Source organism: Sceloporus occidentalis, unplaced genomic scaffold, assembly GCF_023333645.1.
Source record: "Sceloporus occidentalis isolate IW3139 unplaced genomic scaffold, rSceOcc1.0.p SCAF_7, whole genome shotgun sequence".
In the NCBI taxonomy this organism is placed as follows: domain Eukaryota; kingdom Metazoa; phylum Chordata; class Lepidosauria; order Squamata; family Phrynosomatidae; genus Sceloporus; species Sceloporus occidentalis.
In genome coordinates this window covers 95,723,740-95,956,178 of record NW_028316987.1, presented here as the reverse complement: position 1 = coordinate 95,956,178, position 232,439 = coordinate 95,723,740, and the positions used below count along the sequence as shown (strand labels likewise).

At 44.2% G+C, this 232,439-nt stretch overlaps 3 protein-coding genes across 3 annotated transcripts; all 3 read right to left on the bottom strand.

Annotated features, from left to right (window-relative positions):
• Positions 1-6,113: 6,113 nt before the first annotated feature.
• On the bottom strand, positions 6,114-32,548 carry CSPG5 (chondroitin sulfate proteoglycan 5). The gene is made up of 5 exons (XM_089534030.1): positions 32,176-32,548; positions 27,728-29,300; positions 18,579-18,767; positions 12,450-12,603; positions 6,114-6,813 (listed from the first exon to the last, which is right to left on the bottom strand). The coding sequence occupies exons 1-5, from the start codon at positions 32,546-32,548 to the stop codon at positions 6,652-6,654; spliced, it is 2,451 nt and encodes an 816-aa protein (XP_089390156.1). The 3' UTR covers positions 6,114-6,651.
• A 9,002-nt stretch (positions 32,549-41,550) lies between these two features.
• On the bottom strand, positions 41,551-161,686 carry SMARCC1 (SWI/SNF related BAF chromatin remodeling complex subunit C1). The gene is made up of 28 exons (XM_089533830.1): positions 161,146-161,686; positions 156,894-157,013; positions 155,908-155,993; positions 154,745-154,826; positions 154,072-154,164; positions 150,611-150,680; positions 144,437-144,506; positions 142,082-142,157; positions 138,626-138,751; positions 137,835-137,959; positions 136,329-136,453; positions 133,664-133,723; positions 131,774-131,811; positions 126,696-126,817; positions 120,233-120,304; positions 109,295-109,408; positions 107,461-107,614; positions 105,240-105,353; positions 103,438-103,497; positions 92,555-92,813; positions 91,317-91,478; positions 80,875-80,936; positions 78,212-78,326; positions 76,535-76,689; positions 70,565-70,699; positions 66,322-66,580; positions 48,260-48,457; positions 41,551-43,669 (listed from the first exon to the last, which is right to left on the bottom strand). Exons 1-28 carry the CDS (start codon positions 161,509-161,511, stop codon positions 43,587-43,589), a joined length of 3,501 nt encoding a protein of 1,166 aa, XP_089389956.1. The 5' UTR covers positions 161,512-161,686; the 3' UTR covers positions 41,551-43,586.
• A 7,436-nt stretch (positions 161,687-169,122) lies between these two features.
• LOC149310163 (KAT8 regulatory NSL complex subunit 1-like) lies at positions 169,123-220,943 on the bottom strand. The gene is made up of 13 exons (XM_089533829.1): positions 220,232-220,943; positions 207,040-207,181; positions 193,183-193,368; positions 189,961-190,088; positions 180,745-180,943; positions 178,946-179,111; positions 177,569-177,709; positions 176,321-176,487; positions 175,102-175,223; positions 174,379-174,433; positions 173,490-173,602; positions 171,814-172,039; positions 169,123-170,186 (listed from the first exon to the last, which is right to left on the bottom strand). The coding sequence occupies exons 1-13, from the start codon at positions 220,753-220,755 to the stop codon at positions 169,908-169,910; spliced, it is 2,448 nt and encodes an 815-aa protein (XP_089389955.1). The 5' UTR covers positions 220,756-220,943; the 3' UTR covers positions 169,123-169,907.
• Between the last annotated feature and the right edge of the window lie 11,496 nt (positions 220,944-232,439).

The window sequence follows — 232,439 nt, the reverse complement described above, 5'->3', positions numbered from 1 at the left end:
GGAATCTCTTTTCCTGTAGCTTGCATCCATTGTTCTGGGTCCTGTTCTCTGGAGCAGCAGAAAACAAGCTTGCTCCCTCCTCAATATAACATCCCTTCAAATATTTAAACAGGGCTATCATATCACCTCTTAACCTTCTTTTCTCCAGGCTAAACATACCCAGCTCCCTAAGTCGTTCCTCATAGGGCAAGGTTTCCAGACCTTTCACCATTTTAGTCGCCCTCCTTTGGACACATGGCTCCAGTTTCTCAATGTCCTTTTTGAATTGTGGTGCCCAGAACTGGACACAATATTCCAGGTCGGGCCTGACCAGAGCAGAATACAGTGGCACTATTACTTCCCTTGATCTAGACACTATACTTTTATTGATGCAGCCTAAAATCACATTGGCCTTGTTAGCTGCGGCATCGCACTGTTCACTCATGTTCAACTTGTGGTCTACTTGGACTCCCAGATCCCTTTCACATGTACTTTCATTCAGACAGGTGTCCCCCATCCTATATCTGTGCATTTCATTTTTCTGCCCTAAGTGCAGTACCTTACATTTCTCTGTGTTGAATTTCATTTTGTTAGCTTTGGCCCAGCTTTCTAGTCTATTCAGATCATTTTGAATCTTGATCCTGTCCTCTGGAGTATTAGCTATTCTTCCTAATTTGGTGTCATCTGCAAATTTGATAAGTATGCTCCCAATTCTGTCATCCAGGTCATTGATAAAGATGTTGAATAACACTGGGCCCAGGACAGATCCCTGTGGGACTCCACTTGTCTCCAGGATAAAAAGGTGCCATTGTTGAGCACCCTTTGGGTTCGGCCCGTCAACCAGTTACAGATCCACATTGCCTTGCCTAGCCCACATTTTACAAGCTTGTTTGCAAGAATGTCATGGGGAACTTTGTCAAAGGCCTTACTGAAATCAAGATAGATTATATCCACAGCATTCCCTTCATCTAACAAGCTGGTAACTTTATCAAAGAATGAAGGGAGTTGGACTGGATCAGGGCCCTTGGAGCATATTCTATGAATCTATGCTAGTTTGCATTGTTTAGGAAAGGACAGCATTCTCCTGCTTTGGACTCAAGGGAAGAAAGCATTGGTTGGTTTGCCGTTTGGTGCTGCTTCAGTGGCTTGTGCTGCTGCCCCATGGATGCTCTGTGTGCGGCCTTGGCTGTGGAGCCACAAGGAGAAAAGGTCCCCCAAGGTCTTGGCTCTGGGACATTCATTGCAATGGCTGAGCTCAGATGGAAAAGATTGCAAACCATGCAGAGAAGGGTTTGGATTCGAGTGCTGCAAGAGGGTCAGCTTCATAAAATCCAGGCCAACCACCTTTGAGCCCCTCCTTGTTAGTAAAATAATTTGCAGCACCACCTTCTACAAACAGAAGTGAAGGATGTGGTCACTATGTTTTTGTGTGTGTGTGTGTGCGCATGCGCGTGTATGGGAGTGTTCAGCAAAACTTTAAAATGCAGCCCCTCCGTATAAATGGGCAAAATCAAGGTTTGCTATTTGGAATTTATTTATTTTTTAAAATATTTTCAAGCTGTAGTTGTTTGAATCCGTGGATAAAAAAAATCCATGGAGACAGAGGGCTGACTGCCTGTTTTGGGGATAGGGCTCAGCAACTTGGGTCATGCTTTTAAAGTTCAGACCGAAATTCGGAGCAAATCCAGTGACCTGAATTGTCACTGATGGAGGTTTCCCAGTGCTTTTAATACATGCTTCAAATGTGTCCCAGTTTCACCAGTCGCTCCAGAAACTCAAGAGCCTCAAACTGGGTCAGCTGCCTCCTACTTATATAGTATGTCAGGGACTTGTTGTTGTTGTTGTTATTTTGGAAGAAGGGGTAACTGGCGGGCAGCCTCATCTTTAGCCTCCAACCCATTTCCATTTTCGGCCTTTGGCCCAGTAACCAAGGCTGGATTTTCAGAAGCCAAAAGCTGCCGCCGCCAGACGCTCCAGAGGAGCAACCGAGAAAAAATATATGGGTCAAGCCATCTGTAGACGCCACAAAAGAGCAAAATGCCCCTTCTCTCCCCTGGAAGGCCCCCAGAAGGCATGGGGAGCAACCGTTGAAGCCAGGAGGAGGTAACAATGATGGATGGATGGATGGATGGATGGATGGATGGATGGATGGATGGATGGAGGCAAAGGGGGGAAAGGGCCTTTTGGGGCATCCCCACCCCAGGCCTGCTTCTTAGAAAAACACAACCAGAAGCCGGGAGAAAGAGAGAAGGAGGCCTTTTGTCAGGAGCCTGTTCTGGAGTCACTCAGCCGGGAAGATTCCCTAAAACCTGGCCAAAAAAGAGCCAGAAAGAAGGGTTTTTCCTCCTCTCCCACAAACAGAGTTTAGCTGCTGTGGCTATTTAACGTATGGCTGCCTACTGCAGTGTCCCTATGAGATGGGCAATAGGAGGACTTTGTCCCCTTCCAAATAGAAATCCATCTCCCCCCCCAGGGAAATTTATCCAAATTTCTAGCTTAGCGTTAACTTTAAAAGTTCAGTTAACCACTCAGAAATCACAGTCTAGGCATCCAGGAGGGTTTCACTAACGCCAGTCCAAAACAATGGGGAGAAAACAGCAAAGGGTCCCAACACTATGTCTCCCAAAGTGCATGTACTAAAAACTAATGAAGATACCGGAAAACCTTTATGTATCAAAATATATTGTTATGTGTTAACACCAACATCTAATGACAGACAGTGAAATATTAAATCGCCATACATACATATAGCTACCGATGACACTGCAAATGCAAAGTCCAAATCTTCCAAAGTTCTGCAGCAGACTAAATAAAGCAGCAGCTAAAGGTAGGGAAAAAACCCTCTTCTCAAAGAGTGAATGCAGTTCTGTGGAATCTTTGTCATCAGAAATGACTATAAAGCAATTTACTAATCCATGGCAGTCAATGAGAAGCAATACCTCAAATAAACAGCAATAATTCAAAATAAAGAGTAAGGGCTGAAACTGTGCGAAGGAACTGTCCAAAGTCCTGATCCCAGCATTACTTTTAACCATCATTTTGCTATACACAGAAAACTATAGACAACTATACGGAAGAAGGGTCCTCGCTGAGCGCCTTCCCTGGAAATGTAGGTTTCTCAAAGACATAGGTCCAAAACACACTGCAGAAATAATCCAGTTTGAGTCTGCTTTAACTTCCCAGGCTCAGTGCTAGGGAATCCTGGGAATTGTAGTTTCTTGTGGCACCAGAGCTCTCTTGACAGAGAAGGCAAAATTTCTCACAAAACTAGTTTCCGGAATTCCCTGGCATTGGACCAGGGCAGTTAAAGCGGTCTCAAACTGGATTATTTCTGCAGTGTGCTTTGGACCATAGCTGTCTGTGTTAGTCTGGAAAATCAGTATGCAAAGGGATATCTTGGTTCACAAAGGAGATCTGTTCCTGGCCATGAGTTCCTTAACAGAAAATTTAGCACAGAGGCAGAAAAAGCCATAGAAAGAACAGAGAGAGGTTCCTACATCACAACAAAAGAAGAGCAGCTCAGAAGGTATAGGCAGTTTTTGTTTCAGAACTAACAATATTCTTGTGTGAAGGAACAACCAAGTTGAGTAAACCTTCTACAAAGAAACAAAAATGTTTTGATCTTTCTACAGACCACTCAAAGGCTTCTTCCAAAATGCGTCTAAGGGAGTTCTTTTGCCTTCTTCTTTTATCAGCCTTGACTTTCCTTAAGATTTCAATTCTGGTGCCCAAACTTCATAGAATCATAGAGTCGGAAGAGTGCAATACCTTACTTTTCTCCCCTTTCTCCCTGTTGTATCAAAGATCCTAGGCCTTTTATGCACAGAAGAAATACCAGCCAGTGGAGTTAGGTAGTAGTAGTTGTTGGGTGTCTTCAAGGTGTTTCTGACTTATGGCAACCCTAAGGCCACCCTTTTATGGAGTTTTTTTGGCAAGATTTGTTCATAGGAAGTTTGCCGTTGACATCCCCGGAAGCTGAGAGAGTGTGACTTGCCCCAGGCTACCCAATGAGTTGCATAGGAGTTGAGTTACACGAAGTCAATGCCAAATACCAACGTAGCAACACCAAGGTGGACCAATGGTCATTGGGTGGCGGCCCATTGTGCAATTACAAAGCACAGTGTGCAAAAGGCAATGCACAGTGGAAATGCACATTTACATGCTTCTCGGTCTACTATAAATCTGAAAAGAGACAAACTTTGCTTATAACACTGTTGTACAGTTGGCCCTCCACATTTGTGTCTTTCACTTTCACGGATTTGATTATTTGCAGTTTTGATTCATACGTTCTCTCTAGGAAATTCTAGTTCCTCCAGGGCAACGCTGCCAGATGTTGACCATAGAGTTGCGCTGAGAACCTTGACATTCGTAGAGAAAAGACTTCTCTAGGCATTTGTAGGTCCTCCAGCATTTGTAGGTCCTCAACCTCTGGCAGATGTTGACCAGAATTTCAATGGAGGACCTGGAAATTCCTGGAGAGGTCTCAGGAGACCTTTACTCCTAACCCAGCAAATGTGGAGGGACCACTGTACATGGTTTACAAAAGGCCCACTCCTCATGAGTAATGCAACTTTCATCCATCTATATTACAAACAAGATGCTTGCCCTCTGACCAAGATATTATGTGGTGTTTGATGAAGAAAACAACAACAGAATCCTGGCTTATGTGTTGCAGAGGTTATCTAGAGGCATTTCGTCTGTGCAAATATTATTTTGATTTTTCACTCTTCCCTGGGTTGCCTGCCTTCACATCCTTCAATTTTTGCACAATCTTCACATGGACCAAATGCCTCCACTGCACCTTCCAGGTGGCTCTGTCTTTGCTTGTTGCTGTTATTTGCCCTCGACTTTGATTTATGGAGACTCTACGAATGCAAGATCCCCAAGAGCCCCAGTTATCAGCTCAGGTCTTGCAAGCTCAGGGCAGCCATGGCTTCCTTGGTTGAACCAATCCACCTGCAGTGCGGCCACTCTCTCCTCCTACTGCCTTCCCTCTTTTTCACATTTCACATGTTCCTGGGGCTAAGGCTGCATCAACAATGCCATCTGTCACTGCTTTAAATGCCATGGCGTCAGTGGTGTCACTTGGAGAGAGCAAAGGGTGTGAGGGGTGACACCCCAGAGAGCATGGTATATTCAAAGGGACTGGCATGGCTACTGGGCAAGTGAGAAAGGGGGCTTTCCTACTTGTCCAGAAGCTGTAGCAGACCCTAAATGGGTCCTCTGCAGACCTCAGCACTGTCTCCCTCAGTAGCAGTGGCTGATGGGAGAGCAGTGCCTTCGAAGTTCAGCCACATGGGACTCTGAAGGCTTTTTTTTTGGGGGGGGGGGACAGTAGCCTTCGGAGTCCTCCTGGCAATATCCATGTAGGACTCTGAAGGCTTTTTGAGGGGAGAGTATCTTTTGGAGTCCCCCTGGCAGTAGCTACATAGGACTCTGGAGGCTTTTTTTGGGGGGGGGGGACCATCCTCCAGAGTCCCCCTCTGAAGGCTTTTTAAGGGGGAGAGCAGCCTTTGGTGTTCTCCCAGCAATAGCCACGTGGGACTCTGAAGGCTTGGGGAGGGTTTGCAGTGGTCTGCTTGGGGGGAAGAGAGAGCAAGGTAGTTTGCCCCCCAACTGCACCAAGTGACCCCGCACCTTAGGGACACCACTCCATGGCTCCATGCTATGTAGGTCTATGCATATGACTGGACACAGATGAGGCCTAACCAAAGCAGAATAGGATGGCACTATTACTTCCCTTGATCTAGACACTATATTCCTATTGTTGCAGTCTGGAATCGCTTTGACTTTTCCAGCTGCTGCCTCACACCACTGACTCATGCGATGCAGCTGCTAGAAAAGCCAAGGCAATCTGATCCCAGGGACAACGCAGGACCAGATGCTACTCCTATCCCCCCTTGGTCTCCATAAACAACAAAATGGCCAAGAAAGGGGGGATGCAGCAGATAAACAGTGAATCAGGGGGGCTTTGGCCATTGTGGAGGGTAGAAGAGAACCTCTGTCCCCCCCTTACTAAAGTTCGAAGACCCCTTCTTTCCCAGTCCTGTCCCGCTGGCAGAGATACAAAGCCGCGGCTTTAATTTTAAAAAATTGTTTTATTATCATTATTATTACTTCAAGATCTTTTATCCCCACCCCCCACCCCCACCCTGCAATGTTTTTAAAACTTGTTTCTCAAAAAAAGGCTGGGTCAAGTACCAAAAGAATAATAAAAAATAAAAAACAAAAAGGTCAGTCGAGTCACAGCAAAGGTTTAGAAATCACAGACGCAGAAAGGGAGGGAAGGAGGGCGGCCGGAGCAAGCGAAACCCAGGCAAAGGGTACAGACAGAGACATTCCAAACAACCCCACGCACACGATTCATCGAGGAAACACTTGAGGAGCTCATCTTCTCGTGTATCATCATCATCATCATCATTATTAATATTATTGTTATTATTATTATTATCATCATCATTATTATTTTGCTGTACAAAAAGACACCAAAGCATGCTATGAAGTTGGGGGTGGAGGGGAAGAAGGGAAAAAAGAAAGAAGAACCGGAACAATTACAAGAAATGAGATTTTGTACACTAGGGAATGGCTCTTGTGCTGGCGTTAAACTTTTTCTCTCGTTTTCTTTTCCCCTTTTCATTTTGCACTTCTCTCCGTCTCGTTCCTTGCCTCCGCTCAGGTCAGGTTGTTCTGCAAGCAATTGACGTCTGCGTCATCCAGGTCCCCTTTCCCGTTGTCCAGCTTAGGAGACATGGAGTTCTGAATGTTAAAGGATTCCTCTTCTTTCAGGCAAGATTTCAAGGGGTCTTGAAGCTTGTGAGGGGCATTGGGGTCATCCTAAATGGAGGAGGGAGCAGCGGGGAGCACGAAAGAGAAAAGAGTTAGCACTGAAGCAAGGACAGCAAGGGAGGCTTCCTAATGCGCATTCCAGTGGAAGCCAGAGCTTGACAAAATCCCTGGTTTGGATCGACTGGAAGTGCATCCGCACTGTGGAAATAATGCACTTTGGCTCCACTTTAAGTGCTGTACCTCCATCCTACAATTAGCTTACACATTGTAAGCCACTTAGGGAGTGCTTAACTGCACCAATAAGCGGTAGAGAAATGTACTTGCTTGCTATTGCTATCCTATGGAATCCTAGGATTTGCAGTGTTACAAGGTCTTTAAGCTTCTTTGCCATAGAGCGCTGGTACTTCAGAAAACTACTAATCCCAGGATCCTGTAGAATGGAGCCTTGGCAGCAAAAGCAGTGTCAAGCTGCATTATTCCTACAGTGTTTTTTTCTTAACCCATCCCCCCCCCAAAAAGGTCTTGTAGAGATCTCTTTTTTAATCTGGGGCTTTAGCTGTTTTGACTATTATTATACAAGCCCCCTTTGCACCACAATCCTATAGACGCTTGTCTGTTTAAAAGCAAACTGGGTTTGAGCGCAAGGAGCCTTATGGGAGACGATAACAGGCGTGCGTCTTTAATTCATACTATTTTTTTATCTGTTCTGGAGGCTGATCAGATCATCGTTTTCACACTGAAAAGTAGGAAATCAAATGCCTTCTGTCAATGAATATAAAATAATCTTTAAATCAGGAGTGGGCAAAATCAGAGCCATTTTTGGAAGCCAGCATGGTTTTGTCGTTTGTGCATTGGACTAGGGGTGTGTCTACACTGTAGAAATAAATCACTTTGACACCACTTTAACTGCCATGGCTCCATCCTTGACAGTTTTGTGAGCAACCAGTAGCCTTTGGCAGAGAAGGCTTACAAACCTTGCAAAACTACAAGTCCCAGGATTCCATAAGATGGAGCTGCAGCACTAAAAGAGCTGTCAAACTGCATTATTTGTTGAAGGTAGCTGCACCCTAGAACTCTGCAAGACCAGGGTTCGAATTCCTGCTCTGCCATGGAAACCCCTGAATTATTTTAGGCAAGGCACACGCTCTCAGCCTCAGAAGAAGGCAAACAATGAACAAATCTTCCCAAGAAAACCCCCACAATAAGGTCGCTTTAGGGTTGCTGTAAGCCAGAAATGACTTTAAGGCATGCAGCAACAAATCCTAATCTGCCAATAGCCTTTCAAAGCTGCACAGTTTTTGGGAATTTTCTTGCAAAAGGGAGAAGAACAGTTAAATGAATTAATGGCACCCAGCAAAAGATGCAAACAGTGTCTCAGAAGGCATGGGGGGGACATCTTTGCCACATTTTTGCCAATTTAAGCCCAGGAGAGGGCTTTGAAATCATATCAGTGATACTCGGTACATGCTCTTGCATCCTCCAGCCCTCCCACCATCCCCTGTAAAAAAGTGGCAGCTGTGGGTAAGGGAGGCAGCGAAGGCATAGCAGCATCTCTCCACCACCACCCCAATCCCCCCTCAGCACAACTTTGGGCCGCACGCGGGTGCAATGGGTCAGACGTGGACAGACGTACAGCATGGCAGACAAAGCTAGGGGCCTCCATGGGCCCTTAGGAGGAATGGACACAGCGGGGCAGGTGGGGGGGAAGGAGCACATGGGGCAGACGGGGAAGGAGACCATCAAGGAGGCTAGCCAAACAGAAACAGCAGTGCAGAGGTGGCTGTGCAAGATTCGCCCTCGTGGCAAAGTGAGGTTGCATAATTCAACTCAGGACCTTGATGTTAGCAGGGTAGTTTTTGTTTGGGATGGAGGAGCAGGGACTTAGCTGGGCTGGACTGGGTAAGGCAAGGCCCTACTGGATTCCTGATGCTTAAAATTGGGTCCAACCAGTGGCCCCACTTGGGTTGGCATCACCCACAGAGGTAACTCATGGTGCCGCTCTCCCCATTGACCTCCCATACCGCACCCTACAAAACCCTTACTAGTCGGCCCTCCACATCTGTGGCTTTGACTTTTGCAGATTTTATTATGGCGGGCCCTTCCCTTACGTGGGGGATCTGTTCCAGAGCCCCCTGCATAATGGGAAATCCGTGTATGCTCACGTACCATTGCAAAGAATGCGGTGTGTGACTGCGACACTGGGCAGTGTGTGCGCCATTTCTGTAACTGCTGCACGGCTTCAGTGTAAGCTCAAAGCTCTGTATAGTGCACCCGTGTATGGCACGGGTGCACTGTATTTGTGATTTTCATTCATATGTTCTTTCTAGGAATCTTAAAGTCCTCTGGTGCAACTCTGTTGGAAGTTGACCACTCTTCTCTAGGCATTTGTAGGTCTTCCAGGATGACTCTATGATCAACTTCTGGCAGATGTTGACCACAGAGTTGCACTGGAGGACCTGGAGATTCCTAGAGAGGTGCTCTCTTAGGTAAAAGGAATAGTGTTTATTATTTGCGGTTTTTCCACATTCGTGGGGGTGCTTCACCCCTAACCGCAGCAAATGTGGAAGGACCACTGTCCTTCATTTTTATTTGTTGTGTGCTCCCTTGGGAGACAGGATGGATATAAACCAAACAGATAAAACAGATAATCAGTAATTAAGAACCACACAAGTTCCTAAAGTGCAAAGGTGTAAACTCTAAGTAAAATCGGGGAGCTGGCATAATATATGTGTAATATTATATCCGCTGCTCCGAAGTTCCCTTCAACTAAGCGTGGCACTGCTTTCTTTTCACACTAGTGTCTGTGAATCAAGAATTGTGTTTGAAGTTGTCTGAGGCACTATGTTTTGGAGCCAAGGTGGCATTGTGGTTTGAGTGCTGGACTATGGCTCTAGAGACCTGGGTTTGAATCCTGGATCGGCCATACAACCCATTGGATGACCTTGGGCCAGTCACACTCTCTCAGCCTCAGAAAATGGCAATGGCAAACCCCCCCTGAAGAAACTTGCCAAGAAAACACTTATGACCGCCGCAAGTCAGAAACTACCTGAAGGCTTAAAACAACAAACAAAGAAATGAATTACACTTATCCCTCCGTTTTTGCAGCTTTGATATTTGCAGATTTGATTATTCATGGATTTGATTAATATGTTCTCTCTAGGAATCTCTAGGTCCTCCAGTGCAACTCTATGGTCAACTTTAACTGAAAGTAGATCTGAAAGACCTAGAGATTCTTAGAGAGGACACTCTCCTAGGCCTTTGTAGCTCCTCTGGTGCAATTCTATGGTCAGTGTCTGTCGGACATTGACCACAGAGTTTATTTATTTATTTTATTTTTGTCCCGGCTTTCTCCCAAAATGGGACCCAAAGCGGCGAACATATATAAACATAAGTTAAAATTGTACAATTAAAATCATAAAAATATAAAAATTACAAATATAAATTTTTTAAAACATACAGAGTTAAAATGAAAAAGTCCAAGTCCAACCCTCTCATCTCCCAATAAAACCAAGCCTGCCAGATCTCAAAAGGCCTGTTTAAATAAAAATGCCTTTGCCTGCCTACGAAAGGCCAGCAGTGAGGGGGCCAGCCTAGTCTCCCGTGGAAGGAAGGGAGTTCCACAGGGAAGGAGCAGCCACGGAGAAGGCTCTCTCTTGGGTCCTCACCAGGAGAGCCTGGGATGGTGGTGGGACCGAGAGAAAGCCTTCTCCTGAAGATCTTAGGGCTCTAGGTGGTTCATATGGGGAGATAACGGTCTTTCAAATAGTCTGGACCTAAGCCGTGTAGGGCTTTATAGGTCATAACCAGCACTTTGAACTGTGCTCAGAAATGAACCGGTAGCCAGTGAAGCTGTTTCAATACAGGAGATATATGCTCCCTGTAACTGGCTCCGGTCAGCATTCTGGCCGCAGCATTTTGGACTCGCTGAAGTTTCCAAACAGTTTCCAAAGGCAGCCCCACGTAGAGCACGTTACAGTAGTCCAAACGGGATGTAACCAAAGCATGTGTCACTGTAGCCAGATCTGATGTCTCAAGGAATGGGCGCAGCTGGTGCACAAGTTTTAATTGTGCAAATGCACTTCTGGCCATCGCTCAGACCTGGGCATCCAGATTCAGACTGGAGTCCAGGAGCACACCCAAGCTGCGAGCCTGAGATTTCAAGGGGAGTGTAACCCCATCCAGCTCAGGCATAGCCCCAATTCCCTGATCTGCCTTACGACTGACCAGGAGCACCTCTGTCTTGTCTGGATTAAGCTTCAATTTGTTTGCCCTCATCCAGTCCATTACTGACATCAGACACTGGTTCAGCACAGGGACAGCTTCCTTGGAATCAGATGGAAAAGAGAGACAGAGTTGGGTGTCATCTGCATACTGATGACACTGCACCTCAACACTCCGGATGACCTCTCCCAGCGGTTTCATGTAGATGTTAAACAACATGGGGGACAAAATGGAATCCTGAGGGAATCCACAGGCCAGCGGTCAAGGGGTCGAACAGGAGTCCCCCAACACCACCTTCTGGGCCCGCCCCTCCAAGAAAGACCGAAGCCACTGCATAGTGCACAGTGCCCCCAAACCCCATCCCAGAGAGGCGGCTCAGAAGGATACCATGGTCGATGGTATCGAAAGCCACTGAGAGATGTAACAGGGACACACTCCCCCTGTCCAGTTCCTTGCGAAGGTCATCCACCAAGGCGACCAAAGCCATCTCTGTGCCATAGCCAGGCCTGAAGCCAGATTGAAATGGATCTAGATAATCCATTTCATATAGAGCCCTGGTGGCGCAGTGGTTAAATGCCTGTACTGCAGCCACTCACTCAAAACCACAAGGTTGCGAGTTCAAGACCAGCAAAAGGGCTCAAGCTCGACTCAGGCTTGCATCCTTCTGAGGTTGCTAAAATGAGTACCCAGACTGTTGGGGCAAATTAGCTTAATTGCTAATTAACTTACTTGGTGTTCACCGCTATGATCTTTGGAATAGCGGTATATAAATAAAATAAATTATTAATTATTATTATTAGAAATCCCTGGAGCTGGGAGGCCACCACTCGTTCCAGAACCTTGCCCAGGAATGGAATATTAGACACTGGCCGATAGTTGTCATGAATGGCGGGAACCAGGGAGGTCTTTTTCAGTAATGGCTTCACCACAGCTTCCTTTAGGCAGGATGGAAATTTGCCTTGCTGCAGTGAAGCATTCACCACTTCCTTTACCTACTCGGTCAGTCCCCCTCTAGCTGATTTCAAGAGCCAAGAAAGGCAAGGGTCCAGTACCCACGGGGTGGCTCTCACTTCTCCAAGGATCCTATCCACATCCTCAAGCTGCACAAATTGAAACTCATCCAATAATATGGGACAAGCAGTTGCACTGGAGGGCCTAGCAGTTTTTCCATATTCATGGGGGTCTTGTGCCCCTGACCCTAGCGGATATGGAGGGACAAGTGTATTTTAAAAAAATAAAACTAGACATCCCAGGATTCCCTTGAATGGAGACACAGCAGTTAAAGTGGGATCGGAGTGCAATAACTGTGCAGTGCGGATGCACTCCAGGCCCCTGGCCGGTGTTGGTCTGAACATGCATTGGGTCAAGGGGTGTAAGGTCCAGGGTGGAAGGGCATGGTGGGTCCAAAGGGGAGGGAAGACTGAGGCATGCAGAAGGGGAAGACGTGAAGAAGACGAAGTTACCTGACAGATAATGTTATCATAGTAAGCCAATGCACGGGCATGAGGGGAGAGGTTACACGGGGTGTCACAAAATTTCCTTACATTTGGGTGGGAGCCCTCGGCAATTGTCGACAGGGAGAAGTTGTCATTGTGGAGCTCGGACGGAGTTCGGTATCTGCCGGGTTGGGGAAAGAAGGAGAGGAAGAAGAGAAGGGAAAGGAAAGAGAAAAGAAGAAGGAGAGAAAGGAAAATTAGAAGCCCTCCTGAAGCCCACCTTGCCGTTCCTTCCAGCATTTTGCATGCACAAACACACACACACACACACACACACACACACACACACACACAGAGTTGTGCGTGTGAACCTCTTGCTGCACAGCCAAAATACTCTGGGCTGGAGTGTCTTGTGCTGCATATCCACACTGCGGAAATCATCCATCTTGACCCCACTTTAACTGCCATGGAATTCTGGGAATGGTAGTTAATTGTGGCACCAGAGCTGATTGCCAGTGCATACAAATCCCAAGACTCCTATGTTGCTGGCCTCTTTAGGAACGATCGGTATTAAATGATGGTGCAGTAAGAAATATTACGACAGTGATGGTCATTCAGTCCTCCCAGGACAGGAGTAATAAAGGCCGCTTGCAATTCTCCTATGCACACTTATTCAGGTATAAGCTACATTGAATGCATACTGGATGGCATTCTGCTGGTTTGCCCCTGTCTTCATACTTAAGGATATAGTTGGCCCTCCACATATGCAACTTTGACTTTTGCGGATTTAATTATTTGCGGTTTTGATCAATATGTTCTCTAAATCCTCCAGCGCAACTCTGCCTGATGCTGACCATAGAGTTGTACTAGAGAGCTTAGAGTTTCCTAGGGAAAACACTTCTCTAGGCATTTGTAGGTCCTCCAGCATGATTCTATGATCACCCTTTGGCAGATGTCGACCACAGAGTTGCACTGGAGGACCTGGAGGTTTCTAGAGAGGTCTTTTCTTAGGTAAAAAGAATAGTCTTTTTTAATTTGCAGTTTTCCACATTCATGGGGGTCCTTCGCCACTAACACCAGTGAATGTGAAGGGACCACTGTATTTCCATAATAATAGGCTGAAAAATTAACTTCCCTTCCCTCTTCAAGTACAGGTTGAGTCTTCTTTAACTGAAATGCTTGGGGCCAGAAGTATTTCAGATTTTGGGGGGATTATGGAATATTTGCATCCACTTAATGAAATACCTTGGAGATGTTTCCTATGATTCCTATACAGTCAGCCCTCCATATCCACCAATTCTTTATCTATGGATTCAACCATCCACGGCTTGAAAATATTCCAAAAAATACAAATTCCAAAAAAAAATCCTTGGTTTTGCCATTTTATAGGAGGGACACCATTTTGCTAGGCCACTGTATCTAATGGGACTTGAGCATCCACAGATTTGGGTATCCACGGAAGGAGTCCTGGAGCCAAACCCCAGCGGATACCAGGGGCCCACAGTACACTCACACAGAGCCTGAAGGTATTTTCAGACACAATGTTTTTCATAATTTTGTGCATGAAATGAATCATCAGAAAAAGCAAAGGTGTTACTATGGATTTTTGAATATTGTGGAATTTTGGATAAAGGAGTCTCAACCTGTACCTCCAAGGAGGCAAAAATTAATGACAAAAATTATAGTACCTGCCTACCAATCTTAAGGCCCCTCCCCGGTTTAAAACCAATTCTGGGGTCCCTGCTCAGGACCCCCAAAAGGCCAGGTCCTTGGATCTTTTGCTTCTTCCAGTCCCCCTTCTTATCCCAGTCCTCCCTGCCCTGTCTGAAGACAATGCACCATCTGCTCCCTCCGCAGGCAAAGCTCTTAGAAGGGGCTCAAAGAATTGTGACTGTGTGCTCTGGAAGATTGTGGGGAGGGATGCACAAACGGCTCATTTGCATGCATTAGCCACTCACTCCCAGGAAGAAAAGAGAGACCGTTGGAGGCGCTGACATGCAGGGTCTGGCTCCCATGACCCTCGGAAGAATAGGGGGGTCTCGAGAAGACGGGCGGAGGCAATTCCCAGGCTTCCGGACCCTTCCCACTCTGCAATGGGAGCCCCACACCTGGAAAGGGCAAGCAGACCACCAGCGGCACGTGGGGCATGGTTGGATTCCCAAGGAAAATACGGATGCGATGGCTGGGCTCCTATTGTTAATGCCAACTATCGAGGACCCATGGAATCAATGGGATTTACTTACCCCTTGACTCCTCAAGCAGGCATTGATTCAATGTGTCTGCTTTCCATGGACTAAACAGTGCAATTCTATGCTCAACATTGTTGAGAATAGAATCATGCTGGAGGACCTACAAATGCCTAGAGCAGTGTTGTTTTCTAGGAACTTCTAGATTCTCCAGTGCACTCTATGGTCAATTTCCGGTAGAGTTGTATTGGAAGACCTAGCGATTCCTAGAGAGAACATACTAATCAAAACCACAAATAATCAAATCTGCAAAAGTCAAATGTGGAGGACCAACTCCAAATAAAATACTGTAAAATAAATAAAAATAAAATACTGCAAAATAAGTTAAAATAAAATAAATGATGGAGGGAACTGAGTACTTGGAGAAGTGGAGACTGAGAGGTGGCATGACAGCCATCTTTAAACATTTAAAGGGTTGTCATGTAGAAGATGGCACAAATTTGCTTTCTGCTGCTCCAGAGCTGGATATAATCCAATGGATTCAAACTGCACGAAAAGCAATTCAATGTAAACAAAAGGAAGATTTTTTTTTTTTTTTACTGTGATTGGTGTTTGACTGTGGAAGGAACAGCCTTGGCGGGTGGTGGACCCTCCATCTTGGGAAGTCTTTAAAAAGAGCCTGGATGGGCTTCTTTCAGGAGTGCTGTAGCTGCATATTCCTGCATGGCAAGGGGTTGGACTAGCTGGCCTTTGGGGTACCTTTCCAACTCTATGATTCTATGGTGCACTGGCCACAGAATGGCCATGTTTGGGGGACAGGCGCTTATCCCACCCCTGGCTTAGGTAAATGCAAGCCCACATTTTGATACACAAGTCCTAGGGAGACACCCAGGGGAACAATGGGCCCCTACAAGTTGCAGCGGAGGAGTCCCATAGAAGTGGTGGGTGATGAATCAACTCTGGGGTTGAACATAAAAGAGCATGAATGAACTATCCAAGGTGCCAGACATATTTCCCAGGGTAGAGTTCAACACCTCCGAAAGCTTCGATGTTCAGAGGAACAGCAATCCTCTTCCCTTCTGCTCAGCCAGAAGGTTCAGATGAGATTAAGTGACATGCTAAAGATGATCAAACATTTGAAGGGATGCCCCACTGGGGTGGGAGCAAGCTTGTTTTCTACTGCTCCAGAGACTAGGTCCTAGGACACAAAGCAATGAATTCAAACTACAGGAAAAGAGATTCCACCTGAATATTAAGAAGGACCTCCTGAAGGGAAGAACGGGTTGACAGTGGAAGATGCCGCTGCCTGGAAGTATGGTAGGGGGTCTCCTTCTTTGATGGTTTTTAGACAGAGGCTGGATGAACCATGTTGGGGGTGCTACTGATAGAACAGAATATGGAGAAACAGAATGGTTCCCAAATGGTAAAGGGATCAAGCAAGGCTGCATCCTTTCACCTTACCTGTTCAACTGGTATGCAGAAAATACTGTATGAAGAGCAGGTTTAGACTCAGGAGGAGGAGGAGTAGTGAAGACAGGACGAAGGAACATCAACCACCTAAGACAGTTGTTCCCAAAACTGGGTCTTCTAGTTGCTTTGGACCTCAGCTGCCCAAATTCCTAACTGCTGGCCAAGCCGGCTAGGGCTTCTGGGAGTTGAAGTCCAAAACACCTGGGGGACCAAAGTGTGGGAATTGGTGACCTAAGATATATGCGGACGACACCATACTACTAGCAGAAAACCTCACAAACTTGGATCAATTATAGTTTTTTGTGGGTTTTTCGGGCTATGTGACCATGTACTAGAAGAGTTTATATCTGATGCTTCACCTGCATCTGTGTCTGGCATCTTCAGGAATAAACCCTTCTAGAACATGGTCACATAGCCCAAAAAACCCCATGAAAATCTATGGATGCCGTCCATGAAAGCCTTCGACTTCACATTGGAGCAATTACTCAGGAAGGTCAAAAAGGAAAGTGCCAAGGCAGGATTACTGCTGAACATAAAGAAAACAAAAATAATGACCATGGAAGAGCTACATAAATTCAACCTAGAAAGTGAGGAAGTCGAAATAGTTAAAGAGTTTCTGTACCTAGGATCAAACATTGATCGGAACAGAGACTTCAGTCAAGAATTCAGAAGACTGGGCAGCTATGAAAGAACTAGACAAGATCCTAAAAAGCAAAGATGGCTAGACACAAGCACAGGGGTCACAGGCATGGATTTGTAGGACCTAACCAGAGCAGTGGAGGACAGGGAGAATTAGAGAGGTCTCATCCATGGGATGGCTATGAGTCAAAGTTGACTCCAGGAGAGTTAACAGCAACATGAAAAAGCACTGAGGATTCACCACCCCACTGAAATGGGTTCCTCCAGTTACTCCCAAGTGCTGGTGCCCCACTGCGGTTATCGGCTGTGTTAGCAGCCCCAAAGAGCACCCATGGGACCCCAAACCTGCCAGACCTGAGATGCAACAGGGAGCATCTTTACTTGACTGCCTAAGAAAAATGGAGTCCTGTTCATTGCCGCTGCTGCCCTTCGTTTGGTCTCCCGGGGAGGAGGCCTTGCTGGGGAATGTTGGAAAGCAGAGGGGAGCAAAGCACTCTTGGATAATTACCAATGACATTTGTTATTTTTTTGCAAAACATTAATTAAGAGCTCATTAGGGAGATGGCCAGCCCAAGTGCAGCAGCAGGAGGAGGAGGAGGAGGAGGCAGCGGTGGCACGGCCCTGGCATCCAAAAAGGGCTTTTCCTTGCCTGGGGCAACAATCACAATGTGTGTGTGTGTTGTGTGTGTGTGTGCAATTGTGTGAGAGATTGTGCTCTCTCCTCTCTTCCGCTCAGCCGCATCCACATGCTCACAGGGTCATTTGGGGTTAGCAGGCTGTTTGGAGCAAAAGGGGGGGCTCTGGACTTTGGCGGAAGGATTTAGCATAACATTGGCTGCATCCAGACTAGAGAAATAACCTGGTTTGGTACCTTTTTTTTTAGCATCCTGGCTTAAGGCTATGGAATTCTGGGAGTTGGAGTTTGTTGTGGGGCCCAGAGCAGAGCCCCTTTCCCTTTTGGGGGGATTAACTGCTGTGGCTCCAGCCCACAGAATCCTGGTATTTGCAGTTTGATGAGGCATCAGCTCTCTTTGCCAGAGATGGCAAAAGGCCTTGCAAAACTACAAATCCAAGGAATCCATAGGATGGAGCTACAGCACATAAAGTGATGTCAAACTGATTTTTTCTACAGTGCAGATCCCCCTTTAACCTAGGAGTCTGGGTGAAGTGACACTACTACAACCACAGAGTTGTCGTTCTCTCTCGGACACACAAACACACACCTTTTTTGAGTCCTTGGATGTGCCACAGGGATGTCTAGGTTTTTCTCAGTGATATTCCTGCCTCTTCCCTCCACCCATCTCTGCCACTCTATTTCACCTTTTTCCCTCCTGTCTCTCTGACGGCACCCAGAAAATTTACAGCCCTCAGAGAGCAGCAAATTGTCGTCTGGGTGAGTTGTTCCATCTTGTACGCACACATACACACAAGCACACACACACTTGGCGTTTTTCCCAGCTCAAAGACTGTGCCGTAAATCACAAAGTTTGAGCCAGGAGAGGCATTTCCCCATCAAGAGCTGGGATCTCTACTTGGAACAGTCGGGGAGCTGGCAAAAGACCTTGCAAAACTACAAATCCCATGGTTTTCATAGAATGGAAGCACATCACTTAAAGTGGGGTCAAGCGGCACCATTTCAACAGTGGAGATGCACCCAGAGAAGGTGAAAGACCTTGTAAAATTGCAAGTCCCAGGGCTCCCATAGGATGGAACTACAGTACTTAAAGTTGGGTCAAACTGCATCATTTCGACAGTGGAGATGCACCCTAAGCATAGATGGCCAGTCTCCATCCATCCCAAAGAGAATAAATTGCCCACCTGCCCAATCCATGCCACCCCAAAATCCATGCCACCCACTCACTTGGTCTTGCGTAGCTTGCTGTTCTCCGTTTTGAGCAGGTAGAGTTTCTTGGCAAAGAAGACGGTCATCATGAAGAGGAGAAGCACCACCAGGGCGGCCGAGCCGACGGCCACGCACATCACTTGGAAGTCCGTGATGATGGACTCACAGCGCATCCCTTTATGCCAGATGTAGTCTTGGGTGTTGCACCTGTGGCCAAAGAGACGGAGGGAAAGAACAGGGGTCAGCAAAATGGGGGCAGGGGCTGGGGAAACTGGGAGCATCAGTCTGCCCATAGCCAGAAGGCCAAAGTGCTCCTCTGCACATAAACACATACCAAGGTTAGCATCCTGTTGTCACCAATAACCCAGCATTACAGTAGCCAACATGGCTGTGCAAGTGTGTGTTGTGTGCCTTCCAGTCATTCCTGACTTATGGAGACCCAGCTCAGCCACGAAACCCACTAGGTCATCCTGGGCAAGTCACACTCTCTCAGTTTCAAAAGATAGCAATGGCAAAGCTGAAGAAACCTGCCAAGTAAACCCCATAACAGGTTACACCTTAGGGTTGCCATAAGTCAGAAATGACTTGGAGGCACACAACACAGACACACAAGGCAAACCCTTCAGCCACCATCTTGAGGGAGAGAAAGGCAGGCTGGCCCAACTGCCTGCCTGAAGAAGACAAGCCCTCCCTTGTATTGTTTTTAAATGGTATGGGTGGGTTTTTGTATTATTGGGCTATGTATTGGTTTTGATGGTGTTTTTGTAAACCGCTGGGATCTGCAAGGAATAGCGGTCTAGAAATAAAATTTAATTTCATTCATTCAAACCGATCATGGAGTTTTATGGGCAAGATTTGTCCAGAGGAGGTTTGGCATTGCCTTCGCCTGAGGCTGAGAGAGTGTGACTTGCCCAAGGCTACCTACTGGGTTTCATGGCTGAACGGGGAACTGAGCCCTGGTCTCTAGAGTCGTAGTCCAATGCTCTAACCACTACACCATACTGACTGTGGCCAACATGGCTACCCCTTGATATGTTTTCTGGATGTTCGTAGGATACCATATTGTAGCCACATCAGGGAAACTTAAAGAGAGGGCCAACAGTCTGGGACTTGACCGTTTGAGGTTTCTACCTCCAACAAAGATTAAACATTTTCCTATAAAATTTGGGCAACATTTGGCACATTTGACCAAAACTGCACCTAAAAATGTTTCCTGATACAAAAACATGGCTTCCCTAGAAATCCACTGCTCTTTGCCTAACAAAGGGCCAGTGTGGTGTAACAGATGAACATTGGACTAGGACACTAGGAGACCAGGGTTTGAATCCCGGCTCAGCCATAGAAACCCACTGAGTGAGCTTAGGCAAGTCACACTGTCTCAGCCTCAGAGGATGGCAATGGTAAACCCCTTCAGAAGAAACTTGCCAAGAAAGCCCATGATAGGTTCACCTCAAGGTTGAAATAAGTTGGAAAGAACTTGAAGGCACACAACAACAACTACCTAACCAAGGACGGAGGCAACTTGGATTTCAAAAGAAGAATCTCTTTTTGCTTTGCTAATGGAACTTAATGTTTTTTATTTCCTAGACTATCCATATGGCTAAAAGGAGGAAGGCCTGCCTGCCTGAATATCCCTTCATGCCACCTGAACTGAGAACAGCAACCTCTTCCACTTCTGGTAGTTTGTAATTTAATTTTAATCATACTGTGTTTTTAGACTGTAAGCTGTCTTGGGTTCCAGCTTTGGGAGAAAAGCAAGGTACAAATAAATATAATTATAAATGAGGATGATCATAGAATTATAGAATCGTAGAGTTGGAAGGGACCACAAGGGACATCCAGTCCAACCCCTTCTGCCATGCAGGAACTCTCAATCAAAGCATGATGATGATGATGATGATGATGATGATGATGATGATGATGATGCAGGCTTGGAACCAACCATGTCATATTTTTCTTTTCCTGTATGGTTTTTTTTTGTTTGTTTGACATCTTTGCCTGATGAAGAAGAAAGCTTGCAATGTGTATTTTTGTGCATTTTGGTTGGTCCCATAAAGGTATTGCTAGCTTGTGGATTTTGGATGTTATTGTAATAGGATTATGTATATGTTCTTTTTTGGAGATTGCATAAGGAGGTATTCTATATGCAATGTCCACCCACACATGCCAAGTGTCCAGAGGGCATTGCCATGGCCCAGAGTGCTGACCGGCAAATGGTCATAGACCTGAAAGGTATGCCACAGATTCAGCCACATCACTACTTTTATCCATGTGTAAGTGGCTGGCTCAGAAAATATTACTCCTGAGCTGATGTTAAACTACAGTGGTCCCTCCACATTTGCTGGGGTTAATTAGGGGTGAAGGACCCCATGAATGTAGAAAAACCACAAATAATATATATATATATATATATAGAGAGAGAGAGAGAGAGAGAGAGAGAGAGGGAGGGAGGACACCCCTCTAGGAATCTTCAGGTCCTCCAGTGCAACTCTATGGTCAATATCTTCCAGAAGTTGATCCAGACACATATTGGGGGACCTACAAATGCCTAGAGACGTGTTTTTCTAGGAACACCTAGTTTCTCCAGCACAACTCTATGGTCAGCTTGTGTTCCTTGATTCGTGTTTGAACACTGTGTTTGGTGGTCCTTATGTAGCCTATGCAGACCACCAAACACAGCATCCAAACACGAATCAAGGAACACAAGAGACACTGCAGACTGAATCAGCTAGAAAAACCAGAAGTAGCAGAGCACATTACAAACCATCCTGGGCATAAAATGCTGTTTGAAAACACCAAAATTCTGGATCGTGCCAAAAACTACCAGGTCAGAATGCACAGGGAAGCCATTGAAATCCACAAACACCTGGACAACTTCAAAAGGAAAGAAGAAACCCTGAAAGTAAACAAGGTTTGGCTACCAGTCCTGAAAAAAACACTAAAATCCATAGCCTGCAAATGCAAATGCAAACCAACGTCAGGGTCGGGGGATTTCCCAGCCGACAATGGATCATGAATTAAATAGACCCTGGAGGTCTTACCATTCAGCAGCAGAACAATACACAGATGAACAAGTAAATTGCTTCCTCTCAACCAACGGTATATATGTACCCCATTCTCTTCCATGCCAGCATTCTCTGAAGAGGCCAGCCACAGATGCTGGTGAAACATCAGGAACAAACTCTTTTAGAACATGGCCACATAGCCCAAAAAACCCACAAAAATCTATGGATGCTGGCCGTGAAAGCCTTCGACTTTCCCGGTGGGTTCCCATTGCTGAGCAAGGATTTGAACCCTGGCCTCCAGAACCACATCCCAACACTCAAACCACTCCACAACACTGACTCGCTTCATTAATGTTATAAAGGAGAGCAAAGCCCCAGCCCTAGTAGACCAGGGTCCCTGAGCAAAGATCTCAACTTAGGAGAAATTTAAATGGAGGCTTCCACATATGCAGAAGTGTGGGTAGCCCATGGCAATTTTGAGGGGTCCGTGGGTCAGGAGGGGGTCCCCCTGGCAACATGAATCCAAGGCCCATCCTGCCCCTCTCTCCATCTCTCTCACTAAGAAAAATAGGTATTTTCTGATGTTAAAAAAGTACTCAGCGGCCTTACAACCTATTTAAAAGGCAAAGTGTTGCACCTGGAAATTTATTGAAGTGGCAATTTTTACTTTCTCTCTTTTTTTGGCCCAATAAAGGTCTGTATCTTTGGGTCTTAGTAAACCACACACTAAAGCATCTACAGTGTGATGCAGCAGCTAAAAAAGCCAATGTGATCCTAGGCTTCCTCAGCAGGAGCATAGTGTTCAGATCGATGAAAGGAGTAGTGCTACTTGACTCTGCTTTGGCCTAGATCTCAGCTGGAATCCTGTGTCCAGTTCTGGGCACCACTGGGATGTGGACAAGGTGGAGCATGTCCAGAGGGGGGCGGCCAAAATGCTGAAGGGTCTGGAAACCACCAAGCCCCCTGAGGAGCAACTTAAGGAGCCGGGTATGTTTAGCTTGAAGGAATACAACAGCCATATTTAAATATCTGGATGGATCATAGAATTATAAAATCATAGAGTTGGAAGAGATCCCAAGGGCCATCTAATCCAGCCCCATTCTGCCGTGCGGGAACTCCCAGTCAAAGCATCCCCAACATCCAGTCTCTCTTTCAAAATCTCCAAAGAAGGAGACTCCACCATTCTGTGAGGGAATGTCTTCCACTGTCGAACAGCTCTTACAATCTCAGTGCTTAAATGAAATCTCTTTTCCTCCAGCTTGAATCCATTGCTCTGTTGTCCTGTTCTCTGGAGCAGCAGAAAACAAGCTTGCTCCTTCCTCAATCTGACTTTCCTTCAAATACTTAAACAGGGCTATCATACCACCTCTTAACCGTCTCTTCTCAAGACTAAACATACTCAGTTCCCTAAGTCTCTGTTCATAGGGCTTCATTGTTTCCAGACCCTTCACCATTTTGGTTGCCCTCCTTTGGACATGCTCCAACTTGTCAGCATCTTTTTTGAATTGTGGTTCACAGAACTGGACACAAGACTATTCCAGGTGAGGCCTGGCCAAAGCAGAACAGAGTGGCACTATTCCTTCCCTTGATCTAGACACTATACTTCTATTGATGCAGCCTAGAATCACATTGGCCTTTTTAGCTGCTGCATCACACTGTTGACTCATGTTTAACTTCTGATCTACTAGGACTCCTAGATCCCTTTCACACATATAAGTCTCCTTCAGTCGGATGTCCCCCATCCTATATCTGTGCATTTCATTTTTCTACCCTAAAAGCAGTACCTTACATTTTTCCCTGTTGAATTTCATTTTGTTAGTTTTGTCCCAGCTTTCTAGTCTATTTGGGTCATTTTGACCTTTTAAGGACCATGGCCAAGGATCCATTGCAAATGGCAAAACGGTCATCCTGTGAGTGCTGAGCCTGCATCACGGGCCTCTAGCAAATCATGAGACCACAGATAACCAGGATTTGAATTCGTTTCCCCAACCTTCTAGGCCTCTGCCTCCTGGATGAAAGGGCAAGTTATTTCTGCCACAGAAATCTCCAGTGTGGCTTCCATATTAATAGGGCAGAAATCCACTCCAGGGTTCACTCCAAACTTTACAGGCATTGGTCTGAAAAACACAGAAATAATCCAGTGTGAGACCGCTTTAACTGCCCTGGCTCAGTGCTAGGGAATCCTGGGAATTGTAGCTTGTTGTGACACTAGAGCTCTCTGGCAGAGAAGGCTAAATGTCTCACAAAAATACAATTCCCAGAATTCCCTAGCATTGAGCCTGGGCAGTTAAAGCAATCTGAAACTGGATTATTTCTGCAGTGTGCTTTGGATTGTGATCCAATGGTTTACCCCTTATCCCTCACATTGGACATTCAGTCTAAAACCCAGAACGGGTTCGACATGGCAGACTGACATTAGACCTGTTTTAGCTGCCACTGGGATGTATCCTACACAGCAAAGGACTAACTGGGTATCCATTGCAGGCCCCTATGCATTTGGGATCCACCTCATGTCTTGAACTCAAGCCCCCAAGGCGCATTGCTGACTGGTGCCACATTCCCAGGCGGCACGGTGTCAGAACTGATTAGGGATTACCAAGGGATGGCGTCTTGTCCGCACGGCTTTGACCTAATTTCCTCTCCCACGGAAGAGGCAGGAGGGCACCAAACGGGCACGCGGAAAAGCTCTCCTGCCACCTGCTTGGCATAAACAGGGGTTTAAATGGGGCACGGCTCTTTTACGAGTAATACTCTGCATGTACCCACAAATCCTTGAGCTGGATGTAGTGTTGCCAAGCATCTCATATTACAGTTGTCCATCGACATTTGTGGTTTTGACTTTTGCAGATTTGATTATTTTTAGCTTTGGTTAATATGTTCTCTCTAGGAATCTCTACGGTCCTCCAGTGCAACTCTGCCAGAGGTTGACCATAGAATTGTGCTGGAGAACCTAGAAGTTAGAATCATAGAATCATAGAGCTGGAAGGGACCCCAAAGACCATCCAGTCCAACCCTATTTGCCATGCAGGAACTCTCAATCAAAGCACCCCCAACAGATGACCATCCAGTCTTTGTTTAAAGACCTCCAAAGGAGGCGACTCCAGCACACTCCAAGGCAACTTATTCCACTGTCGAACAGTCCTTACTCTCAGGAAGTTCCTCCTAATGTTGAGGTGAAATCTCTTTTCCTGGAGCTTGCATCCATTACTCCATTGGGTCCTGTTCTCTGGAGCAGCAGAAAACAAGCTTGCTCCCTCCTCAATATGACATCCCTTCAAATATTTAAACAGGGCTTAACCTTCTCTTCTCCAGGCTAAACATCTCCAGCTCCCTCAGCCGTTGTTCATAGGGCCTCATGGTTTCCAGACTGTCACAATTTTAGTCGCCCTCCTTTGGACACGCTCCAGTTTTACCACATCCTTTTCAATTGTTTTGCCCAGAACTGGACACAGTATTATTCCAGGTGAGGCCTGACCAGAGCAGAACAGAGTGGCACTGTTACTTCCCTTGATTTAAACACTATACTTCTATTGGTGGAACCTAGAATCACATTGGCCTTTTTAGCTGCCGCATTGCACTGTTGACTCATGTTCAACTTGTGGTCTACTTGGACTCCTAGATCCCTTTCACACGTATAACTCTCCTTAAGCCAGGTGTCCTCCATAATCCTATATCTGTGCTTTTCATTTTTCTGCCCTAAGTGTAGTACCTTACATTTCTCCCTGTTGAATTTCATTTTGTTAGCTTTGGCCCAGCTTTCAAGTCTATTCAGGTCATTTTGAATCTTGATCCTGTCCTCTGGAGTATTAGCTATTCCTCCTAATTTGGTGTCATCTGCAAATTTGATAAACATGCCCTCCATTCTTTCGCCCAAGTAATTGATAAAGATGTTGAATAGCACTGGGCCCAGACAGAACCACTTCTCTAGACATTTGTAGGTCCTCCAGCATGATTCTATGATGAATGTTTGGCAGATGTTGACCACAGAGTTGTGCTGGAGAACATACACCTTCCATGGTTCTATGGTCAATTTATGGCAGATGTTGACCACAGGTGTTCCCTTTGGTAAAAAGGATAGTATTCTTTTATTTGCAGATTTTCCACATTCACAGGCGTCCTTCACTCCACACTCCAGAAAATGTGTGTGTGTGTGTGGGGGGGGGGGTCATTGTAATTAAGTGAGTTGAGTCTCCTTTATTGAAATTTCAAATTTCAAAATCCAAAATACCCCAAGACCCAAAACTTTTTTCATGGCTGGCTGAGATACTTTTGCTTTCTGATGGTCCCAGGGGCACAAACTTTGCTTCATGCACAAAATAACTAAAAATATTATATAAATTTACACATAGCCAGGCTATCTGTATAAGGAGTGTATGAAACATACATGAATGTTGTGTTTAGACTTGGGTCCCATCCCCATTATGTCTATATGGGAAAACACAGGCATTCCAAAATCCCTCGGCCTCAAAAGATCCAAAATCCAAAACATTTCTGGTCCCAAGCATTTCAGATATGGGAGACTCAGTTTGTATACGCAAACAAACAACAACAGAATAAATAACAAAACAGCATTTTAAAAAAGATGGCTTTCTACTATCTCTTCTGCAGGTAAATTCTTTATAGGTTCCAGCCCTCTTTATTCTCCCTAATAACTACTCTTCATCTCTATATTTAACTCATATTAATTAATTTAACTCATATTAATGATTATATCACCATTATTTTTCAAAAGGTCAGTTAACAATCTCATCTCTTCTTTTTTAAAAAAAAAAACCCTCATCTTTCCAAAATCTTGTTCATAAATTTTCTTGAACTGGAACCGACCATTTATCCATCTCTGCGAAATCCTTCTGTTTAGATAGCCGCTCTTCTTTTGCAGGAACTAAATCCTCCTTCCTTCCATTTCTGAGCATATACCATTTTCGCAGCTAAGGTCACATATTGCATTATTCTTCCTCTCCAGTCGCTCACCAAACATTCCCAGCAGAAAAAGTTCAGGTTTCAATGGACAATTAACCAATAGGATTTTCTGTATTCAGCCATGTCTTTGAATCCAGTATCTTTTGGCTATTTCACACCTCCACCATGTATAATAAAAAGACCCTTCCTGTTTATCACCCTGGTGCATTTTTGCATGTGGCTTGGCTCACTCATATGGGATGCTACCCTATACTGTGGGGAGCATTTTTCATCCCCCATGATCTTCCCCATAGAACTACACCAATGGGACCAACACAACCAGAAGCTCTGTCTGGCTGATTTCAACCAATCTGTTTTTGTTTCTCAGGAGTTGCAATAAATAAATAAATAAATAAATAAATAAATAAATAAATGTACAATAAATAAATAAATATGCAGTTTGGAAATTAATTCACATTCTCTGAAGCCAAACTGAAACCAGATCTTCACTCATTTGCACTGGCCAAATTCAACACAACATCTATTTCCAACATGGAGAGCACCACCGCCACCATCATCATCATAGAGTTAGAAGAGATATATACATAAATGATGATGTATATATCTTGGCACTATATACATAAATGATGATGATCATAGAATCAAAGAGTTGGAAGAGGGGGTTGGACTAGATGGCCCTTGTGGTCCCTTCCAACTCTATGATTCTATGGCCATCATCATTTATGTATATAGCGCCATCCATACACATGGCGCTTTGTCTGCCTTTCATACAGTTGTTAAAGGCAAGGAGGAGCCTTTCAACAACAAAAAAATGGCAACCCTGATCAGCTTCGACAAAATTGGATATTCTGGAATTGAAAGCCAGATTTATCAGGGTTACAGAGGTCCAAAACACACTGCAGAAATAATCCAGTTTGAGACCGCTTTAACTGCCATGGCTCAATGCTAGGGAATTCTGGGAACTGTCGTTTTGTGAGACATTTATCCTTCTCTGTCAGAGAGCTCTGGTACCACAATAAACAACAATCCCCAGGATTCCCTAGCAGTGAGGGAGGGCAGTTAAAGCAGTGTTAAACTGGATTATTTCTGCAGTGTGTTTTGGAACTGAATTCTAGGTCCGTCCCCAAACTACAAATCCCATTATTCCACAGGGTAGAACCACAGCTGTCAAAGCAGCATCAAACTGACATAACTGCAGTGCAGACATCAGTCTCACCTGCCAGACAAGCCCCGCCCACTCACCTGCAGAAGGCGCCCAGGTTCTCCACCAGGTAGCACTGTCCTCCGTTATGGCAGTAGCTGGGGAAAGTGTCGCACACGGAGCGGCAGGAAGTGTTGTGCCGGATGTAGCCGCTACGGCACTCAGTGCCGTTCTCACTTGTGCCACTGCCGACCGCCAGGTGAAGGTCCCTTCCTGTTTCGGCCGGAGGGGGCCTGGGACTGGCCACGCCACTCCCCCCGGAGATGATAAAAGTCTGTAGTGGAGGGACAAGGTAACGCCGGCTAGTGGGTTCTGCTTCTTGCCCTACGGTCTGGGTCTTGGACGGGGCCACGGTGGGGGACCGGAAGTCGTTCTCATCCTCCAGGTCCCGAGCCAACCCGCCCCCCACATCCTCTTCTTCCTCCTCCTCTTCCTCCTCCTCTTCCTCCTCAGGCTCCTCCAGGTCTTCCTCGTCCCCATCCGTGTAGAAGGAGGTGGTGGGGTAGAAATCGGCCTCGTCAAAAGGCGTGAAGTCATCGTAAAGGTCGTGGAGGGACCACGACATCCCTTTGTCCTCCGACGGTTTCCTCTTGGTGGAATCTGGACCGGGACCCCCTAAGCCCTCCCCATCAAACAGGTCATAGTAATCGATGTCAATGATTTCTGAGGCCAAGGGGTCCGGGGATGTCTTCGGGGTCAGAGGTGTGACCGGTGCCGGTGACGGGGTCCCTGCCTCAGGCCAGCTCAGGTCCATACGGCCTTGCGCTCCTTCCTCCGGCAAGATGGTGGACACCGTTTCCACCCACAATTCCAAAGGTTCCTCCTTTTGGGCCGAGTCTTGGCCTGGCACCCCACCGGCCACCTTTGAAGTGGGCCCACCGCTCAGCGCCGGAGTGGTGGACCCCTTACCCCCGAGCGTGTCAAGGAGAAGGCTTCCCTCAGCATTGTTGTGACCAGACGGTGAAGTTGTCTCGGTATGAAACTGGAGGTCAGTCAGGACTGTGGTCCATTCGGCCAAATCCTCTGGATCTGGGGCAGCCCGAGCATGCTGGTCTCCACTACCGGTTTCCTCTTGGCTATCGGGCGATGGCATCCCTGGTGTCTCTTTCTTGTCCGATAACTTCCAAGCCACGTCCAGTCCCTCGGGGGGCTTAGCAAAGCTGGTTCCCCCAGACAATGCCTCCATGGGCCTCTCATCCTCTCGCTGGCCCAACAAAGGCTCCCACGCTTGAGCGGCCTCCAAATTTTCCCCTCCCGCCGCCAAACAGCCCAGACAAAGGCCCGACTCGTTCTTCTCTTCATCCATCTCTCCAGACAAGTACCTCACTGAAACGTCTGTCCCCGGGGGGCCGCCAACAGATGGGGCTTCCCCCATGCCTTTGCCATCCCTGGCGGAGAGGACCGCAGGTGGCTTGAGCTGGGATTCCTTCACTCCGGATGCTTGCGAGGCCTCCATCAAGGAAACGTTGCCGCCGCGCCATGTGTCGCCATTCTTTGCTGACGCCTGGCCTTCCATGCCCAACAATGCCCCTTTGGCGGGGGTCTGTGGTGGGCTTTCCCTCCAAAGAGAACCCCGTTCAGTGGTGTTCGTGGATCGCGGCGGCTGTGCAGACACTAGAGGAAAAAACACAAGGGCAAAGGAGAAAAAGGAGATGTGCATGAGACGATAGGCATGTCGTGACAGAAGATGGGTACATTCCTCTTTTCCAAACCTCCACAGACTGTTACAACTTTGAGTCCATCCGCACTGGAGAAATAATCTGGTTTGATGCCACCTTAACCACTGTGGGGCAATGCGAAGGCATTCTGGAAATGGCTGTTTGTTGTGCCACACATTGTGGGAATGGGAATTTATTGTGACTCTGATCTGGTGCCACAACAAACTAAAATTCACACAACGACATTGCACTGAGCCACAGCAGTAAAAGCAGTGCCAAACCGGATTATTTCTCCAGTGTGGATGTAGCCTGTGATAGTACGAATTGCATGGTATTTCCCCAATGGTGTGAAATAATATATAAATACACACACACATATATAGAAAGACATGTGCTTTTCTTTCTTGCCACAGAGACTGTGGCAAAAATAGTCCCCAACTCCTTGGTTTCTTGGTTCCCACACATCCTCTTGCTTTCCAAGTCATCTTTCTCACTCCTTCCCCCTCATTTCAAGTGTAGTAGAGCAGAATTAATCACTGGGAGGTGCGGACGCCTTGCAAAGATGGAGAAGGAAGAGGCGAGGAAGGTGGCAACCGGGGTGTAAATACGGGAAACATCGAGGTGTTCCATGGGTTCCTCTTTGGAGTGCTTTTATCTCCTGGGGGACAAAAGGGTCTCCCAGTTCCCCATAAGGAGGGCACTATTGTCAAGATGGGGGAGAAACCCACAAGTAATAGGGTGGGAGGGGGCATTCTTTTACTTACACACAATGTTTTAATGTTGGGTTTTCTGAGAAAAATTGTCCCCAAGGGTTTTCGCAAAGGGAGACACAACCGTTAATGAGGATCCTATGTTCCAAGTGGAATAAAATGGCAGAAAGGATTAGATGGATGGATGGGTTTAGGGGTGAGGCTGGGTGGGGTGGGACCCCCGGATCCCCCCCCCCATAACATTCCAAAAAACACACCTGGAAAAAAAAGTAAAGGGGGGGGACTGAAAGCATTGAAGGATCCAGTTTTGGACTGAGGGGCGTGCCATTTTATTTTTTACCTTGCAAAAAGAAAAAGGATCACAGTTGAATGGGAGAAATTAAGGGATTCTGAAATGAATTGGAAAATTGGGGACTGGCAAATTGGATCTGGGTCTGGATGGAGGGATGGATGGGGACCCCATTCTTCTATTGATCCCCCCAGTGCTTGGAAGGAAGGTCATGGAAGATGCTTCCAGCGCCTCCTCCCTTTCTTAAATGCCTTGCCCTACACTTCTGGGGGGAGATGAGTCCATCCTCCTGGATCCCCATCCTCAGCCCCCCCCCCGCAGGTTTATTTACCCCACGGTTGCCATAGAGACAGGGAAGACATTTTTGCAACATCTCCATCCAATGTGGCCACATCCCTTTCAAAACCATTCATGGAAAAAGGGGGGGGGGCTCTGGTACACTCCCCCCACAAAAAAGAAGAAACACCCCTCTGCTTTGCCACCAACCCCCCTCCCCAGACCATAATCCGGTTTCATCCCGATTTTGCCTGCTTCCCCTATTCTCCCCTCCTCTAGCCATCTCCTTTTGGGGGGAGGGGGGAGAAGAGGCGTGTGCTTGTGTGGATTTGGTGACACGTGTCTAGCATGATAAGGACACCGCCTCAAAAACCATTCACACACACACACACACACATATGGAGGCAGACATACAACTCTACAGACATCCAGCCCTCCCCTCCTGCCCTCCCCTCCCAGATGGGGACAGTCATCATTTTGCAAAAGGATTAATATTTCATGAATTATACTTAATAATTTGGGGGGAGGGGGTTGGTCTCCCCCATTTTGCAACACCAAGCCCCTCCCCCCCGCAGTCTGGAGAAGAAGAGACCACTCCTCCCCAATTCTGTCAAAAAAGGATGGAGCAGAAGAGAGCCCATCCCTAAATCTTCTTTGGCATCCAGGTCTACCAAGCCCATCATCCCCAGACCAGGCTTTGGGTTGGGTTTCTGTTTTCCTTTTGGGAAGTGCGGGTTCCCCCATTGCAACCCCCCTCCAAGATCCCCAACCCAAGAGCACCCCCCCCAATGTTGCCAAAAAGGATGAAGAAGGGAATCCACCCCAAATCCCTTTTTGCCTCCATCTCTGCCAAGCCCATCATCCCCTCCTCCCTCAGCTCTTGGGGGGCGGCCAGAGGATTTGGGGAGGGGGCCTTTTTTGGAGGGGTCAACCTCCATCCTCAAAGCATCCCCCCAATTCCCAATTTTGCAAAGCAGAATGAAGAGACCCCACTCCAATGCCTGCCAAACCCATCATCCCCAGATCCCAGGGGCCAGGGAGGAGGGGGGGCCTTGGGTTGGGGGTGTCTTTCCCCATTGCCCCCCCATCCCAGTTCCCACCCCCAGTTTTGCAAAGGAACAAGGAAGAAGAGAAGCCCCCTCCCTGGCTGCCAAGCCCCTCATCCCTCCAGCTGCTGAGAAGGGTTGGGCTGGGTTTCCCTTTTCCTTTGGGGAGGGATGGCTTCCCCCTTACAGCCCCCCAAAGGCACCTCCACCCCATTTGCCCCCAAAACCAAGGAGGAAGAAAAGGAGCCTGCCAAGCCCCTCATCCCCAGATCCCAGGGAGAAGGGGGGCACTGGGGGGCTCTCCCCCTTGCAGCCCCCGCCCCAGGAGCATCCCCCAGCCCCAGTTTTGCAAAAGAGCAGCAAGAAGAGAAGCCCCCCACCCCCCACCCTCCTTGGGCATCCATGCCTGCCAAGCCCCCCATCAGGGGCCGGGGGGTCCTCCCCATTGCAGCCCCCCAAGACCCCCTCCCCAGAGGAGCCCCCCCATCTCTCCCTCAGGGTCTGCCTTACCTGCCAGGAAGAGGAGGAGGAGGAGGGGGGCGAGGGAGGGGAGGAAGGCCCCCCGGGGGGGGGAGGCCCAGGGGGGGCGCCCCATCACTGCAGCCCCGGCAGCAGCAGCAGCAGCAGCCCTGCCTCCGCCTCTGCCGCCTCCGCTGCCTCCGCCGCCCGACGCCGAGGAGCCCGGAGCAGCATCGCTGCCTCTGCCGCTCTCTGCCCTTCTCTCTCTGGCAGGAAAGAAGGAGAAGAGGGAAGAGCCAGCAGCAGCAGCAGGAGGAGGAGGAGGAGGAGGAGGAGGCCCTTCCCCTTTGGAAGGAGGGCTGCCCGGCCCCAGGGATGGGGGCTGAGAGGGGGCTCTGGGAATAGGGCTGGGCTGGGGGTCCATCCCCCTTTAAGTTGGGGGAACTGCTTTGGCCCTGGGGGGGGGGTCAGGGCTGACTGGCCCCATGGATGGGGGGGCTTGGGGGTCTGGGCATCAGAGGTGATTCTGATCCTCAAAAAAGGCACAGAGGAAAGGGGGGGTGGGGGGCTCAGGGGAAGAAGGGGGACTGGCCCTAGAAGGGGGGCAGGGCTGGGGTCTACAGGAAGATTGGCCCCAAGGCTGGGAAAGAGACCCTCCCCTCCCAAAAGGAAAGACCTCAAAGGGAGGGAGGGGTTGGGTCTCTGGACCCCTGATTTGGGGGTCTGTGGGGCAGAGAGTGGCTGGCTCCATAAGAGGGGAGGGCAGGGGGGAGGGGCTAGGCCTCTGGCCCATAACTGGGGGAGGACATTTGGGGGGGAATGGGGGGTCTGGAGGAATAGAGGGGGACTGGTCACTCTTCTGATCAGGAAGACGTCCAAAATCTCCTCCATTTGGAGCATCACTGAGAAGCGTCGACTTAGAGCGATAGGAGTGTTTTGAGCTTTTCTGTGACCCTGTCCTCCATTTTCCCCAGGCAGAAGTGTGTCCTACCTTGTCTGTTGTTGTTGTGTGCTTTCCACCTTGTGGCAATCCAAAGGCAACCTTCTCATGAGTTTTCTTGGCACAATTTGTTCAGGGGAGGTTGGCCATTGCCTTCACCTGAGGAGGCTGAGAGTGTGTGACTCGCCCAAGGTTTCTCGTGCTCCAGAAGGGAATGGGACCCTGGTCCCCAGAGCCAGATCCCAAGGCTCAAACCACTAGGCCACGCTGGCTGTCATGCCTTTCAGTCGCAGAGATAACAAGGACGAACAATGAAACAAACTAATAGGTAGAACCCAAGTACTGACTATTCAAAAGCATTCAGAAGCATGATAAGAAAGGGACTGGAAAGTACAGTGGTCCCTCCACATTCGCTGGGGTTCGGGGTGAAGGACCCCCGTGACAGTGGAAAAACCACAAATGGAAACACACTATTCTTTTTACACAAGAGAACATCTCTCTAAGATTCTCCAGCTCCTCCAGTGAAACTCTATGGTCAACATCTGCCAGAGGTTGATAACAGAACCTGGAGGACCTGCAGAGAAGTGTTTGCTCTAGGAACTTCTAGGTCCTCCATCACACCTCTATGGTCAACTTCTGGCAGGGTTGCGCTGGAGGACCTAGAGATTCCTAGGGAGGTCATATTAATCAGAACCAAAAATACTCAAATCTGCAAAACATCAAAGCCACAAACATGGAAGGCCAACTGTCCCGTCCTTCACAAAACCTTGACCCAAGGTGGAGTTCTGATGCCACAACAAAGTACCATTCCCAGAATTCCACAGCATCAAGCCATGGGAGTTAAAGTAGTGTCAAACTGGATTATTTCTGCAGTGCTGATGCCGCCTATAGCAAAGCCTTTGGCTGCCTGGACCACACAAAGGATAGAGACATGCTGGATTGCAAAGAAGCATCTTTTTTGTGTTGCAAATAGATGTTACATTTCCTGGACTTTGGGAATCTCCCAGGAGCCAATGGCCAGAAGGAGGAGGCTCCAGTCTGCAAGAAATAGCCCTCCATACCTTCTGAACTGAGAACAAAGAGAGCAAAATGCAGGCCTAGGAATAACATCATTTTGTAGCTTTGTGTGTGTGTGGGGGGGGGGGCGGTTGGGGCTCTGTGGCCATATTCTGGAAGAGTTTATTCCCGACATTTTGCCAGCATCTGTGGATGGCATCTTCAGAAAATGCTATCTTCAGCATTCTCTGAAGATGCCAGCCACAGATGTTGGCGAAATGTCAGGAATAAACTCTTCTAGAACATGGCCACAGAGCCTGAAATACCCACAAAAAGCTAAAGATATCACTCTTGATTTGCTCTACGCCCAACACGGCACCCCTGAATGTTTTTTTAAGGGAGTGGGTTGTTTTGGATGGCCCACAAAGGGGCTAAGGAACAGCTCTCTGCACCTTGCCCCAAAAGAGACAGCCATGTGCATAAGCCATGCTTCCATGCATCACTAAGAGGACACTGCCCATAGTCTGCCTTGCCATTACCCATGATGGTGTCTGCACACTGTGCCTTGTGGCCATCCCTCTGTGTGTGCATGTGCCACAGCCAACTACCCATGCTGCTCTGGCTCGCCTTGGGCCACCCAACCTCTGCCGTCTCCACACCGTGAGTGGATCCCCTGCTGCGCTTCTGTTCTGTCCAAAGGCATAAAGCAGGTCAGAATGATTATTTGCTGGGAATCTGGGGCAGCCGCCGCCACCCTCCCGCAGCCCCTCTGCCAAGCTGGCTGCCCAGCCAAGAGCGTTGACGTTGGGCCGTGATGATGTTCCCTCCCGCTGTGAGAGCTTGGGCTGCCCTCCACACCCCAAATGGAGCCATAGAGCAGAGGAAGAGGTTGCCATGCTGGGTGTGGGTGTATGTTTACACACGTGTGAGTAGTTGGTGTTTTTTGGTGGGGGCCCTTTTCATTACACAGCCCACAGCGGGAGAAACAGTGGCAAAATAGAAACACTAGGAAGAATGTCCAGATGGCAAGAGCAATTCAACAATGGAAGACGCTGCCTTGGAGTGTGGCAGAACCTCCATCTTTGGAGGTTTTTAAGCAAAGGCTGGGGGGCCATCTGTCGCATTTCCTGCCTGGCAGAATGGGGCTGGACTGGATGGCCCTTGGGGGTCTCTTCCAACTCTATCATTCTCTGATTCTACAGCAGCCTTCCTGTGAAGCCTTTCCAAGCAAAAAGTGCTTTGCTTGGTGGCAGAAGGAAAAGAGCGAGAGGGAATTAGCTCAGCCTCCCATGGGAAGGAGAGCAGAGTCCTGGGAGACCCTCGGAGAAGGCCCTTTCCTTCCTCCTCTCCAAACACAGCTATGAGGATGACCGGACTGAGAAAGCACTGCCTCCTCTAGGCTGAAGAGCCCAAAAGATGGGCACTCATAGAGGAAGATGTTGTTGTTTTCTTTGTGTGCTTTCAAATCATTTCCAGCTTATGGTGACCCTTGGTCTGCTTCCTCAGATCATCTTGCATCTGTTGATAAGGGAAATTGTCAAGGGTTTTCTTGGGAAGATTTGTTCAGAGGAGGTTTGCCATTGCCTGCCCCTGAGGCTGAGAGAGTGTGACTTGCCCAAGGGTCACCCAGTGGGTTTCCATGGCCAAGCCAGGATTTGAACCATGATCTCCAGAGTCATTCATAGTCCAACACTGAAACCACTGCACCAGGCTGGCTCAGAGGAGCAAATACTGTCCCTTGGTCAGCCTGGACCTGAGCCACACAGGGCTTTATAGGGCATAAGCAGCAGCTCTGGATTGTGCTGAGAGAAAGCCGAGCAAAGAAAAGTGAGATGAGGCTAGGTAGCCTTTGGGAGGAAGAGGATGGGCCCTGGAGTACTGCCCCACCCAAGCAAGGCAAAGAAGAGCCACCAGCCGCAGCCATTTCCATATCAAGTCTGATTCTTGGAGGGATGAGGGCAGAGTTTGGATTTTCTGGCCATGCTGAACATGCATGTTGCTAACACTTTCCTCAGGCTCCACAGACTCCCTTCCTCCCTTGTGGGCCAGATCCGTTGGCTGGACACCAGCCAGAGAGAGCACCCAGCCTCCTCCATAATTAACAAGCCCATTGAAATCCTTGCAGGACTCTTGATTTCCAGCCTTTGCTGCCTCTTCCCACAAGGCTCTGAGGTGTATATTGCATGGCCACAGCTTCTTCAGAGCAAGCAAAGGTGCCACAGCCAAGGAGATGGTGGCAACCATTTGCCTTCAGGCCAGGACCTTTACCTTGACCCCCACTGCATGGTTTGACCACAAGAAGCCATCCATCTCCAGCCCACTGCCCCCACTCTTTGGAGGTTTCTGAACAGAGGTTGAATTGTTGTTTTCTCTATGGATTGCCTGCATTGCCAGAGGTGCCCTTTGGGTTCCCTTCCTGCTCTGGAGACATTCTGTTTGTGCAACATGTCCATGTTTGCATATACTCTCCAATTGTCCCAACTTGGCAAAGGCACTCCCAAGTTAATCTTCTGTCATCACACTCCTTCAGCTGTTTTTAAAATGTCCCAGTTTCTCTCTTTTTCCTCCCACTTTCCCCTTTCTCAGTTTACTTCAGTTGTTGCAAACTGAGATAAAGTCCAAAAGTAGTTTGTAATAATTTCAGCAAAGAGGGCAGAATCTTGCTCTTCCCAGGAGGCTCAGGCAAAAGCAAACTGCTGCAGCTTATGTGTTCCTTGTCATTAATAAATTTTGTAATCTTGGCCACATGTGTCCCAGACAATGTTGCTTGGCCACATGATGTAGCATATATCTTTGCAGAACCCCACAGCTCTGAAGTGACTCTGGTGTAATTGCTGGTGTGAAGTAACGGAAATGGAATGGAAATTAATGCGGGGAGAAGAAACCCACCTCAACCTAGAATGAAAGTTTATTGATTATCCTACCATGGAAATTGCCTTTAGATAGTGAAACACACCAGGAAGGTATTTCTGGGCATGTCACTTCTGGTTGCTGTAATGTGCCTGCAAGACAACACCAGCTTATGGCGACCCTACCCTGGCGTTTCCCTGGCAAGGTTTCTTCAGAGGTTTGCTAACATTGCATTCCTAGAGGCTGAGAGTGTGTCTTGCCTAAAGTCAGCCAGGGAGTTTCCATGGCTGAATGAGGATTCAGACACTCGGAGAAATACCTCATGTGGGCTCCCCTACAGATTTCACAGAGGTTTTCCATAGCTTTCTTCTAAGACTGAGTGTGAGACTTGCCCAAAGGCATCTAATAGGTTTTCCTGGCTAAGCGCAGATTCAAATCCCGGTCTCCCAGTTGTTGTTGTTGTTGTTGTGTGCCCTCAAGTAGTTTCCCACTTATGGCAACCCAAAGGCAAGAGACCTAGTCAAATACTCAGATCACTACACCCATACCAACTCCTGTTGAGTTGACTTAAGGCAACCCTATCCTGGAGCTTTCTTGCTTGCCAACACTGCCTCCGAGACTCAGAGAATATGGCTTGCCTAAAGTCACCCAGTGGGTTTCCAGGGCTGAGTGGGGATTCAAACCCTGGGCTCCTGGATTCCTTATCCAAAATCCTGAACAATTACACCATACTGGCCCTCTTGACACATAGCTTCTTGCATGCAAAATCTAGGCATTTGCCCCCTGGATCTGCTACTCCAGGGGAGTAAATATACAACCTTCCCCAGACACCATTATGACAAAGACTCTTTAATTTATTTTTAAACTAACTTGTGAAATAAATCTCCTTTCCTTGTCTCTTGCAATGGGAGAAAGGCAGACTATCAGATACATCAGTCATTAATTGAGCCAGTCAGCCGATCAATCTCTGGCAGGATCTCCTGGGTGAAATGAAGACCGGGTAATGGGAAATAGCTTTCTTTGGATCGAGTCAAAGGAAGGAATACTGCTCTGGCTGGGCCAACAGTCCAGCCTGGTAGAAGGTTCCCAGTGATGCCCCCAGAACACTTATATAGTTTAAAGCTGGGCAACCAGAAGATTCAGGGGGTAAACGTCTCCCTCTGTGCCCCCCTCCCCAAGCCTGAATCCTATTTGTTATACCCATGTGCTCCTCAACCTTCCTAATGCTATAACCCTTTAATACAGTTCCTCATGTCGTGGTGACCCCCAACAGATAGAGGAGCGGTGTCTTGGTTCCTAAGACCATTGGAAATATGTTAGGTGACCCCTGTGAAAGAGTCATTTGACCCCCAAAGGGGTCACGACTCACAGGTTAAGAACTGCTGCATTAGATCAACAGACATTACCTCTGTAGACTCACCATCCAAGCATTAATTCCATGGATTAACTCTCAATTCAAATATTAATTCAATGGGTCTAGTCCCTGCCTGGCAACAGAAACCCACTGGGTGACGTTGGACAAGTCACACTCTCTCTGCCTGAGAGGATGGCAATGACAACCCCCTTTTGAAGAAACTTGCCCAAAAGACCCCATGATAGACTTGCCTTAGGGTTGTCATAAGTCAGGAATGACCTGAAGGCCCACAGCAACAAACTCTTAAGTATTGATTCAATGGGTCTACTCTCTGGTCAAGGGGCCTGCAATTCTTTGTTGTTGTTGTTGTTGTTGTTGTTGTGTGCCTTCAAGCCATTTCCAACTTATGACAACCCTAAGACAAACCTATCATGGGGTTTTCTTGGCAAGATTTGTTCAAAGGTTTGCCATTGTCTTCCTCTGAGGCCGAGACCATGTGACTTGCCCAACATCACACAGTGGGTTTCATGGCCAAGCTGGGGAATCAAACCCTGGTCTCGAGTCCCAGGCCAACACTCAAATCATTATGCCATACTGGCTTTCTAGGCTGCATCAATATGAGCATCCAGATCAAGCAAAGTCATGGTTCTATTCCGCTTTGGTTATACCTCAGCAGGACTCCTGTGTCCAGTTCTGGGCAACACTGTTTGAGAAGGATGCTGATGGAACTGGAAGATGGAATGTGTCCAGAGAAGGGTGAGTGGGATGATCAGAGTTTTGTTGGGACTAAGCCACAGGATTCTGGCAACAGGCCTGCTAAAAACTGAAATAAACCTAAACAGAAATGTCTGGAAAATTCTGGAAGGAACTGAGAAATTAGCCAAATCCAAAGAAACAATTAAATGTAAAGAAGGGCTATGACTGACTGCTGCATTCTCAGTGTGCCAACAGGCTCCCCGACTCAGCTCTTAAGAGTTATCATCCTGATTTCCCCCAAAAGCAGAAGATCCAGATTATTCTTTTAAAAATCTTGTAAAAGTTGCTTCCAAATGGGGAGAAAATAAGGTCATTGCTAACCCCCTCTGGAAAAAGTCCTACCAGGGGCCCAAACAGCATGTTCATCCTAATTCCCCCTAAAAACAGAAGATCCAGATTATTATTTTTAAAATCTCATTTCTGAGGGATGCTGAGGCTTGTCAAATCTCCAGAAGAAGAGGTGCTTCCTAACTGGGCATCTATTATGTTTCTGGCATCTTAAACTGGGCCCATGGAATTAAATCTGCAGGTGGGTTTCAGATCACAGTGGGATTTCTGAATTCCTAAACCAAACACCATTGGAGGACTGTCTGCATTTTATGGACACCAAACAATATTATTCACCTCATTTTCTTTGGGGAGGTTGCTACTGGTCAGATCATGCGCCCTTAAACCTGCAATGGGCAAGTGTCCGGAAAGCGGAATGATCTTACATCGAATCTCGCATGCAGCTGCTGCATTGCTGGGCTGCAAAGAACTGTGTGAACGCAAAGCAGCAGCCCATGAAAGCAGCAGGGCCCCAATTTGGAAGGAGGCTGTGCGCTCCCCCCAAATGGTAGGAGGCACAATGGACAGTGCTGTTCCTAGAGAGCTGGGCAAGGGCTGGGCTAGCCAAGAGGCTGACTGGCTGCTGTGAATACCAAACTGGAGGAGACCCCCACTTGCCGCTCTCTCTCACTTCCTCCTGCCAGCCACCCTCTGGCTCAACCGCTCTTTGTCCACAGCACCGGGGTCTCGCTCTTTCACAGTGAAGGATTAGTTTCCGTCCCAAAGCTGGGATGCTCAGCATCTTAATGACCCAGGCCAAATTCAGACCCAGGCTGGGAAGCGGGAGAGCCCAAGCCAGATGCAAGCCCCCCCACCCTTCTTTCTCTCTCTCATAGCCCCACAGACAATCTCTCATAGACTAAGAATGGGGCAGGCAGCTAGGTAAGAACTAGAAAATATCCTAAAGTGCAAAGATGTACAACTGAGCACACAAAAGCTAGGGTCATACAAGCCATTGTGTTCCCTATTACCATATACGGATGTGAGACCATGTACGACAGTTAAGAAAGTGGATAAGAGGAAAATCAAATCATTTGAGATGTGGGGCTGGAGAAGAGTGCTGAGGCTTCCCTGGACAGCCAAAAGCACAAACACAAGGATGCTAGAGCAGATCAAGACTAAGGGTGTCATACTTTGGCCACATCACGAGAAGGCATGAATCATTGGAAAAGGAAATGATGGTAGGCAAGGTGGAGCAAAGTAGAAAGAGAGGAAGGCTGCATGCAAAATGGATGGACTCTATTAAAAAGACCATGGGTATGAATTTGTGGGAGCAGTGGAGGGCAGGGAGTCTTGGAGATGTCTCATCAGCAGGGTTGCCATTGGGTCAGATCAACTCAAGGGCAGTTAACGACAACAACAACAACAACAACACCAACACAGCCCCCTCTCCAAACCCCCCTGGCTTTATCTTAAACAACAATGCCATTTGTAGGATGGAACCTGAAGGTACCCAGCCTAGGCCCTTGTCCAAGGAAATGCTCCAAAGTCAGGGCTAACACTGAGAAGCCTGATAGGAAAAGGGGTTTGAACAGGGAGAGGGAAATACATTTAAGAAAATGGACCAGGCTGGATTGAGCATTTTTTTAAAAAAAAGAAGGTGAAGAAATCCAGCTGGGTTCACTAGACTTTTCTTTCCAAAGCCTGTGCTCTTAGCAGCTGGTCATGCCAACATCAGTTATGGACACAATGGGGGAGCGACCCTCCTGTGACCTGAGATGCACTATGTGGGGCCACAAAGTGCGTCTGGTGGGGAGGCAGGTGGAAAGAGGGCACAACTTGGCAGGGACTGAGGGACAGTGCTTTTGCACAATAGGGAAGAGGAATGGCTCAAGATCTGCGAGTGGACTGGGCTCAATGTTTTATTCACTTTCTGAGTCTTGGCCTGCACCCACACTGGAGAAATAACCCAGTTTAGCACCGCTTGAACTGCCCTAGGCTCAAAGCTATGAAATTCTGGGGAGTTTGTTGTGGGGCCTTCCTTCTTTAAGCTCCGCTCCAGGCCCACAACAAACTCCAACTCCCAGAATTCCACAGCCTTGAGCCAGGGCAGTTAAAGTGGTGCCAAACCGGGTTATTTCTCCAGTGTGGATGCAGCCTGAGATTGTGCTGAGCCCAGCCATTAGCACCATTCCCACCCAAATCAAACCTATCCTGCTTGAGAGCTTCTCCATCTCCTGACAAAGACACCAGCCACACACTTAAGTTGTTCTTTTAAAAAAAAACACACCCGCATTTTTATTTCACAAAACTGAGTAGCTGTGTTGCAGGAACAAAGGAGCGTTAAAAAATTCTTCCCCATAAAACAGGACCAACCTCCCCTCCCCCTCCCAAAAAAACAAACAAACAAAAAAGGTCACCTCTTTGTGGGTTTTTTTTCATACCAAAACACAATCCCATTAACAATTCATAGTACAGAATCAACATAGACAGAATCAACAGTAAAAAGAGAAAGGAGGAAAAAAGACAAGTTCATCATCTGAGAACCTTTTGCACTTGAAATGGATCCTACTAAAAACAACCTGAGGTTATTCGTTTGGTGAGGATGTTGTGGAGAACCTTGAACCCATGCTGCTGCACAGTGTGTGTGTGGTGGGGGGGGGGGCAGAGGGGGAAGAATGAGCGTTTTAAGAGGGGGGCCCTGAAGGACACCTAAATACACAACCAGGGTTGGGGAGGCAGAGTTTCTTTATATATATGTCCCTGAGAGCAATTGGAAGTCACTTGGGGGGCACCCGAAATGGCAGGGTTTAGAAGCCCCGATGGCCAGAAGAAAACTGCTTGCGCTCCCCATCCCCAGGCAGCCTGAGCTGAGTTTTGGAAGCCTCACATTGCGCACTGAAAGGCAACATAGGGAAGCATTTGGCGAGGGGCAGGCCATGGGCATGGAAAAGACCCTCCTTTGCATATGGGCCCCTTCCACACATCCCCTTTTCCCCTCGAGAGGGAGCAAACAAGGCAAGACTCTCTCCCCTCATCCCTTGGTGAAAAGGTCCCATCTGGAAAGGCAACCACATGCCAAAGGACAGCAGCTAAAGGGGATGTTATATGTTTACACATGAACCATCTATGTCACTTGAAGCAAGCAAGAGGAGGGGAAAAGTGTGGCCAGTGAGTAACAGAGGGAGCTCTCAAATAAATGGGGCAGGGAGCAGTGGGAGAAGGTGCCCTAAAGGCCAGCACCCAGGTATAACTGTTATCCCTATCAGTCAAAAGCTGGAATGTGTTGAAGAGAGGGAAACCTGGGGGGAAGATGTGCATGAGTGTGTGAGCGAGGGTTAACATATCAGGAAAACAAGAGTCTTGTTTCTCTGTTCCCAAGAGGGCCCTTCCAGAAAGGAAACAAGCACTAGGTTTGCAGAATCAGCTCCTCACATGGTGCCCGTTGTTTGCAAGAGGTAGTTCTGACAGCCACACACACAGCCCGGCTGTTCCCAAATTATCCCTTAACATGGCATGTACCCCAGCCTACCTAAAGCAACAGCACAAGGTGAGGACAGAAAAGCAAGTGATTTCTAAAAAATCTGCCTTGGGTGTTGTAGTTCCCTACCAGGAAAGAAAACAGAGATGGGGGAAGAAAGAGAATGAGGCACACCATCTCCTTTCTCCTCCTTGAAAAACTAGAGTGGGAAACGCTCACACAGCTCCAGAAGGCTTATGCTGAATGCCTGGCTCTTGACAGGCATGATCAATATTTCCTTTTAATAAGCTTGCAAGGCAGCTGTGGAGGCTTGAATAAATGGCCTATCAGCTGCCCCTGGGTCAGCAGCATTCATCCGGACTTTCAGCCCTAGGGTATGTGTGGTGCTGGGGAAGCTCCCTTTCTCTCCCCTTCCCATCTCGACCGTTGTGACTGGCTTGCCACATCCCAGATGCTTTGCCTCAGATGCTCCTCTTCACAGGGACGGAAGCAACCAGAAGGGCTTTTCAGTTGTGCCAAATTTCCCCACTTGAAAATCTTAAAGCACTGAGGTGAAGAAGAGAGACTGAAAGTTGCAAAGCACCAAGGTGAGGAAGCAGTGCCTGGTCTGGTGTGTGTGTCCATGAATGTGTGTGTGTGTGTGTGTGTTCCTAGCAAGAGAGTGAGGGGGGTCTCCAAACCAACCAGGGCTGCAAGCCTTGGATGGGTACAGAGGAGAACGGGAGCCTTGGAAGGGAAAGAGCAGGAAAGTAAGAAATGGTGGGTTTTTTGGTTGCTACTGGCACGGTGTTTTGAGAGGTTCCTTGTGGCTGGAGTGGTCAGGGGGCAGCCAAGGCTGGCGGGGCTGCTGCAGGTGGCGGAGTGGCCCCATCAGCTGGAGGCGGCTGGGCTGCTGGAGGATCTGAAGAGGAAGACAGAAAAGGGAGAATTAGAACAGGCAGCTCACGAGGGGCATTTTAAACTTTTGGACCATTCTTTATATATAATAATATTTATTTATTTATTTATTTATTTATTTATTTATTTATTTATTGCCCGCCCAATCACGAAGAATCTGGGCGGGTTACAACAATAAAATACATCAATTACAATAGAGTTAAAAATCAAACCCTAGACCTACCGCCCCCCCATACCCAGTACTAAAACAGAATTAAACAATAATAGTTTTTCCCTGTAAGGCAGGGATGAGCAACTGTAGGTGGGATGGGGCTGCAGCCTCCTGCCTTGGACCTTGGAGGGCTGCATGCCCCCCACCGCACCCTGACATTTTGTTGAAATTTCTTTTGTCCCCAAATGCACCCCACCTAGAACCCTGAAGGGGGATTGCGTTGGGGAAAGTACTCCATGTTTTTCACCCTCTGCGTGCCATTCTAAGCTGAGGAGAGCCTTTCTTTCCAACAGGAAGTGACCTGGAAGTTGACTTCTGGTCATTTCCTTTTAGGAAAAAGGCCACTCCTGGGTCTAAAATGGCCCAGGGGCACAAAAATGTGGCAAAATCTCCACCTGTGCACCTGGGGGTTCCAGGTGGGCTGCATGCAGTCCATGGCCCACACTTTCCTCACATAAAGCCACCTGGAATTCCTACCTAGGAAAAAGGTGGAAGAAAAACAAATGTAATGAATGTATTAAAAAGGAGGAGAAGAGAAAGGAAGAAGAGTTGAGGGGCCATCTTTTCACAGAGAATAGGATGCCATTTCTTTGGAAGAAAGAGTGTAGGCTTTGACTGAAGAAATACTACCAACATTTTTATTTTCCATTTTTCTCACTTTCCTTGACGCACTTTTGTCTTTTCTCCTAATTGTCATTTAAAAATAACTCCAAGTTAAAATATACAGTACATATATTGTTGCTGTATGCCTTCAAGTCGTTTCTGAGAAAACAAGTACTACTGAAATGGTTTTTGTGGGTTTTTCGGGCTGTGTGGCCATGTTCTAGAAGATTTTCTTCCTCATGTTCCGGCAGCATCTGTGGCTGGCATCTTTCTCTGAAGATGCCAGCTACAGATGCTGGTGGAACGTCAGGAAGAAAATCTTCTAGAACATGGCCACACAGTCTGAAAAACCCACAAAAAACCATGATGCCAGCCATGAAAGCCTTCGATGACTACTACAGAAATGTTATTTTTCATGTCAAGATGAAAGCTTTTATATGAGCTTCTTTTAACACAGACTATAAACTAAAGAAACATATCTGTTTTGAAATGCAATAAAAATCATGCCGAGATATAATACAAGTATCTCTAAACAATGACAAACGATGGTATGCTCACGTTCTTGTTTTAAAACAACATTTGAAACTAAAGTGAAAGTGTTTCTTATAAAATGGTTAAATAAAAACACCTAACTATCATTCCTACAGTTTTTGCTTTTTATTTTGCTAGTTCTCTTATTTTCTAATCAACTGTTTCTTTTTCCACGTTGGTTTTTCCCCCCCTGAAAAAACTAATTTTCTAGGTGGTGAATTTTCCCTGCTTGACTGCGGTGCTGGCAGAAGGAGGTCAAACTTCCATCTCCTCTCTGTCTTTCTCTTCACAAGCATGGCCCCAACACATGAAGCTCTGTGTGTGTCTCTATTTATTTATGGATGTGTGTGGGGGAAGTTTTCAGTTCTTTATACTTAAACCATGCAAGTGAGTTAAGTGTACTAGCAGAAATTGGGAAAACATAGACTTGTAAGACTTGCAAGGGACCACAAGGGCCATCTAATCCAACTGCCCCCCCCCCCCCCCCAATTCAGGAATACAACTATAGCACTCCTGAAAGAGGCCAATCCCGTCTCTGTTTAAAGACCTCCACAGAACGGAGGCCTATCACTGACCAAGGCAGTTGAACAGCCTTAGGAATTTCTTCCTAATGTTTAGGTGGAATGCCCTTTCTTGTAATTTGACTCTATCGGTTAGGGTCCTAGTTTTTGGAGCAGCAGAGAACAACCTCACTCTATTTATACACGCCATCCTTTAAGATATATAAAGATGGCTATCATGTCACCTCCAAGTCTTCTCTTTTCCAAGCTAAAGATACTTGGTTCCCTGAGAACGTTCTGTTCCAGTTGATTATGTACAAGTTACTCCAAACTGGCTACATGTCTTCTGCTGCAGACAGTGGGTGCTCTTTATCAATCCCAGATTCAGGTGGACTGACTTGGGCAGGACACCATGATTTTTCTGGGTATCAAGCAGTTTTCGTGTTATTCTCACCTTTGCCCATTGCTTTCATTCAGCACAGTTGTAAAAATACACATTTTAACACTGAATTTGTGCCAGATTCTAAAGGGGAGGCACTTGGACGACTGATATTTCAGTACAAAGTCTGATAGTCATTTATATAGTGACATAAAAGGCCTCCATCAGCTTCAAGCTAAGAGGTGTCCTGCAAGAAAAATGCTTAAATAGGATACTGAATTAACAGAAAACCACTCTTTCCTTGAACTGGTTTGATAAGTCTTTTTCTCTGTTGATTGGTTTGTTTTCTCCTTTTTAAAAAACATTGAAATGCCAATCTAATATTTTGCCCAGCACATGCACTGTGTAATTCTCTTCTGATGAAGCAGAGGACAGAGGTCTCTACACTAACCTGCAGAACTTCAGTTTTACAAAACCTAAAAATTAACATTTGACAACAGGCTTCCTTTTATTAACATACTCTGAATATGTGGTGTGGCTGCCAAATCAATTTCACTTGTTTTTATGGTTGAAAGGACATTTGTATTGTGGCAGGATGGGGCTTTATGGATGGCTAGAAGAAATAATGGTTGGCTAATAGTTCCAGCCAGCCACCAATTGCTGATCCTGGCCAAACTATGCCTACCTTCAACTCAACGGAAACTGCTTCTAGTCTGGAATACACCAACTGCTCAGCTGCATTTTTACATAATAATGTTATCACAGACAGGTTCATTTTATTCTTTTAAGTGCCAACAGCCAGTAAGTATTTTTAAAACCACAGAGCTGTATTATGGATCATTATTATCTATTATATTACACTTTGACTCTGCTGTTTTTCTGTTCTGAGTGCCAGAAAGGATGACTCCTCTTGCTGTCGCATCTCAATAAAATAAAATAAAATAAAACCCATTACACTGGATTCTCTTAATCACAATTTCCCTGAGTTCTGGCCAATCTCCCTGGCTAATTTCCTGACAGAAAGTGGCAACCCTGGACCGGATGACACAGCAGCGCCTCTTGCTCTGAAATAGGGCATTGTTGGACTCCGATTGACATGAATACTCAACTATGGGACACATTTGTCCAGCTACTGAGAAACTGTAAACTGTGAAGATAGTCAAGAAACCGTAACATGTGTGACCTCCGCTCATCTCTGCTACACAGGCAAATAAATGCACGGCCGCCCAAAGATTCACTTTGTGAGAAGGGAGAGACAAAAGCCATCCTTTTTTCTGAGAACTACAGCTGCATCCGCACTGCAGAAATAATGGCGTTTCACACCACTTTAATGCTATAGAATTATGGGATTTGTAGTTCTATGAGATATTTAGCCTTCTTTGTCAGAGACCACAACAAACTATAAATTTCCTTCCTTGTTGGTCTCTCATCCAAGTACTTGTCAGCCTACCATCCAAGTACCAACCATGGCTGACCTTGCTTAGCTCCCAAAACTAAATGTGTATGTGTGTGTGCATGTGTGTGTGCCTTCAAGTCTCCCAGGACCTTGCCTCTCCCTGTGCACCCAATTTAGACTGTGTGTGTGTGTGTGTGTGTGTGTGTCTTTAAATTGGACTTATGGTGGCCCCATGAATTTTATAGGGTTTTCAGTTCCTTCCTTTAAAACTTAGGCTACAGTACCTGGTAACCTGGCACTCCTTGTTGGTCTCCCATTCAAGTACTAATCAGGGCTAACCCTGCTTAACTTCCAAGGCCAGACAGGAGCTGGTGTCTTTAGGATAGTCAGACAGGGTAAAGACTTTACAGATGGAAAATTTCATTTGTTCAGCTACCTTGTCCTCAGATGGAAGAACAGGTAGAAAGATCACAGGAATACAGATTTTAAAGTTTTCTTCCTCAAACTGCCCTGTGCAACCCAATGAAACCTACATACTCTTTGTGTCCCTCCTCCCCCCCCCCTTGCGCATGCTTTACTAGAGGGAAGCAAAAGCTTGAAAGCTCTATCAAAACCAGAACACAATATAGTTCCCACAGATCTGCCCTCCACTATAGTGACACTGTTCAAGAGATTACTGTCTGAGTATCTGGGAGGGAAAGAGGCTTTTAAAGTAAAAGCATGGGCCTACCACCCACAAAAGGTGAAAATGCAAAGCGCAGGGAGGCAGTGCTTCCCTTCTTGGCATACCAGGGGATTTAGGGGAAATGCCCCCTACTGGCCAGGTAAGGGACTGCAGTATGCTTTAGGACTGGGAAAGGAAGCTGGCAAATTTCTAAGACCAAACAGCTGCGATGGTTCTTTGAAACACAAAGAGAGAAACAAAAAGTGAGAGACCACACACAAAAAAACACACATGCGTCATCCTCACTTACACAAGCCGTTTGGAGAAGCCAGGGATCCCCGGGGCCCCCCAGTGTTTCCCGCTGCTGTACCAGATGGGGGGCCGGTGGTGGTTGTGCTGGTGCTGCCGGAGCTGCTGCTGGCTGGGTGAGTACTGGCCGCTCCAGCAGTCATGATCCTGCCTGGCACCGGCTGCCCAGGCATCATGGAGCTTGGGCCAAGGACCTGACCTGTGGGAAGCAAAAAAGTGGGTTACTGGCTGTGCCTGTGTGTGTGGACAGCTAGAAAAGCACTGCAAGTCTTGAGGCTACAGAAGAGCTACAGATTATAACAGAAAGGAAGAAGACCCTGCCACAATCATAATGAATTTGTTTGCCTGTTTACTTTATAGTCCTCTGTTTTCTCAAAGCAGACAACCAAGGCAGCTAGCAACTGGAGCTAACCATTTGAATTCAAACCAAACACAGTTAAAACTAACAGCAGTACAAAAGTAAAAACAACAACAACAATTGAGCAAGCACTGAAAACAGTAATTCAAACAGTTAAGAGCATTATTAGAAAGCAGATAAAATTAATTATAAAAATACAAATACAAATCCTACAATTAATAAACTAGGTGTCTGAAATATTGTTCCCAGGGGGTGCAACACAGTCTAGCATTGTCTGCAGAGGCTAGACTTGCCAAATAACCAAAGCCACCCAACACCAGTGTATTTGCACACATGCAATCCTCCTCCTCCTCCTCCTCATCATCATCATCCTTCTGCTGCTGCTTCGCTTCTGTTTCTTCCTCTTTTTGGAAGGCCCAGCCAGTAGCCAAGAACAGCCCTTTCAGGAAGACTGCCTGGGCTAATGCAGGAACTGCACCCACCAACTCCAGAAACATTCAGAGACTGTGACATCTGGGCACTCCAATATCAATGGCGGAAGCGAAGCTGCTCCATTTCAGTCTCAGTGGAAGGCTCACCACCTTTGACCACTGCTGAAATAGGTTCAGTACCCTGGATAATCCTCTAAAATTCAGCCAAAAACCTGACATTAGAGTCACCAGCTTCTGATGTTCTCTGTCTTCCTTTGTCCTCTTGCTCTGTTTTCTGTTTCTGAGCGGAGAAACAAGACCTCTGTTTCAACATGTCCAAAACGGGGCGACCAAAATTGTGAAAGGTCTGGAAACCGCTAATCCCTGTGAGAAGTGACTTAAGGAGCTGGGTATGTTTAGCCTGGGGAAGAAAGGTTAAGAGGTGACATGATAACCATGTTTAAGTATTTGAAGGGATGTCATGTTGAGGATGGAGCAAGACTGATTTCTGCTGCTCCAAGGTTATAACCCAGAGCAATGGGTTCAAACTACAGGAAAACAGATTCCACCTAAATGCTAGGAAGAACGTCCTGATGTAAGAGATGTTTGCTGGTGGAACATAAATAAAGAATAATAATAATAATAACATGCTGCCTTAGAATGTGGTGGCGTCTCCCTGTTTGGAGGTTTTTAAACAGACATTGGATGGCCATCTGATGGGAGTGCTTTGATTGTGTCTTCCTGCATGGCTAAATGAGGTTGGAATGGATGGTCTCCTCCAACTCTAGAATTCTATGATTCTCCAAATCTGGTTCTGAAAGGTCTTGCATTCCAATCTTGTCAACCCAAGAGGAGAGAGAAGAGATACAACAACTGCACAAGGCTCATTCAAGGATAGATGGCATTTACGGACAATCTAGTACTCCAAACTTGTTACTTCAGCTGGAAAAGGAGCTGACGTCCCTGCAAAGACCCTCATCTTTGGGCAAGGAGTAGCTCTAGAGGCAATGCATGCCAAGAGTCAAGCAAAGTTGACTGCAGCAAGAAAGACCAAGGGCAATAAAGAAGAAGGCAGCATGTGAGCGAACGCACCCCAGCATCCAGAGCTAGAAAGACATGTGAGCAAATGTAGTTATCAGGTACTTAAAATGAACTTTTGTCTCTGTGGGGAATGACAGGCAAGAGGTGGAAGCACAGAAAACAAGAGGTTTTGAAGAGAGTGAGAGTGGTAAAGTGGTCAAGTTTGGGGGAGAGTCCCAAGCAACTGTGAGGCAGAGCTATCACAATCATTGTCACTATCGATGCACATTTATATTCTGGCTGTCCTTTCCCCAGTGTGAGACTCAAGACACCTTATGAAGGTTAAAAAGATATACCTAAAAAATTAACAACATATAAAAGTTAGAAGTTACTGAACTAGCAACAGAATTAAAAGCAGTTAAAAGATTCACCACTAGAAAGATAGCAACAGAGCACCACATTCTGAGGGACTCTTTCTTCTTGAGCCCTTTCAATGGGCATCTGAAACAAAAATGGTCTTCACCTGCCTATGAAAGGATAGGAAGGAGGGTAGCAGTCTAAACTCTCCAAGAACAGAGTTCTAGAGGCTGGGAGCAGCCACCAAGAAGGCCCTCTTCCATATTCCTACCAGATGTACCTGAAAGAGTGATAGGACAGTGAGAAGAGCCTCCTCAGAAGATTAAAAAACCTGGCCAGCTTTGTATGTCAAAGTTTTTCAGATAATATGGATAACTTTACTGCGTAAGTACAGTTGGTCCTCTGTTTTCACAGGGAATCCGTTCCAACCCCCCCTTCCGTGAAGACAGAGACTTGCCAATATTCAAGCCCCATAGGCTTGAATGGGGCACGTGCCCATTGACTTTAACGGAGGCTGCCCCTCCGTGAATATTCAAGACAGAGGATCTCAAGTCCGTGAGAACAGAGGGACAACTGTATTGCAAAATCCCCACCAGGATGCTGGGCAGGTAGTTTAATACCATCACTCATGAGCCATGAATAAATAAGCACATGGTTTACTTTCCAGAGAGAGCCTTTAGCAGCACATTGCTTGTGGTAACACTTGGGCAGCGAGGAGATCCTGATAAAAGCATCTTGTGAGAATCAGGCCCACACTGCAGTTATTATTTTCAATTGTGTAGGTGGGGGACTAAAAACCTTGGCAGCAGCTACTGATCCATTGAAATTAGCAGGCCCTTCCCTGGCCCTCTTGCAGTAATTGGGAGAGGAAGGAAAAATCTCGCCTTTCCTCATCATGACAGCCTCCGCACCTTGGCCCTTCTATAGCTGAGGAAACCTATTAAAAATACGTTACAGCGGTGGCGGAGGGAAATGAAGCCAAGGAAATGCCGAGAGAAGCAGATGGGGGCAGGTGCTCCCTGCCAAATCATAGACTGCCAATCCAAACACCCACTTAGTGTCTGCTGCTGAGAGAGTCTTATTAATAGTATGTTAGCATCAAATACTATTTCTTTTTATTTTCTTCACCCCCACAGAAAAATCTGGAGACATGAAAAACAGCAACTCGGGAGAGGACCTGATATGTGATATGAGAAGAATTGCCAGGTGTCCCTTATTAGATGGACTATCAGATGGTATCTGAGGACTGGAAAGCTGCTCCTTTTACACAGACTGAACAAAATCCCCCCAAATCCTCTATTTTGGGATAAATGTGTGCATCATACCATTTACAAATGTGGACAATATATTAATTTTACAGACAAATACATGGCTTTGAGTTAACTGAAATTAATACTTTCATATGGCATTTAGGCAGAATGTAAACTTGCTAATCCCTGCTGCTTTCTGACTGTCAACATTTAATGTCATAAATGTCGACTGTCCCTTACTACTGTTTTCAGAACCTGAAGACACAAGATAGGAGCTCACCAACCCAGGTTCCCCAGCAGCTGATTTCCTCTGCTACAAATTAGGCAGAGGTTGCCAGGAACCAAGGAGGCAGTGTGGTGTAGTGGTTGGAGTGTCAGACTAGGACACTGGGAGACCAGAGTTCAAATCTCTGCTCAGTCATGGAAACCCACTTGGGCAAGTCATACTCCCTCAGCTTCAGAGGAAGGCAAAGGCAAACACCCTAATGAACAAATCTCACCAAGAAAACCCTGTGACAGATTTGCTTTAGGGCCTCCATAAGTCAGAAATTACTTAAAGGCACACAACATCACCACCAGGAACCACATATGAACAATTTCAGGTCCTGCGATCTTAGCATTCCCTTTGGGCAAGAAGGTTTGCAACTGATAACACCAACTAGTTTGTGAATGTGGACATCAGGAGCCCCTGCCAGGACTAGCAATTGAATATTAACAAGCTCCAGTGAAGCTCCCAGACTTCCATGCTATATGATCTTTGCACTAAGCCTCCAGAAATCTTTTCACAGAGCATTCTACTATAGGTGCCTACCCCAACTTATTATAACTTTCCATTCTAGAAGATCCACTACATTGTCCAGAACACTAGACCAGCTCACCATACACTCTTCAGCAACACAATCCCAACAGTGAGGCCCTGGTCACTAACCAGGGAAGTAACAGTGCCACTCTATTCTGCTCTAGTCAGGCCCCACCTGGAATACTGTGTCTAGTTCTGGGCACACCAATTCAAAAGGGATGTTGACAAAGTGGAGCATGTCCAAAGGAGGGCCACCAAAATGGTGAAGGGCCTTGGAAACCATGCCCTATGAGGAATGCCTTAGGGAGCTGGGGATGTTTAGCCTGGAGAAGAGAAGGTTAAGAGGTGATATGATATCCCTGTATAAATACTTGAAGGGATGTCATACTGAGGAGGGAGCAAGCTTGTTTTCTGCTGCTCCAGAGACTAGGACCCGGAGCAATGGATGCAAGCTGCAGGAAAGGAGGTTTCAGCTCAACATTAGGAGGAACCTCCTGACAGTAAGGGCTGTTTGACAGTGGAACATACTCCCTTGGAGTGTAGTGGAGTCTCCTTCCTTAGAGGTCTTTAAAAACAGAGGCTGGATGGCTTTGATTTAGATTTCCTGTATGGCAGGGGGTTGGACTGGATGGCCCTTGTGGTCTCTTCCAACTCTATGATTCTATGGTCTAGAATTCTGGACAGTGTAGTAGGACTTGGATTCAAACTACAGGAAAAAAGATTCCACCTAAACATTTCCTGACGTTGTTTGACAGTGGAAGACGCTGCTGCCTCAGCGGGTGGTGGAGTCTCCTTCTTTGGAGGTTTTTAAACAAAGGTCTGGAAGGCCATCTGACACAAGGAGGGCTTGGATTGTGTCTTCCTTCATGGCTGAAGGGGAATGGATTGGGTGGCCCTCAGGGATAACTTCCAACTCTTCTAGGATTCTATGATGCTAGAATGTAAACCTGAGTGTTGTGCTCTAAGGTTTGGGTGGTGATGACGGATAAGGGAACAAGTAGAAGATAGTGCACCAGTTCCACAAAAACAGGCACACAGGGTGGGTAGAGAGAGCAGGATAAATAAGAAAACTGTGGGCTGAATACTGTTTCAGTCAGTCACGGAAGCAACTGATTGCTCATTTATAATGCAATCGTATAAAGAGAACTTCACTGGCATTTAAGTAGTTGCAACTCTTCTACTTCTTCCCCTCCACAAATGCTCTGACATAGAAACAGATCCTCTCATTACCAAGGTCCTTCAAATCATAGCAGTCCACACAGATCAAGAAAAAGCAGGCTGGAGTCCCTGCTGCCTTTGTGAATTCAGTGCTCCCTACTTCTGTCAAAAGAACTGGAATTCTGCTAAAGACGTAAGTCAGGCAAATTCATGGCATGCAAGATTTACGCTGAAATCGCCAATCTGCATGATTTATTCCAAGAGAACAAAATGGGCTCTTGGGTTGGGGAATATATCTATGGCTGTCTATCTACAGATTAACAGATAGAGAGCAATATACATGTCATACTTACGCATAGACACACGTTTCCTTCCTTGAATAACAAGATCCATCAACTGAAATTCCTAGCTGTTCACGCTCTAAAGTCTTGTGGCAGGCAAAGATAAGTGAAGGGAAAACTAACAAGGCTTTGCATGTGCTAACCCCCAAATGCATGCATGTCTTGAAATCAATACAGCAACCTGACATGGTGAAGTTTAAATCAGTGGTTCTTAAACTTTTTACCCTTGTGATCCCCTTTACATCTACAGATGTCACGCTCACTTGACATAATATATGAATAAAAATATTTTGTTTAGTGTGTATATTTTTTGCTTGTACATGCATGTATATTAATATTTTAACATTTTATAAGGAAATGGCTGCTCACCTTACGGGAAGACTATACATGACCATCTGACACCTATAAGTCAAAGCATTTATAGAATTGGTTGGCTTGATGGAATATTCACAGCACTTGTGCTTTGCAATAGTGCCTTGGCAACCTTGGCAAACTATATTACACTGTAAGAGTCTGGGGGCCTCAGGGCTTCCATTCTGTTTGGATTCTGCCTGCCAGGGTGGGGAACAGAAATGTATTTTTTTCCCCTGAATAAAGTTGGATTGTTGATTCACCTGCAAGCCCTGTTCATCTTTTCCTGGTGAGGCTGGGAGAGGCAACTCCATTTCAATTGTCATGAAGGAGGCTAGCTGTTTCTTAAGAAAGCCAAGAAAAGGTTCTCACAAGGATTCTCCAACAAGGAGGATCTATCCACGTAAACATGGAGTGGACTGCCTCCAGGGAGCATGCTCCACCATGTGCAACTATGGCATTTCTGTCACTCCTTTAATGACAACCTGTTGCTGCTGACAACCAAAAACAAAATAAGCAGAACTAAGCAAAAGGGATTTGCTTCTTGAAACAGAGTCCTGGCATGTGTGTGTTCTGCCAGAACTTTTGCTGCTGGGGTTACCGAGGCCCTTCAACTCTCCTGAGCATCTGATGAGGTGAACACAGGGCCTGCCATGTGCTATGGTGAGAGCTTCATGCAAAACTGCCTCCATCAAGTTCAGCTGGAAGTGACCCAGCTCAGCTCTCTCCTCCCCTTCACACACGAGGAAGGAGCAGGCAGCAGAGGCACTGAAGCATCCTCCTTAGCCAGAACCACTGTGCCTGCCATCTGCCTGCCTCTCCTGCTCCAGCTCTCCCTCTCTGGTGAGATCCCTGAAAAAGACGCCAAGGCCAGGGCACAGCTGGGAGCAAGAAAGCATACTGACCCAATGGGATTTCCAGCTGCTTGCAGGCCAGCCAACGGCGCTCCGTCAGAATCTAAAATCACACCTGGAGATCTGGCAACGTGAGCTGTTAGGAGACTGGGTGAGCTGTGCTACAAGTCCTCAGCTAATGTGGGAGCGGCTGGATCTCGAGAAGCTCTAAGTGGAGACCACTAGTCTTCTAAGTAAGAGAGAAGACCAGGACTTGAATATAACAGTCTCTGAATTAAATCTCGTGTCTTTTAAGCTACTGGCTCCAGCCTCCATTCTGAATGATGTTCTGTGCCTTCAAATTGTCCCCTGCTTATGGCAACCCTAAGGCAGACCTATCATGGGTTTTCTTGGTAACATTTGTTCAGAAGGGAGTTTGCCTTTGCCTGTTTCCAAGGCTGAAAAGGTATGACTTGCCCAAGGTTTCCAGTGTGTTTCCATGGCTGAGCAGGGATTTGAATCCTGGATCCCAGTTACAGTCCAACGCTCATGCTACTACATCACGCTGGCTCCCTTCTGAATGTACAAGCACCAAATGCCCTCTCTTGTTATCTTCTTGCCAGTGGTGCAAACAGGGTTTTAGATCCAAAAGGAGCACGTTCATAGAATCATAGAGTTCAAAGGAAGAGACCTCAAGGGTCATCCAGTTCAACCCCATTCTGCCATGCAGGAATACACAATAAAAGCACTCCTGAAGCATGGCTATCCAGCCTCTGTTCAAAAACCTCCAAAGGACGCTCCACCACCCTCTTAGGCCACGTGTCCCACTTTTGAACAGCTCTTACTGTCAGGACATAATTCCTAATATTTATATGGAATTTCTTTTTCCTGCAGTTTACATTCATTATTCTGTGTCCTAGTATCTGGAGTAGCAGAAAACAAGCTTGCTCCATCCTCTACATGACATCCTTTCAGATATATAGGTATGGCTATTATGTCCCCTCTTAACCTCCTCTACCCCAATAAAAATAAAAATACCCAGCTCCACACTGTGCTCTACATAGGGAATGGGTCCAGACCCTTTCACCATTTTGGCTGCCCTTCTCTGGACAAGCTCCAGTTTGCCCATGGAGAGACTGGAAGGTGCCTTCAGTGGAAGCTTTAAATGCAGGAAGGCACAAGATAAAGGACACAAGGCTACTGGACAACATTGTTCTTTGCCTACAAGGCCAGGACAAAGTGCTCAGAAGCCCACAGGAGGGCACTTGGCATATCTATTTTCTGGAATTAGAAATAAATTTTTTTTTAAAAAATCATCATTTGTCATTTTCTTCTGGAAATAGCCATCAAGGAATAATGGAGGGCAGGCAATAAACCCACTGTCTTTACAGAGTCCTGCCTTAAGTGCTAGAATTCTCTACCTTCTGGTTGAAAGAAGCATTTTACTCCCCAAAGGCTTGAATTTCCCTTTCTTTGCCACTTTTGTTCACTCTCCCTCTCTCTGCCCCACCAAGTACAAAAATAGCAACAAGCACCAGAGGTCAGCTCTGCAGATCTTGTCTGTTCCTTGAAACCCAATCCATTCAAATACAAGGGGACCTGCAATCAGACTTCCTTCCCGATGAAAACGCTTCCCCATCTGCCACGAGAGGCTTTGCATGCAACGGATAAGCCTGAGATTTCACAAGGCATCCCAGCTGAATCAAAGAAACGTGTGCAATTTCTGAGAGAACGGGCCAATGGACAACGCAACTGACTCATCCAGCTCATGCTAATAAATAAAATAAAATATTTATTTATAGCCCGCCTTTCCGCAGATCAAGGCGGGTTACAGCATATATCATTACAGCATAAAAACACAATAAAAACAGTAAAAGTTTCATTAAAATGGCAGAACACAATTTACAAAGCTGGGCTTTCAGGAAGACTCCACCACAGGAATGCTGGCCACCCCAGGTGGCCTCTCTAAGACACCCTGTCACCCTGCTGAGTTGGCCCACCTGTACCCAAAGCAGCTTTAATCCAAAGCCACACCAAGGAAAGCGATGGGGTGGGGGTTCTGTTCAGCCTCCTGAGAACAGCAGAAGGGCAAATGTTTGGCACTCTTGCATCTGTGAAACTTCCAAAGGTCAAAACAACTCTGTGATGTGTCTATATCCAACTCACCAGTATGTCTCTGTGTGAGAGGAGGGAGAGAACACATGCATGTGAAAACAGCAACTGACTGAGAATGGTGGCATGTAGCCATGTTTCCCAAAATCCTTTCCTGCAATGAGTGAGACTTTTGGGCCCCCAAACACAATCTTAGTGTCCTCTACTAGAAATTTAGAATTTCTATACTACTATGTTGTGTTGGGTTATTTAGTACAGTACATTTCTAGCCTTCACCAGTTTGGCAGATGTCCGAGTATGGATTCTACTATAAACCATATTCTGAAATGGTTATCTCCAGATTTTTAAAAAAAATCCACTACAGCCAGTTCTTTGCAAATATTTATATACATACTTCTGAAATCCTTGAAGTTATCGTGGCTTGCTTTTCTCAATGCTCTTAGTTCTGCAAGCAAAAGATTTTCAAAGTGACTGTTGCCACCAGATTTACAGGTGTATGAAATCTGGTAAATCTGCTGTAAGGATTTCTGAATGTCTTTGGAATGCTCTGAAAACACTGTTTAAAGGCATTGCAATGCCCCTTTCCTTCTCCAAGACAACAGGAGTGAAAGTACAAAATCTTGCTGTCTCTGAACCACAGGTGGACAGAGGAAGGTCTTTTGCATTCCACTGGCAACTGTACCCGCTTTCTGCCTGCCAATTTACAAACCTGCATCTAAGCGCTCAAGAAAATGGCTTCTCATCTTCCCGCTAACATTATTCTTGCAGCAGAGACGTGATGATCTGTTAAAGGCAAGAGATGCTTGTAGGCGACTCTCCAATCACAGCAGCTTTCAACCTGACAAATAATGCAGCAGAGACTATCCAGGGGAGAGGGCGAAGAAGAAAAAACCCAGAAATGGGGAAAAAATGGATTATGCACTTGGGCATTCCCATTTGCAAGACCGAAAATAAAAACAAAGTATTGCTCTTGGGGTGGAAACAGAAACAGCAAAGAATGACCTACATAAGAGAAGGGAAAGCTTAAGGAGGGGAAAAAACAAAACAAAACCCTGGCAGATGTTTCAGGAGGGAAGGTGGAAAGGTTTGCCACCACGAGAGGCAACCTACTGAAAAACCTTTCTGCGTTTACTCTTCCTCACCCATCCTCTGAAACTAATGCTGCAAAACATGAATTGTGTATATGTTGCATGATACACACATGTTTAGCAGGTGATGGGGGGAGCCTAAGCAAGGATAGGCCCCTGGGGGCTGCCCTGACACATTTATTGACTGTTCCCCTTGGTTAACAGCTTCTGATCACATTTTGTTAAGTGGAGGAGGTCAAGCATGAGGCTCTGGGAGCCCTCCAAACATCCCTGGCTAAGTGTATGCCCATCACTTGATGTTTCATTGCAGCCCGTTTTCTGTACAATTAATTTATTTAAGAGATTTCTGTTCTGCCCCTTTAGGCCGATTCTACATTACAACTGCCCCCCAAACCCATTAAACCCAAGAATGCCACGCTTCTTCTTGACACTTAAAATTCTTCAAGGCAACTATTGCCTTAATACCTACAACTCATCTCTAAGGTAACTTCATCCCCAGGCAGGGGGAATCCCTGAAGGAGGCATTTAACTAAAAGTCACCCCATGTATTTAAACCTGGGACAGGGGAGCTTCTGAAGCACAGCTCTCATTCTTTGTCAATGCAGTGTCTTTGCTCTTCACTACCCCAGCAATTCTGACTCTTAAGGAGACAAAAGGACCTCTCTGCCAACAGTCCATCCTATGCAGCTGAGGATATTTTAACTCTGACCAGAACGAACCAGCCATGTCTGGTATTCTGCCTGAATATAAAGCAAGCCCTCTTGGCAAAAGCTCACAAGGACAGGTCTGCACACAGGAGGGAGAACAGGCCAACCCCAGGGGCTCCCTGTCCGTAGCGAACGGAGTTGGCATTAGACATGTCTATATGGCCCCTTCCAAAAATATTATGGACTTTATGAAGCAGGACTGAACATCTGGGATGGCTACCCAAGCCCCAGAATCTGCCCTTTTTTGCAGCATCTCCTCCCCAGGAGATCCACGGAACAGCACAGCCAGGCACTGAATAATTAAGCACAGCAGCTAATTTTGTCCTCTGCTTCCGATTCTGCCTGCTGAGTATATTTCCATCATTTTTCTCCAGCAGCACAGCAATCCATTCTCTGCTGGCCAAGGTGATGGTAAGGCAAATGACCCCCCGCTGCCCCTCCAAATCTCCACCGAGGGTTTAGTCTCTGGGCTGGGAGCAGCCAGACAACAAACTGCTGGAGGCTCCATTAGCATCTTCCGAACTCATCACGTAGCAGGCAACGCTCTTTTGCGAGACTGATGATGCTGTGACATAAAGCAGACTAAGTGGCATGCCAAGGCTTTATTGGCTAGCTTCAAATATTTATGGCTCCTAAATAAAATATCACTCTTAGGAGCTACTACCAAGTTCTGATACATACTTGAGTGTCTTCTGCTGGCAGAAGAAGCCTGTACAGTTCAATGAGGCTGAAGCATCTTCTGGCTCACCCAGAGGAAAGCTCCTGTCCGCTGCCTGACTCCCTTTACAATTAATTCTTACATGCACAGTTTTTCACAGAGCCAGGTATAAGCAGTAGCGCTGCACAGTTCCTGGTGAGCCCATGTGAACTGGATACCTATGATAGGAGCTAAGGTTATAGAATGTGTGCGGCATGGGGATGGCAAACAGGTTTGTTGTTATGTGTTATTCATAGGAGGTTTTCCTTTACCGTCTTCTAAGGCTGAGAAAGTATGACTTCCCAAAGTCACCCAATGGTGTCTATGGCTAAAAAGGGTTTTGAATCTTGGTCTCCCAGAGTCGTAGTCGTAGTCAGAGAGATACAGACCAAATATTACTAGACTGCCATGCCCATCCTTCTTTCTGTTGGCTCCCATAGCTAGGGCTGATGGAAGAGGTAGTTCTAAACCTCTGAAAGGTTACAAGAATAAAGGACGTGCTCTGACTTGGCTATGGAAATGCCAGCACAGAGGGACAAAGCAAAGGACAATTCTAACATCAAAATGAAGACGCACTTTGCCAGGAAAAGCCAACCTAGAAGACCCAAACAGAAACACAAAGTGCTCCCGTGTGATTTCTGCAGCTGGCAAAAAACAGAATGATATGGAAAACAGAAAAGACACTCGAGAGGTTGCAATTCTACCATTCAGAAGGGAGGCAAATTTGACCATGTAAAGCAAGCTATTTCTGCTTCTATCACCACTTTGTTCTGGTTGCCCATACTTGCCATGTGCCCAATGGAGCTACAGGAAGGAAAGCTTGAAAGGGAATCCTTTCCTGTTTGACTACAGGCAGCAAGCTCTGGGGCCAAGAGCTGTCATCCAATTAGGAGCAAATCTCCACAAATTCCTCCAAAGTCCCTCCCAACCTGGCTAGCCAGATGGGCACCCTCCTTTCCTCTAAGTTAGCCACCTGCCAAGCAGCTTCCCAGTTATGGGAACCAAGCACCTCCTCTAGCTAAAAGCAGCCTGTTCTGGGTGTTGTGTGTTTTCTGGTGAACTCTGTCACCTGCACTAGCAAGGAGGCTTTCTAAAGTCATGCTATGACCTCTTTTGGCTTATTACAGTGTTCTGGAAATACAGAGAGATTGGGAAATATGAGAGTCTCCTCTTGATCACTTTCTCTAAAGACAGCAGACAAAAGAGCTATCTGATTAGGGCACAGTGAGATTTGTGCTACCTCCTGATGTCTTCAGAATGCAACTCCCAGCTGCCCTAGTCAATAAAACCCTCTGGTGAGGAATACTGGGTGTTGCAATACAAAAACACTTGGAGGGTCACATGATTTTGGTCTCCTCATTCCTAGTCTACAGCAGACCTTTGCTAGAAAGATGGCAGAGAAATAACTGTGTTAGTCTGGAATATCAGAATGCAAAGGGATCTTGTAGCACCTTTGAGACTAACTGTGTGAAAAAAGTTGTAGCATAAGCTTTCGTAGACCAAGTCTAAAAAGGTTTATGCTACAACTTATTTGTACAGTTAGTCTCAAAGGTTTGGCAAGATCCCTTTTCACATAGAAGGATGACAGCTATGGTGTTCTTAAGTGCATGAAAATGTTAGCGCTTGAACCCAGCCAGAGAACAGCATGAGTCAATTTAAGAAGCCAGCAACTGGTCTTGTGAACCTGGTCCAACTTTTAATCAATGGAAAAGCTGAGCTTTGCTGCTGCTGCCTGAGGTAAAGGAGAAAACGTGTGTCCTACACTGACATCAAAAAGGATTTTGAGAAGCTAGAATGTGTCCAGATGAGGGTGACCAAAATGGTGAAAGGTATAGAAATCATGCTTTATGAGAAGAGACTTAGGGAGCTGGGTATGTTTAGCCTTGAGAAGAGAAGGTTAAGAGGTGATATGAGAGCCTTCTTTAAATATTTGAAGGGATGTCACATTGAGGATGGAGGAAGCTTGTTTTCTGCTGCTCCAGAGAACAGAAACCGGAACGATGGATGCAAGCTGCAGGAAAAGAGATTCCACCTCAACATTAGGAGGAACTTCCTGAGAGTAAGGGCAGTTTGACAGTGGAACACGCTCCTTCCTCGGAGTGTAGTGGAGGTCTTTAAACAGAGGCTGGATGGCCATCTGTTGGGGATGCTTTGACTGAGAGTTCCAGCATGGCTGGAGGTTGGACTGGATTGTTCTTGGGGTCTCTTCCAACTCTATGATTCTATGAAATCACAAGGCTGAAAACACACCAGTCAAGGTTTAAAAATATGTTAAGAGAGTGAAGTGTGACGCAGACCCTGTCTACAGAACACAGAAGGCACAAGAATTAAAAATGATGGCCCAATTCATATGCTCTTTTGTGAATATACCTAGTGTTGGTTTCACCTTTGGTACTCTGGGAAGGTAGGATGGCAAGAAGCAGCTCAGTCTGCTTCATGACTTGGGAGTTTTAATTTCGTTGTTGCAGTGCTGGATCAAAAGCTGGGTTTTTTTTCTTTGTCCAGAAATTTTATAGGTCCCTCCCTTCCAGTCGCTTTCTCCAGAGTGCTCTTCTTTTCCTCCTCTTCCTTCCTGTCACTTCGACAACATTCAGCCTAACGTTTCTCTTCATGCTCTGCTGCATTAATGGTGCTGCTTTTCATGTGTCACCAAGAGGCAAAGCCAGCCCTACCGGGTAATGGCTGCTGAGAAGAATCTGGGCAGGAGGTGCACAACCTTTCCCATGCCATCAGGAAGTCAAGGAAGGAGGTCAAGTGGGTTGGTGCCCTGTCTTCCTTCAGGCCTCCTTGTTCTCTTCTGTTAACAGACAAACCTAATGCAGGCAGGACTGAGCCACAGCTGAATTACTGCTAGTGGATTCCCCACCCTTTCAAGCCGCCTAGATCGCTCTTGCAGAAATCCAGTAGGTGAGCAAGCTATAGCTCTTCCTGACAAGTCTCTCTGCAGCTGAATGGATGACACATGAAAGCCAATTCTGCAGAGACAAAACAGATGCACTGAGAAGGCACCTGAGAAGCTGAAGGTCAAGAAAATGCAGTTGGAGGCCAGGCAGAAGAACACGGTGGCAAAGAACAGCCAGAGGCTGGAAAGCGGCTGTGGAAGAAGCCTGCCATTTTACAAAACCAGCTCAATGCTCTCTCAGCTGCACTAAAGAGCAAGGTCTCTGGAAATGTTTCCACACCACTGGAAAGAATGTCACAAACTATTGGAGTCCACGAATGACAGCGTTCTCAAAAGCTGACAACAAGCACAACATGAAGGTTGTGAAGTTTTACTTCACAGCACCATGGCAAGTAGCCACAAGCATTTCTTTTACTCTTTCCTGAAATGTCCACCACTCACAGGTGTATGTGTTGCTAGGCATCACTTCTTTCACAGAAAAGACACCAAAATAACATGGAAAGAAATGGGATATGTTCCTACAACCACTGAAAAGAATACCAGTTTTATATGTTTCTGCAAACGTTTTATCCAAAACTAACAATATCCACATGTGAAATGCAACAACTGGGTCAGGCAAGCCTGGCATAAGAAAATAAAAAATGTTCTGAACCACAAAGAGACGACTTAAAAGCTTCTTTCAAAATGCATCCTGGGTCGAGTTTTTAAAAAAACACAACCAGTTTCCACTTTCCTTGTGATTTTCACTGGCGGCCAAATTTACAGATCTACTGTATGTTTTTTTAAGACATGTAGCTGTTTTAACAGTTGCTGTTGAGCAAGGTTTATATGCTTTCTCCCCTTTTCTCTGTTTCACTGTTCTGCTGGGAAAGAATAAGATTCTATTTTAGCTGATCCTACTGTAGTTGTTTATGCCTGCTTTGATAGGCAAAGCAAACAGCCGTCATCTCCAGAATCCCTTATAAGCAGACATACATGACTACAGTAGGATTAGCTGAAGTAGAATCCCATTTTTCCCAATTCAAGCTTTTATTTCATTCTTTACTGCAGACCCACTGCTACAATATGGCACCAAAAGCATTTCTCTAGCCTTCTTCTACAATCTTTCTAGAATCATAGAATTCTAGTATTGATGCTGCTAAAAAGCTTCTAGCAAGATAGAGAATGGGATGAAATGGGTAACATAAAAAAGCTTTGTAAAATGGAGCTTCTTTGTCAAAGGCTTTATTAACTGAGGACTGTCTTTACTAACTGTGGTATGCCTGTATGTATATAGTCTGAGTAGGACACATTTGAGGGAAGGTCAGAAATTGGGGATGGCTAACTATTTATTACCTGTTACCAATGTGGTTACAACTGTGCAGTACTACACAGGAACTGAACAACAGGGGGATTATTAAAACAGAAAACAGCACTTGGAAAAGTCACTTTTGGGGCTATAGCTACCAGCTGCTGGCCAGGGAATTCTGGGAGTTGCAGTCCAAAAAGGTACCCCTTCCAAGTTCTTCTCAAAGCACTGGAACAGATTCACAGGTGGCATGCAAAAGATTGTGGTGTCACTTACCACTGAGAACTTCACACAATATCTAACAGTACTTCATGGTCTTAATCATAGAGTAGGAAAAGAGTGAGGGAACATGCACCTAACAAGATGCTTGTGATACTCTGTTTCTTGGAAAACAGAGTTTGACTTCAAGTAAAACTGTAGTATAGAACAGGAAACTTTACAATCACTGGTTAGCTCCCAACTCTGTCTCACTAGCAGGATCAGAGCTGACTGGATGAGGAGCAAAAGGGAAGCCCTTGCCTTTTCCAAATTTGCATGCCATGGGTTTTCCCTAAGGGGGGTCATCTGCAACAGACACACACACAATTCCCTTGGGTCAGGAAACAGTGGAGGAGGAGAGGCATTTCATTTAAAACCACATTGTGTATTTACTAGCTGAAGAACTCTCAAGTGTTCAAATGAGAAATGTATCTAACTGGAAGAGACCACTCTAAACAGATGGAGTCCAAGTAATTGGAAGAAAAGCCTCTTCTCCTATTACCTTGCCTGGGCCTTTCTTAATATTCATATTCCAAACATAAATCAATGGCCAAATTTGGCTGGTACAGAGACCAATTATGTTCCTTCCGTCTGCAATAGAATTCTGCATATTTTCCACCAAAACTGGAAGCAACCATAAACTCACCTCTATGGAGGGAGATAAGAATAGCCCCCCCCCCCAAAAAAAAATTCTTAATGCCTTCCTCAAAGGAAACCTGATGTTCTTGTAGGTTTCTAGGAATGGTAACCTTCAATTTTTACCCCCTTTCAAAAGGGTGGTGGTGAGTAGCACCTATGAAATGGCCTGGAAGGGGGGGGAATGACACCCATATCTGCAGGTTGTATGAATCCTATCCTTACTTTAAGCTAAAGAGAAATGAACACTGGCTCTTTTCTTTCTTACGAAGAATGGGTTGCAGGTGATGGTCAGATGGGGACGGTCAAAATAAATGTAAATACAGTGCTGTACAGAACATTTTACAATTAATCATTTATAATGCCATTCCAACACACAGGAACCTTTACAACCTTTGTTGTTCATTCCTTCAACACTGCTGTGAGGCCTATACTTGTCAACACTGCTTATTTGGACCATCACAGCTGACCATTAAATGTGTGCCATTAATTGCGGGCAATAAGGCTGTGAATGGGACATTTTTAGACAATGCCTTCATTTCAAGGTTTTCATTAGTTCTGCTAGAGGACTTGTACTGGACGGAGCTGTGGAGTACTGGGGTACTGGAGCAAAAGAGGATAAATCCATCTGGCGCAACCGTTCATGATTTACAACATCTGAGACTTACAAGCACAGTGCGAGGGATGAGAGCAGTCAGGCCTGAGCGCATAACAACATGCAACTCTTTTTATCTGGAAAGAAGTGCCTACTTGAGAAGAGTTATTGCTTCTGCCTGCATCTGACATTAGTTGTCATGCTGCTCTTCCTTGCCTTCTCGCCACCTTGCAACCACTTTGCTCCAGAAAACACACTCTCCCCTTTATCCAGATTCCACACTACAAATTATAATAAGCGCCCATTCTGCATCATATTTCAGCTGCAATGGCTGTGGCGTCCGAGGGAGAGAAGAGCAGCCAACACCTGGACTTAATCCTCCCTCTCTCTCTTTCCTCCTCTTTTCCTTGTGAGTTCTGTATTTTTGGATTGTAAACCTGAGGGCAGGGAACTCTCAAATAAACAATTTGTAAGCCACCCTGGAAGCCTTTTTGGCTAAACAGCAGGATATAAATACTCTAAATAAATAAAATATTATCCCCCATCTCATAAAATATATATTTACCTCTTTTTCTAGAGAAGGAGATGGGGGAGGGGGGGGAATCTGCAGCATCATCCCAAAGGGTGTACATATAATTTCAGGGCAAAGTAGCTTCTAATTATAACTTCAAGTTATAGGCAAGGATTTAATCATGCACGAAGGCTCTCTCTCTCAATTTTTTATGAACCAAATCATCTGCCATGATACTATGAATCCTAGGCAGCGAGGAGACAGAACCCCAATGACACCCAACCCAGATGAAAAGCTGCAGTCAGTAAGATTGTACTCCCCTCAAACAGTTGGGCCCCTAATGTCTAGCACACACCCATCTCTCCCTTTAACCTTCCATTTCCAGCCCTCACCTGTCTGTGGGGGGTGAGGTGGTGGCATCTGGTGGTGCATAATGGGATAAGGAGGAGGCTGCTGGTGAGATATCAAGCCGGAGTGGCTGGCTGTCCCAAGAGGGTTCATGGCACCAGCGCTGGAGTGCTGGTGTGACTGCTGAGCATTCTGGCTATGCTGCTGTTCCAGTTGCTGTCGGGCTCTTAATTCAGCATACTTTAGCTGCTCCATGTGGAAGTTCTGGCGTTCAGTCAGCAGCTGTTGCCGTTGTTGTTCCAGCTATCAAGGAAGAGTGAGAAAAAGATTAAAATCAAAAACCTACCAACCACAGCCAAGCTGTAAAACCACATTGTGCTTTCCTTTCACAAAGAGGTCTTGTCAGTGTTTCTTGATGTTAACTTAAAAGGAGATCTAGCATTAGATTTAGTCAGGTATATGCTGGCTTCCAGCATTCAGTGCATGAAGTACACCAGCAGGGCCAAGGAGAGGAAAAAGACCCAAGTGCTATTCATTTCATCCCTCCAGGACAGAACCCCAAAGCCTCCAACCTCAAGTGCACTCAGAGGTACTTTCTCTCACATGTAGGGAATATTTCATAGAATCATAGAGTTGGAAAAGACCTCAAAGGCCATCCAGTCAAACCCACTGCCAGGCAGGAACTCACAATCAAAGCATCCTCGAGAGAGGCTATCCAGCCTCTGTTTAGACTTTCAAGGAAGGAGACTCCACCACCCTCCCAGGAAATGTCTTCCACTTTCAAAGAGCTCTTACTGTCAGGAAGTTCCTCCTAGTGTTGAGCTGGAATCCCTTTTCCTGTAGCTTGCATCCATTGCTCTGGGTGCTATACACTGGAGCAGGAGAAAACAAGCTTGCTCCATCTTCAATATGATATCCTTTGAAATATTTAAACAGGGCTATCACATCACCTCTTAACCGTCTCTTCTCCAGGCTAAACATCCCCAGCTCCCTAAGTCGTTCCCCTCATAGAGCATGGTTTCCAGACTCTTCACCATTTTAGTCACCCTCCTTTGGACATGCTCCAGCTTTTCAATATATTTTTGGAATTGTGGTCCCCAGAATTGGACACAGTATTCCAGATGAGGCCTGACCAAAGCATAAGAGAGTGGATATTACTTCTCTTGATCTAGACCAGTGGTCTCCAAACTGTGTCCTTTAAGAGATTTTGGACTCAGCTCCCAGAAGCCTCAGCCATGTTGGTTAATAGTCTGGGATTCTGGTAGCTGAAGTCCAAAATCCCATAAAGAGCACAGTTAGGGGACCACTGATCTACACAGTATACTTCTACTGATGCATTTAAACAACTCCAATGAGCAGGATTTTCAGCGCCTGCAATTGGCAGAGCAAAGTGATTTCCACGCTGCCAGTCAGGCCGCCTTACTTCATGTGGAGCCATCTCTATTGCACCACAGAACTACCAAGAAAACCCAAATGTGAAAAGCAGGTACTTGCATGTAAAAATTACAAAACCTCCATGGGCCAGTTCACCTGCATCTTTCCAAGCTTTCAAATCATTTTAAGGTTGAACAAAATCATTTGTTGTTGAAAAGATAATAAATATTAAGGGTGGCATAGTGGTTTGTGTGCTGGACTATGACTCTGGAGACAAGGGTTTGATTCCCTGCTTGGCCATGAAATCCACTGGGTGATCTTGGCCAAGTCAAACTGTCTCAGCCTCAAGGGAAAGCAATAGCAAACTGCCTCCGAACAAATCTTGCCAAGAAAACCCCATGACATATTTCCCTTAGAGTTTCCATAAGTCAGAAATGACTTGAAGGCACACAACAACAATGGGATGCAGGCAGGATGATTGAGCAAAGATCATCATCTCAGGTGGAACAACAATAAGTAGATGCTTCTCAAGAGGCATTTTCAAACTCTTCTATAAAGCTTGATAGAAACCCAGAGAGACAGAAGGGAAATGTTGCAAAAAGACTGAAATTTTGTTCAAGCTGAATAAAATCTGCCACTCATGGAAGAGACATGAGCCAAGTCTAACCCACTGAACATTTAACTGTAAGTATGGCCAATGGCAATCCTATGTCTAGCGCACAGCAGATCTCAAACATGCAGGGCAGGTTTATACAAATCATGGCCTTATTTCTTAAAAGGGGGTCCTCCCATGGAAAACCTTAACAAAGCAAGGGACATACTTATAAAGCATCCAGCACATGTTAAAATACTGCAGGAATTGTAAAAGAACAAAACCTTCCCATATCACTGCTGATTGTACATTAATGCATGCTGTCACAATTTCTGGATTAACAAGGCTCTTATTTACGCAATATTGACTTAAGCACAATTAGGGCTGACAGCACTAAAACGGCTACAGTTCATAAATTAAATCATGTTATGTATACACCCGCTGACTTCCGTCCTCCATTCCCCATTCACAACCGTAAGAAAGAAACAGCCTTTATTATGGCATGAAAAGGGATGGATAACCTACATACAACAAACGACTAAAGCAGTATTTTAGCCACCAGGAGCGTTTGGGATGGAAACCCCACAAACGTCACTACTCAAACGGAAAGCATACTTCTTATATAAAGAAGTAAGGATCAAACCAACATCTAAACTCAGGGGTGAGAATGGCTGCCGCCACAGAGTCTTTCCTTTAACAATAAGGAAATCCTTGGGGAGCCTCCCGCTTAGCAACAGTCCTCTCCTTATCTGCCTATCAGCAAAGGGGCTTGCAATGCAGGCTGCTGGGTATGGGGAGAACAGAGATTCACAGCAGAAAAGCCGAGGGTAGGGATTGAGGCAGGTGGGTGGGGTGGGGTGGGGTGGGGAGAGACAAACCCCCGCCTGGAACGGCTGGCACCGAAGATCCATTTTTCACACTCTTGCCAGTTGATCCATCTGATGAATGTGAAGAAGGAAACATTAAATCTGCTCCCTTTCCTTGTGAATGAATGTGCAATTCATTCAAATTCCTTATAAATTATTATGGGGAGGAATACTGACAACTCATCTCCCTTAAGCACTACCCAATGCTCCAAACAGAGGGCAGTCAGGGAGGAAAAAAGATCTCCCCAGCATATCAAACAGGCAGCTGTTATCTGGGAGATCTGGTGTGCGGCAGGAGCACTGCTCATCTTCCAAGAGGAAAGACAAAATGGCTTGCTGGGTTAACCGTGAGGTTATCCTGAGACAGGGGCCGCTGGCATTTGCCCAAGGATGCAGGCTGTGCTTGGTAAACTATGAAAAGCAGAAGCATTTACCAGTCAGGATAACCCTTTTTAATGGCCATGTAGAACTATTATAAAGCTCAATGACCGAGATCTCAAAACAGAGGAGGATCTTGCTATAAGGACCTAAACTCCTCTCTCCCTTGTCTTGGACAGAATAGAAAACCTCATCCCACACACTTGGCTCCAGTGTCTACCTCCCCACAACTGGTAGCAAAATATGGTGTATATGTGTATGTTCCAACTTATGTGTGGCACAGTGGTCTGAGTGTTGGACTAGGAGTCTGGAGACCAGGATTCAATTCCCAGCTGGGCTATGAAACCCACTGGGTGACCTTGGGCAAGAAGGCAATGACAAACTTCTCTGAACAAATCTTGTCAAGAAAATCCCATGATAGGCTCACCTTAGGGTTGCCGTAAGTCAGAAAAGCCTTGAAGGCACACTACACACACACACGTGTGTGTAGATATGAAAGGAGCAGGTGAGTCTGTGTGTGAACATATAGAAGAGGTAGTGTGGAGGTCAATCCATAAAGTTGTTGAAAAGCTCCCTGCCATATTTACTTTGGGTCTGTTTGTCCACACAGGAGAACATTTACAGGTAACGCAGGGCTACCTTTGTCTGAATTATTCCTCAAATCATCAAAGCATTAAGTTGTTGGCAAGGGGGAGGTTATGCAGTTTTAGCCACAGCTTGGAAAAAAAATTGGGCTGCAACACTCAGAATTTGCCAATTAGCATGGCCACTGGTATTCTAAGAGTGGTAGCTCAACAAATCTTCCAAGCTCTGGTTTCAGCACATTGGTTGCAATATAACTGTGTAAGGGCATCCTCTCCAACTGTTCTCTCAATGCAGAGGGTCTGTCAAAAACAGCTGCTAAATGGTTTGATGGAGGAGACACAAGTATTTGCTAGGGAGAATGAAGTAGCAGCAACCTCTTTGTTAGCAGCTCAAATACTGGTCACTTCATTAGAGCTGAAATGAGCAGAATCTCTAAACGCTGATGCCCTGAGAGGAGATGTCTTTACATAAATTCCACGCACTCAGACTTACCGCTTCTTTCTCTCTGTCCATGATTGTTTCCAGCTCCTCAAAATGGCGAAGTTTGATCTCCAGTTTCTTCATTTGTGTTTCCACCAGGAGGGCTACCAAGGACTTGATCTTCCTCTCCTCAACAGCAGCTAGATGCTGAGTAGGAGGAACACATGCAGGTTAGAGAAGCCAGTGCTTTGCAGGACCCAGCAAACAGGAAAAGTGGCTGAAATTTTTCACGTCTACAAAACATTTATGCCTTCACACTCCATCTTTTAACCTTTATCATTCTAAGATTCCTCAAGTCTTACTGAACCAACTGATTCTGTTTTAAAGCACTTTGGAAAAATAAACTGGTTGGTGCTTAAACTGCCTTAGGATGAAACAAGAGAGGTGGATTTGAAGGCGACTTATTTCTATGTTATCTATAGTGCTCTGGTATTTGCCTGGGGAACTGCTCAGTGTCAATTTTTTTCAAAGGGAAAAAGTGGCCATTCATGTATCTCCCCCCTCCCCCCCAAATCTGCTAGTGGCCTGGAGTACTGATCTGCTGGCCACTGAATAATTGAATTTGAAGCTATATAAGTACATTATCTTGGAGCTTATTACAACAAATGAGCAGATTAGATTTCCACTAATGTAATAACTTCATTTATTCTAATGTTTTTACAAACTGAATCACTCATGTTAGGGCATCCTAAGAGACTATTCAAAACAGTTTTGACACTTGTGTTTTACAGTGGGCTTTTGTTATCTGCTGGGGTTTGGTTCCAGAACACCCTGTGCATATCAAAACCCACAGATATTCAAGTTCCATTAAATATAATGGATAGTAAAATGATGACCCTTATGTAAAATGATAAAATCAAGGTTTGCTTCTGTGAATTTATATATATTTTAAAAGAAATTTCAAGCCATGGATGCTTGAATATATGGATTAAGAAATCTGTGGATACAGAGGGCCAACTATAATTTCTGTATTTTGAGGGCTGCTCTTAATCTGACCTGTTAATATTTGGGTTGTTTATCCTATTCCGCTCTTTTCCCAGAATTGGGACTCAATCCATCTGTAAAGCAGTCTTTCCCTTTTCATACTGCTTCCCGCTTTGCCAAGCACTGTCACCTTTTCCAATCAATCAAGTATTCCTCATGATCTATTCAAAGCATAACCCTCTTAGTTTAGTCCCTTTGGCCTTTAGGCAGAATGCAGGGTTGATTTGGTCTAGGACCCATTTATTTGCCTTTCAAATTTGTCTAGGTTTCATTTACCTGTCATTTTTCTAAATGGGATACACTTTGTTTACAATGCAACTGTCTCATTTTATACCAATACCCACTTTGCTTTGGCATACAAAGGCCCACCTGGAGTGGCTCCCTCTTTTATACGCCCCGAGCCCCTGTGTTGTTTTATGGAATCCAAAACAACTGCCTTAGCCAGACCCCCTTTCTTTCTAGTCTCTGTCTTCATATGCAAAAGGTATCTAACTGGGCAGGACTCCCTGCCCTCACAATCTATACTTGACCCCGTTGGGATTTGTATTGTTTGCTCACATTCTATTAACCGGAGACATAGCCATGTTAATCTGGAATATCAGTATGCAAAGGGATCTTGTAGCACCTTTGAGATTAACTGTGTGAAAAAGTTGTAGCATAAGCTTTTTATTGAGAATGTAGACCTAGTCTATGAAGGCTTATGCTACAACGTCTTTCACACAGTTAAGTCTCAAAGATCTCTCCCACAAGACCCCTTGGCCTAATAATATCAATCAGTTTGAAAATGACAGAGGTGTGGCAACCTGCTTCTGTACAAGTGTTTTCTCCTCTGGCTATAAGTGGTTCTAGTGATCACCCAGGTCTTCAGAGATTTCAGGTACAAGCAAACAAGCATTACCTCCAACTAAATAATAATAATAATAATAATAATAAATAAAAAATTTATTTGTATACCGCCCTTCTTTCTATCAGGGCGGTGAACAGCATCTATCAAAGACAATACAACACAGTGCAAATATTCAACACAATAGATACAATTAAAATCACAGTTAAAACCAATTCTGGCCAGCATAACTACTGCTGTCGGAGGGGGGAGACTAGCTGGAGCCTGAATCTGAGAATGCACACTTAAACAAGAAGGTTTTTAATTCCTTCTTGAAATGGGTTAGGGAGGTGGCCGAGCGGAGCTCTCCAGGCAGCAAGTTCCAGAGGGTCGGGGCCGAGATGGTAAAGGTCCTCCTGGCTGTGGAAGCCAATCTAGCTCCAGAGACCCTCAGTAGTTGCTGCCCAGAAGTTCTGAGTGTGCGGGGCGGATTGTATGGGGAGAGGCGGTCCTCTAGGTATCCTGGGCCCAAGCCATTTAGGGCTTTATAGGTTATAACCAACACTTTGTATTGCGCCCGGAAGCGAATAGGCAGCCAGTGCAGATCTTTAAGCACTGGTGTTATATGGCTGGTCCTGGATATGCCAGTGACCAGTCTGGCTGCCATGTTTTGTACCAATTGTAGCTTCCGGGTTTGGTACAAGGGTTGCCCCATGTAGAGCGCATTGCAGAAATCCAATCGAGAGGTTACCAGAGCATGTACTACCGTTTCAAGGTCCCTCTGGCCCAGGTAGGGACGCAGCTGGCGTATCAGCCGAAGTTGGTAACAGGTGCTCCTGACCGTCGCATCCACCTGAGATGTAAGGTGAAGCGACGAGTCAAGGAGCACCCCCAGGCTGCGTACAGAGTCCTTCACGGGAAGCGTGACCCCGTTCAGGACTGGTGGAACCACCGCCATCCCTGGACCAGGAGAACCTATCACGAGTACCTCCGTTTTCTCTGAATTCAGACTGAGTCGGTTTTCCCTCATCCAGCCCATTACCGACTCCAGACAGGTCACGAGAGGAGAGACGCCATCCTCAGTCACTGCATCAGTCGGAGACATAGAGAAAACTATTTGGGTGTCATCAGCGTACTGATAACCCCGCGCCCCATGTCTCCGGATGATCTCTCCCAGCGGTTTCATGTAAATGTTGAAAAGCATGGGAGACAGAATGGCTCCTTGAGGGACCCCAGATGTAAGGGCCCTCTTATTGGAGCACACGTCTCCCAGCTGCACCATCTGGAACCTCCCAGAGAGGTAGGACCGGAACCACTGGAGCGCAGTGCCCCCGATTCCCACCTCTACCAGGCGCTCCAGAAGGATACCATGGTCTATGGTATCGAAAGCCGCTGAGATGTCCAAGAGCACCAACAGAGACACGCTACCCCTGTCGATGCCCAGACGGAGATCATCGACCAAGGCGACCATGGCCGTCTCAACCCCGTAGCCCGCCCGAAAGCCGGTTTGAAATGGGTCCAGATAATCCGTTTCATCCAAGATCGATTGAAGCTGGATAGCAACCGCCCTCTCGATCACCTTCCCTAGAAATGACAATACCGATACAGGCCGATAATTATTATGCTTCAGGGGGTCGAGGGAGGGCTTTTTTAGCAGCGGTTTTACGATGGCCAATTTTAAGCTGGATGGAAATTGCCCATCCCTCAAAGATGTATTTATAATCAGGTGTAACAGCGAGGTTACCACCGGTCCCCCCTGAGCCGCTAGCCATGAGGGACAGGGATCGAGGGAGCAGGTTGTCTTCCGTACGTTTGCAAGGATCTTGTCCACATCATCGGTACGAACTGACTCAAACTGATCCAGTTTAATGGAGTCCACGGAGGCTCTGGACACCTCTACCCTAGGTTCTGCCCTAATGCCGGCGTTAAGACCCTCGCTTATCCGAGAGATTTTATCCGCGAAGAAGTTGTTAAACTGGTCACAGCAGGCCTTAGAAGGTTCAAGGATCTGGTTCGGGGCAGGAGGGAGTTGAGTTAACTCCCTGACTACCCTGAACAACTCTGCTGGACGCGACTCCGCGGACGCGACACGAGCACCATAGAACGAGTTCTTAGCTGCTCGTATCGCCTCTCCAGAGTCCTCCAAAAGGCGGTCTAGGAGAGCCTTGTCGGCTAAGCGTAGGTGTTTCCGCCAACGATGCTCTAGCCGTCGCAGAACCCGCTTCCTTGCCCGGAGGTCTTCCGTATACCAGGGCTTACGTTTGGAAGCAGGCCTGAGAGGGCGCTTGGGAGCGATCTTGTGTATAGCCCTAGAGAGACCGGTATCCCAGATACCAGTCAGGGCATCAACAGAGTCGCCGTCATCTCCAAACATGTGTCCCTCTAAGTCTTCTTGGAACCTGTTGGGTTCCATCAGCCTTCGAGGGTGGACCATCCTAATAGGTCCACCACCCCCGGGGGGGGATCTGGGTAGGAGCCTTGATTTTTGCCTCCACAAGGAAATGATCCGTCCATGACGGGGGGAAATATTGGTTATTTCTGCCCACGGATTTTCCGCTTCCGTACAAAAGACCAAATCGAGTGTATTACCCGCAAAATGCGTTGGACCCGAAATCAGCTGGGACAGGCCCATGGCCACCATGGTTTACAGAATGGGTTTACAGAAGCCTTTATGCTTCAATGGGAACCCCTCTGCCAGATACTAATAATTTATCTTTGCTTAAGCTGCTTGCGTAGACTATTTGACACTGATTTTTTTCATCCTGAATGGCCTATTCTAGTTTTTTAAAAGCACACAGATCCATTCTATTGCCATTCCACAAAGATGTATCCATGATAGGACTAAAGAAAATGGCAAAGGCAGTGCAATCATACTTTTTAAGGGAAACCCAACCCAAGGAGCTGGGAGTGGGAGTATCAGGTGGGCCTTGGCAAATCAGGTGCACATGTATGGATTCCTTTCATTGCCTTGGCAACCAGAACACCAAGAATGGAGAAGGCGAAGAAATGTGGTTTTGTGGACAGCACTGGGGAATAAAGGGCCATTTCTCCTCCAGTTCTGTAAGATACCACACAAGAATTTCCTTCAACCACACATTCTAAATGGAATATACTGTATATACTTGACTACAAGTCAACCTCATGTTGAGGGCAGATTCTGTGGCCAAAATTATGGATTTTGCTATGACTCGTAGATATCTCAAGGGTAAAAACATAGGTGCACGGAACAAAGGATGGAAAGGACAAAGCCAAGGAAAACAATGCCAAAGAATTTACAAAATCCCAGCAGGCTTAACTGTTTGTGCTCACCCTAAAGGCTGGATGGATGAAGAGAAACGATAATAAATTGTGGCTATATGATGTGTTTGGGAGGTGAGCAGGCACAGATGGGGCTAAGAAAAGGCACATATGCCAAAAAGAATGAAAAGGCAAAGCAAAGCAAATGGAAACTACATAAGCAGTGATTATAGGTGGTAACTAATATGATAACTTTGCCTGAAAAGCTGGGTTATGGGACAAAACATACACAATTGTCTTGTTCAGAATCCTTCAAGTCTGATTCCTCTTGGCATTTCTTTGAGGGGAAGCACCAAAGAGCTGCCACCACTGTCATTTTCATGCCCAGGCCAGACTGTTCTCACCTTTTGCCACTATACCCAGAAAAGGGAATAATTCTGTTTCATTTTTTAAAATAAGAGCTCAAGTACAGAACCTTACACTGGCTAGCAGATAAGCTGGCCCAGGTTTTCTGGGTTGATTTTTTTTACTAAAATCTCTAGAGTTATACATGAGTATGTGCTCCTCTTAAGTGATGTTAATAGGCTTGTGATGAAGGGATGCTTGGCTCAATTCTTGAGTCGCAAACCACCAAACAGCTCATCAAATAACTGGGGGGCAGGGGGAGGGAGAGGCTGAGAAACTTTCTGGAAGGGCTCTCTGTCTTTCAGGGTGCCTTTGAGTAAGCCTACAATAGTAGCCTTAAATCATTCAGAAGGAAACAAACTTCATTTAACGATAACATTTATACAGCTGAAGCCGAGGAGCACAAACAGTGCATTTTAAGGCACAAGCGACAGGAACCAGCCCCAGTGCTTTGCAACAATGGGGTCATTTTAAAAGCACTCCCTTGAACAGCACCGGAAATCAGATGCAGTAGAAATCTACACACGACAAACCTTGGCTTTGGTGGCAGCCGAAGCAAGGGCAGCAGCTGCAGCCGTTGCAACGTTCCCTTCAGAGATTTCATGCTCCACTCGCTTCTTCCCAACTTCGCCTTCCTTGTCTTTGCAAACATCAAGGTTCTCCTTGTTCTCTTCAGCCTCCTTCTCATCTAAACAAAACACTCCCAGTTAGCCTCACATGGTCACACACACATCCCTTGGATATCAACCACTCTGCTGTTGTAACACCTCATAATCCTCACCTTAACTCGTGCACCACTCAATTTGTGCAATACTTTACTTCTGAAGTAAATAGAATACAAGCTATGTCGAATACCACGGCCATAAATACAGCACCATTGTTTTAATTGCTGTCTTATATGCCCTACTTATAGTATCCGTGGAGATGTACACATTGTGACACTCCTCTACACTGGCTGTAAAAAGAAATGCACTGCACTCACTGCACCCATTCAAAACGACCCCTTCCAACTAAGAAAGCAATTCAGTAAGAGAACTGCAGGGTTTGAAGGGGCTTCATAGGCCATCAAAGCCACCCATGCTCAGTGCTGGAGCATCCCCAGCAGGGAGCAGTCCAGCCCCTTTCTGAAGACATCCAGGGAAGGAAATTCCACCATTCCTCCAGTTAATTGCTTCCACTATCAAACATCTTTTACTGTCCATTAGAAGAAGCTCCTTCTAATTTTCTATCTCATGTCCAGTCACTTGTAGGCTTAAAGGAAGGCAAACACTACACAGCTGAGTTTCTTAACACTACCCAAAGCTGGCTCCCAGGGGCACCTGGGACTTGGGAACAGATCATTTGATTGTTGCCTTGGTCTTGTTGCTGCTGTGTGCCTTCAAGTCATTTCATACTTATGGCGACCCTAAGATGAAACTATCATAGGGTTTTCCTTGACAAAATTTGTTCAGAGGTGGTTTGCCATTGTCTTCTCCTGAGGCTGAGAGCATGAGACTTGCCCAAAGTCACCCAATGGGTTTCTGTGGCTGAGTGGGGAATCAAACCCTGGTCTCCAGAGCTGTAATCCAACTCTCAAACTACTATACCACACTGGCTCTCTTACTTCACAAGTTAATGATGCCATTCTTAGAAAGGGCTTTGCTGTGCCACATTCTTTTCACTATGGAAATGGACCCCCTTCCTCTACCTCAGTGCCAAAAGCCTCTAAAAGCTATTCACATTTTTTTTTAAAAAAAGCATCTTTCAAATAGAACAAACACAATGATTCAAAAACAGAGGAATACATGTAATTTAAATTACAACATCAAGTGAAATGTAGAAAACACTGAGACACTCAAGAAGTGATCCCTTAGCTTGGGAACATGAAAAGAGTGCAGGGGAACAACCTGCACTCTTTCACATATTCAGGATGAAACAAGGACTCAACAATAGCAAGCAACACACCCTATACATATTAGTCTGGGTTAGGTTAGTCAAGATAAAAAGTGTTCCTAACTGAGCCATTAAAGGATTTCAGAGAAAAGATTTAAGACCTGAGAGGAAGTTCTGAAATTTACAGCTCAACTGGACAAAGCAACCTGAGCTCTGAAAAGGAAATCTACTTGTTAGTAGCTAAATTTATGAGACGCTGTTAGAACAATACAAGAAAACTGTTTAAAGCAAATGTACACTAGGGTGAGATGGGGGGGGGGGCTTTACTATTTTTCTACCTGTTTTGGAATCTTGAGTGGCATCACCATGCTGTTCTTTTTCAGCATTTCTCTCCTCTTCTCCTTCTTGTACCTTGTTTCCATCTCCTGTTTCACCATCTACTTTGTTTTCTATCTACAATGTGGGAAAGGAGAAATAAGAAATAAATCCCTTGACAATGTAAAAGTTCTCTTTATAGTTTTTCCCCACCCATCCACATATATAGGCTGTAGAGCTGAATCCCATTGTAAGAGTATTCACTTCTACAAGCTTGAGATGCCAGTTGCAGACAGACTCTGAAGCTCATGAAAATAAATACTGTAATACTTTTTATGAAGGAGATTGAGGCACTACAAAAAGATAAGTTTAACTGTTAGATAGAGAAATTTTAAGTGATTTCAGACACAAAAGAAACTAGCAATTGCTTTCTTATTGAGAAAGACTGGACTCTTTCAAAAATCTGGACTAGGAATCAACCACTTGTAGTTTCTCAATTAACATATCTTGGTGATTCAAATTTCTCTCAAGTGTGAGCCACTGGCCAAAATAACTCCAAATATAACCAACCTGAGTCCAATAACCCCAATTCAATCTGGTCATAATCCTGGATATGCCTGTGCACCAATACTCAATCATCAAAATAATCCGATGTCCAACATTAGACTGTTACTTGTTCAAACTGCCATGAATACATATGAGGCTGCAGCCTTAATGAATGCACAGCTGCTAAAAAGGCAGCAAACTAAAAAAGAGGCAGCCAATACTGCATATCAAATCCAGTCCCAACAATTTGTATTTATCAGTAAATGTACACTAGGCAAAAAATAATTTCCCTATTGACCTAATGATAGAGGTAACCTGTTTTCACTAAACAAAGAGTTTTCAAGGACAGTTTCCATGTTAATGCCCTTTAAAAATCTTTACAGTGCACCTTTTAAAAAAGGAACCCTACCAAGGTGGCTAACAATAATGCAACTCAATAATATCAACAAAATTAAATCTATGTTACTTTAATCTTATTAACAAATCCAGAAGTAGGAAGGAAAAGAGCTGGGGCCCAAGAGTCTTTGGGCTTGAGATGATTAAACCAGATGTTTTCCTCTTCTGAGGAGGAATGGCAGGTGAGCCCCGGTGCCCTCAGGAGAAGGGAAAGCCTTAATCCTGTGCGGTGGTCAAAACCCAGGCCACAGCAGCTGTGACTGCAGTCAGATTTGTCATCTGAGTGTTCCACCAGGGCTAGCCTGGAAGAAGAGACTCCTCCCTCCATAACTGTCATCTTCCGGCCTGCAAGGGAGTTGACAGGCAAGCCCAGCTCCATCAGGGTTAGCCTGAAGAAGAAGAGCCCTCCCTCCGGTCCATCTGCCTTGGTCCAGGCCTCAGAAGGAGAGAAGAATGCTGGACCTGATCCCCCCACCATTCCCTTCTCCTTTTGTGCCGTGTCTTTTTAGATTGTAAGCCTGAGAGCAGGGAACTGTCTGTTATCCCCTCTGTTGTAAGCCGCCCAGATTCCCAGTGACTGGGCGGCATATAAATAAATCCTATTATTATTATTATTATTATTATTATTATTATTATTATTATTATTATTTGCATGTGCTGCTTTCAGCAAGAAGAGGAACTCTGTCCAAATCAGAGCATGAGTCTCCAGGGCTTAGTGGGGGAGCCAGCCTTTTTTCTTCCTATTAAGAAGATTATGTGTCTGAGATAACCTGCAAGACACAGCAACCAGATACTGGCTTAGAGACGCATGCTTGCTCATCAGAAACAGAAGACACTGGAGCAAACCCTAAACACTTCTCTCCCTACATGGCTGGGGTCTAACTCATAGGTGAGTGGGCATTCCCTTCTCAATGCAAGGCCAACCTGACCATAAGCCTCCCGCAGCAGAGGTTCATAGAAACTATACAATTATAGCTTTATTTTTCCACTATGGAATCCTGGAGTTGGAAGATTGTTACTGTTGTCTGAGTGCCTTCACATCACTGCTAACTTATGGTGACCCAAAGGTGAACCTATCATGGGTTTTCCATGGTCTTCTGAAGTCCAACACTCAAACCACTGGCTCTCACTGGAAGTTTAGGGAGAGCCATAGAGAATTCTCAGTTCAGAGCATTTGAGTACCTCATTAAACTACAAACCCCAGGATTTCACAGGATGCACCCATGGTAATTAAAGTGGAATAATAGGGTGAAAATTGTATGGTGTGAACAGGCTCCAGGTATGGTGTGAACAGGCTCCAGCCTGGCAGAGCTCTGAGGAGGGAGAGAGAACGGAGAAAAGGAGAGATGAGGAAAGCAAAGAAGGTGACTACTTCTGGCCATGCTTAGAACAGGAGATTCATCAGGTGCCCTCTGTGACACAATTCTGGGGCTCTGTAACAACATTTCATGTTCACAATAATCTCTAAGTAACCCAAAAGATATTCTTTGTAACTTAACATGGCAGGTGGGAAGAACACCATAACCTTACAACAAATGTAAAGAGCACATTCATACAGTGCTTTTTAAATTTGTTGTTTCAGATGCAAACAAACTCCACCATAATATTGTGAAGCTGGGACTGGATGTTCATTCAGCAGCCTCCTGTACTTATAAAAATAAAAGCATATTAATGAATGATTAATTTGGACCCATGCAGTCCTTGAAAAACCGCACCATAAAAATTATATTTGAAGTTGCCAGACCTTAACTTTTTCCACCTGCAGCCCATCTGTCTCTGTCTCCATTTTTTCTTGTTCAGCTCCATCTGTAAGGAGAATACCATTTAGGGAATGGATCACTGATAAATCAGCACAAGATGAATGGCACTTTCATGCTTTGATCCCTCCCCCCCAAATAGCACTTTCACAAAGCGTCGTCACTCTGGACAATGTGTTCACAGCTTGCCTTGGGTTAAACAAACCAAACATTCAAGCAAAATTCACTGGCAAAGCCAGCCTTGTCCTAGGCATCCATGTTGCTCACTTACGCAGTCATGCACTGCAGCAACCTTTCAAAAAGCACTGCTACCATTTACCAAGCACGGATTACAAATGCTGGAAGAGCTGCACTGTTTTAGAACAAAGGCCTATCTACCTTACCAGTCTGCGCTCAAAGCTGACCAACACAGATGGCTCTGAGAAGCCCTTGGGCAGGACGTGAATGCACCAATACTTTCCCCCTCAAATCTGGTGTTACTGCCTCTCATACTAGAAGCAAGATATGGTCCCTGTGAATATTTTTAAGGCTGACAAAAATACAGGTATTCTTTATCTACAGATTCAAGCATTCACAGCTTGAAAATATTTTAAAAATATAGAAATTCCCAAAAGCAAACCTTGATTTGGCCATTTTATTCAAGGGATACCATTTTCCTATGTCCTTGCATATAATGAGACTTTAAGCATCCATGGATTCTGGTATCCACAGGGAGTCCTAAAACCAAACCTCAGCAGATACCAAGGGCTCACTGTACTGAGGTCTATGGCCAAGACCAGACAAGTCTTATTGTAAATTCTAGAGATCCATCAGTGTTCCATTTCTGCTCATTCAAACATTTTCCAATAAAGGGAACTTCAGCCCACATTGCTCAGGAATAAGAATAAAGCTTGTAGATAAAGCCCATCATCTGACACTAAGGCCAAACTTGGAAGAAGGCAAATTAGTCTGAAGGAAAGCTTGTCACATACTTGAAGTTAGAAGGCATAGGCATGTCTGGGCCATCTCCCTCAAAGAGCACTAATAGAGAGAGACTCTAGCCATGTCCTAAACCAGCCAGTCCAACTTCCTTCCTTTGGCTCTCACAGTGACACATGGGAGTACAACCAAAATATTATTTTCAACTCAAGAAGCTTATTGTTGGCTTGCCCTCCCTAGAGCTCTGGATATTGGCTTTCAGGTTGGGTGGGTGTGAGGGGACAAGTCACTTTTGTATGATTGAAAGCAACATGGATTTATCTGGACAGAAAACATCAGTTTACAGAACAGTGTCTCTTTAGATTGGGAGATGGTGATGGAGGGGGAATGCACCCAAAACATTTTCACTTTTCCTTTCAGCATCTCTTGCAAAACCTCCAAACTCTTTCATCTTCTCCTTCTTGAAAATGCCACAAGAGTAGTTTAAAAGTGCTATGGCTTCTTGTCATCAGGAAGGTACACTAAAGCAAGGAGTTCTTCACTAAGTTTCCTTTTAAACTCCAAAGGAAGGCTGAAGGTGTAGTGGAACAGAAGGCGTAATGGGGCAGGCTCCTGTGTCTAATGACAACTGCAGAATACTATGTATCCCAGGACAACTACTGGCTGCATCCCAAGGCCAGAAACATGCTCTCGTCCTCTACTTATCCCCAATTTCTAACTTTTATCAGTGTTTTCTCTACCACTTTCTTCTCATAATAATGTCAACTCCCACTGGCCATTTCCAGGACTCCAAGTAAGAGCTGACACCCTACTTGGAGATGCTGGGGATTGAACCTGGGACTGTTTGCAAATAAAGTACAGTATGTTCTTCAGGCACCATCTGAACTGCTGGTAATGACCTATCAAGCCCTATAGGGCTCAGATCCAGGTTTTCTGAAAGAACATATTCTCCCATATGAGCCTAAGTGTGTTTGAGACCTTTGGGTTTTTTTTTTTTTTTTGGGGGGGTTGCTTCTCTCTGTCTATCACCCTCATGGACATGCAGAAGAGGGCTTTCTCAGTGGCTGCTTCCAGGCCCTGCAACTTCCTTCCTAAAGAGGCTAAACTGGCCCCCTCCACAAATGGCAGAAGGATATTTTTTGAAAGGCTGGTTTGTTCCAACAGGCTCTTGGGAATTGAACTGTTTAGAGGGTTCTTAATAACATGCTGTATTGCCTGTATCTGCGGCTTTGCAATGTGCATGCAATTAAATTGCTTTCAATTCTATTTATAGCGCAATTATATTTCCACTTTTGCACATGTCCAGTGAAGTGAACTTTTATCTGTGCCTGTTTCAGCTTTTGCAAGTCACCTTGAGCCCCAGGACATGATATAAATTAACCAACACTGCCATTATTATGATGCGGGTTGGGATAGAGAGCCCTTGTGGTCCCTTCCAACTCTCTGATCATTTTCATCTATTACTGACCTATGGCTTCTCCCTGGGGGGGCAGCAGGCTGGAAAGGCAACCCTAGAGAGATACTATAATTTGATGGTCATGTTCTCAGAAATCATTCACTCCCACTCACAGTACGCTTTCTAAAAAACAGCTCTCACCCTGTAGCAGGTCAGTTGGTGAGGAACTTCTCTGTGCAACTGAGCCCTGCACAAGGTTGTTTCAGTTATAGCATTAGTAATGGAGATTGCACACGGAGCTTAGCAATCCAGTCCTACAACATTTGAGGGAACATTCCCCAGCCTGTTCCTTAACATCTAATTCCTGGAAGCCTGGGGTAAGCCAGAGGGATTTGTAATTATTCTTTGGGTCCCAGCTTCTGTTGAGATGCCAAAGCCCAACTCCAGCAATGGGAATAGATTAAGCAAATTAAATGTGTTTATGCACATTTTCTTAATTGCCACAATTTATAAGCCCAGGACTGAACATCTCGGCACAGAGTAAACAGTCCTAAGTAATTGCCGCTCAACACCTCCACATAGCTTGTAAAATAAGTTAATTAGATATATAAAACTCTCACAGCGATCAATTAGAAGAACATCTCAAGGCAAAGACTTGTTGGTGGGTAGTTTAGGGAAGGCTCCATTGCTCAGGCCGTGTGCTTATGATGAACTCTCACACTAAGGTTGCAGCCAAAAACAGATGCTATCACGAGCAGCATCAAGTTGTGGTCTTTTGGGTCTTCCAGTGGAAACTCACCTCCCCAAGGGTCCTGGGCCATTCAAGGGGTGCCCTTCTACACTTCCATCTCCTAATTTGTGCAGATAATCTGCCCAGTCATTTCCCCTCCACTTTTGTGTGCAATGTGCCTCCTGCCCCGTTTCTCAGTAAATTCCAATACCCAAGTGGCACCTGTTTGTGGCTTTTCTTGTCATCAGATTCCCTTCATACATACATTTTGTGACAATCTCTTGCTATTTTCTTTTTCCTTCTTTATACCTATTACATGGGGGAGGGAAGAAAGCAGAGGGAGTGGGGCCCATCTTTCGCCCCTCAAGCCCCTGGAGGGTTGTGCCCAAAGTAACATCATACCTATTTTTGGTGGATTTTTGGACTATGAGGCCATGTTCTAGAAGTGTTTATTCATGACATTTCGTCAGCATCTGTGGCTGGCATCTTCAGAGAATGCTTGCCTGGAAATGAGGTGGGTATGTATATACTGTGTGACCCTGGGAAGGCAGGAGTGATCTGCATATGAATTGCTCTGTTGCTAATGGCGGGAGGGTCTGCAAAAGAGGTTTACTGTATTTTCCGGTGTATAAGGCGACTGGGGGTATAAGGCGATCCCCAAGTCGCCCGCCGGCAGCATCCCTGGCCTCCCCTGAGGGGGTCTTGCACCAGCTTAAGGGGGCCTCTTTGGAGGCCTGAGAGAGGATCCGCGGCGGCTGGGTTCTCGCCATTTTTCTTCCAAAAGGCGGCGGGGAAGCGGCTCCAGAGCCGGCCAGGCCTAGGAAAAGCGCCGGCCCCTTACTCCTTGCCGCCGCTGCCAGGGATCCTCCAATCCTCCAGCGACTTCGGAAGTCCACCACAGAAGCCGGTGGAGGAGCAGAGGATCCCGGGTGGCAGCGGAGGCTTCAGAGGACAGGATCAAAATTCAAAATGACCTGAATAGACTTGAAATCTGGGCCAAACCTAACAAAATGAAATTCAACATGGAGAAATGTAAGGCACTGCATTTAGGGCAGAAAAATAAAATGCACAGCTATAGGATTATGGGGGACACCTGGCTGAACAAGAGACCTATACGTGTGAAAGGGATCTGGGAGTCCAAGGAGGCCACAAGTTGAACATGAGTCAACAATGCGACGCAGCAGTTAAAAAAGCCAAAGGCTGCATCAATAAAAGTATAGTGTCTAGATCAAGGGAAGTAATAGTGCCACTGTATTCTGCTTTGGTCAGGCCCCATCTGGAATACTGTGTCCAGTTCTGGGCACCACAATTTAAAAAGGATGTGGAGAAACTGGTGTGTGTCCAAGGGAGGGCGACTAAAATTGTGAAGAGTCTGGGAACCATGCCCTATGAGGAACGACTTAGGGAGCGGGGGATGTTTAGCCTGGAGAAAAGAAGATTAAGAGGTGATATGATAGCCCTGTTTAAATATTTGAAGGAATGTCATATTGAGGAGGGAGCAAGCTTGTTTTCTGCTGCTCCAGAGACTAGAATGCGGAACAATGGATGCAAACTACAGGAAAAGAGATTCCACCTCAACATTAGGAGGAACTTCCTGACAGTAAGGGCTGTTCGACAGTGGAACACACTCCCTCGGTGTGGTGGAGTCTCCTTCCTTGGAAGTCTTTAAGCAGAGGCTGGATGGCCATCTGTCGGGGATGTTTGATTTGGATTTCCTGCATGGCAGGGGATTGGACTGGATGGCCCTTGTTGTATCTTCCAACTCTATGATTCTATGATTCTAACATTTTATGTCCAGGATGGTTTATAACATGTTCTGCTACTGCTGATTTTTCTGGCAGACTCAGTCTGTGGTGTCTCTCATGTTCCTTGATTCTTGTTTGCACACTGTGTTTGGCAGTCCCTATGTAGACTTGTCCGCAAGTGCATGGTATGAGGTAAACTCCTGCGGCTGTGAAAGGGTCTCTCTGGTCCTTGGCTGAGCGAAGCATTTGCTGGATTTTCTTCGTCGGTTTGTAAACCATTTGAAGGTTGTTTCCTCACCAGTTTCCCTATTCTGTCTGTGACTCCTTTGATGTATGGTAAAAAACCTTCCCTTTGGGTGTTTGTTTGTCTTCCCTCCTCTGGGTTTTTCTACCAGGCCCAGAAAGGGCTGCCAGACTCATTACCTAGATTCATTATCTTGGACATAAGGCTGGCTTGCATTGGCTTGATCCTTGCTTGGTCACTCGAAAAACCGCCAACAAGCCTAGCCAGTCTTAAAGCAGACCTGGTTGCAGCTCTCAGGCAAAAAGATGAAGAACTTGCAGTCTCTTCCAACTCTATGATTCTATGATTCTATGAACCTAAGTGGATTCACCCAGAATTCAGTTGTTCCTTTGCTTCACCCAAAGGTGAATCCGCTGTGGTAAATGTTTTCTTTTCTAGCAAGATTTGAAGCCCTGTCCATTTATACATCCATCCAAGGTAAAATCCCTCCATCCCTCCAGGCTGCAAAAACCATGAAGTTGCCAGTTGCCTTTTTGGCGGCCCTCGCTTTAGAGGTAAACGCTCTACACCCCAAAGCAAACATCCATATAAAAAGGGAACAGAGCATACAAAATGGTTCCAATTCCACATTTGAATAGACTTGTCACCAATTGCTGTGGAGTGCCTAAAGTGTAGTTCTACTACAATTCCTAGGGAAACTAATGCTCACCTCCCATTCTCTCTTACTCTTGTTTCACATGTTTAGAGATCCAAAATAAATCCCTGCAACATGAAAAGGATAGGCTGGTATGATTTATTTAATTCATTTTTTACCCTGCCTTCCTACTAAACGCACACACAAGAAGGTTGATAAGGGATTTTTTAACATCTAAATAATGCAGTTCACACCACTTTAAATACCATGGTGCCAGCTTACCAAATCCAGGGATTTGTAGTCTTCTGTGGCACCCGCATTCTTTGGCAGAGAAGGCTAAAGACCTTGTAAAACTACAAACCCCAGAATTGCATAGGATAGAGCTACAGCACTTACAGTAGCATCAAACTGCATCATTTCTACAGTGTAGATGTATCCAACGTCACTGAAAACAAACTGAATAAAACCATTGTAATGGCCACTAAAAGTAAAATAACAATTGAAATCAATAATTGATACACACATCCAAACAATTTAAATGGCCAGCCGGGGGAAACAGCCATCTCTCCTGTGTTCACCAGCTGGGCTGAAAGGGAATTTCTATCAACCCTTTAAAGTTCATGAATAAAGTCTGATACTAGATTGAATCTGGCAGTTCGTTTAACAACCCAGCACCTCATGGACTCTGGCTTGGCAGCCTAAGGTTCCACTCCAAGCAAGCAATTAAACCAACTTCATATAGAATTCGTACAAAAAACATGCAGTGGCTTCAACTGAGGAACAAAAGGCTGTGACATACATACAAACTCACCAATAAAGAGCAAGCACTATTTCAAAAATTTTGTACATCAAAGAACTTTAGAATCTTAGAGCTGGAAGTGATCACAAGGGCCATATAGTCCAACCTGTGCCATGCAGGCATTTACAAGGGGAAAACTCCCGAAAGATGCCCATCCAACCTCTGATGAAAGACCTCCAAGGATGGAGAGTCCACCACCTTTTGAGACAATCTATTCATTGCTAAACTGCTCTTACAGTACAAAGGTTCTTTCTGATGTGAAATCGAAGACTTTCATGGCCGGCATTCATCGTTTTTTGTGGGGTTTTTAGGCTATGTGGCCATGTTCTAGAAGAATTTATTCTTGACATTTTGCCAGCATCTGTGGCTGCCATCTTCTCCAGCATGGTAGATAATTTTGAAGAATATGTAAGTCTGTGAGGGTTTTTTACTTCCACAATCACTGGGGATCACAAAAAAATATTAATTTAACCTAACTCAAACTTTAGGGCTCTTTCACACTTTGCAACAGCCTTCTGTAACCTGGTGCCTCGCGGTGGAATTATAACACAGCTCCCATCACTCCAAGGCAGCATCAACCGGTTGGGCATCAACACATTAGAGGGCACTAAGTTGAGGAGGATAGCCTTGAGCATTGGCATACATCACAGAATCGTAAGAGTTGGAAAAGACTTCAAGGGCTATCCATTCCATTCCCCTTCTGCCATGCAGGAAGACATGAGCAAAGCACTCCCTGTGACAGATGGCCATCCAGCCTCTGTTTTAAAACCTCCAGAGAAGGAGACTCCACTACCCTTCGAGGCAGCAGCATCTTCCACTGTCGAACAGCTCTTCCTAATGTTTAGGAGGAATCTCTTTTACTGTAGTTTGAACCCATTGGTCTAGGTCCTATTCTTTGGAGCTTCAGAAAACAAAGTTGCTCCATCTTCAGTATGACAACCCTTCAAACATTTAATCAGGGCTATCATATCACTTCTTAACCTTCTCTTCTCCAGGCCAAACCTAATCAGCTCCCTAAGCCGCTCCACAGAGGACCTGGTGGTTTCCAGACCTTTCACCATTTTGGTCGCCTTTCTCTGGACACTCCAGCTTGTCCACATCCTTTTTGAACTGTGGTACCCAGAACTGGACATAGGAGTCTAGATGAGGTCTGGCTAAAGCAGAATAGAGTGGCACTATTATTTCCCTTGATCTAGACACTATACTACTGTTGATGCAGCCCAGAATCACACTGGCTTTTTTAGCTGCGGCATCATTTATTGCTACAGGTACGTGTAGAACATTTTTATATGTGAGAAGTATGTTGTGACCCTTCTTCGCCTCTGCTGCCATCTCATGGTTCTGCTGAAGGATTCAGAACAGGCTGCTGGACTTGCAGGGTAACAAAGCAAACCAGACCGGAACGCTCTGCAGCCCCTGCTTGACTTTGGGGGGAGGTAAGGCAAAATCCCAATTGCGTGGCCTCTGCCTCTCTCAACAGTCAAGAGAAGGATTAGCCAAGAGGGTTAGAATTCTACTTTTCAGCTAGACTAATTAATATTGAGGACATCATTTGAAAAGATGCTTCCTCAGGAGTGATTATGCTTCAGAAAACTTTGCTGCACAGACACATGAGGAGCTGTTTTGGGCAGGCATCTGCCATGTGCTCTGCTGTTGCACATTTGTTCCAGCCCAAGGAAGCATAGGCTCAGTGGCACCCCCTTCCCCACCCCGGTGCCCTCTGGCAAAAAGCTGCTTCGGAGGAATGGCATCATAGACCGCCAAGTGACCCAGTTCGCTCGTGCCAAGCCACTCCCCCAGGGAGTGCCATCTGCTCCTGCCCTAATTTATTCCATTAGTTACAGATCAATATAAATTACATTAACTGGCTAACATTAGTTATTAAAGGCTGTTTGTTGTGGGCTTGGTTTTGTTCCCATTCGGAAACAAGCTACACTCCACAGGCCGTTACTATTATTTTGCCATTTGCATGGGCAGGTAAAGGGTGGCAGGGGAAACACTGATCGGCCGCCAAGGCTAATGGCATTAAGCTAATTGGCTTTGCTGCTCCACATGCAGGCAATGTCCACCTACTGCTGCCTCAAAGCTTAGGCATCAGACTAATTAAAAAATCCTGCAGGAGGGGGATTCTGGCCTCTATTTTCCTACAATACGTAACATCAGCGATACGCCTCAGTGGCTGAGAACACGGGGAAGAGCTCTGGGTCAAATGTAAGAAAAAAGATCCCACCTAAACATCAGGAAGAACCTCTTGACTGTAAGAGCTGTTCAACAGTGGAATAGACCACCTCACAGAGAGGTGGACTCTCCTCTTTGGAAGTCTTTTAATAAAGGCTGCGTGACCATCTTTTCGGAGTGCTTTAGCTATGGATTCATTCATGGCAGGGGGCTGGAATAGATGGCCCTTGTGGTCCCTTCCAACTCTATGGTTCTAGCATCTCTAGTCTAAATACAGATCTCAGATAAGCAAGGATAGTAAATCTAGTCTAGTCTTCCCTAATAGGGAGGATAGCTCCCATCACCCCCACCACCTGGATGAGACAGGTTTGTTTAGACAACAAATGATCTTGGACCATAAATGGACTGGCCCCTGAGAAAGTGGATTTGGTTCCAAGCAGATGCGTTACTCCGAAATCGCTGACAAAGCAGTAAACCCTCAGGTGCTAACCGAAGCCCAGAAGAGAGACAGGTGGGAAATGAAATCAGGAAAGATCTCCCCAAAGGTATGAAGGTCTGTGTTTAAGTGTTACTTTCACTATCAGTACCACAGGTTTGATGGGGAAGGGGAGGTAAGGATGATGGGTGTAACTAGGGAGAAGAAGGAGTGCTTCATCTTTTATCCCTGTTCAAATTATACAGCTGTTTTTATTTGGAATTGTTTTAAATTTATATCGTTTTATATGCATGGCACACTAAGACCTCATAACAGAGGGTAGGATAGAAACATTTTAATAAATTAATACGAGTAAGAAGCAGCAGATGGGTAATGGGAGGAGGAAGAGGAGGGCAGAAAGTTAAAACTTGGTATATCAAAGAATCACTGAATTTAGGAAGATAGTCCAATTAGTTACAGTTCAGGAAGACTCAGAGCACATCAGCTAGACTGCACACTCCCCTTTGCCATGCCAGGTGTTGATCTGAGGACATGTGAAAGCAGAGAGTACAACCTACATAGAGTAAGGTGTGCTGCAGCAAAAGCAACACAATATTTTGGTCCTAGCAGGAAACCAAATCAAAAGGACGTGTTCAACATGGTGTTCTGTAATTATATTTTCACAAAGCGGCAACCTCTATTGTGTGAGCAGAAGATGGAAGGAACTATGCCCTACTTACTCTGAAACTGCATATTCCAAAAGAAACATTTCTTCCCAAGGACAGCTTTCTACTGTGTACCATCCACCTGCATGTAGGAACTAATGTTCTGGTCCTAAATCTACTTTTTCCTGATATTGCATGTGCCACTTACTAAACTTTGCTTATGCAGCAACTGGGCAATTATTCTAAATGTAGGGGGGAGGAATCTAATATTAACTTGGAGATCCATACCAGAAACGACCGTCTTGAAAATAAATATAGCATTTACAAGACAATGTAAAACCCATGAAGTGCATCTTCCATATGCTTCTCACATCTCACAGATCCTCATGAAATGTATTAAGGACTGTGCCAAATTCTCATCATTTTTCTTGAGTTAATGAATCAGCTAGCTAATAATGATTGAACGTAACACATTTTCATGCCATGTACAGAAATACAATTATATTACAATTAAGTCAGGAATACTGCCATTAGTACGCTACACACCACAATATTTTTGAGGGTTTCCCATTTTGTACTATATGACTGCTTTGAGTGATGAGTAGCTTTCTTCTTTTATTATTACATCTGGCCAGTGTATTAAAAACAACTTCAAGGTAAGGCTTAACTGACCAGAGGCCACTGCTGTCAACTTCTAGGACTCACCAATTTTTTCTGGCTCATCTGGAGATGTTCCAGCAATGCAGCTGCTCTCCAGTCCATAAGTGGGATCCACTTTCCCAGAGATTCTGGCAGCTTCTTGCACTTTCTTGACATGAGCCTCAACCAATTCCAGGGGCACCTCTTCTCGGACCCGGGAAAATTCCTCTGTCAAAGAATCAAAAAGTACATGTCTACACTGCGTGGGGAAGATTTTCAAAGCCAGGTATCAATAAAACAGAGAAACCCTCAATACGGCCTTGCCGTATTGACTTGAATACAAGTTCTGCTACCACTGCTGCTCTTGTTTACTGGAAAACTATTTAGCAAAGGAGCAGTGAGTCAGCAGATAAAGGCAGCTAACAGCAGGTTAACAGGAGTTAACCTGATGAGTTAAGAGAAGAGGAGAACAAAGGGAGAGGCTGACAGACAGGGTTGAGATGGGAGAGACAGAGAAACTCAACATTAATGACCAGAAGCAACAGGGAAGCACTGCAAGGTTTGAAAATGGAAACATAAAGAGAGAGAACATAAAAGGGTGATAATTTTAGAGCTGGCATTTTAAGTTGACTGATCAGGAAAGAAGGCAAGTAGAGAGGCCTTGGGGGAGGATGCTCACAGACTGACAAAGATGCCAACGAAGAAAACTCATTTCCAAGTTGTCCTCATCCTTATTAAGTCTCTTCCAAAAAATTACACACATCCCTGATGTCCTTCCCATATTGCTTTTGGAGAGGAATTAATAATACAAGGACAATTTTATTCACAGATCTCCTGTGAAGGATATCAGGAAGGGAGAATCAAAACTAGGAGCTAACAGGAAAACTTGAAGTATTCATATTAGGTGAGCAAGTATCTTTTTATGTTGTTTGCTGAGCTACCGTGCTGACAAATTAACGCTTGGCACTGGGCTGGTGCTTGGCTCAGGCGGTGCTTTGCTAACATTAACCAATTAAAGCTGAATGATAGAAGGCAACAGACAGGAGAAAGCATGAAAGCAAGTGGCTTTCAAGTGGCTTCCGTGAAACAGCCTGCCAGCCTGGGTACAACATCAGCTTTCTTTAAGCCTTCCAAATGCCATTCAGACAATTCCTACCTAGGTCCTTTTGCAGAATTTATGATGGATCAATCAAGGAGGCACTGGTGGGCTTTCCCAAAGCCTAAGCCTAAGCCTGCACTACCAACCATGACATTAAGACCTTCTCAGACAAGATTGTAAGAGGGAAAAGAAGGTAACACCACACCTAAAGCTGCTTTAGCTGCAGCAGACGCCACTCGGGGATCCACAACAGATGCCAGAAATGCCACTGTGCTCATCACTGGGTTCCCAGACTGGCTGAAAGGCACGGGCTGGTAAGCCAAAGGGCCCAGGGAAGCATCTGAGTTCTCCAAGTAAGGATCCTCAATGGGAAGGCGCAGGAAGTGAAGAATACACTCGTCTTGGGTGCGGCTTCCAACGTGCTCAGAAACTTTGTTCCAGTCATCTTTGTACATCTCCAAAGCCTGACAAATAGAGCAAAACAGATTTTCATACATACATCTACAAACATACATCTACAAACACACACACATGCAAACAATTCAACTGGTTCATAAGCTTGAAACTGTAGAGGAGACTCTCAGAAAAGCAGCAACTGAACACATATTTAGATAATCAACATCAATTTTCAGTCTTGTTGAGCAGGTATTAGGAATCTGGACTACAAACGCTACTTCTTTTTCAAAAATGCCACTTTTATAGATTATTTTTTAAAAAAAGTATTTATATAAAATATGAAAAGGAATGGCTCAATTACAGAAAAAGAACACATGTAAGAATGGAGAAATCATCACATCAATGTGAATTTCAAAAGAAAAAAAGAACAGCAGACAGTCATAACAGAAGCAGCTGGTAACCAAGCCACAGGTGTCAAAATAACTGGATCTGACTAAGATGACATACATTCTCTCAGAGACATAGCTGTGTTAGTCTGGACTATTAGGATGCAAAGGGATCTTGTAACACCTTTGAGACTAACTGAGTGAAAAATGTGGTAGCGTGTCTATTTCCTCAGATGCATCTCCAGACATATATTTGGTAGCTGGATTCAACAGTACAGTGGGACCTTGTTATCCGCAGGTTTGCCACCCGTGGATCTGCGCATCCATGGGTGGCAAGCCCTAGGTTGCTCTTCTGACCATCCCAAAAATGCCATTAGAGACAATAGGGATTGAGGCCCTGTGGGGTTTTTTTTTTGTGGTTTTTTTTTGGGGGGGGGTATCTGCAGGGGGGTCCAGAATGGATCCCCTGTGGATATGCAGGTTTGACTATATATCAGAGAAAGGGGAACCATCCTTCCATAAAGCAAGCAGTCTGAGTAAGCCAAAAGCCAAGTGTGACTTTTGCCTGATTCCACTTCCCCCACCCCGACATACGTATCTCAGAGAGAGAGAGAGAGAGAGAGAGAGAGAGAGAAAATATGCCAGAGGGGCACCTCAAAGGAGGGGTGGCACCTGGCTAGACCCTTGTCCTGCTGTGATGTGTGTGCGTGCACACTGGTGTTAATGTGCTCCATGAGAAACCCAAGGCAGCAGAGGAAGGGCCCTTTCATCCCCTCCTCAATTGCCCAGCCATTGTGGATGGGTGGCAGGTGGGCAGGTGAGCAAATGAGCAAGGCAGCAGGAGAGGAGCATAGAGGGCAGAGTATGGCACTGCTGCCGCCACTGCCCAACAGCCTTTTCTGGGTCTAGCCAAGGAGGAGGGGCAGATGAGCGAGGATGCAGGAGAGGAAGGGAGAGCGCATGTCCCTCAAAGCTGCTCCCCTGGCCCAGTTCTCTCTGTGTGGAGGAAGCACAGGCAGCAGATGGGGGGAGACAAGCCCACCCCTCCCAGTTGCTCGCCTATCTTGGTCTTCCCCGCGAAGAGGAAGCCCAGGAAGGGGAAGAAGTGTACCCCTTCCACCTGCTGTTACACTTTCTCCCAAAAATGGGACCTCCAAGCAGCTTCGAAGCAGCCAGATTTTTAATTCTACTGCTTGAAAGTGTAAAACATTTTTATTTATTTATTGCAGAGTTTTACATACTGCATTTGCAACTGGGTGTTTCCTCTTTGGGAGAGCCAGATGTAGCAAACCTAGGATTGCCATGGAATGCACACTCAAGAGGAAGACACCAATCCAAAGTGGTTGTAGGATACCAACGCCAGCCAACATAATCTGTTGCATTTACATTTCACGGCTAGACAAGAAAATGTGTTAAGAGGGGGAAAGTGTGCAAATAAGGGGGGAAAGCTTCAAAAGTAAGGATTGGAGAAAGAAGTTGAAAAGCGACTGACAGTGTACCAAATGAGATTTTTGTTCATGATTCTAATGAAAACTTGTTTTTATCAGCAACCATGAGAACTAGAAGCCCACACTGCATATGACAGGGACCAATAAATGAAACCGCCCCTTCTCTCTGGTTTCCATTGAACTTGGTTTCTATTCAGGGCAGAATTTCTTGAGATTTTCCCACTAAGTCTACTTTTTAAATAATATGCTGGGCACATACTCTTAATTTTTTCCCTATGCTACCATTTCTTTCATTATATTCTTATTGCTTGTTTTTGATTCAGCTGATTACACTTGATGTAGTGTCTTTTGGAATTTTTAAAACAAGTTTGTGAAATTATCTGCTTAGAGCTGATGATGACAAATCTTGTGCGAGACAATAATTCTGGTCCATGCCAAGCACACCAGAGTATATGGGCAAAAGATTGCTTGGGTATAGCTGTGGTGGGTTTTTAAACACAAATTTTATTAAATATTTAAAAAGAAATTGTACAATAACTCAAACACATCAAAGTGTACAATAACTAATAAAAAATTTTAAAAAAGTGTACAATCATGTCACAAATCGTGTCACAAACGCATCAAATAAAATATATATTCAATATTATGTCTGTTCTTAGTACTTCCTTGGTTACTGACTTAATCCCATCTTTATATAATATCTTTTCTTACTGAACTCTAAGTAATCATATCTCCTCTATTGATTCTTGCATTTTTACATAAATATAATTTTTTTCTTCACATCCGTCTAGATTAACGTCTATTACTTTTAGACTCCAAATATCTTTATCTTCTCTTACCTTATATAATAACTACTATTAATACTCAAATATATATGTTTCTAAAAAATAATATATAGAAAAAAAAGAGAATCAATAGACTTTATATCCATAATGAGATATTCAAGGTTATTTGCTTTTTAACCTAATACGTTTCTAAAACTGTGTACATATTATCTTCATTTATCTTTCGCAGATAATCCTTCCAAATTTCCCATTCTTTATAAAATTTCCCCAAAGGTCTATCATTCACCAAAAACGTCAACTTATCCATCTCGTAGAGATCTAACATCTTCCATTTCCATTCTTCAATTCCTGGACATTTGTCTTTTTTCCAACTCTTAGCAAAAATACTCCTCGCCGCGGCTAAAGCAAACATTAAGGTTTTTCCATTTTTTTCCCCACAATTCTGATCTTCCATCATGTTCAAGAGATAAAATTTAACAGTTGGTCGTTCCTTCAATCCAAAAATTATCTTCATCTCTGTATGTCTATTCTTCCGAAACATTTTAGCTATAGGGCAGTTCCACCACATGTGTAAATAGCTTCCTACATCTTTATTGCATTTCCAACATACGTTTTTATTTTGCTTAAACATTTTGGCCAATCTATAAGGGGTAAGGTACCACCTGTACACATGGACTTATAAATGTTTTCTTTTAAATCAACGCTTATATCTTGTTTAATTTTTCCCTTCCAAAGGGAAGGTTTTTTTTTTTAAAGAAGTACTGAAGTACTGTAGTATATGTATTTGCTCAAAGGAATTTTGAGAATTTCCAACAGACCTGGCTTCACACACAGGAGGATCAAACATAAACATAGACCCTCTATGTTACTTTATTTGGATGTTTAACTCATAAATGGAAATGGGAAGAAAAGCAATCAAGTAGAATCATAGAATCATAGAGTTGGAAGAGACCGTAAGGGCCATCCAGTCCAACCCCTGCCATGCAGGAACTCTCAATCAAAGCATCCCGACAGATGGCCATCCAGCCTCTGCTTAAAGACCTCCAAGGAAGGAGACTCCACTACACTCCAAGGGAGTTTGTTCCGCTGTCGAACAGCCCTTACTGTCAGGAAGTTCCTCCTAATGTTGAGCTGGAATCTCTTTTCCTGTAGCTTGCATCCATTGTTCTGCATTCTAGTCTCTGGAGCAGCAGAAAACAAGCATGCTCCCTCCTCACTATGACATCCCTTCAAGTATTTAAACAGGGCTATCATATCATCCCTTAATCTTCTTTTCTCCAGGCTAAACATCCCCAGCCCCTTAAGTCTTTCCTCATAGGGCATGGTTTCAAGACCCTTCACCATTTTAGTCGCCCTCCTTTGGACATGCTCCAGTTTCTCAAAGTCCTTTTTGAATTGTGGGGCCCAGAACTGGACACAATATTCCAGGTGGGGCTTGGCCAAAGCAGAATACAGTGGCACTATTACTTCCCTTGATCTAGGCACTATACTTCTATTGATGCAGCATAAAATCGCATTGGCCTTGTTAGCTGCCGCATCACACTGTTGACTCATGTTCAGCTTGTGGTCTACTTGGACTCCTAGATCCATACAGAACGCTAAACTGCTGTATGACCTGAAATCACTCTCTTTCAGGTCAATCTTAAGAATAGTCCCTTATATGAACTAGCAGCGAAGCTCACAAATACTACCTTTTGGACTACAATTTCCAGTCAGCATAGCAATGCTGCAAGGGGGATTCTGGAATATGTAGTCCCAAAAAGTAACTTTCTAAGCTCTTATTAGCACACAGTTCCCCTCCTATTCTGCAGAGAAACCATTCCACCCAACTAAATACTTCCCTTTATCACTGTCACCTCTTTTCCAATACAGATGCTCAAGAGCACCTGACACCTCTGGGCTGCTAATAAACCCACATTATCATATCTTTCTGGAAATCACTGCTTTACCCTATTTGCATGCTCTTAACAACAATGTCTCTGTAATACAAAAGGCTTGATGCAAATTATCTTACCAACACAAACGCTTCAACAATTAAACACTATCTGAGGCTTTAAATGCTATTATTCCAGATGTTACATTCCTGTGCTGATACTCAAAGCAGCGTCAGCCTCTTTGTCCTGAGGTGCGACAGCGCCTACTCATTCCCCATGCCAGTGGAATCCTATCAGGTTCTTATGCAAGAATAGTCTTTCCACTCCTCATTCTAGAAGAGAATGGGGACTCACTCTTTTGAAGCCAGATCACTCCCCATCTCCCGCCCTGGTCAGTTCCCTGGTCATCTTCTGTTTGTTCTTCGTGTCTCTTCCCTCAGGCTCCCTTTGACAGACACCAGACAGTGCTTGGACTTTGTTATCCCTTCCTTTAGGTTCCAATTATCACTCTAAATTTCTCTCCAGGAAGGAGTGATGTTTATCAGGAGAGAGAGAAAAAAAAGTCTGAGTCCATTCTGGATGCTTTTCCAAAACTAATGGACATTTGCTTGGCCAGCAGGAGACAATGCTAAAAGGAAACCAAATCAGTAAGTTCCTGATGGTTAGACACTTTAGTTTAGTCAGGGAAGCCCTATCCCTGTTTGGCAACCCAGAGGAAGGGGCTGGAGCTGTCAGAAATAGTTGGCCACAGCACTAGTTCTCAAACGGCGGGGCTCCATGAATGTGCAAATGAAAAAACACACATTAAATAAACAATATATTTTTATTCATATACTACATCAAGGGGTTGGGGGAGAGTGACTTCTGTATGTAGATGTAAAGGGGGGGTCTCAAGGGTAAAAAGTTTGAGTACTACTGGTTTTTCCTACTGATATTACAGTACTGTATTTAGTGAAATGTTTTTTCTCAGTTATGGTTTTGCCATTGTTTTAATGTTTTATCAATTGGTTCTTCTCAATTTTCCAGGCAGAATAAGAATGTCTTTCATTTAAAAGAAAAAAACCCCGAACAACTCAGTCAAACAGTCTGGCAGGAGAACGCCTGGCTTGTTCAAATACTGAAGTCACCAAGCAGCTCCGCACTTGGATTAAGCCATGACATATGCAAATGCAGATCTTGGAAGGCTTTGGTGTTGAAGCAATACAAGGGAAATTAGACCTGCTCAGAAAAACAGCACAGCTGGTGTTTACTAGTAGTCTGAGCCTGAACAATGAAAAATATATAAGGGTCATAATACTGCAAATGTGCCTCAGGAGGTTGTAAAGCTGGCAGAGGAGTAATTCCAAGGCACTGAAAAGCCACAGTGAGATACTAGGCCAGCTCTTCTAAGAGATGCCAGTCTCATCACTCAGCATGGGTACTTCTGGGGCACGATCCTGCATCACAAACTAAACTGGGGGCTGCTGGGTGGGCAAGACCTGCAAGCTCTTCCTGGCTGGTGATGGTGTCTGCAGAGGCATCATTTAATTCCCAGGAACCACCAAAAATACCTGGCTGACAAGGAGAGGGCATCTCTGCCCTTTTGATATGAACAACAGGGCTACTCAGTCTGCTCCTACTCCTATCATGGACTGGCCAGAGACCATTATCATGGCCTAGCCTGTGCCATTTTACTTAACCCCAGCTGAACTGGCACATCCCACATTCTTGGTAAAATTTGTTCAGAGGAGGTTTTCCTTTGCCTTCCCTTGAGGTTTAGAGACTGTGACTTGCCTAAGGTCATCCAGTGGGATTCCATCACTGAGCGGGGATCTGAACCCAGGTCTCCAGAATTACAGTCCAGTGCTCAAACCATTACAACCAAACTAAGATGCTGAGGGAGCTGTCAGCACCTGTTATGTCTGATCCAGGGAAGGATGCTCCCTTTCCCACACAAACCGTCCCAAAACATTTGTTCATCAGAGAATCTCTCATCGTCTGATGATACCGGGTGCTGACTAGAAAGTGGACTAGTGTCTCCGTATCTGCAACATTCATGCCAGGACAGCTAGATTGAAATCAGCTTTGCTATCTTCTCAGAATCTACTCATTTATAAGTTAAAAAATTTATGCCCAAAAATTGACCCCCAAATCCCAGGTCGACTTATTTATGGGTCAGTATGGTAATCTGACAGCAGCTCTTTCAGATTTCCCCACGCAGTTTCTTTCGGTCCTGAGCCAAGCAGAAAGAGTCCTGGGTGACTGGTTTCAATTAAACAAACAGAGTCCCTCTCCCACCTTCACTGGCCGCTGTCTGAGGAGTGAAGGTTGAAACGAAGGCTGAAACACTGAAGCAAAAAGCCTCATTTAGAGTCCCTCTTGATGTGTGCACACAAACACACACACTATCCACGAGTCATGGCAAAATCCATAATTTTGGCCCCAAAACCTGTTCTCGACTTATACATAAGGTTGACTTATAGTTGAGTAGATACGGTAAGTATTTTTGGCTGCCCACACATTTCAGCATGTTTTACTGCTAGTTTTAGTACCATCTGTATAGCTCTGCTGGATTTTATTGATTTTTATGGCTGCTGCTACTGTGCTTTTAATGTGGTGCTTCCATTGTGTTTCTTAGTTTATTTGTATACCACACTGTTTTTTCACTAGAAGGTGGCCCATAAATCCATTAAATAAATACCAATATACATTAAAGGAAGCCTGAGCCGAAAACCCCGTCCGACATCTTGCTTGGATTTCTGCAATGCGCTCTAATAATAATAATAAATCGTTTATTTATAGCCTGCCTTTCCTTGAGATCAAGGCGGGTTACAGCATCATGGCAACAACAAACGACAAACAAAAACAATACAATATTAAACATTAAAACCAAAGAATTAAAAACACAGATTAAAAACCGTACAAAAACTAGCCAAAGTGCAGGTGCAAGAGGAGGGGGGGGGGAAGAAGCGTTACAACATCTGGGGGAAAGCTTGTTCGAAGAGAAAGGTTTTGAGTCTCTTCCTAAATTGGTCGAGGGAGGGGGTCGAGCAGAGCTCTTCGGGAAGCGAGTTCCATAACTGCGGGGCTGAGGTTGAAAACACCCTCTGTGCAGTCGCAGAGCGTTTCGAAAGAGGAACCCTCAGAAGTTGCTTCCCGGCTGACCTGAGTGTACGGGGCGGATTATATGGGGAGAGGCGGTCCTCCAAGTACCCTGGGCCCAAGCCATTTAGGGCTTTTATAGCTTATAACCAACACCTTTGTATTGCGCCCGGAAGCGAATAGGCAGCCAATGTAGATCTTGCAGAACAGGTGTTATATGGCTGGACCTGGAGCATCCAGTGACCAGTCTGGCTGCCATGTTCTGCACTAATTGAAGCTTCCGGGTTTGGTACAAGGGTTGCCCCATGTAGAGCGCGTTACAGAAATCCAACCGAGAGGTTACCACAGCATGTACCACTGTTTCAAGGCCCCCTTGGCCCAGGTAGGGTCTCAGCTGGTGTATCAACCGAAGCTGATAACAGGTGCTCCTGACTGTCGCATCCACCTGAGATGTAAAGGTGGAGCGATGAGTCCAGGAGCACCCCCAGACTGCGAACAGAGTCCTTCAGGGGAAGCGTGAACCCATTTAGGACAGGTGGACAAATCTCTAAACTTGGACCCGGGAATCCTATCACCAGTACTTCCGTTTTCTCTGGATTCAGACTGAGTCTGTTTTCCCTCACCCAGCCCATTACTGACTCCAGACAGGCATCTAGAGGAGAGATGCCATCCCTGGTCACTGCAGCAGTCGGAGACACAGAGAAACATATTTGGGTGTCATCAGCGTACTGATAACACTGCGCCCTGTGTCTCCAGATGATCTCTCCCAGCGGTTTCATGTAAATATTAAATAGCATGGGGGACAGAATGGCTCCTTGAGGGACACCAGATGTAAGGGCCCTCTTATCAGAGCACACGTCCCCCAGCTGCACCATCTGGAATCGACCCAAGAGGTAGGAATGGAACCACTGGAGTGCGGTGTCCCCGATTCCCAACTCCCTCAGGCGTTCCAGAAGGATACCATGGTCAATGGCATCGAAAGCCGCTGAGATGTCTAAGCACAATAACAGGGATACGCTACCCCTGTCCATGCTCAGACGGAGATCATCGACCAAGGCGACCATGGCAGTCTCAACTCCATAGCCTGCCCAGAAGCCAGTTTGAAATGGGTCTAGAAAATCAGTATCATCCAAGACCGATTGAAGCTGAATGGCAACTGCCCTCTCGATCACCTTCCCCAAGAAAGGCAGCAGTGAAATAGGCCGATAATTGTTATAGATCAGGGGGTCTAGGGAGGGCTTTTTTATCAGCGGTTTTACAATGGCCAATTTTAAGCTGGATGGAAAACGCCCTTCCCTGAAAGATAAATTATTTATGCGGCGTAACATAGTAGTTACAGCTGCGCCCCACTGAGCTGCTAGCCAAGAGGGACAGGGATCGAGAGAGCAGGTTGTCTTCCTAACACTTCTAAGGATCTTGTCCACTTCCACAGTACTCATAGACTCAAACTGATCCAATACAAGAGTCCACGGAAGCTCTGGAGTCCTCTATTCTGGATTCTGTAGAAATACTGGCATCGAGATCAGCCCTTATGGGGCTACCTTTGTACCAGGTTCGGAAGCTACAACTAGTTCAGAATGCCGCAGCCAGATTAATTACAGGTACCCCGAGATCGGACCATGTAACACCTATACTAAAATCTCTTCACTGGCTGCCTATTAGCTTCCGGGCGCAATACAAAGTGTTGGTCATTACCTATAAAGCCCTATATGGCTTGGGCCCGAGTTACTTGAAGGGGTGCCTCTCCCTACATAATCCGCCCCGCACCCTCAGAACAACGGGAAAAATTTTACTTGACTGCCCCAGGGTAAAATTAGCAACAACAGCCCCTACCCTCTGGAACTCTCTCCCAGAAAAGATCCGACTCTGTCCCACATTAGTAGCCTTTAAGAAGGCATTAAAAACTCACCTTTTTCTAGTAGCATACCTTCCCGATGCTGTTTAGATTAGGAACTTTCCCCCATAACCGTTGGTTTTAATGGTTTGGATATGGCTCAGGTTTTTTATGAAATTGTATAAAACTGTGAATTGTAACTAGTGAGGTATTTTATTATTCTGTACTGTGACATGTGTCACATACTCGCTATACTGTTAACCGCTTTGATCTATAGGAAAGGCGGTATATAAATAAAGTTTTTATATTATTATTATTATTATTATTATTATTATTCAGATTTATCTATAAAACTTAGTAACAGAGGTATCACTGGACATTAAAGCGCCACGTTAACATTTATTCTTTTCTGAACCATCTTTCAAGTCTGCAAACAAATTCCACAGATAATTCTGCAAAATGTCAGAGTTGGTAAGCAAGCACTCTGCTTTTCACACCTGATCAAGAGCTCACTAATTCTGGCTTGGCTCTGTAGGTCACCATTAACTTTTTCTCCCCTGTCTCCTGTGACTTGTGCAGTGACCCTGGAGCAAGATGGAGACTCTATACCACCGCTTCAATCTTCTGCAAAGCTATAATGTAACAAATCTCCATCAAGTTGTATGCAAGTCAACGCAAAATCAGGAGAAGAGACCAGCATACTGTAAAGCATCAGTACCAGGACACATGGCATCACTCCATCGAGTGGACCAATGTTAGTATACGTTAACTTGCCTCTCTAAAATGAACAAGAATAGGTGCTTCAGTATGCCAGAAATAGCTAAGCTGCTACTGCAAACATTAGCAGCTTATTCTAACACCTTCTGGCATTGCTAGAAAGCTGTGAGTATCGCCAGAATCTCACCAAGGTTCACACTGGCAGGCGCAACTGTTTTTGTGGAACACGTTAACAAGTTTTCATTAGCTCTGTAACTTGTATGCCATGGCAAAGATGAATATAGGTGCTTGATTTAGATATTCTGACATGTATAGAAACATTTTGGATTTTGTAGCTGCCGATGCAAAGGATGTGACACTCAAAATGCCCTCAGGAAGTATTCATTCATCTGGGAAAAGCCACTGCTGTCAACCATAAAACATGGAACCCCCTTCATTGTATTTAATCGAGACACAAGTCAATCCATTTTAGTTAAAGAACTACAAAGCACTCGTAAATGTCAGCCAGCAGCCTCTTTTTCCACCACTCCCTCTCTATCCCAGTATTCTATCTTCACAATCTCTTACCTCAAGTAGCAGCAGAGTCTCTTGCTCTGTCCATTCTCGCCCAGCACTAGCACTTTTACTCTGGAGGAAAAAAAAGCAGGGGGAAAACAACTTACTGATCCACTCAGTGCATAGCTAAGTAAGACTGGTCTTCTCTAGAGGGGCAACTGGTGGATCTGCTCATTCTGTTAAGGTTAGCCTTGCTTGAAACCAAGTTGAGAACGTCCTGCTGGAGTCAAGATGTGCTTAGTAGGACACCCAATCAAATAATTAATTAAGAATTTCTAAATTTAACATAAATCTGAATGAAGAAAAGATCCACAAAGGATTTTTTTAAAAAAACAAACTCTAAAGAAAGAGATGCCATGGATGCAAAGAAAGACTGTAGGATTGCAGGGAATGAAGGAAAAGAACAAGGTCCATCTCACCAACACCCTGCACTGGTACAGAATATTCTTGTTAACTCAAGTACTGACAACATATACTGTATTTTCTGGAGTATAAGACTACTTTTTAACCCAGGAAAATCTTCTCAAAAGTTGGGGGTCGTCTTATATGCCGGGTGTTGTCTTATAGGGCAGGCGCTGAAACTTCTGAGCCAGAATGGAGAATCTGCAGTTGCCGCATATGGTGGGGGGAGCTCAAAAACGGCCGCGGCCACATCCCCACCGTATGCGACGATCGTATGAAAGCAGCTACCACTTTGATAGACAGGGAGGGCTGGGCAGTCAGCGAGAGCTGACCAATCCAAGCAGGCTTTGTATACAACAAGGTTTCCTGCTAAGTACCTGCATGTCATTTGAATTAAAATTACCATATTAAAATCAAATCTGATGTTTTTTTAATTTTTATTTGGTGTGCGTTGGAAAAGGGGTAGTCTTATACGGTGAGTATATCCCACACTCTATACTTTAACTGGAAAAGTTGGGGGTCGTCTTATACGCTGGAAAATACGGTATTTGCCCACCACCATGCCTATTTTCTGCAATGAAGAGATAACCAGAAGCAGCAAGATGCCTACAATATCCAGTAATGGCTGCTATCAAAAGATCCAAGCAAGCAAATAAAGCTGGGGGCTAGGAAAGGTGGACTTCTCCCTCAAATAATCTACTTGCATTCCTTCCTATCTCCAAATACAGCAACCCAATTTCAAATGTTCATGAACCTCCTGAAATTCTTTAACAGGCATTCATAAATATCTAGATCAGAAAAAGAATCAAGCATCAATACACTAAGGCTGCAGAAATAATCCAGTTTGACGCCACTTTACCTGTCATGGCTCCCTGCTATGGAATCTTGGGATATATAGTTTGTTGTGGCACTAGAGTTCTCTCACCAGAGGCAGCTATATATTTCACAAAACTATAAATCCCAGAATTCCACTGCACTGGGTCTTGGCAATTAAAATGGTATCAAACTGGATTATTTCTGCAATGCAGATGCAGCGTTTGTTGCAGAATACAAAAGGTAGATCGGTATGTGTGTGTGTGGGTCAGTGTAACAGCCATTGTGAACCAAAATCTGTAGCACTTAAAAATTTCCAGAGGTTTACGAATATGTAGAAACTTAGTTATACACATGATCCATAACCTTCACAAAAGGCAAAGGAGCTCTTTTTAAAGTAATTATATATCTAGCTTGAGCCATTACAAAAAAGGGAAGACAAGAAATTCATATATCTGAGGCACAAAAAAGGCGCTCTGATAGCCTTTAGGGCTGAATGGGGTATAAGTACTCTAATAAAAAAAAGTTAAATGGCCTGTTCCACAACTATTACTATGTGCTTTTGGTGGCTTCTGGACTGGAGAGAGATGAGCTCTTACCTTTGCTAATGTTTTCTTTGAGTAAATGTCTGTACGAAGCCCAAAGTTCTGCAGGTCAGTAGGTTTCTCTTTGTTCTTCTCAGGAAAATTCAGCATCTGCTGAGCGGCTGGGATCTATAAAAAGAAATATGAAACTGCTCAGAACAAAAGGATGACATGAAAGCAGGAGGAAGAATGAGACAGGAGTTATAAAAATACACTGAAAAATGTTTGCGAAGCATTAAAAATGGGTAATATATATTAGATTTTTGTAGCACTTGCATTATTATTATTATTATTATTATTATTATTATTTTGCCCCCAAATACCCTTTAGAAGACACGGAGGCATTTTCACTATATTTCTGGGCCATAATTAAGCCCAGGAGAGGCTAAAAACAAAACAAAACAAAACAAAAACAAAACCCACGTCAAAACAGGAAGTGTGCAGAAATCACATCCTATCCACTTCCTGTTTCAAAAAGGGTGTCTTTTGAGCCTAAACTGGCCCAGGTGATCTTCAAATATAGCAGAAATGACATCAACACTTCAAAGGGGTTTGGGGGGCATTTTGGAGCAAAATGAACATGCTTTTGTAAAAATTTTGGACCCCATTGGGGACCACAAAAATGGCACTGGGGCCACATATGGCCCTCAAACCACATTTTGACTACTCTTGCCCGAGGGCAACGTTTCAATTAATCTGCTCAGTATTAAGAAATGTTAAAAAAAAAAAACAAGAACGAGAGCACGAGAGAAAATGTCTTTAACCAGAAATGACTAATTGTGGCTTCAGGGCCATCTAGTAACCACAAAGCCCTCCCAAACTTTGAATATAACCACACACAAAAGGCTTCATCTATTGGGATAAAATAAAAATCATACCCACACTCCCCAAAGTGATGCCACCCTAGGTGAGTCAGACTGTAATCTCTATCTTCCCTACACGGAGTGACAATGCTGGTGATGGAAGTTCTAGTCCAACACATCAACATCACAAGGAGCACACAACCCCCTTGTTTGACCAGGTCGAATACCTCACCAAACTACAAATCACACGATTCTACAGGATAGAATCATGACAGTTAAAGTGGTGTCAAACTACTTTACTTCTGTAGTATAGCTAGCTACACAAAAGGTTGAAGTGCCAAAATGACTGAGCGTTGAATACTGACCGAAATCAAAGGGTGCTCAACAATGGCTCTTTTTCATCCTGGAGATAAATGACCAGTGGGGTCCCACAGGGCTCAGTCGTGGGCTCAGTGCTATTCAACATCTTTATCAATGACTTGGAGGCCAAAATTGGGGGCATACTCATAAAATTTGCAGATGGCACCAAATTAGGAGGAATAGCTAATACTCCAGAAGACAGGATCAAAATTCAAGATGACCTGAATAGACTAGAAAGCTGAGCCAAAGCTAACAAAATGAAATACAACACAGAAAAATGTAAGGTACTGTACTTAGGGCAGAAAAATAAAATGCACAGATATAGGTTGGGGGACACCTGGCTGAACAAGAGACCTATACGTGTGAAAGGGATCTGGGAGTCCAAGTAGACCACAAGTTGAACATGAGTCAACAGTGCGACGCAGCAGCTAAAAAGGTCAATGCAATTTTAGGCTTCATCAATAAAAGTATAGTGGCTAGATCAAGGGAAGTAATAGTGCCACTATATTCTGCTTTGGTCAGGCCCCACCTGGAATAGTGTGTCCAGTTCTGAAACAGGAACACAATTTAAAAAAGACGTAGAGAAACTGGAGCATGTCCAAAGGAGAGCGTCTAAAATGGTGAAGGGTCTGGAAGCCATGCCCTACGAGGAATGCCTTAGGGAGCGGGGGATGTTTAGCCTGGAGAAGAGAAGGTTAAGAGGTAATATGATAGCCCTGTTTAAATACTTGAAGGGATGTAATATTGAGGAGGGAACAAGCTTGTTTTCTGCTGCTCCAGAGACTAGGACCCGGAACAATGGATGCAAACTGCAGGAAGAGAGATTCCACCTCAACATTAGGAAGAACTTCCTGACAGTAAGGGCTGTCCGACTGTGCAAAACACTCCCCCGGAGAGTTGTGGAGTCTCCTTCCTTGGAGGTCTTTAAGCAGAGGCTGGATGGCCATCTGTCGGGATGCTTTGATTGAGAGTTCCTGCATGGCAGGTGTTGGACTGGATGGCCCTTGTGGTCTCTTCCAACTCTATGATTCTATGATCTACAGGGCAGCTAGCAAATCTTGCAGGATTCTTACCTGAGGTGTACGCAGATGCAGCGGCATAAGCCCAGAGGGTGTGTCAGCCAGAACATTGAAGTGTGGGGTGGGAGGGGGACCCATGGCCATGGGGCGGCTTTCTGGATCCACCTGGTAATTAATGAGCCCCCACTGTTCCAAAAAGGCATGTACCCTAGGAAGTGACGTCACAAGACAGAGGGAAAAGTCATGAGAAAAGCAAATATAACAGACTGTAAGAATACAGCCATACTGAAAAACACTGTCCTATAGGGACTCTTTGGACCTGGCCCAAGGCCTTTCCTCCTCACCCCCTGCCATTCATAAATTTAGGTTATAATAAAGGTAGGTCTCCCATTTGTGCTTCCCTTGCTGAACAGGAAAGCTAAGAAGGGTGAAGCTCCATGCTTGCTGCTAGCTTCTCCTCAAATCACCAACCAACATGGCACAGAAATTAGTTGGCGTGGTAGTTCTTTTTGCATAAGGTTATCTGCCACAGGGAGGAGGGGAAGAGGAGGAATGAAAACAAAAAGTGGTCCACTAGTAGTTGGTTTATCGTTAGCTCTGGGTCTGAGTGCTTTTGATATTGGCTCCATTCACTGCTGGCTTCAGCCCAGCCATTTCTTATCTGTGACTCCCTAGAGATCAGCCTTATGGAAATGTGGCCCTAAGCATTTAAAAAAAGAGAGAGATGTCTATCACTGCAGTATAGAAAAAGTAATTGGAGAAGCCATTTCTTCAGGACTACCACATTCTCCTCACTGTCAACACTAGAGTGGGCAGGAAGCAAAAAATACACTGCTGATTTTAATACAAGCTGTAATTCTGCTTTTCTCCCTTTAGCCCAGAGGGGCTCCACCCTCAGCCAATTCCTATGCAGACCCCAAAACAGTTACGTCCTCAGTCACTTCCCCCTGCAGCTCTGGGGGGCGAAGGAGAAAATGCTTTTCCTGTCACCTTTAGGTGTTTTTGTGATGGCCCTTTGTAAGCTGTCAAGTCACTAGGCTCATAGGAATATCTATGTCTGTCTGTCTGTCTATTATAATCAAATACATAATTTAAAGAATAAGCAAGTTAAACATTTCCAGGGCTGCCTGACCTAACGGCAGAGATATGTTAGTGTGCCCTGCTGACATGAGTATTAGTTAGAATATCAGTTTCAGCAGAAAGAAACAAGTGTGGTATGAGTTGATTCTAATGAAGGTTTGACGTTGTTGAAATCTGACTGCTGTGGTAACTTTTTGAAATGCTACAAAAAGTAAAGCACTTTTTTTCTACCTCTGCTCAGACTGTGGCTTAAATGCCAGACTCTGCCCAATGCTATGTCTTTTAAAAATAACCTGCTGTCTCCAACCTGGTACTGATGGCACACACTGATCTAACTGAAACAAATGCTGACTCTTGGGATAAAACCCAATCATGGTAGATTGCGCCTTCTGCCACCCTGAGAATCCCCATCATCATCAAAACTGGTGGTGGAGGGAGAGGTCCCTCCTACCTTCAAACCTCTTATTCCTTTATTAGGCACCCTGCTTTTGAGTGAGGCCCATCCCTATGAGTTTTGCCAGCTAGATGTCAGTCTCACCCAAAATGACATGACCTCCGTGCATGTATGTTCTTCAAGCTCAGTTGACAGAAAAGAAGAATGTGAACAGAAGACTTAGCTCTTGCTTTGTACTGAACATATACTAGGGAGGTGTCCTTCTTCTCAAGCATTAGTGTCCTCCTCCCCTTATTTTCCTACTTCTGATGCTGTGGCATGGCAATATTTTTTTGTGAACTAAAGGTAGGTGATAACAAACTTTGCTGGGGATAAAAGACTCTTCCGTTGGTAGTGAAGGGCTGCAAGACCTACCTCATTACTGCACAAACATCTCCAGTCAAGTTCCTTCTGCAGGCCGTGCTAGTCAAGTACTCTTGAGGGTTTAAGCGATAGGTATCGATCATGAAATTGCGGTAAGCTAAGTATCTGGAAAGAAATCCAAAAACATATTAGAGATACAACTTCCCCACTGTGTGAGGAATGCATCTATTCTGACCAGGGCTTTCTTAATCCTTCATCCTTGAATGCAAACACACCTCCTCCTCACTCAGTACCAGGTTCTTACTTCCCTTTGCTATAGCGATCTGCCTCCAATTAAACTGACAGACATGCTGATTTTGGCTGCTCTGGTTCACTGGAGCATGTAATAGAAGCCAAGTCACATATTTTGAGCACAAAAGCTGACTCCTTCCACAGTAAGGAAACCAGCAGAACAATCAGTTCCCTTCAGCCTAAATACAGGGTTCCATCAAACTGGGCAAGAGCTGCCAGTTCATCTGTCTGAACCCTCAGCCCAAAGAAACCTACACAAATTTCAGCATGACAGTCTTTCCTGAGGCATTTCCTAGCCCTCCAGAGACCTCCGTCGGCTCCAGACATCATGGCCAATGATTAGAGTCATAGACCAACAACATCTGGAGGACCAAGCGCTGATGTGGGCAGAGAGAGAAATATGCATAGTAGTCGGACACACACACTTCGGAATAATGAACCAAGTACCTCTGAATGCACACTCACTCTAGCATGGAAGTGGAAACCATGCAGCCCTTCTGAGGTCACTGGACTGCAACTCCCAATATTCCACAATATTGGGAACTGCAGTCCCATCTGGAAGGCCATGCAATCAACCCCTCCAGCCTAGAGATTTGTTTTTCAGTACCAGAAGTGAGATGATAGTAGTCCTGCTCACACAATACTTTCCACCAGCAGGCATTCTACATTTCACTGTATAATAACATTTATAATGCCTTTTCCACCAAAGGGCAGAACATCAACATATATAAACAAAAACTGAAGATAAAACACAACACTATAAAATACTAATATACTAAAATAATATGCTAAGACAAAATCCTTATCAATCATGAGGTGGTAGAATAGAATGAGGTGATAGGGAATTCGTTTATTGTTATCAATCTGAAACTCCTGGAAGCCATCACAGATGACCCAGAAATCTACTGGAGGATCCTGATAAACTTTCTAACTTTGCTCACTTCAGTTGAGATAGTCATTTTAAGACGGACTAGGAAACTAGAGTGTACCAAACAGTAAAATTTCATGGGCAAACAGCATTTTATGAAATTGGTTCTCCCATACTCAAACCTATCACTGCATCTAAATACCTAAATAAAAATAAAATAAAATAAATCTACAACATCACACTGGGGCCTTTAAAAAGCAAAGGGAGGACCATGTGGCCCTCCAAGTGTTTTTGAACTTCCAACTCCTATCAGTATAGCCAGGGATCAGAGCAAATGGCAGCTTGGAGTCCAATAATGTCCAGAAAGCCATGAGTTCCTCACCATCTCTTTACAGGAAAGGGACATGTTTGTGAAACTCATCACCACATCCTTTCTTTGCAGTTTAATTACTTTATCACACTGCAATTTGGAACCTGGGCTAGAACGTCAGTGAAGGAACCTTTGCAGCGCGATCACTCATTAAAAAATTATAGGAATAATGTTGGTCTATTAGAACACCCCAAAGGCACCAGATCCTGTCTGACCTTGGATGCTAAGCAGGGTCAACCCTGGTTAGAACCTGGATGGGAGACCACCTACAAATATCAAGTGCCATCAGCTATGTTTCATAGGAAACAACTGGCAAAGCCATCTCTGAGTATTCCTTGCCTAAGAAAATCCTAAGAAATTCATGGAGTCGCCATGAGTCAACGGGCAACTTGAAGGCACATATACACATGTTAGACAAATATGTTTTTTTATCAGGACAAAGTAAAAATAAAAGTAAAAAAAATGAGCAAGCTTTCAGGGTTTTTCCACCCAAAGTGTGTTCAACCTGGATGTAAAGTCAAGATAATTCAATTTAAATGGACACAGCACCTCTTTTACCTCTTTTCCAAAACAGACTAGCCCTTAATGCAGGTGAATGTGCAGGGGTTATCTTCAGTCTCTCTCTTATCCATATTATGGTCATGTGAAGCTCTTATATCACATAGGGTTTTTTTTTAACACACAAGAATCGTTTCATTGAAAACTGGCATATGAGGCTAACTTCAAACTATCCCTGGACTTAAAAGAAGAAAAAGGAGGACAAAAATCATTTAATCTGTGGGCCTCTTTTTAAAAAAACCTATCTGAACGGAATGCTGTTTCGGTGCCTATTATTCCGCCAGGGCAGGGCCAGTGTCTGAATTTTTAGCATTCTCATTTAGCATTGAGAAACTCAACCAACCACGAAGCTATCTGATTTTCTTTACTACTAAAAATGGCAGCAAAGGTTACCTTATGGATCTAATTAACAAGGCAAGGATTTTGTGAAACTGACACCAAGCTAAGTACTTCAGAATCCATGTGCATGAGTCACAGAGATCACAAAAAATTATGAACATCAATTTCAGGATAGGTCCACCAAGGGAGAAACCAAACTTAAGGATCTTTTTGGGTCACTTTCAGATGTAATAAAATATAAAATGGATGATCATTATGCTCAAATAGCAATCGATGGCTTTCATTATTAGCTAAAAGGAAAAGGGAATTAAAGTTTAAAATATGCAAAATGCACAACCATATTGTCATCTTCTTGGGTGTTTCTGCATCCAAAAAAGGCACACACATTCAGTCACCACCCCAGGCGCTGGAAAAAGCATGCGTTTTGGTTCAGTAGTCCTTTGTAAAGAGACTCCAAGGGGAATCGGGAGTTCCCCTGGTGCAGAAAGAGCTGGGAACCCCACTTCCCTTACCCGGCAAGCATGAGAGGGTTTTACATATGGAAAAGCAGCGGAAGAAGACCACCTGGGACAGTCTCTTGGCTTCCTTTTGCAATCTTCCACAGTTAACCAACCATAGTAACAAAAAGAAAAGAACAATGGCAGAAGAGGTAAAGAGGTTCAGTCGCAAACAGGACAAAGATGCACAGAAGAGAAGTATCTTACAGAAGCAAGGAGAAGTAAAGCAAAAACATTTCTGAGGTTTCTAACATTGCTCACCAGCTGTTTTCCCCATATGAGACATAAAACACAAGGAAGGTTTGGCCCACTTAATGATTCATCTCCTAAACCCTTCCTATTTCAGCATCAGATGGAGATTAAAAAAAGTAAAGCCTAGTAGATCAGTGCTAGTCTGTGGGCTGCTGCCAGTCTGCAAGCCACCATCTGCCAGCCCAGAGCCATTTTGCCAGTTATGGAATACCCACCCAAATGGCACCAACACTGTTGTCATTATAGCACCAAGTGAAAATACATTTGCTTGCTAAACCTTGATGGCTTACGTGGTCAAAGAAGTGGCTGATGGACCAGTATAGGTCTGTGAGCTCTTGGCTGCCAGTCCACAGCACGTTTCCAGGAAAGAAACAAAACAGCCATAGCAATAGGCATAAACAGGGTACCAGTCCCTGGCAAATTGGGGGGGGGGGGGGGGGATGGGACCATCTCAATCCCCCCACATCATATAGCTTAAGAAAATTTGCTAGCAGCTGGTATATTTTTACTGTATTTACACATACTGATGATTCACCATTCCCCCTACTCTTCTGCCCATTCAAAATTTTGGAAATGTCAATTTTTCTATGTCACCCACATATCCCTGTATTTGGGAAGATTTCACCTTTTCATATGTCATAATTTTTTGATCACTTGTTATACTTTATTAAAATTCAGTTAAATTGTTTTTTTTAAAAAAAGATAGCTTAAATAGCCTGTCTTTTACTACTTTCCTCAGTGTCTTTCCTGCCCACCCAAAAACCTTGCTTAGCCACAACAGATTCTTATAAACTCCTCTGGACCCGAGCCAGATGCCTGGAAGCAAAACCTCCAGGCAGGATCTTCTGTAGAGGCAGGTTTTTCTTCCACATTATGGGGTTTTCCGCCGTGGAAGCTGAGTCTATTGCCTCAGGCATGTTATTCTTTACTTAGAGCTTCCCTGGAGGCTCAGCCCAGGAAACAAGAATCCAAAGCAAGGTTCTTTGCACTTAATAGAAGTGCAGAAGCACCAATGCAGGCTGCTAGCTGCCTATTAAGAAATGCTTCCAGCTCTACTATGCAGGACAGAACACCAGTCAGTTTGCAAGTATAATTAAGACCTTAATGATTCACAAACCAAAGAGGGCAACTGACACAGATCACCCCAGTGCTTGTCATCTAAGAAAGAATCTTGATCGCTTCCCACTGCTATCAAAAACATTGGATGCTTCTCATTACTGGACAGGAATACTTTTGTGCAGCCTTCCAGATGTTGCCACACTACAAACTGAAAGAGCCCTAGGCAGTACAGCCCCGGACAAGAAATGCTGGAGGTTTTAGTCCAGCAACCTAGGGATAGAGGCAGAATTCCCACCTGATTTAGCAAATTCCATATAATTATTCTAATAAGGTTATCATAATTATGGTAACATTTGGTTACTTGTATTTTCCTAGCAGGATAATCACTCTTGGTAGAAGAACAGAAGAAAAGTACCGTGATTAGATGGTTTGGGAGTGAGGTTCCTAATTTTGGATTCTAAGAAAAGCTGATCTCTTTGCTCCTTGGGGGGGGAAGGCTGGATGTGGAGCTCACTTGGGGGGGAGGGAATGGGGGTCCATGCCCTCCATGTTTTATGGCCACACATATTTATTATTATTATTAACCTTTATTTATGAAGCGCTGTAAATTTACACAGCGCTGTACATACAATCTTTTAGTTAGACGATTCCCTGCCCTCGGGCTTACAATCTAAAAAGACATGACACAGAAGGAGAAGGGAGTGGTGGAGGGAAAGGGTAAGAGGTCCAGCAGTTCCTCTCTACCTCCAAGGCCTGGACCAAGGCAGATGGACTGGAGGGAGGGCGAGGCTTCATAATGGATGGTTAATCATTTTCCAGGGAAAATACATACTCTCAAGTAGGATAAAACATATACAGTACATAGCAATACAGGAAATGGTTCAATAAACAGGCACCACAAGAACATCAAATAGTAAGCGACAATTATGCAATGCCTGGGAACGCTTCTCTGAAAGCCCCTCTACTGCTTCAGTGGTTCTACACTTTAGAGGAGACAATTTCACCTTCTTAAAGGCAATCTCTGCAAAACTATTACCAAACGACTACACCTGCTTTAGCAGCTCAATTAAAGGAAGGTCACCCCAAAAGGTCCTGTGCCAAAGCAGTTCTTTTTTCTTGAAGAAATAAGACATGGCTAAGCTTCTGAATACCTAAGAGGTTGTAGCCAGGGGCACTCATATGTTGGTTAAATATACCTATCCTTTAGCAACTGAGAAGTCAGCCAAAAGACAAGAATAAACCTAGCACCGCACTAATTTTTATTTAACAATGCAGCACTTCCCAGGAATATCATGACCTTTAGGTCTGCCCTTAATAAAAAATTAATAAAGGGGTGGAAAATATTTTTAGAGCAATCCAAAATGTAGCCCTAACTGGTGTTCAGGCCAGAGATGAGTCATAATTTATTGAATAAGAAATTCAAAGGGAATTAGTCTAGATAGGGATTCATATTTTTCTTTTTTCCTCCTTTAAAAAATCTGGAATGGCACAACACTGGCAGGAACTAACTTTACAGATATATATAGACCACCTCTCCTGGGCACTGTTTACTAAAGAAAAGGAAAATTAAATCCAGCAATGGCAATGCAGCACGTAATTAAGAGTCCAGAATAAAACAGATGAGAACTACAATAGAAGTATAGTGTCTAGATCAAGAGAAGTAATAGTGCCAACTGTATTCTGCTTTGGTCAGGCCCCACCTAGAATATTGTGTCCAGTTCTGGGCGCCACAATTCAGAAAGGACATTGAGAAACTGGAGCGTGTCCAAAGGAGGGCGACAAAAATGGTGAAGGGTCTGGAAACCATGCCCTATGAGGAACGACTTAGGGAGCTGGGGATGTTTAGCCTGGAGAAAAGAAGGTTAAGAGGTGATATGATAGCCCTGTTTAAATATTTGAAAGGATGTCATATTGAGGAGGGAGCAAGCTTGTTTTCTGCTGCTCCAGAGAACAGGACCCGGAACAATGGATGCAAGCTACAGGAAAAGAGATTCCACCTGAACATTAGGAGGAACTTCCTGACAGTAAGGGCTGTTCGACAGTGGAATGCACTTCCTCGGAAGGTGATAGAGTCTCCTTCCTTAGAGGTCTTTCAACAGAGGCTGGATGGCCATCTGTCGGGGATGCTTTGATTTGGATTTTCTGAATGGCAGGGGGTTGGACTGGATGGCCCTAGTGGTCTCTTCCAACTCTACGATTCTATGATTCTATGATTCTATGATTCTACAAAGTTCATACTGGGTTCTTTAGTTGCTGGACAAGCATAATCTCTGCAAAGTTCTCCACATCACCAATGCTTGGACAGTAGCCACAGGGAAGAAAAATCTGTGGTGCCAGAAAGGAGAAGAAGAGGCACACTGCCATGTCTCTGTGACATGTGATGATGACTATGCTGTTGGCACAAGCCATGAACGCCTGGGATTGTTTCTGCTGCTGCAAGTGAGTACTAGTTATAACACATTAAGAGGGCATTGTGGTGCTTGCCTTGAGTTCAGCCAAAGCCCCACAATGACTACAAAGTACCATTTGTTTTGGAGAACAAGGAAGACTACGGCTGCAGCCAAAGTCCACCTCTCCCATTTGCCAAGATAGAAGAAAGACTAGACTCACCATACTGGTTTCAATCTAGAGCTTCTCATGACAACAGACAGGGGCTTAGATGATTTCAGCAGGATACCATTCCCAAAGAGCAAGCACCTTGACTTTGCTAAGATTCAGGCTGGATCTTGTTGATAAGGTTTATTGACACTGGGGCGGGTTACACACTGCCATTAAAGTACGCACAGAGCGCGTACTAGGGTTAGGGAGGTGCAGTGCTTCCGCACCACCCTAACCCTAATACGCGCTCTGCGCGTAAAAAATGACGGTGGCCGTTCCAGACGGCCGCCGCCATGAGGACGTCACGGCCGCGCCGCCTCTATACAGGGTGGCGCGGACGTGAAGTCCTCGCTCCGCGCCAGGGCAGCTAGTGCGCCCTTAGCGCGGACCAGGAAGGAGCTCCATTTTGGAGCTCCTTCCTGGTTTGCGGCGCCGCTTTGCGTCACTGGGCACAGCCTTCAGACGGCTGCGCCCAGCGAAGCAAGGGAGAAAGGGGCCAAGCCGCGGGGTGTCCTTGGGGCTTGAAGCCCCAAGGACACCCCCTTTCAGGCGGCGGGGAAGCGGCGTTTTGCCGCTTCCCCGCAGCCTGGAAACTGGCGGATTGGGGCCTCAGCGGCTGCCATTCTGGCCGCTGAGGCCCCAATACACCGGGGAAAGGGGTGGGTACAGACCGCCCCAAATGGGCAGTCTGTAACCCGCCTAAGTTATGCCTCTTTTTTCAGAGTCTGGCCTATCATAAGTCATTAGTATTTATATAACTTTAAAGTCCTCTATCACAGTGATGTGAATAACACAGCCCTCTAGTTGTGGCTGGACTGCAATGCCCAACATTCCTCACCATAACTATGCTGGGAGATGCAGTCCAACCATATTTGGAGGGCAACGTAATTCCTGCCTTACTCTTGAAACCGTACAGAAGCTTGCATTAATTAACATGGAACGGGGCAGGCAGTCCAATTATCAAAATGACCCATCAGAATTGCAGTGCTACTGGGATTACAGACTCCACAGACTCCCTACAATGGTGATAATCTGCTTCTGTTGGTTCCCCCCCCCCAAAAAAAACAACAAGGGACACAAGAGCTTTGTGGGGCAAGTTTATTTTACCACACAAACATGGCATGGTGTTAGATTTGGGTGGAGCCACACTTCAGCTGGTGAGCTATGGCCACTACGCTGATCTCTGCCATCGCAGGGCACAGGCCACAGCTTAAAAAAAGCCTTCCCTAGCTGTTTAGCCTCGTTTGCAACTTTCTCATGTTAGTGTCTGCTGTGAGAAGCTTCTTGTTCTCTTTCTAATGCCACCGAATGATCACAAACTCAATGCATCCTCTGAGGTTCTAGCATACGAAGCACCCTACCTACATTTAAGAGCTGTAAAGGCAAAATGGAGGAAGAATTCCAAGATGTCTGTCATGCAAACCACACAGCCAAGTGACATCTTGCACATCAGTGCTTCAGTCTAAGATGCAGCAACATTCATGCTCACTGACATTTTGCAACATTAATATTGGCGAGACTCAACGGGGCTGCCTCCTGCTGCGCAAGGGATGTCTAATGTTATTTTTAAAAAATCAATAGACAACCCCACCAGGGACGGCACGTGCGATATTTAGCAGCAGGAGTTAACACTACCTACAAAGCAGCTACTGGAGGAAAATCCTCTACACACCATGTCAGGCATTGTTTTATCATAAAGCAGAAAGAAAGGTTTATTTTGCTGTTGTTAAGCCATCACCACTAAGTCGTCAAGATTTTTTCCCCTCTTGAGGTATGGCAGGTGCTACTAATAGGACTAACTAAAATTGCCAATAACAGATACAGACCCTAGTCCAAATGCTACCAGAGAAACAAGCTACACTCACAACAAAACAAAAAAAATGTGTTCAGAATATGTATAGCTAAATAACACATCTAAAACTTCATCACTTGACACATTTTTATTAAGCTAGCGCTGAAATACCAACCTCTGCAACTTTAATCCATATCTGTAGGCCATGAGTTGGATCAAAATTCTAGGCACATGCAACTGGGCAAGTGGAGGTAGCTTCTAGCATCTGCTTCTCTCCCATGAGAGCCCTCCAGCCTTCAGAAAATGCAACATTAGGAGATCCTTCTAAACAGCAAGTGAGTGGCAAAGCTTGTCTGAATTAAAAGGTTTTTGCCACCTGACAGAAGGAGAGTAAGCACATCTCCAGTCTATAGGCTCTTACAGAAAATGAGTCCAAGGTACGTACACTCTCCTACATCCTCACTGAACATGCCTGCAAGGGTGGTGGCACCCAGCGAAACCCTTCTCTGCAGGTCTCAGAACTCATATAGGGTCATATTGGGAGATGCAGCCTTTCAGGTAATCTGAAGCTAAGCTATATCAGAAAAGAGCCAGCATGGTGCAGTAGTTTGAGCATTGGACTACAACTCTAGAGACTAGTGTTTAAATCCATGCCCAGCCATGGAAACTCACTGGGTAGATCTTGGGTTAAGTCACACTTTTCCAACATTTTTAGAGGAAAGCAAAGGCAAACGGACTCTGAACAATCTTGTCAAGAGAACCGTATCATAGATTCACCTTAGGGTCACTGTGAGTAGGAAATAACTTGAAGGCACATAAGAACAAGCTGGAGAGCTGGGTATATTTAGCATGGAGAAGGGAAGGTTAAAAGGTGGCATAGTGGCCTTGTTTAAATATTTGAAAAGATGCCATAATGAGGATGGAGCAATCTTGTTTTCTGCTACTCCAGGGATTAGAACACGGAGCAATGGGCTCAAGCTAGAGAAAAAGAGATTCCACCTCAACATTAGGAAGAACTTCCAGACAATAAGAATTATGCTAGAGGCAGGGCACAATTACCCACTAAGCAAATGTGCCTCCCTGCCTGATGAGAAACTACTTCTAGAGATGGCAGCATTTAGTATTCAACAAGCTCAGCATGGCTTTCCCCTTTTCTTAAGGAACAGAAGCAATCTCAACCTGCTTCAGGTATACATGAATATGGGAAAAGCAGATCCGGTGTAGTGTAGAGGAAGCCCCAAGGGAAACCCAACTCCTTTCGTTCAGAAAGGTTCTAGATGGAGTTAGAGACTCTGTAGAAAGCAGGCTTGTTGCTCTCAAAAGCTGAACATACCACAAGTCCTTTATACACAATGAAGCTCCCAGGCTCCTTTTTACAGTGAGGTTCAAATCTTGAATCAATCCAGCAATGCACACCATAGAAACACAAAGTACAAGCCCTGCCTTAAACTTCAACATACATCTGAACATAAAAATACTGATATTTTGATAAAAGCCAAGACTGTACTACAATACTAGTACAGTGGGCCCTTGGTATATGCTGGGGTTTGGTTCCAGGATCTCCTGTGGATACCAGAATCCATGGATGCTCAAGTCCCATTATATACAACAGTATAATAAAATGACAAAATGACAAAATCAAGATTTACTTTTTGGAATTATTTTTTAAATATTATCAAGCTGTGGATGGTTGAATCTTTGGATGCTTATCCTGTGGATATAGAAGGCCAACTGTAGTACCCAGTTGATCCACTCACCTGGCAGCCACAGACAACCAGGCACTGCAGGCAGGTAAGTCAGTAGGCTGGCAGAAAAGTAAAGGGTCATTTCTAGACAGAAAGCAAGCTTTTTAAAACAAGCCTGACAAAAGGCTAGTAGCCTGTGGAGGAAGGGGCTTCTCCTCCTTTTCAGTTAACACAAAAATGCAGGCTAGTAACAAAATATTTTGCAGGCATGTAACTTTTGTACATTTTATCCACTACACTGCTTCACACATTGGATAATGCAAACATGACACTGCCCATTTATTCTCACTATGCTTAGGCAATTAATTTTGATCCACCGGGTGACAGGCTCTTTCAGCTTTTCAGTTGCACTGATAGCTACAATTAACAGTAAAGCAATAGTGGTATTTTCACAAGCTGCAGTGCAAGTGTTCTGTGATTATGCCAAAAAGACAGGATTGAAAATTAAGCGTATGGGGTAATTACAGTGATTCAAAGTGTCAGTGCAATACCAAACTCAAGTCACCATGCAATGTGAACTAGCTAGAACTACCTTAAGCCAACCAATGGCACAGAGTTTGAACCTATGGTAAGCAAAGGGAAGGCTACATCACATGCCTACTTTTTTTGCTCTTACTTACATTTCTGGGGTCTTAGACTTATTTTTCCCATTGAAGAATTCTGGAAGAGCACGGCGTTCAATAACGTGAATGCTATTACAAAACAGAAGACAATCAGTTTGTAACATACTCAGTTAATTGTGCTTCATAATCTAAAACAATATTATGGTTCAAATCTAATAATAATAATAATAATAATAAATATTTTTTTTATTTCTATCCTGCTTTTTGCCAGGCAATCAAAGTGGCGTACAACAAGTTAAAATACATCCATATATACATAATGCCCCCCCTTAAAACAAGATTAAACAGTATAAAATTAAAAACTACATACTAATTGCATCAGATTTAGACTATGCCACCTCTGCATCAGCATGCCATCAAAATACACTCTCTTTCTCATTCTCTCCCACACAAACCACTTATTTAGCCATCTAAACACAAGAACCTTTGGGACTGAAGCTCTTTGAGAATTCAACAGGATCTTGTAGCACCTTTGAGACTAACTGTAAAAGACGCTGGTGACATGAGTTTCCTATCTGTGGAAGTAGACGCAAGCCTATGAAAGCTCATGCTACCAATTTATCTCTTTCAGTTAGTCTCAAAGGTACTACATACTTTGCATACTGATTTTCCAGAGTAACATGCTATATCTTTGAATTCTTTAAGAATGGTTTAACTTTATTATTAAATAAAACCTGCCATCGGCCTAGTCTAAAAGCAGAACAAATTACAAAATTAAAAGATATCTTAAAATAATTCTGATCATTAAATTATTAAAACAATAAAGATTAGAAACTTAATATGCTTATGATTTCTAATGGATACCATATTCCTATTGTGGCAAATCTATGGCACACATGCCAGAGATGGCACGTGAAGCCATTTTTGTAGCACACGGAAAGCAGGGAAGATGAGGAGCAGGCACACACCTGTTCCTTCTCCTTCCCGGCCGTCCTGGGCCTTCAACTGCCTCCCCTAAAATTACACATTAAAATATTATAACCTTAGAAATATGGGACATCATGATGTTTAGAGATAAATTTTCATTCTTCAGCACATGCATCTCAAATATGCAGATTTTGATCTTTTAGCTCAGCTTCCAATTCCTTTAACAAACTGAGCAGTATGCCACAATGCTGTATTCTGGATATAATCCCTTTGCCATCAATTGAATTATGAAATGGATTTTCCATTCCTGAGACTTATCAAAATGCTAGTTCATTTAAAAAAAAAGATTAGGATGAAAATAAGTGAACAGTGCATGTTTTCTTCAACATATTAAGCAGTCTCTGTGAATAACCACTGTTAATTGAAGCTCAGATTTTGAAGACCTTCCAATACAATCTGCTTTGCAACCTCAGTTCCCTTTTTCGAATCAAAGAGACCTCAGGCATTTCTCCTGATGTTGGCCAAAGTCAAAAGCATGGTGTATTAGGAACATTCTTGTTTGAGGGAGGTATTTTTAAACTAGAGTTTGTAAGGAAACAAAAGTCCTGCTGGATCAAAGCAAAGGCCCTTCTAGCTCAGTGCCTCAACTGGTCATCAACTGCCCTATTCAGATCTTGCAAACTCAAGGCAGCTGTGGCTGCCTGATTCAATTGATCCACCATCAGGGCTACCTCTCTCTCTTTCTATTGCCTTCCACTTTGTCACCCATTATTATCTTTCTCAATCAGTCAAGTCTTTTCATGATATGTCCAAACTACAAATGAAAGATCCAAGATGTTTCATTTCCTGTGTATTTTCCTGAATCCCAAATCCCAATGAAATAACATGAGAAGAGTCAGTAGTGTCACTAGTGGAATGTGGAATGCACCGGGCAACACCCCAGAAGAGGGGAGACACCCAGCCAAATGCACCCCCTCCCTTCCCTATGCCAGTTTATTCATGAGTAAAATGGCACACAGCACAAAGTTGAGGGGGCATGCCCTTTTGACTCCTCACCTGGAAGCCCTGCACCCTACACTGGGTGACACCCCATGCAGTAACACCACTGGACAGAGTTCCTTTTGCAGACAGAGCTCTCTGCCTAACTGTCTTGTGATCTACATCTTTACAAGTTCAGGAGAAAACTAACTTTAAGGAGAGTATTCTCTCAGAGGCTCAGAAACAAGACATGAAGGAAATAGAACCTTCCTATTTGTGTTTCTCAGCAACAATGATTGACCGTGGGCCAGAGTGGGAGCCTAGAGGGAGTATACGTCCCGTAGCTCTTGTAGTAGTAGTGCCTGAGAGAATTAGCTTCCATGAATTTGTCCAACTCCCTACCAGGTCAAATTCTGCAAGCTGACAATAGACTATGTGAGAAAGTACTTCCTTTCATCGTTTGCCAACCTGCTAATCAGCTTCCTTGGATGACCCCAAAGGTCCTTCTTTTGGGACATAGAATACAGTTCTTTGACTATCACCTGCAAATAGTCTAGAAACTATTTGCAGGGTGGATAGAAGTGGGTAATTTTTAAACTGGGTGCTTTAAAAAGGCAAATACTACATGGGTAGCTAACCTGAATGTTATGTTTTACTTCTAACAGTTTTTATCTGAACTAAATCAGTGTTTTATACAAGAAAGAACAGCTTGGTTCAAACTCCATATTAAACCACAGTTTATCGTGATGGGTATGAGCCTAGTTTCTCTCAGACCTGTGCAATCTTTCTCAGTATCGACTGCCTGAGTATCCTCAAACTCACAAGCTTTTTGATCTGTTTTTGCCAGACCTTATCTTGCCTGAACTGACAACCATCATTTACTGCTTTCTTTGAAACAAGCCAGCTTACACCGCAAATTATGAAGTTGCCTTACAAACCACAGACAAACCAAAAATAAAAATAACCAGAATTTAGGATTTGCATGACAAATTAGAGAGTGGGTAACAAATTAGAAAGCTAGAGCTTTTGAAGACATGGATGGGAAAGGGCACCCAAGGCTCAATGAATCTTGTTCCTGTCATGATAAACCAGAGTTTAGCACCTTAGCGCAATGAAGTAATGCTTCCATTGGGTTAAAAGATGTGACTCAAAATTATTTTTAAAATTTAAATATACAAATCTGTTAATATGTAGCCCAATATACTTCCCCCCAGAAAAATGAAAGTACCTTGTCTATGAAAAATCTATGAAATTTGCAGGGTTCCCATAAGTCGACAGGCAATCTAAAAGCACACACACACACGCACTCACACAGCTGAATTAGCAGGGTTAATAGCCCAAGTGTCAAGGAACACCTACACATTCTCTTCTCATGCAGGAATGGGAAATCTAGCATGTTATGCCTGACTTACTTAAACACAGTACTGAACATTTAAAAGACCCACTGTTTTAACTGAGGACAAGTGAGTAGACATGGATGTAAAAATTCCTTCTCCTTTCTGGCAGCAAAATGATGCAAGTCTCAGAACAGCAATTATGCCAGCCCAATTTGCATTCCATTTGAGGGTTGTGTCTCGCCTGGTTACAAGCACCTAAGCATGCTTTGGATACAAAAACGTTCTCCTCAGACAGCTATTAGAATATCCGTATATGGCAGAGCATACTTCAGGCCCAGAGGAAGCAGACATAATGTTATTTGTCTACCTAAAGCTGTGCGAAGGCACCAAGGCAAGTCCCATGGCACAGAGGAAGCAAGAATGCTGACCAGAAATGTTGGTGAGCATTCAGTGTACACCAAACATTTTCTGGGAAGAAATCAGTGCTAAACAAACATATTGAGTTGGCTGTTCCACGGTACCATGTTGCATGGCTTCCTATGATATCTTTCACTGCAGAGTGAAGGACTATTCCAGGGGTGGACAACTGGGTCCAGGGCTATTTTTTACACCTTGTGGCAGCTCTCGGGTGCACGTTATTGGCTGATAATGAAATCCAGATGCAAGCAGAATTTGAGCTTCCAGGGTTTCTTGGCTTGTTTAGAGCTGATTTTCTACATTTAAACTAAGGAGCATTCTCCAGATAGCCATTAGACCAAGGGGTGGGGGGTACTTTTGGTATATAGGACCACACCAAATGGGATTTCGGACAATTTTCTGGTGAGTTTTCATCTGAAACTCCCTCTCCCCCAAAGACTTGGGGGTGCCACATTTCCCCGTTCTATGACCTTCAAAATGCTTCCATGCATAGGAGAATTAACTAACTTAAGAAACTACACTCTCTGATTCTATGACTTACAGTCTGATCCGTGATACATATTCAACAATGGAGCAGGGTATGGATTGGGAAGACATGCCCACTTACTCAGGCCCGACTACCAAATATACTGCATCAGTCTAGGGAGGCAGAAACTAGAGGACTGTTTAATCCTATTATCCAGCCCTGCCTTTTACAGAATCCAGCCTAAGGGGTGAAGGAGGGCATGATGGCTCCTCTACTCCCAGGTGGGACCAAACACAGAGCCTCCACCACCAAAAGAGGATTGTGGAACTCGAGGCCCATTTTGTGTGTAGCCTGCAAGCTTCTTCTGCTGCTAAGAAGATTTTCAAAGGCTGGAAAGTTGTCACTTGGAACTGGGTTGAATCTACTGCATGAGATTGTGCACTGAATACCTGGTGGGGAAGTGTCCAAACTGGAAAAAACTGCTTGTATTGTCTGGTCCAACCATCATCCCCCAAACATCTCTAGTCTTGGCTCGCCCCTAGCACGTAGATACCCAAGATTCTCTCAACATTAAATTTGGCCACTCAACCAATAAAAGTTCCCCAATTTCTAAAATATGAATGGGAAAGCATGGGTCACAAAAAACCTGCTTCAGCCCACAACCTGTTCACTTTTCCCCATGCAGCAATATTGCATTCTAAAAAGCTGCCAACGGAAGCAATGGAAACTCCAGCCTGGTCTAACTCCACATGGGATGGGAGGAGGAACTGTTTAGATCACAGCTTTGGAGGGAAGGTTCACCTCCAATTCTCTGTGCATTGCAAGCTTGACAAAATCCTACTGCCAATCTCCAACTGCAGTCAGTAAGATACTTTCCCCCCTAAGCCTAACTGTCATGTGTGTAAGCTGTATGTGTGGAAATGTGTATGAACTGGTATTTTCAAAGGGTATTTGAAAAGTTGCTCTGATCAATGTTTGCTGTGGCCTGGCCCATCAAAGCATCCCTAGAGCACCGCTGTCTGAAACATATGCAAAACTTACAAATACCCAGAGTCCAGACATTTTATAAATTATCTAAATAGCCTGCTCTACTTATGAATAGTGCCCTTCCAGACAGGAAGCTGGTAATCCTGGCCTCTCTCTCTATAATGTAAACAAACTGCAGTCCTCCAGTCCACCTCCCCCTAAAGTGACCCTCTTGGTGTGTTTTCTTGGCAAGATTTATTTAAAAGGGGAGTTGCCATTGGTTTCGTCTGAGGCAGAGAGTGGAATAAGGTCCATCAGTGAGCTACCATGGTTGAGTAGGGATTCAGGACTCGGTCTCCTGGGATCCTAGTCCAATATCCAAACCACTACACAAAACTGCTTCCCTAAAGGATGAACTACAAAACAGCAATAGGTAGGATACAAGCGCCAGAGCTATACTATCAACAGGAAAACAAAGAAATAAAAATAGCCTGGGACACAAGCTCTGAGTACTGCCTTAAACTGAATACTAAAGACAGTGGTACACTTGAAAGCTACAACCTTTCAACCCACTGGGTAACCTTGGGAAAGTCACACTCTCTCACCCTCTGAAGATAGCAGTGGTAAACCCCCTCTGAAGAAACTTGCGAAGAAAACCCTGTGATAGGTTCACCTTATGGTTACCATAAGTCAAAAATGACTTGAAAGTGAAAGGACAGGCCCAACGCCATCGGGCCCGGCCTCAATTAAGAAAAAGAGCCCTCCCTCCGGTCCATCTGCCTTGGTCCAGGCCTCAGAAGGAGAGAAGAATGCTGGACCTGATCCCCCCCCACCATTCCCTTCTCCTTTTGTGTCGTGTCTTTTTAGATTGTAAGCCCGAGGGCAGGGAACCGTCTATTATCCCCTACTATTATTATTATTATTATTATTATTATTATTATTATTATTGAAAGACAAACAACAAGAAGAAGTAGAACTCTAATTCTATCTTCATTATATTCATGCTCATTTCACATTTATTTACACTCTTGATTCTGATTACTGCGGGGAGATTACATTTCCTTCACCACAAGTAAAGGCCAGCTGTCTGTCATGCTTCTGCATTCACAAACTACCCAGTGTTTGTGTTTAAAACCTAGTGTTTTAAAGACAGGCCAACTAACGTTGTGTCCAGAAATGCTTGTAACCGATATTGCAACTGTTTGTAGGCATTTCAAATGAAAAACACCACCCACAAGTCTCAAAGACAGCAACCCCTAGATTAAGTTAGCATTTGGTCCTTGGGGGTACATCATGGGGGAACAGCTTCAGAAAATTACAGCATTAACTTTCAGGCAGGCTCATGGGAAAGAAACAGCCACACAGAGCATTCTCTGGACTTGTGACCTTGTTAAGATGAACTTGTTGAGCTCCGCTCTCTGTAACATACCAATTATAGTCAAACCAAGATGCATAGCTGGGGATAATAATGTGATTCGTCTGTTCTGTAACATTGTCTTCTCCTGTGTCTATTGAGCGGCTCTGGTCACCTTTGTTGGGATCTTCATCTTCCTGCAGGAAGAAAAACAGTTACTTTGGAATTGAGCAAATGGATGAAGATGGCACAAAACTGGAAAAATGATGACCCTGACCTTAAGTTAACAATGCAGTGCAATTTGTGTAACAAGACTGAACTAGCTCTTGAAACCACCTGCCCTTGAGGCATGATCAACTTGAGGGGTACTCCTAGAAATGTCTCCTCCAACCAGCACTGGTCTGTATGCTGGTGATATTACATTATGGGGTTAATATGGCAATGGGCTGGAACTCTTCCTATGATAAATCAATGGAATAACATAGCTAAGATAAAACATTTACAAACTACTTCCATAACTACACTGACACACAAAGAACAGCAGGAAGTAACTCTCAGCTTTATAGTTTTTGTGGGTTTCCTGGGCTATGTGGTCATGTTCTAGAAGAGTTTCTTCCTGAAGTTTCGTCAACATCTGTGGCTGGCATCTTCAGAGAAGATAAACCTGGTAAGTGACTTCTCTGAAGATGCCAGCCACAGATGCTGGCAAAACGTCAGGAAGAAACTCTTCTAGAACATGGCCACATAGCCCCCAAAACCCACAGAAATCTATGGATGCCGGCCATGAAAGCCTTCAATAACTCTCAGTTTTTTTAATATTCAGCACCTCTGCATCCATTACTCAACTCTTTCTTTGCTGTTCAGTGGCATATGCATCTGGTTACTGACAACACAAGCAAAGGCTTCTCTATTTTTTAATTAGAGACAGCCTGATGAAGAGTAATCAATTGTGTAAAGGCTCTGACTAAGCAGTTACCTCCTCCAGCCAACAGATACTTCATCAATGAAATAATTATAAGGTGCAATTTTGTTTTCATTCCTATACCTGAAACAATGCTTCTTGTTCATAACGATATTTCTGGATTATTTTTTTGTACCTCTGATCACAGCTCATAGTCAACTTAGTGTAGTGCTTTGCATATTGAACTAGGACGCCAAATCCCCACTCAGCCATAGAAACCCAATGGGTGACCTTGGACAACACACTCTCTCAGCCTCAGAGGAAAGCAAAGCCAAATCGTCTCTGGACAAATCTTGTCATGAAAACAAGATGACACATTGGCTTTAGGGATGCCAGAAACGTCAGAAACAATGTGAAATCCCGCAGCAACAAGCACCACCTCTGATCCACTAGTGCTCTGGTTAAGCTTTAGGTAAGAAGTGGTAGGTACTGCTTTTCATTCAAGTAAACTAGGCATGCATGCTCTAGTCACTTCTAATGTCATCTCAAACTTTCACTGGTTTGAGGGAAATTCAAGAATGGGGGGGGGGGGGGTTGCTCCTTATTTGGAAACTAGTCTTTCCAATCTCTATCACAATTTCATGGTAAAAATGTAATTCACCTAGAAACCTAGGCTATTGAAAGGAATATCTATGGCAGGGGTAGGCAACCTTTTTGAGCCGGGGGCCTGGTTGCTGTCCCTCAGACAACTGGGGGGCCAAAGCCAAAAAATAAATAATTAAATAAAAAATTTTAGAATTTAAATAAATAAATAAACCGGGACAAATGTAGGACATTTTCAAATGGTGGACACTTTTTTTAAAAAAGTGGAAGACACGTGAAAAAATTTGCTGATTTTTTTAAAAATGTTAATATAAATGCATGTTTCTGAGGCTTCTATAGACAATTGCCCATGCGCGCGAGAGGCCAAAGGCAATCGGCGGCACTACCAGGCTGGGGCCGGTCCCAAGACCTCGCCGAGCCGCAGGTTGCCTACCCCTGATCTATGGTGTGGCATCATTGTGAAGTAACCAGCCCACTTTCCTTCTCCCTATTTCAATGGTCCATTCCAAGTTTATACATCAAATAATAATAATAATAATAATTTTTATTTCTACCCCGCCTTTCCATAAAAAATGATCAAGGCGGCTTACAAAAGTTAAAAACATTACAATACAAGATAAAACAAAACAATATGAAGTTAAAAACATAGCTACAAGAGATAAGAACAGGAATCAATAAATTACATATATCAAGGCAAGAAAGGGAAAAATCAATTTACAATGATCCGGGGTCAAAAAAGGAAGGGGACAGGGGCAGAGAAAACAATTAACTAAGGTGGGAAAGCCAACCGAAATAAATGGGTTTTTAGATTTTTCTTAAAAGAAGCCAATGAAGCGGCGGAGCGGAGCTCTACAGGGAGCTTATTCCAAAGGGAAGGGGCAGCGATGGCAAAAGCCCTCTGTGAGGTCCTCACAAAGTGTGACCTAGGGACCTCCAACAGATTTGTCCCGGATGTACGAAGAGTGCGGGGCGGATTATATGGGGAGAGGCGGTCCTCCAAGTACCCTGGGCCCAAGCCATTTAGGGCTTTATAGGTCAAAACCAACACCTTGTATTGAGCTCGGAAGCAAATGGGCAGCCAGTGAAGATCTTTTAAAATAGGTGTTATGTGGTCCGACCTGGAACTGCCAGCGACCAACCTAGCTGCCATATTCTGCACCATCTGTAGCTTCCGTGTTTGGTACAAGGGTTGCCCCATGTAGAGCGCATTGCAGAAATCCAATCGAGAGGTTACCAAAGCATGTACAACAGTTTCAAGGTCCCCGCGGTTCAGGTAGGGACGCAGCTGGCGTATCAGCCGAAGCTGATAACAAGCACTCTTGACCGTCGCATCCACCTGAGATGTTAGCTGGAGCGACGAATCAAGAAGCACTCCCAAGCTGCGCACCGAGTCCTTCAAGGGGAGCGTGACCCCATTCAGGACCGGGTGACAGATCTCACCACCCGAAACTGGGGAACCTATCACCAGTACTTCCGTTTTCCCTGGATTCACACTGAGTTTGTTCTCCCTCATCCAGCCCATTACCGACGCCAAGCAGGCATCTAGAGGAGAGATGCCGTCCTTAGTTACTGCATCAGTCGGAGACACAGAGAAGACTATTTGGGTGTCATCAGCGTACTGATAACACCGCACCCCATGTCTCCGGATGATCTCTCCCAGCGGTTTCATGTAAATGTTGAATAGCATAGGGGACAAAATCGCTCCCTGAGGGACACCAGATGTAAGGGCCCTCTTATCGGAGCGACAGTCCCCCAGCTCCACCATCTGGAATCTGCCCGAGAGATAGGACCGGAACCACTGCAAAGCAGTGCCCCCGATACCCAACTCTCTCAGGCATTCCAGAAGGATACCATGGTTGATGGTATCGAAAGCCGCTGAGATGTCCAAAAGCACCAACAGGGACACGCTACCCCTGTCCATGCCCAGACGGAGATCATCAACTAAGGCGACCATGGCAGTCTCAACTCCATAGCCTGCCCGGAAGCCGGTTTGAAATGGGTCCAGAAAATCGGTGTCATCCAAGATCGATTGAAGCTGAAGAGCGACTGCTCTCTCGACTGCTCTCTCACCTTCCCCCCAAAAGGCAGCAGCGAGATGGGCCGATAATTGTTGTGAATCAGGGGGTCTAAGGAGGGCTTTTTTAGCAGGGGTTTAACCACTGCTAATTTTAATTTGGATGGAAACAAGCCCTCTCTTAGAGATGTATTAATGATGAGATGCAGAAGTGTTAACACTGTATCTCCCCCCTGAGCTGCCAGCCATGAGGGACAGGGATCAAGGGAGCAGGTCGTCTTCCTAACGCTTCGAAGGATCTTGTCCACTTCCTCGGTACTAACAAACTCAAAGTGATCCAGTATAACAGGGGCCACAGACGCTTTGGACACCTCTCCTACAGGATCTGCATGAATACTGGCGTCGAGATCAGCCCTTATCCGAGAGATTTTATCCGCAAAGAAGTTGTTAAAATCGTCACAGTAGGCTTTAGATGACTCCAAGATAGGGCTCAGGGAGGGAGGGAGCCGAGTTAGCTCCCTCACAACCCTGAACAGCTCTGCTGGACGCGACTCTGCGGACGCAATACGTGCAGCATAGAACGAATTCTTCGCTGCACCTATTGCCACTCCGTAAGCTTTCAAATGAGAGCGAAGGAGTGTCCTGTCGTATAAGCGTTGATGTCTTCGCCAGTAGCGCTCTAGTCGTTGCACAGCCCGCTTCCTTTCCCCGAGATCTTCGGTATACCAGGGTTGTTTATTGGAAGCAGGCCGGGAAGGACGCTTGGGAGCGATACTGTATATAGCCCTGGAAAGATTACTATCCCAGATGTTGGTCAGAGCATCAACAGAATCGCCGTCAGTACCAGTCGTATATCCCTCTAGGGCTTCTTGGAACCTTATGGGTTCCATCAGCCTTCGAGGGTGGACCATCCTAATAGGTCCGCCACCCCCAGGGGGGATGAAGGTAGAAGCCTTGATTCGAGCCTCAACCAGGAAGTGATCCGTCCATGACAGGGGAGAGATATTAGAAATCTCTACCCACGGAGCCTCCAAATAAGCTTCCTGAGAGACATAGGAACTCTTCATAAGGTAGCCAAAGTAAAAGAATTTTTTCCCATTACCACTGGGTGAGTTGCCTTTCTGAGAATGTTTGCAAAGCTACACAAATACTAAGCATCTTTATGGCGCCACAGCTTCATATCATTGGGTAAAACCTAAGTGCTTTGGTTTTCAAAACTAAATTATTTCTTTATTTATAGTATTTATACCCTGCTGTTCAGCTAGAAAGGCTCTCAGAAAATAAAATAAAAATACAAAACAACTGTCAGTTAGAAAATTAGTACTTCACAATTTGCTGTTATGTGCCTTTGAGTAGTTTCTGACTTATGGCGACCTTAAGTTGAACGTATCATGGGGGTTTCTTGGCAAAAAGATTTGTTCCGGATAGTTTCCTTTGCCTTCCTGTGAGACTGAAAGAGGGTAACCAAGGTGTAACCACAAGGTGACCCAGTGGATTTCCATGGTTGAGGTGGGATTCCAACCCTGGTTGCCAAGGTCATAGATCACCACTCAAACCACCACACCACCATGGCTCTTGATTATGGTTCTTTTCCAAATCATGTTTTTTTCTAAATGAAGAGCAGGCTGTTGTTACCTTTCCTCCTGTAACCATTGTCTCCTCATCCTGTTCATCTGAAAGACAAGAATGGAGAGACAAATTCAAACCACCTGTACCACTAATAACCCCGTTCAACTATTATTCCTATATATGTGGCCTGCACAAAGAGGTAACATCCAGATGCTTTGCCTCTTCCTGGTCAGCCAGCATTCTGTGACTACTAAGCATGGCCAGATCAGTACTTACTGGGCTGCTGTGAGAGCAACAGCACTCATAATTTAGAATTCAGAAACAGAAAGAACTACAGAACTTCAGCAAAACATTGTTTTGAACAGTGATACCAGGGAAGACAAAACTGTACACAAGCTTTATTATAGCTGAGTCTAACTCTGATACTCTAGAGGGTAAGATCTGAACCAATGGATTCGAATCAAAAGAAAGGGTATTCCAACTAAATGGTAGAAAGAACTTCCTGATATTAAGAGCTGTTCAATACTGAAGAACGGACTACCTTGGAAGGTGGTGAGCTCTCCTTTACTTTAGGTTTTTTAAAAAGGAAATTTAGATGTAAATCAAGCCCTGTTAGGAATAGCTTATGGAGAAGGGTATGCTTAGTTTGGAGTAGGCAAAATGGAGAGATAATATGATAGTCATCTTTAAATATCTGAAAAGATGTCACATAGAAGAGGGAACAGCTTGTTTTCTGCTCTCCAGAGATCAGGCCATGAATCAGTTTACTCAAATTACAAGGAAAAACAATCCCACCTAAATATCTGGCAGAAACTACTGATGGTAAGAGCTGTTTAACAATGGAATAGACTGCCTACATTCCATTTAGATTACTGCAAAAATACATCCTACATGGGGCTGCCTTTGGAAAATGTGTGGAAATTTAAGAACAACCAAGATGGTTTGTCTAAATTTGTTGACCAAGGCTGGTTATAAGGAACATATAACCCCCTTGCTCAAATAGTGCCCCTGTCTACTAGTCTGTTTGCAGGCACAATTCAAAGTGCTGGCTATACCTGTAAAGCCCTAAACAGCTTGTGTCCAGACTATGGACAAGTCTCATGATCTTTCCCTCTGTCGCACCACCCGCTCAGGCAGCTCCTAAAATCTGTGTGTGCTGCTCTTAAAATCTACTATGTGTTTCATGCTTTTTAAAATTTTTTTAACAATAATGTCTTAGAAGTCAATGGAACTGATTATTTAATGCTTTTTAAACCTTCCTAGGACATACTGTTTTTGCTATTATTTCTTAACTCATATGGTAAAACACCTGGGAGTCCCATTTTAGGAGAAAGGTGGGATATAAAACAATCAAATAATTAAAGTTATTATTGATTTTTTAAAATAAGAGTGAGTACCATTTTGGCTCCGAGTGAAAACATTTACAAAAAGCCTTTGAGAGCTAACTAGTTTTATACAAATCCCAACCAGATGCATTGAATACTTAAAAAAAATTAACTGGATTCAATCTGCCTTATTTAACCTCTTAATTTTTAATAGGTTTTTCGCTTCTTAAAAAATAATTTTTACCTGATTGTTTTAAAGGGATTGAGTTAAAATTTTTAATCAATCAATCAATCAAATATATATTATCCCCTCTGTTGTAAACCGCTCGGATTCCCAGTTCATTTTGTGCGGATGATTTGCAACTTGTCAAGCATATTACATATGGACAATTAACACTGGTGGTTTGTTGTATTCAACAGTGGGCTGCCATGAACAGTGTTCAACAGGGCAGGACTTTTCCCTCTTTAGAAAAGCAACCCACTAAGGAGTAAGGATCTGTTGCTACAGAAGATGGTGGATAAGCTTTGGAACAGGCTACCATACAAAGCTAGGTAAAAATAGCTGCAGGTGCCAAAGAATGAAGAAAGCATACACAATTAAAAACCAAGCAAAAGAATGTAAAAGTCTTACCAAGGTCTGCTACTGTCCCTCCTTTTACTGGAGTGTTTTCACTATCTTTCTTTGGATTTACTATAAACGTTAAGCAAAATTAAAATCAGGTCAGGGTGAGCAAACATTGCTGTTGCATTGCATAGGACGGCTATGTACTGCCCATTAAGCTTAATGACGTCCCCGCTCTCCTTGCAGTCATCATTCTGAGTATGAAGCACACATCTTCAGGGTTTGAAAATGCCTGAGAATAAGCAATACCCCACACTAAACAACTTACTTAGAAGTGATAAAATGGAAAACCCAAAGGTGGTTATCCCATTTTCTCCTCAACGCCATGAGCTAGGTTAGGATGAGGGGTGTAGTTGGCTCAGGTTCATTCAGGTAAGTTTCTGGCTGTGTAATCCCAGACCAAACCAGAATATTCATCAGTCCACACTAGTACTGAGTTAGGATCTATCAAGCCCTTCTAAGCAGATTTGCTTTAGTTGGCTACTCTGAAAAGGTGATTCTTATCTGGAAGATTGAACAGTTTTCCTACCAAGCATTGTTTCCCAGGACTTCAGGATGGAAGCCGCTAAAAATATTGGAACGCATGTTATGCATGTGCAACATTTGGGTCACAGTAACCTGTCAAGCGTGTAGTGTAGCAGATGCCTCGGCCTTACCAGGTCACAAATGCACCCATGTATGTTTTTGTGTTTTGTGGCCTGTGACCGATGTGCCACTCAATGGGAAGGAAGTTACACATTCATGCCTTTGCTGCCTCAGAAGACACTTTTAACCTTTCAAGCTTCAGGCCTAAAGGGAAAGCCTAAAGGTGTGCATTACTAGAGCAATACAATAAAACATGATGACCAAGTAAAATACAAGGGGAACCTTCCTTATGTCAACTCTGCCAGACAACAAGGAGACTGTCGGCAAGAGTGTGGAAGTGAGAAGCCCATACCTCTACTTAGACGTTCATAACATACTCTATTAACTGTTTGCCTATACCTCTACTTAAACTTTCATAACATACTCTATTAACTGTTTGCCTATACCTCTACTTAAACTTTCATAACATACTCTATTAACTGTTTGCCTTACTTATCTCACAACAGTTATTCAAATAAAGTTCTAATGCTAGGGTCAATGGACCCTGTCAGCAGCTAAAACTGATTTGCTTTCTCATCAGGATCTCTTCTCATTATTGCTGTTAGCTTTTGTTCTTATCTATTCTGAAAATGGCTCGCTTGTTCAATGAAAATATGTTTTGCCCACTGCAACACACTATTTGGATACTCAACTGACACAACCTCTAGTGAGCAAAGTGCAGTTAGAAGCTGACAGAAAACTGCCTCCCAGATGTACTGCAGTTGCCCACCTCAGCTCTAAGAACTTAACTCCTTTTTGTGAGAAACATGATGACAGCAGACCAAGACTTGGTGCCATCAATAACCTCACATTCAGTGCCACAAATCAGTAAAACATCATTGCTGTATCTGTTTTCAGCCTAATGCAGTGCCAAACAAACAGATTTTCCTTCTTGCTCAAAAGAACACTCTGAACCAGGGCAACAGTGTAGGGGATAGGGGCCACTTCCATCACCAAGCCACAACTCCATATAACAAGGCCAAATACCTCCATTTGTCTCTGCAGTCCCTCTTAAAATAGCTTTTGCAATTTTGAGGGACTGCAGAGGAACACAGAGCTATTTTGGGGTATCAGAGCATTCTCAGGTGCTTGTTGCAGAGAGGAGGAGTGTTTTCACATGTCTGGGGGCTTTCTGCTTCATTTTGATTCCCAATGTCTTTGTTCACTAATGACCATTAAATGACTTGCTATTTCATTTCCATACACAAAGGATTTTGAATTTGAATTAACATTCTCACATACCAATGGCATATATATATCTGTCCCTGGTTTCCACTCCACTAAATGCATCTGAGGAAGTAGACTGTTGTCTAGGAAAGATCATGCTGCCAAACTCCTCCTTTCAATTACTGTAGTCTCAAAGGTGCTACAAGATCTCTCTACATACTATTATGAACATTAGGAGGAACTTCCTGACAGTAAGGGCTGTTCGACAGTGGAATGCACTTCCTCGGAAGGTGATAGAGTCTCCTTCCTTAGAGGTCTTTAAACAGAGGCTGGATGGCCATCTGTCAGGGATGCTTTGATTTGGATTTCCTGCCTGGCAGGGGGTTGGACTGGATGGCCCTAGTGGTCTCTTACAACTCTACGATTCTATGATTCTATTTTTGATGCTGTGAAACACTGGCAACCAGGCATCATTTCATAATACATTCAGGAGAAGCACTTCTCCATTGGTGGCTGGGCAACAATAGCACAAACAAACCAACAGGAACTCAGGGTAAACCTCATGACAGTGAAACTCTGAATCGCAGTCAATGAGGCAGTTTTGGGAAAGAGAGAGAGAAGAAATGGCCTGTTGGCCTTCCAGGTAACTGTTCAACTTGAGTTCTCATCAGCCCCAGATTGGCCAATAGTGAGGGACAACAGAAGTTCAACCTCAGAGGAAGGACAATAAGTTCACCCCACCTGATGTAAGAGGACCGACTGAATTCCAAGGCTACCCAGAAGAAAAAGGCCTTCTAGCTTCAAGTCAGTGCAGAGCTGGAAGGTTAACAACAGTCTTATGTCAAGACAACGATTCATGGAGGAAGTATTTAGAACACCTTACCATTTTTAGGAAGCACCACTTCTTCTATGTTAGGCACAGGGACTGGATCCTCCATATCCTTGGTAAGATCTTCTTGGTCATCATCTTCCCTCTGTCCTCGTCTCTTTCCATACAGGCTCGTTTGTCTATGACAGATTAACCACAAATTGCCTTCTTTCCTAACAGACAACTGTCATGTTTTGTGCTGTTGAGAAACTGTATCTAGCCTATATGGGCCAAATATACACTCCCCAGTTTTACTCTCCATTGGCTCCCTGCAAAAGGGGCTGCAACACTACTTTTACAACAGACCAGAAGTGACAAAATGTCATGCCCAGTTTGCTTTTGTACCAATTTTGAGGGATATGTGTTTAAAAAAGGCAACCCAGGGTACTCTCAAGAACGCTAGAGATGGCTTTTGCTATTTTGAGACAAAAGGAATGCTTACTCTAAAATGATACTATCCTGCTGCAAGACATCTGTGCACCAGTAAAAACAAATAGAGGCAACTTTCTTCTTCAAAACTGCAAATCAAAGCGTTAACTACAACTCAGATAAATGATCAATCCTGATATTTTCAACACTAAAACAACTGAGGGAGCCTCTTGTACCTTGTAGCTGTATAGATCTGAATCAAGAATATGACTTTCCTGTAGTTTCAGATGTATTTTAAAGGAATGTTTTTTACAGAAGCTCATGAAAACAGAGACACTAAAAGACTGTTTACACTGTCCCACACAAGGCCTATTTTGAACTTTCTTCTGTATTGTACCCTCTCTTCTCAAGGTGAAAGCAACAAAATCTCCCCCTTGGATTTTTCAAAGATTTACTACAAACATTTTTAGATGTGATCTTAAACAAAATACCTTGAGAAAATCAAAGCAGCTCTATTTAGACTTCCTTCCACCTGATCAAACATTTAGTAAACAAGAACGCCATAATTCCTGAATTTCGCTCATACATAAGCGAGCTACTGTCCTAAGCCATCATCGTTTTTTAAAATAAATAAATAAATAAATTGTCAATGTTGTGATGCTACTAACTGTAGCTGTTAACTACTATAACAGTGCAACAGAAAAACAGCCTTTTAATTTAAAGATAACGTAGAGTGCAAAACATTAAATTAAGCTCAAACACAGAAGCAGCAGTATTTTTTTAAAGTTTAACAAATGCATCATTGGATAACTTTATTAAGATAATGAAGTTACATCAGGACAGCCTTTGCAACATAGAAAAAAGAATTTACCTATTAATGGTCTCTGCATGTCAACTGTGAAGCACTCATTAGGTTGGAAGTAACGACTCTACCATGTTTTCCTCCACTGGCAGGAGGTGCATTCCCCTTGGATGATCAAGGAATCATGCTCCATAGGCAGCATTAAAGATTCATGCTACCCACTCAAAGAGATGGCGTGGTCGCTGACGGCTGTAAACATTGGCTTGAGAGAAATTGCTGGCTCATCTCTCCCCTCATGTTTAAAAAAAGAGAGAGATCATCTCAAACTGTAGGAGGTTCAGACTACTCACCCCTTCTTTCCAGCTTTCTTCCTTGATTCCACTGGGGTGGGAGGAGGTGGAGGGGAAGGAGAGTGCTTTCTTTTCCTGGCACCAGCTGCTGCCTTCCTATCTCGCCGTTCTGGACTACAGACTGGCTGTTAAGAAAACAAAAGGTGTCACCACCAGTCACAATATGACCTGCACAACACCGAGATGTAGTCTGTGGCCTCCCAGCTCTAGTACCACCTGGCCAGTTATTACTAAATGTACTTCTCCTGTATTTTCAAGGGAGAAGCTAGCCTCTACCTTGAAAATGTGACAACCCATCCCCTCCCACAGCATTTCCATAACCCAGCACTGAATTTCCCCAAGGGAGCAGGCTCAGTACAATCCTATGGCAGCTCCTGGTCTCCCTGACATTCTGTCATCCTTTGCAGCAATCCTTTAGTGTGCTATACCAAAGTCATGGTCTGTTATGCCAGAATAGGGTAGCTTGGGGCAGAGAAAGCTGTTTCTGTCTGGAGGGAAAACTAGGAGACCCCAAATAGGCTTTTTCACAATGCTGATTTCTGGGCAGGTCCACAAAGCTAAATGGGAAGGATGTCTTCGAAATTCCCCTGTGTAAGTCAGGCAATTTTTTGATCTTACAGAGAAAATGTATGTCATAAATGCATATCTTGTGTGAATTTTGAGAACACTATTGCCATTTTCTTCAGACACTAGCAATCAACATACGTATAGTAACTTTGGAGTCAAACTAAGTACAAGATTTATCCTGTTGTTCAAAAGCACAATTACTATGAACATCAGGGCAGTCTTACTTCTTCATTCTTCATATAGATCCGCTGGCGAAAGGTGACCAGCTTCTTGTTCTCATCAACCTCATAATCTTCTTCATTCATCCATTCATTGAAGACATCTGTGTCCAGAATCCATTTGGCATGAACCTACAAAAACAAAGGCAATGGTGCATTCAGAATAATCCCTGAACAATGTTGCTGCTACACACAATATGAATTTTCATCAGGGAGAAAAACATTCTAAATTTACATTTTAATACCACTGATGTTTATGTCAGCCTGCATGCCTTGGAGCACTGTTTCTCCCCTCTTACATTCTATGCATCAAACAATTCTCTCCCCTCAATTCACAGTTTGAAAATATATTTTTAAAATTACCCTAGCTTCAACCTTCTGTTTTTTCATCCTGCCACTATGTCCCTCTCTTAACTTGTCCTAAACTAAGAATGTTTCCAACTTAAACTGCACATATACAGACACCTACTACATGGATCTGTATAGAACTTTGGAATACTGTATATGGTTCACATAACACCAACTCAGTAATCTTTGCAAGAGGAGTCTTTGCCTTCCTAAATGTTTTGGCCTACATTTCCTAAATGGGAGGTAAGGGATTATGGGAGTTGCTTTCCAACACATTTGGAGTGGACAGGTGGAGAAGCAGCTGTTGTAATGTACCACAGGTAGTGGCAGCAGCAAGTTGTCTGAGAGGGTGGCTGTATCTCACATCACCTCATCCCTACATGGTAAAGCTCATACTCTTAACGGAGCATGCTAGACTGTTCCAAACACAAGATCCAAGCTGGTAACATTTCAAAAGTAAGATACAGTTTTTAAAACTTTTAATACAAAAGTTAAAACACAATTAAACTAAATTGCTATTTAAAAAATATAAAAACAGCATGGAAACACACCTTAAAACATAATAAAATATGAACACTACAAACACACATACCACTAAAACTTTTAACCAAAAGCTTCCTTAAATACAAAGGTCTTTACCTGCTGGTTTTTCAAACAGTCTGGATACAAGCTGGGCAGCACTCTGAATGCTGCCTAGAAGTGGAATTCCCTAGCACTACATTCATGTTTTTAATGCCATAATAAATCTGTTACATTTTACTTTCCTTTTTTGCTTTCTTTCTTTTCTTTTCTTTTCTTTTCTTTTCTTTTCTTGTACAAGAGACCAAAATATTTACTCCAGTGGAAACCCTTTTTATACTGCCAACTGCCCTGAACATTTTGGTTAACCAGGGAAGCAATGTCCATAACCTCTCCCTTTTTTGCCAGTTCATCCAAATGCAATTCCATATTCCACACGGCTTCCCAAAGCACCAATAAATAAATAAATAAACAAACAAAGGCCAACTTTAAGTACAAAAGCAGCATAGCAAAGGAAAGAAAGTACTTCCAATGCTGAGTGCCAGTGGAAAACCGCTCAGAACTTGGAATTGTCCCAGTACCTCTTCTAGAAGTACTTAGAAGCATTTGGTGTTCAGATGGAAGGATGTGTTATAAGAGAATTATGTTCAGCGAAGACGAGATTAAAAGCCACTTGAAGTTATAAAAATGAACTTCTTGATGTTTGCAAATTAACTTGCAGTGATGGTCTTCACAATATTTCAAGGAGAACTTGTAGAGGAAAATTATTATTCAAAACTATAGGGCTAACTAACACACTGAGAATTATGGCCTCCTGACTACTGAGAACTAAGTGGAACGTAAGAACTAAACCTTAACAAGAAATGCCTCTGTGTAACTCTGTGGTCATATTTACAGGCCTTGAGAAGCCTGTCTCAGGTCATACAGTCTTTGAACCCATACTCAAGATGAAGATCTGCCTTGATCCAGGCTTCGGAGGTGGAGAACTGCTGGACCTGATCCCATTCCCCACCACCACTCCCTTCTCCTTTTGTGTCGTGTCTTCTTAGATTGTAAGCCTGAGGGCAGGGAACCGTCTAACTAAAAGATTGTATGTACAGCGCTGTGTAAATTTACAGCGCTTTATAAATAAAGGTTAATAATAATAATAATAAGAAGAAGAAGTCTGAGAAATGGGCCAAGGATTGATATTTTTTTTTAAAAAAGGGGGGGGATTGAGAGGAGGAAAGAGAATAGGAAGAGAAGGTAGGTTGAGACATTTAGAAAACATCTGGGTAACGGCTATATTTCAGAAGTTTAGCCAGATGACGATTATCAACCTTGGTCCTCTCAGACCTCCAGTTCAAATCACTGGGATCTGGCTCCATATGAAGCTACTGTCTATGTTTCCATGATTAAGATGAGGACAGCCTACCATTTCTGCTCACTGTCTGAGAAAGGGATGGATAAAGAGAAATGTGAGCTGGCTCCACCTACATCTACAGCTTTCTTGTCTATCGCCCACTGCGAGGAGATGCTATTTTTAAAAAAGGTTATTTTATTTTTAGAAAGTTAAAGTTCAAGAGCAGTTTCTGTGGTATCAGCAAACTGAGAGCAGTCTTTCCAACCCACTGAAGCAGGCATCTCCCTCTGTGCTTTCACCTTCATTCTCATCACATAATACTATCCCCTGCTGATGGTAGGCAAATGAATTAATGAATCTAGAAAGAATGTTTCATGTTGTCAGGCAAATTAATAGAGCAATTACCTGAAAAGAAACCCTTCTGTTATAGTGGTTTCCATATTTTCTTTCAATGAATGAGATCAACTTCAAACTACTGCACTGCACACAGGCCTCTAATCATTAATAAGGTTGCCAGTGTTTGCACTTTTTCTGTGTTCAACAGACCCCAGGAAATTATGACTCCTGTCACAATTAATGTGTTCCAAGCCTTCAATGGAAGTGACCTCCTCGCACCTAATGAACAAAGTCTTTCAAATGCTCAGACTTCTAAAATATATTTCCATCCTTAAAATAGCAAACCATTGTAGAATGTACATTTTTCATTCTCTTGATTTGAAGATCTCAATAGAAAATAATGGCTTATGAAAAAGCATGGCATAGCATTATCTATCTTAGGTAAACCTCCCCTACCTTTCTGTGGTCTTGTTCTAAAAAGTAAGGCTTCAGCCTCTGCTGCCCCAGAAAGCAGCAGGAAATACTCTCAAGTCCAGTAGCTTGAATTCAGTCCAGCAGACTTGATCCTGGATGAGCATGCCATTCAATCTGGTTTGTATTATGGAAATCTGGATGGATGAAGCTGTGGGGATTAACTTCTCCCAGCTTTATCCACCGGGGTTTCCTGTACAGCCCAAGAGAATGGCAGTGATCTACCAGACTTCCATCTCCCTCACCGGGCACCTTTAACAGTCTCCCTTATCAATCTGAGCTGTCTGAATTGGCAGTGGCAGTGCTATTGGAGACTTTTTGCTTGTTGATCTCAATCTAGTGCTTCGTGCCCCACTTTATTTCCCTTTGTGAAAAACCTCCTGGGGACCGAACGCTCTGAAACAATTTGAACTCCAAAAACCACCCTGAAAAGAACACACACTCACCTTCCATGGCTTTTCTGGAATTGGAGGATCTTCAACGTCTGCTTCTACATCAGTAGAATGAACCCAAGTGTCATAGCTGAGAGGAAAAAAGCAAAAGTCAAGATGCAAACTGATCCCTCAGGTGGTTCAGCCAGAATGGCAGTGGCATAAGATAAACACCCAGTGATTCTGCAACATGCTGACTGCAACTGTCTTCAAAAACCAACATTTCTCCTTAGAAAAGATGGCAAAACATACTAAAGTTGGGAGAACCAATTTACATTCATTTCTGAAAACGTATGCTTAAGCATTCTAGGTATTCACAAATCTGTTGGAAGAAAATACCAGATTACATTGACCATTTCAAGTACTGAAATGTTATGCTATGTTATGAAGCAGCAGATTTGGTATGAAAGTGACTTACTACTATCTTAAAGTTTTCTATCCTGCACAGTTCCTTCTCTTAAAAGGAGATGCTTCTGGTATAATATATATCTTACAAAGTCAAGCTGGGGTTTATTGTAATGTTTGAACCAAAACAAAAGAAAACATTGGCAAACAGGCCCCTAGCCAAGACCTGAAACATATAGCCTGAAACTAGTGGAAATGTTTTATAGAGCTGGGCCTGTGAGGAAACATTGGAGGGCCTTCATGGGGCAGGGTTTGTGGTGCTATCCTGAGCTTAGCATATAGTCAGGTACAATGGAAGTGAAAATCAAGAGCTGGCATGGAGTTGCATCCTGGCTCTGAGTTGCCACTGAGAATTGTGGCATTTTACAGAAGGCTTTTAATGGTTGCTGCTGCCAAGGCTGTAAGGTGCCTGGGGATGGCCACCCTCTGGTATAGGGCGTGTTTGCACTGCTTATGCATGCATTGCATTCTTAAGTGGCTTAACTCCCAGTAAGTCCAGACATAACTCTGTGAAAGCCTCTGACAGTGGCATTCCTTTTTACAAGGGCTTTTTACAACCATCCACCTTCCTTTCTTCCTTGGTCTCTATCTGACTGGAACACTTTTAGCAGCATCAGCACTGGAAAGAAGTTGAAGGAGGGCTGGTGAAAGAGTGACTTTTGGTGTCAGGCTGCAGCAATGTGTCTGTAGTAAGTAACACAATAAACAAAGCTTTAGCCAAGAATGGGATTCTGCTTTAGCTAGTCCTGCTGTAACTGTGTCTACTGGCTTATAACAGGCAAGGTGAACAGTACTATCTCTGGAATCCCTTCCTAAGCATGTGTGAATAGCAAAATAGGGAGAAAAGAGGGAAGCAGATTAGTCTGCCTCAACCGCTATAGCCAGCATATTTTAAAGAAAGCATAGAACTGTACATTTGGTCACCAAAATGGAAATCCTAAGAAAAGGGGAGGAGGCTGGTGAATGAAAAAGGGATACTAGGAGGCATTTTGAAAGGAGCCTTCAAGTGATCTCTAGGAGGTTTAAAATGCTTTTGTTTTTTTATGCAAGTATTACCTATTTATATCATCTCACATATGAGCATAGCTAGTTTTGATTAAAAGAGTTTCTGAATCCTTCTTTTTAGAGGTGTTAGGAATCTCTCCTACTCTTTTTGCTGTTTCTGCTCAGGAACAGAGAAACTTCATTAAAACAGATATACTATCTACCAGAGGTAAAACTTTATCAAAAGAAGTAGGAACACTGCTACTGTATGTTAACATTCTGGTTATACTTTCATACAACTACATACAGTACTGCCTCCCCCCCCAATCTGTGGGAGATGTGTTCCTGGACTTACTGCGGAAGTTCAAAACTGCAGATAATAGTCAACCCTAATGAAATGAATGACTTCTGGTGTAAACGGATCTTGGTGAGGGGGCTGAAATACTGAACAAGACAACCTGAAGTCTGAAGCCTCTATTATAAAGCACAGTTTGGGATGTTGGGAAGAATCTTACAGAAGTGATTCTAATGTGCACTCTTTTCATGTTTTGGGCTACAACCAACCCTGCAACAAACCCAGGCAGCACAGCAAATGGCCAAAGTTCACAGTAGCTGAAGTTCATCATTCCCTGGGGACATAAAGGTGGGAAGCACTGATCAATGGATACTGAAGACAGTGAAGAAGGAAACCACAAAAACCAAGGTCTACCTGTCATGGAGACAAATCATGGTCTGGAGCCTCAACTATGTTTAGTTAAACAACGATTTTCTCTTATTTCTGAACAAACTTTCTATTTTTAAAATTTGGGATATTTCATTACTCTTGGAGATGGTCACAAATAACTTTCTTGACAAAAGTCATGATAGCCAAAAACCATAAATTACGAACAACTATGACTAAATTTCTCCCTTCTGTCTGAAAAGTGGGATTGGAGGTGGGGTGGGCCAGTATTTCAAGACTGGCATGAGATATCCTATTACCTGTCTGGGTAATACCCCCAGTGCACAAGAACCTGCTTGTCTTTCTTCATCACAGGTCTAAACCACTCTTCTGCAAAAGAAAAGAACAGCAAAAAAGATCCAGTTAAAAGCACTGCAACTTTACAAGCATCACAAATGTTTCTCATCCCAAAGGAAGTTAACCAGTGGCTTTAACATAAATCTCTTTCCTTAATGGACTGTCCAACCAGGAAGACTTCGAGGTAAAAAGCAAGAGAGAACTAAGCAATAACAGCTCCTAAGACTGAGTTGGGAACAGTTCATTTTTGAGCAGATGGGTAAAAATTGTGGAATTCTGAGACACAGTGAGGTATGTATTGCAACTGGGTTCAAAAAAGGGGGCAGATTTGACAATGAAGCAAATAAGGAAGGAGTACATGACCCCATGGCAAGAAGGGATTCAACAACATTCTACCTAGTGCATGGTGCTGTTTTTTGTTACCAGCAGCCATGCCTCCTGCAATATTCTCAATACTTCACGTAGTACTGTGCACAACGCAAGAACACTGTAGCTTCCATTGCTCATTAAATTTGATTCCTCTACTACTTAGGAGTTAAAACTGATTACAGAAATGGTTGAGAAATAAGTCAGAGATTGAAGACAATTTCTCTGAAGGCTTTTGCAATAATACTCCCCCCCCCCCCAAAAAAAATAGCAATAGTAAAGGGCTATTTGCTTTGGAGCATATCAATACCCCACCTCCTCTGCTCCAAACCTTCATCCGCAGCAGAGATGGGAAACTGTGTGGTTCGTATACATGTGGCCTTTGGGACCCTTGGCAACCCCCGCCCCAACTGCCAGCAACTCCCCAGAAAATACATTAAAAAACCCAACTAACAATTTTTAGACCAAGAAATGTTTTTAAATACTAAAATACAGTTGGCCCTCCATATTGGCTGCTTTGACTTTTACATATTTGATCATTTGTGGATGTGATTGATTTATCTCTAGACATTGACCACAGAGTCACGCTGGAGGACCTAGACATTCCTAGAGAAAACAATTCTCCAATGAAATTATATCATCCACCTCTTTTGGGTGGCCCTGACCCTCAAAGTCCAACTAAGAGGGATAAAACATTATTTTTGTTTGTCAAAATAGCAGCACAGCTGCAGCCTTCTAGGACATGCTTAAACCCAGGGCAGACAAAGTACGGAACCAGCTGCTGGCTACTTTTTAAGTACGGTATTTTCTGGCGCATAAGACTACTTTTTAAACCAGGAAAATCTTCTCAAAAGTCAGGAGTCGTCTTATATGCCGGGTGTCGTCTTATAGGGCGGGTGCTGAAACCTCTGAGCTGAACTGGAGAATCTGCAGTCACCGCATATGGTGGGGGGAGCTCAAAAACGGCCGCGGCCACAGCCCTGCCATACGCGGCGACCATATGAAAGCAGCAAGGGTGGCGCTGTTCAAGTACAGTAGAAGAAAATCCACTCATCAGGATTCATGGAAAGAAGTGCCTTAACGCGGTCCCGATGGCAAGGTGAGGGGGTACCTCACCGGGAAGGTGTAAGTGAAGGGAGGAGCAAGTTGCAGGTGTCCCGAGACACCCAGGGTATGGAAAAAAGAGCTGTGTTTGCACTACTGCTCTGATAGTCTTGGAGACAGGGAGGGCTGGGCAGGCAGGGAGAACTGACCAATCCAAGAAGGCTTTGTATACAAGTTTTCCTGCTAAGTACCTGCATGTCATCAGCATTTGAATTAAAATTACCATATTGAAATCAAATCTGATGTTTTTTTAATTTTTATTTGTTGTACGTTGGAAGAGGGGTAGTCTTATATGGCGAGTATATCCCAAACTCTATATTTTAACTGGAAAAGTTGGGGGTTGTCTTATACGCTGGAAAATATGGGATTTTTGATTCCTTCATATGTTGCTCTTTCATGAAATTTCCACTGTCTTAGCCAACCTGGGAATCCTGAAAGGGACATGTACTCTAAACAAATTTACTACAGCATTTCAGATTCAAGGGCATTTCACATGGAACATAGTCCTGTTGATGCTTCCCTTTGAGCATTATAATTGCTTTGCAAAAGTTTGGATTTCTTGGATCGCCTTGAACTTTCCAAAAATTCACACAACATTTAAATGCTTTAAGTTAATAATACTAGCCATGCCACAAACAAAGAATTGATGAAGCTCTTAAAGCAGAATATTTCAGAATCTTGCAGTCTCAAACCATTCCAGGCAATGAAGAAAACGTCATGTATTCACACCGCTTTAAGGATGCTGTGCTAGTTACAGTAATCTTGTATGTAGTAAGAGAGCAAAGGGAATAGGGGTGGAGGAGATGAATGGTGGGTCATGGAGAGTTCAGAGAGAGAAGACACTCAGCCATGGCTATTGCTTCCAGGCAGCTTCCACACTTGCAACCTCATTCTGGGTCCTAACGCCTGGAAGAGCCTTTCCTCCCAGACCCCATTTCTGCCATTAAAACTCCTTTATCTAACAGGACTGTCTCAGGCTAAGAAGCAGCACCACCACAAAGCATTCCTTTCCCCTCATCTTCTCCTTTGCTAGCATTCTCAACAGCTGGCCAAGCACTTTGCAAGGACAGGTTGGGCTAATCTGCAAGCAGCCTTTAAAAAAAAAATCATGCTTTCTTACAGATAAAGAAAACATAGCCAGGCTTTCAAGTGATATTTCATTCCCAGAAATCCTCCTATAAGGGAGGTGTAGGCTGACACAACAGAATCAGGTCTTGTAAGAGTTTAGAGTGATGCATAAATGTTTCTCTCACCATTAAGACTATAGCAAAGAAATCTGCTGCCATTTCCTTTAAAAACTGCCAAGACCTTTTACATACATTGTGTGAGAGCAAACCTCTGATTTGCAACTGCTTCTGTGGAGAAGATAACATCATTTAGAGAGCTAGCATGCTGTAGTGGTTTGAGCGCTGGACTAGGAGTCTGAAGACCAGGGTTCAAATCCCTGCTTGGCCATGGAAACCCGATGGATGACCTTGGGCAAGTCAGACTCTCTCAGTCCCCCTCTGAACAAATCTTGCCAAGGAAACTCAATGATGGGGTTGCCATAAGGGATCGGCACTGTGTTTCTGCCCACTGACTGCAACTGTTTTTTGAATTGTTTTTTTTTTGCTCACCAAGACTGGCCATGAACTGAGTAGCATTGGTCTAAAAGCAGAGGACAAGAGAGGAGCTAAAGATTGGGAGAATTTCACTTTCCCAATAGCAACAGGCTTATCCAAAGATACTCTACAATCAACATTCTTTCTCAGACTGCTTATAGAACAGCTCTGCTTTATCCTTGTAGCAAAGGAAGAAAAACATGAGCATACAAATGGATGGCAGCATTGAGACCACCTGAGGCATCACCAGAACATCATTCCAGTTTGTTTATCAGCTACACAGAACAACTCTTTAAACAGAGCAATTGATTTCAGATCACAAAAGTGTGTGTGGGTCAGGGGAGGGGAGGGAAAGAACTGATCACAAAGAACCCAGTGCAGCCATTGTCAGAATAGAAAACACACAGCAAAGAGACAGCCGGATTGCTCAAGGCTGCAAAATAGAGAAATGCTGCCATCTAGTGCCTCAGCTACACCTCCGGCTGAGGAAAGATTTTTTCAAAGTGAGGGGAAAATATATACGGTACACGACTATATTGAAAAATTAATACATATTTGGTGTTCAAATCTCTTTTCATTGGGGAATGTGTCAAAATTCAGCTAGAACCAGCCTGGAGCAATGGTCTGAGTGTTGGAGACCAGGGTTCAGATTTCCACTCAGACATGGAAACCCACTGGGTAATCTTGGGCGAGTCACTCTCTCACAGCCTCAGAGGAAGGCAAAGGCCAAAAACCCTCTGAACCAATCTTGCCAAGAAGACCCTGCGAGAGATTCACCTTAGGATCATCATAAGTCAGGAACGACTTGAAGGCGCACAACAACATGGAAACCTCATGTGTCAAGGTAGCCTATTTTTTATTTATTAAACGTGAATGGCAGTCTGTCAATACATGCTGGCTGAGTTACAAAACAAACTCTGGGCAAACTGAGGCCCCATTTCAAAACACTCCTTCTCCCACTGAGTTGTGTGCTAGGCATTTTTGTACTGCTAGTAACAGGAGAGTATATGCCCAGAAACAGTTAAAGGCAAGAGCCCTTTCACACCACACAATTATAGCACTATAATTCCACTTTAACTGCCATGGCAACATCCTATGACATCCTGGGACCTGCAGTTTAGAGATATTTAAAATTCTCAGCTAGAGCGCTCTAATGACACTCCAACTACAATTCCCAGGATTCCACAGTATCCCACCATGGAAGTTACAGTGGACTCACAGCACTATAATTGTGTAATGTGAAAGGGTCCCAATCCTCTTTGTGTGGGGAGATATACTTGTGTTACTCTCCTGTTTCCCAGCAGCTCACAAGTCCCTGGTTGCTGCCTTTCTACACAGCTGATGTTTCTAGACCAACCAGCCTTCACTGACGTCAAGTTGGGGCTGCTTTCACATTATATGCAAATATCTAAGCACCGTCTTGGAAGGCTTGTCACACACCATCTGAAAATGGCTTTGTGAAATAGCTCCAATTTCAAGACATAGGTGCTCCACATAAGGCATGCACTCCACAAGAGGTACTGTTTGCCCATTCACTTTCTGTGGGACAACCACAAGATACTGTCATCCAAGCATCGCTGTTAACTCCCATCTTGTATTTCCCTAGAGACTCTAGAAAAACTCCCTTCTTTAAAAAAAGAGAAGCAAGAGTGTAACTTCCACAGAATGTAGACAAGAAAAAGTTACAATGTGGTGGGAGGAGTGATCCCATCCCATTTTCATAACTGGTGCCAGCCTCCTCTGAATACACTCTTACCTCGGGTTACGAATGCGCCGGGATACGAAATTTTCGGGTTACGAAAAAAATAAAAATAAAAAATATTTCCGGGTTACGAAGGTTATTCCGGGTTACGAATAACCTTTTGGTGCTTTTCGGCGCTATTTCGCACCAAATCGCGGCTTCTCTCCATTAGCGCCTATGGCTTTCTCGGCTTACGAAGACTTCCGGGTTACGAAAATGGCGGCGGAACGGATTAATTTCGTAACCCGAGGTAAGAGTGTACACCTAACTACATTTCCTCAGACACAGTACAAGGTGTTGGTTATCACCTTTAAAGCCCTACATGGCTCGGGCCCAATCTATCTAAGGGATCGCCTGCTTCCATACAATCCGCCCGGTACCCTCAGGTCCTCTGGGAGGAATTTATTACAGCCCTTAAAGACCAGGTTGACGGCGATCTCCCAGAGGACTTTTTCTGCAGCCGCTCCCAATTTATGGAATGGCTGCCGGACGAGATCCGTCAAATTACCAATCTAGAGAGCTTTAAAAAGGCCATTAAGACGGATCTCTTCCAGCAGGCCTTCCCAGAATAAAATACTCAGCCACGAATAAGACTTCCCATCTAGTGAACTCTGCCCATGATGATTTTATTTGGATTAGTTGGTTTTTAATATGTAGTTTTTAATCTTATACTGTTTAATCTTATTTTAAGAGGGGCATTATATATATATGGATGTATTTTAACTTGTTGAACGCCACCTTGATTGCCTGGCAAAAAGCGGGATAAAAATAAAAAAATTATTATTATTTATTAGATTCTTCCTGCTGCTTTTAAATTTCTCATCTTTACCCTCATAAAAGAATTTTCTTTGTTATCAAAATCAAGGCTATAAACTGTGTGGGGCAGAGGCCTTATATTTCTTTCTGTTAAGTGCCATGGTATAGGGATAATATAATCAAGTTCAGTGTGAACCTCAGTGCTCTAAAGCTTAGCAATATAATTGCTCCACATTTTCCCAGAAACACCCAAACCAGTTCTTATATTTGCCACACTAGCACCCTGAACGAAAAAGGGTGTGTGATCAAAATACCTCTGAGGCTTAAGGCTACCACATTTCTGCTTGCTATTCTATAATAACAAGCAATGTCTTCTTCCCAAGGGAATCCATACCACATTCTTTTTGAAAACTTAGTGACCATGTCACCCAACTAAAGGGACTGATACAAAATATGCCATTTACTTCAAAGTATTTTTACCCCACCTTTGATCCAAAGACCTTAGAGACTGTTCACAACATAACGTTCCAAAAGTACAACAATGAAATACAAAACAAAAAACTCTTTACCTTCATCCAATGAGGTAGGAACAGGATAAACATGGTGGGTGGCTTTAGACTTGTCATCTGTGACTGTGCCCTAGGAAACAGCAGATATGGATTATTGCATCAGAAATATGTAGAACAAGAACAAATGTGTTCCTTCTCTACGGATATGCCAAGTTTGGAGTCCGAGTGCAACATGACATTTCCTGACATTAGACAAGTCATTTCCTGGCCCAGATTCCTAATCGGAAGTGTGGGAATAGAAGTAGTGTGGCTGTTTTACAAATTGCAGCTATGTGACTTATATCTAATCTCCAGAGTAATAGCAAAGCTACTCAGCAGCTCTGGGAATGCCTGGAAAAAACAATTTGAACAAGGGAAGGAGGGCAGATTGTCAAGTGAAGGTGGAGCCATTCCAGCCTTAGGAACAAAATGACAGAGTATAGACTGTGTCTGGTCACAAAGATCCATGCCTCTATAGCAACTTTGTCTATTTGCTATTTTCCTTACCCCATCTCACATCACAAAAATACTGTCTTATATGGACTAACATTGGCCCTATACAGACAGGCCAAAATAAAGCTGCTTCGGGCCACTTTAGAGGTATGCTATTTAAATGATGCATGTGTCCTAAGAGTCCGGAAGTCACGCCAAAGCCACAGTCCAGTCCTAAGGACTGGAGCACATCTTTGGTGCAGCTTCCGGACTCTTAGGACGCACGCATCATTTAAACAGCATACCTCCAAAGTGGCCCGAAGCAGCTTTATTTTGGCCTGTCTGCATGGGGCCACTGTTTAGTATGCAAAGGGATCTTATAGCACCTTTGAGACTATCTGAAATAAAGAAATTGGTAGCAGGAGCTTTCATAGACTTGAGCCTACCTGTTCAGATGCATGTTTAGTAAACTTAACGCAAAGAATAAAGCTACCACATATTCAGATTAGGTTTAAGGCTTGTTCACTACCATTGAGGCAAAAGTAACTCGTGTGTAAGATATTTTTACATTAAGGCTAATTTTGCGGGGAGGAGTACTACCACTAGATTCTGGTTTCCATTGCTGCATGCCTTCAAGTCTTTTCTGACATATGCTGACCCTAAGGCAACACTGTCATGGGGTTTTCTTGGCAAGATTTTTTCGGGGGGGGGGGGGGGGATGCCATTGCTTTCCTCTGAGGCTGAGAGAGTGTGACTTGCACAAAGTCACCCAGAGAGATTCCATGGCTGAGTGAGGATTCAAATCCTGGTTTCCCAATGTCCTAGTCCAACGCTCAAGCCACTACTCCAGGCTGGCTCTTCATTTCTAGTTTACTTATGTCTTTCCTAGCACAATGTTCACTCTTACAAGAAGATTCCTAACTGCCCATTTTAAAACCTTACAAAATTCTAGCAAATATAAGAATTACAGGATGGTCTACGTCACATCTTTGGTTTTTCAGAATGCCTTCACAAAAATAAAACCGAGTGAAGAAATCATGGACAACCAAGCTATAATGCTTTTTTACACACTGGTACTTTGTCTTGTAAGCCTCATTTCACACCCAGCTTCATTCTGCAGTGCTTTAACTGGCATATTTATTATTATGTTTAAAATGTTTTCATCGCTTGCTTTTTGTTGTGTTTAAAGCTGTTACCGCTTTGGGAAGCAGTTAATTAAAAAAAGATTCCCATTCTGTTCGTCTTTTTCAGCAATACAAGTGTTGTATATAAAACAACTGTCTTCTACTGCTATTAAATCAATTTCTCCCACCTGTAAAATAGTTTCTACATGTAATCAATAAATCCTTTCCCAAAGCTGGTAAATTCAGAATATCTTTTACATTCTCACTGAGAACCTTTTGACTGAATGCTGTAATTTTAGACCAGGTGGAAATATTACTACCTGCTACTTAACAAGTCTGCAGTACAGTCAGCCCTTCTTATACACAGATTTTTTTATATACGGATTCAAGCATACACGGTTTGAAAATGTTCCAAAAAAGTATAAATTTCAAATATCAAACCTTAATTTTCCATTTTGTTATAAGGGACACCATTTTGCTAAGTCATTATATTTAATGGGATTTGAGCATACATGAATTTTGTTATCAACAGGGGATCTTGGAACCAAACCCCAGCATATAACAAGAGTCCACTGTATTTCTATTCAGAGCCATTATACTCCACTATGTAACTTGCAAGCCAATGTACATATCACAAGCTATATAACTTTAGCACCTTTTAAATAACAAACACTACAAATCTATGAGCAATTCTTAGCTATGACTTCCACCTACAGAAAGGAATTAAGATTTCAGTTGATCAGCGTGCTTACAGAAAACTATTCCTCACGGTATTGGTGACAAGCAGCCCTCTGATGGAAGGGCATTGTGTAAACATCCTGAGGGCCTTCTCCAGCTACAATGAAAATCAGTTGCTCCACTCCACTTTCTGTAGCCATGATCCTACTCAGCCAACCTCTAACAGAGTGAGTGTCCAAGGAGAAAAGTACCTCTTACCATCTAACCACACCTACTTTCACTCAACTGGGCCCCAGGCTAGAAAGCAGCAGCCAAAACAACAACATAATTGCTACTGGCAGGAAAATCCAGTTCTTACACCTGTGAATACACGTCTAATATACTGTGCTGCCAAAGTCCTTTTCACAGAGACAGCAACATGCACAACTGAAATACAGCTATCATCTTGCAAGTGACAAAATAACATTTTAAAGACATCTGGGTGAGTGGAAACAAAGAGCCAAATCTACACCAAAAAGTCAAACATGCCACTACTCTGAGCAGAAGGTTTGAAATGAAATGGGACAGGGGACTGGACTTCACCCTCCCTAAAGCCTCTGTGGGCCAGAAGGGGTCAGGCATATGGCCATTCCCCCGGCAACACAGGGTCTCCAGCCTCAATTCCAGGTAGACCTTTCCCACCCAGCACCTCAGCTGAACATCCAGCTTTACTACTCCTTCTTGGATGGGGGAAGGTGGAAGGGAACTGAGCCTGACACAGCTGGCATTGGCAAGAGCTCTGGGGAACAGGAGGTGAGATTCAGCAGGATCACACACTTCCTTTTCCCAATTGAAAAAAGCATAAAGGAAGTGATCTACTTGAGTTGGACAATGGGACTTCAATGACGGCATGTATATGTGGCTGCACTGCCATTAGGGACAGCCCATTGGGCCCAGTGGCTGCATGTGCACATGGCCACACCACCACTGGGGACAACAGGACTGAGGTTTACAGATTATTTGAGTATCTGCGGCCCGCAACCCCTGTTGTCCCCAGTGGTCCTGCGTGCATGCAGCCATTAGGGACAACAGGACTACCAAGGTCTGACCGACTGTTTTATGTCCCTGTGCCTTTACGTTCCTCTGAGGCTGAGAGAGTGTGACTTGCCCAAGATCACCCAGTGGGTTTCCATGACTTAACGGGGATTCATCCCCTACCTATATAGAAAATCCTGCAACATGCTAAGTGTGACAGTGTACGTTTGTTACCTGATGACGTTTGACAATGTCCTTTAGCTTATTGGCCAACTTGAGCTCAATATCTGGAACGAGGTAGACGGTTGGTCTGCTCAGACAGTTATTCTGAAAAGCAAGGCATTCAATATAAGAAATCAGCAAACCAGTCATGCGAGATTAAATAGCACCAGCATAATCAGATCACTTTCCCTATTTTGGTGGCTATAAAGGTAACAACTGAAAATGACATTTTGTAAGAACAAGCCAGAGTCCTAGCATTGACAGCTAAGAAACATCTGGCCAAATCCAGCTGACCTTGCTTCAGTACCTTACACTGAAAATGATGTATCTCACAAGGTTGCCAAGAAGGTAAAATTAAATCCAAAGGACCTTTGTACCTATTTTTCCAGTTCTGAAAGCATTACTTCCATTTTGTGAATCAAAATAATTGCTCCAAAGCACTGCCTTTCTTTAGAATACAAGTTTCAAATCTACACAACACCCATTTCTATCATTCTCCTGCTTTTGGTCTTAAACAAAAAGAAGCACGTCACAGATGCACGCACTTCCTTCCACAGATGATCACAGAAAGGTTTGTAATTCCTATGCAGTTCACACTCACAATAAGCCTTAAGCCAAGACAGCCATCTCTACATTGAAAACAGTAAGTATCCCAAAACTAGGTAGTTATTTATTAAATTCTTGCCTGCACTAATGTTTTTTCAATGTTCATAAACATTTCTACATTTCGATCCATCCGGGAAGGATTCTGCAAGTCAAACCTCCTCCTGCAAAGAAAAATATTTGCATCATGCTTGACATTTATTTTATTATTTATTCATTTCATTTATATACCACCTTTTGCCCAGAAATGGTGAATTAAAGATGTTTATAATAAAATTTAAAAACAATTAAAATCACCTATGAAACCTTGGTTTTGTTTGTTAGTTCAATATAGCATTATGGCTCTATAGGGCTATGTTATCATATTACAACAATCCACACAGGAAAGTAAAAAAGAGTGTGATAGTTATTCTTTCCCCATGATAAGGCCACACTTCCACCAACAACTGCATCAGAAAGGGTTTTGTAAACACATGCCAAGATACACCTCTTACTAAGTAAGCTGTGACCATTTAGGCTGAGGTGACCCCATATATACAGTATGATGGAGGAAGGAATAATGAATGTAAGTCAGACAATGGATCTCCTATTTACTAATAGTTAGTAGAATGAGTTAAAAAGCACTGAGAACAGCCACAATGATCTAACAAGAAGTAGGAGTTCAAGCAGGAAAAATGTGCTACCTCAATTAACACCATGGATAAGAAAGCACACAAGCAACCCTAACAAAAGTATATTTTTAGTAATTTATGTAAGCTACATTTGATATCGTTCCAGAACAAACAGCTACAACTAAAATCAAATAAACTAATAAAAGTGGTCTAAAAGCCAATTATTAACTTTTGTATCAGTCTTTTCTCTACAGAGAAGATTGGAACATTCTATAGATTGGGTTGCTCCTTCCATTTGATCCTAGTAGGAAGAAAAAGGACAGCCTGCCTTTTCAATTTAACCCAATCTATAGGATGTTTGAACCTTCTCTGCGGGAAATGGACGTATCACAGGTAAGTACCAACTTTTCTATTTCAGAAAGTCTCTGATGTAATATAAAACCATTATGTCAAAATAATATAAAATACAGGGAAGAATAAAGCACCAGTTCTCCATTTAAAAAAATCCAAATAAATTGATTATCTAGAAGTTGCATGAGATAAAATAATTTCAGCTGCCCATCAAAAATTTGCAGCTTTGGATAAGAGGTGGGAACTTTGTGGAAAAGGTATAAAGAAAAGGCTGAGGACTCACCATCCTTGCTCATTTTTATACTTATAAGCAGCACCAAGAATGTGGCATAGTGTTCCTCCAGCTTTGAAATCCAAGAAGCACTTTGCCTAAATAGAGAAAATATCAAAATGACATCCATATCAGAACACAAAGTGCAAGTAACCTGTCCAAAAATCATTACGTAACCAGCCAAGTTCAAACAATATAGATGTCACCCTACTCTCCTCTCTTCCCTCATGCTCCCCACTCCTTTTCTAAGAGATTTCAAGTTACACTGGGGCTCTTCAAACCTGAATCAACATTTGGATAGTATTCTTTCAGACTTTGCTGTTTCTCTCTGTATCTGTGAGGACTAATAACAAAACTGATGTCCTTTTAATAAATGGGGATGTAAAAGCTTGAAGAGGAAACTAACGATTTGCAAATCCACAGTACTGCAAAGATGTACTGGGAAATTTGCCAAAGCATGTGGTGCAGGAGAACTTGTATGAAGGACATGAATTATGTAGTTTTTAAATGTGAAATCCATTATGAGGGTTGAGGGAGGGATTAAACCACGTTACAACAAAAAATTGCCTTATAGTACCTTAAAGACTGACATCTTTTATTTGGCATAGACCTTTGTTCACTTCAGGGAAGCCAGCATGGTGCAGTGGTTTGAGCGCTGGACTACGACTGGAAACCAGGTTCAAATCCCCACTCTGCCATGAAAATTCCCTTGATTTTGCAGTATTTCAGATTTCCAAATAAGGAAACCTTCAGTAGGTCTGAGTACAAGTAGACTGCGGCCTACAGCGAGGGCTAAATTCATTGACCCAACCTTCTGATCCCATGCAAAACAACAGGAGCTCTTTTATTTCTTGGCAATGGTTAGATTCAAACATAGACTTTCACCTTAAAATATAGGCAGCTTCTCCAGAAGCCGACTGGGACTCATCTTCATAGCGTGAAGTATGCTGAAAACACAACAGCTGAAGACATGTTACAAGAACATTTTAATGACTCACAGGGAATTTTGTAAAGGCAGGATTGGCAACATGTTTTCCAAAGGCATCTTCCTGGAACTGCAGCAGCTGCACCACAAGTCCAGCCAGGGTTTTATTGGTAGGAGCATCTGCTTGAACGTACTGAAAAGCAAACATTTCCCAAATCAATCTTGGTGCTCTTTTCACATTTGGAAAGTCATTTACAACTTCTAGCAACATTCACAACACAATTTAAACTCAGCTTGAGTCATCATTTTGGCTTTTTAAATTCTAATTTTAATTCTGACTCACAATTATATTTCAGGAAGTCTGTAACTAGACACTAAAAGAAAAGCAGCTGTCACTAAATTTAAATTTGCCAAGTTTCTTCAAGCTGATTTTATTGATTTAACTTTCAGGACTTTAAACCTAATCCCAATAAGTTTATATCCCTGTTATTATTATTTTTTAAAACTATGCTAAATTGTCGTGAATTCTTTTTTTAGATAACCCCTCAAGATCCATTGCTGTTTTTTTACACCCAAAAGGGGTCTGGGAGCACTTTAATTTCAGAAAATAGACAGGCTGCTAATTTCGGTAACAGTGACAAGTAGACTTTAACGAAATCCGTGTCATCTTCATTTTTGAGATCTCAGCCAGAAAGGGAAAAACACTCAACATGGGTCACACAACCCACCCGATGTAAGGCTTGTCAATAATCTGCCTTCCTTTACCTTTCATACTTTGCTCAGTCCTGTCAATCTGGTCAAAAAGGGTGTAAGAATAAGAGCAAGCTGCTTGGAGCAATGGGCCATTTTAACAAAACATCCCACTGCTGGGCCTGAATTTCAGAGACAGCCGCCAGACAAGGGGACAGGTGGCCCTTTGTTAGCTCTTCCCAGGGGAAAGCAGAGAGGCGGCAATGCCTCTTCCACACAGAGGCCTCTGCTGCAAACACTAAGGAGTGCCATTCAACCAGACAAGTAGAAAACGGGAAGGCTGTTCTCTTTCCCCAAAATTCAGGGGAGGAACAGGCCAACCTGGCCAAGTTTGAACTCAGGCTGACCTCCTTTAATTGGCCACTTTCAGACAGCATCAAACCCCAACCTATGAATTGTTCCCAGCATAGCCTTCCAATCCCATACCACAGGCCTCTTCCAGACTCCTGACACCCACTAGGACGTCCATTTTGTGTGGCCCATCTACAACCCATTCTTAGCAACAGCAATAGCATTTACATTTTTATACCACTGAACAGTGAATTCATCACTCCCTAAGCAGTAGTAGTTTACAATTTGTAAGCCAATTGCCCCCAACAAGCTGGGTAGTCATTTTGCTGACCTAGGAAAGGACAGAAGACTGAGTCAAGGTTGGAGCCCTGCCTGGGATCAAACTCACAATCTTGTGGCTGCAGGACCTGCATTTAACCACTGTGACGCCTACATTCTTCCATCAATTATTGTTATTGTTATTATTATTATTATTTCTTACCCCCTCTTCCCATGGATTGAGATGTGCATCAACAATAACAATACCAGCAGTTAAAACACAAATAAAATGTACATATATTAAAACAATCCACATCTGAAATTCATCATCACAGTTTTAAAATGATCAGGATAACCCTGTTGGAGGAGACCAGTCTTTAATGCCGTTTCCAATCCAGACACCATATTCAGCTGTTTCATCTCTTCCAGCAGGCCATTCCACAGTCCAGGGCTGGCTGAAGAAAATGTCCTCTGGTTGACAGTTGCCAGCCTAGTCCTGGCTGGCTGGAGAAAATGTCTGCCAGATGACCTGAGTACATGGGGTGGGTTATATAGGAGGAGGCAATCCTGTAGGTAACCTGGACCAGGGTTGGATTTTCAGGTCAGCCATGCAACCCACTGGGTGAACTTCAGCCAGTCACATGCTCTCAGCCTCAGGGGAAGGCAATGGCAAATACCCCGCTGGACAAATCTTGCCAAGAAAACCCCCGTGACAGTGCCACCTGCGGGGCCCCAGACGCAGAATCAACATGAAGGCACAGAACAACAATGAGGTCCGAAACAACTTGAAGGTAGAAAATGGGACAACATTCTGAAAGGCCTTCTTCCCTCTGAGCAGTCAGTCTTCAAAGGCCTGCCAAAACAGAAAGGACCTCACATGTCCAGGAAAGGATAGCAGGGAAGGTGGCAGTCTAACCTCCCTAGTAAGGGAATTCAACAGTCTTGAAGCCGCCACCAAGAAGGCCCTGTCTCTCTTCTGTTCCCACCAGATGTAGCTGTGAGAGAGAACAAAAGCTTTCCCAAAAGATCTCAAATCACGGACACAGAACATGGGGGAACAGGAGGATCTTCCAAGAAGTCAGACCTGTGTAGTGAAAAGTTTGGTGAGAAGTTTGCCTGAGGGTTGTTCTAAGTCTGGGACAAGATTCCAGCTAAACCTTAGGAAGACCTTCCTGAGAGTAAGAGCTGTTTGAAAGTGGAACACACTCCCTCGGAGGGATGTCATATTGATGATGGAGCAAGCTTGTTTTCTGCTGCTCCAGAGACTAAGACCCCGAACAGTGGATGCAAGCTACAGAAAAAGAGATTCCACCTCAATATTAGGAGGAATGTCCTGACAGTAAGACCTTTTTGACAGTGGAACACATTCCCTCAGAGAGTGATGGAGTCTCCTTCCTTGGAGGTCTTTAAACAGAGGCTGGATGGCCAACTGTCACAGGGAGGGCTTTGTGAGTTCCTGCATGGCAGAAGGCAAGTTGGACGGAATAACCCTTTGGAGGTCTCTTCCAACTCTATGATTCTACCACCTGAAGGCAGAAAGCACCACCACAACACTCTGAAAGGCACGTTTAGGGAATGATAACAGGGAATAGTTGTGGCATAGTGAGGGGAATAGGAGGACATTCAGGCAGCCCAGGCCTGGGGAGCTCAAATGTCGGTGAGAGGTTCATTTCAGGATTGATCTGAGATGGGATTCCACCTAAACCTCAGGAGGAGCTGTTCAATGGTGGAAGATGCTGCCTCAGTCTCCTCCTTTAAGAACAGCCCCCAAAGGCTAGATGATGGCCATGTGTCGGGGGTGCTTTGATTGAGAGTTCCTGGTCTGGATGGCCCTTGGGGTCTCTTCCAAGTCTAGGGTCCTACAATCTGAAGGCACAAAACACCACAACTTTCTGAAGGGCACGTAACTTAGAGAAGGATAATAGGGAACAGTTGTGGGGTACTGGGGGAACAAGAGGATCTTAACCTAGCCTTGAGCGGGGGGGGGGGATCTTGCTTCAAATCATGCTGACCTGAGGGTTGCTCTGAGGACCTGAAGGGGCAAAAGAACAGCACAACACCCTGGAAGGCACATTTAGGGAAGGACAGCCATGAATAGCCACGGGGGACTAGGAGGATCTTCATACATAACCGAGCTCTGAGCCCTGTGGGGAGTTCAAATCTTGCCAAGGAGAAGTTCCTCACAGAGTCACAGACGACCCGAAGGCACAAAACAACACCATAACCCTCTGAAAAGGCAGGTTTCAGGTAGGATAGCTGGGAAGAGTAGTTGGGGAATAGTCGGATCTTCAAATAACCTAGACTTGAATAGTGTGGGGAGTTCGAATCTTGCTGAGAAATGGCCTTTCGGGGCTTATCTAAGTGAGAGGCCACCTGAAGGCGCAAAGCAACACCAGCACACTCTCAGGCCTCTTTCAGGAAGGAGAGCAGGGAATGGCAATGCGGGGGACAGGAGGGTCTTCAGGAGCCCTTCCTCGCAGGGTTTGAGACAACCTGAAGGCACAAAACAACAACAACAACAACAACAACACTCCAGAAGAAGCATTTAGAGAAGGACAGCAGGGAATAGTAGTTGGAGGGATAGGAGGAGGTTTGAAGAACCAGCCCTGAGCCGGGTGGCGAGTTCAAATGTGGTCGGTCTGAGTCTGAGGTGAGCTGAAGGCACAACTCAACAGTAGCGGACTCTCAAAGGCATCTTCAGGAAAGGAGAGCAGAGGAAAGCCTGGGGACAGCAGGGAAGAGCAGGAGCTGAACCTAGCCCTGGGCCGGGTGGCGAGTTCAAATCTTGCCAGGGCTGAGATACTCTGAAGGCTCAAAACAACGACCCAAGACTCTGAGAGGCAGGAATGGTCCCTGCGGGAGGAGAGCGCTGGGGAAATAATAGCAGCCCACTTTTTAATAACCCCTGGCTCTAGGGCTATGGAATTCTGGGAGCTCCGCTCCGGGCCCACAACCAACTCCAGCTCCCAGAAGGATTCCATAGCCCTAGAGCCGGGGGGCATTTGGGGGTCCCTTCCTCGACCCACCTTCTTGCAGTGCTTCCCGAGCCAGACCCGGGCGGCGTCGAGCTGGGAGACGGTCTCGGGGCTCTCCCAGAACTTGGCGGCGGGGCCTCCGTCCTTGCGGCGGGAGACCGGAGGCGACGGAGAGGCGCCCGAGGCCGAGGAGGCGGTCGAGGAGGAGGAGGAGGAGGCGGCGGCGGCTGAGGCGGGGGGCGCCGCGGCTGAGGGCAAGGCCGGCGGCGCTGCTGGGGCTGCCGTCGCCGTCGCCGTCGTCGTGGTCGCAGCGGCGGCGGCCATGTTCCTGGTGGCGGGCCTGCCTCGCTTCCTCCCGCGCCGCCTCCCGCGCCACCGCCGGGGCCCTACGCCTGCCACTCTCCTGGCCCCGCGCATGCGCAGAGCCCCAAGGACGACGACTCCGCGGCGGAGGCCACGCCGCCGCCAACGCCAACGCCCTCCCTCTCTCCCTCCTCCCTGGCTCCCCGCGCGCACGCGCAGAAGAACCGCCTCCTCTGCTTCTCTAGACGCGCTCTCGCCGCCTCTCTCCCCTCCCGCGACGCCGGCTCTTGTCTTCGGCAGCAACGGCGCATGCGCAAGGAGCCTCACCACTGCGCAGGCGCCAGCGAGGGAGCGAAGAAAGAAAGAAAGACAAGGAACTGAACCCGCGCATGCGTATTCCAGCTTTTTTGTCCTGCACGCTTACGAGTTTCCCCACGCGCATGCGCACTAACAAAACAGGCCCTTATTGTTTTCCCCGAGGAGTTTTTGTGAGGGAGGCACCGAGAGGTTCTCTCTCGCCCCGGAGTTAGCGGGGAAGAAGCTGCCCTCTCCAGGCTCCTCCTCATCCTTTTCCCAGGCTGCCCAGGGATGCGATGGCCATTTCCTTTTGACCTGGCCGGCATTTTTGGCGGGAAGGGAAGAAGAACAACGATTAAGGCCGTCCTCCCTCAGGAAAAAAAGGGGGCGAAAAAAAGCCTCTCAGTTCTGCTCCCTCTGAGGAGAAAAGGCGCAACAAATAAGCCGCTTTCTCCACACGGCGTTACATTTTAACGACACCCCCAATTACTCGTTATCAGCCTCCTCAGAATGTAGCAACACAAGTAACGCCGCCGGAAAAAAGGCATTTTGTGGACATAAATGGTGCAAATCCATTATGTTTTGAGGGATTTGGTACCGTTTTAAGCCTTTGTCAGGCTCTTTGCTATGGAATTCTGGGAGTTGGAGTTTGTCGTGGGCCCAGAGCGGAGCAGAGCTTAAGGAAGGAAGGAAGGCCCCACAACAAACCAACTCCCAGAATTCCATAGCAAAGAGCCTGACAAAGGCTTAAAACAGTACTAAACCGGGTTATTTCTCCAATATGGATGCAGCCAAACTCTTCCAGAGCCAGAAAAACCCCTCAAAACAAAAACCCTGAGGGAAAAGTCTTGACAGAAAGCTTCTAGAAAATTCTTTCCGACTTCAGCTAAAAGTAACTTGGCTGCAGTTGCTTTGGGGAGAGGCCCTCCTCTGCGCCTCTCCTTTTCGCACACACAAAGTTACTAGTCAGTTGCAAATATTAAGTGGCTCCCTCCCTCGACATCAGGAAAGATGCCTTGCTTTTCACCCCTTTCTGAGGAATTCACCCCAAACACGAGGGGAAAAGTTACTCTTTGTGGCTTCAGGGGTTGCGTTGGAAGGAAAAGTAACCCAAAGTCTTTGGGGCCACCAGCGAAGATAAGGCTGTTCTTTGCATGAGGTTTCAAAGAATGGTAGTTGCAAGAGACCCCAAGAAGGGCCATCCAGTCAAAAACCCCTTCTGCCATGCAGGAACTCTCAATCAAAGTATACCGGACAGATTGCCATCCAAAGAAGGCGCCTCCACCACAATCTCTGAGGGAGGAGTGTGCTCCACTCTCAAACAGCTCTTACTGCCCATTGCTCCATTGGGTCCTGTTCTCTGGAGCAGCAGAAAACAAGCTTGCTCCCTCCCTTCAAGTATTTAAACAGGGCTATCACATCACCTCTTATGCCTCTCTTCTCCAGGCTAAACATACCTAGTATCTCCCTAAAGTGTTCCTCATAGGGCTTCTTGGTTTCCAGGCCGTTCCCCATTTTGGTTGCCCTTCTCTGGACACTTTAGCAAAGCCCAGCCCAGCCTATAGCAGATGTTCGATCTGCTGCCTGCAGCCCAAGAAACCTTGTGTCCAGTAAAACTTCTGAAGCCTTTTAAAGATGCTCTTAGGCTGTTTGTTCTTTTTTTGGACTGCGCACAGCTCCCAGAAGCCATTGGAGGAGGGTCCTGGGTGTTGCAGTCCCAAAACATAATATTTCCCAGGTCCAGGCAATTAAAATTTGCATTTTTCAAATCATTATGCATTTACTAAGCATAACAATAGTTTGTGGCTACATTTAAATCTACGCATGGGCCAGTGTGGTCTAGTGGTTTGAGCATTGGAACAACAACTCCGGAGGGTTTAATTGCCCACCGGCCACAGAAACCCACTGCCCTTTGGCGAGTCACACATTCTCAGCCCCAGAAAACCCTACAAGAGGTTTGCCTTAGGGTTGCCATGAACTGGAAATGAGTTTAAGACACACAATGGCAGAGCAGTCCTTCTCTAAGCTGACCTTTCTAGCAATGCTATCCAGGCTTTGAAAAAGGAGGAGGAGGAAGAAGAGGAAATGGTGACATTTGTCACTTTTAGGATTTCCTTTTTTAAAAAAAATAGTAGCGTTGTCCCTCCACATTTGGGGCTTTGACTTTTGCAGATATGATTATTTGTGGATTTGATTAATATGTTCTCCCTAGGAATTTCTAAGTCCTCCAGTGCAACTCTGCTGGAAGTTGACCACAGAGTTGCACCAAAGGACCTAGAAATGCCTTGAGAACACACTTTGTGGGCATTTGTAGGTCTTCCATCATGGCTCTATGATCAACCTCTGGCAGATGTTGACCATAGAGTTGCACTGGAGGACCTGGAGATTCCTAGAGGGATGTTCTCTCAGATATGTTTTTTTTATTTGAGGTTTTTCCACATTCATGGGGGACCTTTGCCTCGAACCCCAGCAAATGTGGAGGGACTACTATAGTCACAGCATGAGAGCAAGCCTTGGGCAGTAGTCAGCCCTCTGCATTTGTGGCTTTGACTTTTGTGGATTTGATTAACACATTCTCTCTAGGAATCATCAGGTCCTCCCGGGAAATTCAGCTGGGAGTTGATCATAGAGTTGTGCTGGAGGACCTACCGATTCCTAGAGGGAAGCACTTCTCTAGGCATTTGTGGGTCCTCTAGCATGATTCTATGGTCAAATTCTGGCAGACTATAGAGTTGTGCTGGAGGAGCAAGATTCCTAGAGAGGTGTCCTCTCAGGTAAAGAGAATAGTGTTTTATTTGCATTCCCCCCACTTTCATGGGGGCACTGTGCCCCTAACCCCAGCAAATGTGGAGGCCCTAATGTAGTCTGAGTGTTGGACTAGGACTCTGGGAGATCAGGGTTCACGTTCCTGCTCAGCCCTGGAAACTGCTCAGGCTGGCCTTGGGCCAATCATACTCTCAGACCTAAGAGGAAGGCAAGAGCAAACATCGGAATAAATCTTATCAAGGATAGAGTGGGAACCAAAGGCACATACGGTATAAACTTGTGTCTGCGCCTAGAGATTTTAGTCAACATTTGACTTGCAAAACCTGGATCAACCATGGGCCAAAGTACTACATCTTGTTGGGTGAGCTTCAAGACATTTCCAACTTATGGTAACCCTAAAGGTTTCCTTGGCAAGATTTCTTCAGAGGAGAAGGTTGTTGCTCTTGTTGTATGCCTTCAAGTCCTTTCCTCTTAGCAAAAAAGGAACCATCCCCTTCTCTGAGTAGAATGGCAGAAGGCAAGAGCTTACCTGTCCCAGGGACCCCTAAAAGCAACACCAGCCAAGCCCCTCTTTTCTCTCTGCTGCGGAGCCGCTTCTGGCCACTTGAATACCTGGGAGGGAAAAGGGTGGCTGCAGCAGCTCTTTGGTGATTCCTCTCAAAGGAGTGCCTTTGATTTGGCATTGTGCTTTGCAGGGTTTGAATTGACACAATTCTGTGTCTGTCAGCATTTCTAGCTTAAAATCTGGCCAGGTTACCACATTAAAGCAAAAGGCTATAGTCACTGCTAATCTAGTGGCCGTTTTCTTTGTCCTTTTTGGTCACGTTCACATTTTCCTAGCCCTGCAGGAGACTGCTTGCCTCTCCTACACAACACACAGCCACCATTTATAGTAGTTCCCTCTTCATCCTTCTCTGCAAGAAATGGTGCGCTGACTCCATCTGTGACTTGGATATTTTTAGCAACCAACTTGCTGGCCTTGGTCCTGTAACAGAAGACATTCCTTCAGAAAGATTGTGGATCAAATGGTGACATGAGAGCAGCAGCTTCTCAGAGGGGAACATCAAATGCGTTAGGCAATGGGCTTGAGGCAGAAGGATCCTCCTAAGGCTTTTCTTAGGAGCAGCAGGCAAAACTAATGCCCAGAGTGCAGGGTTCATCCCTAAGGCATTGGCCTTTGCCCTTGCACTTTGGGGGCAAATCTTGCCTGCTGCTCCTATAAAGAGTCGTTTCATTAAAGCCTTGTTGAACTTGTGTATGATAATTTCATTTTTTAAACTCACCTGTGCACATCTTCCTGGTTTTCTAGTTACTGGAACTCCATTCCACTGCCACCACCTTTTCTTTCTGTTGAAGATGGCTCCCAGACTTTAAGACTGGACTTGAGACTTAACTTGAAGCTCGACGGTAGAGACCTGGAGCAACAGACTTGAATACATCGCTGATAGAGACAGGTTTGAAGTTTCAAGGAGGCCTTTCCTACTCTCAAGTAGAGAATCACATTGTATTGCTGCAGAGATCTTGCAGCACCTTTGAGGCTGAGCTTTTGTAACTTCATTCTACTTCCCCGGGTGCATTTGATCACTGCATTTTTTGTTCTTGAGAGGGCCAATGTGGGTAGTGCTTGCAGGACCTAAAGTGATGCTCTGTGCACCAGCTAAAGACAGTATGGGTCTCGGATTACTGGGTCTAAGACCAGCATGTCCCTCCCTCCTAATCCGACTGTGCATGTTTTTAAAAACATCTTTGCCAGGTAAAGAAACTTTGGGTTTGAAAGCTAGCACTAAGATTTTTGTGCTTCTTTGTTGTTTTAGCAAAAGAGTTACTCCAAGATAGACATACTGTATCTTTAGGTCATTGTTACTATGTAATTATTACACTAGCTATTTATTTTTAAATGACAACCTTTAGGCTTGGATGACCTTCACTGAAGTCATTGATACAAGAGGGTGAATAGCAGCACTGGGCTGAGGGCAGACCCCTGTGGCACCCCACTGGCCCCTTCTCTCCTGGGTGGAGAAGAGGAGCCATCGCGGAGCACCGTCGTCATCTGCCAGGGACTGCTTCCATTCCTGTGTCTTTTCATTGCATTTTCATAAAAACATGCCACAGGCCAGCAGCCAATGGTTTGCCGACCAGCACTTTACAGACAATGCTAGAGTTGAAAGAAAAGGTGTTACAGCCCAGCGCCAGTGTTCAGCATTCCATTTATACGGCATTATTTGCACCGGATAAACTCAAATAGGACTGAGCCTCTGCAACAGGTTGTCTTCAGAGGCAGTATGTGCAAAACAGACTCAAGATCCTTCTTGAAATATATCTCAGGAAAGGTTCTGCTCTCAAGCCCCAGAAAACTCAAGCCAGTTCTCCAACCATGTTCAAATACATTTTTCAAGTTTCAAGATTACAGAACAAGGAGGATGGCTGAGACTCAGGTGTGGGGTCTTTGTTAGGGTTTCCTAAAAGGGAAGGGCATCACTGCTCTTTGTCTCCTACATTATACCTGTTGCTAGTGAAAACCAAGCAGCTTGATCTACCCCAGAGGGACTTAATTTTCATTCATTCATTTGCAGATTTCCTCCAGATTTTTATAGTGAGTGTTGTCTCCTCAGGAACTAAAATAGGTCAAAATGGAAGCAGAGGCAGCTGGACTTGGTGCAGTATGGTCTAGATCAGTGGTTCTCAACTTCCAGATGTTTTAGATGGCAGCTCTCCAGAATCCTTGACTATTAGCCAGGGCTTCTGACTACAGCGGGCTCTTGATATCTGCTGGGATTTGGTTCCAGAACCCTCTGGAGATACCAAAATCCATGGATGCTCAAGTCCCATTTTAAATAATGGGTAATAAAATGGTGTCCCTTATATAAGAATTAAAATAATAAAAGTTTTATTTTTATACCGCTTTTCCTACAGATCAAAGCGGTTCTCAGTCATTTAAACTCTATGACCCATGGCATAGTACAATATATCATACAAATCCAAAAATACAAAGTTTAAAAACATACATAACAGCAATCGGGCATCAGATAACAAGCTATTCCAGTAGGGACTAATTTCTCTACAGCGAGTCGGGAGGGTATGCTACCTGGAAGAGCTAAGTTTTCAATGCCTTCTTAAAGGCTTCTAATGTCGAACTGAGTCGAATCTCTTCCGGGAGCGCGTTCCAATGGGTTGGAGCTATTGCTGAATAAGCTCTTTGATATGTTGCTGCCAATCTTACCTTTGGCCATTCAAGAACGTATTTCCCCGTTGTTCTGAAGGTGTGGGGCGGATTATGTAGGGACAGGCGCTCCCTCAAGTAACTCGGGCCCAAGCCACGTAGGGCTTTATAGGTAACGACCAACATTTTGTATTGCGCCCGGAAGCTAATTGGCAGCCAGTGTAAAGATTTTAGTACAGGTGTTATATGGTCGGTTCTAGACGTTCCTGCAACCAATCTGGCTGCAGCATTTTGAACTAGCTGAAGCTTCCGGACTTGGTACAAAGGTAGCTCCATGTAGAGCGCATTACAGAAATCCAAGCGAGAGGTTACCAGTGCGTGTACTACGGTTTCAAGGTCCTTTCGGTCCAGACAGGGACGCAGTTGGCGTATCAGCCGAAGCTGGTACCAAGCACTCCTGGCCATCGCATCCACTTGAGATGATAACTGTAGAGATGAGTCCAGGAGTACTCCGAAACTGCGGACTTTGTCCTTTAAGGGGAGTGTAACCCCGTCCAGGACTGGGTGGCAAATTTCCCTGTCTGGATTTGGGGCACCTATCACAAGTACCTCTGTTTTCTCTGGATTCAGCTTGAGTTTGTTTTCCCTCATCCAGCCCATTACTGACCCCAGGCAGGCATCCAGAGGAGAGGTGCCCTCCTTAGTGTATTAGCCGGAGACATGGAGAGAGAGATATAAAATGGCAAAAATCAAGGTTTGCTTTTAAGAATTTATATGTTTTTGAATATTTTCAAACCGTGGATGTTTGAATCCGTGGATAAGGAGGGCCAGCTGTATTAGCCATGTCATCTGAGGCTGAAGCCCAACACATCTGGAAAACAAAAGGCTGAGATAGGTGGAATTCAATGGGTTCCTGCCAGCTTAAATTTACTTAACAACTCATCACTGGTTGCTACCTACCTGAGTCTTATTGCCAGAAGTTTATTCTCTGAATTAACTGTTGAGTTGGAATTTGTACCTAAAACTTGCAGATCTGCCACTCCTCACTTCTGTACTACTGTAGACTTCTCCAGGCCATGAAGTCTGTTTTTCCTGTGATATGTGGGTGAGATAAACACCAATAGTAGAATAGACAACCAGAGTTCCTGAGCTGCCTACCTTTTATACCTGAACATCTCCACAAATTCCTTTCCAACAGCTGCTTAACTGAAAGTGTTCCAAATCAAGCCTGTCCACAAAGGAGGCATGTCTCAGAGCAAGTGGATTAGGAGAGAGACAGACTCGCAAGGAAGCTCAGTGTCTCCTGTCTAACTTGGGAGAGAAATCTAATGGAGAAATTGACCTTAAGAGAGCATTCCTGAATGTCTTAAAACTCATTCAGTTTGGAAAACATTCCAAAACACAGCAGAGCTTTTCCAGTTGAAGACAGAAGCATGTGATAATGAGAATATCCAGACAAAGAAGAGAAATAACAGCCTCTGAAGGAAATGCAAAATACAAGCTTTATCATGATTTGAAATTTATTATCAGCAACAACAGCATTTCTGCAAGGCCAAGAAAACATGATTTTTATGTTAAAAAAAACCTGGTGATTTGGAAACTACATTTAAAAATTAAAAACCATACAAAATTAGGAGGGAAACATCCATCTTCCCCTGCAGGCATTTATTCAGGGCCTGTATATACCAACTACCCTTGAGTTAAATTCTTCCTTGCCATCTGGGACTGTGGGACAAAACCTGTGAACTGCGTGCATGAGTTTCCATAATTGATACTCAACTCCTACCCACAAACTGGCATTAAAATCCTCTGAGGACGACGTGCTCAACCGACTGGCATCCTTTCCAAGAAGTGCTGCCCGAGTAACAGATGTCTAAATTGAAAAAGCTCAGCTTCCCTCTCTTTTGGCTGTCCTCCAAGTGCCATGCTGCTCCCTTTGTGGGTTTCTTTGGGCTGCTGTACTTGTGGCACCAGCCCCAAACCTTCTGGCCAATTAGCATCTGAGTTCTTCTCATCCAGAACCAACTGGAGACTGGGCTTTTCTGGATGGCACCCTCTCCTCACGCCATGCAGGCCCAGGGCCTTTGCCTCGGCTGCCTCTCCAGCCCTTCCTGATCTGGGGGAGCAGGCACTCCAAGTTCGCGGTTGGGCCTTTGCTTCGTGCGCAGCAGTGCTCTCCGCTGCCATCACTGCATGGCTAGGCCAGCTCACCAGCCAAGCGCCAGGATACCAATTCTAGCGAGTATGGACACAGAATTCTACCCAGTGTTATCAGGGGCCCAAGAACTCATCTGTTGTTGAGGAGCATTGACGCAATGCCACGTCGGCTGGCAAACTCCTCTGGCTGCTTGCTGCAGTCAGGCTGCACCTGCCAACTGGGCAGAAAAGGCTCCCTGGGATGAGAAGTGCTGGAATTTATATTGTTAGTCCTCAAGCCCTGACTGCTGCCAGAGTCCCTCTGCTGAACAGTGTTGGCCTGCTTGCCTAGAAACTCAGACGGGTACAGAAGCACTTGATGCTGCAGGTGAGAAAGAGGGAATGTCCGCAGCTCCCATGGCTGTACGCACTGGAACAAAGAGAAAGAGCGGGGAGGTCAGTGGGACAGAAGATTTGACAGCACTCAGGGGAGGAAACAGGCCATTGCTCCATTTTTACCCATACCAGGATACAACAATAGGAGCAGGGGATAGCAACCTTTAAAAGGTTTCATCTTGAAAGAATTAAATAGCAACAACTATCCCAGTACATTTTTGGGAGAAACTGTTGCCTCACATACAAAAAGTAGATGTGTGAAGTCACTGGCAACAAGATTCCTAAAGCTCCAATTCAGACATCATGCTGAAGTATTGTTTGTTCTAACCAGTATGGAAACCTGCACCACTCTGCAACAATAGGGAAATCACAGAGCTCCGGTTGCTTATATCTTCCATCTCCTTCCATAGGTAACTTCTTAGCTTCACTCTTCTCTCCATGGGGTAAAGACAGTGTAAGTAAAAGTGAATCACAAGATTTATGAACTGGCAGGTCAGGGTTTAGAGTCACTGCAGTTTACAAATTCAAACAAGCTTGGTCACAGTTTAGTTACATGTAATTACTTCCTGGTATAAACTACAATACATTATAGTTGTGACTTGACTTGGGGCACATTCATCCCTTCTGTCATGTAACTAAGTTCTTAGATGTTACCTTTAAAGTTGCTTTAGTTAGGGGGTTGTGGTTTCAATAAAAGTAGGGAAGAAGTAACTTGTTTAAATCACTGCCTTGTGTTGAGAGAAGAATGAGGGTCAAAGGAGAACATGAGCCAGAACCATGTACCATTCCAATTTTTAGTTACTTTGGAGGGACAGGTTGCCTTTTCAAAAAGCACAAATGGATTGGTAATTAAATATGGGACAGGGGGAGCAATACATGTATCTAATGTCAAATTAACTTTGCAACCTCCAAGTTCGATATTGATTTGGTAGTCACTGTAAATTAAAGTTTGTGAGTGAACACAGTTTCACAGAATGGTGGCATTTGACCCAAGCAATTTTGGAAGTAAATTCCACTAGTTTAATTGTAGCCTATGTCCATCAAATTTGGTTAGGAACAATGTCTCCTTGCTTCTTTGATGTGAAATAGGACTCTTCTCACTTCATTGCCACAAGAATAAAACTGCTACTCTCCTGGAATACACTTATGTCAAACAATAAGAATGGCTCTACTGCACTGACACACCTTCAGTGCCCAGATTCAAAAGGCTGGACTAAATGTGGCACAACCACTACTCAGCAAATGTCTCTGAGCAGTTCTGTCACTTGCATTTTTTTAAACAAAGGCACTGAAGACAAGCAACAATAGATCAACTGGCCTTCTATGGCACAATGAGGATGCAAAGAAAGCATGATGCCATTCTCCATCTCAACTTGGAGGAAAACACCTTGATGGAAAATGCAGACACCAACACAGACATACCTTCATGGTATCTTAACATGGTATGCTCAAAAATGCCATCCCAAATATCTATGGTGGGGTGGTCAAAGTGTGATGTGCCAGAGTATGCCAAACTGCATCTTCCAACACTCCTCCCCACTGGTCCTGCTGGTTCAGGCTGCGTGAATTTGCTCTCCAACAGTATTTGCTCCCCATCATCTAGGGACAGCCAAACTTGAGCAGGGAAGGCCTGGAGCTCTGGGAACAGAAAGAATCCTTACCTGGATGCTGTCGTCCACATCTGAGAAGGAGAGAGCTGTGTCTTCACTAAAAGAAAGGCTTCCTCTGCCTCTGCCTTTAAGCAGGAGGGGCTTCAGAACACTGGCAACCTCGGGGCTCAGAGAGCCAGTTGGAGAGCTGGCACACTGGATGTGGTTAAGGTTATGCGATGTGGTGTCTGGAGAGCCCGGCGGAGGTATCCATCGTCCATCAGCTTTGTTGGAGCTCCTAGAAAATAGAAATGTCACAAATATGGACCACACCAGGGCATGGGGAACCTGTGAGAAATAGCTTTGGCCAAATGCAACATTTTTGAAAACCCAAGTTCAGAAGTAATGCCATAAACAAAATATTTATTAAATTATCCCAAACAAGAGAAAGGCAGCCCTCCCTCCTTCCTCACTTACTTTTTTGGCCTGAGTGGCATTTGGCAGCAATAGGGGAACCCAAGGAGAGACTATGGCAGCCATTTTTAACAGGGGCATACTTTATAAGCCCCGTGAGGCCTGGCAGTCTCTGCAGAGGGGCTTATACACTACACCCCTGAGACCCATACTGCAGTCTTCCTTTCAGCAGCCCTACATTGTGACTTAGAATCATAGAATCGTAGAGTTGGAAGAGACCACAAGGGCCATCCAGTCCATGGAACTCTCAATCAAAATATCCCCAACACATGACCACCCAGCCTCTGCTTAAAGACCTCCAAGGAAGGAGACTCCACCAAAATCTCAGAGGGAGGAGTGTGTTCCACTGTCAAACAGCCCTTACTGTCAGGAAGTTCCTCCTAATGTTGAGCTGGAATCTCTTTTCCTGGAGTTTGCATCCATTGCTCCGGGTCCAATTCTCTGGAGCAGCAGAAAACAAGCTTGCTCTCTCCTCAATATGTCATCCCTTCAAATATTTAAACAGGGCTATCATCATATCACCTCTTAACCTTCTCTTCTCCAGGCTAAATATCCCCAGCTCCCTACGTCTCTCCTCATTGGGCTTTATAGTTTCCAGGCCCTTCACCATTTTAATCGTCCTCTTTTGGACACACTCCAGTTTCTCAATATCCTTTTTGAATTGTGGTGACCAGAACTGGACATAATATTCCAGGTGGCTTATTGCCACCCTGGCTGAAAAAGTAGGTGAAGAAGGTAGGAAGGCTGCCTTTCTTTCTTTGATTTGGACAAGGAGGGTTAACTTGGCGGGAGTACTGCTTCCATGCTAAGAGGGGCTTCTTCTCTCTGCCTTCAGGCTGGGTCTCTAGCATGGGCAAGCTGCTTTCCATTCTGCCCTTGTCGCCCTGGTTTTTTTTCAGGCAGCATTCTCATTCTTTTTCCTCATTTATATTCCCTTCCTTATCTATATTTGTACAGATGTAGACCTTTTAGGTTCAGCAATGTCATTTACACACACACACACAGAGCAATTGTAACCCCTCACATTAACAGATCCTCTCCTATGCATTTTTTAAAGGAGAGAGGGAAATTATTTGTTCCATGCCATTAAACTTTATCCACAGGTTGTAGCAAAATCCATTAAAAAAACCCACCCTAAACGTATACAGGAAGTCGACAAGTATATATGGAACTCTTTACTGATATTTTTCTCATAGATGACATAGCAGACAAATTGATATGATTCAATTTGTTAAGACTCATTCCCACAAGACAGAACTCTCCTGAAGAGCTACCTGTTCCCGCGTCTGTGAGAAATGGTTCCTGACCAGGAATCCCAACGGGCTCGTTCCAACTCTTCAAATTTTTGGTGACGGTTCAGATATGCTTCATCAGAAGTATCTTCCACCTAAGGAAAAACAGAATTATTCTCTGTATGCTTAAGAAAGTCAAAACTATATATCGTGTTATGTGGATTAGTAACCAGCATATGATTTGCACAATACAAGTTCACCTGTGCAAATCCATTTGTGAGAGTTAAAAGATACAACCTGCCTTGTCTTCCTAGGCTTTGATTTGCTAGCTCCAGAAAATTAAGCAAACAGAGAAAGAACAGCTTATTAATCAGAAACCAATTCTATCTTTTAAGTACAGTCTGCCCTTGGCTTACGCAGGGGACCCATTCTGGACCCCCCCCCCCCCCCCGCATAAGCCAAATACCACGCATGCTCAAGCCCCATTCAAGTGAATGGGGCTCTTGCATGCGGTGGTGTGGCACGGCGGCAGCCCCATTAATCCAAATTGGACACACTGCCCCTTGCACCCCACATGCTCCTGCAGTTTTCAGCATATGCTGAAAGCCACGTATGACGCAAGCGTACTGTATAGATACAAGCATATAATATATAAAACTCCTCCAGTAAGAGAAGAACAGAGAGAAACACTTTTGACAAAAAAGAAAAGAAGAAGTATTGATGTATTGACTCCCTTTCCACATCCTGGTATAACTCAAGCCCTTGCTGGTAAATAAAAGCTACAGATCTGAATAAGGACAAAATAAAAAGGATGTCCCTTTGTTATTTGCCTTTTAATATTAAAATATTTAAAATATCTGATCCCTAGCAATCCTTCTCAACAGAAAAACAGACCAACATTGAGGCCTGAAGAAACAGCCCCTCTCCTTACCTCTGAATCTACTTCCCCTGAGGTCTTCAGCTTGCCAAGATTCACCATTCTCCAGCTGATCCAAAACCAAAAAAAGACTCTGGATTAGGTTAATTCTTGCACATGCTTCTTCAAAACAAGTATCATTCAACTTTAAGAAGCAACAAGAGAGGTGGTGATGGCTGGAGATGCTCTGGCAAAACAGGCCCATTTGGACCATAGGCCAAGGACACACAGACCATGGACTGGTTGTGTTTCAAGAAATTAATCCTATCATCATAGCCGCAGCATCAAGGCATGGGCATTGAAATGGCCTCCACAATGTCCTGCTGGCACACAGAAAACAGAAAGTGCCATTAAGCACTTCCTGTTTCATGTTATTTTAAATTCTTTCACACCTGCAATACAATTGTCAATGCATCTGCCAACATAAAGAAGGAACTGCTAATGTACCTCTAAGTAGAAGGACAATTTTGAAGGGCATGTGCTGACATGACACAACCCGAGGAACGTCAACAGGAACACCATCTGGAGCTGTGCACTACAGAAGCTCCGGCAAAGACCCAAACACAGGCTTCTGCCTGACTGAACAACATTATGTTCTTTGGTATGGCATGCTATCTCCTGCTGTAAACACTATGAGTCTTTCCTTCATGAAAAGACAATGCTCTCTTACAGCTAAACAGACAAGACTGAGATGCTCTGTGAACCTCCAGAGACTCAGCTATTTCCAAGGGAACCCACCTTGGTGTCAAAATCTCTTTATACTGCAGCTTCTCCACCCGTGTAGCAGCAGCCATTGACATGGGGATCACAATATTGTTGATGTCATAGGAACATTCCACTTTTTTCTTCTTTGCAGGCTGCTGAAACCACACAGAGATTGTCAGAAAGACAGCACAGCTCTTCCTAAGCTATCCTGGAACTGGTTAACTGAGGTCACCTAACCTGACTGTCACTATACCAGCAAGTAAAGGGAACAGGCTGAGGTCCAACAATCCCCCACATCAGCACATGGAGACAATACAGTACTGCAGGCATGAAGCAATATGTCTGTGATGTTATCCTCTACTATTAACACACAATTTCTGCACAGAATCAAAATTACAGGACAAGGACCCTTACATTCACTAGCCCGTTGCACTGATTTGCTGCACTTGCTTTGTACAATGCTGTTAGCTGCCCTGAGGGTGCCAGAGAGACAGAAGAATATCAGGTCTTGAAATATGAACACCAAGCATGTGCTGCTCCAGGATGGGAACAGAGGAAAACATGGGACAGGAACCATGCAACTACAATGCAATTGAGACTGGTGATCAAAGACATTTCAGCAAGACTGAACTAACATGCCCAACTATAAGCTTACCAGATAGTCTTCATGACTAAACTGTTTATCTGTCAGTGCACAGAATAGCTCTAATCTATCTTTCTTTTCAAAATACACTAAAAAAAAGCCGGCAGGCAAAAAAGGACATTTGCAGAAGAATTTGAGGGGTAGAAACTGAAAGATGGGAATATTCCATCTGAAGCTAAGAGTAATGATGAATATGTTTTTTTTACTACTGGATCTACTGCACATATTTATTCAACTTGCAGGGCCTCCATTTTTTTAATTGAAAGAAAAAGTTATACACATGTTTCATTTTGTTTTTCTGAAATAATCAGGGTTTTTTTAAAGGGGGGACATTCTTAAAGGCAAGCAGTGACACTTCACAGGGAATGAGATTGAAACAACAAAGACGTTAGTTTGGAGACATTATGCAAAGTTAAAAGAATAGCACATTCTTTGCCAGCAAATTAGCTCTGACTATGCCTGACACAGTGCACAAATGGGAGAGGCTTCAGTCTAAGGAAGGTCACTCAGCAATGTGCAGCCATTATTTTCTCTTTGCAGCTCTGCTGACTAAGGTGGGGTGTGTGTGTGTGTGTGTGTGTGTGTGTGTGCGTGTGCTTTCCAACTCACCAATGCTGAGCTGCCAGCAGCCATGGAATTGCCAGCAATCTGGTTGGAGTGTGGAGTGGGAATACTTTCCAGGGAGAGAGGTGAGACATGATGGAGAGAAGCAGGCTTGTGCATCTGAGGGCCACAAGTATACAAGCTGTGACCGGATGATCCTTTGAGCAGGGAACCTGGCAAGGAAGCATGAGAATGGAAAGGTTTTTGCTTGTTTGTATAAATCTCAAACTTCATTCAGTTTCAGGAGAGTCCTCATGCTGAAATAACCAATCCTCCTTGTCAAGAGCTTGAGAGATGACCAGAAATGACATGCCATCACTTCGGTTCACCCAAAATGACAAGATCAACACTTTGTGGGCATTCAGAGGAGGTGAAAATGTGTCCCATCTGGACACTGGAGCATGCAGATCACGGTGAAAGCTTTCAGGGACTGAAAGCTCACTTTACTGGATGCAGGGAAATACCATTAGATAAAATAGCACTGAATCAACCAGTATAAGTAAAGGTAAACTAAAACATCATGCCAGAGGTTGATCGTAACAAACCTACTTAAAATTCTAAGATTAGAACAGTACATTAAAACAGGAAAATATGACTTCCATTATTTTTTAAAAATTAAAAGCTTTGAGCAGGAAAAAAGACATCAAAGAAACACTGGTAATATGCTATACTGAAATGTTGCTTCTTGTGGTCAGAAGTTTATAAAATCGCTTCATCCTAAGCTATCAAACAACTCTTTCAAACTGATTTAAAATTATAAGCAGTAGGAAATGAGTGGAGATCATTCTTTTCCAGTTCCCTCCATACTATCATATTTGGGATAGTTTCGGATGAAACAAATGAAGAAATAAATACTTCATTGAAGATGTGGAGATGACCACTCAAGTTAGCTTTTAAAAAGGCAATAGTTCTACTGACAGCCTCGTCCAAAGGCAAAATACCTCTGATGGGCAAATGCCAAGAATAAATATGCAATCTACCACTTCTGCTGGTGCCCATCTTCAGCTCAACACAATGTGGCAGCCTTCCATGTGTTCACTCGGCAATAGCCCTAGCTAGCACAGTCAGTGGAGCGGAATGCTAGGACTTGCAGTTCAACAAGATCCGCAGGCTTCAGCTGGAAATGTCAGAGGAACCTTTGATCTGACAGGATACCACCATTACTTAGAACAAAAGCCTTCCCATGTGGGGGAAAAGGACATTTAAGAGTTTTGTCAAGAGGTAAAAGATTTATTTCATGTACAACAAATTTACCAGATCCGGAGAAAGACGATGAGCAAATGTTGTTGGTTAAGTCTTTCAAACCACAATTCGCTGTTTTTAGATTCTTGATTTTATTGCTTAGTCTGTGGCTCTCTCTCAACAAGGCTTCAAAGTGTAAGTGAAGAGGGTTGCCTATTAAAAGAAAAACAAAAAGAAATTGTGTTGAGACTACTGCAAAGCTATGTATGTCACTATTTGTTATTCACATTTATATATTACTTTTTCCACGTGCAGCTAAAAAAACAACTACTGTATCACCGTGAGGTAAGAGATGGGAAGAACGCTGTATCTTGCACATAGTATTTCTTACATGTATGTTGCACTCCTACAAGTCAGAGTATCGCTGCTCCCTAATTTCACCCATTCCCAAACACTACAAAGAATGATGCCATCTGAATGCCCCATATCTTTAATCTCTGTCCAGCATTCAGCTGCACGCATTATCACTTCCACCCACCGCTCTGACCACATCTCTCCTGTGTTGGCATCCCTTCACTGGCTCCCACTCCCTTTCCGCATTCAGTACAAGCTCCTGCTGTCGACGTTTAAAGCCCTCCATGGGCTGCCCCTCCTTACTTATCAGACCTTCTTTCTCCTCACCTTCCCACCAGGGCCCTCCGTTCTGGTAGTCAAGGTCTGCTGTCCCAGCCCATGATTTCCTCTGCCCCATCTCGAATTCGCCCCTTTTCACTTGCTGCCCCTCACTCCTGGAACTTTCTTCCCCCGCGAGCAAGAGCCATCACTTCTTTAACCAGCTTCAAAACTGAGTTGAAGACCATCCTGTTCAGAGAAGCCTTCCCAGGCATTGCATAATTGTCACTTGCTATTTGATGTTCCTTTGTTGCCTGTTTTATTGAATCATTTCCTGTATTGCTATGTCCTCCCTCCAGTCCATCTCCCCTGATCCAGGCCTCAGAGGTAGAGAAGAACTGTTGGCCTTCATCCCCTTCCCCTTCTCCTTTTGTGTCGTGTCTTTTTAGATTGTAAGCCTTAGGGCAGGGAACCATCCAATAAAAAGATTGTATGTACAGCGCTGTGTAAATTTACAGCGCTTTATAAATAAAGGTTAATAATAATAATAATAATAATAGAAGGGCAAGAAACAAGATACTTTTACTAGATAATCACAATACTCCACAGAAACATTTATCTTTCTACAAGAAACTAAAACAAAGTACAGCTAAAAAATTCTTATTAATACAAAAGTTAAAATACAATTCAAGAAAAAAATAGTTTACAACATAAAGTCAAATGGTTTAAAACACATAGTGGGGGAGAACTTGCTATGTGAGAAACACTTGCTCCCACAAGTAGAATGAAGAAAGGCCAAAATAGTTTTTCTTGCCACATGGCAGTACTCTTACTTACCATGAGAAAATGAAAGTATGGGGTGGAATCCAGAGTCCAGTAAAGCGACCCGCTCTTCTAAGGACATTGTCTCTGGGTCAATGGTCTGGACAGAGGCTTTGCACTCACACAAGATGCAGGACTTGGGCTGTTCACAGCTGCACTTCATGCTGAGAGGTTTCTGTGGCTGGAACAAGAAAGATAAAGGTGGCTACAAGCCCAAACAACCAGTCCTGCCAAAAGGAAATGCACCAATAGAATGTGTGAAAACCTCTGCTTCTTCCTACAGGAGTATCAACACTTCCAAAGGACAAGGACAAGGAAACAGTTCTCAGCATCAAAATGTCAACAGCAGCAGTGTGAGTGGTACATACATAGTACAAATGTAATTTCCCTTGCAATATTTTCTATTTCCTCTCCTCCCCAAAAATGAATTCCCTAAAGCAACCCCATAAAGGTCCAGGGGCACAGAACATTCACTGAATGGGAGAAAGCTGACAGTAAAAGCAGAAATAGAATGGAGTAGAAAGTAAGAAAGATGAAGGAAACATGGTGATAAAAATGAAAGAATGATCCATCTTATAGCCTAGAATGGTCATAGATATTTCAAAATATCCCAAGGAGCAGAAGTGAGAGCTATGCACAGCTACCAGTGGAGGCATCCTGTATTTTAATGTACCTGGAATTAGGCACAAATGGGTTATGCCACTCACCCCCTAAAAAAAATTCAACAACTGGGCGTATTTTTTAAAAGTCCAATGAGTACTGCACATGCACACGCTGAGCACAGAACATTGACCACGGAGGGAGGGAGAAAACAGCAACTGTCCACATTTCAATATTTTGTTGTAGTGCTCTATCTCCCATTCCTGTGGCTCTCCTGTTCTGCCAAACCATTTTTGGCAGAACATTTATCAGTACCAGAACTGGGAAGACAAAAGTTCAAATCTCTACTCACTCACCAAGTTTAGCTTACTGTGTGACATTTGGTTAGTCAGTACCTCTCAGACTAAGCTACCTCGCTGGGTTGCAGTGAGGACTGAAATAAAGTGAAAGAAGAAGTATGTAGGCAAGATTGAGCTCTTTGGAGGAATTAGGGAGGCAGGCTACATATCCCCTAGGCATGCTTCCCCACCAGAAATAGGAACACATAGCCCTCCAGGTATTGTTAGGCTTCCATTTTCCTTCAACACTGGCCATGTAAGTTAAGATTGACAGAAGATGCACTCTATCTGGAGAGCTGCACCTTCTCTAGCACTGCCAGATGCAAGGACAATAGTTTATACTGGGGGGGGGGGGATCACTACAACAACCTGAACACACCCAACCTCATCTTGTTTGAGAAGCTCATCTGTGTCAGGCCTCAATGGCACTTGGATGGAAGACCACCACGGAAGACCAGGGATCTCCAGACACAGCTAAGAAAGAATCCTACCTGAAACCCTGGAAAACCATTTCCAATCAGAATTGGTAATACTGGAGTAGATGGGAAAGGCGTCTGCCTCAGTGTAAGGCTGCTCTCTATGACCCTAAACTGCTCAGACAAACACATGCCACACAAAGCAGAAAGAATTGTTGGGGAATAATGTGTTTATTGCAACTTGTGCTGAAAATTTACTTTCTCTAATATTCAACAAGACTGTGGCTGGAATTGCTGGGATTTCTATAATATCCACACTTAAAGGATACACAGCTATTAACTGTTCCACAGTCCCATTAGAGAGAATGTAACTTAGCTTCTCTGAAAGTGTAATGTTAAAATAAACATTATATACATCTTTTCCCCAGTAACAGCTACGGAAGTAGAACTTCACACCTACCTTTCTACTAAGGTGTGAGACTGCACTGACTCTCACCAGCCTGCGTTTCCTGTATCTGCAAATTGGACGGATTCTAGCAGCAACACAGCTGTTGTCAAGGGAAGATGGAGGCAAGGTGCTGTTCAGTTGCTTCGGTTTCTTGAGAATCCTGTCGGGATCGACACCATCCTGGGAGTTGCTGGCAGAACCTGTGTTGAAACTGCAGCCAAAAGAGAGACATGCTCACATTAGGAATTATTCTGGAAAAGGAATGCCAAGATTCAGTATTGTACTGTGGCAGATTACCTCAAAGCACACATTTTGTGACAGTTTTATTCTCCACTTGTCACAATCAACTACCCAATGTAACTTCTCTTAACTAACAGTTCTATTGGGATAGAGAAGCTTTGGAAGGCCAAACCAGGTGACTTTTGTGCCCCTGTGAAGATTTGGAGGGCCACAATATTGCCACCAAAGCTGCCATTCTGGCTGGCTGGAAGAGCTGTTGCCATTCCACTCCAGGTTTCATTTGTCAGGACAGCCACCAAGATAGCATTATTTATTCAATATTTGTTGAACATGTTCTTCAATCAGAACAATTTTTTTCAGCAGCAGTTATTCATTCTAGCTGGAATTAAACTTGAAACATCAGATCAGAACTGGAGTCTGAATCCATTTGCCCCACAGATGTGCAAGGCAGCGCCACACAGACTTCTACCCGGACTGCCCTAGACTACCCATATTTACCCAGAGGAACAAAACCTCAGAGGGCAAGGACCATTTTTCATAGCTTTAGAGCTAGACTATGCTTCATTATGTGCTACTGCAGCTTCCCACACTTCAGAATTAAGAATTTTGCAACAATTTAATTGCTTTTCAACATTTGTATGTTGTACATTTTAACTATGTTTGTTTTAATAACTGTAGATTGCCTTGTAAATTCCTCAAACTGGGGAAAAGACAGGAAACAAATAAGATGACAAGGAAGAATACTTGGAAATTATTTTTACTATCATAATTCACTACAAAGTCATATGGAGAGAAGACTTATATAAGTATGACCAAGTCTGGATTGAACTTGCTGTAAAGGATTAAGACGTGACAATAGCTCATATAATACTTTTACATGCAATTGTTGCTCCAGTGTTGGGAACTGCCTCATCCCCTCTTACTCTTAGAAAAATCTCGCCAGAGGAGTAGGGGCTCTCCTGAATTGGTGTCAGGGAGAACACCAATGGAAAGCCAAAATCACTACATGCAAGCAACTCCTACTCTTAATGAAGGTCTCGACCCTCTCAAGTGACTTTTTGAGGACACAGATGTATAGGAAAGCACTCAGAGAATGAACAGCTTTCTCCTCACGCATGCTTCAGACCCAGCCCTACATCTTGTGTTCATATAACTGGGTAAGGAAGAATAAAACTGATTACTGCTACTCTTTAAATGTGTGAGCAAGAGCTAGCAGAAGACCTCTTACTCTGTAGTGGCAGAGAATTGTTCCATAGGATCAAAAACAGTAAATAAGGAAAATACAGGGGCATGAATTCCAGTGGGTCATTTTTAAAAGGCTTGCAAATCAGCTTCTATAGAGTGTACTATAAAGCAGCCCCATTCTGAATTAGGGTCGCTCATCTCCTTCAAAACATCACCAAAAAGTTGGAAAATGGGGTGTGGGCTTTAGTTATGTTTTTAAATTTTGCACATTTTGTGCAATTTTCTACTTTTTTAGCTTTTTAGCTTGTTCATTTAATCACTTTAAAATTTTTATTGTAAAGTTTTTGAACGACTTTCTCTATGAGGGTCTCTGTGGCATAAAGGCAGCACAGAAACAAACAAACAAACAAAATAAATAAATAAATAAATAAATAAATAGTTTTGGGTGGGTTTTCCAGGCTCTGTGGCCATTTCTCTGAAGATGCCAGCCAGAGCTGCTGGCAAAACATCAGGAATAAACTCTGCTGGAACATGGCCACAGAGCCCAAAAAACCCACAAAAAACTATGGATGCTGGCCATGAAAGCCTTTGACTTTGCATTAAATGAATAAAACTTTTAAAGTAAGTTGTCAACTAGCAGAAGGCACTTTGGGATTCAATCTAATGAATTTTAGGGAAGAAATGTTTAAAAAAAAACCCAAAACAAACACATCATGATGGAAAGTTTCCTAGGCATACGCCTATCCACATCACTGCCTCCCTGTCCTAAAGTCCTACCGGCATAAGTGGAACATAACAAGCTCCATAATTTTGCTCCATGAACAATTTCAACAGCCATCCGTTATTAATGCACATTAGCACTGGGGACAGAGCTTCTGGGAGCCAGGATTAAAGTACCCCAGATGGAGAGAGGAGAAAATTTATTAGGTTGAGTCGGGCTCAGTCATACTTAGAGCAGATCCACTGACACCAGTGGGATGTAAATGAATCATGTTTGTGTTAAGATGTACGTGCCTGTTACATCTGGAGCCAACATTTTTGGTTGTTGTTGTTGTTATGTTGCTTTTTTCCAGGAAGTCATAGTGTTCTCCCTCTCCCACTTTTGCAACATCTTGCAAGCAGGTCAGTCCAAGCAAGAAAAGACACAACTGGCCCAATGTCACCTAAGTAAGTTTTTTTCTCTCTCTGGCTTTGCTTCGCGAATGAAGATTCAGGAAGGACTCATCCTGCGCTTTGTACAAGCACGCTGGTGACTAAAAAGGCCAATCCAGGACAAACAGGTCCAGTTGCAGAAAGCACAGCAGAAAGTCTCCTTGGTGATGTTTCCGGGTTGCGGTTCTTTCTGCGTTGTTGTTTCTCTTCGAGACTCGTTCGGCGTGAACTTTCGAAAGAGGCTGCAGCATCGTGGATAGTGCATCTCCATGCCTCCCGATGAGAGGCCAGGACAGACCATTGTTGGTGATCAACTTGGCCGAGCCTGAGATATTGTTTCAGGGAGTCCTTGTATCTCTTCTTTGGGGCACCCCTCTTATGCTCTTGACCCGTGGCGAGTTCACCATAACGTATTATTTTGGGGAGGCGATGGTCCTTCATCCTAGAAACGTGTCCTGCCCAGCGCAGCTGCGTCCTCAATAGCATGGCCTCAATGCTGGTGATCCCTGCTTCTCAAGGACAGCAACATTCGTCACATAGTCAGTCCAGTGTATATTTAGAATTGTGCGTAAACAGCGCTGATGAAAGCGTTCGAGGAGTCGTAGGTGTTGGCGATAGGTGACCCATGTTTCAGACCCATAGAGGAGAATAGACAGTACAACGGCTCTATACCCACTGATTTTGGTGCTTCGCCTCAAATGTTTGTTACTCCAGACTCTTTTGTGAAGCCTTTCGAATGCGCTATGTGCCTTTGCCAGTCTGTGATCGATCTCTTTATCAATCTTGGCGTCTGAGGAGATGATGCTTCCCAGGTAGGTGAACTGCACAACTCAGGCATTCCAGTACCTGTGATCAACTTGCGTTTGCTTTTGTTTTGTTTTTAATGTTACAACTGAAACCAACAGTGCCAAGTACTTTAAGGGCTGCAGATAATGTTCTGCTGAAGTGCACTCCTGAATAGTTTGGCAAAGTCAGCATCCCAAGCAGGGTTCAGAATTTCTTTCATCAACATTAAACCTCTTCAAATTCAAAAGCTTGAGATGACAGGCAAAACACTGCTGTGTTTATTTTGCTTCCTCTAGCCCATTGTACTGCAAGACCTGACAGCAGGCAGAAACGTGCTTCAAGTAATTTAAGGCATAATTTAAAGCATCAAAACAGAGGCACTCCTCTGTTTGGGCAGCACTGTGTCACTGTTAGCAGGGAGACAACAGCTGGTTGCAACATGTACCATCAGGGTGCAGGAGGGGGGAAATGCTGACACCGCTTATATTCCAAGAGTTACTCCTTACCACCAAGAAGCATCGCACACAAAACAACACAACCCATTTCCAGCCTAGATAAGATAGACTCTTGGTTACAAGAACTCACAGCAGAAAAATTTAGCCTCTCACATGCCACACATCCTCCCATTTTGACACCAGGAGTTGGAGGCATGAGTAGGCAATAGCAACAGGCAATGATGTCCCTTCTCCAGAAATACTTTGGTGGGGGGGAGGCTTCTAGATTGGAGTGGAGTGGGGGCTATGCCTCCCAAAATGCCCATCCAATGGGCTGAAATATTTTGGAAGCACCAGAAGTAATGTAATGCTACTTCCAGACTCCACTTTGGCTGATTTTAGCTCCTCTCCCCTAGGGATTATTGGGGGTTGCTGTGGCTCTGATGGGTTGGGGGAAGTAGAGTTCTACATTTGCAGGTGGCTTGGGGGCTTTTACCAGTTTGGAGATAAAAGCTCACCCCAAAATTAGAGACCAAACTCAGGAATCCCAGACTTTGCCTGCCTCCCCTGTTCTGGATATTTGCCAAAACAATCAGGTTCCAAATTAGGACCAAAGTAGAACAGCCTCTTATCAAAGTGCTTGATGCACAGTCTCCCAGTGATATTATCTTGCAGTTTCCATAGAAGTGACAGGTAGGATGGGTAGCTCTTATCCAATAGTGCAGAGGGGCCTCCTCTCTGCACTATCCAGATGAGAATAATGTGAGAATGAAGTTTCTAGTATTTCAAAGCCTGTTGGAAATGTGTTGTTTCAGGTGCCTAGAGGAATCTACCACAGCGCTTGATGCAACCCCCCCCCCCTTTTCATATCCTATTCTTTTGCCAAGGTAGTGAAATATAAGATGCCTCCAAGATAAGAAAACTAGTCAAATCAGGAACAGAGTTTAGATTCAGGGAGTGTGGGACAACATGGTAAGAATCTGTTTGTTTGTTTTGGTTTTCAGCATATTATGTTCAGGTAAATATTCTTTTACTATTTTAACCTTTTGTAATGTAGTGCTTTATCGTTTGTTTTTATTCTGTACAGTATGTTCTAATTTTTCTGCTGCTCCAGAAAACCACACCAGGAACAATGGATTCAAGCTCCAGGAAAAGAGATTCCACCTCAACATTAGGAGGAACTTCCTGACAGTAAGGGCTGTTCGACAGTGGAACGTACTCCTTCCTCGGAGTGTAGTGGAGTCTCTTTCCTTGGAGGTCTTTAAGCAGAGGCTGGATGGCCATCTGTCGGGGATGCTTTGATTTGGATTTCCTGCATGGCAGAATGGGGTTGGACTGGATGGCCCTTCTTGGGGTCTCTTCCAACTCTACGATTCTATGATTCTGATGTACCACCCTTTGATGAAAAGGGTGTTCTACATAAACTTTGTTGTTGTTGTTTTTATTTTTATTATTTGATTCTTCAACTCTGGCCACTTAGAGCACACTATCATTTAAGTAGGTCTCTACTTCAACAGATTGGCCTAATTCCAATTGGAAGGAAAAGAGGGAGACCACAGGACAGGTGGACTGGTTCATTGAAGGAAGCCAGGGCTGCCCTCAGTTTGTAAGGGCTGTTGATAATAATGTGACTGGGAGGTCTGTCACTCATATTACGCCACCAAAATTGGGGGCTGACTTGATAGCAAATAACAATGAAGTCTCAACTAAGGTAAACCCGCCAAATCATTTAAAGTATTAATCAGCACTTGTGAACCAGTCATTCAATGAACCTACTGTAGCTGGGACTAAGCCACCAATCCGAAAATCATAATACACAAGGAATGACCAAAATGGAAAACAGACATCTAGAGATGTTATACAGAAACACCTGGCGACAGCTGCTTTCATTAACAACAAGCCAGGTTTTTTCTCATGCAAATACATGGTTGCATGGCTTGGACACTTCTATTTCCTTTCTCAATTTAAAGATAATCTAGCCGGTAAAAAAACCAATGTTAATAGCAGTTTACACAGTTTTAAAATTTGGCAAACAAAAAAGAAGTCCTCTGAGGCTCCTTTAGGCCCACTCAGCATCACAAAGCTTATGGCTGACGACTCAGCCAGGGTTTTCAAAAGCTCAGCTGAAAAGCTCAAAGTTTCTTTCTTATTCAAAGTCTGTTTGGGAAGTATGACATTAAGAGACAGACAGTGAATTTATAAAGCCCAGCTCTTTCTTTTTTTCCCCCTTTCATGTATGCACTAAAAATTAGCCTCTCCACCACCAACAGAAAAGCATTTATTGCCTTTGAAGAAACAATAATAAATGCCAAAAGCAAACTTCTGGGCAAAATGTTTACATTCATTTCATTTGGAATGGCTCTCAGTCACTAACTGTCTGCTTATAATGCACACAAAAATACACAGAGTTTTTCCTCTTGAGAAACTTAGGGTCTGGACAGACGGGCCCTTTGTGGCTCCATGGCGATGTGCTATGGTTGCCTTGGGGCAGTGCGTGCACACACTCTGCAACCCTAGCACATGACGTGGAACGTTGCAGCAGCACAGCACCATCTACACGGTGTGCGCAGCTATGACATCGCAGCAGCGCAGCGCCCAAACAGTGCTGTGCAACTGTGACGCCATTGCGCCATCTCTGGCGTCGCAACTGCACCACAAAAAGGAGCCGCTTCCAGGAGCTTCCTTTCTTTGCAAGGAAGAAGCAAAGTTCAGTTCCTTTTATCTGTTAACGTAAAAAGAATCATAAAAATAGATCAGGTTCATCAATTTCAATGGCTTACTTCCCAGAGACTAGCAAGCCATTCCAAGAGGAATCCCACCAGCCCACTTTTTAAATAAAATTCATTACATTAAAAGCCTTAGTTCCTTACATCCACTGAAAATTCAGTGCTGACAGACACAGCAGAAAAGGAGTATTCTCAGCTTTTAATTGTCCCCCTTGTTGCACTTCAGATCTACCTGCAATTTGTTTGCAACGGACAGTCAAGTCACTTCAAATAGCTGCCTAAGAATGTTCCTTTGTAACCCACAAACATTTAGAAATGCTAGGGCATAAAAATAGGAACTGAGAAGCAAGCAGTCATATAAAACACCAAAGTTCCACAACATGAAGAAAGCAAAAAGAAATGTCTTAAGCTTAGATAGACCATAAAATAGTAATGAAATGGAAATAATTGTTCATTTGCCCAACAGGAGAGAGGCCTAAACTTTGAGCCATGTCCAAAATAAGAGCCAGACCATCACCGTTCTTCCACAGAAGAAACGAAGAAAAATTCGACACAAGAACAGCAAGGCTCTCTTTCACAATGAGCCAAAACAAGCTATCCTTTGCTTGTGATTTGTATCCCAATGGCTCTCAGAGGAATTATGGGTAGCGGTCCTATCTCTCGCAGAAAAGAAGGTAGGGAAACAGAGGAGAGAACAATTCAGACAGAGAGAAGAAATAGGGCTGTTCCTGTACCTAGCAGTCCCAAACTGTCTTCAAATAACACTTTACCCTTCTTGCAATCAAATGTCTTTCTTCAAAGTCCTCTGGAAGAGCCATCTCCAAGGATGCCTCTCCTCCCCTGCAGTCTTGCCCAGATCCTGCAATAAGCCCTTGCCCATTATAACCCCCCTGACGGAGTCTATCCATCTGGTCTGTGGTCTTCCCCTCTTTCTTCTCCTCTCTACCTTCCCTAGCATTATTGTTTTTTCTAGTGATCTGTGCCTTCTCATCATGTGGCCAAAGTACAATAAACTCAACTTGATCATCTTTGGCCCCATACTGACAGGCCAAAATAAAGCTGCTTCGGGTCACTTTGGAGGAATGCTGTTTCAATGATGCATGCGTCCTAAGAGTCCGGAAGCCATGCCAAAGCCAAAATCCAGTCCTAAGGACTAGAGCACAGCTTTGGCTCAGCTTCCGGACTCTTAGGACGCATGCATCATTGAAACAGCATACCTCCAAAGTGACCCGAAGCAGGTTTATTTTGGCCTGTCTGTATGGGGCCTTTGTTTCCAAGGAGAGCCCTGGTCTGATCTGTTCAAGGACCCATTTGTTTGTCTTCTTGGCTGTCCATGGGATCCTAAGCACTCTTCCCCAGCCCCACATTTCAAAGGAGTTGGTTTTCTTTCTGTCTGCTTCCTTCTCTATTGAGCTCTCAGATCCATACATGGTAATTGGGAACACAATGGCCTGGACGATTCTGACTTTAATGCTCAGTTGTATGTCTTTGCTCTTCAGTAGCTTTTCCAGTTCTTTCATTGCTGCCCTTCCCATTCCTTGTCTTCTTTTTATTTCTGGACTGCAGTCTCCATTCTGGTCAATGTTTGTTCCTAGATGTGGGAATTCTTTCACTATTTCCATTTCCTCCTTGTCTAGATTGAATTTGTATGTTTCTTCTGTGGTAATTATTTTTCTTTTCTTTTATGTTCAGCATCAGACCTGCCTTTGCGCTTTCAGCTTTGACCTTCCTTATTAACTGTTCCAATTCCTGAATGTCTTCTGCTAATATTATGGCGTCGTCTGCATATCCTAGGTTGTTAATGTTGCTTCCTCCTATCTTCGCCTTTTTCTGATTCTAATTCTGCTTTTCTCATGTTTTCAGCATATAAGTTAAACAAGTAAGGTGATAGGATGCAGGTTTGCCTAACCCCTTTTGCCTAATGGGAACCACTCTGTTTCCCCAAATTCTGTTCTGACTGTAGCCTCTTGTCCTTGGCACAGATTCTTCATCAGGACCATCAGATGTAGTGGCAGTCCCACATCTCTGAGTGCATTCTATAGCCTTTTGTGATCTATACAATCAAATGCTTTGCTGTAGTCTATGAAACACATTGCAAAACTTACAAGCCTCCCAAAATTAAAGCTTAAGTATCATTTGCCAATTCCAACAGACTGGATTTACAGACTGAGAAAAGAACAGAATTATAATCTCATTCCATTGTGTTGGGGAAACACTACAAGAGGGTAAATTTGAATGAATCTGCTTTGAAGCAATGCTTTCAGTTAAAATTTGTATCTCTATCATTGTTACTTCAGAAATCTGAGTGACCCCAAAAGGTGATATCAGACTAAAAACAGTGATGCAAGAGCTCACAGATGGAAGTTTCTCTTCCACAAACAGAAATTATCTCATGGCTTCATTTGAGAATTATACAGAAGAAATACAGACAGTGCTTGCTTTCCACATTATCACATAAGAATTATGAGCAGGCCTAGGTTGCAACTCCTATACTAACAGTCTGAATGTATCCTATTTCTCAGAAGAAGCTTCACAAGACTATATACATCAAGAAAATTTTTTAAATTACAGTAACCCAAATGGGAGAGATCTTCCTTCAAAGGAACCCCTTTCACATTAAATTTAGTATAGGACATTGACATTTACTCAGCAAGATACACTGCAAAACATCACACTGATCAACCTGTAAGAAAAGGAGAACTAACCAGTTACTTATTCCGTTGACTTGATGGGGTGATGTGCAGGCTTTGGGGGGCTCTGGAGACCCATTGATGGGTGTACAGGTGGGATTTTGACACACAAGGTTTCTTAAAGACTGCGCAAGGCGAGAATTCTGCAAGAGAAAAATAAAATCTCAAACACAAGCAAGTCTTGTGACAGAATAAATCAGAAGACTTGTTTGGCAGGCTGGAAGTAGAGAGAAAGAATACAAAAGCAGCAATTTAACAAAGTGCAAGGTAATTTGCCATCTCAGCAGGGATAATCCAGACTCATCTCATGACATTCTCCATCCATCTGCACTCAAAAGGCCCATGAAGATACCAAAGATGGCCAATTTTAAAATGAAGAGCTACACTTGGATGTATCTACAAAGTTAAATAGTGTGCGGAAGAATTCCTTCCCCTCAATAATGACCAAAATGCCTCTAGATTAAGAAAGCAATCCAAACAATGTTGTCCCAGCTGAAATTCTATTCCTATAACAACAGTGGCACAAATCATACATTTTAACAGCTTCTCAAGATGTGGCAAAGCAATTCCCAAAACAAACAAACCAACTATCTCTACCACACTGAACTATAAAAATGAAAACAAAGACTGCCAAGCAATTCATCTTTTCCAAAAGGACATTTTCAACACAGTCTTCCTTTGAGGTTTTCTATCTACACATCTGAAGATGGCAAAGGAAGCTGAGCCTTTTTTGACATTTAAGAAACTAGGTCTTGTTGTAGGGAAGATGCAAAAACAGTCACAAGATGAATGAACAGAAAATGCATAAACCTCAGCATGTGTTACACAGGAAAGCTATAATCAGCACCACATTGTTCTCTGCCTTCAAGTATTTGACGCACCCATGGACAAACCAGCACTGAATAAGGCAACCCAAGGATTTTTTAAAAGCTCCTTTTTTCAGAGTGGAAACACAGGTTAACTCAAATAAACTAAGAGGGCTTTCTTCAAAGCAGACATGCATAGGACTGTATTATAACTGTGTAGAGAGAAATCTGACATTCACAAAAAGAACAAGAATGGAAGAAAGAAATCTAGAGACAATTCAAAAGCAGATCAGCCAGGGCAGGATTTCCTGCCTCTGAGAAAACACACCCATCTTTCATGGCTGGCATCCACAGCATCACCCAAGAAATGGTATTCTATCCTCTGCACGAGGAGAGAAGATTCTTCTCCAAGAATATTACAGTGGGCCCTCCACATTCACTGGTGTTAGGGGCACAGGACCCCCATTAAAGTGGGAAAACAGCAAACTGAAAAACACATTTTTTTACCTGAGTAAATATCTCTCTAGGAATCTCTAGGTCCTCCAGCATGTCTTTTGGCAGAGGTTGACAGCAGAGTCATGCTAGAGGACCTAGAGATTCCTAGAGAACATGTTAATCAAATTTGTGAATAATCAAATCTGCAAAAGTCGAAGCCACAGATGTGAAGGGTCAATACATCAGGACCCATAGTAATTTAAAATATATGCAAAAGCTTAAGCAGAGAATATGTACACCAGGGTAGGGATCATAAAGCCCTCACAATGCTGTTGGACTGCAGCTCCCAGCATTTTTCACTATTGTCTATGACGCCCAGGACTTGCAGTCTAACAACAACTGGAAGGCCACATGATCCCTATCCCTGATTTAATTCAAGAGCACTATGTTTAATCAGATAAAAAACTATTATTCATACATTAAAGTTCCAAACACTTTTGACCAAAGACACTCAAATGAACAGGCTGAATATTAAAACCTGAAGATGGCAATGTAAGTCTGCAGAGATTCAGTGCTAAGACCTGATGATATTCTCTGAAATTTAGTGAAGTTCCTTTTATGTTTCTATACAGAAAGTTATCCAGAGCAGCAGTCAGCATAATGCAATCATAGGCTCCATGCAACCTCAAAAGTTTTTCCATTTTCCAAATTGCCGACTAAGGGATGTGGGGAGCATTTTCAACACATTTTTGCCCTTCCTTGTAATTTTTCACTTTGATTCAAATCCCAGTTCAGCACCAGAAATCAAGTGATGTTAGACAGATTATTAGGTCATAGCCTCAGTTCAACTGTTTATAAAATCAAAGTAAAAAAAAAAGATTATTGCAAAAAGGATTGAAAAAGAAATATTCAGTGGTTTCACAGTGTTGACTGTAACAAAAGGGTAAAACTGTTACCATACATCTTTGGGGAAAAGAATATCAAGATGGGGAATGAGTTACAGTTTGTCCACGAATCAATTATGACAGAACCTGTAAGGCAACCTGTAATTTGGAACAGGCAAAGTTAATTTAGAATCTACTGGACGCTCTCCAGGTAATTTTATGACAGGCGGACAAGAATTTCTGACAGTCAGTTATTCATAACAAGAAAGTGACTCCCTCCTTCCTAAACTGTACCAATGAAATGAAGAAAGCCTAAGGCAAACAAGAGTAAATAAAGAATGTGGGCTCTGTTTACTTCTGATATTCAGAACACATACTTGGGTTCCTAATTCTTTAACACAATGTATATTTGTGCTACCAGGCTCTACCTGGTCTACAAGAGAAACCCTGTAAGTCTGAAGTCTGTCTACTTCTTGCCTAAGAGGTAATGTCTGCAGGAGACCCAAATAATGCTTCTGGCAATAATATAAACTAACTAACTAACTAACTAACACTCTCTCTCTCTCTCTCTCTCTCTCTCTCTCTCTCTCTCTATATATATATATATATATATATATATATATAATCAGAAGAGTCCAGGGACAAAATTAATCAGGGATCTTACACTGTATATGCTCTGTCACAGAACCAGCCTACTAGATTATATCACAAATCAGTTATTTACCATTGAGCATAACCCAAGAAATAAGAGAGGTCAGATGACATGGAAGTCAGCTATTTACTGATACAGAATGTAATCACTTTTCACAAATGCATGAAGACAGCACATAATTAGACAGTTTTCCTATTTATTTCAGAAAGGGCAATGTGTGCAATTGGGGTTCAAATTCCAAGATCCTTACAAATCAACATCATTTTAGACACCAAGCCATTTTCTTTTTTAAAATTCAATTTCAAGCCACCCAATAAACAGGGGCACATTTTTTTAAAAAAAAGACCCAGTCCAAGGCAACACACTTTATAAGAAAGAGAGGTAGCACACTGTTAAACTCCTTTTTCTGGCCCAATGCTGCTAAGTGCCATAGAACAGTATGCTTTCTCTGCATACTGACCTGCTTCTCTGCATTCTGCAGGAGGTAGGAAGGGATGCAGGGAGACAGGTTGCATTTCCTGTCTCCAGGAGGCACCTTCAGATGGCAAGAGGAGGAGGACAGTACTTTATTCTTCCTGGCAGAGCCTAACAGACTCGGCTGTTTCGTCACATCCTCATGCTGGAGATCTCCCAAGACAACGGGGCCCTAAGGAATAAAATAAAAACTACTCATTTACATGAAGCTCTTATAAATTAACTAAAACACATTTAAGGCAGCTAACAATAAATACATACATTTTAAATAAAAAGATAAAACACATTAGATGTTGTTGGCTAGTTAAGGTTGTACTACGCATTCATGACAGACCATGCCAACACACTTCCTCGGAGTGTAGTGGAGTCTCCTTCCCTGGAGGTCTTTAAACAGAGGCTTGTTGGGCATCTGTCGGGAATGCTTTGACTGAGAGTTCCTGCATGGCAGAACAGGGTTGGACTGGATGGCCCTTGGGACTCTTCCAACTCTACAATTCTATGAATCCTATTCACCTTTGCAAGAAAATTATAATTTTTTAAACGGATGGGGGGGGGGGGAGAAGCTCTCATAATGAAAACCCTGGGTGGCTATCCTTATCCTTATCCTTATCCTGGGCATGGACAGGGGTAGCGTGTCCCTGTTGGTGCTCTTGGACATCTCCGCGGCCTTCGATACCATCGACCATGGTATCCTTCTGGATCGCCTGGGAGAGTTGGGTATCGGGGGCACTGCTTTGCAGTGGTTCCGTTCCTACCTCTCGGGTAGATTCCAGATGGTGGAGCTGGGGGACTGTCGCTCCGATAAGAGGGCCCTCACATCTGGGGTCCCTCAGGGAGCGATTTTGTCCCCTATGCTATTTAACATTTACATGAAGCCGCTGGGAGAGATCATCCGGAGACACGGGGCGCGGTGTTATCAGTACGCTGATGACACCCAAATAGTCTTCTCTGTGTCTCCGACTGATGCAGTGACTAGGGATGGCATCTCTCCGCTCAATGCCTGTCTGGAGTCAGTAATGGGCTGGATGAGGGAAAACAGACTCAGCCTGAATCCAGAGAAAATGGAAGTGCTTGTGATAGGTTCTCCTGGTCTTGGGAAGGAGGTCTGTCCACCTGTCCTGAACGGGGTCACGCTCCCCGTAAAGGACTCAGTTCGCAGTTTGGGGGTGCTCCTTGACTCGTCGCTTCACCTGACTCCTCAGGTGGATGCGACAGTTAGGAGCACCTGTTATCAGCTTCGGCTGAAACGCCAGCTGCGTCCCTATCTCGACCGGGGGGACCTTGAAACAGTGGTGCATGCACTGGTAACCTCTCGACTTGATTTCTGCAATGCGCTCTACATGAGGCAACCCTTGTACCAAGCTCGGAAGCTGCAGTTGGTTCAAAATATGGCTGCTAGACTGGTCACTGGTAGCTCCAGGGCTAGCCATATAACACCGATACTGAAAGATCTTCACTGGCTGCCAATTCGCTTCCGGGCCCAATACAAGGTGTTGGTTGTGACCTATAAAGCCCTAAATGGCTTGGGCCCAGAGTACTTGGAGAACCGCGTCTACCCATACAATCCGCCCCGCACACTCAGGTCAGGGGGGAAAAATCTCTTGAGCGTCCCCAAGACTAAATATGTATCAACAGCGCAAAGGGCAGTCTCTGTGGCAGCCCCGCAATCTTGGAACGCTCTCCCTGAGGAGCTCCGCTTAGCCCCCTCCCTGGAGTCATTTAAGAAGAACCTGAAGACCCATTTATTCCGTCAAGCTTTCCCTCACATGTCCTGACTGTATTTCCCCTATGTACTGTGTGTTGTATTGTATGGATTTTTAGATTGATTAGAAATTTTGATTGATTCTATGTGGATTTTAATGATGTATAGTTATGCTGGTTTTAATTGGGGTGTTTTTATTGTGAAGTTTGTTTTTTAACTTGTATTGTACTGCATTTGTATTGCTTGTAAACCGCCGTGATCGTGGGAACGGCGGTATAGAAATAAAATTTCAATCAGTCAATCAATTTGAAATCAAAACAACCTTTTCTGGGCTCTTATTTTATATAAATGAAGGAAAAAGCTTTGCAAGCTACTTGTGTCCAGGAGAACAGAAAGCTGGCAAATTATACTCCCTTGATATGGTAGGAATCCCATAAATTTGCCCTGCCTATCATACATTTGTTGTTGTTGTTATCCAGCCTCAAGTCGATCTTGATGCATGGTGATCCTGTAGATGAGACATCTCCAAGTCTCCCTGTCTTCCACTGCTCAGTTCCTGCAAATTCATACCCGTGACCTCTTTTATAGAGTCCATCCATCTAGCATGTAGCCTTCCTCTTTCTAGTTTCCTTCCACCTTTCCTAGCATTATGGTTTTTTCCAATGAGTCCTCCCTTCTCATTTCTGAGATTTCTGGTTTGATCTGTTTTAGGATCCATTTCTTTGACTTCTAGGCTGCCCATGGCATCGTCAGCACTTTTCTCCAGCACATCTCAAATTAATTGGTTTACTTCCTATCTGCTTTCTTAACTGTTCAGCTCTTGTATTCATACACAGTAATGGGGAATATAATGTGTTGTACGATTCTAACTTTACATATCTTTACATTTTAGGATCTTTTCTAGTTCTTTCATAGCTGCTCTCTCCATTTCTAGTTTTCTTACGATTCCTTGACTGCAGTCCCTGTTCTGATCAATGTTTGATCCCAAGCATGAGAACTCTTTTACTATTTCTATTTCTTCGTTGTCTAGGTTGAATTTATGTAGATCACCTGTGGTCACTGTTTTTGTTTTTCTTATGTTCAATGTGCTTTTGCATTTTCTCCCTTGATCTTCCTTACTAGCTGTTTCAAGTCTGTGGTTTATAGTGTCATCTGCATATCTTAAATTGTTCATATTCCTTCCTCCTTATTTTCTTTCCTCTTTCTGTGTTCAATCCTGCTTTTCATGTAATACATTCTGTATATAAGTTGAACAGACAGGGTGGAAGGACACAGCCCTCTCTGACCCCTTTGCCAATTGGGAACCATTCTGCTTCTCCGTTTGCTGTCCCGATCTGTCCTTAGCACAGATTCTTTATCAGGACTATCAGATGTGTTGGCACTCCCATGTCTTTATACTATAGTACAAAGATACCAAGAAACGAACGTTGGTACTTACCCGTGCTACGTTCATTTCCAGCAGACGAGGATCCTAGCATCCTGTATTCTGGGTTTAGCTCCTCCTATTTGCTCCTGTAGGCAGGGACAATAAACAAAAGACCGGCCCCTATATAAGGAGGAGCTAGCCCCCCTGAGCCTCAGTCAATAACAAGCCAAGCGAGTAGTAAGGTAAATCAAGAAAACGAACTTTAGTAACATCAGCTAAGGGTTAACTAGAACACCTTAGAAAAAACTAGTCGAAGAACAAACAAGAACTCAGAAAACCAATCCAGCAACAAGAAGAACAAGGCAGGTCCACCAACAGGCAGGCAGGGTCGGAGGCCGCAGGCAGCACCCGGGTGGGCAGGATGCTAGGACCCTCGTCTGCTGGAAATGAACGTTCGTTTTCCCAGCAGACAGGGTCCTAACCTCCTGTATTCTGGGATTTACAAAAGCCCTCTTGAACCGGGAGGGAAGTGCTGCTAGAAGACTGTGGGCCCCAACACAATCTGTTGGAGGACCCTCCTTGTAAATGACGCCTCAGCGGACTGAGACATGTCCAGTTTGTAATGTCTTATGAAGGTCAAAGGCGACTTCCATGTGGCCGCCTTGAAAATTTCTGATAGGGAGGAGCTAGTGGCCAGGGCCGCAGAGGTCGATGCACTCCTGGTTGAGTGCGCCATCACCCCCTCGGGTGGAATGAGATCAAGAGTTCGGTAGCTCTCTTGAATACAAGACCTGATCCACCAACTCAGAGTCGAGACTGATACCTTGCACCCCAAGAGCCCGGGCGAAAGGAAATGAACAACATCTCAGATGACCTTAAGGTTGAAGTCATCTTGATGTAGATTTTGAGGGCTCTGTGCACATCCAATGTGTGCCAGGTCTTTTCCAAGTCCTTCTTAGGACTGGGGCAGAATGAAGGCAGGAGAATGTCCTGTGACATCTGAAAAGCTGAGTTGACCCTAGGCACGAAGGTAGGGTCTGGACAAAGGCACACTGAGTCTGGTCTAAAAATATACAAGTCTTCCTGTGGCTTTTATGGCTAGCCCCTTCCCTTGTTGAATTAGTTTCCAGGCATCTTCTCTGGCCTGGAAAAAGGAGAGTGGGGTGAGCAGAAACAGCACAACTCAAACCTCATGAGCTAACAGTAATAAAATGAACACCAGAAAAGGTTAACCAGTATCTCTTGTAAATCTGAGCCCCCAGACCTGTAGATGTGGGGGCTCTCCCCTCATTTATTTGCCCCATCAAGGGAGGCTGCCTGGCCAGTAGCTTCTTCCAGGCACTGAGGAAGCTGCTCTTAAGTTATCAGTGACTGAAGACCATTTGTAACCATGGGTAGATAGCTGCATATGGCCTGTAGTGTAGCCCTGATATTCACAGGGCATTTTGTTTTATTTATGCTTGAGACAGCCCCAACTTCAAGCTAGGGTTTACAAGCTTAGCCCTTTTAATCTCAGGCAGGCTTTATAGTAACCTGGCTGCATTAGAAGCTGGCTTGGTCCTCAACTCCCTCCCACTTGCATAGGTAGCTGGGAAGGGCAGAGGGGGCTGCTTTGGGACATGGCTCTACATTTACCTGAGGTATGTCTGTATCCTGAGAAAGGATAATCTCAGATGGAAAGGAGAGGCTAAGTGCTCAAGCTGCTCTCTCAAGAGTGCCACGGTTTGGGGCAGCCAAACACAATTGGGGGTGAAGGGAACTCTCCACCCATGATATCCACAATTGGTTTCCCCCTTTTTTGTTGTTGTACTTTTTGAGGAGGGAACACAGGAGGATTTGTATCCATGTGCTATCTCAAATAATCCTTGGGTTGGAAGATACCCCCAAGGGCCATCCAGTCCAACCCCATTCTGCCAGGCAGGAACTCTCAATCAAAACATACCTGATAGATAGCCCTCCAGCCTCTGTTTATAAGTGGGTGGCAGAGGCCATGCTCTCTCTGGGGAGGACATGAAGCCATCTTGTGCTTTTTTTGTGGGATGCTCTGTGGCATCCAAAAAGGGCCATTTTTGAGTCGGAAGCTTCAGCTCCTGCTGGGCCAAGTCTACTTCCTTTACAGCCATACGGCTGTACATATAGAGGAGGAGTCCTCTGCCTCCTTACACACCATCTCATAAGAATTCAAAAGGAATGTGCAGGAGCCCTGGCAACACCACCATGTGTTTCCCAGTCTGCAAAAGGATCTCCCACACCCGTTGGGGTCCTGGGTGCCATTGGGGCCAGAGATGGAAAGGAAGGGGGAGACCAAGGGTTTATGCCCCATCTGCCCTCCTGGCAGAGTCCCAAACCTTATGCAAGGCATAGTACCTGCAATGGCCATGGCAGAAGCCTCATGGCAATGCCTGCCCTGAGTGAGGGCATTAGATCTGGCCAAGGTTCTTTGGTGGCTAGAGAGAGAGGGCTCCTGGTACTCACCCTTCTCCTGTGTCTTCTGGCTGGCTTGCTTCTCTGACCTTGGCCGTTTCAGGCTGGGCAGAGGTGATGCAGAGAAATCCTTTGCCATGGCTTTTGGCTGGCCTGTCCTCTGAACTCTGGCTGGGCAGAGATGCTGAGGAGGGAAGTTTCCATGACTTCTGGCCAGTTTCCTCACTGATCCCTGGCCTTAAACAGGCTGGGCAGAGGTGATGTGGAGAAACAGAAACATGGAGGGGGAAACCCCTCACCATCTCTTCCCACAGCTCCCATGTGCTGCAATGCTGTTTGCAGAAATCTCCTGTGCTCCCACCATGAAAGGGGGTAGCTTTGGAGGAGAGGGAGAGTCATTGGCAAAGCCAAGACCTTTCTCCAATCCTGGGAGCCCTTGCCATATTAAGTCTTTCTTCATGCTTCCAAGGCAGCAAGAGAAACAAAGAGAAGAAAAGGACTGGAGTGGCTGTAGTGAAGAAGCTGCAGAGCAACAGCAGACACCTCCCAATGGGTGTCCCTCTGAAGCCAGCTCCCTCTGTTGAGCTGGCAGACCCTGAGCTAGGGAAGCCTGGGTTAAGGATGGCCCTTCACCCATGCTCTCAGGGTCCTCTGCCATAGTCACCACCAAGGAAGGGGGGAAAGGCAGGAGAGAGGAGAAGTAGGGGAGGCCAAGAAAACTCTCAAATTGTTTTCGGAGAAAGGAAAAACTTCGCTGGCTCGAAGAGGCACATCCTACTAGGAGCTTAGGCAGGAACAAGACTGAGGCTCAGGGGGGCTAGCTCCTCCCTATATAGGGGCCGGTCTTTTGTTTATTGTCCCTGCCTACAGGAGCAAATAGGAGGAGCTAAACCCAGAATACAGGAGGTTAGGACCCTGTCTGCTGGGAAATATCCTCTCTAGATACTCTTTGGTATTTCAAATTATTAATTCTGTGCACACATGCAACAGCCTTCAAAAGAGAACCTCAGAATTAAGAGTGTGTAATTAGATCTTACATGTAAAATTCAGGGTGTGCCATGCATACAGAATCTCACACATCCAAATGCCGAAGAAGATCACATAGCTGAATGCACATTCTCTGTACAACCAATTTAAGGGCTTTAACTTCTGTAATATTACATGTGGTCATTATGCCAGATACTCCTATCAGCATTTAAAATGTCTGAACTAGTTCCCTTGAAGCCAAGAAATATCCCTGTAGTTAGGGTTGCCATAATTCTCTAAAAACCAGGACAAAATGTAGGACAAAATTTAGACCAAAATATAGGACAACTGTAGGAGAAATTTTAGCCCCAAATGTAGGACATTTAAGAAAAATGGAGGACCTTAAACGTCCTGCATATTCTCCCGGTTTTTAGTAGAGAATTATGGCAACCCTGCCTGTAGCATTTCCCCTCAGGAGGATATTTCAGAAGCAACAGCCATTCTCAATAGCTCTTTAAGGAAGAAACAAGGCATCTGTGCAAATTCTCAACTACTATGCATTCTAAAAGGAATGGAGGCAATAAAAGCTGAGTATGACCTTGGTGTGAAAAAAAGTAATGTGGAACAACTCAGGAATTGGCCTAAATATCAAAGAACTGTAGGACTGGATACACCCTCAAGAGCCACCCACCCTTACGAGCCTGGTGTTAGAATCCAGGCCATCTGATTCAAATGAATCTGACTGTTTAAAATAATAATAATAATAATAATAATAATAATAATAAACACTGTTGCCATTTACAAATTTATCACTCTAAAACTGAACAAAAGCCTACCTAGCTCAAAGGCTAGTAGTATTTCTAACATTCTTGGAATACCCTCCCCGGAGAAGTCCACCTGGCTCTCTGCTAACCCAGGAACTTAACACTTATTAAAACCAAAATTTTCAACACAGAACATGTGCGCTTTACTGTCCATTTCAATAACCTTTTCATTTACAGTCTGCTGTGTTTGCTTACTTGCTTTATATTATTATTATTTCTAGTAGCGTTGGTAGTGCTACTATTACTACCGTTCATACAATTTCTTGCACAGGCAGCAAGTAAAGAGGACCCATGGTCTGTGATGTCTCTACACTAATGCACAGAGCATGGGAAATAAGCAAGATGAACTCAAACTCCTAGCACAACAAAGCAAATATGATATAATAGGCATCACTGAAACCTGGTGGGATGAATCTCATAATTGGAATGTGGAAATAGAGGGGTATAACCTATTTAAGAGAAATAGGCCAAACAGGAAAGGAGGAGGAAGCACTATATGTCAGAGATATTTACACCAGTGAAGAGATCCAGGACATCAATCATGGAAGCCAGGTGGAGAGCATCTGGATAAAAATTAAAGGGCAGGGAAACAACAAGGATATTATGGAGGGAGTCTACTACAGACCCCCAAGTCAGATGGAGGAATTGGATGATGCCTTTCTAGAACAAATGACCATAGACTCAGAAAGGAGAGATGCAGCAGTGATGGGCGACTTCAACTATCCTGATATTTGCTGGAAGTCAAACTCAGCAAAATCCTCAAAGGTCTAGCAAATTCCTCACTTGCCTGGAAGACAGTTTCATTGTCCAAAACGTGAAAGAGGCAACAAGGGGGGCAGCTATTTTAGATCTGATCCTAACCAATAAGGATGACTCGGTTAATGGGGAGCAAGCGGGGGGATCTCAAGTCGGATATGGCGACACTCTCTCGGAGCCCTTTCTAATAACTAATGGTGTGAAACAAGGCTGTGTTCTCACTCCAACTCTATTTACAATCTTCTTTAGCATGATGCTCCAAAGGGCTACGGCAGATCTCAAAGAAGACGATGGCATCTATATACGCTACCGTACTAATGGTAGCCTGTTTAACTTAAGCCGCCTGAGGGCTCGCACTTAGACTCTAAACTACCTAGTCCGTGAGCTGCTTTTTGCTGACGATGCTGCCCTCGTTGCCCATACGGAAGCAGCTCTGCAGCGCCTCACATCTTGCTTTGCTACAGCTGCAGAGCTCTTTGGGCTGGAAGTCAGCTTGAAGAAAACGGAGGTTCTCTACCAGCCGGCACCTCAGGAAGAACACTACCATCCCCACATCACTGTAGGCATATCTGTGCTTAACTCCGTCCAGCAGTTCACCTACCTGGGAAGCATCATCTCCTCAGACGCCAAGATTGATAAAGAGATCGATCACAGACTGGCAAAGGCACATAGCGCATTCGAAAGGCTTCACAAAAGAGTCTGGAGTAACAAACATTTGAGGCGAAGCACCATAATCAGTGGGTATAGAGCCGTTGTACTGTCTATTCTCCTCTATGGGTCTGAAACATGGGTCACCTATCGCCAACACCTACGACTCCTCGAACGCTTTCATCAGCGCTGTTTACGCACAATTCTAAATATACACTGGACTGACTATGTGATGAATGTTGCTGTCCCTGAGAAGCAGGGATCACCAGCATTGAGGCCATGCTATTGAGGACGCAGCTGCGCTGGGCAGGACACGTTTCTAGGATGAAGGACCATCGCCTCCCCAAAATAATACGTTATGGTGAACTCGCCACGGGTCAAGAGCATAAGAGGGGTGCCCCAAAGAAGAGATACAAGGACTCCCTGAAACAACATCTCAGGCTCGGCCAAGTTGATCACCAACAATGTTCTGTCCTGGCCTCTCATCGGGAGGCATGGAGATGCACTATCCACGATGCTGCAGCCTTTTTCAAAAACTCACGCCAAACAAGTCTTGAAGATAAACGGCAACGCAGAAAGAACCACAACTTGGATACATCACCCAAAGAGACATTCTGCTGTACTTTCTGCAACCGGACTTGTTTATCTCAGATCGGCCTTTTAAGTCATCAATGCGCTTGTAGAAAGCACAGGATGAGTCCTTCCTGAATCTTTGTTCGCGAAGAAAAGCCAGAGAGAGAGAGAGAGAGAGAGAGAGAGAGAGAGAGATGGGGTCATTGGGTGGAAGTGACCATGTTCTCCTGGAGTTTATTACACAATGGAAAGGAGAAGCCAGGCATAGTCAAACATGCATTCTAGACTTTAGGAGAGCAGATTTCAGTAAACCTAGAGAAGTATTGAGGGTGAACCTGTTTTCAGAAATACTAAAAGAGAAGGGAGTTCAGGATGGATGGGATTTTCTCAAAAGGGAGAAAGCACAATTTCAAACAGCCCCAGTGAGAAAGAAAAACAGGAGGTATCTCAAGAAACCAGGATGGATGACTAAGGAACTTTCAACTGAGCTAACTTTTAAACGGAACATGTATAAGAAATGGAAAAAGGGGGAAATCACGAAAAAGGAATTCAAAGAAATAGCAGGCATTTGTAGGGGTAAAGTCAGAAAAGCTAAAGCGCAGAATGAACTCAGGCTTGCTAGAGAGGTTAAAAAGAATAAAAAAGGGCTTTTTTGGATATGTCCACAGCAAAAGGAAGAAGAAGGAAATGGTAGGGCCACTGCATGAAGAGGATGGCAAAATGTTAACAGAAGACAGAGAAAAGGCAGAATTACTCAAGACCTTCTTTGCCTCAGTCTTCTCAGAAAAGGCAAAGGGAGCTCAACCTGAGGATAATGGAGCAGAGGACAGAATAGGGGAATTTCAGCACAGAATAAGTAAAGAGATAGTAGAGGAATACCTTGCTAATCTAAATGAATTTAAGTCTCCAGGACCAGATGAACTACATCCAAGGGTATTAAAAGAACTGGCAAATGTAATATCGGAGCCATTGGCAATAATAGTCTTTGAGAACTCCTGGAAAACAGGAGAAATCCCAGCAGACTGGAGGAGGGCAAACGTCCCCATCTTCAAAAAGGAGAAAAAAGAGGATGCCAACATTTATCGTCCAGTTAGTCTGACATCAGTTCTAGGAAAGATTCTGGAGCAGATCATTAAACAGAGAGTTTGTGAACATCTAGAAGGCAATGCCATAATCACAAAAAGTCAACATGGGTTTCAGAGAAACAAGTCATGCCAGACAAACCTGATCTCTTTCTTTGATAAAATTACCAGCTTGGTAGATGAAGGGAATGCTGTGGATATCGTATATCTTGATTTCAGTAAGGCCTTTGACAAGGTTTCCTATGACATTCTTGCAAACAAGCTTATAAAAAGTGGGATAGACAAGGCAACTGTTACATGGATTTGTAACTGGTTGACCAGCCGAACCCAAAGGGTGCTGTTTGTTGTGGCACCAGAGCTCTCTGACAGAGAAGGGCAAATATCTCACAAAACATCTACAGCACTGAGCCATGGCAGTTAAAGCTGTGTCAAAAAGCTGCAGATAAAGCCATTAAATCCAAGACCTGAGACTAGGACTTGCACATCATTAAGTGACACATCTGAAACCTACTAACAAACCAGATAATACAGGACAGACAATTCTAAAACTATACAGAGAAGAAAGGAAAAACCAATAAATTGTGCCTGAAGATTGTACAAAGCTTAAAGAAATGCATAAAGGAAAACAACATTTCCCTTCCTTTGCAAAAACAGGCTTCGTGTGTTTCTGGTGGACCTTGCCTGTGAGACTCTGCACACAGCAGGAAAGATTTTCCTAATATGTAAAGGCTGTCAAGGGGGCTGAGTGAAGGACATGAAATCCAAACCGTACAACTTGCTAAGAGGCTGGGCGTACAATCCTCCCATCCGCAAAAGAACAACAATCCCCTAAAATCATTAATTCTTACAACCTATAATGCAATGGATCCCAAACTTTGATCCTTTGGGTTTTTAAACTTCAACTCCCACATGCCCCAGTCAGCTTGGCCAACCAGTAGGAATCGAGGGAGCTGATGACCAGAACATGTGGAGGACCAAAGCTTGGGAACCACTAGAATAATGCAATCCTGTATTTAACCAATTTCTTACTCAATGTATGAAAACTTCCTCCCTCAGCTCCTGTAGCTCCACACAGGGCCAGAAAGAAACCCAATACCCTCCACTCCAAGCCCAGCCCAGACCCCACGGAAGCTGCCACTGCCACTCTCCCTGGGCCGCATGGAAGAGGAGAATCACCCTTCTCAGTCCAAAAACTAAGCCGGTCACTGCTAGTTTTTTTTTTACTAGCAGGAAGAGCAGCTCCTCTGGAAGTCCCTAGTCACACACAAGCAAAAAGGAAACTGGTAAGGACAACAACTGAAAGCCAGTAATCTTTGAGGTTTTTATTGACACTGGCCTAAATCCAATAGTTAAGTTTTACCTAAGCAGACCAACTGAATTGATAGGAATTTGTTAAGTCAACAGTTATGTAAACTGAACTGATTCAATGGGTTTATTCTAATTGTGACTAACAGTGGAATTTAGAATACAGTAAACTTAATGGTGGGTTCCCCCCCCCCCAATAACTTTTCATTAACCATTTAAAGGAAGGGTCAAAATCATTTACAGGCACACAAAATAAATCTCTCTCTCCTGACTCAAAAATGTTTGAGTTGGCCGAACAAAAGTATTGTGGTGAGCTATATTTATTTATTTATTTATTTATTAGCCATTTATTTTGGCCAACCTTTGCTTTTTGCATGACAGAGAATCACACACTTCTACCGGGCAAAAATCTTTCCATCAACGGGCTTCTTATTCTATGCAAAGTCATTACGTTTTGGAATGAAAGTTTACCTTTTACCAGATAACAAAACAAGGTGCACAATTTGTTGATCCTTTATTAATGATACCTACGGTATTTTCAAAGGACAACAATGGCACCTTTTCATCCTGGAGGGAAGTGACCAGTGCGGTCTCACAGGGCTCTGTCCTGGGCCCAGTGCTATTCAACATCTTTATCAATGACCTGGATGACAGAATTGGGAGCATACTTATCAAATTTGCAGATGACACCAAATTAGGAGTAATAGCTAATACTCCAGAGGACAGGATCAAGATTCAAAATGACCTGAATAGACTAGAAAGCTGGGCCAAAACTAACAAAATGAAATTCAACACGGAGAAATGTAAGGTATTGCACTTAGGGCGGAAAAATAAAATGCACAGATATAGGATGGGTGACACCTGGCTGAATGAAAGTACATGTGAAAGGGATCTAGGAGTCCAAGTAGACCACAAGTTGAACATGAGTGAACAGTGTGATGCGGCAGCTAAAAAGGCCAATGCTATTTTAGGCTGCATCAATAGAAGTATAGTGTCTAGATCAAGAGAAGTAATAGTGCCACTGTATTCTGCTTTGGTCAGGCCCCACCTAGAATATTGTGTCCAGTTCTGGGCACCACAATTCAAAAAGGACATTGAGAAACTGAAGCCATGTGTCCAAAGAAGGGCGACTAAAATGGTGAAGGGTCTGGAAACCATGCCCTATGAAGAACGAGCTGGGGATGTTTAGCCTGGAGAAAATAAGAGGTGATATGATAGCCTTGTTTTAATATTTGAAGGGATGTCATATTGAGGAGGGAGCAAGCTTGTTTTCTGCTGCTCCAGAGAATCGGACCCGGAACAATGGATGCAAGCTTCAAGAAAAGAGATTCCAGCTCAACATTAGGAAGAACCTCCTGACTGTAAGGGCTATTTGACAGTGGAACACACTCCTTCCTCGGAGTGTAGTGGAGTCTCCCTCCTTGGAGGTTTTTAAGCAGAGGCTGGATGGCCATCTGTCGGGAATGCTTTGATTTGGATTTCCTGCATGGCAGGGGGTTGGACTGGATGGCCCCTGCGGTCTCTTCCAACTCTACGATCCTTTGATTCTATGATTCTATGATTCTTCTGATTAATTTATTAGTCATTATAACACAGATTAATAATGAAAATAAATAAACTAGTTGTTAGCTATCATAGGTGTACTGCACTGCCTGTCTACTACATTGTAGAGAAAATTCAACTGGAAAGTTCTCATCAGGGGACATGCAAACTCTCTTTGTTTCTGTGCCTTTAATAATCTGCTATGTTTTGCAGAAAAATTCTAGTATCTGGCATGTTAATACAGTTCTGAAAGCATTTTACTTAGTCTGTTCCCCGCTTTGATCCAACCGGGAGAGGCGGGGAAACATAAATAAAATTTTATTATTATTATATTATTAAGAATCATATTGCTGCAGGAAAGATTATGGTGGATTTGACATCACAGATAGTTAAAAATAATAACAACTGACTACAAAGTCAAACTAAAATTTGTGGCATTCAAATTATTCATCAGTATGGACCCTTACTTAAATTGTACATTAACCGAGTCGTGGTTAATCTAGTCCTGGAACTCCAAGATCAAACAGTGACCCAGACCTATAGTAAATATCTGTAATTCTTTTGGATGACTCCTGCTGTATTTTCTAAAGAGTGATTTAGGACACTAGCAGAGAAAATGAAAAAAAAATTGTGAAGAAAAATGAACCTGCCCTACCTTGTTGGCACGGAGTTGCTTGTAAACATCTGTCTGCTGCCTTATGCGATACTCCAAGTCCGTAACTTGAGCCTGCAGCCATGTCCATCGACAGATAATGGCTGCTCTTTCCATGGCCCACTGGCGCTCAGCTAGGCGTTTTCTGAAAAACAAGCATTTGCATGTTGTTAGTAGCACTTTCTCAGACTTCACAGTTCTCATTATGAGGAACACACAAGCAACAAGACTGTAGAAAAATGAATGCTTATTCAAAGTACTGTAGCAAGTTCCGATTATATTTTCCCAGGCCACTTCCCAAATTAAGTATTTCTAGCAACAAAGGTCACACCTGACAAAACCCAATATTTTAAGGACACAACAGAATTAAACAGCCATCTCCTTCATGAGGAAAAGCAAAACCAATAACTAAGTATCATGGATGACACCTTTTAGACCATGAGACACAGAACAGCAATATACATTTGGCAAGACCGTATCTCCTTGTTTGAGCCAGCCTGGGCCTTGAGATCCTCAGGTGAGGCCCTTCTCTCAATCCCAGCACCTTTGCAAGTTGGTGGGGACACAAGAGAGGCCCTCTTGGTGGTTCCCCCGGACTCTGGTACTTCCTCCCTGAGGAGGCCAATATGGCTCCCTCCCCCCCCCCCCCATTCCCTTTTCCTTTTGTGTTGTGTCTTTTTAGATTGTAAGCCTGAGGGCAGGGAACCGTCTACTATCCCCTCTATTGTAAGCTGCCTGGATCCCCAGTGATTGGGCGGCATATAAATAAATCCTATTATTGTTGTTGTTGTTGTCCTACCCTCAGCAGGTTAAAACCTTTTTATTCAGACAGGCTTTTAAAACATAAAGAATTTAAAGAATGAGCTATGGGGTACTATATGGTTTAACTGGACTGTTTTTAAGGGATTTCATCATTTTAAATTGCATGTTATTCTTTTAACATGTATTTCAATACTCCTACAGTTTAATTTTAATGCTCAATTTTTGGGTGGTTTCAATTGTATTGCTTTTTAAATTGAGCACTGCTTTGAGTCCGGGGAAACGTGGGAGGATTATGAAGATAACAGTATGTTACAAGGATGATCTTCAGTTCATAAGACTTGAAAAGCAAATTATTTTATTCAGGGAGAATACTGTCAATGGCTACATGCTACTTCCAAACATATCAGAGGCAGCATGCCTCCAAATAACAATGGCTCACATACACTGGAAGAGAGCTACTGCTTTCCTGTTCTGCTTGTGGGTTTCCCTGAAAATATCTGACTAGTCAAAATCAAAATCAGGGTAATATAATAAGCTGATTCTTCAGATGATGGACATAGAGAGAGAGAGAGAGAGAGCAAACACAGTGGGCCCTTGGTATCCACTGGGGTTTGGTTCTAGGACCCCCTGTGGATAACAAAATCCATGGATTCTCAAGTCCCACAACATCATAGTGAAATAGTGTCCCTGATATAAAATGCCAAAGTCACGGTTTACTTCTTAGAGAAATATACAGTCACCCCTCCGTTTCAACAGACTTGAAGTCTGTATCCCTCACCCATTCACAGATGGCAAATGGAGTGGGACAAAATGGGATGTGCGCTTACAGGTGCCTGTGCGCACTTGTCACTCTTGCCTTGTAAAACTTTAAAAAAAAAACCAAGCTCTTTCTCTTTGGTTCCTTCAGCCAGAACTCTGCATGTACTTTGGTCTCTTCTTGTCTTGAATACTCCAACTTCACCCTCTTTGTTCTCCCACTATTTCATCCTTAATCCCTCACCTTGATCCAAACCTTTGTTTTGATTGAAAGGCAAATTAACCTTTAAAAGTCCATGGCAGGGATGTTCACATCATGCTTCTTCCTGGAGCCACTTCACGGCCCCAACTGCTCTGGGAGTTGGAGAAGGGCACCCGTAATCTGTGGGATAGCTGGCATTTGGGGGAGGTGGGACTGCCCCAAATTGGCCTTGGATCTTTGGGTGAGTCAATATAAGGAAGTTCAAAGAAAGAATGTCTTTAATTTTTGCATGCTGTCCCACTCTTACTCATGATGTACCTACAATACCCCAGAAGTCACAGGGAAAGGAAAGGATTGGAAACTTTTCTTCTTTTCTCATGTTAACTTATCTTAGGACTGTAGTTCCTACAGTCAAAAGCATCTGTGACTGTTGCATGGATCACAGAACTTCCCTTCTAAAATCACTATGGGGCTCTCTTTCTGCTCTTAGATCTAGGGACACGTTCATTGCACTTATTGACCTTGCTGTCCCCTTTCTCATATCCTGGTTTATCCTGAAGCTTCACAACTCCAGCTGTATTACCCTCTAACATCAGAAGGTCTCCTGCTCTCTCTAACCTATCTGCCCTTTTGCGTTTTGACCTTTATACACTCTGGCCCCAAACCTCTCTGCAATGCAACCTATCCTACTTATAGCAAATCCCCATCATCTTCCCAACTCCCGCAGAATCCTCTGAGCTCTCATCTGACCTCTGAAGAGGTGGCTCTGCAGGATCCCAAGCCTTCTTTGTCCCCAAATATACTTCTGACATGATAACCAAAGGAAGGAATGTATGCCCTGGCATGCATAATTTTTATCCTACTGCAGCCAGTGTGGTAAAGGAAACTAGCAAAAGAAAGAACAGAAGAAAAAGAATATATTTGCATAGGGCTGGTCTTCCACCTATGGATCTTTGTGGTCCACCATGAGAATTTCTGTGTGGAGTTACCTAATAATAATAATAATAATAATAATAATAATAATAATAGGTTTTATTTATATACCGCCCAATCACTGGGAATCCGAGCGGTTTACAATAGAGGGGATAACAGACAGTTCCCTGCCCTCAGGCTTACAATCTAAAAGACACTACACAAAAGGAGAAGGGAATGGTGAGGGGGGAGGGAATCAGGTCCAGCATTCTTCTCTCCCTCTGAGGCCTGGACCAAGGTAGATGGACCGGAGGGAGGGCTCTTCTTCTTCAGGCTAGCCCCTGATGGAACTGGGCCAGCCTACTCTCTCCCTCAGAGGCCGAAAGATGACAGTTAGGGAGGGAGGAGCCTCTTTCTTCAGGCTAGTCACTAGTCACCTAGTCACTCCATCACCAATGCTCTTCTACTCACCTCAGTGATAATAAGCCTACATTCTTAGATATATAGCATACATCACTGGTCTCAATGGGACATATACCAGGGATGGGCGTATAGTACCTATCTGGGCGTAAGTCCAGTTGAATTCAGTGACTGCCTTCATATATGCATGCATAGGCTTGTATCGTTATTTCAACTAAGATTAGATTATCTACCACATTCCTTTCTTCTGATGTTCTAATTTTGCTTTTCCAGCAGGAAAGTGTTTCCCTAAGGTATCACTCTGCTTTTCTGATTAAAAATAGGCTCACATGTGAATAAGTGGCCTCTCCTACCTTAGAGACTAAGGGGTTTATAGTGACAAATGCATTTGGTATAGAACATTCGAACTGTAGGCTCACTGCCACTGAAACAAATACAAGGTACTTTCTCATTTTTCTGTACAACAGAACAAAAAGTGTGTACAGTCAGCCCTCCTTATCCAGATTCCTTATCCACAGAGTCAACCATCCACACCTTGAATGAATATATATATATATATATATATATATATATATATAGCACATGCTTATATATGATACATATATGTGTGTGTGTGTGCGTATCATATATATATATATATATATATATATATATTCCAAAAAGCAAACTCTGATATTACTATTTTATATAGGAAACTTCATGTTACTGTGCCATTGTATGTAATGGGTATCCATGGATTTTGGTATCTATAGAGGGTCCTGGAACCAAATCCAGTGGTCCCACTGTATTTCAAAATCCACAAAGGAGGAACAGAAGTCTTAATAATATAAAGTTCTGAACACTTTTGCCGAATTATGCTATTGTCTTTAGGGAATAATCTCAGTTCAGTGTCAGAACACAGTTGGCCCTCCTTCTCCACAGATTTTTTTATCCACATATTCAAGCATCTGTGGCTTGAAAATATTTCAAAAAAGTATAAATTCCAAATAGCAAACCTTGATTTTCCATTTTTATAAGGGACACCAACTTACTATGCCATTGTATTTAATGGGACTTGAACATGTGGGAAATAGAACATTTTGTATACTGTAATCAACAAAAAACTTCCTGCTTTGTCACAAACTGCACTTTTGACTTCTTCCCTAACATTTTGACACTGCGTTAACTGTTATGGTTTAATGCTATGGCATCCTGGATTTGCAGTTTGGCCCAGGGCTATTCAACATCTTTATCAATGACCTGGATGACAGAATTGGGAGCATACTTATCAAATTTGCAGATAACACCAAAGTAGGAGGAGTAGCTAATACTCCAGAGGATGGATCAACATTCAAAATGACCTGAATAGACTAGAAAGCTGGGCCACAGATAACAAAATGAACTTCAACGCAGATAAATGTAAGGTATTGCACTTAGGGCGGAAAAATTAAATGCACAGATATAGGATTAAGGGGGACACCTGGCTTAAGGAGACAACATGTGAAAGGGATCTAGGAGTTCAAGTTGACCACAAGTTGAACATGAGTGAACAGTGTGATGCAGCAGCTAACAAGGCCAATGCGATTTTAGGCTGCATCAATAAAAGTATAGTGTGTAGATCAAGGGAAGTAGTAGTGCCACTATATTCTGCTCTGGTCAGGCCCCACCTGGAATATTGTGTCCAGTTCTGGGCGCCACAATTCAAAAAGGATGTAGAGAAACTGGAGCAAGTCCAAAGGAGGGCGACTAAAATGGTGAAGGGTGTGGAAGCCATGCCCTACAAGGAAGGACTCCGGGAGCTGGGGATGTTTAGCCTGGAGAAGAGAAGGTTAAGAGGTGATATGATCACCCTGTTTAAATACTTGAAGGGATGTCATATTGAGGAGGGAGCAAGCTTGTTTTCTGCTGCTCCAGAGACTAGGACCCGGAACAATGGATGCAAACTGCAGGAAGAGAGATTCCACCTCAGCATTAGGAAGAACTTCCTGAGAGTAAGGGCTGTTCAACAGTGGAACACACTCCTTCCTCGGAGTGTAGTGGAGCCTCCTTCCTTGGAGGTCTTTAAGCAGAGGCTGGATGGCCATCTGTTGGGGATGCTTTGATCTGGATTTCCTGCATGGCAGAATGGGGTTGGACTGGATGGCCCTTGGGGTCTCTTCCAACTCTATGATTCTATGAAAAGGAGAAGCTGAAAGACCAAGATCTTACTTCACTTTTTACTAGGTGCAGCCAGAATGGAAATAGTGAGAACTTGGGAAATATTACAAGGTGTTAAAATCTGCCAATGGTTACAAAAAAGTTTGGAAAATGATACTGTTAGAAAGGTTGATCTGTTGAAATCATCTGTCATGAGGAGAAATTGGAGAAGATGTGATGTATGATGCTTTCTATTCTTTCAACATGTGACAAATAATAATCCAGACTAAGGTTTACCAGGTGCTCAGATTACTTTTTGGAAACAGAAATTTAAATTTAGTTGAATTCTAGTAAATTTTGCCACAGTTGAATAAAAAAAAAAAAGCTCATCTTTAATGTCACAATAGAGAAAGCATCAGAGGTGCCAAAACCAAAGACAAATGGGTTTGTATTCAAAATATATACAACATATAGAATGCTATAAACAAAACATATGTACAATACAAAACATATACAACACATAGAATACTATTGTGATTCCTCACCAATACATGACTTTTTTGTTGTTGTTTCATCTTTAACATCAAACAAGTGGCATAAACAATATCTAAGAAAAATATATATTGGGGGAATATGTTTTTCTAACAGCAGGATTCTATACTGTCTTCCTCCTTCATCATTATCTGAGCGTTTCTAGGAATACTTCAAAGTGCTGGTCATGACCTACAAAGTCCTCTATGGCTTAGGTCCAGACTACTTGAAAGACCCCACTTCCCCATAAGAACCTGCCAGAACCCTAAGATCTTCAGCTTTCTCTTTGCTCCACCACCATCACAGGCTCATTTGGTGAGGAACTAAGAGAGACTTCTCAGTGGCTGCTCCTACCCTTTCGTGGGAGATTAAGCTTATCTCATCTTTACTACACTTTTATCCCATCCATAAGAACTCACAACATTGTACCCTAGTGGTTGTGCCAAGTGAGGTTATGCTATTACGGCACAGGATATTTTCTTGTAAACCCTAGTACAAACTATGATTCACTTAATGGAGATGGAGGACAATATGCTGTACGAATTAGGAACAAGAGAGATCAAAACGACGCCATGCGCTACACTCCAATGAGGGGTGGGCAAAGTCCACAGGTATGTAACCCTGCTGGGCTCCCTGTGCTGCCAGTTTTTTCCGACTGAAAAAGAGTGAATGGACACTCTTGGAAACCTTCAGAAGACGCAACTCGCTTTTTTAAAAGGCTGCAGGAGAACACCCTTCATTGCTGAACATCATAAAATTTTTCAACACCAGAAGTGGACTCCCTCCCCTTTTTGCCATTTCTGTAGTGCACTTGAGCACTGAGTAAAAAATTGGCTCCCCAGATCCAACACCCACCTTTGCTCTAATGCAATGAAGCTAATAGTTGCATGCTCTATTTATTGTCAGTCCTGTGGGGATTGTGACCTAGAGACTGCTATTTTAGCCTGAAAGGAATCAGGCTGCACTCCTGAGTGGCCAATCTGTCTAGGCCCAAGAGTCTCAAGGGTTTATTAACAGTCACAGAAGTTGCTTCTGCAGGTGCTTTCATGCAGCGTCCTAGAGAGCAAGCAAGTAGTTCAACTCTAAAGAGATTAGGCCGGGTCTGTTGTCAGAGCAAAACTAGAGCAACTTTCTAGATTCGTCAACTGTTTGTTTCTTACTGTCTCTAACACTTCCAATGTTATTTGTCTCGGGCCAAAACATTACCAGATCAATAAGTTATGGTACAGATAATCACTCTAGATTTAGATGGGTGTGTGTGCTTTACAATCATGTTGCCTTCTGAATTAGCAACTTCTTTAAGGCTAACTCCGTCTCCCACTTTTAAACTCAATAGGCCATCAAGACACAACAAAGGCAAGTTACTGACCCACATGTTTCTCTAGCCCTGCAGCATGCCCAATTTACAAAGCATGTGAAATGGGGATAGTGCAGTCAGACCTTTTGAACCTTTCCAGAGAAGCTTAATTTGCTCTGCTGGTTTTGAGATTTATACAAACTCTAGCCCTACTGAAGGTCCTTCAAAGACTTGAGAAAGCCATTATTTGTTGTTGCGTGCATTCAAATCATATCTGATGCCCTTTGTTTTTCGTCAAGGCACACACTTTAGACATAGACAGTTGCATACATGAAACGCCACAGTCTGAAACACCAGTGTCTCAAAACCAAAGCTTACTTTCTAACTCTGAGAAAGTAAGTAATTTAAGTTCTGCCTTATGGTCTCTTTCACACTACATAAAGTACTACATAATGGAGACAAATACAACTTTAACTGCTATGTCTGCATTCTTCCTGTGAACTCCAAGAGAATTCTGAATACTTCATGAAACTGCAAATCCCAGGATTCCATGGGATGGAGCTATGACAGTTAAAAGTTCTACCAAAGTGTTGTAATTGTGTAGTGTAAAAGACATATGACAATGTGAACTACAGCCCGCCCTCGCCTGATGCGAGGGATCCGTTCCTGACACACACCCCTGCTGTGTAAGGCAAATTGGGCCTATGCTCAAGCCCCTTTGTTTGAATGGGGTCTGCCCCTGCGGTGTGTGCCATAAGCGCACGCCCCATTCACCATATTAGGGCTCGCCATCCACATGACCTCAAGTCCGCGTATGGCGAGCCCACGTATGGCACGGGCGCCCTGTCCCACCAGCTGACTTCCGATACATGTCCTTTAAGGTTCAAACGGAAATAAGACTGAACATGGAGAAACTCAGCTTCAAATCCATAGTAAACTACTCTGGATGCACTCCATTACTGCACCTGCTGCTACACAAATATTAATCATATGGGGCTTTGTCTTAAAAATTTATTTACCTATTTAATAACCTTTACACTCATTTCAGAACTTGATATGTTTATACAATCAGGGAGTGAATGAGAGGCTGCAATGACAACAAAGAGCTCTTTCCAAGATGAGGGCTCTTGGCTCACCCCTCTTTCAACCCAACAAAACACATTCTGGTTAACTAGCTATGTCTTTTTCTGGGTGTTAAGGTTACCTCCCACTTGACTACTGGAACATATTCTTATATCATGCTGGCCATAAAAAATGTTTGGAAAGTTCTGCTGGTACAGAATAGTACTACCAGTTTGGGCATTAAATATAGACACATTAATCTTGCTTGCATGAATCGTGGGTGCATGAACCATTACCTAATCGACTTAGGCTGCTGGTTTTAACCTGAAGTCCTAACCAAGTTACCCCTCTGACCAAAAGGACTGCTTTGCTCAGCATGGATCCTCCTCTGAATCCTGACTCCAGTTGCCTCTGCCTAACACTGGTCTGCCCCAAGGCCTGTTTGGTTGTTTTGTCAAGGCAGAGGAATGTCTTCATGGAGGAGGCTCACCAGACACAGCTCCTTAATGGGAGTCCATGACTTCCAAATATCAAAGCACATTTCACCCACATAAACTACAACAATATACACACATTTCCCAGAAGAAAAGCTGGTGATACTCAGAAAAACACATGCAGCAAAATCAAATAAAAAAATAGCCAAACAAAAATGCTTCCTCACAAAACTCGTGAGTTCTAGAGACGTTCTGTAACACAAAATGGAGGAGGCAAAACTCACCACACCAGTATCTCCAAACACAAGGCCCCATAAACCATCCACCTCCAAAGACAAAGGCAAATGAAACCCTACAACCACCAAAGTCCCACACAGCGGCAATTCTCAGATTACGCACACTGCAACCCCACCACAAAAGGCCCTAGGCAGCGCCCCAAAATCCACAAGCTAATTAAAAAAGTCAAAAAGCCCCACACTCAGCCATGCCTACCTTGCATCTTCCGCTAAACATTGTTAAACCACTGTTAAAACAATGATTGGATCCAGCCAATACATAAGCAAACTAATGTACTTCCTTGCTATGCTAATGATGGCAAAACCATTAACAGAAAATGGGAAAGATTAACGTCCATTCCACACCCCTCAAATGTCTCTCCTCCTACTTTTCACCTCACCCTTGGTCCTTCTGTTGCGGTGTGCCTTTGTTTCTCATTTATGGTGCCCCTGAGGCAAACCTATCAGGGAGTTTCCATGCAAAGATTTGTCCAGAGGGGGGCTGCCTTTGCCTTCCTCTGAGGCTGAGAGAGTGCCACTTGCCCAAGGCCACCCAGTGGGAGGACCACATTCAAACCAGGACAGTATGCTGAACTCAGACCAAGAAAGAGACTTTACCTGCAAGGAACTTAAAGCCACTTTGTTTGTTTATTCTGACCTCACTCTTTTTCCAAGGACCTGAGGTCAAGGCATGCTTCTTTCTTGCTTCATTTTACCCTCCTAAAAACTCTGTAAGGGAGATTAGACTGAGGGGGAGCAACCTGCTCCCTGCTATTCAGTTAGTTTTATAGATGAATGGCAATTCCAAAATGATCTCTCACAGTGACAGTCTAAACAATACAAGAAAGTTTAAATACCTTGAAGGCACCAGGTGATGGAAGCTAAGCAAGCTCAGGCTGGCTAGCACTTGGATGGGGGACCAATGTAGGCTGTATTTCAGAAGAAGCCAGTGACAAACATTCCTTACCTAAGAAAACCCTACAAACCCTGTATGTAAGGAGATCTTGTAGCACCTTTGAGATTAACTGAAAGAAAGAAGTTGGCAGCATGAGCTTTCGTAGACTTAAGTCTACTTCCTTAGAAACATCTAAAGAAATAGACGCAAGGCTACAAATGCTTACACTACCAGCTATTTTTGTTCAGTTAGTCTCAAAGGTACCACAAGATCCCTTTACATACTGAGTTTACAGACTAATATGGCTACACCTTTGAATTCTAGCCCTATGAACTGTAGGCAACTTAAAACCATATACACACGACATGTATTGGCAGGACTAACCGCAGTTGTGCCCAGTGTCACCTAAGCACAGGGCAGCTTCAGGCACAAAGGAAAGCCAGTTGCCCACTGCCTCCGGCAACAAGGTGCCAAGTTTTGACACACCTCCAAGAACTGGTCAAGACTTTCAGGAAACATGAAACGTGGCAGAGAAGTGGCTGGATCTGCCTTTCCACTTGGACATCAGGCCACAGCCTTCTGGCCTCCCTGCAGTTTGTAGGCACCAAGTGGGTGGCTACTCAGAAGAGATGCACAAACACACACACACACCCCACTCTTGGAGGCAAGCAAAACTATCCAACACTGTTCCCTTCCTCTTTAAATAGAAGGGGGAAGAGAATTTATTTAGACTGTTTAAATCTAAAAACAGGCAACTGTCAAGTTAGCTCTGGGGTGATTAAAAAAGAATGATGCAAAACCAAATAAGAACAGCTTTATTTTTGCACCCCTTCTTTTTAAGCACCCTGTATTTGTAAGCCAACCCAGGAGCCTTTCTGGCTAAAGGGCGGGATATAAAAACCAGGTTGCGTTTCCCCTATCCACCAAAATGCTTGGGTTGGGATTTTTTTGGATTTTGGAACTCCTTTATTAGATTCCAGCTACATAATGAAATCTCTTGGAGTCTATCAGACTGACACTCCAACCAATGCAAGAAAGATTAAATGCCTTGAAGGTATCAGGGCAAGGACCTGATCTTGGAAACTGAGCAAGGTCAGGCTGGTTAGTACTTGGATGGGGAACCACCAACCTGGGTTCAGATTCTGAACATCAAATTCACTTATGTTTCGTATACACCTCAGACACAGAGCCTGAAGGTAATTTTGTTGTTGTATGCCTTCAAGTCATTTCTTATGAGCAGGGGTCGGCAACCTCCGGCCCGTGGGCCGAATGCAGCCCGCGGAGACCTTTCAGCCGGCCCTGGCTAACTTCTGCCGCCGCTGCCGACTGCAGCTAATCACCGCTCCGGGCACCACCATTTTATTTCTCAAAATGGCAGCGAAGTCTCGTGTGACCTTTTCCGTGATCGCGTGAGACTTTGCTGCCATTTTGAGAAAAAATGGCGGCGGCCTCTAGCAGGCCCACTCTGGCAGCGGCAGCGGGCCTCTGGGACTTTTTTGCCGGCCTCTGACGGGGCCTGGGGCTCCGTTAGGGGCCGGCAAAGAGGAGGAGGCCTGGCCCCCCGGAGGGTGGAAGCTCCACCCCCAGAGGGTGGAAGCTCCACCCCCGGTACGTAGCCCCACCCCCAGATGGTGGAAGCTCCACCCCTGGCTTCAGCCCCCCAGTTGTCTGAGGGACAGCAACAAGGCCTCCGGCTCAAAAAGGTTGCCTACCCCTGCTTATGAGTTATGACAATCCTAAGGTGAAGTTATCATGGGACTTTCTTGGCAGGATTCATTTGGAGCAGTTTTACCATTGTCTTTCGCAGAGGCTGAGAGAGTGTGACTTGCTCAAGGTCACCCAGTGGGTTTCACGGCAGAGACGGAATTTGAACCCTGGTCTCTAGAGTTGCCGTCCCACATCAAACCAATACTTCATGCTAGCTCCCAGTTCTTATTTTAGGAAGATATCAAGCTGACCTTAAATAAATAAAGAGCAGTCTTCCTTGCAGAGGCAGCATGGTCTAGTGGTGTCTTAGTAGGATCAAGGATCACCGTATATTTATTTGTATCTCGCTTCCCCCCAAAAAAAACTGGAACTCAAAGCAGCTTATAGACTAAAAGCAGAGTAGAATTAAAATGGAATTAAACTATTACAAAATTAAAACAGATCATTTCTTTCAAATATAATACAATTAAAGAAAGATAAAAGCACTTAAAAACCACACATTTTGAAAAGAGTAAAACAGCCCCAGGACACTCTTTAAAGCCTTTCTGAACCAAAAGGTCTTGGCCGAAGGAGGCCTCCTTGGGAAGAAGGGCATTCCAGAGCCTAAGGGCAGCCCCCTCAAGAAGGGCCACTTCTGGGATCTCTGGAGACCAGGGTCCGAATCATGGCCAGGGAAACCCTCTGGGCGACCTCAAGCCCATGGCAGCCTCAGAGAAGGGCAAACCCTCTCTGAACAAAACCTTGCCAAGAAAACCCTGTGATGGGCTTGCCTTAGGGTCGCCACAGCTCAGAAATAACTTGAAGGCACAGAAAGAGTCCTTGAGGTTTTGTGAGAACCACCCTACACAGCAATGGGATCTGCGACAGCAAAGTCAATCCTCACTTCAGTGTCCAATGATAGACAGTGTGCCCTTGGTATCCGCTGGGCCTTGGTTCAATAACGCCCCATGGAGACCCAAAGCCCTAGATGCTCAAGCCCTATTATATACAATGGCGTAGTGAAAGGGTGTCCCTTCTGTAAAAGGTCAAAGTCAAGGTTTGCTTTTAGGAGCTGTTGCTGTTGTTGTCGTTGGCCCTGAGCTGACTCCCAGCCATGCGGAGCCTGGGGGCTGCCAATCCCTACCCAAGGCCCCTGGCGCAGCAGACCCTTTCCCTCTCTTTCTCCTTCCCTCCACCTTTCCTTCCGAGGGAGCGGTGCCTTCTGGCTCTGCTCTGATCAAGGGCCCATCGCTTTGGCTTCTTGGAAGAGACAGATTTTTAACCTGCTTTCAAGCCCTGGATAGTTGGGTCCGTGAGTATTTCCTCCTTCCCTGGCCTGAGGGAAGCTAAGAGCGCTTTTCCTCGCCTACTCCAGGATGGTTTTGTGAGAAGGGGGGGGGGGGGAGGTCATGGCCTCCGGTTGTTCCGGCTTCTCCTTTTAGACCGGAGTATGCTAAGGGACAGCCTTTCACTCCTCCTGAGGGCATCCCAGCAATGGATCACACAACCAGGGTCCAAAAAGCACAGGCTGCACAAGCAATCCGGTCTGAGACTGCTTTCAGTGCCCGGGCTCAAGGCCAAGGGATCCTGGGAGTTGTAGTTTCCTGAGAGACCGAGACTCCTCTGCCGCCCTGAACCGCAACTCCCAGGATTCCCCAGCAGCGTGCTCCGAAGCCCCCGGCAGAAAGGGCCCGGCCTCAGAGGGGGCTAACTAGGATGCTGGGCCCGGGGCTGCATCCACACTGGCCTGGCTGCTGCCCTGGGCCCAGGCCCGGGGATTCTGGGGGCTGGAGTAGGCTGTGGGGCCTGCCTTCCTCCAGCTCCCAGGCAGAGGGGCCTCCTCCTTACCGGGCGTCCAGGGGGCGGCTGAGGGGCGCCGCGGGGGCTTCGCTTCCCTCGCCGTCGGAGGCCGAGGAGGAGGAGCAGCAGGAGGCGGCCTCGGAGGAGGACGCGGAGGACGCGGCCTCGGAAGAGGAGGAGGAGACGGAGGCGCTGTCGGTGGCGTCCGAGTCGCAGTGGCGCTGGGCGGCGCGGAGGCGGGCGCTGGCGGAGGAGCCCAGGCGGCGCAGCTCCGAGCCCAAGGCGGACGGCGACGACGGAAGCGGAGGCGGGGGCGAGGACGGCGGCGAGGGACGGACCTCATTCGCCGCTGCCGCCGCCGCCTCGGCCAGCCCTGCCAGCTGCTGCCGGACGTGGCGCTCCACTTGCCGGGCCTGCAGCGCTCGGAGGCGGCGGCACAAGCTCCGCGCGCGGCCCCACAGCGCGGCCTGCCGGGCCCCGGCCTCCGAATGCCGCCCGGCGAGGCCCACGTCCTCCTCGGGCCCAGGAGACGACGACGAGGACGACGACATGGCGGGCGCCGCGGAGGCCATGAGGGGAACCACCGCCGCCGCCGCCGCCGCCTCCTCCTCAGGGCGGGCCCGGGCTCTCCATGGCGGCCGCCGCCACAATGTCCGCCTCCTCCTCCTTGTCTCCCTCAGGCGATCTCGCGCATGCGCGGCCCACAGCAATGGCGGCCCCGCCAAAAACACTCGCCTCAGCGGACTCTCCCAACGCTGTGTCCTGCGACGCGACGCTTCCTGCGCATGCGCGGACTCTCCCCCTCCCCTCCGCGCACGTGAAAAAGAGGGCTTCTTTGACACGCATGCGCAGTAATGAAAAACAGCAACACATACACACACACCGCACGTCCTACGTCTGCCGGCCACGCCCTTCCATGGCGGCCCGAGCGGAGCGCATGCGCAGGACGCTCCCGCTATAATGCCTGGCTTGCGCATGCGCCTTAGCTGCTTTCTCACCTGAGAGCGGGGGACCAAGGACCACATTCTAACAACAGCAACTCGTGTTCTCCTTATACAGACTCAGCCATTCCCAGCTTTGGCTCCTTGCAGATTTCTGGTAGAGATTTAGCAAAGCCATGCCTGGGCCTTGGTTACAACTGCACTAAGGAATGAATGCGGAACACACTGCAGAAACAATCCACTTTGAGACCGCTTTAACTGCCCTGGCTCAGGGTCAAGGAATCCTGGGAATTGTAGTCTGCTGTGGCACCAGAGACAGAGAAGGCTGTCTCACAAGACTACAATTCCCAGAATCCCCTGGCAGTTAAAACCGTCTCAAATTGGATTATTATTTCTCCGGTGTGTTTTGAACCTAAATCTCGGTTCTACAGACTTAACAGGGCTTAGTAATAATAATAATAATAACAACCACATCTTTAATCCCACTCTCCCAGAGGATCGAGGGGCCTCAACAGCAGCAAAATCCATGCAACGCAAAAATAAAGTAATAAATAGATTTTAAAACCCCCATCATCCCTCTTCCTCCCCAACAACTATATCACAATTCCAACATAACAATAATTAGAATACCCTATACATCCTTAAAACAATTAAAGACGGGACAAACAGGACCTTTGAATCCTATGGCATCCTGGGATTTGTAGTTTGGTGGAGCCCTCTGTCAAAGAAGGCTGAATCCCTCACAAAACTACAAATTTCACTGCGTTAATCCTGCAGTGCAGATTAGTCCCTAGGCTGCCTCTACACTGCAGACATCATCCATCTGGACACTGCTTTAACTGCCACGGCTCACTGTTAAGGAATTCTGGGACTTGTAGTTTGTTCTGGCACCAAGAATTCTGTGGTAAAGGGAGATAAGCCTCTCACAAAACTACGGATCCCAGGATTCCTCACCACTGCGCCATGGCAGTTAAAGCCGTGCCGAACTGGATTAACTGCTGTGCATATTAGGCCTTAGGGTCCATCTTAAAAACTGCAGATTTAATGCGGTTTTTTAAGATTATATTTATATATTTTCACATTGTTGTACTGTTTTTAAACTGTATTGTTTTATACCTGTTGTTCACCGCCTTCAGTCCCTGAAGAAATGCGGGATATAAGAAAACAACAACAACTGGATTATTTCTGCAGTGCGGATTCAGCCAAGGAAGACAAAATCTCTTACAAAACGAGAAACCTCAGAATGCCATAGCACTGAGCTATGTCAGGTGAAGTGGTGCCATATTGCATTAATCCTGCAATGTGGATGCAGCCCTAGCAGCAGTTGCACATTATCTTTTTTATGATAGGCTGCCTAGGCTGTGAACACTTTTGCCACAGGCAGAAAAGATAAAGGCTGCATCCTTTCACCCTGGATCTGTTCACAACTTAAATGCAGAACATATTATACAAAGAGCATAGAGCATACAGAAGAAGGAGGTGTGAAAATAGGAAGAAAGGATAGCAACCATCTAAGATATACAGATGACACCCTAATACTAGCATAAAGCATCATAGACCCAGAAGGAAAGTCAAGAAAGCAAGTGCAAAGGCAGGAGTAATGCTGAACGTAAAAAACAATTACCATGGAAAATCTACACAAACTCAACCTAGACAATGAGGAAATAGTGAGAAGCCAGTGTGGTGAAGTACTTTGAGTGTTGGACTATGATTCTGGAGACCAGGATTCAATTCCTTGCTCTGGCATGAAACCCTTGGGCAAGTCACGCTCTCAGCCTCAGAGGAAAGCAATGGTAAACCTCCTCTGAACAAATCTTGCCATGAAAACCCCATGATAGAACGTCTTAGGGTCACCATAAGTCAGAAACAACTTGAAGGCACACCACCACCACAACAACAACAAAGAATTCCTGTACCTAGGATCAAACATTGACTAGAATGGAGACTGCAGCCAAGAAATCATAAGGAGACTAGGAATGGAAAGGGCAGCCATGGAAGAACTAGAAAAGATCCTGAAGAGTAAAGATATACAACTGAGCACCAAAATTAGAATAATCCAAGCCACTCTATTCCCCATCACTATGTTTTTATGTCAGAGCTGGACAGTGAAGAAAGCAGATAAAAAGAAAATCAACTCATTTGAGATGTGTTGCTGGAGAAGAGTGCTGAGGTTCCCATAGACAGCCAAAAAGACAAACTAATGATTTCCGAAAACAGACCAAGTCAGAAATCTCCCAGGATGCCAAGATGACTAGACTGAGGCCATTGTCCTTTGGCCGCATCATGAGAAGGCATACATTATTGGAAAGGACAATGATGGTAGGAAAGGTGGAGGGAAGTAAAAAGAGGGGAAGGCCATATACTAGATGGATGGACTCTGTTAAGAAGAGCATGCAGAGCAGTGGAGGACAGGGAGTCTTGGAGATGTCTCATCCACAGGGTCACCCGCAGTCAAGATCAACTTGAAAGCGATTAACAAGAAACAACAAAAGAAATTCATCAGGTGAAGTTGACCGGTTATAAAGCTGTTCACATTACAGGCGGCCCGCTGCAAACAAAGGAAACGTGGCATTGCAGCTCACAAGCCTTTACTCCCAACTTTGACAAATCAAGCAACTTACAGGTACTATAAAAGACGGAATTATAAGAGGGAGAAAATCCCCAATTCAGTAACCCGAGAATGGGAACCATGTAGCCCTCGACATGTTGGACTGCAGCTCCCTGTATCCCTCATCATCAGCTAGCTGGCTAGAGCTTCTAGGACTTGAAGTCGAACAATATGCCCATAGCCGCATGGCTTCCAACCATAGAGTAGCCAATCCTTCCAATAAAGACAATCTTATTTTTTTTAATGTATCTAGGACTGTGCAGCAAAAAATTAGCTCTGCAGAATTAATGCAGTTTGGCACTGTTTTAATGGCCATGGTTCCATCCTATGGAATCCTGGGATTTGTAGTTTCTCGTGGTACCAGAGCTCTCTGACAGAGAAGGCTAAATATCTCACAGAAGTACAAATCCTAGAATCCCATAGCATTGAGCCATGGCAGTTAAAGCTGTGTCAAATTACCTTAATTCTTGGAACCATAATCATCCCATTCCTGATGCTGTTAGCCTCCAGCTGATGTTTGACTCCAACTCTCATCATCCCTGGCCAATAGCTAGCTTGACTGGGGCTGATGGGAAATAGACTGCAACAACATCTGAAGAACCAGCAGTTATCCAACACACACACACTTCAGCCAATTCATTATTTTTATGGAAAAACAGCAGCTTGCTCCAAAAGCTCTAAATCTAGGACTTCTTTCTCCTGTTTGCCCAGTACAAAATACTCAGGTGTGCAAAACATGAGCCTGGCAATGACTGACCATCCTACTCTAAGGCTTTTCCTCTTAAGCTTTTACACCATTCTAATTTTATTCCTTTACAAAAGAAGATTAACAGCAAGCTCCCCATCTTCTTCTACCAGGTGACGCAACTAAGATGCAACAACAAATTAATATTATGCGTTAATAAATATTTTCCATAGGAAAAAATATTAGAAATGCAAAAATGTAGCTTATACTGTAGTCTTCTATTAAACAGTGAAAGACTATATTTGTGTGTATCCAAAACCACCATGTTCAGCTTTGGCTTTAGTTTAGAACAGAGATGTGCTGGAAGGAAGGAAGGAAGGAAGAGAAATATAAGATGAAGATCAAGCTCCTCCCACCTACTCACCCCATACATTTAGCTTAGCATCTGAGCAAAATTACCATTAATTAGTTGTGTGCATTTTTAAAGGAAAACATGGTAAATAACAATATGATTATCAAAATATCAATATTGCTCCTCCCTCCATAACTGTCATCCTTCGGCCTGTGAGGGAGGGAATTAGTCTGGCCCAGCTCCATCAGGGCTAGCCTGAAGAAGAGCCCTCCCTCCAGTCCATCTGCCTTGGTCCAGGCCTCAGAGGGAGAGAAGAATGCTGGACCTGACCCCCTCCTCCCCCATCATTCCCTTCTCCTTTTGTGTTGTGTCTTTTAGATTGTAAGCCTGAGAGCAGGGAATTGTCTGTTATCCCCTCTGTTGTAAGCCGCCCGGATTCCCAGTGATTGGGCGGCATATAAATAAATCCTATTATTATTATTATTATTATTATTATTATTATTAAAATGACTCTCCCTGGAAGAATATAAACTGAGAGCCTATGCGGACGACCTTGTGTTAACGCTAACTAACCCTGTGGAATGTAGTGAAATCCTGATAGATGCTATGACAGAATTTGGTAAGGTTTCCGGATATAAAATTAATAAAGAAAAAACTGCAGTTATACCTATGAATATGGATAAAGAAGAAGTAGATACTGTATTTTGAAAGAAAGAACTGGATTTCAAATTCAAAAAATGGTTAGGTATCTGGGGATTAATATAACAAAAAGAAACACAGAACTGTTTAAAAACAATTATGAGAAAGTATGGAAGAACATTAAGAAAGATATGGAAAGATGGCAAGAATTGAAAATCTCTTGGATAGGTAAAATAGCAATCTTGAAAATGTCAGTTTTACCACGAATGATCTTTCTTTTTCAAAGTTTACCTATTATTGTTAATGATACCCCGTTTAAAGTATGGGAAAGAGATATATCGAAATTTATATGGAATAACAAGAAACCAAGAATTAAAATGAGAATATTGCATGATGAAGTCGACCGAGGAGGGTTGAATTTACCAAATTTTAAATGGTATTATTATTCTTCTGTATTAGACTGGATGTTGGATTGGATGAGATTAGATAATGAGAGAAGTCTAAATTTAGAAAGAGTGGAATTAAAATTCGGTCTACACGGATATATGTTTTATGATAAAATTAAAATTGATGGTAACTTTAATAATCATATATTGAGAAAATCTATGTTAAAAATCTGGTCAAAATATAAAAGAAAATGGTTCGGTGCTATCCCACTCTGGGTTTCCACAAATGAAGCAATGTATAGAAGAGAGGAATTCTTAAAGAATAAATATGTGACATATGAGGATATTACAAAGATTGATAAAGGGGAAAGAAGAATAAAAACTCAAGAAGAATTAATTTCGGATGGATTCACTTACAATTGGTTTGCATATAGACAGGTTCGAGAAAGATTTAAGATAGACATGAAAGAATTTGGAATCGAAAAAGGAGAATTAGAAATGGAGAAAATACATGTAATAAACCATCGTGAAAAACAAATTTCTAAATTGTATAAATTAATAGTCAAATTCGAATTAGAAGACGAGATAATAAAAGATTTTATGATAAAATGGGCAAAGGATTTTAAAGAAAATATTCAACTAGAAGAATGGGAAAACCTTTGGAAGAGAAAAATCAAACAGATCGATAGTATGGAAATTAAAGAAAACATATACAAATCTATGTACAGGTGGTACCTGACACCTTACAAATTAGCCAAAATGTTTAGTAAGAATAAAATTACCTGTTGGAAGTGTAAAAGAGAAGTAGGGAATTATTTACATATGTGGTGGAATTGCGAAAAAGCTAAAAAATTTTGGGAAAACATTCATACTGAGTTACAGAAAATTTTAAAAATTGAAGACAGACCACACCCAAAGATGTATCTCCTGAATATGACAGATGGTATTAAAATGGAAGGAAGGAATGAAAAAATGACAATGTATGCACTGGCAGCAGCTAGAATGACATTTGCTAAGTTCTGGAAAAAGGAAGATCATCCCACAGTAGCAGACTGGCAATTGAAAATGATGGACTACTATGAAATGGAAAAATTAACACATTTACTAAAGAATGGATCAATGGAAGATTTTTATGACAAGTGGGAATGTTGGAATGAATACATTAAAAATGAAAAGGGAGAAGATATGTTCCCGGCATTAAATTAAATATAAAATCAAAGTCTAGATAATTAACGTATCAGTTAACAATAAGAAAATTATATATAGTAATAGAACAACTGGATAAGAGAATGTTAATGAGAAATGATGAAAAAATATAGGTAGAGAAGATGGTTATTCTTTCTCCGATTTTGGGATATTTTTAGTAAGATGGTGAAAATAATTTTTAACATATTAACAAACTTGGGTCATAAGAACTTAATGGTAAATTTAAAAGGGATAATAAGAGTACAAAAAGAAACAAAGAAATTTTTTAGTTTATAAAACTCAAGCTCAAGGAAGTATACTGAGGTTTTTTTTTCTTTCTTTTCGAAATGGACCGGATATGTATTTTTAGAAATACGATGTATTATTAAGAATTGTCTTTTTTATATTTTTGGATGTTTTATTTCTTTCAATAAAATTTATTAAAAAAATAAATAAATAAATCCTATTATTATTATTATTATTATTATTAAAATGACTCTCCCTGGAAGTCTATATAGACTATAGCAAAGCCTTTGGCTGCGTAGACCATGAAAGACTGTGGAACGCCCTTAAAGACATGGGAATGCCAACAAATCTGATAGTCCTGATGAAGAAGCTGTGCTCAGGACAAGAGGCTACCGTCAGGACAGAATAAGGCAAAACAGAATGGTTCCCAATAAGCAGGCATCTTATCACCCTACCTGTTCAACTTGTATGCAGAACATATTGTAGGAAAAGCAGGCTTGGACACAGAAGCAGGAGGAGTGAAAATAGGAGGAAGGAATATCAACAGTCTGAGATATGCAAACGACACCATAATACTAGCACAAAACCTCAAAGACCGGGAACAACTACTAAGAAAGACCAAGGAAGAAAGTGCAAAGGCAGGCTTAATGTTGAACATAAAGAAAGCAAAAATAATGACCACAGAAAATCTACACAATTTCAACCTAGACAATGAAGAAATAGAAATAGTAAAAGAGTTCCCATACCTTGGATAAGACATTGATCAGAACAGGGAGTTCAGTCAAGAAATCAGAAGAAGTCTAGGAATGGGGAGGACAGCGAGGAAAGAACTAGAAGAGATAATGAAGAGTAAAGACATACAACTAAACATGAAAGTTAGAACTGTCCAGGCCGTTGCATTTCAGATAACCATGAATGGATGAGAGAGCTGGACAGTTAAGAAAGAAGATAGGAAGAAAATCCATTCATTGGAGATGTGGGGCTGGATAAGAGTGCTCAGGATCCCATGGATGGCCAAAAAGACAAACAAATGGGTCCTTGAACAGTTGAAGCCTGAACTCTCCCTGGAAGCCTAGATGACCAAAGTTGAGGCTGTCGTACTTTGGCTACATCATGAGAAGGCGCAACTCATTGGAAAAAACAATAATGCTAGGAAAGGTGGAGCGAATTAGAAAGAGACAAAGGCCCCATGTTAGATCATGGGTATTCATTTGCAAGACCTGAGCAGAGCAGTAGAGGGCAGCGAATCTTGGAGACGTCTCATCCAGAGTTGTCATGAATTGAGATTGACTCAAGGGAAGTTAACAACAACAACAACAAAGGAAAGTCACATTTCAAAAAGGTGAAGCTACTTGGCTGATGTACTTTGATGATGCTCCAAGTAACCAGTGCAAGTTCCTTTCCAAAGTTACTGTTTTAGGCAACATCTTGAGAAGAATTTTGAATGGCTTATGTGATGCTCTTATGCATTCCTACGACGTGGTGTTTGTTTACTTTTTCCCCATGGTAAATGTTCTAAGGCAGTGATGGGCAACAGTGGAAGACCCATGAGCCCCCAGGAGACTTTGGAGGGCTGCACCTCTCCTATAACAACAACAATAGTAAGAGTAATTTTTTTATCCCCAAATGAAATGCATCTGGAGGGCATTTTGGGACATTCTAAGGCCAAGAGGGCCAGTGCAGTGTAATAGTTTGGGCACTGGACTAGGGAACATGGGAAACCAGGGTTCGAATTTTGGCTCAGCCATGGAAACCCACTGGGTGGCCTTGGGCAAGTCACACTCTCTCAGCTGCAGAGGAAAGCAAGGGCAAACCTTCTCTGAAGAAACTTGCCAAGAAAACCCTATGATAGGCTTGCCTTACGGTCACCATAAGTCGGAAATGACTTGAAGGCACACCATCACCAAAGCTAAAAAGATTTTTGCCAAAGTTTTCAAAATTTCATTTTGACTCCTGAAGGAAGGACCATTTTTTTTTGCAAAAGTTTTTTTTGATCCCTGGGGGGCTCTTGGGGCCCACAAAAATGGGCTGCACTTTGTCCATCCCTGTCCTATGAGGCGTAATCCACCTGATGGGTTTCTCTCCTTACCTTCATGTGATTCCCCTTCGTGATTCATACACTGGGAAAGGCTTGAAAGAACTGTTGCACTGCCTCATAATCCACATGGCGAGCATCAAAACCAGCTCTTCCCACTTCAGGTTCATCCACATTTCATCTAGAGAGATGTTTGAATATACATGTGTGTGAGTCTGGAATTACATACACAAGGACAAAACTTTAACCAAGACCAATAAAGCAATGAAAAATATAATCTCCAAATCGCTTCAGCAATTCGGTTCAAATAGGAACCAGGATCATTTGAACTGGTTCAAACCGATTTGTGATCCAGTTTGAAAGGTAGTGGGAATCAGGCCTAAATTTCATGGGATATGAGCATCTATGAGTTTTGGTATCCACAGGGAGTTCTGGAACTAAATCCTAGTGGGTACCAAGGGCCCACTGTATAAAGTAACTAATTTAAATTAATCAAGGAAGGAAAAGGCTGAGCTTTCCCTTTTGTCCACCACTTTCCCAGGTCCTTTTTGGTGGCAGTGTCCAGATTTTGCAATTCTCACCCTTGGAAAGATAAAGTCCAAAACACACTGCAGAAATAATCCAGTTTGAGACTGCTTTGACTTCCCTGGCTCAAGAATAGGACAAGAAACAAAACACGAAAAACTGGGGGCCTTGCAAGAGTGGTAATATGGGAAATAACCTTTATATTAAGGTCCAAAACACACTGCAGAAATAATCCAGTCTGAGGCTGCTTTAATTGCCCTGACTTAACGCTAGGAAATTTTGGGAACTGTAGTTTAGTGAGACATTGAGCCTTTTCTGTCGGAGAGCTCTGGTGCCACAATAAACTCCAGTTCCCAGGATTCCCTAGCACTGAGCCAGGGCAGTTAAAGCGGTCTCAAACTGGATTATTTCTACTGTGTGTTTTGCACCTAGGATTCTTTTCATAGCTCTGTTTGTAGTTACTTGAGAGTCTTTCCTGACAGAAGTCCATCCAAACAGTTCTTATTATTACAGTGGAACCTCGGGATACGAATTACCCGGGTTACGAATTTTTCGGGACCCGAAAAAACCCCGTTGGAAATTATTGATCCGGGTTACGAAAGTTTTTTCGGGTCCCGAAAAAACTTTTGGTGCTTTTTGCCGCGATTTCACACCAAATCGCGGCTTTTCCCCATTAGCGGCTATGGGGATTCGGCTTGCGAAAGCCGTTCGGGTTACGAAAGCGGCCGCGGAACGGATTGTTTTCGTAACCCGAGGCTCCACTGTATTATTATTATTAACCTTTATTTATAAAGCGCTGTAAATTTACACAGTGCTGTACATACAATCTTTTTAATTGGATGGTTCCCTGCCCTCTGGCTTACAATCTAAAAAGGCACGACACAAAAGGAGAAGGGAAAGATGGTGGGGAAGGGGCCTCTCTAGTAGGATAATACATATAAAATACATAGCAATATAGGAAATGATTCAATAAAACAGGCAACAAAAGAACATCAAATAGCAAGCGACAATTATGCAATGCCTGGGAACGCTGCCCTGAACAGGATGGTCTTCAACTCCGTTTTGAAGCTGGTTAAAGAAGTGATCAGGGCCCTTGTGTCTCGCGGGGGAAGAAGGTTCCAGGAGTGAGGGACAGCGAGTGAAAAGGGGCGAATCCAAGATGGGGCAGAGGAAATCCTGGGCTGGGACAGCCCACCCTGACTACCAGAACAGAGGGCCCGAGTGGGAAGGTGAGGAGAAAGAAGGTCTGATAAGTAAGGAGGGGCCAGCCCATGGAGGGCTTTAAACGTCGACAGCAGGAGCTTGTACTGAATGCGGAAAGGGAGTGGGAGCCAGTGAAGGGATGCCAACACAGGAGAGATGTGGTCAGAGCGGTGGGTGGAAGTGATAATGCGTGCAGCTGAATGCTGGACAGAGATTAAAGGACGGAGGTGAGAGAGAGGAAGCCCAGCCAGGAGGATGTTACAATAATCCAGTCGTGAGATCACTAGGGCATGGACCAGGATCTTGGCAGAAGAGGCGGAGAGATATGGTCGGATTTTGGCAATATTGTACAAAAAGAATCTACAAGCCTTGGCTGTGGTCTGGATCTGAGGGATACATGACAGAGAAGAGTCAAAGATAAAACCAAGACTGCGGGCTTGCTGGACTGGTTGAATAGAAATGTTGTCCACAGAGACAGAAAAGGAGTGTTGAAGGGCGGACTTAGGAGGAAAGACAAGAAGCTCCGTCTCGGACATGTTGAGCTTCAAACGCCGATGGCGCATCCACTGCAAGACAGCTGTGAGGCAAGACGAGACTTGCTTATCAAGCCTTGGAGAAAGGTCAGGGGCGGAAAGATACAGCTGGGTGTCATCGGCATATAGATGGTAGGAAAAGCCAAAAGAGCTAATGAGTTTTCCTAAGGACAGTGTGTAGAGAGAAAACAGAAGGGGACCCAGAACAGAGCCCTGGGGAACTCCAACAGATAAGGGGACAGAGGATGAAGTCTGACCGCCTGCAACCACTGCAAAGGATCTGCCAGACAAGTAAGCTTCTGAAATCAGATGAGACTCAATATAATCAGAGTAATATTTATGGTCCTGTTTAGGATCACCTAAAATGAAAATATGGCTGGTCAGCGCAGAAGAAGCCCATTATTATGCATTTCATTTTACAATATCTGGACAGAGCTTTAGGTGTTTCTCTCTAAAAGAAAAGACTTAAGACGTTGGCAACAAAAGCTGGGAGTAAAAGATGCTAACGTGAAATACATAATGAGAAATCTGATCTCCTTTGACCTCTTCCCTTTTAATGCTTGAATTCTTGATCCTAAAGCAGATTCAAAATAAAGCAGTGGCTGGATGGATTTTGGGTCCTGAAATCCATGTCAAAACCTTGGAAACACTGGCTGCATCTGCACTGTAGAATTAATGCAGTTTGAGACTGCTTTAACTGTCACTGCTCCATCCTATGGAATCCTGGGATTTATAGTTTGCTGTGGGAGGAGAGATCTCTGACAGAGAAGACTACATATCCCAGGGTTCCATTAGCATTGAGCCACGGCAGGTAAAGAGGTGTCAAACTGGATTATTTCTGCAGTGCAGACGCAACCATGAGGGCAGCTCTGGTTCAGATTTGACCCTAACCCTGAGGTTGCTGCCACACTGCAGAAT

What these genes read in the sequence shown, in the direction of transcription:
- CSPG5 (XM_089534030.1), bottom strand. Translation starts at nt 32,548, where the DNA reads ATGGACCCCCAGCCCAGCCCTATTCCCAGAGCCCCCTCTCAGCCCCCA. An exon ending in AGCAAGCTACGCAAGACCAA is followed by an intron (nt 12,604 to 18,578) that starts GTGAGTGGGTGG and finishes CCAACCCGGCAG; the next exon opens with ATACCGAACTCCGTCCGAGC. An exon ending in ATGATAACATTATCTGTCAG is followed by an intron (nt 6,814 to 12,449) that starts GTAACTTCGTCT and finishes TCCTCCATTTAG; the next exon opens with GATGACCCCAATGCCCCTCA.
- SMARCC1 (XM_089533830.1), bottom strand. Translation starts at nt 161,511, where the DNA reads ATGCGCGGGGCCAGGAGAGTGGCAGGCGTAGGGCCCCGGCGGTGGCGC. An exon ending in TCTATATGAAGAATGAAGAA is followed by an intron (nt 137,960 to 138,625) that starts GTAAGACTGCCC and finishes TTTTCTTAACAG; the next exon opens with CCAGTCTGTAGTCCAGAACG. An exon ending in AAGAAAGCTGGAAAGAAGGG is followed by an intron (nt 136,454 to 137,834) that starts GTGAGTAGTCTG and finishes AATCTGTCATAG; the next exon opens with ACAAACGAGCCTGTATGGAA.
- LOC149310163 (XM_089533829.1), bottom strand. Translation starts at nt 220,755, where the DNA reads ATGGCCTCCGCGGCGCCCGCCATGTCGTCGTCCTCGTCGTCGTCTCCT. An exon ending in CTGCTGGCAGCTCAGCATTG is followed by an intron (nt 175,224 to 176,320) that starts GTGAGTTGGAAA and finishes GTGTGGTTTCAG; the next exon opens with CAGCCTGCAAAGAAGAAAAA. An exon ending in TCTCACAGACGCGGGAACAG is followed by an intron (nt 172,040 to 173,489) that starts GTAGCTCTTCAG and finishes TCTATTTTCTAG; the next exon opens with GAGCTCCAACAAAGCTGATG.